The 241,417-nt window shown below is 29.3% G+C and overlaps 11 protein-coding genes and 4 long non-coding RNA genes across 25 annotated transcripts; 10 read left to right on the top strand and 5 right to left on the bottom strand.

Moving 5' to 3' along the window:
- Nucleotides 1-10,744: 10,744 nt before the first annotated feature.
- LOC105837411 (flotillin-2) lies at nucleotides 10,745-203,876 on the bottom strand. Of its 2 annotated transcripts, none has more exons than XM_036291256.1 (8): nucleotides 203,680-203,876; nucleotides 24,141-24,437; nucleotides 21,581-21,813; nucleotides 19,566-19,685; nucleotides 18,219-18,433; nucleotides 17,921-18,104; nucleotides 16,336-16,482; nucleotides 10,745-11,701 (listed from the first exon to the last, which is right to left on the bottom strand). In XM_036291256.1, the coding sequence occupies exons 1-8, from the start codon at nucleotides 203,726-203,728 to the stop codon at nucleotides 11,672-11,674; spliced, it is 1,275 nt and encodes a 424-aa protein (XP_036147149.1). In that variant the 5' UTR covers nucleotides 203,729-203,876; the 3' UTR covers nucleotides 10,745-11,671. The 2 variants fall into 2 exon arrangements, with proteins under 2 accessions (XP_036147149.1, XP_036147150.1); XM_036291257.1 differs by having other exon boundaries at nucleotides 16,385-16,482.
- On the top strand, nucleotides 30,317-49,052 carry LOC105831487 (glucose dehydrogenase [FAD, quinone]). Of its 2 annotated transcripts, XM_012671641.2 has the most exons (6): nucleotides 30,317-31,089; nucleotides 45,996-46,226; nucleotides 46,314-46,484; nucleotides 46,564-46,645; nucleotides 47,217-47,790; nucleotides 47,882-49,052. In XM_012671641.2, exons 2-6 carry the CDS (start codon nucleotides 46,028-46,030, stop codon nucleotides 48,743-48,745), a joined length of 1,890 nt encoding a protein of 629 aa, XP_012527095.1. In that variant the 5' UTR covers nucleotides 30,317-31,089; nucleotides 45,996-46,027; the 3' UTR covers nucleotides 48,746-49,052. The 2 variants fall into 2 exon arrangements, with proteins under 2 accessions (XP_012527095.1, XP_028047770.1); XM_028191969.1 differs by lacking the exon at nucleotides 30,317-31,089 and having other exon boundaries at nucleotides 46,100-46,232.
- Nucleotides 51,578-60,995, top strand: LOC105831486 (glucose dehydrogenase [FAD, quinone]). The gene is made up of 5 exons (XM_012671640.3): nucleotides 51,578-53,545; nucleotides 53,735-54,170; nucleotides 56,356-56,752; nucleotides 59,454-59,727; nucleotides 60,190-60,995. Exons 1-5 carry the CDS (start codon nucleotides 53,123-53,125, stop codon nucleotides 60,550-60,552), a joined length of 1,893 nt encoding a protein of 630 aa, XP_012527094.2. The 5' UTR covers nucleotides 51,578-53,122; the 3' UTR covers nucleotides 60,553-60,995.
- Nucleotides 63,047-84,217, top strand: LOC105837234 (glucose dehydrogenase [FAD, quinone]). Of its 3 annotated transcripts, none has more exons than XM_036291243.1 (6): nucleotides 63,047-64,429; nucleotides 77,189-77,259; nucleotides 78,654-78,850; nucleotides 79,865-80,082; nucleotides 81,969-83,154; nucleotides 83,375-84,217. In XM_036291243.1, the coding sequence occupies exons 2-6, from the start codon at nucleotides 77,191-77,193 to the stop codon at nucleotides 83,646-83,648; spliced, it is 1,944 nt and encodes a 647-aa protein (XP_036147136.1). In that variant the 5' UTR covers nucleotides 63,047-64,429; nucleotides 77,189-77,190; the 3' UTR covers nucleotides 83,649-84,217. The 3 variants fall into 3 exon arrangements, with proteins under 3 accessions (XP_036147136.1, XP_036147134.1, XP_036147135.1); XM_036291241.1 differs by having other exon boundaries at nucleotides 63,047-64,935; XM_036291242.1 differs by lacking the exon at nucleotides 63,047-64,429 and having other exon boundaries at nucleotides 76,872-77,259.
- LOC105833805 (glucose dehydrogenase [FAD, quinone]) lies at nucleotides 83,500-104,986 on the top strand. The gene is made up of 4 exons (XM_036291245.1): nucleotides 83,500-83,514; nucleotides 86,742-86,744; nucleotides 91,600-91,641; nucleotides 101,212-104,986. The coding sequence occupies exon 4, from the start codon at nucleotides 101,234-101,236 to the stop codon at nucleotides 103,115-103,117; it is 1,884 nt and encodes a 627-aa protein (XP_036147138.1). The 5' UTR covers nucleotides 83,500-83,514; nucleotides 86,742-86,744; nucleotides 91,600-91,641; nucleotides 101,212-101,233; the 3' UTR covers nucleotides 103,118-104,986.
- On the bottom strand, nucleotides 89,170-91,924 carry LOC118647070. The gene is made up of 2 exons (XR_004964380.1): nucleotides 89,577-91,924; nucleotides 89,170-89,495 (listed from the first exon to the last, which is right to left on the bottom strand). It is a non-coding gene; the product is annotated as an uncharacterized LOC118647070 (long non-coding RNA).
- On the top strand, nucleotides 113,131-122,209 carry LOC105833804 (glucose dehydrogenase [FAD, quinone]). Its single transcript, XM_012675805.3, has 3 exons — nucleotides 113,131-115,327; nucleotides 120,178-120,361; nucleotides 120,504-122,209. Exons 1-3 carry the CDS (start codon nucleotides 114,911-114,913, stop codon nucleotides 121,814-121,816), a joined length of 1,914 nt encoding a protein of 637 aa, XP_012531259.1. The 5' UTR covers nucleotides 113,131-114,910; the 3' UTR covers nucleotides 121,817-122,209.
- Nucleotides 127,428-133,823, top strand: LOC105833807 (glucose dehydrogenase [FAD, quinone]). 3 transcript variants are annotated; one of them, XM_012675810.3, is made up of 4 exons: nucleotides 127,428-128,468; nucleotides 129,501-129,727; nucleotides 131,103-131,416; nucleotides 131,493-133,823. In XM_012675810.3, exons 2-4 carry the CDS (start codon nucleotides 129,590-129,592, stop codon nucleotides 132,904-132,906), a joined length of 1,866 nt encoding a protein of 621 aa, XP_012531264.1. In that variant the 5' UTR covers nucleotides 127,428-128,468; nucleotides 129,501-129,589; the 3' UTR covers nucleotides 132,907-133,823. The 3 variants fall into 3 exon arrangements, with proteins under 3 accessions (XP_012531264.1, XP_036147142.1, XP_036147141.1); XM_036291249.1 differs by having other exon boundaries at nucleotides 128,627-129,727; XM_036291248.1 differs by having other exon boundaries at nucleotides 127,428-129,727.
- LOC105833806 (glucose dehydrogenase [FAD, quinone]) lies at nucleotides 135,395-147,034 on the top strand. 2 transcript variants are annotated; one of them, XM_028190092.2, is made up of 2 exons: nucleotides 135,395-137,455; nucleotides 139,505-147,034. In XM_028190092.2, exon 2 carries the CDS (start codon nucleotides 143,011-143,013, stop codon nucleotides 144,871-144,873), a length of 1,863 nt encoding a protein of 620 aa, XP_028045893.1. In that variant the 5' UTR covers nucleotides 135,395-137,455; nucleotides 139,505-143,010; the 3' UTR covers nucleotides 144,874-147,034. The 2 variants fall into 2 exon arrangements, with proteins under 2 accessions (XP_028045893.1, XP_028045894.1); XM_028190093.2 differs by having other exon boundaries at nucleotides 135,395-139,688; nucleotides 142,801-147,034.
- On the bottom strand, nucleotides 147,689-150,942 carry LOC118647071. Its single transcript, XR_004964381.1, has 2 exons — nucleotides 149,877-150,942; nucleotides 147,689-149,385 (listed from the first exon to the last, which is right to left on the bottom strand). It is a non-coding gene; the product is annotated as an uncharacterized LOC118647071 (long non-coding RNA).
- On the top strand, nucleotides 165,331-168,918 carry LOC105840310 (glucose dehydrogenase [FAD, quinone]). The gene is made up of 2 exons (XM_012687215.3): nucleotides 165,331-168,398; nucleotides 168,583-168,918. Exons 1-2 carry the CDS (start codon nucleotides 166,599-166,601, stop codon nucleotides 168,727-168,729), a joined length of 1,947 nt encoding a protein of 648 aa, XP_012542669.2. The 5' UTR covers nucleotides 165,331-166,598; the 3' UTR covers nucleotides 168,730-168,918.
- Nucleotides 179,512-184,347, bottom strand: LOC118647068. Its single transcript, XR_004964378.1, has 2 exons — nucleotides 182,440-184,347; nucleotides 179,512-182,078 (listed from the first exon to the last, which is right to left on the bottom strand). It is a non-coding gene; the product is annotated as an uncharacterized LOC118647068 (long non-coding RNA).
- Nucleotides 186,559-197,301, top strand: LOC114254901 (glucose dehydrogenase [FAD, quinone]). Of its 3 annotated transcripts, none has more exons than XM_036291247.1 (3): nucleotides 186,559-188,247; nucleotides 192,077-192,599; nucleotides 194,426-197,301. In XM_036291247.1, exons 2-3 carry the CDS (start codon nucleotides 192,092-192,094, stop codon nucleotides 195,715-195,717), a joined length of 1,800 nt encoding a protein of 599 aa, XP_036147140.1. In that variant the 5' UTR covers nucleotides 186,559-188,247; nucleotides 192,077-192,091; the 3' UTR covers nucleotides 195,718-197,301. The 3 variants fall into 3 exon arrangements, with proteins under 3 accessions (XP_036147140.1, XP_036147139.1, XP_028048157.1); XM_036291246.1 differs by lacking the exon at nucleotides 186,559-188,247 and adding an exon at nucleotides 190,782-191,521; XM_028192356.2 differs by lacking the exon at nucleotides 186,559-188,247 and having other exon boundaries at nucleotides 190,782-192,599.
- A 14,710-nt stretch (nucleotides 203,877-218,586) lies between the features above and the next one.
- LOC105833990 (phosphorylated adapter RNA export protein) lies at nucleotides 218,587-225,528 on the top strand. 2 transcript variants are annotated; one of them, XM_012676162.3, is made up of 4 exons: nucleotides 218,587-218,833; nucleotides 222,962-223,574; nucleotides 224,751-225,023; nucleotides 225,108-225,528. In XM_012676162.3, the coding sequence occupies exons 2-4, from the start codon at nucleotides 223,040-223,042 to the stop codon at nucleotides 225,371-225,373; spliced, it is 1,074 nt and encodes a 357-aa protein (XP_012531616.1). In that variant the 5' UTR covers nucleotides 218,587-218,833; nucleotides 222,962-223,039; the 3' UTR covers nucleotides 225,374-225,528. The 2 variants fall into 2 exon arrangements, with proteins under 2 accessions (XP_012531616.1, XP_012531606.1); XM_012676152.3 differs by having other exon boundaries at nucleotides 218,587-219,019.
- Nucleotides 225,529-236,139: 10,611 nt separating this feature from the next.
- Nucleotides 236,140-237,412, bottom strand: LOC118647142. The gene is made up of 2 exons (XR_004964457.1): nucleotides 236,986-237,412; nucleotides 236,140-236,212 (listed from the first exon to the last, which is right to left on the bottom strand). It is a non-coding gene; the product is annotated as an uncharacterized LOC118647142 (long non-coding RNA).
- Nucleotides 237,413-241,417: the final 4,005 nt, after the last annotated feature.

Below are 241,417 nucleotides of genomic sequence, written 5' to 3'. Positions count from 1 at the left end.
TTATAATTTTTTAAATACAATCTTTTGAAAACGTCAACAACAACGACAACTGTACTAATGCAAATATTTACTCCGAATCATTTATTCGCAAAGATCCTTAATTGCGTGAAACATTGCTGTATTGTATATCGAAGACGGCAAACTGAATTACATAATAAGTGACAAACTCTTAACTATAACGCAAATTTTTGCAAACTCTGTGGAATATAGAAAGTTAATTTTGTTCCTTAACATATTTAATGTGGTGTGTGAATAAAGTTGAATTTCGGATACGCAGGATGTAAAAAAATGATCAATATTAAGTGACGCGTAAAAAAAGGAATTTATTACAATATCTAGTGAGAAATAATTCATTGAAACGTCAAATCGCTAAAAAGATAGTTCTTCGATCATTATTTCTCACTAAGTATTGCTAGGACAATTGACAATCATACTTTTATTTTAATTCCAGTATCTTCCGCTTTTATATTATCTCTTCAGTGAAGCATACATTTTTTATATAATTAATTTTATTTTTATTTTATACTTTTAATTTATACACACACACCTAAAGACCATAATTAGAATACAAAAAATTTTACTTAAACTACACAACACAATTGTTTTTATCTCTTTTCTCTATTTTTGTATATAATTTTTATATATATTCAAAGAAAATTAATGTTTATTTTAATATTGTTCACGAAGAAAGAAAAGCGATATTTGAAAAACATAATATTGCTCGTTAAACATCCTGCATTTTACGTTAAACATTTCGCGGGCTCATTGTATGTTTTTCTCCGCGACAAATTGATTTCTCTCACTCACACACGATGAATATAATAAATTCTATTATAATAATTGATTAAAAACCCACATCGCTAATAAAAGAAAAATTCTTATAAAATACATTCTCTTCGATATATGAGATAATCGTGGCGATTTTGGGGAAAGAAGAAAACAGGGAAGAAACTGTTATAACATACATTTACCATTCACGAAGGACAAAATTAGCTAAAATAATATACTATAGAAAATTGAATCCTGAATTTGGAAGCTAACGTTAAATATTTTTGAAATATTCATGAAATGTTTACCATGTCCCAAAGTAACATTCCAAGAATATTTCGATATATCCCAAAATATTTATGAAATATAAAAGTAATATTCAAATATTAGTAAAAAAATACCCTTATTTTGGAAAAAAATATTCCAAGGACATATATAATAATCATTATGTATTTCACATATTGCGAAAAATTATAATTTTTCCAGAAATACTACGTCTCTAAAATAATTTTTTGAATGAAATTTGTCAAAATACATTTTATTTATTTTCCATATTGGAGTTCAATTTTAGAGGCTCGCTTTCAAGAAATTCTTTCATTAGAACACTAGTTAAAGATCTTATATGCTGTGATTTTTATATTGTATTCTATATTGTATCCTATATCATTTTTACTTACAAGAAATACAGTTCCACCATGCTTTCATCTGATGGTGGGAATGCTTACTGCTCATGGATGAGCGACTGAAGAGCCTGAATATATAAAATGCATAAAAATACATAACATAATATCATTAAACGAATGAGCATATAGCATAAAATTGTTATATTCAATTACAAAAGATGCTCATTGATCTCGCGATCATAAGATACCATTTCATGCGCAGTGTATACACGCGGACATTAAATCTAGGCATATTGCATGAGTTCATAGTGTACATATCTTTCTCTTTCCATATGTTTCCACAATGAAAAGAAAAAGAACCATTCTGAATTAGTGCAGTTAATATGCTTAAGCATTTCTGTCCATTTGTGTACAACCATAGCATTTTGATATTAATAAGTTAAAATAATATTATTGTCCAAATTATAACTGCATCGACACTTGCCGCAATTACAATTTATCTTCTCAAGTTTTCCATATTATACTTGAGCATATTCTTCGTGTCACTAATATAATTTTTGATCATATGATCATATTATCGAACTGAAAATGATTAAAGATGAATTTTAAACATTCTTAAGCAAATCAAAAATTCTTTAATCTATCTTTTGAAATTAAAATTTGTTACGCTTTTGCCTCATTCTTTTCCATAAATAGCAAATGCAGCAAAAGCCATTCTATACAATTTTAAATTACGTGACTTTTTTGCTGCCACAGCATGCTGGATATGAAAAAGCACTTTTATATTATGCTTATGCTTTATTATGCATTTTACATGTTTGACTCCTAAAAGCAGGAGCACAAACTTTTGCATAACATAATGCATAAAAAATCAATTAATTAAAAATCTATATTTTGCTATTCAGGACAAAAATAAAAACTTCCGATTAGTTAATTTTCTTATGCATTACATACTATGCATTAGAATGCCTTTTTATTGATGCCTAATTTTTAGATTTTTAGCGATCATGTAACTACATTTCAACGCCAGTGTCAACAAAGAGAAGTTCGATTTTCCAACTTTTAGCATCAAAGTCAATATGCATCCAGAAGCGTAATCACTCACTGAGTGGCTAAGTAGCAATTAAAGATGATTGATTTTATTTTTGGATTCAATAAACCATCTTTAATTGCTACTTAATTGTTCAGTGAACGATTGCGATTGCATCCAATGAAAGCTATCATCAATGGAAGGTAAAAATAAATTTTTAAAATGTTAGTTTATCAATATAAGTAATATTTATCATGATTATTACGTTTGTTATTCAATTATATCATCTGAAACACTTAATCGTAGATAAAAAGAAGAAAAAGAGTATTATAAAAATTATGCTACTTCCGTTTCGGAAGCACTTAGAAGCGTTTCTTTGAATATTCTCGTTTATATATATTTTTCGTCTTAAATTAATACAATAATTAAAAGTTCTAAAATTCTTCCTTTTTTATTTTTTATTAACCCTATAGAACACGCACAGGGGTCTCTGGGACCCCAGAGCGATTTCTTCTTCTTGCTGCTTCGTCCACAGCACTGCCCGAGATCCCGGACTGAGGGGGGAAAAATGTTTGTTATTAGTTATACTATAACCTCGAACGGTTGCTGGCATCAATCGTTCTTTGGCAACGAAAACAAACAAATATAAACTTTTGCTTGGGATCTCAGTGACCCCAAAACATGATAATGCTACTTTTTTAACAAATTAAAAATATACAACTTTGCAGTTAAGTTGATTATCTTGTAAGTATTATCATTATTGTTGAGAATTATAAGATTTTATATACTATTAATATATATATATATACTTGAAGGACTCTTATAATAGCAGATCGGCCGAAGTTTGTAAATAGTGCAAAAAGCACATCGCTTTCGTTTGGTAAAGTATTATCGCGATTAACATAATTCGGACGTTGTAACTGTCTATATCGTCTTCGCTGATTAAATTTTCAATTGTTAAGCAATAAAAAATTTAATCAGCAAAGATGATATGGTCAATTATGTACAACGCCCGGATTATGTTAATCGCGATAATACTTTACCAAAACAAACGCGATGTGCTTTTTGCATAAGAGAAGACGACCATAAAATGATTTATTGTTTAAAATGTCTACGTGCTATGTGTACTAATCATGTTGCAAAAGTCTATTTACAATGTTCCGTTGATCTGCCCTAATATTTTTTTAAATTTTGATTAATTAATAAATGTATTTTTTAAATATTTATGTGTACATATTCTTCTTTTGTCTTCCATTTAATTATATATTCGAAAAACAACGTGCGTAACGAAGAAAACCTTTTTTGAAAATCGGTGATTTTCAATATGCAAAATAATTATATTTTTTGAAAGAATGCAACACGACGTATTTTTTTTTCTTAAAATTTGAACTTTTTCTTCAAGAAACTATACTACTTTAAAGTTGTCCAAAAGTCATATTTTCATTTTTTTTAAATCATGAAAAAAAGCAAATTTTTTCCAATTTTGTCACAAGCTCTTCCTCATATTTTTGTTTATAATTTTGTTTTCAATTCTTTAAAACGTTTTTTCATGTAGATATTCTAAAACTAGAGATTTTAACGAACAAAACTAGACTCGAACGTTTAAATCCGTTTAATTTCCAAGAAATCGCACCTGTTTAAGAATTCATGGGGTCTCTAGGATCACAAAGTGGGTTTATGAAAGTTTTCTTACGTGCGTGTTCTAGGGTTAATTATGTTTACATATTTGTGATATTAAAAATAATTTTTATAAGTATAAAATAATTGTTTTTTTTCTTCCAATGTAAGTCTCCTTGGTTAAGCAAATTTAAAAACAGACTTTTGATACTGAAACTCAATAACCGTAAAATATCATTTTATCTTATGCGAAGCAACTGTCGAGATTTGTAATTTCTGGAAAGTGAAAATTTGATTGTAAGATGCTGCTTAATCACAAGCAACAATTCAAATATTATTCACTGTATGTATATTTAATAAGAGAAAATACAATAAATCTTAATACTATACTTAATCTGTCTAACGACTGGAACGGTTATTTAAAATTCAATGCTACATCTTTTCCAAATATTTTTCGCTATTCAGCGTCAACTTTAATCACACGATCTATTTTGATGCTTACTTTTAGTGTTAAAGCGCCGAATAAAAAGGTATCCTTGTACAAGTTTGTATTCCCGCTTTAAAGCCCACCGGACTAGTGATGTAGGGATTGAGATTGAATTAAAATTTAATCAATCTGAAGAAAAAAAAATCTCAAGTTTACTGAACTTCTTTGATTAGTCAAATTCTAATATAATCTCAATCTTAATCTTTAATAGTCTGATACGAGCTTAGGGTCGGCAGGAGTGACGGACCAACTCATCTACATCTCATTTACAATGCAAAGACATATTTGTATTCTATTATATTTTGTCTTGTAGAAGAAATAATTTGCTATCAAACTTTTTTTAGCTTATTTCCTACGAACTTACAAAAGCGTCTAAAAAGCTAGATTTTACGATTTTACTTTTAAAAATATTATATTAAATAATATTATCAGCTCTGTACTTGCGGTATGAATGTAATTATATTCAAACGAATTGTCGAACTAATACCCAATTTTGCCATTTTTTAGGTTCATGTTTTAAATTGTGAATATATTCCGAAATATATTGCGATTTTTGTAGTATTTTTAGTTGTCTTTTAGAATACAAATTCACTTCCAAAATGTAAATTTATCTATGATAATCCATAATCTTCATAATCTCTCCTGCCGGCCCACAATAGCATATACGAGAAACATTGACATCGGAATAGATAGACAAAGTCTTTCGGAGAGAGGAATGTCATATTAGCAGTAAGGAGGCAACTACATGTGATTCGGTCGAATCCAGTTATGTTTGATAATGTTCAGTTATTCAATTGGCCCGTTTAGCCAGTGTAGCTAACATGTTCCCTCATCTAAAAGTAGCTAATGTTCCGTCTATCTATTCTGATGTCAATGATGAGAAGCATTCATATAATATAATAAATATTTTATTAAGGGGATATTCTATCATATAGATAGATTAAAACGAGAATGCAACTTTGCAAATTTTTTGTGGCAAAATAAAAAGAGATAGATAAGTATACTTATTCCATTATAAAGATTATACTTTCTCCTATTCGGCATTCAAATTTCATTAAAAAATAATATAAAATAGTATCAAACTTAATAGTTGTCAAACTTTTCTAAATTATATTTTCAAAATTACTATAACTTCAAGGTAACTTCAACGTAATTACTATAACTTCAAGAGATTTCGATCAACGTGTAATTTTATACTTTTTCGAGATACTATAAGAAATATTACTTAATGTAGAATTTTTTATGGCTCTATAAAACGAACAAAAATTTATACAAAATATTGCCATATTAATTTTAATTCGAGCAGTTACTTTGTTCAAACGCAATATTTTGAAAAAATGGTTACGTTAAACTTTAGATTTATGTACGTTTCAACTTTATAAAGTTTTCTGATCAGAAAGTTTCTTTCTGATGAGTCCTGTGAGAGCAGCAATAGTTAAACAAAAACACCGTTAAAAAACATGATTATAAAAAATTTAAATGCTATTTTATATTATTTTTTAATAAAACTTAAATGTCAAATAGAAATAATTATTTTTACAATGAAATAAACACGATTTATCTTTTTGTTTTTTTACGATAAATTTGCAAAATAGGTAGGGCTTATTTTAATCTGTCTAGATGTATGTATATGCCGCCTTAACATTTGAATTATTTTATGAACATTCTTTTATTATTCCGTATACACGGAACATTTGGAATACAAATCGAACATTTTATGAATATTTAACGCTATCTGAAAATGCTATCTCGCTTTTGTGTCTGGGTATGTACAAAAGTGAATCGAACGCAATCGTACATATAGCAATACGTTCAAAGTATATTTAATTTCAGACACTGTATAATAGAATACTGCATAATACAGAACACACGGTGCATTGTCGTAATATTTTTCTGTGGCGTTTTAATATACAAAAAAGTTTAAAGGTAGAATATCTTTCACGAGTATCCAAACAAATAACTCAACATGGCCTAATAGAAAGAAATTATTATATATATATTTTCTAATGCATTGGATAAATACAATTTGTTTAACTAGATTCAAACGACAAATGCATTTTTTTAGCTTAACAAGGGCACGATTAATGCGAAACTGATTATTGTTACTTAAGCATTATTTTCTCTTTAGGAATAGAGAGGAAGATAAAGAGAGAGTATTAGTAAAAGTACATTTTATAGTAAAACATATGTAAACAAAGTTAGTACGTGTTAGTATTAATCAATTAATGTTAAGTTAAAGACATCAATAAACAATTTAATTAGGAGCTCTATTAGGAGCATTTTATTTTGGAGTATTCCATCATATGGTTCGTTATTTTTCGGAAAAACAGATTGGACGTAAGAATTTAATTTTGACACAATAATCAATAATTATTTTCGATTAATATAAGCTGATTATATCGGATTTGTCAAAAAATTCTTAATTATTATATTTTAAATCTGTGTTTATGTTATATATGTTTTCTCGCGTTGACTACTCATCGGAAGAAAAAGATTTGTACTAAATCCTTAAAAAAATTGATTTAATTAATTAATTAATCTAATAATATCTCTTTTATTTTTGAGATTATAGAATTTTTATTTTGACATTTTAAAATCAACATTGATTAAAGATCCAATTAGCTATAATAGTTGTTAGAGTTAGTAATATATCTTAGATATCATTTCTGAGTGATTCTAGAATTTATCAAGTTTTTTCAATCGCTAAATATTTCTTAGTGGTTATTTTCTTTCCTTATAATCTCATCATCATCATCGTTATCATCATCATCATCATCATTATCGTTATTATTATTATTATTCTCTGCGGGAGGTTTTGTGTGTGTTTTTCTTTTGTACTGATTTACTGCATTAAGCATTTCGGGAAGACTTTTTCGTCCAATAAATTTATGTATGTTGATTTTCTTGTTTAATAACAGCAAATGTTGATGTGAAGAAAATATATTATTTACATGTACATATTGTACGTTTTTTCTAATTGTGAAATGCTGTTATTCTCACTATATAAAATTATAAAGTAATGTTATGAATTGATCATACAACAAAAGTATGTAAATATTTATTTAAGAGAAAAGTTAATTTACTCAAAATATGTACTTCTTTGACAATTTTTTGTAACAAATTGAATAAATAAAAGTAATTATGTGTAAAACATTTAGAAATATAATTAATCCATATAGTATATATAAACAAAAATGCACAATTATTCATAAATATAAATATTGTAACCAAATATTCAGCGTAAAATTTTAAATTTTATTTGCACAATATATGCCTATTGGGGAAGATTTCTAGCTAAATATAACCTGGCTAAAATAGTTTTAAACTACCGAGAATTAAGACTACAAAATAATCTTGAAAAAAAGAATACTTTATCTATATATAAAAAAAATGTTTGTTAAAAAAATTTTTCAATTTTTTATATAAATTTTAACTTCTTATATAACTTTGCATAAATATCCTTCAGAATTTCACTTTCGTACATTTAATTTGTAACAAAAAATTGTCAACGGGTCAAATTTTTGAGCAATCCTTCACTTAAATAATAAATGACACGAAAATCGATAAATTTGTTGCACACATGTATATGTGTGTGTTTTTCTATATTTAAATTTTTTATAGATCTCTTTTCTCGCATTCTATGTTACTTTAATCATGTATCAAAATACATAGTCATAAATTAAAATGTATAAATGACATAAGAAAAGTACATTTTATATAATTAAAACTATCATTTAATTATTTATAAAAATTCAAAAAATTAAAAAAACAAGCTGTACTACGTGTGCATGTCTTAAATCTATAGTTCACACACGTAATTGACAAGTTACTGTAAATAATAATAATATCGAACTTTTATTTATATCATCCAGTTTTCTCTATCAGTGGAGTCGATATAGTACAAATTGGCACTTGTTCAGTTTGGAATACTGTTTTTTTTTTACTTTAATGCTTTAGATTCCGATGCGTGGTCAACTGAGAATATATCGCGCGCGTTAATACGGTCAAGTATTCTCTTTAAATTGCGCTCGCGTAGCGCACTTTCCTCCTCCTGTTTCATGATGATAGAAACTCTTCACTATTATACATACGTGACTCTAAATATATACAGCGACTACAAGTGGCGGCAAACCGTAGTTCCTGAATCGCATTAAACATCCTATTCTTTCTTTTTCTCTTTTGTAAAATTATTTAATTATATTGAACACAATAATATTGAAATGCTCTTAATCATATCAATTATACTTAAGCTTTAAATTTCGATATTGATTAATTAGTGGCTGTTTCTTGCGAACGACTTTGACGAGTTAAGAAGGTTTACGTTGTTGGAAATGAAAAAAAGATCTGTTTTCAATAATTTCTTAATAGAAAAATATTGAAATACTTAAGATGTAATTTTTACAAAAATATTCATTAATTTTTGTAGATTATGTGGCATTTTCTAAAACAAATATATTTTATTTTTAATGATTGCCTCTTTGTAATTTTTTCAATTTTCAGTTTTTAATATTGATTCTAATTTAATCGGTATGTGAACTCATATAAATTAAGAAATTGTTTCAGATCAATCAGTAGTTCTCAATCGCTTCCACAGAGAGCTCTACTGTCCCTAATTTAACATTATTTATAGATCATCATTGGTGAACGATAATAAAAAATGCCTTTATAATCTACAAAAATCAATTATTCTATAAAAAAGTTGCATCTTAATTATTTTAATATTTTTCTTTTAAAGACATTTCTTCTAAATAAGTCTTTCTTCCAATCCAACAAAGTAGAATACTTTCTTAAATGGAATGCATAAACTGATTATTGAGATAGCACAAATAATTGACTTACAAACTTGAAAAAATTTCTTCTGAGTAATTTTTTCGATTTGCTTTTTTTAAGCGTAAAACAAGTGTATCATAATATAATAATTAATGTACAACAAGAAAAAGAATAATGTGTATATATTGACATATATATTGGCAAGCCGAATTAAAATAAAAATAAGTAGAATACTTGTTTCACAGGATAATCATTTTTCAATTGTCACAAAAAATGATAAACGTCAGAAAATTTTAATATCTCTGATGAATAGTTTAACTCTGATGAATAGTTTTTCTCAGAATCTTTCATGCAATTTTTCATAATTTTTTAAAATTTCTGTATAAATTTTATTACAGTTTTAGAAATTTTTTTAGATTTTCCGAACAGATTGGAACATTTGTCAGTAAACATTTTAAAAAATCTGAACACTTTTAATTTCTTTCAGATCAACGTAATACCTAAAATACTCAAACAAACATATTTCGTCCAATTTGAATTACTAAACACAGATATTTATGTCGATATTTAATATACTTTACAATTCAAAATAATGGATTTCCTTTTATTTCAAAGTAAATTCCTAATTTTGGTAAATTTACTTTCAAAACACTGATCACTATTTATCTTTATTATTTTATTATCATTTCGTTAAAAAAATACCATAGTTAAAAAATGTCACAATGCTGTTTTTTTTAGGTTTATCCAATATAGGTTTTTAATTACAAGAAATAAAAAATGCTCCGTCGCGGTCTTTCAGCAATATCGTGTATTATTACAACAGAAAATGACTTCTTTCAGAGTATATATAAAAAATATGAAGTACATATTTTCTAGAAATATTCATATATATGAACTCTAATATGTTCAAAAATTTCTCATTTTATAATTTATAAAAAAATTTCCAAAATATGGAAATGCTACACCTTTTCTAAAAATCTTCATACATGTGAACTTTGATATATTCTAAGAATTTTTTATTGTTTAAACAAATTTCTGAAAAAATATTATAAAATATAAAAAATATAATAAAATTTTGCATATTCTATAATTTTTCAAAAAAGGGTAAAGAAAGACTTAAATTTAAAAAACTTAAAAAGTTTAAGAGAGAAAGACTTGAAGTATATAGTTTTTCAAAGATATTTATAAATTAAAATATGAAAAATTCTGAGAAAAATTTTTGCCAAGTTTATCAATTATATTCATCTCTGAAATTATCTCTTTCTCCATTGTACTACAAATTATAAGACAAAATATATTCTGTACATATCTAATGTTCTAAAATATATCCAAAGTATTTATTATAATTTGTTTAGAAAAATAGTTCAGAAAATATTACGATTGTGAAAGCAGCAGAATGGATTTTTTATCTCGGCAGTGATTTATTAGGCTTATTTCCTATTTGATGTATTTACTATTAATTTTGTATCGTAATTAGACTTTTTACATTTACAATGTATTCAATTTCCCTTCTTAAGTTCCCTGTTTATTTTTTTAAAAATTATTTTTCTAATTTGCTTGGAATATTGTGGAAGCGCGATATATTTCTGGTATATGGTAAAATGTGTTTTTTGGAGCACGCTCCGATACTCGTGAATATCTTTTGCTTTTGTATAATATTTGATAAACACAAGGATAAAATGTTTCCAGCGTTGCAAGCATTAGTGAAAACGCTCTTGAAAAAGATTTATATATGAGCAAACATTATTTATTGAAATCCTTTACTCTTTCTAGTAAATAAAAGATGTGTATCTTTTACACCGTGTAAATGTCGCGTCACTTTATGCATTCCAGTAGCAAACAGTCGTATTTGCATTACATTTTTAATCGTTTTTAGGCACGGCCGTGGGCAGTGCTACTTTTCACACATTTTAGAATACAATATTTATAATTGGAACAGTATATTGAAACCTTTGAAGGATTGTCGTGTTTTTCTCGTGTATGTAAACGTATATTTTATGTAGCCAGCTGTAATTCAAAATTATATTAATCGCCTCGTTCTCTCAATCACGATTACATAATCGATGTACACTAAACAAAATGCAACATTATCGATGCTCACGTATGTATCGTGTTTGAGATAAGGAACGTGCGAATACGACGCGAGCAACACGAATATATTTATTTCGTGGGATAAAAAAGCCTGCTCGTTGGTATGCGTGGTGGTATTTCGACTAAGCTTGAGGTAGAGTAAAATTCAGAAAGAGAAAAAAAACGGAGAGTTTGTTGTCAATAGATGAGAGTAGCAGAGAAACCTTTGGCAGTATAGATTTTGCCCCTTTTTCAAATCTGTTCCAAATTTATTCGCCTAGTCGTCATCCTTGAAGTTGCTCGGCATTACTTTGCGCCTGGTATTTTTCCTAGCACCTGCATATAAAAGAATATTAATTGCATTTATTAAAGTTTCTTACGTAAAAAATGTGATATAAACATAAGTTCGGAAATGCCTTATTATTTCGAGTATTATTTTTATTTTAAAATTTGAAATTACTTTGCTTTTGATTTTTTTTTCAAAATTGAAAGAAGAAATGATTTTATAACATGAGTTTTATAATGTGATATACAATACATACATATACAATGTATATGTATGTGTACGGCCTATCGATGGGGCCGTGAAAAGATAATTGAATCAATCGAAGACTTTTTTCATCTGCCAGGAATATCCACAGATTCATTTAAAAAGTAGATTCTCTAATTAAATATCTGCAATGTGATAACAAAATTACGATATCTTTGAAAAGAATACAATGTATTCTAACATATAATGTAACAAATTGAATGTAACAAAAAATCATTACTACATGTATATGCATGTATTTTTAATACGTCTTCTAAACCAATATGATACTATAGTTAGTGGTATTATTTGATTACCATTCAGTACATTTAATATTTTTAATTTTTTATATGTGTAGAAGATAGCGCTGTCCCATCGGAGTTCGATCTTTGGTTTAGCATCCCTTTAATTATGTAATTATCTTTTTTATTATAAAACTCATAAAAATTATTTCTTTTCTTAAGAAAAAATTTGAAAGCAATTTTAACATAAAATGGCGATAAACTCGAAAACAACGCATTTCCGAACCTATGTTTATATCAATTCTTTTCCTTGTTTTTTTATTCCCAATTATCTCTCGAGTGATTGACTTCCACTTTTAATGAATCTAGTATTTTTATAAAAAAATACTATACTTAATAAAAATATATTTTCATTTAATTGAAATGCTTATTAACAATCATAATTAACATTGATGTTTGTCTTTTCGATCCATAGATCTTATATCCCTGAATCCTTTTCCTTTAGATATAAAGACAACAGGTGTATTGTTATACATCATGTATTAAAAAAAAAAAAACTAACAAATCTATTCATATATGTGATGTATGTGGCTTTATATTAAATGTACAACTTAATTCTAAATTTCATTGAAAAATTTCAAAAAAATTATTTATTAAAAAAATATTTAAAAAAATCTGTCACTCTTCGAAATAGTCTTCACAACTTTTTACATACTTTTAGCATCTTTCGGATAACTGATTAGGAAATCAACTTTGAAAAAAAGATGGTAGTTTTTAATTAATCGTCGATGCTTTTGTCGATTTCCTTGGGAAATTTCAATTGAAAGTCAATCAGGTGATGTTGCAGCCCATAGGAAAAATTTTATGCAAAAATTACTGCATAAAAAATTGTATATATTTGTGTATGAATTTCTGCAGTTTTTTGTACAAAGTTTTCGCCTTCAGAAAACATTACATAAAATTATGCAAAATATTCTGTAGAAAAATTCTGAAGGCAAAAACTTTGTACAAAAATCTGTATAAATTGCAGAAATTTATGCACAAAAATACGAAATTTTTTGTACAGTAATTTTGGCATAATTTTTTCCTATTGAAGAGTGAAGGGAGAAATGGAAAAAGATGGTAATCTAGGAAGCCTGGAGAATACGCTGCGTGAGAAAGAATTTCTTAGCCCATATTGGAGATAATTTCCAAGATTGTTTTTACCGTGTACAATCGCGTACTGTCGTGCATTAAAATTAGCTTCCTTATTCCAGTGTGAGTAAAAAGCTTTTTTGTACAATCTAACCAATTATTGCTGGCAACGCTCAGAATTAACAGATAGGCTGCGTTTTGTTTGGTGCTTACAGCACTGTGAGCTTTATTTCATCTTTGTAATTGATCCATGATTAAACAAGGACAAATGATGCTTACAAGTATTGTAAGCGCCAAAGAGAACGCAGCCTCAGTGTTTGACTGAAATTATTTGTTTTTTGGAAATTCACATATACAGTTTTAAAATAAGTTTTTATTTAATTACACATTACTATACATAATTATCTTTAATATCTCCTAAAATAAAATTATTTAAATAAATTTTAAAATGATAAAATCGCAGTTACGAGATCTTGTAAAAAATACTTAAGATGCCTTTTTAAAATTTAACAATAAATTTAGTAACTATTATATATAATTAAAATTAATTTTATATTATGATATAAAAGTAAAAGTTGGGAAGATTATATTTATGAGACATTTTAGGTGCCACTTGGCGATTAAAGAAGAATAAAGAAGATCACGTTAAAATTGGAATCGATTAAGATTGATATTTCATAAATTGACAAATTTTTTAAACGTATTAATTATTAGTTTCAAAACAGAGAAGTTTCGAATCTCTAGAAATATTCTACCTTATAACCACAATCAATAATGTCTGACAAGTTTGTTGTACGACACGAATACAATAATATATTTGGAATTAAATAATTAAATAATATTTTTAGAATGAAATATTAGTTTAATGTGTTGCAAACTGTACAATTTCAGTTTAGGTATATTGAAATTTTCTCTCAATTTCAATCGAAACTGAAATCAAGCTAAAAGTTCGATTTTTTGCTGAAAATGACCGTAATCGAAACCAAAATTAAAACTTCAGTCAAATTCTATTAAAAGTTTCGTCAGGTTTTAGCACAACTTATAATAAATTATTTATAATAAATAATACTTTGCTGGTCGATAGCTCACCAAATAAACCCATAATTTTCGCCTCTTGAGATAATAAAGAGTACCTATTTTTTATTATCAATCAATAATTTGTGCAAAAAGTCTCTGTTCTGGAATCTTGATAGCGGGAATCTTGATATCAAAAGGATCTTGATATAAAAAAATCTTTCTTTGTTTTCAAAACTGAATATATATGAAACCTAACCCCACCTTTGGAACCCTATCAAATTTATATGGACCTTTCGAAATGACTTGTTGGATCACTGCAAGTGCATTTGTAAGTTCTAATTAAATTTGATGAAAATTTTTTGTAAAAATTTGTGTTCCAATTCTTTGTCTTTAATTTTTTTAGGGCGTTCTTCATCTTAGAGATTGAAATCCAGGAAATTGCCATCCAGAAACTTTGGAATCACTTTTTACACATACTGAAAAATACATTTTCACCTAAAGCCAAGAAAATAATTTTCTTAGTCTTGTCAGCATTTTTCTTCAGAAATCCGAAAAGGATGCTTTTATTACTTTTCGAACGACATTGTTCTCACCGTTTTAAGATCTAACGGCATCGTTAATTATTATATTTTAAAGTTAAGAGTAGCGCATTAAAACTACGGCGGAAAAAATGGAAATTTGAGTAGTTGCTGTTGTTGTTGGTTAAATGTAAATTAAAAATAAGTTGTACATCTAATAATTTACTAAATCTTGTAATTCGTACATTGTTAATTTGCATATGTAAAATTTGCTTATTTAGCTCTCCATTTTTTAAATTAACATATTTTGACAATTGTGCTGAATTGTGCTAAGTTTGTGCTACATTGTGCTTGTCTCTTAAAATCTTAATATAAAACATACAATAAAAAATGGAAAAAAAAACGATTTTTTTTAAGGTCAGCCTCCCACTTTCGGTTTTTTGCAATTTTCTTAATTGTGGTAAGTTGTGTTAGGTTGTGCTAACATTGTGCCAAAGTATTACTTTGAAAAAAATAACAAAAAAAGTTACGATAAAAAACTAATTTCGAGTGATATTAACAACAATTGACATTTTTACATATATCGGTTATCTGATAAAAATAATATCGCATATCTGAGTTGTGCTAGGCTAGCACAACTCAGCATAACTTTCAGTTTCTGTAGAACATATAAAAGGCACTTTACTTTTGAGTTCAACTCTTCGCGCAGCAGTTTTAAGTCCAAATTACGAGTTTACAATTATCCTACGGAAATAATATTGTATATCTGAGTTGTGCTAGTCTAGCTGCTGCGCGAAGGGTCGAACTCAAGAATAAAAGTGCCCTTTATATTGTTGTTCTGCAAAAACCGGAAGTTGTGCTGAGTTGTGCTAGCACAACTCAGATATGCGATATTATTTTTATCAGGTAACCGATATATGTAAAAATGTCAATTGTTGTCAATATTACTCGAAATTAGTTTTTTATCGTAATTTTTTTTGTTGTTATTTTTTCAAAGTAATACTTTGGCACAATGTTAGCACAATTTAGCACAACTTAGCACAATTGAGAAAATTGCAAAAAACCGAAAGTAGAGGGCTGACCTAAAAAATATATTTTTTTCCATTTTTATTATATTTTAGATTACGGTTTTAAGAGACAAGCATAAACTTAGCACAATTCAGCATAATTGTCAAAATATGTTAATTTAAAAAATGGAGGGCTAACTTCTAATAGGCTTAAAATTTACATTATTTAAATAACAAAAATGATAAAATATGTCAATTATATGGTATATATTGCAAAAAATGGCAATATTATATACTTCAGTGAATATTGCACTGTGTCCGTGCTTGCCCAGTGGTCTCACTCCAATAAGACACAAAATATTGTACTCTCTTATTTTATCAATTTCTGATAATCACAAGTATATAAAGCATATTCAGGTATATAAGATCCATATTCGATCTGTTATTTCTTACTGGGGCTATTTACTATAGCTAAATTTACAAAGAGACAAATAAGAAAAAAAAATTGTACATTAAAGCTTACTTTCGAAAGATCTACCCCAGTCAGCGCTTGTACAGCTGGAGGTACTTGCCCAACGAGACGCGTAAATTCTCCGCTGGTCGCATCGCTTCCACCGAGTAGAACAATTTCTTCTGTTCTCGCTAATGGTGCCGCGACTTCAGCTGCGATCTGTACAAGGAAAAATTATCATCATTACTACAATACTACTAATGTTATATGAGAATGACTTATGCTGTCATACATAATTAATTATCAAACCATAATTCATTATTTGGCAAAAAATTCTCTTTTCTATATTAATATTACTTTGAAGGTTGTTAACACAGTAAAAATACATAATTTATCTATCTAATGAGCTATTTTGGAATATAAATGTAAATGTAAACGTAAATTACCGTCGTTACTGCAAGACAATTCTATATGTGGGCTCAACTTGGATAGGATGGGGCTAATTGTTATATATTCACAGCTTTATTAAAAGTAACTTCTTTTTATGTTGTTATTCGAGAGTAAGAGAGTGAGGAAGGATACCGAATATGGAATACTTTTTGTTTAAGAAGTATTAAAAAATATTATTAAAGATTTGAAAAATATATTTTTTTCATCTTAAGTATAAAGTATTTTTATTTGTCACAAGAACAACATCATAAAATTACAATTAATAAAAAATATAAAAATAAGAAAATAAAAAGTTCGATTCTTTCGCTGTTTTGACAATAAGTTGCTTAAAATAGAACACATATAAATAAATTTTATTTTTGATAGAAAAATATTCACGTTACAATAATAAAACAAAATATGAATTTGCAATTGGATTGTTATTAAATGTAGAATTAGAGTACATTATTAAAAAATTCAAAATCATTTACTTTGGAACGTATAAAGTTGTTTTTAACAGATCAAAATATAATAACTTATCTAGTAAATTAAAAGAATAACTTATCCAACATAGTGTTTTGAAAAATTTCTATTCTGCTTTCATTAGAAAGAAGCTTCGGATACGAAACCTCTACCCTTCATTGACAATTTATAATGGGCTACAGTCAGAATAGTTACCCATCTAGATAACACTATTAACAGATATATTGCCATGTCTCATATTAAAAACTTATTCCATATTCGGAGTATATTCTAAACAATGTTAATTTAACCTTTTTTCTAAATATTGGTTGCTACTTAACGAAACCGAAAAGTATTTTGGAATTCATCAAGGTACTCTTGTAAGTGATTGCCAACATTTAAAAACAAAAAATATGCTAAATTAATACCGTTCGGAATATATTCAGTATCTTTCTTCTTTTTTTACTTATGAAATATAAGTGTATTATAATATACATAGACTTGTTAGAGTGCTTTTATAAAGATATTAACTTGATTTTTTGTCACCTTATTTTTTCTAATCTTGTTTTACTTACTGTTTACTAAACGATAAAAATAGAATAACAAAAAAGCGCGCTATCTTTAGAAGCGCGTTTTGAATACGAGGTATAGTATTAAAAAATTTTCCATTTTCACTTTTTTCTAAAAATCACTATTCAAAATCTGTGACACATAATCGATTCCTGTCTCCTGAACAAAAAGATGTATTGCAGAATGTATTATTTACCTTTGGTAAGGCATTCAGAGTGATATTAAGTATTGCCGCTTCACCATACTTCTTGTAAACCGCTGCCTTCATTCGCATCCGTTCGGCCTCTGATATACCGACAGCTTCTAAAGCGTGAGCCTCAGCCTCTCCAATCAATCGAATTTTCTCAGCTTCTGCTTTTGCTGCGTTCACAGTTTGAGTTCTATAATTAGACATGGTATTTAAAATTTCGTGTTGATGAAAAGAAAAACAAATTACAAATTACATCTTTCAAGAACAACTCTGAGAGACAATAACAGTGTTGTAAAAATTCTACCTTTTTCCCTCAGAAATTTTTCCCATTTTATAGAATTCAGCTTCAGCTGGTAATCGCACTGTGCTCTGGAGTTCATGTTCTTTTCGACGGACCTCCTGTTCCTCGACTTCGATTTGCTTACGCCTCTCTACAACTTCTATCTGTATTTCCTCATTTCGTATCCGTTGCTTTATCTTTGCCGCTTGAAGCTCGTAAGCTAACTGGGCCTCGGCTTTCTGAAAACAATAAAGTAGAACATGTACGTGAATATGATCGACTTTATTATAAGTATTGGTCGCCCTTGGTAAAAATTTTTCTCGGAACTTTTTAAAATAAAAATTTCTGAAATAATATAATACGATCAGAATTATTCCAAGTTTAGTGCCAGTGCTCGCTAACCAAAGAGCGATAAAGCCAGGTTAAAGTGTGTGAAACTAATATTAAACAACATGAAAATATAGAGCAAGAGAGTTTGGCAAGTAATTAGAAGGAGACACAGCGAGTGAGAAAGAGAGTTTTAGAGAGAAGAAATAAGAAATAAGAATAAATAAAAAACATTCCAGAATAAAATTATTTGTACATAAATTGAATGTAAATACAGAAGAAGAATAAGTGCAACGTTCAATACAATAAGGTTAAATGGCGCGCGCGAAGCGCGCGCAATGTAGTGTTCTAGTATGTTAAAATTTACATGTATGAAAATTTGTAAAAAATATATTTTTTCATATATTTTCATAAGTATTTCGAAAGTTCTTTTTCTGTTGTAATGGGATCGAATGAACAATATGAGATACCGCCGACGGGCCGGGGCAAAATTCTATTTCTTTTCTATATAATTAAATAATCAAAATAAAAAGTAGTATTACACAATTTTGGAGACTTATTTCGAAATAAAAGTAAATATAATAAAAAAATTTGACACGATATTAAATATAATATTAGCACAAATATCTGCCTAATTTGTAATTCAAATTAATCTAAACATCTTTATTTGCGTATTTATATGGAGGTTTATATAAATATTGTGTTGAAAAATTTAAATTTTGTTAAAATTGTCTAAAAATTTTTAATTTTGTTAAAAAATCTGAAAATTTTAAATTTTACTGAACAAACTAAAAAATATTTACATTTTTAGAAATTATTTCTGAAAAATATTCCAATTCGTTCCAAAAACTTGATAAATTCTCTTAAAATGTTATAAAATTTGTACACAAATTTTAAAAAATAATAAATTTTTTAAAAATGTTATAAAATTCATAAAAAAACTTCTAAAATATTCCAAAAAATTATATGAAAAAGTCCAAGAAAAATTTTTACCAAAAGTTTGTTTTTCATTAATAATTCGTATTTCGTCAAGAATAGACTTACCGCTGTATTTACTTCTTGATCGAAATTAGCCTTTTGCAATTGGTATAATCTTGCGTTGTCCTCTATCTTCGTATCAGTGTTATATTTTATATCCATCGCCGATTTTTCGCATTCCGCTTCCTATCGTGAAACAAAAAAAAATTATATTGTGAGAGATCGTGCGTTATCGTCAGATACATGGTGTTCCAGATCAACCGCAAGAGTTGGTATTTACGTATTCCTCATGGAAAACTGCGACAAAAATGTCAGTAGCAAAATGTTGAGGGATCAATAGTTTTTAAATGGTGAGCTTTTGAAACTTTCCAATCACAGGCCGTGAAGCTCGCGCCGTCAGGCATGGCGCAACCAAACGGCCGACCAGACGCTTTGACGAGTATCGTTAAATGGCACGAACGAGTATTATACAAATCGTACAAATCTGAGAGATCTCTATTAACATCTATTGCTGTATTCTTAAATCGAGTCCAATTTAATTAACAAGAAATAATATCAGTTGCAAATTTGATAAAACATCATTTATGTCAATATAAAAGGTATGTGTTTCTGAAATACGTTTTATGTATAAATAAATTAACAAATAAAAATAATATTAAATTATCCAATCAAATAATATTAAAAACAGTCGACAAACATTTCCAAAACTTCTTTTCAAAAAATTCTGTTACAGACAATATTAGAAAACATTTAAAATTCGCATTTGATGTAAATAAATATTTCATATTTAGGAAATGAAATGAACAAAATTCCGACTTATGATGAGAAAAAATTTGATTGGTCGTGCTCAGCTTTGTATTGAAATAGGTGGTGGCCATTTCGAATATCTACTCTAAAAGTTTTTGAAAGATTTATTTAAAATGCAATTTGTAATAATAAAATGGTTTATTACTTGTTTACTTCGATTCCTTCACTTTCCTCTTTCCTCTATTCTCTTTCCTCTCATAACATAATTCGGAATTTCGTTTATTTCATTTCCTAAATATGAAATATTTATTTGTATCAAATGCAAATTTCAAATGTAAATGTTTTCTAATATTGTTTGTGACAGAACATAGAAGCAATTTATTTTACAATGGATTTTACATCACATATGATTTTCACAAAATTGGAACCGCTATATTGAAAAAACTATCAGAAATTTTAAAATTCCGATTTTATTTTTAGAATCAGCGATATCCAAAATCTTAAGATATGAAGTTTCAGAGAAATCGGAAGTGAAGAACTTCTTTTTTCAATTTGTTTAGGTGTAAAATATACTTTACACCATGCTGCAAAGAGTTAAAAAATAAAATTTAATTATATAATAATTTGAAAATAATAAAAAAATTAATTAAATAATGTAAAAAATAAACTTAACAAATTTTAAAATAATATTACAATATTTCTTTTAATTTTTAATACAATATAACAATAATTTTTATTACAATATAACATCGGTCACCATCGTATATTATATATAAAGGTTATATTATATATGAATAGAAAAAACAAAAAAATTTAGATAAAATGGAAAAGTAAAAAACAAAAAACGGAATGTGAAGTAGCCTGCCTTACCTATCTGTAAGCAGAACATAGACACTCACACATACTTCCCTATTGGAGCATTGCAACTATAACGATAGGTTACCGCTCATAAATTACTATTTTGTGTATCTTAAAATACGTCATTCAAATTTTTATTTTAGCTTTCATGCAATTTCCAAACTGCTTTAATTTATTAATTATAAGCTGCTTAAAATTTTGTTTTTTACATATTTATTTTTAAGTTTCTTAGAAACTTGAAGTGACAGAGAAAAATTGCCAGATTCGTATTTAATACCAAAAATCTACTGAAAATAATTTGCAAAACTTAATCCGCACCTATCATGGCGATGTAATTTAATTTTGTTTTAGGTTAACAAATTTCTTGATTCTCTAGTTTTTTTCGGTTTTTCTCGATTTTCTCTGGTCGCTAATAATCTTATTATTGAAAACACTGTTTAGTCACAATAATAAAATTTGTATAAGTGAAGACATACCCTAATGCCGGCATCTCTATTTGCCTCGGCGACGCCTACATCAGCATCTCTTTTAACAGCGGCCGTTTGGGCTTTACCAAGCGATGTTAAATATTGAACCTCATCGTAAACGTCCTTTATCGTAAATGAAAGGATCTCGATACCCATGCGACCGACGTCAGGCGCGGCGACTTCTCGCACGAGAGCCGCAAATTGATCTCGATCCTTATAGACTTCCTCCACAGAGAGTGTTCCTGAGAAAAAACGTTATTTCCTTTCAACAAGTTCTTGGAATTAAAATAATTTTAGAAAATAGTAGATAATTATTTTTTGTATGATAATTTTCTTATCAAATAAGATACAATTTAATACAATAAAAAATAAGATGACAACTTCTAATATCTATAAAAACTTCTAATATCTATAAAGTATACTTTATAGATATGTACATTACAAATATAGAATATTAACGTTTAACGGGATGCTGGAGTCGTCTGTTTTACCGATTGAACGTTATTATTTTTAATTAGACTTATTTTTTTACTAATTTCATAGAATTAAAAATCCTTCTCTAGAATTAAAGCGTAGACAATAACAAATAGTGCCTGCCTACAATTTCATGTAAAAAACAAAAAAAGTTAAAAAATTATACTTTTGTGCAGTCGTCTCGTGTCTTTCATCTGTAACACATAAGTTTTAAAGACTCTGTACGTACAAATAACTAGTACGCACTAATCTTATTACATGAAAGAATAATAAAATGCTTGCAGAAATGAGCTAGAAGCTTTGGTATGAGAAAAAAGCCTCAGAGAAAATTTTGTACATATGTGTGAGTGAGGAATCGGTCCGAAGCAGTCCGAGGACAGAAACAGAGCACTAGTTTAATTCACAGATTAATATTAATATATGTATTTTAATTCTGGAAAAGAATTTCTAAATCTATAAAAGAAATATATACAAAATCTCATTAATGATGTGCACGAATGACTCTACATTATTGATCTCGATCAAGTTTGAGAGGCAGTCCACCATCCCGTTAAGAAGATCCTAAATTATTGACATTATGGTACAAAATTCTCCAAATTAATTTTAAAAGTTTCTCATATGTTTCAAGTATACATAAAAATAAATCGCAAGATACTCAATTTGAGTAACAAGGAAAACTTTAAACCTTCGGATTACCAATTGTAATAAAATTTTGTAGAAATGTGGTATGAATCTAGAAGTAACAAATGATTAAAGAAAACTTCTCAATCATTTTTGAAAAATCATGGCTTAAAAGTTTAGCATGCACTATTACCATTAGTACAGCAAAGCAATCGTCAAGTAGCGGCCGTGACATCGCGCAGCGAACTAAACGTTGCGTTAAATATTTTGAGATTGTGCATTCGTGTCCAACTCTACTATAATCTTTTTCACACATATTTTTTTATAATAGAGAAATTTTTAGTATATAATAACAGGAAAAGGTAACCTTAAAAATTGCCTGTTTCGTCATCTTTAAATTCGGACTTAAATTTGACGCTAAATGATAAATAATTTATCATAAGACATTAATCCTCTGAGATTTTCAAATTAAGTTTACTTCTTATTGCTGAGATATGAGGGGTCAAAGTTGTCATCACGCACCAACTGAGAGTAGGCTATGTTAATCTTTTCACGCAAATTACTCGGAACTTTCGTTGATGGCAAAAAATTCAAGCAGAAGTAGATCTAAGTAATTAAAGAATTACACAGCTCCACAAAAAAATTGAATTTTTGTTTGCGGGGACCTGACCCACCCCAGATAGCCAAGCGAGATTGAACATATCGGGCAAATTAATGCACTGCATGTATGTTGTATACTTGCCCACAATTTGCTGTCATTGTAATTTAACGTGGAACAAAGTTAGCATCAGGAGGGCAAATAACCTTCATGAGTTTATGAAATTGTAAGTGCATGCATTGATCAATAATAAACGTATCACATTGACAGCAAATGTGCATGCATGTTGATAACTTGCCGTCAGTTTGTTGAATTCTAACGCAGAATTTCACATAATATCAGAACAACAGACAGTTTGAGGAAACACCTTGGCTTTAGTTTGATGAAATTAATAGGGAATAAGTGACAGCAAAATGACAACACGTTGCCTTCATTTGGCTATCTGGGACCTTACTATATGTAATCGAGCATGCTGAAACCGAATCCGGAGTCCAAATAACCCCATCATGTCCGGTTTTTTCGTAACCTCAAAAAATAGGCTAAAAATAGAATTAAAAAAAAAAACCCAAACAAAACCCCATAATCATATATCCCATCAACTCCACAATCCCATAACCTTAAAACCCCATAACTAAATAACTGTCAATCAGAATTTTATATCCTGTAATGTCAGTAATTACGATTCTTTTAACAAGATTCTATTAGAATTTATTTCCAAGTCTAAGAAAGCTCTATATATACATTGAAAGATGAGTGGTCACAATTATAATTGTATTTATTAAAATGTTTTACAAACAATTGTGTAACAACTACGTAAATAAAAAAGTATTAATTAGCCCTCTTATAAAATAAAACGTAGAAAATGACCAAATGTACCCAGTATAGCTCGAAGATGACCTTCTAAGGTGGATAGGATCGTGGACTTAATCTCGTGAACGCTTTTCCCAAGAAACTGTTCACTGGCAGTGTGTAACAATTCGTCGGCCTTCATGATTTTACACTGTGCCACGCCGGTGACCGTTAGTGGTACTCCCTGCGCTGTTTCCACGCTCTCACATACTGGGTTCAAAGTCATCACTTCCAATGACAATCGCTGAACATCGGTGACAAACCACCAGGTGAACGCATATCCACCAACAATGGTCCTCTTTCTCATGGAGCCGCAGCATCCTCCTGCAAAACGCAAAGGACGAATGTCATGAATATTTATGAAAAAATCTACTTTTACTCGCTTAGTATATCAAGAGACATAATAGTGTCTCGCGCCAAGTAAACGCACAGCGCGAGACAACCGTATATTACTCAAGTACTCGACTTGCGAGCACCCGAGATTATCAGATCTCAATAATGGTTGAACCAATTGAGTCTAAACTCAATCAAAAGCTTGGGTTTGATTTATATAAGAAAACCGTTTTCATTTTTTCTCTACGTTCTTTACGAACGAAGATATCGCGACGCAAAGTCCAAAATGTAAATTTTTCACTTAAAATACGTCATTGCCCTTGTTGTTTAGTACAAACTTATGTACTAGATAGCACCCTAGGCACCCCTCGCTAAACAAAAAAAAAAAATTTTTATGATCTTGAAATAATCTTGAAAGTCAAGTTCAAGATCAATCATTGAATGCCCTTTTTCATTTGCTACAACTTCTGTATTTAAAGTTAAAAAAAAAAAACGTCAAAGAATTCCAAAGGAATTATTCAAAAATATCAAATTGTAAGGTGCCATCTTGAAGCTGCCATATTGAATTTTAAAACTTTAATGTGGTTTATGAGAGTAGATATCCACGCCATTTTTAAGCGTGATCGTGATGCTCTAACAAAACGTTTTCTCATTTAAAAAAGCGGATTAAAAAAAAAGTGTAAATTTAGCTTAAAAAAAACTCGCTATAACATTATTATTTTTATCATTCGCATCGTAGGTCAATTCTGATGGAACCAAAGAGCAGACTTTTTCCTTTCAGAAATGGTACTTTAATTTGTTTTCTAGGCCGAATACATTAAAAGTTATTATGCTAAAAATAAAGTATAAAAAATGGTTTTCCCGTCCTTAATCCTTTAAGAGGCACATTTTTTCTAGCAATTATGTCAGATAGATCTTGTCGCATATGTATGTTTTAGATCATGCTAAAACAGAATGCAAGGTCAAAATTTAAAAATTCAAAATGGCGGATTTAATATGGCGGACATCAAACATAAAAATTCAAAATTCGGGGATAAAAAAAATATAGTCATATTTTTCATAAACTTTGTAATAAAAAGTTTTTTTGGTTTTTTACTAAAATGCATAATTTTCAATAAAAAATTCTCGGAATTATATTTGTGAAATCATTTTATTCGATATTTTGTAGCCGCCATTTTGAATTTTACATTTTTCAAGTTATTTTCATAATCAGCAACCCAAATAACCATTAAATACGAAATTCTATACAACTGACTTATAAATTAAGTAAATGAATCAATTTCATATGCTGAAAATAGCATTTTTGCAATATATTTTGTTGAATACAAAATAGTAACAATATACTTTCTGCAACTTCAACTTAATATGACTTAGTTCGTCATCTCTAGAATCTAAAATTATGGTCTAGATGTTTATTAATATTTAAGAGGCTTCTAGAACGAATTTATCGTGAAAAAAGAACATTTTTCGTTATTGTTTAATAACAATTGCAAAATGCATGATTGATGTAAAACTATAGTAGTGCATAGTTCTATCATTAACAAGTATAGAACAGTTTATTTCACGATTATGCGATGCAACAGATCTTAGTTATATCGAAAAAACCAAAGAAAATGAGATGGGAAGTATACTTCCCACCGCCTCTGAAAAGGTTAAAGGATTAAATTTTTATGCACGATTCACAGTGTGTCTGATATGTGTAATACCTATACGATGATATAAGAATCCCTCCCCCCTTTCCCATTGTCGATGTCAGGATCCGTTAGTGGTGGTAAGATATCTGCTTATCAAGTCGTTGATCGGACCTGACGATATTCATTTTTAAATTAAACATAAAATAGTATTTTATTTAAGTATGACAAAGGCATTAAAAAGTTAATATATTTTTAATGCTTTGTATGTGTGTTAATGCTCGAGCGTGTTGACAAAATAACTTTGTCCTTAAAATATCCTGATTTTAATTTTAAAACGTTAAAAAATAAACCCTATTAATTTTAAAACGTCCTTTGCCGTTGAAAAACATTTTTTATCCATTTATCAAATAATTAAATTATATGTCATTGTCATCGATTCCAATAAATTACCTTTTTAATTGTGGATTGCAAATATAAGTATCATACAAAATTATTTGTTAGGTAGATTTATGAATAAAAATTTAGTAAAATATTAAAGTCCTTGTAGTCATCAGTCAAAGAATAAAAATAAGTAAAAACTCCTTTATTAATCAACAATCTGGCCAGTTTTTTATTCGTTAATTTAAATAGCACAACGTTTCCACCTTAGTTTTAAGTCCTTTTCAAGTGTAAAATTCTAAAGGTACAAATTGTCAAAATTCAAGAAAACGCAATAAATTCATGAGTTCTTTGATTGGTGATTGACTGGTTAAATATAAGATTAATACAATCATAAGTGGACAGAGCAATTTTGCTATCTAATAACAGGTTTTATAATAGTAACTTACAAATTGTTAAAGATTTTTTATTGAATAATAGTTTTTCCCACACAGTGCTAACATAATTATTCTTTATGTTCTAAAAAACAATGATAATGTGAATTTCTCGAGATATTTAAGAGAGAATTAAGAATAGAAGCGCAACCAATTACAAAAACTTATGCGTTTCCTTCGTTGTAAATAATTAATGCAATAATACCAGCAAAGTTTTAAACCGCAAACTTCGTTAGACATACATAAAAAATTGGTTGTTAAATGACGCGTCTGTACACTAACGCGGTCAAATTTTAAATGAACGTTGGAAAAAACAATATTAGAGACGCGGTCATTATGACTCATTTACAACAAAAACAAGTTTATGTCGAGTTAATAATGCTATTGTATATGTCACTCAAATTATCCGTATCTTTTCGGATATTGATTGCGTAGGGGGTCCTCCTTTTTTATGAAAATTATTTCAGCAATCTCACATTTTCTCCGATTCTTTTCTGAATGTAAAATTTTGATGTTTTCCATTTAAAATTATGATTGTATTCAGTACGGTGTTTACTGACGATCGAATAATTGCTGTCATGTTTTTTGGTATCATTACAGTGTTCTTTAATATGCGTGCCCAAATGTCGCTTTGTTTGCTCTATGTATTTAACATTGCAATCCTCGCACTCTATACAATATACAAGTTCTTTCCTATGTTCTTTCTCTATTACATCTTTTCCTCTTTTTATCAAACAATCCAACTTTTTGGAGATGATGAAAACGGTGTTTAATCCCAATTTATCCAATCTACGGATTATCTCTTCACTAAAGCTCTTTACATATGGTAAAGTGATGCATTTTTTAAAATCAAATCCACCTTCTCTATCAATGTGTTCTGGTTTGTTAATCTGATTTCTCAATTCCATTAATTTTTTGTTCACATTGATTATTGCGTGGGAAAAACTATTATTCAATAAAATATCTTTAACAATTTGTAAGTTACTATTATAAAACCTGTTATTAGATAGCAAAATTGCTCTGTCCACTCATGATTGTATTAATCTTATATTTAACCAGTCAATCACCAGTGAAAGAATAAAAATAAGTAAAAACTCCTTTATTAGTCAACAATTTGACCAGTTTTTTATTCGTTAATTTAAATAACAATCAGATTAACAAACAAGAACACATTAACGGAGAAGGTGGATTTAAAAAATGCATCACGTTACCATATGTAAAGAGCTATAGTGAGGGGATAAGCCCTAGATTGGATACATTGGGATTAAACACCGTTTTCACCAGTCCCAAAAAGTTGGATTGTTTGATAAAAAGAGGAAAAGATGTAATAGAGAAAAAAAAATAGGAAAGAGCTTGTATATTGTATAGAGTGCGAGAATTGCGATGTTAAATACATAGGGCAAACAAAGCGACATTTGGACACGCGTATTAAAGAACATTGTAATGATATTAAGAAATATGACAGCAATCACTCGGTCGTCAATAAACACCGTACTGAATACAATTATAATTTTAAATGGAAAACATCAAAATTTTACATTCAGAAAAGAATCGGAGAAAACGTGATTGCTGAAATGATTTTTATAATAAAGGACCCCCTACGCAATCAATCTCCGAAAAGATACGGATAATTTGAGTGACATACACAATAGCATTATTAACTCGACATAAACTTGTTTTTGTTGTAAATGAGCCATAATGACCGCGTCTCTAATATTGTTTTTCCCAACGCTCATTTAAAATTTGACCGCGTTAATGTACAGACGCGTCGTTAAACAGCCAATTTTTCATGTATGTCTAACGAAGTTTGCGGCTTAAGACTTTGCTGATATTATTGCATTAATTGTCTACAACAAAAGAAACGCATAAGTTTTTATAGTTATATAGTTGTGCTTCTATTCTTAATTATCTCTTAAATATCCTCAGAAATTCACATTAACATCGTTGTTTTTTAGAACATAAAGAATGATTATGTTGGTACTAACTCGTGAATTTGTTGCGTTTTCCTGAATTTCCGTAATTTGTATCTTTGGAATTTTACACTTGAAAAGGACCTAAAACTAAGGTCGAAACGTTATGCTATTTAAATTAACGAATAAAAAATTGGCCAGATTGTTGACTAATAAAAGAGTTTTTACTTATGAAAATTTAGTGTATTGCTTTTATAACCAAAATTATTTTGCTTAATAGCGATGTTATCTTAAAATTATCTACAATATGTATGTATTTCATACATATTTTTATCTAGATAAATTTAAAATTAAATCATTTTTTACAATAAATTCTTTACAATGTTCTAAAATGCTCATTAGTATTAATATTATTAAATTGTTTGTCAATTTAATTTATGTTATTACGTATCTTAGTCCCAATTTAGGACTGTTTAAAATTGATAGAACGTGACGCCTAATTTGCATATAAAAATACACATAAAATTATTATCAAACACTACAAATCGCGTTGATTAATAGATAACTCTCCTGTTCATATACATATAAAATTTTTATTGATCAGTTTTCACTTACTATTATTTAAATCTTATCTTTGTATTCATTTATAATATGTTTACATGTATAATAGTATATTTTTATTATTTTTGCTTAGATAATTTTAAGTTTTTAAGCGCAATACTGTATAATGGATATTATCATTAATATCTTTCATATACATAATTGTAATAATAATAAATATTATATAATTATAGTAACATAAAAGAGAGGAAAAGGGGGAAAGAGAAAAAAGAAGAAATTCAGGTTAAAAAAAGATTTATTTTCTAGGGTAAACAATATCATCGATTAGCTTATAATTCCGAACGATCGTTAAACGCACGTCTAGTGTCGCAACAATAAGTAGGTCAGTCCCGGTACCGGATGAGTAATCTTTACCGTAAACCTTCAGGGGAGAGCACATGTTATAGAGTTCCTCCGCGCCATCGAGGAAAGCAACGTGAGATTTGTCACGTCATCACATGTAATTTTAAAATATCATATAAGAAAGTAGTTTTCATTTTTTAGAAAATGTATTTTTTTATATCTTACTTTTTATCCATGAAAGATTTAAAGATTTTATCCATGTCATAAAAGATGCAGAGATTTTGTTATAACACATATTTCGTGTTCTATAATGATAAAATATATATATTATATGTTTATAATTGGTAATGCTTATTGATGTTCTCCTTTGATTAAATAATACATTTTTACAACTTATTTTTATTATTATTTCTTACTATTATAAGTTATAATATTAAAATTTAAAAATTAATAATAAAAATTTCAATTTTTTGTACAAATACTTCAAATATTAAAGTTAATTTCCAAAAAATTTTATATTATTTATTATGAGTGCAGTTATTCTATTAATAAATATTGTTTATTTATAGAATAATTAATTTTTGCATCGTAATAAAATTTGACATAAATTATCATAAATATTTAAAGTACTTATAGAAAAAAAATCAGATTTTGGTTATTTTTTAAGTACATTTAAAAGCATAAATGTGCCTATTTCTTATTAAAATAATTTTTATTACTTTGAAATGCACACAAGATATAGAACACAATCTCTAATTTTTTAATAATTCTTTTATTAAGAAATTGGAAAATAAGTGTATATACACCTTAAAGCGAGCAGGGATTAACAACGAGAAACGGGATTGAAAGAGAGAAGGGAGGTAAGCCCGGTATAGTGGCGTGAGATGAACAAGAAAGAAAATTGAAGGAGAAAGAGAGAGGCAAATCGCTGACCGTTATGTGCCATGTCTACGGGACTGAAGAGCTTGGTAACATAGCCAATACATTATTCCTCAATGAGATACCTTCAAGCTACATGCAGGTAATCGAGACTGCAGCAAGGTCATGGCCAGTATCATTCCGCTCTTCGTCGAGTGACATCGTTCGGATGTTCCGAGTCCTTGCTTTATCCGTTATCGACGAGATTTATTATTTGTAATTCGTATCCGTGATTCTAATTTATCGGCATTCTTTGACAAAGAAATTTCATTTGGATATTTTTTTGATACAAATACGTGGAAAACGGAAGAATTTTACATTTTTCTCGTCAAAGTTCTTCACTGATTATATTTGAATTGTGACAAGTATTCCCGAAATTGGCTTTGGTGTTGTTGATATTACCTATAAAACGCATTGAAAACGTACGCAAGTGGATTGATCTTGGTAGAATCAGATTCGAAAAAAGGTAGGCGGACAATTTAAGGAAATTCTCTTGCTTAAGGGGAATCACGTAAATTTCATTCATATTACACACAGAAAAAATGTTATACTAAAAATCATTATGGTAAATAGTAAAAGCCAAAGAAGAAATTATGAAAATTTTTATTATGTTTTTCATCAGATTATCATAGTATTTATACTACTTATAATATTATTCTCGGAAATTTCTTCTTATGGTTCATAGTTTCTATCGTACATAGTAATTTTCACTACAAAATTTTTCCCGTCTACATTTATATACTTTTACCATTGCCACCTTCAAGTTAAAAAATAATAAATAATACGAAATACTGGTCAATACATCGAGCCAAGAACAGTTATCCTAATACATTATAATTTATTAACTAACATAAAAATCTAAGTATAAACACGAATAAAAACTAATGTGCTTTATAATATTAAACAAACTTTCCAAACGTTTCAACTTTACAAAGTCCTCATCAGTCATAATAAAAATAACTGTACTCTACATAATTTAAAAAACAAGAGTATAATAAAACTGTTAATAATATAATTGATAATGATTCGGAAAAAACTTAAATTCATCGCACATCGTCGATAAAATTGTGTCATATGGATAAAATAGCTGACAGAACAAGCAATACAATATTTCGCAAACTGTTTTACATATTAAAAAAAAACAAAGACGGCATTTTTTCGTTTGTGACGTAAAAACGTAGACTTGACAGAGTTTATAATAAATAATGAACAAAATTTAATCAAAATAAAACGATAATTTGTTATTTAAAAAGAGTGTTTTTATACACAAAGAGAAAATTTTCTCTTAAAATTTACCCTGAAAATTTGATAATTGTGGGATAATGTGTGACCTCGAGGAATTTTACTATACTTTTTAATAAAATGTACTGAAAGTATAATAAAATTTATTATACTTTTTTAGTAAAATTTACTAAAAGTATACTAAATTTTGCTAAATTACCAGATTTTCAGTGTAAATATTAAAAGAAAATTCTCTCCGTGTAGTATTAATAAATATTAACGTGGAAAAAATGAAAGAGAATTGTTTAACAATAATTTAAATGTAATAACAAGCATGCCATATTTTCACTAATGTTACGTCATATTTAAAGATAATTGCATAATTCATGAACGTATTGTTTATTTCATACTCTTATACAAAAATGATACAGTAAAACTTTGTTTTTCTTAATTCCAAAATGCGAGTGATCCAGTTTATCATTATTTCAAATATAAACAAAAATATTAATATATTTACTATACTTTATATATAAAATGAAATTTGCTTAGATGTAATTTAAATCATTTTTAAAGAATTTGATAACCTTAAATTTAAAAAAAATATTTTATATTTCTATTTTAATGTTATGATAGTCATTTCAAGAGCAAAATATATATAATTCTTTTGATAACACAGGCACACAAAAAAGTTGTCTGAACAGAATACTCTACTATCTTTATGTATTTTGACGTGCTGAACATGAATCCGGGGTCAGAATCATCCACTATTTCTTTTTTTTAAATCAAAAAGTAACCTAAAAACTTTAAAAGTTGCAATAACACAGGCACACAAAAAAAGTGGCTGATTCGGCGGACCAGACTAGTCAATACTTATGTATTTTGATCTGCTGAATCCGAATTCAAGGTCAGAATTGCTAAATTAAGTCATTTTTTCTTAACCCCCCAAAAAAATTTTTTTTAAATGTTGGTCCGACGGATCGGACTAATCTATCCTTATGTATTTTGACTCGCTGAATCCAAAATTAAGGTCAGAATTGCTGAATTGGCTCATTTTTTCCTAACCTTAAAAAAACCTTGTAAAGCAGTTTGGGTCACAAATGTATAATCTAGAGCGTGCAAGCTTGCGTAACCACATTACTCGGGAAAAATTCAATATGTATGACAAGTCTAAGCTTCTATGAATGAATAACGTAGAAAATTCATTCCCTTTTTCTATTATATCTAATTCTTATATTCTCGAAGGTTCTGTGCAATGGCTTTCTCTTATGTTTCTTCTCTTTCACAGAGGCATCATTTTCACAATTGGTACAATTTTTCGTCAAAATTAATGTAATAATCAATTTTTTTTGCAATAGATTTGTGTTCAGTAGGTAAAAATATAAAAATGATTATTTACATATATGTGTTAAAACAAAAGGTTGCAAAAAAAATTTGTCGGGCAATATAATTACAGAATAAAGATATAGTTTATTTTTAAATATAAGTCATATGTTAGAATTACCCGTTTATTTTCCTGCAATCTAAAAAAAAAAAATCGAGCGCTGTCATTGGTGATCTTTAAACTCTTCCCATTTGAAAATTATTATAGCCTCGACATTTTCGTATTAGAGTTTTTTGTCAAAATGTTACAAAGAATTTGTTATTAAAAAATCTCACCAGTTTTAGGCACACCCTGTATAATGTAACAATTTGCAACATTACCATTGTCATGTCATTTTATATTTCCAAGTTTTGATAAATAGAAACGGTTAAAGAATAGTTACGAATGTCTTGCCTTATTTACATTCATTTACATTCTTGTACATTAAACATGTTGCTTCTTATGCAAGATATTCCATGATTCATAGAAACCTTAAGTTCACTAGACTTCGCGAATCATATCTGTAAAGTCAATTTTTCCCAATAAAAAATAAAAACAAAATTATTTCATAAATTAGTTTATAATGTAATTTATTTAATATTTTATTTATATACAAAATTATAGTCAAATTTAGGTAATTGATAAAATAATGTTTTTCAAAATATTTTTAGGTTCTAAAAAATTTGAAAAAATTCTAGTCTATTCTTTCAACATTTAAGAATTCAATTTTACTTATACTTATATGACCTGTTCTAAAACACATTTTACTTTTTTTATATATTATGTCCGAATTTTTGATATAAAATCGGTAAAATTTATTGTTGTAGTAAAAAATTCTTAACTTTTTTATACGTGCATAAAAAAATCTATTTAGCTTAAGATTAATACTTACGAAGAAAATAGTATAATGATATCTATTTCAAATAAATAAGCATATAAAATTATTTGGTAACCTAAAAATTAATATCTTGGTTTATAGAAAACAAGAAAAAAACATAAAAAATACTTTTTATAACAAAATCAATATTTTATTTAAAAAATAATTAGTTAAAAGTAGTTTAGAGAAAGAAAAATATTTATTATTATAAATATATTGCATTTTCTCTCTTTAGTGTAATGCATGTAATGTATTTGCTTTTTATAAATTGTTTTGCATAAATTGTATGAAGCATACAGTGCGTGTAATTAAATTTTTTGTGTCACATTTTCAATGATCAAAAATACAGCATTTTTTCCTATTTATTAGCGTAGGTTCTTTTAAGTTCTTTTCAAAATTCAGTTCTTTGTAAAACTTCGTGCACGGTCGAATCTCCATGTTTTTAGATAAACTGTTCATGTAATACAAGTAAACTTGATATATAAATTAAACTTTCATCGGTATCTTCCTCCGTCATCCCATTTATTTTAAATATTGTCGCCATACCAATGTCGAGAGTTTCAATGTCAAAAAGCTCGCTAAGAAATAAATCTTGCAATCACTCGCGTAATACACGTACAATTTTTTCTATAACATGCATCTTGAATATGGGTCTGTTCTGAATTTCTATACCTATTATGATAAAAATAATTTTTTACTCACACTATCTATCAGAATAAAGACAAAAATCGAGAAAAACATAATCTATTTACTTAAAAAAAAATTGTGCATCTACCTGGTACTTGATGCTCGTCTTTCACCTGTCGCTTTATGAAACACGTCTGACAAAATATGATGTCACCTGATAAATCTTCAATATCAACAATTTTTTTTTAAGCAAAGTAGCCAATTCTATTTATCATGTAATAAATAATTTTTTAAAAATTATTAATATGATCCAGATTAGGTCCATCTTTGCAAAGACGGTTTATATGTTTATATACATATATATAAACATCTGTTTAAAAACTTTTTTCATAGAAATAGGTTATTTATACAAAGTATTTCATTTTTATTACTAAACATATAAGACATTAGTACATAAATAGTACAGTTAATACTGAGTAATTACTTTTTGCATAAAAAATAAGCCGGTAACATTTTTTGGTATCTTAAATCAAAATCCAAAAATAAAAAAAGGACTTGTGACACACATTTAAAAATAATTACTTGTGAAAGGAAAAAATTATTTCTTCTAGCGCAGAGAATCGTGTGTGTGCACGAATTCTAGAATTTTGTATAATAAGTTTTTCTTTCTTTTTAAAAAAATAAATAAGAAAATGACGAATGACTTTGATATGGATAAAAGTATAAATAAAAAACATGATTATACAAAAAAGAAAATGTGACGTAAAAATTATGGCAAAACATATAATTAAAAGCCTGTGTGAAGTTAGCACCGCATCTTTCAAAATTGTAAGTTTTATCAAGAGTACTGTTTGCACCCCAAAGAGTACTAGAGTTCCTGATAGGTATTAGCAAGAGTACCGCCGAAATACTTAGAGAAATTGCAATTTGAAAATATGAGGTGCTAACTTCCCGTGGCACCGCAACATGAAAAATATATTGTTTTAAAGATCCTATCTTAAAGTACTCGAAAAGTACTACAGTTCCTGATACATTTTAACAATAGTACCAACCGCCAAATATTATAAAAAAATTATTGAAATTTGGAGATGGCACCGCAAAATAAAAAAAATATTGTTTTAATAATTTCATCTTAAAGTACTCAAAAAGTACTAGAGTTCCTGATACATTTTAACAATAGTACCAACCGCCAAATGTTTTAAAAAAATTATTGAAATTTGGGGATGGCACCGCAAAATTAAAAAATCATTCTTTTAATGATCCTATCTTAAAGTACTCGAAAAGTACTAGAGTTCCTGATACATTTTAATAATAGTATTAACTAATAAATACTGAAAAAAAAAATTTTTTAAGATTACAGCCTATCTTTTATAAAAGTGGCCGTAACTCCTTTGCCTTCAATGTTACAGTTTTGTGCCTTAATAACTTTTGAAAGTACTCGCTGGGGTGCCAAAAGTACTCCAATCAAAACCCGGAAATTGTAAAAAAATTTCACCTCTCTGGAGGACTGACTGTATCTAAAAGTGACCGTAACTCCTTTGCGTCAAGTTTCACAGCTTTGTGCCTTAATAACTTTTGAAAGTACTCGCTGGGGTGCCAAAAGTACTCCAATCAAAACCCGGAAATTGTAAAAAAATTTCACCTCTCTGGAGGACTGACTGTATCTAAAAGTGACCGTAACTTCTTTGCGTCAAGTTTCACAGCTTTGTACCTTGATAACTTTCGAAAGTACTCGTTGGGGTGCCAAAAGTACTCCAATCAAAACCCGGAAATTGTAAAAAAATTTTATCTCCCTAAGGGACTGACTGTATCTAAAAGTGGCCGTAACTCTTTTGCGTCAAGTTTCACAGCTTTGTGCCTTAATAACTTTCGAAAGTACTCGCTGGGGTGCCAAAAGTACTCCAGTCAGAACCCGGAAATTGTGAAAAAATTGTATCTCTTTCGAGGACTTAACATAATTAAAAGTGACCGTACCTTTTTTGTTTTTGATTTTATAGCTTTGTAGCTCAACCTTTAAAAGGCCAGCAAATTGTACGTTATATATCAATCTATTTTTTCCAAAAACTTGTATTTATGTATATATATATATATAAATTTTTTTACAATTTCCGGGTTTTGATTGAAGTACTTTTGGCACCCCAGCGAGTACTTTCAAAAGTTATTAAGGCACAAAACTGTAAAATTAAAGGCAAAGGAGTTACGGCCACTTTTATAAAAGATAGGCTGTAATCTTAAAAAATTTTTTTTTTCAGTATTTATTAGTTAATACTATTATTAAAATGTATCAGGAACTCTAGTACTTTTCGAGTACTTTAAGATAGGATCATTAAAAGAATGATTTTTTAATTTTGCGGTGCCATCCCCAAATTTCAATAATTTTTTTAAAACATTTGGCGGTTGGTACTATTGTTAAAATGTATCAGGAACTCTAGTACTTTTTGAGTACTTTAAGATGAAATTATTAAAACAATATTTTTTTTATTTTGCGGTGCCATCTCCAAATTTCAATAATTTTTTTATAATATTTGGCGGTTGGTACTATTGTTAAAATGTATCAGGAACTGTAGTACTTTTCGAGTACTTTAAGATAGGATCTTTAAAACAATATATTTTTCATGTTGCGGTGCCACGGGAAGTTAGCACCTCATATTTTCAAATTGCAATTTCTCTAAGTATTTCGGCGGTACTCTTGCTAATACCTATCAGGAACTCTAGTACTCTTTGGGGTGCAAATAGTACTCTTGATAAAACTTACGATTTTGAAAGATGCGGTGCTAACTTCACACAGGCTAATTTCTCGAACCATGTTAATATAAGGTTTGAAATTTCTACAATGTATGTTTTCCAACATCTTTTCAACATCAGGAAGTAGGCAAACCAGTGCATCTTTCCTTTTCAAATCGTTTAGCAGCTAGTGTTAACGCATTCATTTTGTATTGACATGAGCAATGGTTCCCACTTCCGTTATTTTCATATCCTGATTTATAAGTTTAATCCGAATTCTTCTCTCTTCCTGTCTCTTTCCCTCCCGTCTCTCTTTCTTTTATTTTTAAGACACAATATCTTCACTGATACACTTGTATATTTTCTTTTATTAAATACTTTTTATTTATAGCTTTTTATCGTATTCTATTATAAAATTATTGAATCGAGTTTATAAGGTGAACATTGTCCACATACTTATCTTGTTAGAAATATATTAGACACTCTCCTTTATTTTTCTCTTTATTTCAAATGTTCGATTAAATATATTTTCCATTACTTTCCTTTTTATTTCCAAATAACATAACTTATAAAAGAGGAAATCGTAATTAACTCTTCACCGATTTAGATCTCTTTTTACCTTCAATTTTCTTAAATAATGTAATAATGTTAAAATATGCACACGCGATTTGTAAAAGGTCATTCTAACGCTTTCGACATCTTAAGGCAAATAAGAAATTTGAAAAAATTTTTGACAAGGACAAAGTAAAAAAGAGAAAACGAACAATGACGAGAAGCAAGCATGTGGAAAAGTTACATTACACCACACATCCTGTTCTTATCAAATTCTAACAGTTAGAAAATCATCAGTCAAAAAGAAATTATTTATTGCAGATTTTAATTATACGTTACGGGTGTGAGTATGTTTTAATATTATTATAATATTTAAGAATGTTCTACAAAAAGCATATAAAGAGTATTATAAAGAGCTTTAAAAATAAAAGTATAAATATTTTATTTATTACAGCATTATTTTATGTAGACATATTGAAAGGTATATGCGTATTTAAATATATAGAGTAAACATTTATTCACATATAATTAATAATTATATATATACAAAACGCATAAAGCATAGTCAAAAAATTAAATTAAAAAAAATTTAGACTTAGTGCGAGTATCGATCTTGGAATCTTGCTATTACTACTCTTGTGCGCAATAACAGTTAATAACTTCTTTTCTCTCTTATAACTTATTACCGATTATTTTAAATTTCAGTTAAAAAATATTACGTACAAGACGCGTTCAATAATATATAACTTTTATGGGGTTTGAGTATCGATTGCACGTGGAAGATTAAAATCAGTAAAAAGTTAACTATGTCCTCTTTTGTCTTATTAAATGTTTAACTCTTCCATTTCTGGAGAATTTTTTTGCATGATATTGTTCTGAAAGCTTGACAAGATAAGTGATATAATCATTCTAGATTTTCAGAAGAAACAATGCGTCGTCTCTAGTCTTATATATACATGTATATATTATAAGAAATACCTAGAGTGCAGTTGCAGTTTCTCAAATTTTCATAAGAACCCAGCAAACACAAAGTTATATGTAACGTGCTTGTTAGTTGTAATTTCCCACTCAATAATATAATTGTAATATAACACACGTGTTATATTACAATTACATTGTTGAGTGGGAAATTATAACTAACAGGCACGTTACATGTAACTTGGTGTTTGATGGGAAGTAACCACGATCGATCCGATAAATTGCAGTGAACCTCATTGTAAAAAAAAAATTAATTTTTTTAAACCAGTCATATTCTTAAATTTTACAAAAAAACCAATACTCTTAATCAATTTTTGTTTTAAGAGTCTCGAATAATGTCTTGAGGTATGGCTCGTATGGCTCTGTGATTGGTCGATGACATTTTAAGACAGTATCTGAGATCATCTTAAATATAAAATTCCATTATGAATACCAGTCTTTAGTTCCAGAGCGCGTAGTAAATAATCTCTCTCTCTCTCTCTCTCTCTTGCTGATTTTTAATGATCAATTTTGTTGAACTCCTAAAGGTTGATAACAGTTTACTATAAGGGTCACGTCTGTCATTACAAGTTCTCCGAAAGAAATCCGAGTTTAAAAATAATTATACATTTTATTTACAAACTTTTAATATCATGTAAAGTTTAAATCCAAATGTCATATTTGACATTGCAATCATGATGTAATGTAAATGATCATAAAATGATAAATTATCATCACTAATCATTTATCAAAACGTGATTTTTTACATAAAATAAAAAATCATGTCTTGCTCTGTCAAGTAAATAAAATTGTTTAATAATAAGAAATTGAACAACTCGCGATATGATTACGAATACAAATAGAAGAAAATCAATACTAACATAAGTTTTATTTTTGGATTATATTTCTTAAACAAAAGTTAAAAGTAAAACAATTTTATTTACTTGACAGAGCAAGACGTGATTTTTTATTTTATGTAAAAAATCATGTTTTGATAAATGATTAGTGATAATAATTTATCATTTTACGATCATTTACATTACATCATGATTGCAATGTCACATATGACATTTGGATTTAAACTTTGAAAAGATAAATACAAATTAAAAAATATCTTCTATCAGATCCAGTATATTTTTTTATATTATTATTTATTTTTATAATATTATTTCGTATTCTTTGTGGGATAATTTAAATTTTGGAATAACACCAAAAATAAGTTAGGTCTCCAAAATTAACACATAATAGGCAGCAATGGTAAAATTTAGATGCAATTTTGTAATGGAGAAGTAAATTAATAAGCTATGTAATCAAATATATTTGTATATTTTAAAGAGCAAATTTCATAAAATTAAAATTTTTATATAAAAAATGTATTTATTTGTTTAGAATTGAACATTGTAGAATAAAAGTTTAAAAGCTAGAAAATAAAAAATATATAATTTATTTAAAAAAAAGATAATTTATTAAAAATTAAATATATAAAAATTACATAAGACATAGAAAACGGCGATATAAATCAGACGCGATAATTATTGTGCGATAAATATTGAGTATAATTTACAAATTACATTTAATAACATATAATAAAAAAGAAATAAAATAAAAACATTTCAACTCTTTCTTTGAATTATCTTCATGTGTACATATATTCAATGAATTATGTAGCAATGTCTTACTGTCAATTACAAAGTAGAGTAATCCTGAATGAATGTCAAAAGATATATGTGAACTACTTCACACTAATATAAAATTCATTCAAAATTCAGAGTTAACAGTTGTCAATAATTAATTTTTATTCATAAATTAAATAATTATTTCATTTTTACATTGTAAATAAATTTTTTAAAACGTGTTCTTGTAGAACCAAAAACAAAGTAACAATGAGTATTGAGAAAAGATACAAATCGATCTCTAACACGCAAAATAGAGATTGAAAAAATTAACAAAGTAATGTTAGACTGACTTTATCTGATATTTGCTGATATCCATCAGGTGTGTCGTCATTTCAAATTTTACATCCTGTAACTTTAATCCTATAAATGTCACATAAAATTTCAATATTACTTTTACGATCTCAAATTCTTAATGCTGAATGGCACAATTATTTCAGTGATAAGAAAATAAATAGATTATAATAAAAAATTATTAAATAAGAATATTAAAACTGTTTTCGGCCAATATAAAAAAGATAAAAAAAATTGGGATGTTAAAAGATATATATAAATAAATAGTAAAATTCTAAATATTTTTATTAAACATATAAATAATTATGTTTCTTTATGTTAAAAAAATTTCATAGGATTGTAAAAACTATAAATATATATGATTTTTTGGAAACAAAGATGTAAGAAAGAAACTTTAATTAAAAGTTTGTATATTTCTATATCTTAATATCAAATTTTTCAAAATCCGTGTGATACATATTTGGATCTCCCCTAAGCAGATTGTGTGTTTTTCCAGTATTAATATATCAGTTTTAATTAAGATAATGCAATTGTTTAAATTCTTAGTAATAACGGGATGTTATTCTAGGAGACTTATGTCGGTATTAGCGACTTTCTTCTGCAAGATTCGCTCGAAATTACTCAATAGATTTGAAAGTTTCGCGAGTAATTGATATTCACTTCACACTGTCAGATTGCTCAGACCGAGCTGCGTGGGTTCCTTGTTGCCAATTTCTAACGTAGTTGTCGGAGCTATTGGTGCTTGTTTCCACAGTATAGCGCGTTCATTTGATTTGATTAGATGTTTTCCAGAAGCTTCTTCAATTCTCTTAATCAAATAAAAAGAGAATAAGTACTGTTTATATTAGTTACGACATGCGACAAAATATTCTTTGAGCAATCGTAATGTTGTTACGTGATATAAGTTACCTCACAATAGGATCAACGATAAATTTTTTGTGATTTTATCTTTTGCACGAAGAATTCACAAATTAGTAAGTTATATCATTAGTAATTTTCATAAGAAAGTATTTACTGAATGGCGCAATTTTTTTTTAATAATAAGAAAATAAATAGATTATAATAAAAAATTATTAAAACTGTTTTTTAATATAAAAAAGATAAAAAAAATTGAGACATTAAGATATATTTAAATAAAAAATAAAATTCTAAATATTTTTGATAAAAATATAAATAATTATGTTTCTTTATGTTAAAAAAATTTAATAGGATTATATATCGTATAGTAAAAACTATACGATTTTTTAAAAACAAAGATGTAAGAAACTTTAGTTATAAAAATTTGTATATTTCTATATCTTAATATCAAAGTTTTCAAAATTCATGTGATACATATTTGGATCTCCTTTAAGCAGATTGTGGTTTTTTATTATTAATATATTGTATATTAATAATAATATATCAATATAGTATTAATATATCAATTTTAATTAAGATAATGCAATTGTTTAAATTCTCAATAATAACGGGATGTTACTCTAGAAGATCTATGTCGGTATTAGCAACTTTCTTCTGCAAGATTCGCGCGAAATTACTCAACACAGATTTGAAAGTTTCGCGAGTAATTGATATTCACTTCACACTGTCAAATTGCTCAGACCGAGCTGCGTAGCTTCCTTTTTGCCAATTTCTAACGTAGTTGTCAGAGTTATTAGTGCTTGTTTCCACAATATAGCGCGTTTTTTTTTATTCGATTAGATGTTTTCCAGAAGCTTCTTCAATTCTTTTAATCAAATAAAAAGAGAATAAGTATTATTTATATTAGTCACAACATGCGACAAAATATTCTTTAAGCAATCGTAATGTCGTGATATAAGTTACCTGACAATAGCATCAGCGACAAATTTTTTGTGAATATATCTTTTGTACGAAGAATTCACAAATTAGTAAGTCATTAGTAATTTTTATAAGAAAGCATTTACAGAATGGCGCAATTATTCATTTTTTCAGTAATAAAAAAATTAATAGGTCATAATAAAAAATTATTAAATAAGAATATTAAAATTGTTTTTCGGCCAGTATAAAAAAGATAAAAAAAAATTGAGACATTAAGATATATATAAATAAACAATAAAACTCTAAATATTTTTAATAAAAATATAAATAATTGTTTCTTTATGTTAAAAAAATTTTATAGGATTGTAAAAACTATATATAACGATTTTTTTTTACAAACAAAGATATAAGAAACTTTAGTTACAAAAATTTGTATATTTGTATATCAAAGTTCATTTTTCAGTAATAATTTTATTGTTTAACTCTTTTATATTTTTGACACATATGTCCCAAAACTTACAAAAATTATCATAAATAAATAGTCTTATTGACTTCTATTTTTGCTTATTTTAAAGAGAAAGGCTACATGTATAAAGCATTACATACTTTAAAATGTTATATTTTCAATAAAATATAGTTATATAAATTTTGTGAAAAATCCAACTTTTAGGTAATGAAGAATAACTGTATATTATTCGAAAATTCATTGAATTAATGCTAATTATATTTTTAAAGTCTTATTTAATTGTGAAGGGGAAATACAAAAAGATTAAGAAATTAATTAAACTACTTAAATCTAAACATTATCTAAACACTATAACAATATATATGTTTTGAGTAATAATAATTATAGAATATTTTTTTAATCTTTATATTTTGATTGGCTAAATTTTATGGTATATTTTTCTTTGAAATTTAAATATTTAAATAATTTTTAATTGTTACATACAATATATCTATATTGTATGTAACTACATAAAATTAAATATATTTTATTATATATTTAATATTTTTTGACATTAATTAAAAATAAATATCAAAAAATAAAATCATACAAAATAATACAATATGTTAAAGACTACGAATCATACCATTCGTGCTATTATAAGTAAAACTAATAAAAAACAAAGTTATACATTTCGACCTATAATATTAATCATTTTTAGTAGTATAATAACATTTTGAAGGGAACAAAAGAAATAAAGTTTAAATTATAAACATAATAAATAATTAAACGGATCGTATAAGAATCAAAGTTTTTATAAATATCGTTCACATATATTCACAGATATGGGTATTAAACGTCCACGGAAATGTTCTCGCTAAATGTCGCTAGGCCTGAAACTAGGTCTGTAATTGTTTTGTTCGATATAAGTTTCCGACTTTCCACACGAAGCAAAGTCTCTTCTTCCCTAATGGTCCGAAACGAGATCTATAATTGTTCTGTTCCACATAGATTTTCAACTTTCCAACGCGTGGTTTATTTCATAATTCCCCATACTTATTTTAAATATAATAAGTCGAGGTATACGCAAAACATTAATTTTAATTAATATTTACATTATTCAGCAGATACATCTCACATAATGTAAAAAAGCATCGATTCATTTATCATAATCTAAACGTAAGGTATCTAATATGTCCATGACTCCAATTTGGATCACCCCTCATTTTCAAATAGGTACACAATGAATTTTACAAATAACGCTAATATATCGCTCAGGAAGTCGATATGATGTACTTATGTTAGTTAACTGCTCAATATTTCCTTTCTACGGCTTGTAATCACACTTTATTCAAATTGTGTTCTAAATCTAAAATTTCAGAGATAAGTTTTTGCTTTGTGTAACTATTATGTAACAATTATAAATATTCACAATTCATATTATTGTTGCTTTATTTATGCTTTTCAACACTGTATTTATTTTAGGTTTTTATTAAAATACCTTGTTTATAATTAAAGAAAGAAAGCTCTTTGTATTGTGAAAACCATTATGGCCAGGGACATTACTAAAAACACAATATATCTCATTAATATATAGTACAAGAAAGTTAAGATTCTATTTCTTTTTTTAATTTGTGATTAGGGTTTCTTGTGGTATTTTTCTAGTTGAAGTTAATTGAAGCTTTTTGACAGGTAAAAGTTAAGATAACTTCCCTTGTAGTAAATAAATACAGTTTTATTATTTAATGAATAGCTGTATATGTACACGGAGAGAATTTTCTCTTAAAATTTACCCTCAAAATCTGGTAATTGTGGAATAATGTGTAACGTCGAGAAATTTTACTATACTGTTTAGTACAATTTACTAAAAATATAGTAAAATTTACTATATTTTCAGCAAAATTTACTAAAAATATAGTAAATTTTACTAAAAAGTATAGTAAAATTTCTCGAGGTCTCACACATTATCCCACAATTATCAGATTTTGAGAGTAAAAGAAAATTCTCTCCGTGTAATTTCTTCTATAAGTGTAATAAATGCTTAATTAAACATGTTGATTTTGTGAAAATATTTACGAAAAAAAAGAACTTTTTCAAAAATATTTACGAAAAAGAAGAAAATACATAGCTAGACTACATTGGGTATATGTGGTATGTAATCAACATGGCCCAAGTCGGCCGTCTTCCACTGACCACCCTCCTAAGTCAAACAGATTCACTATGTAAACGCCACACACTCATCTGTATAAAATATAAATAATTAAACCGGCTGCAATAAATTTTCGAATAATCATTAGAAGAATTTCATTACATCTGACACAAGTAAGATCAAAATATTTTTAGTATTTTCGAAACTTACTATTCTTTAATTATACCAGTATTTTTCATTATATATCATTAACGAATTCGTGTAAATACATGTTAAATAGCATAACAATTTTTTAAGAAATGTGAAAGTACTAACATTAACTATATTGAGCAAAAATATCAATTGAATTGGAGAAATCAAAATAAACAAAAATAGAATTTATTACTTAGCATATTTTCCGTCGATGTATCGTCATTTTATTCACGTTAATTTCCCTTTATAATAAATCTTGAGAAATTTTGTAAATAATAAAATTACAATATTATAAAATTAATAGTTAATTTAATAATATTGATTATGTTATTTTTCAGATATCTAATGCATGCTTGTCAGTATCATAACTTGATTCTGCTTAAGCAGCTCTTTAATATAATGTGTAATCTACACGCATCTATAACTTATTCTGTTGACCAAAAAAATAGTCAAAACTTAATATCCTCCCTTAATTTCGCTCGTCTGTTATATATCCCTTAATTTCGTTTTCGTTATATATTTCAGTAAGAAGAGTAAAAAGACGACACGTAAATATAATGGGTATTGAAAGCTTTTTGGCACAAAGCTTGACTTCGGCATCCACCAGTGGATTTTCATTATTTTTCCCCGTTCTCGCTGCGGCACTTGCCTACTTTCATTATGAATCTCTGGATAATGAAGCGCCACCGATCGACGTGCCATCAGATATGCTTTTACCCTCGTATCATTTCATTGTTGTCGGTGGTGGCAGTGCAGGTACGTGTACGTTCAAAATTCTAGTCATTTCTCGTAATTATGAAAAAAAGCAAATGTCTTTCTTCTGTCATGTCTCTTTTTTTTCAGGAGCTGTAGTAGCCAGCCGTCTATCCGAAATTGAGGATTGGAACGTGCTACTGCTTGAAGCAGGCGGTGACGAGACCGAGATCTCGGATGTACCTTTATTTGCCGGTTATTTGCAACTTAGCAAATTAGACTGGCAATACAAGACTGAGCCACAAGGCGACGCCTGCTTAGGTGACTATTCCTCTGTTATTTCTTTCTTAAAACAGCATCTGCTTGTTTCTATCCATTTTTTAATTATTAATTTTTGTAGCAATGGAGAAAGGCCGTTGCAATTGGCCGAGAGGCAAGGTATTAGGAGGATCTAGTGTGCTCAACTATATGCTTTATTTAAGGTAAATTTAAGAGTATATATTTAAATATATTTTAAATATAATATTAACAATATATAATAAAAGAATATAAACCGATAAGTGAAAATACAATTGATAGATGACAGTTATAAGATGAACAAGAAGTAATATCACAATATTAAATTGATAATCAATTTAATAATAATAATACTAACAAGCATCTTCCTTTTTTTAAATATTATAAATAAGTTTTTTGCGAAAAAGTAATATCTCAGCCAGGGATCAATTCTAGCATCAACGCTTTTCCGTGCCTTTAATCATTTCGACCGAACTACGATTAACTTTAATCGTTGATTAAAGGGTTTTCAACATAACAAAATAATTTAGTGCAACCAATTGAACTTTTCACAAAAGGTTAGGTTAGAACAATTACATCGCCAGAAATACAATTGGTCGCACCAAATTATTTTATCATGTTGGCAATCCTTTAATCAATAATTAAAATTAGTCGAAGTTAGTCGAAGTGAGCCCAAGGCTTATGGTGCTACCTTTTCGCAACATCGGTATTGTTTAGAATATTAAATATATTTTTATCCTATTAAATATTTTCAAGAGGCAATAAGCGCGATTATGACATTTGGGAGCAGCAAGGTAATCCTGGCTGGGGCTCACGTGACATCCTGTATTACTTCAAAAAATCAGAGGATAATCAGAATCCATATTTGGTTCGAACGCCATATCATGCAAGCGGTGGATTATTGACAGTACAAGAAGCACCATATCATACACCCCTAGCGGCGGCTTTTGTCCAAGGAGGACAGGAGATGGGTTACGAAAATCGCGATATCAATGGAGAGTTTCAAACCGGTTTCATGATCGCACAGGGTACCATTAGGCGCGGCAGTCGTTGCTCGAGCGCAAAGGCTTTTCTTAGGCCAGCCAGGCTCAGGAAGAATTTGCACATAGCGATGCATGCGCACGTAACAAAGGTGCTGATACATCCCAAGACAAAGCACACTTATGGAGTAGAATTTGTTAGAGGTGGCAAGGTCTTTCGTACGCGTGCGAAGAATGAAGTGATCGTTGCCGGTGGCGCGATAAATTCACCTCAGCTACTAATGCTGTCAGGAATCGGGCCAAAGGAACATTTGCGAGAGCTTGGAATCCCCGTGATTCAAGACAGCAGGGTAAGTAGTAAAATTTCTCTACTTTCTGTTGAATTGACTAGTTTCAGCAATCTTTGCATTATTTATTCATACAAAATTGGAAATTCTGCAGGTGGGCTTTAATCTTCAAGATCACGTCGGACTTGGAGGTTTAACTTTTATGGTCAATCAGGAAATATCTATGGTAGAAAAACGATTACAAAGTACCCAGACTGTGATGCAGTATGCTGCACTAGGTGACGGGCCCCTGACGGTGCTTGGAGGCGTCGAAGGTATCGCCTTTGTCAACACTAAATACGCAAACGCTTCACTGGACTTTCCCGACATTGAATTGCACTTCGTTTCCGGTTCGACTAATTCAGATGGTGGCACTCAAATAAGGAAGGTGCACGGGCTAACGAAGCAATTCTATGACGCTGTTTTTAGGTCTATTGATAACAAGGATACGTGGAGTGTGATTCCCATGTTACTACGACCAAAGAGTCGTGGCGTAATCAAACTGCGCAGTAAAAATCCGTTTGATTACCCTCTCATCTATGCGAACTATTTCAAAGAACCGGAGGACATCGCCACGTTAGTCGAGGGAGTGAAGATCAGTGTAGCTCTAAGCAGGACTGATGCTTTCAGACGATTCGGAAGCGAATTGAATTCACATCAGTTTCCAGGATGCAAACACATAGAAATGTACACAGATGCTTACTGGGAATGCATGATCAGATACTATAGTGCCACGATTTATCATCCAGTAGGAACATGTAAGATGGGTCCTTATTGGGATCCCGAGGCCGTCGTCGATCCACAACTCAAAGTCTACGGTGTGACTGGACTTCGTGTAATTGATGCCTCGATTATGCCAAATCTTGTTAGTGGAAACACAAATGCGCCAACAATTATGATAGCCGAAAAAGGTGCAGACATGATCAAAGAATATTGGTTGAAGTGGAAGAGCAAGTCCGAAGAGTCTAGTGAACGATAAGATGAATAATCGTGCTTCTTGTATCATTCTCAAATAGTGATAATGTTCAATTACGCAGGAAAGCTAGTGTCGTTGACATGAAAAGATTTACAGAAAAAATTAAAATACTGACTTTACTATTTTGTTATACAAAGAGAGAAATGTTTCTTTAGGCTTAATAAATTTTTTAAAAAGTCAAAGAAATTTACGCATGATAGTTTAACCAATGCAACTGTTTGAACTAAAAAATATAATTATTTGTGTGACTTGCCAAATTATATGTGTACCTATAATCTTTATATTAAAACCATTTTTTTAAATAATTAAATTTCGTTTTTGCTTAAACAATTTTATTATTTTAGTAAAACTATTTTATTATTTTATTTATTTAAATTGTATTTTTATTTATTACATTAAAAAATTTCTTAATTCTTAAATTCAGTAATTAAGAATTAAAAATATTAGAAGTATATTTAAAAAATTAATTGTTGCGATTAAGCAAATGTGGATTAAAACAAAAAAAATTTTTAATTTTTCTCTCTAACACATAGGTTAGAGAAAGAAGCTACCCTATCAATTCGTTCTTTTCTTTTCTTTATGGAAGAAAACATCCCCTACCTTATAGTCTATCTTAATATATAACTTTGTGTCTAGATTCATTATTTCATTTTTATACGCGCTACCTCACGACAAACATGCTATAATTTTTGTAGGATCACCAACGCTTCATCGCTTTCGCGAACCTAACCTTGGCTAACCTGTCAATTCACATTCAAGAACCACACTTCGACGCACAGGTAACAAAAAATATCATGTGTAACATGTGGGAATCGGTTATAGCCTATTCGTGCGGGTGAATCGGTTATTGCCTATTCGTGCACAGAGTGAACGCATTCGCCTTCAGCTTGTGCATTCACTCTGCGCACTCGTGTCAAAAAAGCCAACTTTCCACACTGGTTACACAATGCACTATTTTGTTACATGTGCGTCAAAAGTGTTCCCTTTCGTATTACTTTTCTACGGATAAAATTGCGGATTTTAGCACTTTAACATTCTTGCAATTTTTATTTTCCAGTAGATAGTGTGAATCGTGACAAAAAAATTTTTTAGTACGACTTTTTCAACATGTTTAATCATTTCAGCCACATTTCAGCATGCACAGGCGTATCATCTCATGGCACGCGTATGGTAATTTTCGTAGATACTATCTAGCTCTATTGACATTTACCGACATTTCGTCGCTTTTGCGAATCTAATCTTCACCTATCAATTTGCGAAGCCTAAGATACTCAAGGAACCACTCATCGACGCACGAATAACAAAAATATGGTATGCTACTCGTGTAGGTGAACGTACTCGTGCACAAAATGTTGATTTTACGCTCTTGTCACATAGTGTTGTCACACACTATTATTTATGCTCAGCAAAAGTCGGACGTCTCTTCCATACGCTTTACCCTTACTGACTCTTTTACTTTAAAATAATAATTTATTTTATTACAATAAAACGTCGATAATAACTTTGAACGCAGAATACATTAATTGTGTACTTTTCCGCTTCTGCTTTTATCTGTATTCTTATATAAGAAATTACAATGTCCTATTAAACTGAACTTATTAAACTATTTCTATAGATTTCTTTTTTAAGTTATTTCTGTAGATTATCTTTTATTGTTCAAAAATGTTTACGGTATAAACCAATTAAAATGTGTTGATTGCGACATGTTCCTATACTGAAAAAAGTGATATTTGCAACTATAACTGCAGTAAAATAATTATAGTCAAGAATATAATTTTTATAGTAATCGTTACTATAATATTGGTAAAAATAATCATATGTTTATAGTGATGCTTATAGTGACTATTTTATAGTACAACTGACTATATAAAAATCTCCATTTTAACAACCATATTATAAGTTGCATAGATCGATTAATATTATGATTATGAAAACTTTAATATAGTTTAAACAAACTATAGTAGAATTTATATTATTAAATAATTATAAAAATGTGATTGCGTTAAAAATAATGAATACATTGCAAATTATAGTGATATTGTAATTACTCCTTTTTTTCTCGATAAGCAAAATAAAAAGTAAAAAATAATGTCATGAAGAAGAAGCAAATATTTTTACCCAAGTTTATTTCAATAAACCAATTTTCAACGATAACACAGCCACCAGAATAAAAAAAAAATAGTCTGTACCACAGACCAGACCATAATATCCTTTTGTATTTTGACCCACTGAACACAAATCCGATGTCAGAATTGCCCCATCGCCTATTTTCCGCGTGCAACGCGTGCATTGAATTATTGCAATTTACAGGATTTTTAGGTCATCTTTTCGATTAAAAAAAGGAATGTTAGGTGATGAGGGAATTCTGACACCGGATTTGAGTTCAGCGGCTCAAAATACATAAGCAAATCATGGTCTAGTTCGTGGTACCAAATTTTTAATTTTGTGTAACTGTATAATTTATTTAGTATATGTATTGACTCTTTATTTACAGGAAATAGAAATCCGAAAAAAATTTAAAATCAAAAATCGAAAGAGATCTTCCTTCCTTTGAATCAATTTCTGAATCGACTGATTCAATTGAATTGATTCATTAAAAATTCAATTTAAATCAATGAAAATTTCTGAAGTTCAGATATGTTGAAATATTCATTCAAGGGATTGTCATATACATATAAATACTATTATATTTATTCTGTCACAGATAAAAGTTGTTAATTTGACTAAATTTTTCAACTTAATTTTTTTAATTCAAGTATTTTTGTATTTCAGTTATATATAAATACTTGAATTAAAGTTTCAAGTTTTTTATGTATTTAAGTTAAATGCATAAATATTAGAATTGAAATAACTTAATCAAGTTGAAAAATTTATTCAAACTAACAACTTTTTTTTTTCAGTGCACAAAAAATCTAACTGTAATTCTTAAAGAAAAAGCTCGTAAGCGCTTGTAAAATGACGGAATATTTAAAGTATGATATCACATATGACATAGATTTACGCGTTCTTTTAAATAAGTAGAACGTTATGTCTCATTATATTAGATATACTGTTTTCAAAATTGAATTTTAATCTTAGTAAATGACCGATGTTTTGAGGTCGTCAAAATAAAATATTCGAGCTTCATACGTACAATCATTGTTTATTCTTTTATCTCAATTTTGATAAAATTTTCCTTTTCTAAAAAGAACTTTTAGAGCAACGGAAAGTTTCGCAGGAAACGCATATTTTTTCAGATTATACGTAAGAGACAAGTGACTATTGTAATTCTCAAATTTCAGATCGGCCGTACAGTTCATTGTGCATGCAGTGATATCGTAATTTAAATTCAAATTCATTATCGATTTAAATTTGTAGAAATTGAGCAGTGTTGACGTATAAACAATTGTAATCACAACAAGTATAATTATAGTTTATTATTAATAATAATTAATAATAACTATTATTAATTAAAGACTAATTGATAGTGATGGATTATTTTGAAGGTAATCTATTTAATATTTAGTATCAAGTTTCTTCCTTTTATTTTGCATTTTATTTTTCTCTTTTTTCAATATTTCATTTAACTCTTACCCGATGCATTTCAGTGCAATTTCATAACCAGTACCTTAGGATCTGTTAAAACCCCAACAAACAAAAATGCTTGCCCCAAAAAAGATATTAACATTAGTGACTTGAAAACATTCAGATTATCTTTCAAACATTTTACTTTAAGACAAAATGGTTGTTTCCATTAAAATTTAATTTTAAGTATGTAAACAATTTTTACGATTTTTGTGAATTTTTTATTGTTATTTGAATTAAATTCAGTTGGAGTAAGATTGACCTCACAGCATCGGATAAGGGTTAAGTATATTTTATAAATAATAAATATTTAATAAATATTTAATTCTTTCTCCATAGAAAGTTAAACTGTTGCTACCAAATATAATGTGAACATTAATAATTATTGCTAATACAACGGCAAAAATATTAAACCATCAATACAATATTAGAAATTTTTTCTAGTAGTTAGTGATGCATATGTAAAAACAAATTAACTTCTAAATTAAGTATTAATCTCTTTCTTTACATTGATCTCGAGGAATAAAGTTTCTTTTAAAGTTAATGAAGGGATTTATTTTAAAATTAACTATTTCTGTCAATTCTGGAAATCTTTATTTTTCAGTAATTTCCATTTGAGTCATAAATTAATTTCTATCGCCAATAAATTTAAAATCCATTTAAAAAGAAGTTTTACAATGTAAAGTTTATAAACAATACTTCTTTCAATTTTGAAATCAAGCGTATTCAAGCCAGCTTTAAATAACATTGCGTAAAATATAATCGTATCTTGTTACGTATTTTAATTTAATAAATTATTATGTAATAAATTATTATATGGTAAGGGACAAATCCAGCATTACGTTTTTGATTGCAGTAGCACATCCGTTGATTATGTCTTTAGCTTTGAAGCTTCCCTTCATAGCATTGGGATATCTCATCATTAATATGCGTCTAGACATCATAGACAAAAACAATCGTCCACAAACGGTACCAACAGAAAATCTGTTGGCTGAGTATGATTATGTGATAATCGGCGGAGGATCAGCAGGTGCTGTGATAGCCAGTCGGTTGTCGGAAGGCGAAGGTCACACCGTGCTTTTACTCGAAGCCGGTGTCGACGAAATACCTTTATCCGATGTGCCCTGGTCTTATCATTCCTTACAGCACACGTATCTGGATTGGAATTTCGAAGTAAAGCCGTCGCCCAATTATTGCCTGGCGATGCGTAATCGCCGTTGTAGATGGCCACGTGGCAAGGTATTTTAGGTACCTTAAATAATACCTTCAATAATTAAAATGATAAAGTTAATAATACATTTAGCTTTTTTTCACGTTTGAATGCAATCTCAATTTTGTATCATGCAATAATTGAATGCAATAATTTATTTTTTCCCTATTAAATCGGAGAAAATGCCAGGAACTATTTCAAAATTAATCACTTTTAAGGTGTTAGGTGGTAGCAGCGTATTAAATGCGATGATTTACATTCGTGGTAACAAAAAAGACTACGATTCCTGGGCGGCTCTCGGTAACGTAGGATGGAATTATGAGAGCATTCTGCCATATTTCACGAAGTCCGAAGACATCAGGATCGAAAAACTCATCAACTCGCCTTATCATAGAAAAAACGGTTACTTGACGGTGGAACATTTCAAGTATATTCCATCGATGGCCGATTATATCATTCATTCCGGCGAAGAATTGGGATACAAAGTGCTTGATGTCAATGGTGCAAATCAGACTGGTTTCACACATATTTTCGGTACTTTAAGGAATGGTTTGAGATGTAGCACTGCTAAAGCTTACCTCCGACCTGCCTCAAAAAGGAAGAATCTACACATCAGCTTGAGATCGTTCGTGGAGAAGATATTAGTAAAAAAAGGTTCAAACAATTCTATTGTTTTCTTCAATTTTCTTTTTTTACAAGTTATTGACATTCGGTTAATACATTACACATTCCATTATCGACACACATAATACACTGGAAATATAAATAATGATTTCCGTTATAATGGTAACTAAAATTGTGGTAAATCAAGTTATGGTGGAATTTAAAGCTGGTGATTTCAACATTCAAACTGCTACTAAGCTTCAAAGATTTGAAGCTTTACAATTAAACTTCAATCTTCAAAAGCTTAAAAGGCTCTCGGCTATCAAGACAATGTGTTGCACTTTCAATTTAAGTATCATGAGGCCTTTCGGATTTACCTGGCTGATCTCTAGAACTATCTTGTTTGCCTTGTTTCGTATCGCCATTAGTCTGTCATGCTTATTATGGAGTCCATTTATCTTTTTAATTTTATTATGAATGTACCATATTATATTAGGACTTAGGACTTACCATACTTGTAGATGATATACTTGGGCACATGTCATAAAATTGTGCGTGTGTTATATGAACTAATTGTGATTGTTACACTTGAGAAGGACCCAATTTGGGGTCAAAACGTTGTGTCTAATTAATTAAATAAATCTGGCCAGTAAGGTCAAACAATTATTACATTTGTTTTAATTATTTACTGGCAAAGAAAAGGATTGTTATTGTCTTTTTATTGTGGATGTTAAGTAGATTGTGTTTCGAGTAAGATTCTCCATCTCTTCATGCTTGTCGATCATGCAGCGCTGTTTTGCTGACTTAATTTCTTTCTTTATTATACTTTGCAGTCCCCTATATTTCAACGTCCTTGAATAGTCGACACCTTTTTATCCACAAGCCAGAGTATCATCTGTCATTCATTTTTCTTTGTGCGTACCGATGCTCTCAGATGCTGTATGCTAACATTAAGGACGGTTCGCTTCCTTCTATTGAGTATTCACATCAATACTACTGTTGTTGACTTCTTCAGATATCTGACTCAACTTGTTGAGCGATTTTTATGATCCCGAAAAGGTTAAGTTCATTAATAAATAAAGAAAAGGACAAATTAAACGCAATAAAAAACTGATGTAGTTTATAAAAATAATTGTAATTTTTCCTATATTGAGCAAATTAAATGCCATTTAAAGACAAGCATTAAGAAATACATTTATAATATTAAAAAATATGACAAGTTGCTATTCCGTTATTAGCAAACATCAATTGATAGAAAATTATGAATTTAATTGATTGGAAACATGCATATTACATTGTGAGAATTATAGAAAGTAAAGAAAGATTATGGTTTTGTACTAAAAGATAATATAATCAACTTACAAAAAATAGGGAAAATTTAAACCCAATATACAAAACGATCAGTTTTACATAACATTTATGTTGCATTGTTATTTCGTCTTACGATTAGTCTCATTTGTAATTTGAAACAGTGTTTTTATTCTCTGACATTCGACTATTCCATAGCATTTATAATAATAATTATTTTAATTCTAGACACTAAAGACACGTAGATCTATATATCTCAATTTTAATATCATTATAAATTTACTTTTTAGTATTCCTATGAATTCGCTAACACAAATTTATAAATGTATTTTTGTTGCATTTTTAATATACCGACGTTGTTGTTGCGCTACTTGAAAAATAATTTAAATTCAAGATCAAAACATTGCGTTGATATGTCTGTTAACAAACGAGCACTTGTCAATATAGTCAATTTAAAGAGTTAATTCAAAAGAAATATTATTATGCCGGTTCTTCAAATCTTCACAGCTTTGCATTATTATGCGAAAAAACGTTTCTAATTTTTTAATTTTATTAATTTTTTATTTATTTTATTTCATTGATAAAATCAAATCAAATTGAGTCTTTGATAATTATAAATGTAAATGTACTTCTAATATAAGTTTCAAAATACAGTGTAAGTAAATAATGATACTTTTATGATACAATTTATTTATACTACTAAGGTAAAAATAAGAATATTTTTAACAATATTATACATAAATGAATAAGTTCATCATTCGCATGAATATCTGTTTCAAGCTTTTGAAAGTATTAGTACATTTGCAGTTGCCAAAAATAATAGCTTTAATAAAATTTTGATATGGCAATCTTACACGCACACACTCACATCCGCGCGGAGAGAGAGAGAGAGATGTACGTAAAAACGAAAGAAATGATCTGTTTGCAGATGGTACATCGAAGAGGGCACAAGGAGTAATATTTCGCAGGGACGAGAAACGTTTCGTAGTAAATGCGAAACGCGAAGTGATTCTCTCCGCAGGTGCGATACAGTCGCCGCAACTACTGATGCTGTCGGGAATCGGACCGAGGCACCATCTCAAAGCGATGAAAGTACCTGTGATACATCATGCACCCGGTGTAGGACAAAATCTTGAAGATCACGTGGGGATGGGCGGAATAATCTACATCATTGATCCTCCGCGTGACATATCAAAACAAAACAAATTCACTACAAGACTATCTGAAATTATAAAGTTAAAAAGTATTCAAGAAATGATGCTAAATAGTTCTGGTCCACTCTACACGACAATATACACTGCTGGAACAGCATTCGTCAATACTAAGTAAGCATTATTGAATTCATATATACACACACACCAACACACACGCACGCACGCACACACAATACATATAAGCATCCGATTAGTTAAACTTTGCCCATACATTTGGCCCTAAAAAAGCTTGCGTTGATTGTGCGCAAAGAGCAAAGTCCAGTTTTTTATATAAAATCTGCTAAAAATGAATTTGTTAAAAGTGAAAATTATATTTGTACAATTTTTTCTGGCATATTATATATTTCAAACAATAGTAAGTAATTGATAATATTATCATTATTTTACATATTTGTAGTTTCCTAAAACTATTTTGTTTATACTCTTTTTTAAATATTGATCTTGTGGTACAGTTTTAAACATAAAGTGCTTTAATTGAAAGATTTTCGTTAAATCAGAAATCTAAACGTTACATTCATTGTACGAATACCGATAAAAACATAATCTACTTAGATAATTAAAAAAATAAAAATTCACAGTTCATATATTCATGGTTTTTTTTTCTAAGAAAAATTGTTAAAATAAATCGAACTCAATCTTATCTCCTTTACACATAGTCGCGTTACATGGTATATCTTGCAAAACAGCATAAGATTTTGGATAATCAAGAAGAAAATTGTTTTATAACAAAGTGAAAGGCTTCTAAAAATCTTCATATACATTAACTTGTAAATAGTTTACGGTGTAAATGACTTGTATATATAATAATATTAGGATGTTGAATAAGTTCTCGCTGTTTTTTCGTAAAAATTAATGCGTTATTTTTAAAAATTAGTAAAAAATTTGTCACTGAAAGTATTATCCATCGCTAGCCACTACTTTTTCCCATCTTTCTGGCAGCATTTGAATTCCACGTCGGAAAAACGTCTTTTGAAGCTATGCAAAAGTCGACTTATTTTTTGGCATCTTTATAAGAATGGAAGTGCTGCTCAGCCAGGCCATGTGCCATCGATCGGAATAAATAGTAGCCGGAAGGCGCAATGTCCGGTGAATACAGCGGGTGGGGTAGGACTTCCTATTTAAGCGTTTCCAAGTAAGTTTTCACCGGTTTTGCAACATGTGGCCGAGCCTTGTCATGCTGCAAAATTACTTTGTCGTGTTTCTGCTTGTATAGCGGCCGTTTTTCCATCAATGCCCGGCTCAAACACATCAATTGTAGTCGATAGCGATCTCCTGTAAGGATTTCATTCAGTTTGAGCAGCTCATAATAAATTACACCCAGCTGATCCCACCAAATGCAGAGTTTGGAACCATGAATATTCGGCTTTGCCGAGGTTGTTGATGCATGGCTGGGTTTACACCATGATTTTCTACGTTTAGGGTTATCGTAGTGTATCCATCGCCAGTCACAATACAATGCAAGAATCCTTTCCCTTTCTGCCGTTGAAGCAGCTGTTCACACGTGAAAAGACGCCATTCAACGTCTCTTGGCTTCAACACTGGTACGGCATCCAATGACCTTGCTTTTGAATCATTCCTAATGCTTTCAAATGTTTCGAAACTATTGTGTGATCAACTCTTAATGATTCTGCAAGTTCAGCTAACGTCTGACATGAGTCTTCATAAAGTAATGCCTTCAATTCTTTGTCTTCAAACTTTTTCGGTGCGCCAGAGCGTTCTTCAATATCAAAATCATTATTTTTAAAGCGTCTAAACCAATCTCTACATATTGTTTCCGACAGAGCATGGTCGCCGTAAGTCTCAACAAAAATTCTGTGTGCTTTAGCTGCAGATTTTTTAAAAATAAAGTAGTGAAGTAAAACTCGCAAATGTTTTGGCACGAAATTTGACATGTTTAATACTATGAAAAACAAAGTTGTTTACACTTCGGCGAAATGACATACATTGAATTTCAAGGTTGTTTATAGTGTTTCTATGTACATGCGTCACCATCCCCTGATGAAAATGTAAAATCGGAGCGTAAGTCGAATATAAAGGGAGAATAATAGAAGCGTTAACAAACATTCTACGAAGCGTAAATTGGAACAATGAAATGTAAAAGAAGCGTTAACACTTCTTTTACATTTCATTGTTCCAATTTACGCTTCGTAGAATGTTTGTTAATGCTTCTATTACTCTCCCTTTACATTCGACTTACGCTCCGATTTTACATTTTCACCAGGGTCTTAAACTACGCGCAAGTAGTTCTAGTATCAGTTGGAAAACAGTAAGAACTTATTCAATGTCCTAATACATATAAATGTTAATCTTTAAACCATATACAGGTTGATTCTAAATTTAGCATAAATTTCATCAGATGTCCATTTCGACATGTGTCGCAAAAACATTAATACCAAGAGGCGGCATGTATCCGGAAGCCCTTTCTATTGGAAGCAACGTCAATGACCGTGAAAGCTTTAAATCTAAAACATTAATTGTTTGAGAAATATGAAACAGTATTACAAAAATTATTACCCCATTTGGTAGAAGACACTTTCTAATTTATATTTGTGTTTTCATATTTGTTTTTTAGTTGTTTGTTAAGAAATGTAGTCTAAAAACAAAGTGATCTTCCAAATTCGGTGCCTATCCTCTCTCTCTCTCTCTCCCCTCCCCCCCTCTCTCTCTCTCTCTGTCTATATAAAATTTTTGTACATAATAACTATTTAAAAAGCTAAAAAATATATAAATATAATAGTACGTGTGTCTTACAAAATAAATAAAATTTCTTCAACAGTAATCCAATTTGATCGAAATAATCTTTATGTTACAGATATACAAACGGGCTCGATTATCCGGATGTACAGTTGATATTTTCAGGTTTCTCAGATTACGGAATTCTCTCATCAAATTTATACGGGATTGAATCGAGCATTATTAACGGATTGTATGCAAATATCACAGAAGATATTCAAGCTTTCGGAATTTTTCCACTTCTTTTAAGACCACGTAGCAAAGGTTTCATCAAACTTAAATCAGCTGATCCGCATGAGGCTCCTGTCATTATTCCAAATTATTTCGAGGATCTTCGTGATCTCCAAGTTCTAGTAAGTTTCGATTGTTTTTGTTGTGTACAGCGCAAAATAGTTATTTTCAACTACTCACTAATTAGCTCCCGGAACTAATAATAGATCAATACTCTCTCGGCAAGTTACGAGAGATTTTTAATTCATAAAAAGCTTGCTTTAATTTATTCGCAATAAATAATTGTAGATTCGTAAAGTAATACTCTTATTTTAGTCTAAATTACAATATTAATTAACACTAAGTTAATAAATTGTAAAAGAAAATTTTAGTAAACACACACACGCACACACACACGCACACGCGCACACACACACGCGCACACACACGCGCACACACACGCACACACACACACACACACACACACAATATGTAAAAAATAAATACAATAAAAATTTTTCTCTGAATTCTTAATTTAATTTTTCGTAATTTGTGTTCACATATGTTACATAGTAAAGATTTAAAAGATTCTGCTGATTTCACAGGTGGAGAGCGTGAGATTTATAGAAAGTATGAGTCGTACTCGTCTTTGGCGGCAGTTAAATGCACGACCAAACCCAAATTTAATACCGGGTTGCTCACAGTTTAATGGTTCATCGGATGAGTATTGGGCTTGTTACGCACGTCATTTCACATCGACAATATATCATCCAGTTGGCACATGCAAAATGGGCCCTGCCAGTGATCCCTACGCCGTCGTTGACGCTAGATTAAGAGTTCATGGAATCGTTGGATTGCGAGTGATCGACGCGTCAATCATGCCGCACATAGTTTCAGGAAATACTAACGCTCCAACGATTATGATAGCTGAGAAAGGTGCCGATATGATAAAAGAAGATTGGTCATAATTAAATAAATTTAGCTAAAGATTCCGTTTCACGAAAAAAGAGGTCGGTATAGGATAAAACCAGGGTATTGCTATTTTCCGAGTTACTACATATAATAGTAAAAGAAAGTCATCAAAAGAGAGAAAAAGAGAGAAAGAGATATTGACATATTATTTTATTTTGAAATAAATTTCTTGACTTTTTCTGGTCTCGTTAGACATGTACGTGTCTTTCAAAATTCACATCTTTGATAAAGAATGAAGCTATATACAGCGACAAGAAAATTATTTAAACTTTAACTAAAAAATATTATGATAAATACAATCAAAAATATCAAAAATTATTTGTAGTGTAAGATCGAAAAATTCTAGAACTAATCTTGGAAGATTCAACATAATGCATAATATTAAATTTGCATAGTGATTATAAAATTTAAAATTATAATTAATTATAATTAATTATATTTAATATTAATAAAATACGCAAATTATGCGTATATAATAAACAATTTTATTATTATTTAATATTTTATTCCTTGGCTTCCGCCATATTACATTTACTATTTTTTATAATTTATAATAATAATTAAAAAATCCAATCCCAATATTAAATAATTCCATTACACAGTTTGATAATATTTTATTTCTTAAATCTACTATTTTTTAGTGATGGATGACAAAAATTTCAAGATCTTGTCTTGTCTTAATTTTTCAAGACAAAAATACCAATTTCTTATACTTGATAAAATCAAGACAAGACAAGATTTACTACTTCAAAATCAAGAAAAATCAATCAAGATTCTTGATTCTTGACAAGAAATTATAATAATACATTTTGTGTGTGTGTACGTATGTGTGTAGTATATGTGTATAATTCAAATTTTATAAAATTTGATTAAAATTTTCAATGACACATGAAAATTCTTTATTAAAAGATCTTATACATCTTTATATATTAGAATGAATATTTTCATTTAAACTGTATGTAAACGAGGATTGAAGACCTAGCAGACTTCTGGCAGAATCATCATTCATTTTGTTTCTATGATTACAAATAAAAAGTGTCGCTCTTGAAAATAATCTCTTTGATGGAATCGATGTAGCAGGAAAGATAAAAAGGCCATTCGAAATAGGCATGCAAACGCAATCGCATTTGTTGCCGAGTTTGGTTTCTAACATCACTGTTTCATTTGTTTTTAAAACACTTACCGATTACATTTACCGATCACTCTATGATACGCGACCAGCAAAATTTAAAATGCTTATTTAAAAGATTTGATTTTTACATTTGCATCTTTCGTTTTTTACAAAATGCAATTTCTAAATTGTACTACATTAAAATTAAAAAAATGTTTAACTATTTTATTTTTAATAATAATGAAAAAATTATTGTAAATTTTAATAATTTGATTAAATCATAAAGTATTAAATGACAATTTTTTAAATTATAGTTAATAAATTATATCAAAAAATTATTTAACTATAATAAAATTTTATTAAAATTATTGTTCACTAATTCTAAATTATGATATTTATATGTAATTTATTTAGTTAGCAAATCATTTAAGAGCGAATCATTAAAGAGTTTGATCATTTATATCCAATTTTTTTGTTACTAAAAATAGTTTCCCACAATTTTTAACTAAATCATTGTGTACTTTTTCATCCTATAAGAAAAATACAATAAATATAAAGTACAAGCGTACACAAAACGCATTGTAGAATTAAACAAATCATAATTCTAAAATAATAGAATCAATTAAAAACAAGCAATACAAATAAAAATTTAAAAATGTTAGAGTCAATATTAATTTTTTTGACAAGTATGCAACGTATGTAGTCAAAATTTATAGTTTAGTTAATATTAATTATATTGTGATAAATAAAAATATATATTTATTTAAAAATGTATTTTTGTTTAAATATATTTAATAATTGATACTTTATGAATTTTTTTCTGTGTATTCAGTTAATATTTGTCTGTCAAAAATATATCTTTTTAATAATATTTATAAAAATATTTTAAAAATTTTAACAAAATCAGAATGTAATAAATCAATATTTTTATTTCCGGATTTCATTAAAATTTATACATCATCTATAAATTTTATAAAATTTATAATATCTATAAATATATATATATATAGTTTATAGACACCATAAAAGTATCAAGAATCTTGCAAGAATCAAGAATCAAGACAAGAAAGTTGACTGTCAAGATTAAGACATAGATTCTTGATATTAAAAAGTCAAGACAAGACAAGAACGTCGAATTCTTGTCTTGTCTTGAATCCATCATTTTTAATTTTTATATTTCCATTACATTTTTGTATTCAACAATTCTTCCAAAATCTTTCAACATAATTATATAATATGATATGTGTTCTCTTTGAAAAATTCACAGATCTAAAAAAAAATCTTTAAAAAGCTCTGAAAATATTTTTTATTATATAATATTTTTTAATTTGTACTTATGATTTTAAAGTATCATTTTTAATAGATCTAATTTTTTTCGTAGCAGTTTTTATAATATAATTTTTTAAATTTTGCTATAATAAAATTTTTCGTAAAACATGCAAAAATAAACATCTGACACAAGGAGTTCCAAAACCGTAACAATAGATAATAATACTACATTTTTCTTTTAACATGAGCCATCTGTACAAAATACAAGTTAAGGAGATGTTGGAATTGTCTGTTTTACCTATTGAACGCTAATTATTTTCAGACAAACTTGGCTCTTAAGTGATTTCAGAGAATTATAAAACCTTTTCCAGAATTAAAGTACAGACAATAACAAACCCTGCTAGATACAATTTTCATAGAATCATAGGAATCATTCGATAATCTGTCGACCTAATTAGACTTGTGGCCGGTTGCTTTTTTTGGCCGATTTTCTGGCACGAGTATCTCCGTTCCTCTCGTTTCGTAGCTTTCTGATTGCTTGTGAGAACATAAGGTAAAATGGAAGTGGGTTTGATTCGCAAGCTAAGTTTGAACAAACTTGATATACATATACACACGACGCACGTAACATTCACGTGCGCGCATGATTTTGAAAGTCAACACTACAGAAGTCGATAACAAAAGTATAATTCTAATTTTTTTTTCGTTTTTCGAATAAAATTGTCTATGTTTAATCTAACGTAATTTATCATTGTCTATACTTTAATTCTGGAGAAAGATTTATAATTCTGTAAACTTAATGAAAGATTTTTTCATCTGAAAATTCGTTTTACGTTTTTGCGAGCTTGGAAGCAGGACTGCCATGCAGGACCGTCTATGTGCGCTTCAGCGCTATGGACACAGCACGTGTCACATACGTTGCTCGAGCGCCAGAATTAGCAGTCCTGCTTGAAAATTATAAAAGAGAGTAGAGTAGAAGTGAGAAGAGTAGAAGTGAAAATTAGTTAAAAAGTACAAATTGGCTGCAAATCTAAATGCGATTAGGTCCTAGCTCATAAAATAAAGTTATATTATTATTAAGATCAGGGTTGTGTAAATTTCAAGATTATGTATTAGAATTATTAATATTATGTAGCTGAAGGGGAGAGAAGAAAAAACGGAATGACATTATTTGCCAAATGTAGCTGAGCGCGCGCGCGCGCGCGCGCGCGTGTGTGTGTGTGTGTGTGTGTGTGTTTGTGTGTATGCGCGCGCGCTTGGGTTCGAATTGCTCGGAAGCGCAGCACAGCCTGACATCGCATCATATAGGCGATCGACGATTCGGTCGAGCCACGCACCGTTTCAATAGAGACAGAGAATAAATAAAAAAGGATAGACGAAACGCCTATATTTTTTGTTTATTCTCACTCTATCGAGACAACAGTAGTAGGCAGAGAGGTAAAAGCCAAGTGCATTCGGCTCGCGATTCTCGCGTGCTGAGTTAGGACAGACCTGTAAGTTTGCAACTGTAACATTGTTCTAATTGTAAATTTTATAGTTCCACGTTATATTCCTAATTTGAATTCGTAAAAAGAGATAAACATAAAAGATTATTGCAACGTGATTACATGTAAAATTTGTTACTCTTTACTTTGTTTTTTGAAGTAGTAGTAGTAATGCCAGAGGCAGTCATCGTGAGTTGGCTATTTGCAAAAAAAATACTAGAAGTAATTGTCATGAGTTAGCTGATTTTTTATTTGCTACTAGAGGCGTACATCGTGAACTGGCTAGTTTTAAAAAAATGCCAAAGGCGTTTATCGCGAGCTGGCTATTTGCAAAAAAAATACTAGAAGTGATTGTCATGAGTTAGCTGATTTTTAATTTGCTACTATATAGAGGCGTACATCGTGAATTGGCTAGTTTTTAAAAAATGCCAAAGAGGTTTATTGTGAGCTGGCTAGTTTTTAAAAAATGTCAAAGGCGTAAATCGTGATGGATACAGCAACTTATTTTTTTTAAGGTATTTTATTCTTGTGTATTTTATTCACGTGTCTGCACCGCCCCCTTAACAATTGAGTTTGACAGTTTAAATATGAGCACGAAGTTCGAGATCAGGATATTTTAAGAGCACATAATTAGACAATCATTTTGATACCAAAGTCGATGCAATAACTAATTTTTTCAAAAACACTTTACTGCTATATGTTTATAAATTTGAAATTTGTTAAATTATTGTGGATTATCATCTTCGTCATAAAAAGGCAAAGAGATTCACATCAATCTGATATAGAACGCTTGGGAAGAAATGAGATACATTTATGACGTTTTGTCACCCAATATGATGTTTGAGATAAGTTCACCATTCTAGAATTAATACATTAAAAAAAAATAAACATATATGAAAATATGAAATCAAAGATAAATTTTTATTATTGAAATTCTAAAGTAATTTTTTAAACTAAATTATTTTTTATAATAATATTTATAAACATGTACTAGGTCATAGTTATAAATTATTATCATTTTTCCTAATATCAAGATAAAAATTAGTAACAATTTTTGTTCTCAAAATATATTCTTTGCATTAAAATACACAAATGTACATACAAAATTACAAGAAAGTAGAAGACAACGTTTCCACACAGCAAATTCTATATCAGAATATCTGTTGCATAGCAACAGTCAGTATAAAAATATTTTAAGAATTTTCCTGAAATATTTCCAAGATGATAAACAGTCATATTAATTTTATCTTAAATTTGGCTTTTATATTTATTCTAATTTTAAGTTCTCATATTTACAATAGGCAAAAATTTATCTTAAAATATGTTGTATCTTATTGGTTACAAAATATCTCAAAATAAACTTAAAACGAATGTTCTAGAAATATCCTTTTGTAGACAATACGTGATATCAAATATTTTTTTATTATTCAGGAGGAGTAAAAGGATAAACAATACATTATATCAAATAATGTCCTGCAAAATATTATGAGTACTTGATAATAAAATACTTTAAAATTAATTTAAAATTAGAAATACAAAAATATCTGATTATTATGTCTCAAATGCATTTTACTGTATGGATAATATTTACAAACTTTTACAATAAAAAGAACTTTTACAATACAAAGAAAATATTTCAAGCAAAATAGATATATCACAGAAATATCTTAAAGATATCTATATGTCAGAATATCTGTTGCGTAGCAATAGTCACTATCAAGATATTTTAAGTTTAATGTCTCTGAAATATCCCCAAGATGATAAAAATTCATAATAATTTTATTTCAGATATGATATTTGATTTTTAGATTTATTCTAACTAATGTTTAATTCTCGTATTTAAAATAGACTAAAGTTTTTCTTAAGATATGTTATAATTACTACTCTGTAAAGTATAACATCATATTTTTATTGACAACTATTAAGACTTATTCAGTTCACATAATATTTTTATTGATAAGTTATTTTTGATAAGATAATTATTTATTAAATATAATTATCATTCAATTATCAGTACACCAGGGTACTTTAATAACACTCTATAAATAAACAATCATAAGAAATTCATAAAAATATTTGCGTATTCTATAAAAAATCAATCAACGAAGAAATCAACATGACATTTCAACTAATCATTTAAACAGAAATAATAACGATAAATCACTATTTTCAGTATTTTTGCTTCTGCTGTCATTACATTTAGCGGGGTGCTATTTCTATATCCCATTGCTGTTTTAAGAGCCTTATTCTGTAATTTCTCGAGATTATCCCTCCCTTTCCAATCCCTTGAGTAATATACAAAGAGGTCGTATTCAAGAATAGATCTTATATAACTTTTATATACTAGTAGAGTATTTACTTCCATCCCCCATGACACCCTATTCATGTATCTAAGAACATTTATTGCCTTATTAACTCTAGCAGATATATTTTTTAAATGGTCACTAAATTTTAATTAGCTATCCAACGTTATACCCAAGAATTTTGCAGTTTTTACATTTCCTATTCTTAATTTCCCTATTCTACAGGATATGACATTATCACAAAGCTTTTGGCCATTAAAAACTAGAATGTTTGTTGTTAGTTCGATTTCTAAACCTAGCTTAGCGATATTATCGTACGTAATGTACCGATCGCTCTCTCTATCTTGGACTTGGTATTTTTCAAACTTCTTTCGGATGTGTAAACTGCTATACCATCAGCGTATTGCACAATTTCTATTCCTATCTCTATTTTTTGGATATATCTTTGGTGTAAATATTATAAACCGTAGGACTCAATATCCCTCCTTGCGGAACTTTTTTATTTACTAATCTCTTTACCGTGGAATCTTCGTCCAAAATAAAAGTCGTTTCTCTATTTCTCATCCATTCTTGTATATACACAACACTGTTCTACTTGGGGATCCCATCTGTTATAGTTTATTAATCACTATATCTGATTTGACATTATTATAAGCGGAGCGTACATCTAAAAAGGCAGCAACTGTATTACTCCCATCCAGTTTACTACATCCGTAACTAAGGCTGCGTTCCGATATTCACTGCCAGTACTGAATATCTATAGTTTACGTCATATACACTGTAGAATGAAAGAGAGAAAGAGAGAAAGGATCTTCTTCTCTCTTTCTCTCTTTCTTTATTTCTTATTCTTATTGCCTGTTGCCTGGTATTGTGTGATGGCCTTAATCCATGTTATGTGGAGTACCGTTAATGGTAATGCAAAAAGATAGAGAGCTTACATGGTAACATAAAAATCGGAATTGTGAATGTTGACATTATCGACATGATCATATTATCGATTTTTAGTTTCGTAAGTGATGGCGCAAGACTTCAAGAATTCGATCTCTCCAGTCTCGCCAATAATTCTATTTTATCGACCCCGATCAAATGTGACCGTCACTCTAGTATCCCCCTTGATGTATACGACAATTTCTAGAAACCTTTCACTTCGATGTAAAATGTTTTTGTTGATTTATAAAAATGCCTAACAGTGTTGTTTCGCAAACAGTGGAAGCAGTGGTTATGTACAATACACTGTCAATCTGAAAATCTATAATATGCTCTCTAAATCTTGTAGAGTGAAAAATCACTTGAAAATTACACAAGTTTAATTTTTACCCTACAGAAGTAAATATTGAGTTATTAAAATGACAAATTACTTGAAAAATTGTACAATCTTAATTTTTACTTTATCACAGTGACATTTCACTTTATGAGACAGTTATATTACGTAAATTATAGATTTTTCAGTATTTCAATACTGACAATGTATATTAAACACATGTGATTTGTTTTAGCGGCAAGTGTCGATTTGTTACATACTGATTTTATGTTTAAGTCGTACTCCGAAAAAAAAGAAACAGAAAAATTAAATCAAATAGTTCTAGGATGCTACAATGACCTAATAGGATTTCATAATTAATTCATTATAAATTATGTAATTTATAAAAAAAAATTAAAAGTTTATTTTCGTATTTGAAGAATTTTTCAGCTAATTTCATACAAAAATAAGCCATGGATACATAAATTATAGGTTTTATTTTTTATTAACATTATTTATTCAAACAAACGTTCTCCTTAGATAAAGTTCTCCTTAGCTACGTTTTCGAGAATTTACTTAATTTTCGAAAAATAAGGTGTCGATTTAAAAAGTTTATGTCAGTATCGGTGACTGTTCTTTATTTAATTCGCATCATTACACACGTATCATGACACGTCTTGTTATATGTACATTGACTTACGAGTGAGTAATTTTGTCATGACGATAAAATCGGAATTCTTTTAACTTGTTTGCCATTAAAAGAAATTAATAACAATGTTATTATACAAGCTAAGAAGCATATGTGATGCAGAATATGATCCAGGTATCGTATCTGTACATTTCAATAATGTGGCTACTTAAAAAACTCATCACATGCACAAAACACACCATCCAAAATTATATAAAAATTGCTTTCGATTTTTTATAATTGCTATTTTCATATGCTTTGTTTAAAAAATTTTTTTAACAAATTACAATTGAAATATTGACATTTATCGCTTTATTAATAGTGCATGAGTATTTTCTTTTCAGCTTATATTAACTCCATTCTTCTGATTTGAAAAATTGCTAGCATAATATTAATAATAATAATAATAAATGTATGACGTTAAATACGCAATGTATATAAAACATAAATCAAAATGATATATTATGACAAATATAGGTTTGCTCATGCAAATCATGATAAGTGCACATCACGTTAAAGTGCGCAGACTTTCAATTCTTAGTAATTTAATTGAAGATAAATGACGAGAAACAACTTGATAATCAGTGATACATGTCAATGTAATTATACAGCTTTAAAAATAACGGAAAAAAACACATCTCTCATGTGTGTGTGTGTGTATGTGTGTGTGTGTGTGTGTGTCCGTGCACTATATAACAAAAAAATAAAAATATTTTTAAGAATCGTTAAGAATTCTTCATAACAAGTTATTATATTAACATATGTGAGAAATGTACTCAAATTATAGTATATTTAAAAAATTTAAATGTGACAAATAAAAATATATTATTCAAATTTTATGTTTAATAACAATCTTTGGATATTTAAAAAAAAGATAATAAAATAAGATATTTCAGCCTTTAAGCGATTTGAATTAACACCGATACACCGATGTAACACCCACTCCCTTCCCTCGAATATGTTCTAAAAATATCTCATGCTATTACTATTTTCTAACAACTAATGTTGCACTTAGACAACTAGATAATAACTTTGATGAAAGTTATTTAGATAAAAAAAATAAATGCATTTTAGATAAGACAAAAATTATTTAATTTATACCCATAAATAAAATAAAAATAATTTAATTTATCTAGATAACATTATTATATATAATTTTAAGATAATATCGCTAGCGCACAAAAAAGATTTCTTTAAATTTAAAACCGTTAAAATTAAAAAACCGTTTTGTTCAACTATTCCAAAGCATATATTTCTTTGTTTCTAATAAATTTTACTAAATCTAAAAAAATGTATATAAAATTTATTAAAATCAAAGAAATATGTGCTTTGGAATAGTCGAACAAAACTGTTTATTAAATCTAAAGAAATCTTTCTTTCTATGTGTAAAATAATTTAGTTTAGAATATAACAATATATTCATAATATATTAATAATATTCATAAATATATAAAAAATGAATAATGGTTTTGTGGTAAAATCTTGATGTCAAATAATAATTTTCGTGTGAATTTCGTTTACAATCTCCAACTCTTTCGTAAACTGCACGCATATTCATTAGTTTTGAAACAGAGTTCTTGACTGAACTCGAAATATGTAATCTCACAAATTAAATTGATGACGAACTTAATAATATTTATGCTCATGAGCATTTAAATAAAACACTGTAAAAAATTTATTGCAAAAAAATAATATTTTAGTCAAAATTCGGAACTAGATCTCTTTATATTCTATGGACATCTTATCAGTTTGATTATTATTGAAGCACATGGTGATATTCATCCCAATAACCAATATGTGTTAGACAAATGTTTTTCTTTCACTTAAATATGAGAAAAACCAATGCCGATCTGCGACGACTCTTGATGTCTAATAATAATTCGTTACAGATAAAAGTTAGTAAATAAAAATCATACAAAAATTATTATTAGGCTTCAAGATACACCGCAAACTACTGCTGCAGGACCAATTAACTTTTCTTATATTTATGTTAAACAGTTTCATATTGTGTGCTTCTAATCTCACTTATTATTGATACTTAATATATTCACATATCTTTTTATTTATAAATCTATATCTTTTAATAATAGTTCCTCAAATAATTTTATGTGTAACAAAACAGGTTCCTCTTTTAATTTCAATCAATACGCAAATAAAAATAAAAATTGAAAAATATAGAAGAAATATAAATCACGTTATGAGCGACAAAATTTCTAGATAAGAGTTTTCAAACCATTTATAGTTTCGGAGCAATTTTGACATTGCACCACTACTTTCTGATTCGTGCAATCCGTTGTTATTCTGTAAAAAAATCTGTTGTAATATATGGTAACTTGGAAAACAAAACTAAAGAAACTTTATATATACTTTATATATACTAATATTATTGTTTATATTAAATTTAGATAATTTGAACAAGATAACACTTCTTTTATTTAAAAAAAAGATTGAGAATAATGCATACATTTTAATCTAGAGAAGATAAAGACTTCTTTATCTTTGGATAATTTTATATAGATAACGGTAAATACTGACAACGATTTTGCGTTCACAATGGCGATCAATGGAACATATCTGCACGTCGGTAAACACGTCACGGCTACTAAATTACTTAACAAACGTGTGTGTGTATTTACTCTTAAATTATAATATAATGACGTGTGATTCATGTGCATTGTGTGTTGTCAAATTGGGTCCTCTTCCTCCACCGCGCAAATACGTGGAATTCTGATACTCCCCTTCACATATCTGAAATGTAAATTGCAACAAGGTCCATTTTCTTCCTATAAATTAATATAAATTTTTTGCCCGCATTATACCTGTGCACGAAACAGTAACGATATAAGCTGACATTAGTGAATCAGACTGCGATATCAGACGGAGGTATCTCCTACTTCGAGGTAAAAAATAAGCTTTTTTACTTAAAGGGAAACAGTTTTAAAAAGCTGCTACAAATAGCCTAAATTTTTTTTAAGAAAAAAGCAATAAATTAAATAAAGTTTTTTTCGTTAAATAACATATACTTTTACTGACATTAAAACATTTATCATGTTGATTTATAAATAATGGCTGTAGCAACTATCAACGCAAATCGTGTTTATTAAAACACACTTTACAGTGATCACGTTTGCGTGGCATATTTCACACAATATTTTGAAAGCAAAAATGCTCTGAAAATCTTAAAGAGCAAATTTAAATTTTGTTTTTCAAAGCTTTTTGGATTTATTCATTTTTAAGAAAACAATAATTGTTTCAAGCAAAGAACGTGATTCTTATTAAAATTTGAGGCTGTTTCGGTCAATCAAAAAACAAAAATATTTTCACTCTAAAATTCTACGTAAAGAATATGATTGATATAATACAGGAAATACTAATAATTCGAGTCAAATGGATCAAATAGTTTTTGAGATATCGTGGCCATTGATTTTGAAAACATTATTTTAAGCATTCTCTGGCGGATGGAATGTGTGTGGAACTTATTTTCTTCTTTTCTATATTAATCGTCAATTAATCGTTAGAAACAAATAATGAACGATATCCGTTCTGTAACTCCTTGTAATACAGGAGTACAGAGAAAAAAATAAACGTTTCTATTTTAAAACATTATTTAACGGCACAAATTATATATTATTGTATTACAATAAAAATCAGTGCTGTTAGATTATAGGATATGTATTATATGTATATGTATGTACACTCAATCAGCCCCTGCGCTGAATGCACACGTATATATGCTTCATGTCCTATGCATATATCATTATACTGCACGTAGTAATGAATCCCAGGTTCACTTTTTATGAAACTTGACAACATTAAAAATTATAAAGCTATATTAATCCTTATCAAATTTTAATAAAATTTGATTTACACGGTCTATACAGTTAATACTTTAAAAAAATACAAGAAAAAATCTTTTTAATTAAAAAATTTTGATTTTTAATCCACTCTGTTTTTAAATAAAAAAAACCGCGGGATATAAAACACAACAACAATGTATAAATATTATCTGCATTTTATCATAGATATTTATTAAACTACAGTTTGCTTGTAAATGCATTATTACAAGTTTTATTTTTAAATCAGAGCGAGTTTCAAATAGTTGTTGAATTGAAAAATATTCCATGTTAAAAGTAAAAAATAAAATATTGATACAATTTTTGAAGTGAGAAAAATGTCCATTTAACAAACTACATCACGATTGTCTGTAGTATGTCTTTATTACATGATGAACAAGTAATTTATTTGTTGCATCTAATAGAATTTTATTCGTATTTTCTCAAATTTAATGTTTTGTAAATTCGAACGAGTTACAAGTAAATATAATAATCGTAATTTCGAAAATTCACAATTTTTTCTCTGATAATTTTTAACACGAACGTACTATTCAATTTATAGTTTATCTCTCTCTCTCTCTCTCTCTCTCCCTCCTCCTCTCTCGCTTGTTTTTTTATTTATCTTTTTGATAAAAAAATTCTCTAATATTTGCTGAATATATAAGCAGTATCAACAATATTTATTCGTGGCTTTTTCAAAGATCGATCACAAATCCTTGAAGAGTAAATCCTAGATTAATTAATTCACATAGTGTGAATCCTGCTTGGAGCCAGAAGACGAAGAGTCGGATGACGTCACACCACGTGTGTCTTCTTCGTCAACGAATGTTTCTGGCCACACGCGATGAGTTTCTCGATTAGTGCATATAGTGCGGTCGTAGTTATGCTATCTTTTCGGCTGTGCCGAATGGGACGTGTCGAGAACACGATCGTATTGCGAATCCGAGATTCCCTGTTCGCTTAAGATGATCTGTCCTGGTGATAAAACAAATCAATTGGTGCCTACGTGTTCTTTATCAACATACAAACGTCGTCGAAATATCGATTACCACGAAATATTAAAGCTTCACGTTTTTATCCACATCTCAGGTAATATGTATTTGAAAAAAGTTCAAGTCTAGAATGTATAATATTTATTATCAAAATGCTTTTCACATTAAAATATATCATTTTTATATGTACGGCAGATATGGGAAAGTTTGGAAACTTTCTTCAAAGAATCTTCTTTATGCAACGATTGTTGAAAAAGATCTATGTTGAAAAAAGATCCGTGACGCAAGTATAATCAAAAGTAATCCTATGTTATAGCCGTGCAAAGGAATTCACTTTATTTAACGGCAAAAAAGAATAAAAAAAGAACTTGATTAAGTAAAGAAATTTTTTAATTGCCTCAAAATTATCTCAGTTTGTTCTTCATGTAATTTTTATCTGTGATCTAAAATAGTGATCTGTAGTGATCTGAATTTGTCGTTTCATTCGTGTTTTGTGCGTATGATGTTTACATCCATTAATATAATACAATTAAACGAAATTTTTACTCTTTGATCGCTATAGCAAAAACTTATCGTGAATAAGCGATAATATACTTTTACGTGAAACTACACACGTAGTTTTTAAAATAATTCTTTAATAAATAAATAATGCATAAGTAATTATATTGTTTCATTTAATATAATATATCGTGTTTAATAGAAAGTTATTCATCTTTCAACACATCTTAAAACAAAAATTTAAAATTGAAAACAATGCTAAAGAGTTGTTGCAATAATAGCATTTTTATTTTTAATAGCATAAATAAAATCTTTACATAAAAATTCTAAGAAATAATTCTGTAAAAATAATTACAATTCTCATGATAAATCAAAATTATATCACGACAATTTTAATTTGATATAAAAATTATTCTTAATGTTATCAATATCAAATAACGAGATGCATATATATGACAAGCTATTTTAACTTTTTAATAACATGAAAGTTAAAAACCAATATTCTACAGTTTATATTGAATAACTCAAATCCACAGCTGTTAAATTAATGACATAAAAATTTGACAAATTAAAATTATGTCAACAAAATAAAAATTATTTTTATTTTAGTTTAGACATAATTCACTAAATTATTATGTATAATGTAAGAAATAATAAAATCTCGGAATTACTATTAAATGAAATTGTTATGCCGCGACATAATAATAATTTGATACAAATTAAAATTATGTTGACATAATATAATAACTAAATAACAATTTCATGAATTAAATTTAGCTCGCGACATAATAAAAATTCAGAATTATTTTTATGTATTAGTGTATTACTTATGTGCGCAAATGTAATTGCATTTTATGTGTGTATCTTGTTATAATTTACGTTGATCAAGAATATTTTTTGTGTTACATTTCTTCAGGAGACAAGTCAACGATTGATTATTATTGTAAACTATCTCATTGTTTATTAAAATTTATTAATATACATTTTACAATATATATTTGTTCATGTAAGGATAGTCACTTGGAAATGATTGCAACGGGGGTTTCTACACAGGTCAGTTAAACACGTGAGCGAGAGGAACAAAATGTAATTACATTATAAGATTTATGAGAATACCATTGAAAACAACAGCGTACAACCGATAATATAATAATTTAAAAACTGGACAAAATAATAATTCAACAGTTGGAGTTAAAAGTTTCTCAATTCAAGTTTCAATATTCAGGATGTGTTATCTGTCTCCGCAAAGTAAATTGATATTGAAAGTATAGTAATATTTCTAATTTAAATATTTATATATAAAAGTCATGTAAATAACATTATATTTTAACACATTCAAGATACCGCGATCGTCATGTATTATCATTATCTTTTCCTGCAGGATTACCATTAATAAAATCTCTTCTTACGCAAAGGATAATAGCAATTAATATTTATTATATATAACTTAAAAATATGCATGCTACTTGTACGTATTAATCTGCCAAATCTGTACCTCCGATAATCTGATAAAACCAACACAATGGTTACGGCTTCCTCATCGAATGTCAACTATGATCTATGCGGGTCTATACAAGAAATAGTTAGTAAAAAAAATCTTGTAAACGTATTAATAACACATTTTCATAGTTTATTTATTCACTTCATCTTTGTTATTAAACATTGAATTATTTTTAAAACAAGTTAACAAAAAATATCAATTTTTTGTGTTCTTAGTATTAAAAATTGTTTATGCAAAGTTTTATTACAACTCTAAGTTCTATTGGAAGCAATTCTAAGCTTAATTTACTGTGAATATTAAGATGGTCAAATTTCTTTATACTAAATTAAAATTATGTCGCAACATAATTTATAAATTAAGAAGAATCATTCTTTTTGACAATTATTTTTTTAACTTTTATAAACATTTCCTTTATGCTTAAAAAATAAAGTAATTTGTCATAGATTACCTATATAAGATTAAGGGGCAATTAAGTTTATTGCAAAATGTGCTTATTATATTGTCGATTGTATGTTATTATTTTCAATGGTATTCTCATAAATCGTACAATGCAACGTTTTGTTCCTCCCGCTTAAGTGTTTAACTGACATGTGTCGAAACTCTCGTCGCAATCATTTTCAAGCGACTATGTGTCCTTCCATTAATGAACATGATATAAAATCTATATTTTAGTACATAATGAAATGGTCTACAATAATAATCGATCGTTGATTTGTGTCCAACTTATCTCTTGAAGAAATGCAGTAGCATAAAATAACCTTGATCAATGTAAACTATAACAAGACACACATATTAAATGCAATTACATTTGCGCACGTAGTTAACATAATATCATTATAAACAATATATATTGTTTGTAAATTTAATTAAAAAATATTTTATTAAAATTAAACAAGTCTCTAAAATTAAATTTACAAAAAAACAAAAAATTTTTTAATCTTTAAACCATTTATTATATAAATTTGATAATTTTTTCATAGATGTAATAAATAAGAACAAACTTGTAAGCTTTCGTTAATATTTTTAAGATCTATTAAATAATTTCTAAATATGTTTATATTTGCAGAAATTTTATATTTATTACTTGTTTATCATAATATTTCATAGATTTCTCTTTTTATAATATTAAAATGATAAAGATGAAAAGGAAAAACTATTAAAAGTTTAAAGGAAAAAAATTCTTTTAATTTTTTGTTTACAAAATTTTAGAAATTGTTCTTAACAAAAATATCCTTTTTTATCTCTTTGTATAAATATGATAATATTTCTTTGATAATATAAAATAAAAGGTGTAAGGTATAAAGATAAAGTTTTACAATTTAATTAATATTTAAAACACCTATGTATAAACATTTATATATACAATAAACATTTTTTAAATCTCTACATTTATTTTTACGAAAATTTATATTTACCCATTTATACTTATATTTTTTGTTTAATGCTGAAACAAAATTATTTACGATGTAACACTATTAACAACTACTAATAAAAAGAATAATTTAGAGCCATAATTAAATTTAAAAAATGGATTGTTAAATTTTTGTATAAAACATTACAATTATTTATAGTATACAATGTTATAATTTAATATCTTTTATCTCCTTGTTTAATTAATATTGAATAAAGTTATTTAATAAATAACGCTTTAATTTCAATATTAGCTTTCATATTCCTTTCTTTCGTTCATAGATGTTAGTTTTTAAATTACAGACATGCGATCGTATTTCCTTTGGCTAGCCTTGGCGCATTATGTTATCGCTAATCCAGTCAAAGCACATCAGGTGAGTAATATAATATAATAATATCGAAACTTTTACAATTTATTGTAATAACAAATGTTGAATATTAGATTGGAATGTAAACAATGTAAGAAATAAAAAGAAATGGCATTTCTCGATCAAAAATCTTGATGAATCTATGCTAATCATAATTTTATATCAATTATTTATTAAATGTATTTTTCAGTTCTATTTACCATATGTCCCAGTAATCAAATTGACATGATACCCATTATAAAATAAAGAAATTCCAACTTTAAAACTCAACAGGGGTATTTTATTAATATTTTTCACGATACGTGTTTTACAGTTTTTTAAAGATTTATAGCATTATTATCTGATAAATCTGATAATAAAATAATTTAAGATATTATTTTCAACTTTAGTTTACAATTGCATTTCAAGTCTAGCAAATTAGCACAAGCAATCTATAAAACTAAAAAGTATATTTAATAATTGATGTATAAAATATAAAATTAATAGTATCATTTCGACTGAGAAAAAATATTTCTCTAATATTTAACTTATTAATATTACGATAAGTTTTACTTTTATTTCACGTATTGTCGTATATTAATTTAAGCAAGAAAAGCTTTATCTCTTTTGAAATAAACTATCTATAATAATACATTTCAACTGGTTATATCAAACTAGTTTTAAACAATTAGATAATTTGATCGATTTTAAACCTGATTTCATTTTACGACTTTTAATTTCATTGCATTATATTTTCTTTAATTTCGAGAATTAAGATAAAAAAAAATAAAAATTAAAAATGACATTTAAAAACGAACTCAAAAACTAAAATTTTATTAAATTGTAATAAAATTATTTATAATAGTATGAGTAATTGTGTGCATTTTGGTATTTACTGAAAATAATTGTAAAAATATTGTTTATTATAAGTCTTTTTTTCCTATTACTAAAAAAGAGTTTAAAAATTACGCGTATTTATATAGTACAAATATATAATATTAGAAACTATATTATCGTTAATATTTAATATGTAGTTGCATGGAATCATCGCTACGTAAAAATAATACTATGCATCATGTTGAGTCTTCCATGTTTAAACCAACACTGAAAAAAGTTTTATTGAATTATTTGAAAGTTTGGTAGATTCTGGTTGAACTTATCAGATTTCCAATTAATTTAATAAGACTCTTTTTCAGTAAAGAATTTCTTGGTTTTACCAGGTGTAAACTTTCTATTTTATGATTACATTCACACTATAATATATTTTTTAGTTAAAAATTTTTTTTCTTTAAAACAAACTGTAAATTAAATTAGAGCTATAAAAATTGAAATATATTATCAAAGATGTATTTTTATAGACATAAATATATACCTAACACACAAAAAAGAGAGAGAGTCAAAGTGAACATTATATTCTTTAGCCGATTCAAGCAACTAGTAACTCTACCGCCATCGGATGTTGCGCCTGCTCGTTCGAGGATACGCGATATATGAATTATGTTTGTGGTGATGTCAATGCTTTTATGACATTAGTTCAACATGCAATATCCTCTAGATGCGACATCGCTGATCCTTGTCGACGTTTGGGTAGAGACGAACCACCGAGCGAAAATGAATGGTAAGCGATATTAAAAAAAAAGGATCAAGTTTTAATATCAATTTTGCTCAACTTTTTAATATGTTATTCTACTCCCTCTTGCTTCCTTCTATTAATTCATAGTAAAACAACTATTGTCAACATGCAACAGTTTACAAGTAATCATTATTTAAACAATTTTTTGTGTATTTTACGTACACTCAAAATTGATTGCTAACTTTTGTACCTGGACCTATTTAGAATCTCTCTACATTCCGTGCAAGTGTCTTAACTAGTTCGAGACATTTGGTAATATTTATCACAATATGATGATATGATAATATGACTTAAAATATATTTGTAATAACTTAATATATAAATATCATAGTCCATAGTTAATTTTTGACTTGTAGTATTGTATTTTAATAAGTTTCTCAATGTTTATCACATAAATACAAATAGTCTATCTTTTATAAAAAGTTACAGATTGTTCTATATCGCATTTAAAAGTAATATAAATAATTTTATAAGTCTTTTAAGAATTTGAGATAAAGAGTTTATGTAAAGTTTTATGTTAATGCAGAAAATTAATTGTTTTATAAACAAAATTTATTTACTTATTTATAAAAATTTAAATTTAAAATTGCAATAAAATTTGCACGAATCATCTCAAATAAAGTATTTATACAAAAAAATTATTTACAATGTAAGTTTGCAATTAAATTGACAAACAATTTAATAGGTTTGATGCTTACAAGCATGTAAGATTCTTTCGCGAAAAGATTAAAATAAAAGCTTCAAACAATGATTTTTCTCTGTGGATTATGACAAAAGTTGTTTTATCTTAAATTAGTGAGAAAGATATAGAGTAATATATTAAAAGTTTCTCATATAAGATATTAAGCTTAAAAGATATTAAAGCTTAATTCTTTTCCCATGTCTTTCTTCAAATCCTTTCCGTAAATTTCCATGTATAATATAATGCAAGAATATTTCTATTTTGTATATATTCTATTCTTCTAATCATAAAAAAATGATTCATGTTATCGTCTTCAGGTTCGACTTTATAATTGTCGGCGCAGGTGTAGCTGGACCAATAATCGCAAGAAGATTAAGCGACAATGATCCATGGCGAAAGATTTTGCTGATTGAAGCTGGCCCTGAAGAACCTAGTATGACAGCTATACCAGGGTTTGCATTCCATGCTATAAATACGTCCCTCGATTGGAACTTTAAAACGGAACCAACAATACCACACCCTACCGCCTGTTTAGGTATAAAATATCATTTTTTATAATTTATGAGCTATCGTGCTGTAATATTAATTAACGTAATTAATATTACGGAAACAGTTTTCAAAGTTTGTAATAATAACACAAAGATTTAATTTTTTCAATTTTCTAAACGTTTCAGATCAAAATCCAAATAATTAAATAGAAAATTAAAATACATTAGTTATTTACTATTTGTACTATTATTTAACGATATCATATCACATGTACATCCCATAAATAAAGCAACATTTCAGGAAAGTTAATTACAACATTGTGAGTGTCGCATCATCGTTTTAAAACATAGATTTAATATTAAAAAGACATTGTAAAAATCTAATGTTCATTGAATTAATATTGGTTTGTAAAACATTCTCCTTCATCTCCACACTTGTGTCGTACCATAGGCACGTCATCTCACGATACGCATATGGTAAATCTCGCAAACATTACCGATATTTTATCGTCATCTCACGACACACATACAATAACTCTCGACACTTTATCGCTTTGGTAAATCTAATCTTGGCTAACCTGTCAATTTATACTTAAGAACCATATTTCGATGCACAGATAACAAAAATAGTGTGTAACATGTGCGGATCAGTTATTCCCATGAGGGAATAACTGATTTGCCTACCCATTTGCCTACGGTTTGCCTTCGACTTGTGCGTCCATTCCTCGCACTCGTGGAAAATAGCCGATTTTCCGCACTTGTTATTCAATGTATTATTTTTTAAATATTGTTTTAATATTTATTTATTTATCGTATTTGCAATTTATATACACACACATGCGCGCGTGCACATAAACACACTCATACGGGTAAACGCTTTCTAAACTTGTGCCGAATAGTCAACTTCCCGCATTCGTATATAACATACTATTTTGTGACTCGTCATAAACCCGTTTCTACCAACGTAGATTAACTTTAATCTCGGTTTAATTTACTTGTTATTTCATTTTAGTTCCAAAAATTAAAAAAAGGTAAAGAATTAATTAAGAGATTAAATTAATCTACGTTGGTAGAAATGGACCATAAACAAAAATATTTCAAACAATAGTTGCACTTTGGAGGTTACACGATAAAAATACGCTTAAATAATCTTTTTAAAGTCAGATCAAGGTAATTTTAAATTTTTTAAATAGATCCCTTTATTTTTCATGTTATATTTTTGTTAACTTCAACATCTTTTTAAAACACTGTAATAAAGTATTTCTTATTACTTTCCAAATTATGAGACTTGAAAATAAAAGATTAAATACTTTAATTAAAAAATTAAAGATTAATTTAATAATTAATTACGAAATAAAGAATAATTTATTATCTCCGAATCGATCATCTATAGGCACTGACATCTATACAAATAGATAAATTGCTCTAAAAAATGCTTATTTTGGGGGATGTGAAAGCTCTTTCCAAAGTGTTTTCACGTATAACTCTTAAAAAATTAAGAGATTCATACAAAAGACGTTTAAAGATAAAATTTTTTGAGAATTATTTTGCGTAATGTTTTTCTTAAATTTTTATTTATTCTTCGTCAACAATCTTCAAATATTTTTTATAACTATTCTTATATTGCTAAACGTGTTTTTTCTTCATATGATAATCCTATGTAATATTCTCCTAAGAGTTAAAAATAAGAGTTGAGGCTAAATTTTTTATGTCTTCGCATTTCAAATTAAAATAAGATTCTGAGAGTTTTTGAGGTTACTTTCTTCATATCTGAAATCATTTATTTTAGATTCGCAAAAATTAGCAACGAGAAAAAACTCATATTATTCTTGTAAACTCATATATACATACATATATATATACATGCTTAAGACAAAATTTGTCGCACAAAAACGAAACTTTAATAAACTAACATCATAATTTTTTTGTTTAGAAACAGGCGGCGTTTGCACTTGGCCAAGAGGCAAAATGGTCGCCGGTACTGGCGCTTTGCACGGTATGATGTACATCCGAGGTCATCCTGAACACTACAATCGCTGGGCGCGAGAAGGTAATGTGGGTTGGTCCTATAGCGAGATCAGTCATTATTTTGAACGAGTGGAGAATCCAATTGACCCAACAATCTTATCAGACAAACATAGAAGCCTAAAAGAAGACGGACTAATAAATATTCAATATTATCCACACAAACCGGATTTCGTGGATGTCCTATTGGCTGCTGCAGGTGAACTAGGTTATAGAACCTCTCAGTTAAAAGAATACAACCAAACCGGCTTCATGATCGCACCAATGACGATTAAAAACGGTATGCGTCTCACGACTTCGAGAGCATATCTGAGACCTATTCACGATCGCAAAAATTTACGAGTGCTGACGAATGCTCAAGTCACTAAAATCTTGATTAGTCCGTGGGAACAAAGGGCTTATGGCGTAGAACTGGTGGATAGAGATGGTCACAAGAGGGTGGTGAAATGCGATAAAGAAGTGATCCTGACGGCCGGTGCCATCGGCTCGCCACACATCCTTATGAATTCTGGCGTGGGACCCCAGAAAGATCTCACAAAGTTTGGTATTAAAGTATATAAAGATCTGCCGGTCGGCAAGAATCTGCATAATCACGTGTCCGTTGGAGTGCCTATGAGCATCAGGGACACCCCATATGAGATCTTGACCATGGAGGCCGTGAACAAATATCTAGAGAACAAGACGGGTCCATTAGCCAGTACCGGTATCACTCAAGTTACCGCTTTCTTCGAGAGCAGTTACGCGATTAATGGCATACCCGATATCCAAGTTTTCTTTGACGGTTTCAGCCCTAGTTGCTCGAAAACTGGTCTACCCAATGAGTGCGCTAATGGTAAAATTCAGTCCGATTGTCCAGACAGAAGACAGATCGTAGCGAGACCTACTGTAGTTTACGGGGAAAGTCGAGGTGATTTGAAACTCCGCTCAAATAATCCATTGGATCCACCCTTAATATATCCAAATTACTTTAAAAACGAGAAAGACCTGACAATTTTGCTCGAAGGTATCAAAAAGATTAGCAAGCTTGTTGACACATCTGTTATGAAAAAGTGGGACCTTCGCTTAGAACAAGTGAAAAGTACATTATGTAGCAAGTAAGTAAAACCTTTGTTTGCATTTCTTTCTCAAAGTCATATTGAGAATTGAAAGTCATATTAATAACTTTAACTATAATAACTTTATTTTATTTACAACATGTCAAGTCGTAAAAGCGCCATTATTTATTAATTTTGTGACACTTAAAGTTTAAAAAAAGCCATTTCCATCGTGATTCATCTTTACTAGTTCTCTTTATTAGTTTTTCTTATTTATTAGCTACCATTTTGACACAGACGCTTTTTGGATGTGTCAAATAAGGGCGGTAACTGGACCAGAAAATCATCAATCTGGAACATGCAAGTTGGGATCAAGTACTGATCCAAGTGCAGTAGTAGATCCAGAACTTCGAGTACATGGTATACCGAATATTCGCGTTGCAGACGCTTCAATCTTTCCTACTGTGCCAAATTCAAATCCTATCGCCGCGATTATGATGGTGGCTGAAAAGGCAGCCGATATGATTAACAATGCTTGGCCACACAAACTTTGAAATGTACTAGTTTCTGAATATAATAAATTGTAATCATAAAAATAACGTGTGTCCATGTTGTATACATGATATACATGGAAAAAATGTATCAACGGTGTATCAACCCACCAAACACCAAGTTACATGTAACGTGCATGTTAGTTGTAATTTCCCACTCAACAATGTAATTGTAATATAACACGTGTGTTATATTACAATTATATTATTAAGTGGGAAATTACAACTAACAAGCACGTTACATGTAACTTTGTGTTTGCTGAGAACAATATTAGTTTAATTGGAAATAATCTTGTTGCTTTGAATAACAGTATTAATAAAACAAATATATTATACTATTATTTTAATAATCGAGATTTTTTCCTCAATTGTATAGTTTTCCAAACCTTTGGAAAATTTTGTGTTAATTATATATTTATTTTCGTTTAATAAATATTTATATTTTGATTGTATATAAAATAGATGAGTTCTTGACTTGTAAGGCGATGAATTTAATCTATATTAAACAAAGGACAGTGTTCCTCAAAATCCGCCCCGGCATGGTATAAATAAGAATAAAAGCTATATTAAAAGATAGGATTTCTTAAATACACAAAATCTGCTCCAAAGCCGCTATTCCGTACACGGTTATCGATAGTTGTCGGTTCGATAACTGTCATTGCGCATATATTTCATATATCAAAATACACGCGCAACGACACTTATCAAACCGATAACGGTAATCGTATACACTGTGTTCGGAATTAGTTGCACATTTCGGGCCGATTGCTGAGGCACCGTCTGCTATACCCCTACTACTGTTCTTGACTCGACGGCCAAGCCGCCGACCGCGCGCATGACCTTGTGTCTCAGAGGCGTCCTATGACAAATATGCCTGGATCCATCCGCGTGATTAAAAATTTCCTTACGCTGTGAATAATTTTTTACAGATAATTAAAGTTATTATTATAAAAAAACTGCGTCAGCAATAGTACCTTCTAAGTAATGTGGAGAACTATTGACAAAATTGCAATTTTTACATGATATTATTGCTAAATATATATATACATGTATACACAGATATTTATAAATGTAAACATAATATCAATAACTTTAATTAACAGTAAAAATAAAAATTATTCACAGCGCAAAGAAATTTTTAATCACGCGGATGGATCCAGGTATATCTGTCAAAAGGCGTTCCTGAGACACAGCGTTAAGCGCGCGATCGGCGGCTCGATCGTCGAGCCTAGAACAGTATTGGGAGGTATAGCTGGGGGCGGTGCCTCAGGAATCGGCCCAAAATGTGCAACTGAGCACTGAATTTATATTATAAAGAGTTATTTTTCATAAAAATAAACTTTTTTTAACTTTGAACAATACATCTCATTATTAACGTACAAATAAATTAAAATCATGAGATAATTCGATTACTTTGTAATAACATAAAATAAAAATAATATTCAATTATAGAATTAACTATAATTAAATATTCATGTCCAATATTGTTGTCCAGTAAAAGATAAATAAAATATTTCGTTTCACTACGATGTCGAGATTGAATTATGCTATTAATAATTGAATTATATTTGTCTATTATTTCTGTTTTGATTTATTATTGCTATTTCCTTTCTATTGTAATAAATAATATAAAATTATCTGTAGAACCAAATGACACCAAACTGTCTTATATCACATTGCTATTTTTTATTAATGTTTTGATTCTTTATTAATATTAATCAATTTTCTTTCATTATTTTACGTATAAAAATATCAAAGCAATAAATCATTTAAGAAATATTTGACAAAATGTATCACATTTTATTTAAAATAATATAATGTAATGAGATCTCAGAAAATTCTTAACTAAAAAACTTTATTGTAATGTTTTAAAAACATCTGAACATTTATTACAAGATATAAATAAAAAATATAGAGATTTACTTAAAAAAAATCAATTTTTAATTTGAAAAAAATTGAAGTAATCTTAATGTGACTTTAGCAATGTCCCAATCCAAGATCATACACTTTATCGTCTTACTTGGCTCTCAAAGCCAAACAACAAAGCTTTTTGTCTGAAACATTTTTCATGAAAATATGTTATTTACAAAGGCTGTAGTTCCGAAAACGTCCAATCTCCGATTTAGTTCAAATTTTAGAAATAGGTTTCTTTTCGCGAAAAAAAATATATGCGAGAAGGATTTTTGGCGACTCGAAAATTTTTTTTGGTGTCGGTAAGGAAAAGAATTTAATTTGTAGGCAAAAATTTAAATGTGTGTGTGTGTGTGTGTGTGTCTTATTCTTAGGTTACATTTTATAAATATTTTATTAAAATTTAGCAGTTAATAAAAAAGTTAAAAAGTTAATAAATATACCTTTTATTTTTATTAATTTTAAATTTTAATTTTTAACTTTAACTGCGTGACTATTTTTTAAACACAACATGACGTTCTAAATTAATACAAATATAAATAATAGTTTTTAAACTTAACTTGTAATATGAGTTAATTTAATCTAACTTTCACTAGGTCAATTTTTTGTTCATATAATTTTTAACTTAGCAAAATATAATTTTATTTACTAAAACTATTAACTTTAACTCTTCTAATTTAGTATAAAAAATATTTTGATTTACCCAATCTTAAATTTATAAAGTTATTAAAGAAATAAAAATTTTTTACTGTTAAATTTCTATAAAAATTATAATAAAATTCATATAATAACGAAAAATAAGGCCTATAAAATACGCATAATTGTTATCTAGTATAAAAATAAAAAAATTAATACGTTACTTTATTACTACAAAATAATTTTTTTTTATTAAATGCAATAAAACGTGGAAATTGTTCTGCGATATACAGCACAAATATAAAATGTAATATAAAATGTAACATATATGTCCAATTAAGAATTAAAATGTTAATTTTTAATTAAAAAAGTTTATTGAAAAATTTAAAATTTTAATTCTCTAATTTATATTTTTAGTTGAGAATTAAATTTTTATATTTTCTCAACAAAAAATCTTAAACATTTAATTTTTTATTGTATTTTTACTTTTAATTCAGAATTAATTAAAATCTTAATTCTCAATTTATGAAGAAATATTTAAACCTTAAGGGGATACTAAACTACTCTGTTTTATCATTAATTTTTGGACACCGAAATCTTTTTATTGATTGCATGGAATTGAAAATCCTTCTCCAAAATTAAAATACAGATAATAACGCGGTGCGCTGCAATCAATTTCATACAAAAAACGAAAGAAAGTTAGAAAATTATAGTTTTGTTATCGACTTCTGTAGTCGACTCGTGAAAACATTGGCTGCGTATAAAAGTTTTAGACTTTGTACGTATAAAATAAGCATGGAGCGCACTTGGCATTTCAGCAAAGAACAATACTGTCCTTTTGGAATGAGCCTAGGAACCTTAGAAAAAAAGTTTTCGGTGTTTAAAAGGATCCTATCTGTTTTATCGTCAGAATTGTACAATTTGTTCCAATGTACAACTTTTTATTACATTTACAGAATTAAAAATTCTCCACAATTAATTCTGGAAAAGGATTTCTAAATCTATAAAAGAAATACATACAAAATTTTGTTAATAACGTGCCCAAATGACTCTACATTATCGACCTTGATCAAGTTTGACGAGCAGTTTAGCATCCCCTTAAGTAATTTTTTATTTTTCCTATTATACAATTGTTATTACAGTTGATTAAATTATGTATAATTATTTTTATAATCATGCATCGATCATAATAATCGCAAGAGCTACCGCGGCAGTATCCGCGCGATAAACATACGCCCAAAAATATTTAGTAGCACTACTACTACTACTACTACTATCATTATCACTTTAATTTATCGCGTTTATCATAAGATGGCTATTTACAAGAAAAATGCCAGAGGCGTAAATCGTGAGCTGGCTAGTTTTAAAAAATGTCAGAGGCGTAAATTGTGAGATGGCTAGTTTTTAAAAAATATCAAAGGCGTAAATCGTGGGCTGGCTACCCACACAGCACACTTTATCCTGAGGATATCCCAAATTATCCCAGACAGATGAAGGCGATCCCACGGATATCTCAATGAGTAGCTCCCGGGACATCCTACAAAAATATCTTAAAATATCGTAAAATATCTTAAGATATCATATGATGTCCCATTAATATATTTCGATATCCCCCAAAAATATCTTAAAATATTATAAGATATTGTAAGATATTTTATAATATCTTACGATATCCTATTACATCCAGATAATATCCCATCATATCTTTTATCTCTACAATTAATAGAGCGTAAATCAAGTGTAAAGGTAAAGTGAATTATAATGTAATAAAAGAGTGACAAAAGGGTTAATTAAATCTCTAAGAAACGTAAATTAAAACAGAACATAAAGAAAGTACACTTATCGAAACAATGTGGTATATATATATTAATAATACTAAAAAATTATAAAAAATGACATTAAAAAATTTTTTTGATTTTATACAAACAGAGCAAAAATAAACTTTTTAATAAGTTATTCCACATGCTATTTTGCACGCATATGTAAAAATGAATAAAAAACTAAAATTTCATATTTATTCATAAAAATATAAGTTAACTATACATATTTCATCCTTCTGATAACATCTATTGTAATGATATGTATACATAACAAATGTATGCATAGACAAGAAGTGTTCATGGATTATCACGTGGCATTAGGATGCGTACGGTCTTCGAAGTCAAGCAACGTCGGCGATGGTTGACACTTGAATGGGTGACCGTTTTTTCAGATATAGAGATTAAACATGCTTTAACGGGTACAATTGTGGCTTGGCTGAAACATGTTGTTATAGTCTTCCTCTCTTATAAGATTACCGTAAAAATAATTAGAATTTTTTATTTTTTGTTCAAGTTTTTTTCAATTCATAGAAACTCTCAAAAATACTTAGAAATATTCAAAAATTTTCTAAATTAATCAAAATTTTTTATGTATAGTTAAATGTATGTATAGTTAAAGTTTTTCCGAGAAACGTTTCAATTCTTATAAAAAATCGGAATATTTATCAGAAATCCTGAAAAAAATTTTAAAAATTTTGACAAATTTTTTCACTAGGGTATATTACGATATCTTAGGAAATCCCTTGGACATTCTCTGGATATCGTTTGAGATATCTACAGGATGTCAAATCGGTGGACATTTGTGCATCCCTTGGATATCCCTTGGATCACAGACGGTCCACGGATATCCAACGATATTGCGATATCCCAAAATGACATCCTACCCACCAAACACCAAGTTACATGTAACGTACCTGTTAGTTGTAATTTCCCACTCAACAATGTAATTGTAATATAACACGTGTGTTATATTGCAATTATATTATTAAGTGGGAAATTACAACTAACAAGCACGTTACATGTAACTTTGTGTTTGCTGGGTAGGGACATCCTTAGGATAAAGTGTGCTGTGTGGGTAGTTTTTAAAAATGTCAGAGGCTATTATTTTATGTTTGTCTAAAAATAAGTTGAAAATTATCGGCTTAAGTTTCAAAAATGATAAACTTCCGAAAAGGTGAAACCTCCGATCGCGCTGAAATTTTAACCAAAGCTTACCCTTGATTAGAGAAGAAAGTCCCTAAAAGGATTTTCGCCGACAAAGCTTTGTTTGCCCGTTATCACTTCCTAAAGTTGCAAACATTTTTACTGTATATCTCTGAAAGTATTGATTTTAAAGAAAAAAGTTTCAAACAAAAAATGAAGCTCATAAAAAGCTCTACAAAAAAGGTTATATACATTTTTTACGTAAACCTATTATTTTGGCAGTTATAATAACTGTTATAATAACATTCCGCAATTTGTGACGTGTGCCCAGATACGTCATCTACAAATAACATATTATCACAATATCGGTTACGGTTATTAGATTGCAACAAGAATTAATTCACAATAACATATCACTTACAAATTGTTTCTCGTATGTCAAATAACATATGTCAAAAATTGTTTGTCAAACATTAAATTAAAATCTCGTTAACCAAAAACTGTTTAGATATGTATCGTCGTATGATTTGTCCGTTAAGATCGATGTCTGATACCAAACTGCTAAACAACTACAAGTTATATTTATGTTGAACCGTTAAAAAAGGTCACTGACTGATGTGAAGACTGTCGAATTATAAAATATAATACATAACAATAATAGAAGCTTTCATACAAATACTAAGTCGCCTTTATTATCTTATCATATATAGCTGTCAAATTTTCCGTATCTTTTTGCAGATTAATTGTATCGTTATATTTCTTAATGAAGAACATCTCGGCGATCTCCCGTTTTTTAGTTGAACATTCTTTCATCTTATGTAAAATTATTGGTTTCGACCAATCAAAGTCATGTTTATTTAATGTGCGATGTTAACTAACGACAAAATGATTATTTGGATTTTTTAGCAAATTGCGTTGATGTTCGATTGCAAAAATGTCATCAACATATCTATAAAATGTTGGGACCACGAAATCAAGTGAATTGAGGCAGTAGTCCTCGAGATCATCCATAACAATGTCCGCGAGAATAGACGAAAGCGGAGACCCTATGGGACTGCCGAAGATCTGTTCATATATCTGTCCATTGAAAACAAAACTAGTGGAGTCAAGAATTAAGTCAATCGTGTGTAAAAACTGGGGGAGACTAAATGTCATTACTTTAGAAATGTCATTCCATCTTTTTTCAATTCCCTTTATAACTAACTCTTTCGGGATATTTGTAAAGAGTGCTGTGACGTCAAAAGAAATAAGCAACTCGTCAGGTTCGATTCTCAAATCTTTAATTTTTTTAACTAGCGACCAACTATCTTTTATGTACGAATTAGGGAACTGAATCGACGAGAATGTTATGTATATATTTTGCTACATTATAAATAGGGCTGCCCAGCGCTGAAACAATAATTCTCAATGGAAAACCGTTCTTATGTATCTTCGGCAGTCCGTAGCATCTTGGTAGATTACCATTCGTACAACGTAATTGTAAATATATGCGTTTATCAACAATGTTGTTGTCATACCAAGATTTGATCAAATCATTGAATTTATTTGTAATTTTTCGGATAGGATCGTTGTTTGTCCGCTGCCAAGTGCTAACGTGCTTTTTGATAACGTTTCAAAACTACTGTTCTAACGAAATTGACAAATGAATTTTTACGACTTTATATCCCATAGGACATGCAAAAGACACGTAAGAATATAAACCGGATTTTATAACTTATTGTAATGTTGTCGTCTACATTGAATTTTGTTAATTTATTGTACAGATTTCCGGGCTTGTTGTGGACACAATGCCTTAAGTGTGGATTTATATTAAATTATTTATCACTTGATAAGGACCAAACACCATGGTCAAAACGTCGTTATAAGAAGTATCGAATAAATTTAGCCAGTTGTGTCGAACCAATAAATCATTTCTGTTGTTAAACTAAAATGTAAGAAAATTAGTTTTCACATGTAACCAGAGATCTGAACCGATTGGAACCGGTTTCAATCAGTTCTAGTTTTTTCTTTTTTTCTTTTTTGCAATGCAATGAGTTTATGAGGACAATTCAACTTAGCTTTTGTTTCCTCTACACTCTACAATTATTTAAATTATTATCAAATATTATTAAATACTATTAATTACTATTATTATTTATTAAGAATCAAAAAATTAAGATCTGAAACCGGAATCAAAAAAAAATCGTAATTTAAATGTTTTTTTTTCGGTTTTCTTTATTTGTCAAGAAATTAGAACCTGTTACATTGAAATTGAACCCGTACAGTTTTCAATTTTATTAAATCATAACTGAAACCGAACTATAATTTGATTTTGGCCCGAGTCCCTGTATGTAACATAACTTAATCACACTGAAAATTTTTCCGTGTCGTATCAAGATAAACAACAGGAGAGAGGGTAACACACGGCCTTCGTCTAATAAAGAAAGACAGTTTGCTGCAAACACACTTCAGTTTGAGTCGAGCTATTGCTGAAACATTTCATTACGGTAAGCATTCATTTCTGCTTAAAATATCTTAAGAATGTGATAAAATGTCTCAAAAATTTGTGAAATATATCCATCAATCAAAGCATTAGCAAAATATTACTAAACATTTTATATTATTACATTCAGTTATTGTTATTCTGTTATTACGCGTTTGAGTATTTTACAATTTGAGTATCTATTCATAATTTTCTTATTAGCTTAAAAATTATTTAATTTTGCATTAATATATGTAAAATTATGTTTTGTAACACTTTTTTGCAAATATGACGAAGTGAAATAAAATTATAAATTAAATCAAACTTACATGTACGAATAAAACTCTAATAAATATTTGTGCAAAAGTTTACTTTTAGATTTTTCACTTACATAAAAGTTAATTATCTAAATTTTAAAATATGATCATTGCAATGTTTAAGCCGTTATAAATCAAATTATTCATTGTTTTGTTTCTTAGTTTCAAGTCGTTTATTAATAAAATTGTCGTTAATTTAAAAAATATTACTAAAAAAATTTTAACTATATATAATTTTTTTTAAAGACGTTAAAAATTATGTTATCTTACAATAGTTGTAATTTATTTTATGTTTAGCAGTTCTTGAATGTTTATAACTTTTCAACTAATATTATATAGCTTAAACATCCTTAAATAAATTCTTTGTAATGTTTTTTTATATATTTCTATGTATAAAAAACCTTTATATCTACAATTATAAACTAAAAATAGATATAAACTCTGCTGTTTGTCATCCAATAATATGTTTGTAATGTTCAATTAATTTTTTTGCTACATCTTTACATATGATAATCATGGCATCAAAAAATAATAAATACTTGTTACGTAATTAAAGTCAATCGGTTTCAATTATAAAGTAAAGATTGAGATAAAATGCTAATACTAGGATTATTACGTTTTAAAGCTGATTTGTATTTATAAGATCTATTAATAAGCAATATTTTTATTTGTATTATTAAGTCGTATGCTACACGTACTTAACTAATCTTACGAATTTAATCAATTTTGATAATACATATTAGAAGAGTATAATAAAGTTTTAGTTTTTTATCAGTTTAAATAAAAAATATATCTATCTATTCAAATTAGTGCATTGTGACAGTATAAAAAGAACGTGGTTATGCCTTAATATATCATATCATTCTCAAGTGACACAAATGAAATTCAATCGCGAACCATAAGATTAGTTCAGCAATAAACAAAATGTATACACAATAAATAATTTAACTATTTATAGTTTATGCTACATTGGTTACAACAAAAGTGCAAAATAAAAGAAATTTTTAGCGATTGTGCATAAAGAACTTATTTTTTCTCACATGAAGTAATCGATTTTACGTATATCAACTTCTTTTTATTCCTTAACAAACAAAACAACAAACATAACCAACAAAATAAACAAGTTAAATATGCAATAGTAATAATATTATTAAACATAAAAAATTGGAAAAGCGGAAAAATAAAAAAAAAGAGTAAGACATATTTTTAATATTAGAATACATATCTTATAAAATAAATTTTTAATAAAAAAATAACTTTGGTAATTATGTTGCAGAAGTAAAAAAAAGGTAATTTACTTGCAATCACTCTGTTATATGCCTTTATATTACATTAATATTGTGTTGTAATTTTAATTTTTACTGTTAATGTTAATAAAATTATCCAACGTGAATTTAATTGGTCAAAATTGTAAGTGGCATAGCCATGTATTACAATCCACGTAAAATAATTACTTTTTTCATTAAAAGTATAAAGTAATTATTTTGTGATACATACTGATGAGTACAGAAGGATATTAAAAGATAGATACTGAAATACAAATGCTTAGTTCTTGATTCAGCTTTTCTTCAGTATTTTTTGTTCCGTTTGATTATCCCACTTATGAATACTTTTTAATATAGTAAAGTTTTATAAAAATTATTTTTAAGTACAAAAAATCAATATTAAAAAAATTTTTTTTGGTAGTTGACAATATAAAGTTTTTATTAGCATACTTTATTGATATAATATAGTTTAATTTAAACATAGTAATTAATGGTTGATAAATCTTTTCATGAATATTTTCGATAGATGTATATATATCGGAATTACTCTACATACATTATTTTACTTTTTAAAAAACTTTTCTTCTATTAAAAAAATAATTTCTTATGTTTCATAAGTCAATAGTTATTTTATACAGTTCAATTTTTCTCTGTTCTTAATTCTCAATAGATACTTTTATCGACGAGCTATATATAAATATTGTATTTCGTAATGATTAAAATTATCAACTAATATTATAGAAAAATACAGTTAGATAAGAAGTGTTTATTAGATAAACATAGTGAAGTGTACATAAACGCTCGTATATATCAACGTGTATATTATTCTGTCAATGATTTCTTAAGACATGGCATATGCAAACTGTTTAAATTCTGCACTTTTGACAACTTCAAAACTTTAGAAAAAACTTATATTTGTGGAAATGGCGCATTTAATCAGAGAACAGAAAATATCATAAATAAAACGTTGATTCATGTTTAGAATCTAAGAAAATGTGCATGAGCATGAATCAATGTTTTATTTACGATATTTTCTCTGTTCTCTGATTAAATGCGCCATATTTCCACAAATATAAGCTTTTTCCAAAGCTTTGAAATTGTCAAATGTGCATAATTATCTAAGACTTTATTATCTAAAACTTAGATAATATATCAGTAAACCCACAGTTCATACATTCATGGCTTTTTGTCATTACGTATAAAGTCTGTTAAAAACCAACTCTTTAAAAGCAAAAATAAATTTATAATAAATAATTTTTTTGCAATTTGCATAATTCAAACAATAATGAACATTATATTGATAATGTTAGATCATTATATATACAATTTGTAGCGTTTTAAAACCTCAATTTTACTCTTATTTTTCTTTTTACTTTTCTCATAATGCATTTTTAAACATAAAATCGAGGTGCAACGTAAACTGGTACATGTTAAAATTGTATACTATAAAATTGTAAGAAATCATATAAAATAGATTAAAAAACATTAGAAAAGTTATATCTACTAAAATAGTGACCTATTCTAATTTTTACACATATGTATATATTGTCGCGTTGTATTTGCGTCTTACGAAATAAAGATATTTGCATAAATCATTTCACATTAAAGTGAAAGGCTTCTAGGAATCATATACATTAACTTATAAGTATTTTGTACACATGTCTGATGTTAAAAGAAAATGCGTTACTGTTTACTATGTCGATTTTGAAATTTACTTTGCGAAATACTCTTTTTTTTTATTCTCTCACAAAAAAATATTGCAAATTCAAAAAAATATTATAAAAAATAGTACCTCAACTGATAGAAGACACTTTTGTTACATTTGTTTTTAAAGTTTTTTTTGTAATTTTAATCTTTATTTAAGAAATACAATCCTAAAATACAATAATATATCGATATTGGCGACCTTCTTCTATACATTTGATACATATCAGAATTTTAAATAAAGAATTAAAAAAAAAAACAATCTTTTTTGAATATACATAATGTGAATTTTCAGAATAATTAGTTAATCAGACGTGATACATACAAATAAGAAAAGATAATAGAAGACACTTTTTACATTTGTTTTTAAAGTTTTTGTAATTTTAGACTTTATTTAAAAAATACAATTCTAAAATACAATAATATGTCCATATTGGCGACCTTCTTCTATACATTTGATACATGTCAGAATTTTAAATAAAGAATTTTTTTAAAGGCAGTCTTCTTTAAACATATATAATATGAGTTTTCGGAATAATTAGTTAATCAGACGTAATACATACAAATAAGAAAAGATAATAGTTAATAATACGATCCGCAGACACATACATACAAATGAAAAAAATTAAGAAAGTAAAAAAGTAAAATTACTCTTAAATAAATAAATTTATAATAATAAATTAATATAAATGTTCCGACTTTAAGTCTTCCTCAGTATAAAATAATAATTTGAGAAAAAATTAATAAAACACAATTTAAAAATGGTATAATAAAAATAATTATGTATTTTTCAGTTTAACATAATTACAATATCATACTCTCTAAATCACAATTAATAAAAACTCAACCAAATCAGTGGAAAAATACATTGACTTCCAGTGATATACATACTGATTATCAGTGTATTTATTTCACTGACAGTGAAATAAATACACTGATCTTTCAGTGACTACCCAGACAACACGCTTGTCAGAATGAAAACTTTAAGAGAACTTTTTTAAGAAAACATTTAGATATCTTGAAAATGATGTCAAAATGGTAACATTTACCAGAGACGTCTACTAAAAGAGGTCTTTAAGATATCTCATTGAAGAGTCTTACTTAAGTTTCTTGAAAATGTTAACCTTATGTCATCAGTTAAATGATATCAGCTTGGTATCTCATAAAAGATATCACAATGCTGTCCGATTTTTGAACCGTCCATGCGCGTCGTAGTTAACTCAGAAATCAGACAACACTAAGAGGTCTTTGAGATATCTGATTGAAGAACCTCATTTAAGTTTCTTGAAAATGTTATCCTTATAACATTAGCTAAATGATATCAGCTTGATGTCTCATAAAAGATATCACAATGCTGTCCGATTTTTGAACCGTCCATGCGCGTTGTAGTTGACTCACAAATTAGATAACATTATAATATCTTAAATGAAAAATCCATTTGATATTATTTAAAAATTATCATAAAGATAATGTTTTCAAAAATAACGGTTTGCCTACAATTACTGTGCACAAAAAATGCACAAAATCTAAATTTGTCATGTACTAAACAAAAACAGAATAATAAAAACCATCTAATTAATCATTTGAACGCTTCAAACTATTAATGCTAAAAATAGATCGCAATTTCCATCAAATTATTAAGGCTATGGAAAAAGATAAATTTAACAATATGAAATTAATAAGTAAATAAATTAATACTATTTATTTCTAATGTTTTGCAAAATTTAATTGTTTTTATAAAAAATAATATAATTGCGTCAGTTTATACCATATTAGTATTATATGTATAAGACAATAACAAGTACCCATATCGATAAGTCAAATTGGCGTAACAGATAGAGTACAAGGTTCGTCATCCTAAGGTTCCGGGTTCAAACCTACCAGCGGCAAGTAAGAATAAAATAATTTAATTTAAATTTAATTAATCAATAAAAATTTGTCCTGAATTTAGTATGTTACTGTTGATAAAAATAATTTTTTAAAAATGAATTTTTATTTTATTTTTTTATCTTTAGTTGTAGTTTAAAAATATCTGATTTAAGAAATCTATTAGATATCCGATTTAAGAATTTTTTTAGATATCCGATTTAAGAAATTTTTTAGATATCCGATTTAAGAAATCTTTTAGATATCAGTTTTATGATATCTTTCTGTTCTCAAAAAACGGCGCATTGGTTAACATTCTGACATCATTATGTTATCTTTTAGAAGTCTCTTTATGTTATCATTTTCAGAAACAAGATATCTTTTAGAGATCTTTTTGACAACGTATTGTTCACTGGGTATACACTAATCTAAAATGAAAATTACTGAAAGACAGTAAATATTCACTGATTATCACAGTTATAAGTATGCCACTGCGAATCAGTGAATATTCACTAATTAAGATTTAGAGAGTAAATTTTATTTCAAAATAATTCATATAATTTTGAACATAATGTGCGCGTATCACGTATAATAACTTTTATATTATGTTAATTCTTATATAATTTTAATTCTTCAAAACTTCAAAGATTAAACAATGTCAAAATTTCAAATTTTTAAAGTTTTGCCGTTTGTCACAGTTTAAATGAAATATATTATCGTTTTCATTTTGCTAATTTTTGCCGTCATTATCTTTATAATATCAAATATATTTTAAAAAATTTATTTCAATCACATTACTTAAAAAAAGATTCAATGAGTCAAGTCGCATTTGAATTTTCAAAAAATATAAATACTGGTACGTTTAATCAGTAATGTAGGCATGTAAATTAATTAAGCTTTTTTACAAAATTCAATTTTAATTCATAAATCAAAGAAACTTAAATGATAAAAATAAATTGTTATTTTTTATGACTTTGGTCCAGCTGTCAAATTCTACCATAAAAAAATAATTTTGGTGGACGATTTTAATTCGACAAATTTTTTAAATGCATCAATGCATTTTTTTATTTGATAATTTTGTAAAGTGCCTCAAATGTTGTACAGAGACCGAAACAAAAATTTATTAGAATCAATTCTGAAGAATATACTAAATGTGATGAAATTATCACTTAAAATTTTTTAAATTACTTGGTTTCTTTTTACTGCGACATAACGTTATCATTAAGCATTATCATAAAGCAAAATTATCTTTTGTTTTTTTCTTGTATACAATCTCTAAAATCATTATTTTAATGTGTTGAAGCACAAAAGATCGTATACAAGTTGTGACTTATCATTAGTTATGACTTATTTTAGAAAAATAAATTTAAAAATTAATAACTGATTAAAATTTCTAAAGTAAAGGGTAAATATCTAAAAAATCTGAATTAACATACCAAATAAATAATTAAGAGTTACCGTTTTAAAATTTTCTTTCGATTTCAACTTATAATATCTTTGTCAATATATGAAATTTTAAATAAATTATGATAGCAAGTTTATTTACTCATTATTCTTCCCTTTTTTTAAATATTCCTAATTATACATTTTGCTCAATACATATATAAATACTTATGCACATTCTAAAATAAAATCTTATTTTGCAAGGTTATAAAAAGAATAAGTGGGTAATTATCATTTAAAGATAAAGAATGAATAGTTAAAAAAGCTTGATATCTACCTTGGAGAATATGGCCGCGTTTTGATATTACTATCAGTACTGAAAATCTATTGTGCACGTAACAGAAACTGATTTTCAATATTGGCAGTATAATATCGGAACGCACTTTATAAGTGTATTAGAAGCTTTCACGAACCAAGTTTAAAATAAAGACATAAATGTAAGTAAATATTAAAATAAATCAGTAATAAAAGCTTATTAAATCTAAAAACAATCAAAATAAAGAGACAGAAGATAAGTTATTCTGGACATGTGCTAGTATTATTTATAAGCATTCAAACAATAAAACACAAACGTTGTAATTTCATTTGGGTAATTTTTATTGTGTCGTTATAATTTAAAATTATGTCGTAAAATATAACTTAACGCATTACGAAGTTATTATTAGATAAAAAATTAAAATCTCGAAAATTCTAAATATTTAGTTCATCTTGTCTTTAATAATTCTTGTGAATCATCAGTGTTCACATCATGTTACCGAAATATTTTTCTGCCAGAGTGACCAAAATGTATGCATAACTATCTCTGGCATAGTCTGGCAAAGTGTTGCCAAACATTGGTAATTAACAGTGTATTAATTGCATAAAATTATGAGTCAATCCAATTAAAATGTAGCACAATGAATAAATATTAAACTGGTAAATTGGAATAAAATTATTTATAAAAATTATTGATCTATACATATATTTAAATTTATATAAATAAATAAATAAAAAATATATACAATACAAATTAAATTTATATAAATAAATTTAAAAAAATATATATAAAAGATGAAAACGATACCTGTGACGTAATGGAATAATTATATGACTTTGCTCGCATAGTTTCTCGCAACATTGCAGTGTTTTGTTGTGAAATCTTTCATCTTTTTAAGAAAAATTTCTCTTTTAACTCACATTAAGATTGACTCAATAGTTTTACGTAATTGACATACTGTACCAAATAAACATTTAGCAACATTTTTTAAATATAGATAATCCCAGTAAAACATAGCTATGCATACATTTTTATTATTCTAACAGTAAAAAAATTTTGATTTCGCTAACATGTAAATACCTACTCAGAAGAATTATTGAAATTATTAAACAAGATAAACTTAGTATTGAGAATGCGTTCCGAGATTTCATTTTTTAATCTAATTTTAACTTTGTAATGTGTTAAGTTATATTTTACAATCAGACATAATTTTAGATTCTAACGATTCTAAGATACATTGAAAAAAATTCAATAATAGAGTCAAAACGTTCGTGCTTTATTGTTTGAGTATTTATAAATTATATTAGCACATATGTTCAATATGACTTATATGTTACTTATTTCCATCATTTGTAAAAATTAAAATTACACAAAATGTCTTAAAAATATTAATTATATTTTATTTGTTTAAAAAAATTTTACTTTGTTTGCATTCAAAATCTGTTAATATCGATATGTAGCGTTAAGGTTTCATTTGACGCTAGATTTAAGCATAAAATAAATCACGTAATCCGAGTTAACGCTGGATGAATTTCAAATGTCAAATGACTATTCTTATTCCTTGATCAGATTAAGTATTAGAATTTCTTGTATTTTCTTTTGTATATTTACAATAAATATTTCAATTATTGCTTGTAGTCAAGCAACATCATAAAAATTTTTAAGAAGATGTTGCGTATACGATCGCACGCCTGTAACAAATTCATATAACGGTAAAACGTTAGAACGTTCGGGATTTGGGCATGCATAGACGCGTTCGTTCACGTGCAAGACGCATTCCACGTCATCAGTCTCAGGCAACAGCACCGTAACGTACGAGAAAAATCCGGAAAAACCAACACAATGTATTTAAGAGCCGGTCCCCCGATCCCTAGCAGCATTCTCTGTCAAGGCGCCGGTCAAGTTATATCGTAACAAAGGGTCGGACGAAATGTGAACGACGCGCACGTGGTACGTGCCACGGTGCAATCCGAACGAACAGTCCGTATAGTGAAAGAAGGTGGATGAGAGGCTGAGTCCTCTCAGATCACTACGTGTGCTCACTTGCCGTTGAACATTAATAATAAAGCATCGTGCAGGGTGAAAGAAGGTGATTCCCAGACCGAGTCTTTCGGGACACCATGTGTTCTCGCCACTGTGACATGCCATAATATTCATTAAGCGTATAGTCTAAAATAAAACCTTCGTGAAAACAATTCATTGTACATAAAAGACACAAATAAACTCTTACATTACGCGAAACCGAGAAGTGTAGATTAATCCTTCACTTTCCACAAAACATATATAATTGACTAATAAACGTAATAATTATATTAAATGTTACATATCAATACATTAACTATTAATGCATTGATATATAACATTTAATATAATTATCATTAACATTTTCATTTTCTGCTACATTTATAGTAGCTTGCATCGATTTTGACGCTAGAAGTTGGTAAAATCAAACTTCTGTTTGGTGATGCTGACGTTGTAGTCATGTGATTGCTAGAAATCTAGAGTCGAGCGTCAGCGTGAAAAGACATCCTTGTTTTACCATTGATCTAGAATATCTTAAACTTTGAGCAAACTTGTTGTAAATTTCATTCTAAAATAAAATATTCAAGACGTTATACAATCGTTTTATTGGTTTAATAGAATCTTAAGGTTGTCTATAATCATATTTGAGATAAATTTGAGATATAAAATCCGATTATAAATGCTACCTAGTCAATATATTAAAAAATATTTTCTTTCGACAGATTACATCGCCGTGAGTCCAACATGGAAACGTGTTTGATTAACGCTGCAAACTCTGCAGTTGCAGCAAATGGCAATCCTACGAATGTCTTTGTATACTTGATACAAACGCTTCTAATGGCGCAATGTAATTTGAGTCATGGTATCTACCCCCCAGACCGTTCAGAAGAAATTATAACTTCTGACAGAGAATTCGACTTCGTGATCGTGGGCGGTGGAAGCGCTGGATCTGTACTAGCAAATCGTTTAACTGAGATAGAAGACTGGAATGTGTTACTGATCGAAGCTGGTGAGGACCCCTCAATACTCAGCGAAGCTCCTGCAGCGTTACTCTCGCAGCTACATACGTCGGAAGATTATTCCTACAATATCGAACCCGAGAAATTCGCTTGCCATGGTTATAAAAACAAGACGTGCAAATGGTCAAAAGGCAAGGCTCTCGGCGGTAGTTCTACGCTAAATGCTATGCTCTACGTTTACGGCAGTGACGAGGATTATAACGAATGGTCTCGGATGGGCAACAAGGATTGGAGTTATGACCAAGTCTTGCCGTTCTTTAAAAAATCTCAAAATTGCGGTCATGGACACAACGATAAATGGAGAAGCAAATATTGCGGTCATGACGGACCGTTGAGAATCAGGCCTTACAATTATAGCCATCCAGAAGTACAGAAAATGGTTTTGCACGCCGCTCGCGAAATGGGCATGCCTATTTTGGATGCCATCAATGGTGATAAATTTGTTGGATATGGCATAGCTCAAGGAACCTTGGATAAAGGTCGCAGAGTGAGTGTTTCAAAGGCCTACTTGTCACCAATCAAAAATAGAAAAAATCTGTATGTAATGAAATCTACTCGAGCCGACGCTATCCTCCTAGATAATACTCGAGCAGTTGGAGTACGCGTGACTCTAAAAGATGGTAGGTCGATTGACATAAAAGCTTCGAAGGAGGTAATCTTATCAGCTGGTAGCATCGCTACTCCGCAAATCTTAATGCTTTCGGGCATTGGACCCGAGGCGCATTTACGTGAAATGGGAATATCTAAGGTCATTGATTTACCCGTCGGTAAAAATCTTCAGGACCATGTCGCATGGTTTGGTTTGCATTTTATCTTCAAAAACCAAAGCGCAACACCGCCATCACCTACATTTATGCTGGACGCAGCTTACGAGTATTTAATGTATAATCGGGGACTTCTAGCAAGTGTTAGCTTTGATCTCATGGGTTTCGTCAACGTGCACGATTCGAGCGCCAAGTATCCCAACATTCAGTTTATTTACGCACATTTACCACAATGGTACACGGCCATAGCAACCACTTTTTTTAACGCCTTTAACATGGATACGGATATTATTCAAGCAATAACAGAAATATTAGCAGAGGCGGATATGCTCTCATCTATAGCAATTTTGCAAAAACCGAAGAGCGTGGGTGAAATACAGCTGCGTAGCAAAAATCCAGCGGATCCTGTTAAGATTTACGCCAACTATTTCTCCGAACAGGAAGATTTCAACACGTTGTTAAAATCCTTGGACTCTCTGAAAAAGATGCTCGACACCCAAACATTCAAACGACACGGGGTGCAGTTGCATCATTTGGACATTCCTGGTTGCCGTCATACCACACCCGATTCTGAAGAATATTGGAAATGTAACTTGCAACATATGTCGTCTACGCTCTTCCATCCTGTTGGAACAGCGAAAATGGGTCCTAAGAGCGATCCCACAACTGTGGTGGATCCTCAATTAAAGGTTCATGGAATACAAGGATTAAGAGTTATTGATGCATCTATTATGCCAAAAATTACCAGTGGAAATACAAATGCGCCGACGATAATGATAGCCGAGAAAGGGGCAGATTTCATTAAAAAAGATTGGGCGATTATAAAAAATAAGGACGAGTTGTAGGAAGCAAACAAGCCTTAACACTTGCATGCAAGTTTTTTTTTATTTTTTTATTAAAGAAATATGTTCTCGTCTTTTTCTTTCTTAAAAAAAAAAAAAAAAAAAAAAAAAAAAAAAAACTAGAAAAAAATAAACAGTGTGAGAATTAATAATCTGAAGCTCAGAAAAATCCGGATCATATTTACAGCCCTAGTTCAAACTGTCCAAAATATTGAAATATTGTAATGTTTTTTCTCTTATTTCGAAATATTCGGACATACAGTACATGTACGAACCTTTGTCTAAGACCCGATTAAAACGTTTATGATTCTATTCATTTATTATACAGCGTGTATCTAAATTGGGACGAGATTTTTTAATAACAAATTCTTTGTAACATTTTAAGAAAAAAATTTTAATTCGAAAATGTCGAGGCTATAATTTTCAAATAGAAAGAATTTAAAGATCACGAATAACAGGGCCTACAATTTTACGCGCTCAGATATGGTAGTGATAAAAGTGCTTTCAAATACGTTTGACATTAACATCTTTGTTTAATAAAATATTGAACAAATAAGAGTTTCATTAAGAAACCAATTCTATTCATTCATAATAAATTTGTTATAAAAACAATTTAAAATGTTTTCGTTAAAACTTTAAAATGTATGTACTATGTATCGACATCAATATTTTTTTTCTTATAAAAAATATTATTGAACTTGCAAAAAACTATTAAAAATTAAAAAATTTATTTGAATTCAATGTTACACACAACTTTCGTTCACAATCAGTTTTAACGTTTTCTTCGCGTATTGTCAAACGCATTTGAAAGCACCTTTATCACTACCATCCCTGAGCGCGTAAAATTATAGTCCTGTCATTCGTAATCTTTAAACTCTTCCTATTTAAAAATTATTGTAGTCTCGACATTTTCATATTACAATTTTATTCTCAAAATGTTACAAAGAATTTGTTATTAAAAAATCTCGCGCCAGTGTACACCCTGTATATAATAATTTAATATTTGTTAGATCTTTATTTTTTGTTTATGATAAGCCATCGGACGTTCTTACGATATGGCGCGATTGTCGGGCGTTTGGCTCGCTCTGTTGTCGATCTTAGCGAACTTATGTGTCGACAACACAATTTGCAGCGTATCATTTTCGGTATCTTTAGTAAGTTGTAAAAAAAGATACCAAGTGGATATCCTCCAATAATAAAATTACTGTACCAAAAAAATTCAAGTAATAATATCTTTAATTTTAATCAAAACGCTTAAAATGCTTTATTATATACAGAACTATATTATATGAATATATCGTGATTTTTGTAATACGTGTAAAAGCAAACTTATTTTATGTTTAAAACGTTTCAATAAAATACATTTAGAAAATGTTAACATATCTTTTTATATTATATAAATTACAAAATTTAATTATAAGTTTGATATTGTCGGTTCTCAAAGACCGATGTCGCCTAAACTAAAACTTCAACGTCAGTCTCTAGAGGCCAACGCCGTCTAAACGAAAAGTTCAGTATCGGTCCAGGGATCGACGCCATTTCACATGTTAAAAGGGCAATTTTATCTAGATAAGCATTTTGTAGTATTAGGTAAGAATTTTATAAGCAACATATTATTGTATACATATATTTTTTGAGCTCTACGAAGCTAGCAGAATCAAATCAGCAAAATCGAACGCAACCTAATGGAATATTTAGTATTTTTTGTACTATTGTACCACCAAGATTAATTTTGTACCCTGTGTCGTTTAAGAAAACATCGTGGTGTTGATAACTTAATATGAAACTAGCATGACCACAAAAAAATAATTTAAAATATTTAAATAAAGTGGATATAATTAGTATTGAACATGTACTAATTTGTATCATTCAAAACACGTCGAAAGATTTCTGTCATCCCCTTAAAACAACTCCTATTCAATTAGTCTTAAAAGAGACATCTTTCTCTTCCGATTTCTTAAGAATTAAATCAATAAAATAGGGTTCCATTTATGGTACTATTTTGTACTTATCGTGTACTATTTTGTATCTCTAAAAATAATTTTGTTATTTATGAAAAACTCGTGGTCCTGCCAACTTAATGTGAAGCTGACAAAATAAAAATTATTAAAAAACGGAAAATAAAGAGTAGATTAAATACACAAATAGATAAAAAATAGATTCTCAATTAGATTGAATTTAAACCACCTAAACAATGTATCATCTAAACCTATATCATCGTTCAATTTTGTATAACTCAAAATATATATAGCCGAATAAAGAGTTAAATAATAAGAAAGTACTCAAGTATACATTTGGGTGATAATGCGGTTAAGTTTAAAAAGAATGAGGAAGTATGTGTATAATGTTAAAATGTACCTTAAAAAATTTTCAAAATTCTTAAAAGTAAAAATGCCTTAGAACAAATGTTGACTGTTGTGTTTTGTCATATTAGCATCATTATATAACAGTAGGCTACTAAACAAATGATATCATAAATAATTACTAGAATTCGTCAACTAATAACGGAGATAATATGGGTGACCATATTACCACTTTCTCCTTTATTTATATATGTTTTTATATGAAACATTTTTTCTCGAAAAAATTTATTTATTTATTTACGGAACAATTATAAGCTTTGAATTGCAATAAAATTTTGCATAAATCATTTCGAAATAAAATGTGTCACACTTCAAATTATTATCAACAATTTTATCAATTGTTTTATTATTACGTTTGAATATGTCTGTAAAATTTAAACATAATTCTTTTTTGTTTTAAAAGTTATTTAGTTTTTTATTATTATTATTAGGCACTATGCGTCGGTCGAGAAATAACACTTCTTTTAATTCTTGCATTATAACGATAAACAAACACGTTAACATCGTTAGAAGCGCGCTCTGAATATAAACCGCTGAGTGCATACAACACAAACAAACCTGCTATCTCACTCTTTTCTCTCTCGTTTACTTACTGTCAATACAGTAAAAGTAAAAGCACTAGCAAAAGCACTAGCGGCGTTCGCGTCACAATATATCTATTGCGACACTTCCTTGCTATAGAAGCGAGCGCTGCTAGTATTTAAACAAACGTACATTTCCTCGTCTTTTCTCTACTATTTTACGTGTCTACAAGATTGGGCACATTCAGCAGACTCAACAGCTAAGTAGCAATCGAACATGATTGGTTATAACTTATAGAACCAACAAATCAACATTATTTAGCGGAAAATATAGTAATGTTGCTCAACTGTTGAGTCTGCTGAATGTAGTCATTGACGAGGACGTATCTTAAAGAAATGTTGGAGTGTCCGTCAAACTTGATCGGGGTCGATAATGTAGAGTCATTTGTGCACATCATTAACAAGATTTCGTATGTATTTCTTTTATAGATTTGGAAGTCCCTTTTCAGAATTAAAGTACGTATTAATATCAGTCTGTAAATTGTACTTTATATAAAAAACTAGAAAAAATTTTCATGTTTTTTACTTATTGACTTTTCACACATGTTACTTAAATTTTTGTAGAAAAATTTTATCTCAATTAGGCATGAAAGTTTAACTTTAAGAACTCCACATTGTTTGTTTCTGTCATCTACTAGTCTAGGAATTTAAATTTTGTGTGTACAAAAACTACAGAGTTTTTATATCAAGTAAATATTGTTATGACAGTTTCAGACATCACACTCGACTAAAAATACCGCAAACAATTTTTTTCATTTTCAATATAAACTCTATAATCTAGACTGGTAGTAATGCTCATGCTTTAATAGAAAAGGATTTTTATTTATATCTATAAAAAAAATTAAAAGATTTCGCGTTACGAAAATTGTCTTCTTGTCGGTAAAGCAGACATATGCAAGAACTCCTTAACGCAAAAAATTTATATTTCGGATTTTGACCAATATTTCCGCAAAAAATAAAAACATTTTTATTGTATAATTTAAACCCAAGCTATTGATTAAGCCTAGTTAGAACTTGATTGTTTCAGCCGTTTTTGAGATCCAATAATTTCGGGTGCTTGCAAATCACGTATTCACGTATAGTATACGGTCTCGCGCTGCACGTTCACTTAACGCGAACCCCTACCACATCTCTTAATCTCAGACATAACGGTAGTATTAAGTAAGAGGAATCAAATTAAAAAACGCATTCTCTTGACCGCATAGTCTTCCAAGAAAATCACGCCGGAGAGATATGATTGGGCCATCATAGACTTGCCAGAGTCCTCGAGCATGTCAAAAAGGAACCTCGACGACTTTACTATATTAAACAAAATTTTATTATAACCTTTGCCATTTTTTCTCTTTAATAAAAGTATTGAAATACATCATGTATAAGTTCATATGTTCATATGACATGTATATATTCGTATAATATTCTTATGATAAATATGTATGTATATACGTATTTATGTATCATACAATTAAAATAGAAAGGCAATGAGTAACGAAAACATTTCAAAATCGCACAGCGAAAGTAAAACTTTCCACGATGTTCGACATAAGTAAGCGTAATGGAAAGGAAGATAAGATGGCAGCCACAAAAATTATCAATTGTTCTTAATTTCTATGTAATAAGAATAATGCTGTATTTTTTTTCATATTCTTCAAAGCTGTGATAATTGTTTATTAAAATTTAGAATGGTTAAATAGATAAAAATTTTAATAAATTTGAATTTTTTAGAAACAAATAGAATTTTTTGTTAATTTCTTTTTTGTCTCCTTGGGTGTAGGTTATGTGTTTTGTTAATTTCTTTTTTGTCTTCTTTTGTCTCCATGTTTTTTTTAGTTGAAAATAGTACAAATTTGTTATCATTTTTCACAAATTTCTCGTTAAAATCTTGCTAATATTAATCCAGATTCTTAAAGTTCTTTCTTTTCTAAGCAATTAAAAAACATATATATATGTCAATACAATGTTTTTGTTGATTGCACACGAGTTTGAAATTTGCACTGCATTTTAGAGTATTTTAGCGAATAAATGCGGTATTTTTTGAGTATTAATATGATATTGCACATTAATTTTATTTGTGTTTAACTCAATTATATCGCCATATGATGTGCAAAATCCGACCGTCAATCTCCACGTGGTGCATATCGAGTCACTCTGATGACCGCGGTACAATTGAGTTAAACACAAATAAAATCAATGTGTAATATCATATTAATACTCAAAATTCATATTCAAAAGATACCGTATTTATTCGCTAAAATACCCTAAAATGCAGTGCAAATTTCAAACTCGTGTGCAATCAACAAAAAACATCGTATCAACATGTTTTTTTTTAATTGCTTAGAAAAGAATAAAATTTAAGAATCTGGATTAATATTAGAAAGATTTTAACAAGAAACTTGTAAAAAATGATAACAAACTTTTACTTTTTTCAATTAAAAAAAACATGTTTAGTTTTCATGCGATACAAAAAATTCACACTTAACAAATCAAACTTTCGCCTAGAGGTTCTCAAAGTAAAGTCTTTGCCCTTTAATTTTAAAAAAAGTACATGTAATTTGGATAATTTTTCGCAAAGTTGTATCACTTTGAATATTGCCTAAAAATTCGGTCCAAATTTTTGTCTCGGTTTTTTTGCGCCAGTGTATATAATATTATATATTAATACATAATAAAAACTCACTATGTTTTAAAGAAACAAATCATTCCCTTTGGCATCTCGCCATGTGTGTGCGTGTGCGTGTGCGTGTGTGTATTGTTCTATTCTACATAAATATTTTTCAAACTTTTTTGTTAATAACTTTATTAATGAACAATGACCGCCGATTAAATTATAAGAAAAAGTTACTCAGGGTCATGTTTTTGATAATGTCAAAGTTAAAATCATCGGCGCGGTGTCTCCTAAACTAAATAATTACCAATAGTAAATCAACCAGATTTGTACTCGTAAAAAATTTTAATTTTTACTATTATGTTTATCTTCTATTATATTACCTACTTTTATTATATATAATGTTTTCTTATTAAACAAAAAATTAATGTAAAATTTAGAATTTAGTTAATACATATCTCTTTTTTATACATCGTTTTTTTCGCACATATTTGCAGGAGTATTATGTATATTATATACATAGTTAAGTATAAGGATATATCTAGGTCACCGCTTGTGAATTAAAATTGATAAAATATGGATAAAAAGATTTTCTATTTATTGTAATTGTATCGTTTTTATAGACGAGATCAGTTTTTACCAGTTTTAAGAAAACGTATTACAGTAGATGGATTCAGAGATAAGTCAGATAATTTTTTAAGTTAATAAAATTTGAGTGCTTTTTACTATTTCACTCATAATAGTAAATTTGGCGTTTATAAATCGACAATTCTGATGGCAGATATGTAATCAACAACCCAAAAACCTCCGTAGAATAATTTTCAACAAATTTTGAGAGATTTAAAAAATTTTTGCCACCATATTGTATCCGCCATCTTGAGTTCGAATATTTTGATGTCAAATTCGTAATCAGCGACCCCAAAAATCCCCACATAGTAATTTTTAGTAAATTTAATTAACTTCAAACATCTTCAACCGCCATATTGAATCCGCCATCTTAAATTTTTGACACGTCTGATAACGGAATTGCAATCAGTGACCCCAAAAAACCTCTAAAACCCAATTTGGATGATAAAGCGATTGAAATAAATATTTACATACGAAGAAATCGAAGATTTCATAGTTTTTCCCTTTTCTAACCGCCATATTGGATGTTGCCATCTTGAATTAAAATATACTCACATATCTATTAAAAATCCATGGTCCATGGACGCAAGATTTTCAAAGATATGTCCATCCATGTGTAAATATTGATTAAAATAAAAATTTTTGTAAAAAAATTCGTTTTTTTTTTCCCAAATAAATTAACATAACTTATCCAGATCGCATTTTTGAAAAATTCTGACAAATATTAAAAGTTCAGAAAATTTTACATAAGAAAAAGTTAGTGTAAAATTTTTTAGGATTAGATTCATACTGTAAAATATCGCTGAAAAAAGTTACAGAAAACTATCCGCTTGGGCCTTAATGGGTTTTATCCAAGATAAAACAAGAATTAAAAAATTATCTTTTTCTAGTAATAGTGCGCTATTTAGGAGCGTCTCAGATGCGCACAGTGTAAAACGGACACCACCAGTCACATTATTGTTTTAGTTAAAATTAGGATAAATTTATAGAATTTGATTGGTGATGTCCGTTCTACACTGTGCGCATCTGAGATTCACTCGCTATTTACACCATAACGAAAAAATATATAACACATCTCTCAGAACAAATAGCGTAGCACATTTATAGGAAGTCCAGAGGTCCTGAGTTCGAATTTAAATCCTCTACTGGGATAATCGTATTTTTAATATATACTATATAACATTAATAAAAAATATTTAACTTCAGATAAAATCATCATGCACTAAAACTCTGTGATACAACTTCTATAAACTTTAATAAATAAAAAATAAAACTTGAATAATAATTCTAAGACCTTATATAAACATTTGCTATATATGCATATGGTATATAGAGGTAAAGACCTATCGATAGTTGTCGATAGCGATAATTACCCATAGTTTGAGGTCTAACTATCAATATAACAGTTCACTGAGCATCTGAATCACTGAAATAAAGAAGAGGCACTGGCCTGTTTAGCGATACGATAGAGAGGTATAATTTTGAGAGAAACCTGTCTTTATCATATAGTAACGCTTAAAAGTAACCACTTACAGTAACATTTTGTATTACGAGTTAACTAAAGCTTTGACTAACGCATTACGCAGTGACAAAACAAACAAGATATATTCTCTCAAAAGTTATCTGTTTTTACCTCATTTTTTCTACACCGGTTTGACATTACAATGTCTTTTCCAGTTTTTTTTTTCATTTCAATGGTTTGAATAGTAATAAGATAATTGGATATAAATGTTAAAACCAATTATATTTGTGCTTTACTTAATGTTCAGTGGAGCAGTTGCAGAAAACTCATATTAAAATTCGTATTTATAACGCGTTAAAAAATAAAACAAACTATCGATAATTGTAAAAATATTATCGATAATTTCCAATAATTAAAACTATCAATAACAATCGATAGTGCACCAATAATTCCGTAATTCTACTGTATCGTAGAAAATACTTTCCACAAATAACGAATAATTTAAATTGTATAATAATAAATAATTTACTTAATACAAAAAATTCTTCTTAATTAAACCAATATTAAATCAATATTTTCATTAAATCAATATTAAAAAAAATTATTAATTTATAAAAAATGGCATTTAAGCTTCAGTTGACTATATAATACAAAATAATTTGTTATAATTAGTGAATAATTATGTGATAGAAAAATTATGGTCTGCAAATAAATAAATATAATCTTTTATTTTAAGAATATGCGTTTACAGTTGTATTGAATCATATAGTTTACTAAAATTAAGAAAACTTTTTATAATTTTTCTCTATGTAAATAAAAAAATATTGTTTTGTTAATAATATAAATTAAATATTTAATAATATTATCGTTAAACACTTCACAATTTTTATCTAAAATAAATCTAATTAATATTATAATAAAATATTAAAATAATCTGTAAATATTTTTTAGAAGAAAAAAGTTTATAGAAAAGTAAAGAGTTAAAAAGTAAAAAAAGTAAACAGAAAAAACTAAATTTCATATTAAATTCATTCAATCGCGAGCAGTAGACAATAGATGAGCGTCTTTCATTAAAAAAAATAATTTTTTTGTATTATATATTTTTTAATTTACAAAAATAAAATATTTTAAAATAAGTAAAAAATTTTCTTACAAATATACAAAAAAGCAATATTTTTTAAAAATAAATTTAATTTTTTTAAACTTAGTATTTTGTCAGTGTAGTTTTACTCTTAGTTTTAACATCAAAATTGAAAATCAATCGCGCATCTTGCGAAATAGGGATACGGGAAAGGTTGTACAATAAGGTAGTGGTAAGTCTTCGTGGTTTATACGACTAACATAATGCTTAAAGGCTCAGTCTTTCGCTTTCTCTGCTACGTCAAGTTATTCGGTCGCGCAACAGTATTTTTATACCACGTGCATCTGTGATTCTGTTTCATCTTTTTATCAAGGCAATTTTATATCACAGTGTCATGATGCAGAGTGATACTTTTGTCAGAAAAAAGAAATTAGTCGATTTCTATTATTGTATCGTAACGCTTTCATAGGTTGTATATATAATTATGTATACATATTATTTTATTATATAACATGTAGATGAAGGTCATCATCTGACATAGGCTTCCTAAAGTGACACTTTCTCATTTCGTGGAAAAGTAAATATTACACCGTATTAATATTATAATACGTGACAAAAACATGATCTGTTTAGATGACAAATAAAAACAAATAAAAACAATAATTCATACATTCATGATTTTTCTATATAAAATGATTATATCTACTAAAAACACACATTTGAGCTAATCTAACTTTTATATATAATCACAATATGCATGTTACATTTGACGGAACAATACGAGTATTAAAATAATCGGCAAAAAAATGTTTTACAATGAAAGGCTTCTAGAAATCCTCATAAACCTTAACTTGTAAATTTTTTATATAAATAACTGGTGTTAAAGGAAAAGAAAAGGAAAAGGAAAAGGTAACCTACTATGCTCAATTTCTCAGACGTTCTTTTTTTTTTATTATGTGACGAAAACATTAATTATTGCAAGATTCGAAACAACATTATAAAAACTGCTATAAGTACCATCGAGTAAAAAAACACTTTCTAATATACATTTATTCAATTTTATATTTATGTTTCAAGTTTTAGCATTTGTTCAAAAAATACTATCCAAAAACAAAATAATGCTAATAATGATGACCTTCCTCTATATACATATATAAAGATAAAAATATATTATTAAAATCAATATTAATATTCAAAAAAATATATAATAAATAATTTAAAATATGTAATAGAATATTTTACTAAATTATTAGAGAGAAAAATCCTTTATGTTAAAAAAACATTTTATAAAAAAAGGGGGTGCAAACTTTAGTATTTTATCTTTTGCTTTCTTTACCAATTAAACATTTATTTTTTTATTATTGAATTATTCAAGACATTTCAATAGTCTCCTTCTATAAAATATTATTCATTATTCAATTATTATATGATTAATGAAGAAATTTTCTAGAAAAGTGTATTTAAAAAATGCATAGTACAAAAAATAGAAAAATTTTAATTCTCAGTTGGTATCTCAATTAGTTCTCATTTCAAGCAAATTTTAATGGATTTTATGTAATTAATTTACAAATGTATTCAGTACTAAATATTAAAAATTTATTTAATAATTGATTCTCCCCGATATTATTGCGAAACAAATCGAATTAAAATTTCAAATTGCTCAAAAGAAATTTACAGACAAATGGATCCACATGCTTTATAGATTTAAAATAATTTCAGAAATATAATTAATTTTTCAAGAAAACGTTTTGTAATCATATCGTTCGTCTTTAAAAGAAATGAGGAAAAAATAAATGTTTTCTCATTTCTTTTAAAGACGAACGATATGATGCAGATCAACTTTCTAATTTGTTACAACATTCATACAGAACGTCTAGTGACCTAGTAAGGATTCCGAGTTTCAGATTATTTTAATATTTCAACACTTGTGATCCAAAATCATATATTACATATTATCAATTAATTAAAAAATTTCATTAATTTGTGTAATTTACTAAAATTGCCAATTAGTTGCTTGAAAGTAACTTAAGAGAAAATATCAAATTATGCTATGTAGATAGCGTTTCAAGATTTGCAAGTTACGCAAAAATTAATTGCCTAATTTCTCAATTCAATTTCAAAGGACTTATCGAGTGGACTATCTAAGTTTTGAAATAAAACTACGGAAGACATGTAAACATAATTAACTGCTTATTATATACATATTAATGCCACTAATATCTTTTATTAGATATTATTTCTCAGATATTACTAGTTTTCGACTAAGAAAATATCATCTTATTTAAATTTGTAATAATAAATTGATTAAAAATTAGATTCTCACTGATCACTTCAATTATACAGATGGAATTTTCTCTCTTTTTTTGATATAATGTTTATAAAAATAAAATTAATTGTACAATTTGATTGAACAATAACGATTGGATTGATAGCTAGGTAAACATGTAAATTAACTTACTTTTTACTAAAAAAGAAAAGATACATTCAAAAAAGAGTATCAAATAGTACAATGTATTTAACGTAAAACATATATACATATTAAAAAATTACATCATATTTAAAAAAAACACAAAAACAAATTTTTATTATTTTTTACTTATCAATTTTACAAATTAATTGTAAATTCTTTTCTGATCAAAAGACTCATAATTATTAGATATTCTAACAAATAAAATAATTTTCTATTTTGTTTTCAGATTCTCGCATAAGTTTCAAAGAAAAATATTAATTAATTTTTATAATTTTTATAATTAGAGCACACAACTCACAATGCTTTTTAAATGTGTATATCATTAAATTAAATAATTTCCATTACATGTGTTTCAAAATTTTCTTATGGCTGAGTTGATTTGTAATCGTGTATAATTGTAGCCACGAACATTATGATATTGCAAACAAAACACATGATAAAATAAAAGTTTTTTTTTCGTTTTTATGAAAATTTTTTCTTTAGTTCCTATAAGACACAATTGGTAAAAATCTGTGAAAGAAGTAGCAAAAAATATTCGTAAAAAATTTGACTATTCGAATGCATAGATTTCGAACAAGATCAATATTAATCGGTCCGATCAGAGCGAGAGATGAGTGTCGCGACAGCAGTTGGCATTGCTTTAAAAACAGCCACTGTTCTTCTTGGCGTCGGTATCGGTAAGATAACGATAATCCCAGTGTTGATTGCCGCACTTGCATACTTCAATTACGATCTCATGGATCCGGAAAATCATCCGCACGTGACAAAGCAATTGAGGAAAGAATACGACTTTGTCATTGTCGGTGGTGGTTCGGCTGGCAGTGTGCTTGCCAACCGACTAACGGAGAATCCTGAATGGAATGTACTCTTATTAGAGGCCGGAGGTCACGAGACCGAAATAACCGACGTGCCGATATTATCTCTTTACTTGCATAAAAGTAAGGTGGATTGGCAGTATCGCACACAGCCACAAAACACAGCTTGCCAGGCGATGGTCGATGGCCGATGTTGTTGGACTAGAGGCAAGGTACTCAACAAAATGTTAACAAAATGTCAGTATACTGGCAACAGATTAATCAGAAAACGCAGAATGAGCTGATCTGAAAGCGCATTCTGTTAAAATTCTCACTGAGAAAAATATCTGGTGAGATTAACCAAAATTCTAGTGAATAATCGTGTAACCAAAATTCTGGTTAATCTCACCAGATATTTTCTCAATACTGTTAACAGAACCTGTTGACATTCTATGTCAGTAAAAATCAAACAAACTCTGCTGACAGAATGCGCTGACAGAATTTGATGTTCGATTGACAGAAGCGAGCAGGATCTGCGCGATACAATCTATGTGACTATCTGTTTCTAATCGTTTTACTATGCGTTTCTCTCCCTGCATTTACATATAGAAACGGACAAAAACCTCGGTAAAAATTCCATTAGAAACGAATAAAACATGCATCCTATCCGTTTCTATCTGTAAATGCAGAGAAAGAAATGCATACACTGAAAAAAATGCAATATATTCAATAAGATATGTTATTGCGGGCTGCCAATTAAAAATATACTCAATACAATAATATATGCTATTGCAGTATCAACATTGTACTTGCATTAATAGCAAATATTATTGTATTGAGTATTTTATGTAGTTGGCAGCCCGCAATCACATATGTTATTGGCTGTATTACATTTTTTTTCTGTGTAATAAAACGGTTAAAAACGCTAAGGCACGTTTTATCTGTTTCAAATGGTTTCCGTTTTTGCTAAGATTTTCTTCTACATTCGGAAAAACGGTCACCCACCCAATTGTCAGCCGCCGTCGATGTTGCTTAACTTTGAAGATCGAACGGGAATTGACACTTCGTAATAATGATCAATAAATACTTCATGCTTATAGATGTTTATTTGTTATAGATCAGTTAACAGATGTCAAAAAGATGAAGCATGTGTATAGTTAAACAATATTTTTATAAATAAGTATAAATTTACATTTTTTACTGATTTTTTCGTATGCAAAATAACATGTGGAATAATTTATAGAAATATCAGTTTTTGCTGTTTTTTGTAATAAAGCTAATTAAAATTCACATAATGGAAACATAAAAATTGGGTTTAAATCCAAAAGACGCAGTTTTCAAAACAGACTACTACATTATATATATCAAAGATAAATATATGATGTTTTTACAAAAATGACGAACATAAATAACACAAAAATACTATTGAATAACAAAAATATCAAATATGATAAAGTTTTCGTATACTATTTTATTGTAATTCAAATTTTTATTATGCATCCAGAAATTTTTCAGAAATATTATAAATGCAATATTGCGTTTAATATTTATAGAAATATTATCTCTGCAATGTAAATATAATATTACTTTTATAATGTCTTATAAATATTTCTGAAATATTATATTGACTACATTTTTTGTAATATTATAAAAATATTTAAATACGAAAGCAAGCTTTTTTGTTTCTAAAAAATTTCGGAAATATTACATTTGCAATATTATAAAAAAACAAGTACATTTCAAAAATATTTCATATGCAAAGTTACAATTAAAATATAATAAAATATTTACTACTTCCGAATATTACAATATTTCAGCACTATAACTTGCTATGTGGGTATAGCATTCGCAATTACAGATAAATACAGTCTGCACACGATACGTTCAGGATGTGAACAGAAACGGATAGAAATCGTATCCGTAATTACAAGTAAATTCCTGATTTTACAATCAGTTGCAGATGGATAGATATCGTTAGCGCCTGATGCATACAGGATGTAAACAGAAACAGACAGGATTTGTTTCTACAAAAACCTATAGATGCTGATATACGGATAGATCACTATTAGATACAATTACACACTGTTAATTTCTGTCTGCATTTGCATATACAGTAGACTTGCTTATAGAAATATATAGGAGTTGAGTATTTCTTTTAATCTTGCAGATACAACGGATAGGATTACGTTAAAAAGTATTAGAAATCCTATCTTTTTCTAACCATTTCTGACTGTTTCCAACGGAAATTTTTACCTGGATATTCTTTTTTTATTTTTATTTTAAGAAAACTATAGTAAACTGTTATATCAATAGAAATTAATATTAGAGGAAAGAAGAAAATTAGAGGAAAGACATCGAATTTAGAACATCACTTTATTTTTAGATCATATTTATTAAATAATTGTTAGAAAAACACTTTTAAAAACACGAATTGAAATTAGAAAGTATTTTCTATTAAATGATATAGTAATTTTTATAATACTGTTTCGTACTTTTTTAATAATTAATGTTTTCGTCATGTCAAAAAAAGCATCTGACAAAATTGGCGTCTAATTTGGAATTCGTATATGATCAAAGTATTAATGTTATATCTTATTGATTTATACATCTTACCTAAATTATCTAGTTCTATAGTTATGAAAATTCTATAATTAGACTCTATGTTATTTCGTTAGATTCGCCTAAAAAGCATATTTTTTGACAGGCACGCTTTTATCGACTCGTCTATTGTCTCTCGATGTAAATCGTGAAATCTCATCTCGAAACATTTAGATTATCATACATATAAGTTATATATTAAAGTTACGATCACGACCTAGTTATACTACGGTTACGACATAATAACAGTTGTCATTACTAGACCTCTAATCTCACGGAGTGTTCCAATTTGCGCACACACGGCAACTTTATGTTTAAAACTGCACTACAATAAAATAAATAAAAAAGAAAAAAAATTAAAAGAAATAATTTTAGAAAACTACAAAACATGTGAAATGATGGTAATGTTATCGATAATACACTCACTATTGTTTAAACTGTGCAATTTGCAAGAGAAAATTGTGCAAATATAATAAAACGCTTTTGGTAAAATCGTTTTTAGCAGATTTTGCGTAGAAAAGTGTATAAATACATAAATCATGGGTTTTTATTTCTCTAATTAATCAACAAGATCATGTTTTTATCGGTATTCATAGAGTGCGATGTTTAGTTTCTAAGAAATAAAAGGGTTCCAATTTAAAAAACTGTTCCAAATTCAGCCTTTTTTCTATATATATCGCATATAAAATGTATCGGGTTTTCTATATAACCAAAATTTTTGATCGAAATTCAAACTAATTACAATTATAATATTTTTGTGACGTTTATGCGTTTATTTAACGTGAGACATGATTATCTCTTAATGAGCATACTATACTCATTAACTTCCTTAGTGAAAAGAGAGTCACAAAAATATTGTAATTGTAACACGTTCGAATTTCAATCAATTATATAGAAAACCCGATAAATTTTACATGCGATGGAATCATTTAACGACAGTCTTGCAATTATTACAATCAATGACGCAACAGATTCTGTTTGGTTTCTGCTAACAATTTGCCATCAGGTTCTGTCAGCTCGATCTATTTAATTTCTGCTACCAATCTGCTAGCATAAAATGTCAAGAAATTTTGTTACATTTCTAATTTGTCAACATCGTGAGATGTTACAGAGTCTGTGTAAAGTCTATTGCTTTTTTTGGCAAAAATTTATAGTGCATTCTGTACGTAATGTATTTTCTTAGGTTTAGGATATGTATTGTACGAGGATAATTCAAAAAAATAAAGACCATTTACATATAATTGCTACGTAGATCTCAATTTAAAGTTGATTCGTCTTCCTATTTTCTTAATGTTCTGAGAGTTACGTGACTTAATATGTACTTTCATATTTAGTGTCGTTAAAATAAGCTCTCTATACAAAATCCCGGTGACTGTAAAGTACAAAATATTATTCGATTCTTGAATACTCAAAAAATAAGACCTGCCAATATTTATCGTCAATTAAAGCAGATGTATATAATGATATCATAATAAATAAACAAAATGTTAAAAAATAGTATAAAAAGTTTAATAATGAACAAGCAAACATGCACAATAAATATTTTCGATCATCCTGTAGTCCAGATCTTTTAAGCAAATTGAAAAATTTAAGGTGATAATAAATTGCAGTTCTTAGCAATTAATTATAACAATAAACGACCACAACAGGACTTTAGATCTCGTAAAGAGATATTTAATGCTTAAATAAAGTTATAGAGAAATTGAATAATGTATAATGTGTTTAAAAAAATATAAAATTAAATGATCAAATGTTTTTTTATCCTTTTAAAGTTAAACGATTTTTACTTTCTGGATTACTCTTGTAGAAGAAAGAAGTTAATTAAGTTTTGTAAAGAAATTTCAAAAGAAAAGAATTAAGAACAGTCAAGAATATAAAAGTACTGCCATGATATTAATTCCGTTGAAAACACTGATCAAATCGATCGCATTCAAATGATAGTTAATAATAATAATTATAACAATAACGTCAATTATTAGATATAAAAACGTTATAGATATATTGTATGTTGCCACACCAAGTAATGGGTCAAGCGTATATATATGTACATATAATCGAAACTACAGTAAAAGTAATTCTTTAGTGGAACTTTTCCATTATTATTTAGTAAAAACATTTATTTTTCTCTGGCATAAATTTATAATGCGATTACTTAACGTTACAAATGCTTCAAAGTATCTGAGTTGTTTTGATCAATCAGAACAAAGAATTGTACTTATTGATTAATTAAAATATTTCACAATATTTGTAATATCAAGTGGATCGTAGCTGATAACGATTACCGCGACAATTTATTTAATTTCTACGTGCAAAAATAAGATTTAAAAAATGAAATACACTGCTAGAAATTGCACTAAAAAACCAAGTTAATTAATCTGTTCACCTAAACTTAGCTGAACGCTTTATTTTACGCCATCTTTGATGATATATGATGCAATATGATCAACTTAAGAACAATATGATCAATTAAATGATATAATTTTAGGTTTTGGGAGGCTGCAGCGTTTTAAATACAATGTTGTATGTTCGTGGAAATCGACGTGATTTCGATCATTGGGAAAGTTTGGGTAATCCTTCCTGGGGATACGAAGACGTGTTGCCATACTTCAAAAAGTCACAGGACCAAAGGAATCCATATTTGGCACGCAATACGAGATATCATAGTACAGGTCCGTATACTTTCTTATATTTATTCTGCATTCATTTATAATGTTAAAAAATCGTAAAAAAAATATCTCTTTGTGTCTTTACACACGTGTAATAAAACAAAATAGTTTTTATTCTTTATAAACTTGACCTATTTTTTCCTAGGCGGATACTTGACCGTGCAGGATACCCCGTATCTCACTCCATTGGGCGTAGCGTTTTTACAAGCTGGAGAAGAAATGGGATACGATATTTGTGACGTCAATGGTGAACAGCAGACTGGTTTCGCCTTTTTTCAATTCACAATGCGACGCGGTACTAGATGCAGCAGCGCCAAGGCATTTATAAGGCCTATTCAGCTTAGAAAAAATTTTCACCTCTCCTTATGGAGTCATGTAACTCGAGTACTGATAGAACCGGAGAGTAGACGAGCATATGGAGTAGAGTTTATCGTAAACGGTCGTAAGGAAGTAGTATTTGCCAAAAAAGAAGTGATTCTCTCAGCCGGCTCTATTAATAGTCCACAATTGCTAATGCTTTCTGGGATAGGACCGCGTGCACATCTAGAGCAATTGGGAATTCCCGTGATTGAAGATTCACCTGGAGTCGGACAGAATTTGCAGGATCATATAGCTGTTGGTGGACTTGTCTTTCCAATCGACTACAAGGTTAGCATAGTAATGAATCGGATGGTAAATATTAACTCGGCTCTGAGATACGCTATCACTGAGGATGGCCCATTAACATCTAGCATCGGTCTCGAGGCAGTTGGTTTTATTTCCACCAAATATGCCAATCAGAGTGACGATTGGCCTGACATCGAGTTTATGTTGACGTCCTCGTCGACCAATTCCGACGGTGGCAGTCATGTGAAGAAAGCTCACGGTTTAAGTGACGAATTCTACAACGAAATGTTTAGTAACCTCAACAATCACGATGTCTTCGGCGTGTTTCCAATGATGCTCAGGCCCAAGTCACGTGGTTACATCAGATTGAAATCTAAGAATCCTTTAAATTATCCATTATTGTATCACAATTATCTGACTCATCCAGACGATGTGGCAGTACTTCGCGAGGGTGTTAAGGCAGCTATCGCTTTCGGTGAAACCAGTAGTATGAGAAGATTTGGTGCCAGATTCCATGACAAGCCATTGCCAAATTGCAAGCATATTCATTTGTATACAGACGAGTACTGGAACTGTGTGGTGAGGCAATATACCATGACGATTTATCATATGAGCGGTACGGCCAAGATGGGTCCGTCTTATGATCCAATGGCAGTTGTAAACTCGGAGCTGAGGGTCTATGGGGTTGACGGCTTGCGTGTGATTGATGCATCTATCATGCCGACTATCACTAGTGGCAACATAAATGCCCCTGTTATTATGATCGGCGAGAAAGGTGCTGACATGATAAAGGCAAGGTGGATCCGATTATCTCGTTCCAAAAGAGACAATATTACCGCCGCTGCCTCTTGATACATGAATCGATCGCGTAATTGCATAATGTAATACACTAATGTAACATAAAGATGGATGGTTAAGTGGAAAATTGGCTCACACACAAATAACATTTATAATTTACTAATTAATATTATATATTTTCATGAAAAAAAATCGTTTTAAATTTAATATCTAAATAGTTTATGAGAACAATAAGAAGTAATAGTACAAATCGACTTGTACCATTACACTTGCATTTTATCATTCAATCATCGATTATTTTCGAAAATTAATCATCTCACCGATATATGAATTTAAAGCCAGATTTTAAAAAAATAATCAATAAACACTCTGTTTGTACCTCGTTTGTATCTGTATTGCATGCATTTCATTTGTACCTCAATAAAAAAATACAAAATTATAAAAAAATAGCTGGTGCCCAACTAAAGTAATAGCGCCTAATCAAGATATCTTAATTTCATTAATACTATTCGATAGAAAATTGTTTGTACCAATTTGTATGCAATTGTTTGTACCAGTTTGTATTTTCATTTTATTTAAAAGTGCACATTTTCAAATTTTCTGCTATTATTTAAAATATTGCAAAATGGGATTCGATAGAAAATTGTTTATATCCGTTTGTATCATTATTTCGTTTGTGTCGTAGTTATTTTTAAAAAGTAATTTGCGACACACAGCTGCATATTTTTTCTTAAAAAAACTATGCATTTTTTTAAACCAATTTATTTGTCTCATTAAGTAACTATTTTCTGCAATATTTACATAATATCTATAAAATAAGATACTCGTGCAGAGACTGTTGTCTCTGCCGCGCGGAAATGTGCAAAAAATATGTAATCACAATTAAAATGAGGTTTGCCATAAATGTGCCAGGAGTCATAATTTCATTATATCGGAAGATTTTATTACGCATAACAGAGATGTTAAATAAGATAAGAGTCAATTAATAGTAAATATATTCCAATTTTTTCAAGACAAAAATTTTATTATAAATAATAAATAATAATAAAACAATCTTACAAATAATTTTTTTTTTTAATTAATCGTTCCGATTTTCAAGTTAAGTCATTATTAATTATTTTAATATTTAATTACTTTAATGTTCTGAGAGATCTTTGGAGAAAATAGAAACTGAATTCTTTATTGTATATAAAATTTATTGTATATAAAATAGTCTGCGTCAATAAACAAATAATATGAAAAATGTTCGCATAAAATATAGAAAAATCCTGTAGGTTTAAATTCTGTTTAAGATAATATTTTTCACAATAAATCTTTACAATGTTTTTAAGAGTAACATCAAAGTATTATTACTCATTATCTGTCAGTTTAACCTGTGATATTACGTATTCCAGTTACACTTTAAAATTATGTTTTAAGACCGATAAGTAATCGACGTGCAATTTGAGTGAACTGAAAATTGTATAAGTTCAGACAAATATTATTAAGTACCAAAAGCTGTCTCCGTAGTAAATAGCGTTCTTCTTAATATAAACAATGTTTTTTCTTTTTAAGAGCGGCAATCTATAATCTAATATGGATTACATACGGATTTAAAAAATGTGTGATTTAGCATTTCTAAAATAGAAAACCGATATGAAAATTTTGTTGAACCAATTAGATCGCGTAAAGTGCATCACCGTAACTAATCTGCAATTGCATCAGAATTGCTACGCTCTCTATTGTAACAACGTAAATGTTGCTGCAATTATGGTTTTATGTGTGAGGTAATCGAGTACTTTTTATCGATTTATCCATAAAAAGATGCTGTATGTATCGTACTACATAATAATGATACAAATATGTTATTATAATGTTATTGTGTGAGCTTAGGCGTATGCGCCCTTAAATTTTTATTTAATATTTTGTGATAAAAATTATGATACGTGTCGTTTAAAATTAAACAGTTAGATAAAAAATTTAATATCATTTAGTTAATTAATAATACACGGAACATAAACAATAATTGTACGTTATCATCATCTGTAATACTCTGGAAAAAATTTTGACCGTTTTTTGTAGTTAAGCAACTTAATATTTTGGTTAATGCCATTCAAATAAATATTATCTTTGAGTAACTAAATATCGACGAAGCTATTTGAGAGATTTAACTAGTATAACTTAAAAATCTTTGAAATAAAATAGCTAATTGCAATTTTTAGTTACACAGAGTTAATTTTAAAAAATAAACGTAAAATTAGAGTTACAAGCAATCTAAATAATTTGATTATTTAATCGTGGACCCCAAAGTAAGTTATAACCGTACCTTTTTTTCCCAAAGTATAGGAGACAAATAACGTAACGCTAAAATAAGGTTAAATTAAAATTAAAAAATGTACACATAAATTCAACAATTTTTCATATATTCTGATTGTATTTTTACACACACACACACACGCGCGCGCACACGCACACAAAAGGAAACTTCTACAAAAAATAAAGAGCAAAAAGCTAGACTAAAAAAAATTTTATTTTATTTGAATTGTAACTTTACCTAATTTTTGTTTATCCTGTTAAATAAAATAAAAATTTTGCTATAATCGCGAAAAATACATTTATTGAGTGTCTTCTTTCTCTTTTCAATATAAGAAATCCGAATTCAATTCTGCAGCGTCCTTGCATACGTCATGTCGTTCGAGAAATGAAAGTATCTAAATTTCACCTGCAATCCCTTATGTAATCAGTACCACTGAAAAGTCGTTCAATCAGCGATATGATAAAATCACCAATATTGTCGTAGGTTCTTGGATATACATTGCATATATTGTAACTTTTTTCTGCCGAAAAAAATGTGTAAGTGTATACGTGTATAAGCGCGTATGTTCCTATAGCAATGAGATTGAAAAAACATTGTTGAGATATAGAAGTGTTGAATGTTAAAATGTAAATGTTTCTTCAACATTAAATCTATTTTTTTTTTTCAAATACAATAAAGAAATAGAGACCAAAAACGAGCAAATTAAGGTGTAAAAATTTCAAGTGAGATTTATTATCATAACGCAAATCAATAATAAACTGTACGTTTCGACTTACTTAATCTTCCTTAGCAGTAATCTTACATATATATAAAATAGATTAAGACATTACAAATAAATAAATTAGAGAAACAAAGAGATAAGTCATAAAACAATTACATAACAGTTTAACATGTCAACGGGTTGCAAAAAAATTCAATAATTACTAGTAGTTAGATAAAAAATTGATCGGTAAAAATGGTTATATTTTTTTCATTGATTATTAATGTTGCTACATGTCGTATGGTTTTGTGTAAAAGCGATGGACTTGTAAATAATAGATTGCGAATTCGAATCAACACATTCCGTATATATATACGGATAGTATGTAAGTTTAGGTTCGTAATCTTTAGAAGGAGAAGCACCTTAGATCTAAATAACGCATAGAAACTTAATAGTCTCATTACTAATGTTGTTACAACGTTGAAACAACATTTTATATGTATGGGTATGTACTTGTGTATGTGTATATGTGTAAACAAATTAACTTTTGTAAATTAAAAAAAATTTGTATAAATAAATATAAAAATAAATTTTTAAGGATACAAAAATAATTAATTTGTACATTCTTTAGATAAAGCAACCAATTTTGTCAAATTAATCTTTTTTTTTTATTGACATTATGTTACATATTTAAGATGTAATAATTTACAATTAAAATTTTTTTAATAAAAAAATAATACTGTATAAATTTAATTTATTAATAAAATCCTAATTACATAAAAATAAAAAACTATTTTTCAATTTTGTAAAAATTTAAAATTATTATTCTATATAGTTAAAGTGAATAAAATATGTAAAACTAGTTTTTAAATTATTTAAAAAATCTACATCTAAATGTAGATTTTTATCATGTAAAATATAAAAATAGTCTAAAAATGTATCATTTTTAAAAAGAAAACTTTCAAAATATATTTAAAATGTGCGTTGAAATTTTAATGTTTGTTTTTTGGAGATTAAAAAAATATATTATTGGTATCTCTGCTTAAACAAAAATTAATGTTAACCAAGTAATCAAAGAAGTCTTCGAAAAAGATAAACGGCTAATAATAAAAGTGTAGAATGTTTTATGTATAATAAAATAATAATTTTTATTTATTTAATCAAATAAAACCGAAAATTTCGATACACAAAAAAAACTTTATTAGTACAGTATAAAATAATTTTAATTACAAAATTAATATAAAACAAAGTAAAAAACAACAAATTAAACATATATAGTATATAAATAACTATTATTTTTTATTATTTATTTTTAATTTATTTTTATATAGTATTTTAGAAATTTTTTCATTATAAGATCTAAAATTACAAATGGAAGAAATGAACAAGGTGCGAAAAACTTACACGTGTCGCTCTTGTTTTCTCTCCCTCTCTCAATGTGTAATTGAAATGTATGATGCATTTCGATAAAGAGAAATAAGATGCCAGTTTGCATGCAGAATGAAAATTTTCACTTCTCGTCGACATTATTATTATTCTTTGCGTGTCTATTTTCCATGCGATATGTATTAGTTTCGTCACAAATAAAAATAATAATATAATAACGATAGTTATATCGAGATGATAGATCGATAAAGCCATTAAATTGCAATTCATAGAGATAGGACTTCGTAGGAAAAAAAGTGGACTATCGCTGCTCAAAGTGTACTAGTACACACTAGAATGCGCGAATCAAATCGTTGTCGATAGCAAGCTATTTTTTTTACACTTGGCCGATAGATTGTTCCACAAATGCGTCTCACTGCAAAATTACAAGACGTATAAGTACAATTACTGTTAATTAATTAATTAATTACGAGAGGAGGATCTGATTATATAAGATTATTCCACATCTCTCCTGTATCCTGGACGTAACTCAAATAAAAATAGAAAGTTATATCATAAATATATCACATATAATGATATCAAAAGATTTTCTTACAATGTATGATTTTCTGAGAATTGATATCGTGAAATAAGGTTATTGTGTCAAAAAGTCAACGACGACAAAAATGCGGTCGACAAGATTACAGCTTCTTTCCCCATCGAGTCTTGCCGCAAATTGAGGTTTAACGGGAGAATCGAAGCGCAGCGCGTAGACCAGAGAAAACGTAACGAGACGTAAATGTATGGATTGGAGAGGTGCTGCCTGCTGATCGGCACGTAGACATCATAGAAGAGAGAAAGTGCGCGAGTAAACTCGCCCTTCCCCCTTTCTTCAGCGTGGCGACCACGAAAGTAAAGAGAAAGATGCCGACACCGTTACCGCGCATGAAAGAGAGGAAAGTCTTGTGTGTGCGCGATTCACGCGTTCGAAAAGAAAACGATGTACACTAGGCTCTCCTCATTCGATAACGTTCGTTGCGAAATCGATAACGCCGGATAACGAGCACTTCTTGTGCTTGATTTTTTGCATCTCATAAATTATTTAACATGCCAATTATTAAATAAAACAAATAATTTTATATATATATATATATATATATATATATATATACACTTATCATTTAATATATATGTTTATTATTATTATTGCCGAATACCTGGAAAAATATTTTGTTTATTTGAAGGAATGTTATATTGTACTCTGCATTACGTTGTTTGTCTCAGTCTATTTTTTTCTCGATAGAATGACATTCAACAATTTGAACAAAATATGCTTTTCATGCTTGTTTCTCATCTTTTTTATTGCCTTTTTTTATGAAGAAAATATAAACATTGTTTCTTTTTACACAAAAAGTGTAGCTAAAGACTTATCGCATTCATTATGTGATGTAAATTCTTGGATTGTAAAAATATATTCTTAATATTGAAATCCTATTGATAAAAGTAGACGTAAACACTGCAGTTTAGAAATACCGTCTACATAAAACGTAAAACAAATGTACAAAAAAAATTTTTAGAAACAAAATGCAAAAATAATCTAAACTGCCTGAGGAGATTCGGATGCGCAGCAGCCTCTATGTTATGGGATCACGTTTTCGTGTACGATGTTGGCATTGAAAGGATATGCTATGGACTCAACTGGTTTTCACTCCGAGCATTCACCGGTGTACCGCAGTCTGGTTCTTACCGGCGCTAGTCTCAATCCGCTTGCCATTTTACCGGTTTATCATTGGACATTCTTACGCTTCTGACAAAGTTAAACCTTATCAGTCAGGTTAGTACCAAACTTTCAATGGTGACTCTGCCCATTGCGCGTTACAGAAACAAGTGAAATGAAATTTGACTCGAGTATGAGCACAAATATCGAGAGGTCGCTATCGATGTTATAAGAAAATATTAAGTAAAGATAAAAAAAAGACATTCACAAATCGAGTAAAAGTCAACGAAACAACATGTGAAATAGCAACGTGGAAATGTACACAAGTGACACAGCAACGAATGCAACATGATATATGGCCGATGTAAGCATGATTACTGTTGCGATATTTTTGTGACATCCACACAACATCCGCACTTGCATGTGTACCAGTAATGTCGACACGTCACACAAAACTTGTAACTTGATTCTTGCTGAATAAAACGACTATTAATGACTATTAATGACGTTACCAGAAAGAAATAGATAAAAAAAATACAGTATGAAACGTGCGTGGAAATCAAAGACCTTGACACCATTCTCATAACATTTTCACCTTCAAAGAAAAACTTGTGGAATCTACGACAAAGTATGTTTATATTAAAAAATATATATATAAATTATAAATAATTATCCATAAAGTATAATGTCTAAAACAAGAATCCGTTATTTCCTTGTATAATCGTTCTACTGCTATATAATATGTCACACAATAGCCTTAGTAATTGTCCATGCTGTTAATTATAGATCGCAGTCAATTATTCAAGACCGACATGCAGCATATGTAAATTAAGTATCAAATATTCTAGGGACGTGTTTCTATTCTGGTCAAACATTTAAAATGTTTACATATTTAAATATGTGATCTAGAAACTTAAGTTTTCGAGATACGAAATTTTATTTTGAAACAATGGAATATTTTGAAAAAGAAGTAACTAACAACAAAAATGATTTAAAGAAAACTTATATGATCTAAAGGGTGATAAATAGCAATAAAATTAATTTTTGAAAAAAAAAATTGATTTTTTAAGGTTACATAGAAACTTCATTTTAAAAATAAAATTACATGATTTTGTGCATAATACGATTCGTTTAGTTATTCTGCATAAAAGTATTTAAGCAGAGCTATTAAAAAACTAATAAATTACAAGATATTTTATATTTTAACTAAACATATTTCGATATCAAGTTACTTTATTTTCACAATATTTCACCGTTTCGCAATAATTAAGTAAATAATAAAATTTTTTCTATTTCAAAAGTTGAACATTTCTAAGATCAATACAAATTATTCTTTTTAATATTTGATCAATAGAAATACGTCTGCAGAATTTAGATTTATCTATTTATATTCTATATATTTGGCGCGCATGTTTACAATCGTATTTCTTGATGTTATAAAATCAAACAAATGTTACATAAAAAGTTGTTATAAGGAAGATTATTTGTATAGAATTCTTCGAATTTTCTTATTATATTCTAAATCATTTTTATATACATTTTAGATAGTCGTGTATGATGTTTACACACATGTTTATGTGTTTATTTATTGTGTGACGTTTAAAAAATCAACATATATTTTATTTTTTATTAGAAAAATTAATTAGCGATTTATTTCCAGATAATTCACATTTTCCATTGATGTTTAAAAAAATATTTTTTTCGAATGACATGCATTCGGATATTGATGTTTGGCGGTGAATAACGGAAATGGCAGCAATATTAACAACCTTGATTGGCACAACTTCCGTTCTTGGACTCAGTTTGATTCCACTTTTAGCCATCGGTCTCACTGTTTATAGATACAACAACCTTGATCCAGAATCACATCCGCAAAATGCACGCGAGGTATGAAGGCAGAATTAGAAAAGGAGCAATTAGAGAAATTTACTTGTACACTGCTATTCATTAATGTCTAGACTTGTATTTTTACCATTGGTTATCTCATCTTTACGGCATTTATTATAACCATGGACAAAAGAGTCGTATTGTCATGTGTTACCTAAAAATGATCAATTCACATAAATAAGACAAAACACGACAAAAATATCACTTTGTGTAAACGGAAGTTCAGGCATTAAGGCGATGCTGGACTGCCTCTCAAACTTGATCAAGGTCGATAATGTAAAGTCATTCGTGCACATCATTAATAAGATTTCGTATATATTTCTTTTATAGATTTGAAAATTCTTTTCCAGAATTAAAGTACACATATTAATATTCATCTGTGAATTGGACTTTATATAAAGAACAAAAAAATTTTTTTTTAATTGCTCTACTTATCGACTTTTTACGCTATATAACCTAAATTTTTGTTTCACAATTTCGTCTCAATTAGGCACTAAAATCTAATTTTCAAAACTCGACACTGTTTGTTCTCGTCGTCAACTAGTCTGTGAATACGAATTTTGTAGATACAAACTGTAGATTTTTTTTATTAAGCAAACATTGTTATGATGTGACAGCAGATTAACAATTTTTTCCCGTTTTTGGTAGAAACTCCACTCCACAGACTGGTAGCAATGCGTATTCTTTTATTCTGGAGAAGAATTTCCAAATCTATAAAAGAAGTTAAGATATTGCGAAACAAAAGTTACTATCTTTTTGTCGGTAAAACAGACAACTCCATCATCTTCTTAATGAATAACAGTGTACAACATGTAGAATTAGATAGTATTTCACAGTCGATAAAGTAGTGTTCATAATTCACCATCGATTATCGGCAAAACAGACTTAAGATCGATAAATCAACATACAAAAAACAAGAAGCTAATTCTTATACACTTCTGTTCTATTTAACTACAGTAATTAATAGTTTCAAGACACAAAAAATTCTTCTACTGTTTAATGCTTGATTTGATTGATCACTTTAAATTATTCATTTCCGTTGCACATCTATATATGGTAATAAAACAATCAATTATAATTTAAAATGTTTGTAATTTAACAAGAAAGCGAGAGTACGATAACTTTAATTATTTCTGAAAACATTTAAAGCACTAATTATTATCGATACGCTTTCCTGCTTCTTGGTTAATAATTTTTAAAAATACACCGATATTGGTTATTGATAGCATGTGATTTAATAAAGCAAATAGAAAATATAAAAAATTTAAATTTAAAAACATATTTGTTTAAATTAATATTACGCTTTCTTTTTAAAATTATATATATTCTTTCTCCTACCATAACATCTAAGTAACTAATCGTGATATAATTTCAGCTATTACGAATGTACGACTTTATAGTAGTCGGAGGTGGCAGTGCGGGTGCTGTGGTGGCCTCGAGATTATCAGAAGTAGCAAATTGGACGGTGCTACTTTTAGAAGCTGGCGATGATGAAAACGAAATTTCGGACGTTCCCCTGCTTGCCGGATATACTCAACTCACAGAATTTGATTGGAAGTATCAAACCTCACCACCCAGTACGTCCGCCTATTGTCTCGCCATGATAGGCGACAGATGTAATTGGCCTCGCGGTCGCGTTCTTGGAGGAAGCAGTGTTCTCAACGCAATGATTTATGTTCGTGGTAACAGGCACGTAATTTCACTTACAGAACTACTATGTTAGCAAGTTAAAATAATCAAATAATAAATAAGAGTTTGCTTGTAGGCACGATTACGATAACTGGGCTCGATCAGGTAACACGGGATGGAGCTATAAAGAAGTACTCCCTTATTTTCTCAAGTCCGAAGACAATCGTAATCCATATTTAGCAAGAACACCTTATCACAAGACAGGAGGTTACCTGACGGTGCAGGAACCATCTTGGAAAACTCCTTTGGCAATTGCTTTTTTGCAAGCTGGTCAAGAGATGGGCTACGAAAATCGCGACATAAATGGATTCAATCAAACCGGTTTTATGTTAACACAAGCAACGATTCGACGTGGCAGTCGATGTTCGACAGCAAAAGCCTTTCTACGACCAGTGAAAAATAGACCAAATCTGCATATAGCAATGAATGCTCAGGTTTTAAAAGTGCTTTTCAATACCAACAAAAGGGCAACGGGCGTAGAATTTCTTCGTGACGGCAAACAGCAGATTGTGAAGTGCAAAAGAGAAGTTATCTTATCCGCTGGCGCGATTAATTCGCCTCAGTTGCTTATGTTATCCGGAATCGGACCTAGCGAACATTTGAACGAGTTTGGTATACCAGTGATATCCGATCTACGAGTCGGGGATAACCTTCAGGACCATGTAGGTCTTGGTGGGTTGACATTCCTGGTAAACGAACCAATTACTCTAATAAAAGAACGATTTCAAACCGTTTCGGTGATGTATGAGTACATCGTAAAAGAGCGAGGACCCCTGACTACTCCAGGAGTAGAGGCATTAGCTTTTCTTAATACCAAATACGCTAATAAATTCGACTATCCGGATGTGCAATTTCATTTTGCGCCAAGTTCCATCAACTCTGATGGCGAACAAATAAGAAAGATTCTCGGTTTGAGAGATCGTGTATATAACATTATGTACAAACCCTTACACAATGTCGAGACGTGGTCAATTCTTCCACTTTTGCTACGTCCTAAGAGCACAGGTTGGGTCAGATTGAAAAGCAGAAACCCCTTGGTTCAACCGGATATCAATCCAAACTACTTCACGCATAAAGAAGATATGGACGTCCTTATAGAAGGAATCAGGTTAGCGATGAGGGTATCTAATACAAGCGCATTTCAACGTTTCGGCTCGAGACCTCACACAATTCGTATGCCAGGGTGTCATAAATATCCGTTCGATACGTATGAATATTGGGAGTGCGCCATACGACACTTCACCTTCACTATTTATCATCCGACGAGCACTTGTAAAATGGGACCGCGAAGTGAATCCAAGGCTGTCGTGGATCCGCGATTAAGAGTTTACGGAGTGAAAGGACTCAGAGTTGTTGACGCTTCTATAATGCCAACCATTGTTAGTGGCAATCCGAACGCACCAACTATCATGATCGGTGAAAAAGCTAGTGACATTATCAAGGAGGATTGGCGAGTGAAAGGAAAACAAAGTGTCACAGGACGTAGATGACAAACAAAATCGATATTTTGGGATTATATGTATATATAATATATCCCGTTACATCTATCCGGATATATCCCAAATTCCAAATATATCATATAAGAAATAAAACTAAACTTTCTTTTACTTTCTTTTTATAATATATTCTTATAATACCGGTTTTTTATAGATATTTTATTACCACTAAATTGCAAGTATGATTCACACGCAATTTTATCTTCTTTATGAGAACCTGACGAAAGAATCTATCAAGATTCGTATAATAATATTCCAAATAAGAGTGATAAAATAAAGATACATTTCTAAAACAAGTTAATATGCTAAAATGTAAGATTAATATTTATAAAATACCGATTGTACGATGTGAAAGGTTCTCTCATTAGACATTTATAAATATTAATAAACGATTAACGGACAGATTAAAAAAAGAAGAGAAGAAGAAAAAGAGAACGAAAGCAAGAAAAATTAATATGTTGAAAAAAATGTATATATGTGTTAATATAAAATATCTTATGTACATATATTAAAATGAAATATGCAGTGTTTCAGAATCAACAAACAAAAAATTTTAATAACCAGCGATTTAATGGCAGTGCCATTCTATGTAAAATATGTAAAAAATATTAATTTATTACATTAAATGTCTGTCAACTAATTATACTATTTATTTTTATATAATGTACTACTCCTCTTCTAAATATGGTAATACGTAACTTGTTAAAAATTTTATGCAAAATTGATGAGAAGAATGTGGATAAACCATTAATCTTATCGCTAAATCAATCATCCGTGGTCACCAACGTCTCCTTATGCTTATACAAATAGATAATTTGCTTTAAAAATTACAGTCTAGAGATAGCTTTTTTGATTCGCAGGATCAGTTTTTAAATGTGACTTTTAAAAAATTAAATAGCTGCTACCAAAAATTTTAAAAATAAAATTTTTCGAAAATTACATGTTATTTTTTTTTAATCCTTGTTTATTCTTCGCCAACAATCCTCAAGTATTCTTTAAAACTATACTCTTATACATCTGTGATAAAACTTATTTCCTTTATGAGGATTTATAATGATTAAAAATAAAGATTGATGGTAAAATTTTCAGATTCTCAAAAATCAACGACAAAAAACTCTTAGGTTTCCACAAAGCTACAAAAATAACTTCATATAAAAAAAGCAATTTCAAAAACACCATTACCTATTTCAATCCGAAATACGGAGCTGTAAAAAAATTCACCATCAAATTATTTTCAACCCTTATAAGGTATGTCATATGTGAATGTGTCAGTTATAAATTATAATTCATTCGATAACGGGTGTTCATTGTTAGAAGCGCACTTGCTGAAAGTATGAATGCGAAAAGTACTATTCGATATTACCAATGTCCGAGATCGTGACTTTCAAATTGCAAGTGGGCGGATGTAATTTTACATAACGTTGCATCTCGTGCCAAAGAGAGTAGCGTATGGCGAAGTGCATATTTTCATGCATGTGCGCGTGTTTTTACTCTCTATTTCCGCTTCCTAGTCTTATCTGTTAACGCATCTGACAGAACAAATATAGTAATTTAATAGATATAGCAATTCAACGAAGCAAATACATGCCATTGCAAATTAACATCGATTTTATTTCCGCCTTTTCGACTTTTTGTAAACGTATTTCATATTTTTTTAATACAGCTTTCTCGATGTTATAAAAAATTGATATCCTAGCATCACACGCATCCTTCTCTCAGTATATATTTGAATATATACAAAATGAAATTCAATGTATACGAAAAAAGATGGACTACTAAGAGAGTGAAAGTGACCAACCGTCGTCGTATTTACATCAGACTTTAGTCTGTTAACTTTATGCGCGAAAATAGCTTGCGTAAAGCTTGCATACAACTAACGAAAGAAAATGTAGACAAGAGAAAGGTGTTCCGAGAAACATATTACATAAGGTTTGGACAAACTACTTTCTTACGTGTACTTTTTAATAATCAAAATACTTACAGCTTTATTTGCCTCTACAGATCAAAAATTTTGAAAATATGAGAGATAATGTTATTTATTTAAGATGTTAATTCAAATTTTATAAAAAAATTCCCTAAAAATTCTCGGATTTTCTAAAAACTTCATGTAAAATTCCTACATAAGATTAGAAAAATTTTTAATGTAGTTTTAAAATATTTCATTACATTTTTTAAATCTTAAGCATACCAATCACAAAAAGCTACTTAAGTTCTGTACATTAAATTTGAGAAAATACCAAAAAGAAATATTATTTAAATGTGATATGTGGCGACCTATGCGCAATATATGGGAATTCGAAAAATGATTAAACACACAATTTTAAACAGCAATTTAAAACGATGTATTGCTTTCTATTGTTGTTAATTTTTTAAACTCACAAGTCATATAAAAATATAGATGTGTGGATGTACATGGCATATTTATTACTAATTGATTTTGCATTAAAAAAACTCAAAGTGATAATTTTGCTAAAAAAATAATAATAAGATATAAAAGTAAACTTCAAAAATTTCTCTAAATACAAATAAAATCTTATAAAAATTCAGGATTTTAAGAAATAAAAACTAAATTTTCTGTTAGTTTGTGCGCGGCAGTGTACAATAAATGTGACATTCTGATGAGTCTACATTCTGAAAAAAATCCGTTTAAAATTGATTTGAAAATCCATTTAAAAAGTAAGAAACGAATATTACCGATCGGAAAAAAAATCGATGTAGGCTAAGATGAAAATCGATCAAAACGTCCAATCAGAAAGTGTCGATTATATTATATCTAATCAATATTATTAAAATTATTACAATTTTTTTATTAAATATCGATAGATAACACAACACAAACCACACAAAACATAAAGCACAATATACAACACTGCGTCACACTGCTGTTCACGCACACGCTGCTGTAAGGTCTGTGGCACACGCTTTCCGTAAGACGTAACAGTAAGGTTTCGATGCACTGGATTGGGCGACCGTAACCGTAACTGGCTAAATCGAGTATGTGATTGTTCAAAACCTTACTGTTACGACTTACGGAAAGCGTGTGCCACAGGCCTAACGCTGAACGAAATAATAGAGAGAAGCTGATACATGCACGCCAGATCGTGCACGCCTGATACGGATACAACCGTTAGCATGACTTTACATAATTGTTTACTAATACAAACGCAATTAATGAAATGTGCGCGCGTATATATGTACGTATTTTATCGGACTTCTAAATCAGATATAGTACATTAGGTCGGAATTCAGTTTAATCGGATAAAATACCTGTTTTTAATCGATCAAGTGCAATGTCCGATTATAGTATGGTATATGAATTTAAATGAATAAATAAATTACGGTTCATTATCCGTTTATATTTCCTCGGAAAGTACATTTCATCGAATAAAGGCATTCATTATTTCATCGGACAGCCCCAAATCCATTCAAAATTAATCGGATATAGCATCCGAACGGTATTTTCCAGGATTAGAACTGCTGGATATTTTTCTCAGGGTACTTATGTTGGTGACGTAACTTTATCAACTCTTGTCAAAATCATATGGTATTTTTATCTTAATTTTTATGTATATTTATCAACATTAACTCAATTTCACAAGTTCAAATGCGTGATAATTTTAGCAATGTCTTGTACGTGCACTTTTTCTTTCCTCTCATCAAAAAATATGTAAATTCATTAAAATTTGTTAATAAGAAATGTAAATAAAATGCAACTAGAAGAGTAAATTTGTTGTAACGACCAAATTATAATATTGATGAAAAAACGTGGACTATTTCGTTATACATAATGAATTTCTTTAAAGCAAAACACCACTCAATTACTCATCGTTATTTATTAATAACGCGTTTTCTAAAGTAAAAAGAATTTTATAGTAATTTGCATATTATGTGTGACTGCAATAATACAGCATTCAAATCATTATGCAAATAATATAACAATGTAATCAATGCACAGACACACACACACACACACACAATGTTTCAAATCATCAAAATTGGTTTCATTAAAAATGGAAATTTTGCGTATTGCAAAGTTTACCATATAGTTTTATATATAAACAACAGAATAATATCAGAAGAATACGCTTATCACCCCTTTTTATAATGCGACCTGAATTTTCCGATCCCCGTATTATTTTTCGCGAACAATCACGTTCGTGCGAAGGCTGTTCGGTTATCACACTACTGTTGATTGGGGTGGATAAGATGGGTAAGCTGGGTAGGCAAAAGGTAGGAAGGTAGGTAGGTAGGTAGGTAGGTAGGTAGGTAGGTAGGTAGGTAGGTAGGTAGGTAGATAGGTGTTGCGTATGTAACCACAGTAAGAGAATACTTTCACTGCCAGAGTGCGGCTGGAAGTCTTCGGAGAGAGCAAGAAAAACTAGGCACGATTGAACGACCGACAAGGACGATAAGAGTGAAATGGATGGAGGTATATCGGTGCAGTACCGTATTGCTCTTCCGACTATCATTACCGACTCCATAGCGGACACTCGACTGTCGTCGCGTCACCTGGCGAGTTTCCAGAATCCAGAGAATCCTTTCGGTAACGTTTTAGCGGTAAAATCTTTATCGAGATAAAATCGATACAAAACGATCGTTGATGCAGTCTCTTTTACCGGTGTGAAAAATATTTGGAGTAATTTTTGAATAGCCATCGAATAGTGACAGTGTTGGTGCAATATTGATTAATTACAGAAGAATACTACCAAGAACATTGACATATCAAGAAAATGATATGTCAAGAGTACAGAGTGCTAAGATAATGTGTTATACATACGTATCGTGTAATATTTGTTCTGGGATCATTATTATGCAAAGAGTGTTATAAAAACTTCCTTTATATAATGATAAATTCAATCAAGTTAATTATTCAAAAATATTAATAATGCAAATATTGAAAAATACGTAATCTTTTTTTATGATTCAATGTATCCTTGATGAATTACCAGTAATATTACAGCACTAATATAAACTGGGAAAAATTATCGATTGGTTTTGATCGCAGATTTAAAAAATTACAACATATCTCTCCAAAATAAATTTCTTTTATTACGTCAAAAATATTAGAATTTTTGTGCTTAAAGAAAACTGTGTTTTATGTTTGTCCAGAATAAAGTTTTCTGTTATAAACCTCAAAAACTTAATATGAATAATATAACTTAAAAGATAATATAATTTTATTTGATTATACATTGAAAGTCACATGCATTTATTGATACGTAAGACACGTAAGTGCGATCTTTAAACGTTTCTACATAATGTACAATAGTATAACAATGTCGCAAAAACGCCAATATCGTTGCTAATTACTTGAAACTAAGTTATTAAAATAATAATATATACGTATCGTAAGTACTCTGACATTAAAACATTAATTTTCCTGCAACATTCAAAGCTTGTAGTAATGACATTTCAAATTTTAAGTAATTATAAAAAAATAAGGATTTAAACTCTAATTGACACATTTTCACTTAATACATACTTTGATTGGAGCATTTAAAGCATAAAATTTATTTTCAATAAATTTCTTTATAAATAATGTAAGAGTAATAAGATAATTTTATATCATTATATAAACTTTTCTCATTCCGTTTATAAAGATTTATCTTCTCAACATTTACCCTGCAGTTGGATATCTCGTATGTTTTACGCTATTATTACTGCGACGTATCGTTTTATATTTATTCATAATTAATTTTTTTTGCTCGTCGCGTCTTTTTTCATTCATAGCAAAAAAGAAAGTTATACAACATTTATACGTGTAAAATAATTATCTCGCAAACATGAAAAAAATTTTATTAAACTGTGACGCATGTTCAAATTAATAAACTGGTCATATAAAATATTTATTCCACAATTTTATCAAAAGTATTTCCGACCAATTATCTATCAAAAACTATTGCGTGTAAGTTTACAAATTTATGACTTTCAATAAAATATTATAATTGGCAAATAATGAAAACTTGCACCAATTAATTGACTTTTCTTCACTTTTCAGTTTCTGATTTTGTGAAAACTATAACATCTCTCAGGAGATTTACATGCAGCAATAATATTATTTGTATAAATGTATAATTATATAAGTAACTATTTTTAATTATATCAACGAATTAATTCAAATATTGCAACCAATATCACAATATGCGGTAAATATACGGTTTGAAATTATTTACAATATTATCGGATAAAATTTTGCAATTCTGCAATTCTGTCTGAGGTCTAACAAGCGATTTCAGGAAAAGTAAAGACCGCTTCCGCATCGCTTTCTGTGTGTAATATAAAATCTGCCGAGCGTGTTTCTATCGGTCTCGTACCTTTCACAATTTCCTTCTTATTTTCCTTAGGAACAATTCGAATAATATCATAAAATAGCTTTAATATCTTTATATTGAAGCAGCATCGGCAGTTTTCGAAATTTATTGTACTTGTAATGTATTTGTAATCAACAATAATAATACCAATTGATTCATATTTACAAAGAGAGAGAGAGACTTTACAATATACAATTTATCGATCCAATCTTTCACAAAATATGTAGGCAGGCTAAATTATTAACTAAATAAACAAAAAATATATTTCTCAAATATTACAGAGATACGGAACTGCTGAGTATACACGCATTGAATAGCATTAATACTTCAAAAAGTACCTAGTCCAATCATTCTCATCGTTGTTCATCAAAGAGGAAGCCTTCGAGGTCTTTGAATGAATCATAATACAACATATAGAAATTGTTCTCCGGAAGTTACAAAGTTGAAATTATCTTACAATTACAGGTACGTATATATGATTTTCATGTAATCTCTGTATTATAAATATAAAAGTATAAGTAATGAAAATTAAAACTCTCGCTCTCTTTTTCTTTTCTTCTTTTAAAACTAGTAGTCTTTTTCCAAATTTTTATATTACTTGTATTTTTAATTTTCTATATATTTAAAGAAAATTTATTCGAGAATGGCAACTTTTTTTAAATAGAAATCTTTAATGTTTGTTTTTTTGCTGACATCGATAAATCACGGATACATTTGCAATTTTACGCTGCCTTTCGCATTGCTATAATAGATTCATCTTGACACTTATTTGACTATTATAAAAATCGAGTGAACATTTTTATAAACAAAAAAGCGCACATGTTTTGAAACGACAATAAGATAATCACACGATCGAATTATATAAGGACAGCAAAAAAGATAAGAGAAAGAGGAAAAGAGAGAGGCGGCATAACGTAACTCCACGAGTCGTCTCGTAAAAAGAAACGAGTTAGAGGTTTATGCCAGTGAAACACTTTCTCCTTTTCCGTTATGAGATCACCATCTCGTTCTTCCGGCGGATCGGGACATAACTGCAGGCATAACGAGGCACTTCATACACGGTTTATTCATTCAATTTACATGTAAATCGAAACTTGTGTTGTGCGACTATCAAAACAGCTCTTATTAAATTAAACGCTAGCTATACTAGTGCGCGTTGATGGGGCACGATCGTCTTTAATTCGTTCAGACTTCGGCATTTCCTTGTTCCACGTCGCGCGATATCCGCACTAACTGTTCCTTCTTCCGCAACTAGAAACTTATTACTATTTTTACTTTGTGTTGCTACGAATGAAGTTAATTACATTACTCAACAAATTTCAAATTTTTTTGCACAGTAATAACAATTTCGAATTTTTTAAAACTCTGATTTAAAAAATTAAAACAAATTTCAGATTATATAATTTGTTTTCATCTTTCCAAGTAAAAATATAGATCAAATTTTGAAAAAAGTATTAATGTGTGCTTAACCCTTCAGCGGCATTGACGCATATGCACTAAGAAAAACGTTTGATTAATTGTATGGAAGAGTCTAATAAATTTTACTGTATTGTTCCAGTAAGATGTATAAGGTTAAATCAACAAAAGATACCTCTATACTTTTTACATGACTGCATACAGTATTATTTAGCGGACTTGGTTGACAACGTAGGTTTAGATTAGATTAGGTTTTAACGAATAGTCACGTTATTTTTGCAGGACTTCTCGCATGTATAAGTTTAATTGCCGATCCAGTAAAATTTACGGAACTAAGATGTATATTTAATGAAACTTTCTTCTCAGTGTGGCGTAAAAAATATGCGTGCATTGACGCCATATAGCGCATATCGTTTATTTTTTAATTGGCTGGATCGATTTGCATAAAAAATGATATCATAGGTATTGTATCGTTAAATATGAATCTAAGGTCAAAACTCCAAAATTCAAAATGGCGAACCCAAAATGGCGGTCAAAAATAATCAAAATTTTTCGATTTTTATGAAATGTAATACTCAAGGAGGGGTGATTTTGGAAAAATCTTTATAACCATGCTTTTACAACACATGTGATCATAAAATAAAAAAATTAGGTTCGTTTAGGTTACATGTGATAAGCAAAAATCCATTCTTTTTTAACACACTCCTTTATAATAATATAAAATTTATTCAGGAGTTCATAATATTATAAATTAATAAGTTGAAAACATATGTAAGTTATGGTCCTAAACACCCCTGAATTAAAGACATTATTCAAATAAACAAAATTAAAAAAATTTGTGTCCGCCATGTGGGTCCGCCATTTTAAATTTTATTTAACTTATCTTTCTCTCGGTTATATATTTATATTTCTTTTTTTTCTTTATTTTAATTTATGCAAATTGTCAAAACAAGTTTTGTAAAAGTATTTAGTGTATTTATCGCAGTATGGCTGAATTCGGATCTGACACTTTGTATACGAACAATACTTTTTCTTATCAATTTTACTCAATTTGTGAGATCGAACATTATTTTCTATTTTCAGATAATAATTAATCAGTTATATTTATAGCAAATTTTTTTGCAGTATGTTTTTTGACAAACTGCATATTCAATAAAACTAAAAATATTCAATAAATAAAAAGTACAAAAAAACACAATTAAAAATACAAAAAAATAAACAAAAACACAAGAAAATCTTATTTATGTTCATCTCCTCGTGGTAAAATTCGGACAATGGCTATAATTGTAGACGGCTAAGAAACGTAAAAAAATATATGTATCCATGAGTACATAATTTCAAACGCACACGCGCATATATATAGACACATACTTGCATAAATATACATATGTATTTGTAAAAAGCAACTTTCCTATTGGGTATTAGTTAGGTTTTCTAACTAAATATTGGTTTTTTACCACCATGATACGACTTTTAAGCTGCCATTTTAAATCAGCCATTTTTTTCTTAAAAAAATAATTTTGATTCAAGAAATTTGCAAAGTTTTTATATTTTTCACTTATAACTGCTTTAAAATTCAGCAAAAATAAAAAAATTCAAGATATGTCCATTTATTTGCCTCCATTTTGTTTCCACCATCTTATTTTAAAAAAATACGGCATGCTTTTCAAAGGCTTAGACATATAGAACGCGATATATCCATGTTTCGGTGATTTTCAAAAACTATAAATGATAGTAAATTAAAGATGTATAAAAAATAATTCGTGAAAATTTCGATTTTTCGTTGAAAATCATGCTGTAACTTTTGAACAAACAAAATTTTCGAAATTCTGACAACTACATTTGAAAGAGCAACCACGAAAACATAAAGAATGACCTTCATACAATTTTTTTCTGCTTTAACCTAAGAAATTATGGCGATAACAATTGCATGGAAAAAAATGTCCATTTGGTCCTTAACGAGTTAATACATTGACTATGTAACCTATCGCGCGCTAGTTTTCATTTAATTTAGATTTAATATTTTTGTCATCTATATTATTATTATTGTTATTATTTCTTTCTTTCCACGGACGCGCGCGTTACATTATTATTATTATTATCATTATTATTATTATTATTATTATTATTATTATTATTATTATTATTATTATTATTACAGAACAAAGCAGGATGGAAACAATTCCTAAAAACCAATGGAAGCGTCATGAAAAGTATAAATATCGACGTATTTTTCAATATTCATGAAACTAAGATGATTAGCATAGCATCGTCGCGACATTCCATTACAAGCAATGGAATTCAATGAGACAGCAAGATTAATCTAAAGATATTAAAAATTCATAAGGCAAAGTTTTATTTTCTTGCCAGGATGGTCTTTAGCGCGATAGTAGTAACAACAGCTTTAAAAGGCGCTATCGGTTTAGTGGGCACAGGTTTATGGCTCGTACCATTGTTAATTGCGGGTCTCTCTTATTATCGTTACGATCAGCTTGACCCCGAGAGTCGACCCATCGATAAATATCCTCTCTATTCCGATTATGATTTCATCGTAATCGGAGGTGGATCGGCTGGAGCGGTAATTGCCAGTCGATTATCGGAGGTATCAAATTGGAACGTATTATTGTTAGAGGCTGGTCCAGACGAAAACGAGATTACAGACGTGCCATCTTTGGCCGCATACCTACAGTTAACTAAGTTGGATTGGAAATATAAGATCGAGGCTACGGGTAAAGCTTGCTTGGCTATGAAGGGCGGCCGTTGTAACTGGCCACGCGGTAAAGTTCTTGGCGGTAGCAGTGTTCTCAACTACATGTTGTACGTTCGCGGTAACAAATTAGACTATGATCATTGGGAATCTCTGGGTAATACTGGCTGGGGATACGATCAAGTTCTTTATTATTTCAAAAAGTCAGAAGACAATCGAAACCCGTACTTACAGAAGAGTCCTTATCACGCAACCGGTGGCTATTTAACAGTGCAGGAGTCACCATGGAAAACACCTTTAGTAGTCGCTTTTGTTCAAGCTGGCGTTGAATTGGGATACGAAAATAGGGACATAAATGGTGAAAGACAGACAGGCTTTATGATATCACAAGGAACTATTCGCAGAGGAAGCAGATGCTCCACTGCAAAAGCTTTCCTGCGACCTGTACGATTACGTAAGAACATTCATACAGCTATGAACAGTCATGTGACGAGAATCGTGATCGATCCGTTAACCATGAGAGCGATTGGCGTCGAGTTTATCAGAAACGGTCGGAGGCAGATAGTAAAAGCGCGCAAAGAAGTGATATTGTCGGCAGGTGCCATCAACAGTCCTCAGATTTTAATGCTCTCAGGAATTGGACCAAAGGAGCATCTAAAACATATTGGTATTCCCGTTATCAAAGATCTTCAAGTCGGCGACAATCTTCAGGATCATATAGGCATGGGCGGCTTAACATTCTTGATTGATAAGCCAGTCGCTATAGTTCAGGATCGTTTTCAACCGGTTCCTATGATGATGCATTACGTAGTTAACGGCAGAGGACCCATGACAACTTTGGGTGGTGTGGAAGGTTACGCTTTCGTAAATACAAAGTATGCCAATAACTCTATCGATTACCCGGATGTGCAATTTCATATGGCGCCAGCTTCTATTAATTCCGACGCGGGAGTGCAAGTTCGAAAAGTTTTAGGATTAACGGATGAAGTGTACAATACAGTCTACAGGCCGATCACGAATCAAGACGCCTGGACTATCATGCCTCTTTTATTGAGGCCTAAGTCTCGTGGCACTATACGTTTGAGAAGTTCCAATCCTTTTCATAATCCTATCATTAACGCGAGTTACTTTTCCGATCCCATGGACATTGCCGTTCTGATAGAAGGTGCAAAGCTTGCAATCAAAGTTAGCGAGGCGAAGGTTTTTAAACAATTTGGCTCAAGACTTCATCGCGTCAAGCTACCGGGTTGCAGACATCTCAAATTCGGCACCGATGCCTACTGGGAATGCCATATTCGACACATTTCTATGACAATCTATCACCCTGTAGGCACTGTCAAAATGGGACCTCCGACTGATCCTACCGCCGTAGTGGATCCAAGATTGCGGGTGTATGGAATCGCGGGTCTTCGAGTTATCGACGCGTCCATCATGCCAACAATATGCAGCGGCAATACAAACGCTCCTGTCATTATGATCGGCGAGAAAGGTGCCGATCTCATTAAACAAGATTGGTCTGCCATCTGAGCATTGGCAACTAATAACGGAAATAAATGCAAATTCCAAAGATGCCGAGAAAAAAAATAATTTGGAATATATTAACAATTCAACTTATTCGTAAATGTTTTTATTACGTAAACCTAAGCATATCACGCAGAAATAATTATTTCTTAAAAGGAAAGTATAAGAGTAAGTTTAAAAACTTCAGAAATTCTTAGATAAAATATTAAATTTACGTGCGATATATTACAATTAACGCATTTAACCAATCGTAACAAATACAAAACCAATAATACATTCATATAATTTTACACATTTCTGATAAATAATTTATAATTATTCAATATGCAAACATGCAATAAAACCTACATGACATGTAAATAATACAAAAGTGAAATAGTTATATATTTATCTATCATATGCAATTATATGCAAAATTATTCAAATAATTCAAATTATACAAGTCATTAAACGCAGAAATACGTTATATAACCGTATCTTATCGTATTTTATTATTATTAATTACATTATATAATTCCATCCGATAACAGAATAATTACTGTGTAAAGCGTAATTTTACAAAAAATTGTAACAAGGATAAAGAACAATATTATCGATAAATCTTAGTAATAAATAAGGCCAGTTCGGAGTAGAGTCACGAGGTTATATATAAAAACAATTAAGTATGTCGTGTATGTATATTTCTCAGGTACAGAATTGTTAAAGTTTCTCGGTTTTCTTACGTGCCATATGACGAGTCTGGCGTTTTCCGTTAAGTACGTTAGATTTTTTAGGTGTTATTACCTAAGCGTATGTATACGTATGTATATATTATGTAACAAAATAATTAATAATTTTTCGTGATTTTTTGAGTGAGATTACAATTTGCTACTTGTTACTTTGTTGCCTATATTACAAAGTCAAACGCTAAATTAATCCTTTCGTACCTCCAGTTTTCTTTAAAAAAAAAAGAATAATAATAAATAAATAAATAAACTATTTTATACACGGAGAAAAATTTATAGCAAAAATTACTACGACAGTAGCTACGGATCACAAGAAGAAATTTCAAAGAATTAATATATCATAAGTCATAAGTAATGTACATACTATTATAATTTGATGAAAAACATAGTAATAATGTTTATAATTTCTTCCTTGTTCGGTGCTTACTATTTATCATAATAATTTTTACTATAAAATTTTCTCCGTGTATAGACACAGTTCTAGGATTTTAAAATTGCTGATTCTAAATCAACTATCAAAATTGAATAATGGAAGATTCAAGATGATCATATAATAAAATGCTAAAATATCAATATATTTAAAATAACTGCACGGATTAAAATTCTTTTCCGACTACTGATTACAAATCAAACGTAAAAAAATAAAACTTTATTCTACAATACATTTAGAACGATATAAATATTTTGAAAGTCTGAAAGACAAATTGTAGATTGCGCACATTTTAATTATACATATAAACTATTACAATATTTATCATAATCAAATTTTAAGTATTTTGCATTTCTTTCACAATTAAATAAGATTTTAACTATATAATTAGCATAAATTCTATAAATTTTCAATAATATACGATTATACTTCACTATTTAAAAGTTGAATTTTTCACAAAGTTTACATAACTATATTTTATTAAAAACAGAAATTTCGAAGTGCAACGATTTGTAGCTTTCTTTTTGGAAGATAGAAAACAAGCAAAAGAAAAAGTCAATAGAATTATTTGTTTAAAAAAGTTATGATGATTTGTGTAATTGAAACATTTATGTTCCAGAGGTAAGAAAGGATTAATCTATTTAATTAAACAACTATAAGAATTGTTAAGAATTGTATTTTCTTGTTGTATGTTTGTAAAATAAATAATGCTGCGATTTAAAAAATTTTCTTCTTTTCCTTTTATCTAATTTTATTATTCTTTTCTTTCCTTTTATTCTGTCTGAATGCTATATAATTATTCTATCGCACATATAAAATATATACACAGTTCAAACAACCATATATATCCTTCTAACCGATATGTTCCTTCATTTACACCTTATCTTAATTTTAGAAGCAACAAATTAGAATAATCTGAAGAAAATTTGAAGCAACAAGTTACAGTGAGACAAATATGTCTGTGTCTTACTCTAACTTATTGCCAATATTGCAGTGCAGCAAGAAACAGGCCTCAAGGCTATTTAAAAAACCTCCAGTTAATCTTTCAATTCCCACAATTTTACGCCTCTAAGGAGCAGACTGATTACTTGAACTGCGTACATTTCACACGTGCGTAAATGTGAAGCAATTGTAGTGACACTAAAACAGTGTGTAATGCACAGACTTGCTATTCGCACCCATACAACGAGGAATAAGTGCAACAAAAATCTAAGCATTCTTTATATGAATTATAAAAAAATAAAAATGTGTATACGGAGTGATCATGTACCACAAGATAAATATGTTAGAAAGTAAATATTATGTAAAAAACTAACAGAAACTTTGACACAACTTGAAAACAGTGTAAAAACATATTTCTTTAATAAAATTGATACTTATAATATGTTGACAAAAAACATTTTATATTCATTACTTTGAATTTATGTTTTAAAACTATATTATTTTTATTATTTGTTTATTTGCCCATAAGTTATATTATTTTAACGCAAAGAAATATTGAATATTAATTTAACACAAAATATTCAATAACATAATAACATTAAATTAACACTTAAATATGTTAAAAATTCAATTTAAGAAATTTAACAAGAATCGGTTTTAACATATAAAATGTTTTAATATTGCGTAATATGATCTTATGAATAATTTTTTTGATCAATTTTTCCACTGTAAGATATGATTAATAGCGCAGTAACATCACAGAATCAAATAGCTTTATCACAAATTTTCCACGATAACTACGTATATATCTTTATCTGTTTATAATTGCTTACAGTTTATTCCCATGATGTAACTATTTTCAAGGTATTTTCTCAGTTTTTGATAATTGTTGTAGAATGTACATAGTTGAAATAAAAAATACTTTTCATTCGTATTTATTATTTTTTAAATAATTTATGCTAATGTTTGAAAAATCCATTCAAATATAAAACGCAAAAAAATACAATTTATTTTCTCTTTTTACATTATTTTCATTACCTTTTACTATTCTTGAACTTGTAATAACATCTATCAATAAAAATAATAGAATAAATATACTATTACTGATACATTAAGGGATTTTGTTTGAAAATACGAGATCTGTTCGGTAAATTCTCGAGCTTTTTAAAAAAGAAAATTGTTCGTCTACTGTAGAAGCTATTCGGCCTTCTCGCCTGTAAAGTAGTCTCCCTTCATTTTGAATACGTTGTCTCCAAAGTTTCTTTCATTTTTCAAAACATTTCTGGAACACTTCATTTAGGATACTGTGCAGCTGCGCTAGCGAATTTTTCTTTATCAATGTAATCAATTTAGAACGTTGGTCTTTCAACGGTATTTATAATTTAGAGAAAAAAAATTCGCTGGTGTCAAATCAGACGAGTAAGAAGAGTACGGAACGACTCTTGTCTTATGTTTCGCTTAAAAACTGGCGGATTAATAACGATGAATATGCAAGCGCATTGTCAACATAAAACATCTATCGGTTAGAGCATTGAGCCTTTTCTTTTAGCCCATAAAAATATTTCATTACTTCAAGGTAATACGAAAACCCAATATGTCGAATAGTAGCAAAACGATCAAAATACCATGTTACAATAGTAATAATTAAAATACCATGTTATAATAGTAATAGTAGTTATACAATAATAATAATAATTTATTGATCCCCTTGAGGTTACAATTTAAATTCTCATACAATATACAATTCATATACAATACCCATGTTATAATAATATTACGTTCACTTTTAAATTCATGTCCGTAACCTAGACAATATATAGTTCAAAATCGAATCACAAAACGTCTTAATTCCTTGTTACGTAGTGTGCTAGATAAGGTAAAATTTTTTCTAAGTTTTTATGTATTTTATAATTAATTTAACATATTTGGTATCAGTACTCTCGAAACTACAATCATTGTATGACTAATTTGCAATGGTATACTTATAATTGTGATAATTAGTGAGTATTCATTGTCCTTTAGTAATTTTTACTTCAGAATTAGTATGTAATCACTAAAAGACCAGTGCATCTTTTTCAATAATTAACATGTTATAAGTATATCACTGAAAGATAATGTATTTTCATTAATTTTACTGATTTTTTTATTAATGGTAATTTAGAGAATACGTTCCTAAGGCTTGTATGTGTGAGTAAATTACATAAATATATAATTATTTTTCCATTTTAGTCTATCACTGATTCTAAATTCATCTATTTGACTTACCTGTACACTGAAACTCTGCGTTAGTTTGAAGCTCTAGTCTACTAACGCGGCGTGATCAGCTATATGAACCCGACTTTACAAAAATTAAAAATTAATAACACAACTCGTTTATATTTCGTATGTACCTGTTTGTACCATCTTTTATTTTGTTTGTACCTCAAAAGATAAACAAGTACAAAATGATTAAAAAATAGCTAGAACCCAATTTTAAGGTATTTTAATTTTATTAATGCCATTCGATAGAGAATCACTTGTACTCATTTGTATCACTTTTCATTTCGTTTATACCTCAACACTATAAGACGTTATACTAAAATATAAAAAATAGCATACTTTCGAACCAGTTAAGGTACAAACAAAACAAAAAGTGATACAAATGGGTACAAACAATTTTTCGTCAAACGCCATTCGATATCTCAAAAAATAGCGGATGTGCCACTTTTACGTTAGACTAAATTATAAAAAATAGCGTAATTCCAAACCGATTAAGGTACAAACGAAATGAAAAGTGGTGGAAATGGGTACAAACGATTCTCTATCGAATGGCATTAATGAAACTAAAATATCTTAAAATGGTGTTCTCACCATTTTTTAACCACTTTGTATTTGTTTATCTTTTGAGGTACAAACAGAATAAAAAGTAGTACACACGGCTATAGACAAAGTATGAATGAGTTGTATTACTAATTTTTAATTTTTGTCGGCTTCCAGGTTTAAATAGCTGAGGGATGATCTCCTATTGCGGCAGTCATCTAGCCAGTATATAATTATGCTTCAATATTAAATGTATTCGGCACATAATTTATAAAACTGAAAAATGTATTTAAAATTTATAAACATTATATATATATAAAATATTAAACAAAATTCACCTTTAATCGCAAACTTTATTTTTATGCTATGCATATCCGTCTTTATTTTTCTAAAATATTAGCTATTTTTTAAATAAATTGATTAGATCACAATCTCGTACAAATCTTAATATACGTGAACATGTAACTACGAAAATTATTTATTACGCGATTGCATTGCTATCCCCCACTTACGTTCATCTGCGCCGAGTGCATATAGAGGAAATTATTTCTACTAACACGAAGTTGATTAACGCAGCGTTTTAGTGTATACATAATAACACACACACACACACACACACACACACACACACACACACACACACACACACACACACACACACACACAATGTATAATTTATTATTAAAAATCATTTATAAAATTGTATTTTGGTAAATTACTCTTTAAATTTTATTCAGTAAAATCAATAAAAATATACTAATTTTCAGTGGTTACTTATAACTTGTCAATCAATAAAATAATTATAAACTAATTCTGAGGTAAAAATATAAGACAGTAAATACTCACTAATTATCACAGCTATAAGTATACCATTATAAATCAGTAACAATACATTAAACACAATTTAAAGAGAATATTTAGTAAAAACGTTATATTTTTATGATACATTAATACTTCAAATTCCTGATGCTTAAAAGCCGTGTTATATTATTATTCCTTGCATTACCTTGCATTCCGCTAAAGCAATGCTAGGAATTAGGCAACTTTCGGACTGATTTTTTCTAAAGTGACGCCTACTATCCCCTTCACTATTAAGGGGTTACACCAACCTAAACGGTCGAAAAACAGGCCTAACTTTGATATTTTATTCCTCCTAAACGGGTAGTGGGAATTAAATGAAATTTTGGATGATTATTGACTTATGTTTCGAAAATATAAAAAAATTTTTTTATTAAACAATGGCGACGGAAAGCAGAAATATGGCCGCCGACACACATTGAGATTTGGAAAAACGCATTTTGCGGTAACCACTGTCCCGTCTAAACGATCCATCTGAAACAAAAAAACAAAATGGTGTTTTTAAGTTAACAGTAGTGGTTTGTCGGTGACGATCGCCGATTGTCGATTTTATCGTTTGTTACAAAATAGCGATGAGTTGAAGTTAAAATTTAAAAAAAAAACGAAAAATTTTTCTCCTTTTCATTTTTTTATTTTTTAATAAAGACCGATTAAAAAAAATAGATCGTCACCGACAAAAGAATGTTTCTGAGAGTATTGTGTAAAAATTTGAAAACGATCCATCGATTAGTTTTTGAGATCTGGTGGTCACCGACTTTGAAAACCATGTTTTGAGAAAAACGCGTTTAAAGTTTCAAGTTTAGTTCTACTATTGTTAATAGCCGAATTTTGCACTTTACCTCTAGTCGACAATTCTGGGGCCATATGAGATTCCTTCCACATCAATAACAGCAGTGCTTTGTGAAGACTTTTGTTGACAGCGAGCAATCTTTTCTTCGCGCGTCGCCTTCTGCGCTCGTACTTCGGCCACATTGATGCGCGCTCGGTCTTGATTTTCGCAATATGCAGCACAATTCTTTTATTATCATTAATAAATATGCGGCAGCATCTTCATTAAATGTGTATGCAGCAATATTGGCAGCAATTTGCACAACGTGTGCACCGCTGTGCTGCACTTTTGGCGCTATGCGCCAAATCAGATTGTTCAAACTGTCGTTAACGTTTTGCGTAAATCCACCGACGCATTTCTCCAGTAAATTATCACTAGAAAGTTGTTTTCAAATATTGGACGAATGTCTTTAATCACATCATCGTCCAGTGGCGATTTATGTTGATATTGCTCCAATTCGAGCACTCGAACGCTCGATCCCGTTTTACTCAACTCTCTGTAATTCCGGCATTTTTTCAGATATCAACATAAAACTTTCAGGATATATTCTCGAAACTTGAAGCTTCAAGAAAATGTAATTTAAAAAAATCGAATTTTTTTACCGCTAGGTTGGTGTAACCCCTTAATACATTTAAAAAAATAAAAAATGCTTAAATATAAAATATTATACGTAAATAACTATTATATACTTAATTTTTTTTATTTGATGATCATATTTTAAATCCGTTATTTTAATCTTTTTTAATTTTTACTTCACATAATTAACAATTTTAAAAACTACGATATATTAAAATTCAACAGACTATGTTCAGCAGAAAAATTTGTGCAACAAAGGATTAAAGACGTCTTTGAGATGTTTCATAACCTAATTTTAGATTTAATATTATCTAGAAATAATGATGGTATTAGAAACAATACCAGAAATCATAAACGTATTACAGACATCAATACTTACATTATAATTATGCATAATTTATTTTTAATATTTTGCTTTTTTATTTATTTTCAAGTCTATGTTACTAAATAAAATATCAATAGGAAACTTTTCAATCCGCCAGTGAATAATGACAAATTGGAAAATTATTAACTCATTGACAGTACTGGCCAAAGTAACGTTTATTAGTAAATGCCCATAACGCTTCGGCCTTCGTTTAGGCCCTTATCAAATGATAGTCTTGAATTGAAACGCAGCTAAACATTAATCATGTACAGACACCGAAGATCCACCAAAGAAACCAACGTGTGGTAGAAGTTGATATGAGAATTTTCAATTGCATTGACAGTTATAACAAAATGCGTCACGTAACACGATGAGTTAGTCAAATTTTTATAATAAAACATAATAACGATAAAAAGAGTCAGCACACCGTATTTCGTTAAAAGCGTTGGAGCGACTCTTTTTATCGTTATTAATTATGTTTTATTATAAAAATTTGACTAACTCATCGTGTTACGTGACGCATTTTGTTATAACTGTCAATGTAATTGAAAATTCTCATATCAACTTCTACCACACGTTGATTTCTTTGGTGGATCTTCGGTGTCTGTACATGATTAATGTTTAGCTGCGTTTCAATTCAAGACTATCATTTGATAAGGGCCTAAACGAAGGCCGAAGCGTTATGAGCATTTACTAATAAACGTTACTTTGGCCAGTACTGTCGATGAGTTAATAATTTTCCAATTTGTCATCATTCACTGGCGGATTGAAAAGTTTCCTATTGATATTTTATTTAGTAACATAGACTTGAAAATAAATAAAAAAGCAAAATATTAAAAATAAATTATGCATAATTATAATGTAAGTATTGATGTCTGTAATACGTTTATGATTTCTGGTATTGTTTCTAATACCATCATTATCAATAACTTTTTAACGAACAATGACCGCCGATTAAGTTATGAGGCAAAGTTACTCAGGTTATGTCCCTGATAACATATGTGAAAGACATTGAAATCGAAGGTGGCTCCGTATAAGTAAATAATTACCAAATTAAGATATTGTACAACCATATCTTTTTTAGATTATTAAAATAAATAAAAAGCGTGAAATCTTGTCTGAGACAACAAAGTATACATGTTAGGTCATCAAGCTGGCCTGCCGATGACGTGGTCACAGCCTGTAATATCAAAGATATGTTTATATGGATGCCAAGGATCATTTCTACATCTTAGTCTATTTAGTAATGTCATGCATTCTATGCGAGTCAGATATATGGATAAGGTATAGAAATATATCAATAAAGCTCTTACAAGGGAACCTTGCGAACCCGTAAATTCTGATTTTAATGAAACTTGGCATAAATGTAGAGGGGGTAAATACATAAATTAAAAAATTTTTAGTTGGTGCCCATAAACGGTTTAAAGGGTTAAAACCACCCTTCAAAGTTGAGACATTTTTGCGGTTTTTCGATATATTTCATAAACTGAACAAAATATTAAAAAATGTTTCATACAAAAGTTTTACAGCATAAATACCTTCATTTAACTACGCTATTCATTTTTTGAAAAAGAAAAATTAAAAAAAAATTTTTTTTTAATAAATAGCATAATTAAATAAAGGTATTTATACTGTAAAACTTTCGTATAAAACATTTTTTTATATTTTGTTTAATTTACGAGATATATCGAAAAAACGCAAAAATCGTCTCAACTTTGAAGGGTGGTTTCACCCTTTCAAATCGTTTTTGGGCACCAACTAAAAATTTCTAAATTCATGTATTCACCCCCTCTACATTTATGCCAAGTTTTATTAAAATCTGAATTTTCGAGTTCGCGAGGTTCCCTTGTTAGTCAAATTAAAAATTAAAAAGTATTGAAATACTTTATTGTTCCCAAAACAATTAATTCTAATTAATACAATTTTTTTCATACATTTACAAAGATTACATTCAAAATTTTTATTTATATTTTTGATTCTTTAACTCATTTTTTTGTAAATCGAGGCATACATGAGACGAAAGATTACAAAATGACTACGAGTCGACTTTCCAAATATAGAACAACACGTCATATTTTACTTTTCATTCTTTTTGCATTAATTTAATATAGCATTACATTTAATTATATTTATTGCTATTTTATAGTTAAATTTGTAGTTAAATTGTAATTGTACATTTATAATTATATTTATTGTTCTTACAGTTATTGATAATAAATCTATTTTGCCCATGTTTTAATTATGCTCTTAGAACATATAATCATGTGCCGACTTGTAATGGAAAATAAAAGCGTCTTACGGAAATTTCTCAAGCTTGCCAACTTTGCAGGTGATAGCCTAGGTTACTTAAAAGCCATAGACCACATTTACAATTTCCATAAGAGCTACGCTTTGTTTCTCATTACAAGCCGGCACATAAATGTATGTTCCAAGAGCATGAAACACGGACAAAATAGGTTTATTATCAATAACTATAAAAGAACAATAAACATAATTATAAAAGTACAATTATAATTTAATTACAAAAAAAAATTTTTTTAATGTGACTTTTGTGAACGTATTGAGAGAATTGTATTAATTATAATAAATTGTTTTGGAAACAACAAAGTATTTAAATAATTACTTTTTAGTTTTTCGATTTGACTAAGAGCCTTATCGGTATATTTCTGTGTTTTATTCATATATCCGGTTTGCATAGAATGCATGACAATTACTAAATAAACTAAAACAAATAATTCTTACAAATAATCCTTGGGTATTCATATAAACACATCTCCAATATTGCAACCTGTGATCGACAGGCCAGTTGGATGACATTATATATAGTCTGCATACTTTGTTGTAATTGTTTCAAACAAGATTTCGTGCTTTTTACCTATTTCAATACATTGCAAAGAATAATAAACCGTTAATTTCATTTTTTGTAAAACTATGTTATATTTGGTATCTTTAAGTAGATACATTCTGTCGGCCATTGTTAATTTCGAGTTTTAAAGTTAATTATATTATATATTATGCAAGGGAGAAAATCACTTACACAAAGAAAGAAAAAGAGAAATAAAATACACACACATGCATATATATATATAAATCAGATTGACAAAAATCCACTTTTTTGGATAAACCATGCCAGTGGTAAAAACTGGTATTTTCCGGCAAAAACTGGCAGAAACTGATCTCGTCTAAAAAAACGATACAATTACAATAAATAGAAAATCTTTTTATCCATATTTTATCAATCTTAATTCACAAGCAGTGTCCTAGATATATCCTTATAATCTTAACTATGTATATAATATACATAATACTCCTGTACGCAAATGTGTGCGAAAAAAAGACAACATAAAAATATAAAAGAGATTGTATTAACTAAATTTTAAATTTTACATTAATTTTTTGTTTAATAAGACATCATATATAATAAAAATAGGTAATAGTAATATAATAAAAAAATAAACAATAGTAAAAAAATTAAAATTTTTTATGAGTACAAATCTGATTGATTAAATTTACCATTTAATAATTTGTAACAAAAAGCTAATTTATTTGTTACGTCTATTCCTAATTTATTACGTATTTTATTTTAGGTAAAACTTATTAAAAAATACTCGTTCAATTGATGCTGAACTTGGTGGACAATTATGCAAATGCATGACAAAATTAACGAAATCAGCAGGAAAATTATCTGTTATCGATATCGATGGTAATCGATGGTGCGATCCGCATGCGGGACGGAAACCGGTAGCGCCCCCGTGCGTTCACTTTCGTTCACTACCGCGTAAGAGTCTGGCCTTCCGCCATTCGAGTACGTTGTCGCGGTCGTCTCACGGTATTCGTTTCTCGTATATTCACCTTTTGTATTAATAAAGCTATAGTGTCCACAGTTCGGCGTGTCGGTCGTTCGCGATACTTCCACCCTAACACTAACATTATCATATTTTTGTAATGTTTTCTACTACGTTCTGACATTAAGATTTTTAGCTTTTTTTAAAAAAAAATAATAATTTTGGAAAAGGTTCTAATTAAAAAAAAAAAAAAAAAAATAATAATTTTGGAAAAGTTCATTATTCACCAAGTTTAATAAACTTGGTGAATAATGAAGAGTTGAAACCATACAAAAATATTTTAGAAAAGATTTTCCGTAGCTTTTACACCTGCGCATATGTTAGTGTATTTACTGCACCCATGATATAATGGTACAAAATTGTCAAAAAAACAAGAATTATGCAGCAGAATTATCGCCTGACTTTTTACCATTAATTATAGCTTTTCAAGCAGAACCTTTTCCAAAATCTTTTTTCTTTAAGCTAAAAATCTAAATGTCAGAACGTGATGGAAAGCATTACAAAAATATAATTTTCATGCTAAATTAATTTTGTTATGCATTTGTATAATTGTGCAGCAAGTTCAGCAAGTTCAGCATCAATTGAGCGAGTATTTTCGAATTTGTTTTATCCAAAATAAAATCCGCAATAAACTAGAAATAGAATTAACAAATAAATTAGCTTTTTGTTACAAATTATTAAATAGTAAATCTGAAGCAGATTTGTGTCAATAAAAAATTTTAATTTTTAATATTATCTATTTTTCTATTATATTACATACCTACTTTCATTATATAATGTTTTCTTATTAAACAAAAAATTAATATAAAATCTAGAATTTAGTTAATACATATCTTTTTTTTATTTTAAAAATTATTTTTCATATATTAATTTGAGACTTAAAAAAAACTTTATGATTCGTTTCTTTAAAACATAGTGAGTTTTTATTATGTATTAATATATATAATAAAAAATTATAAGTATATATTTAATATATATTTAAAAATTATATGTATATATAATTTTAATGTTACATATTAGTTATTTTAGTTTTGGCCAGTTTATTCCACTTAGATAAAGTCCAAAACGGTAAAAACCGGAGTTTACCGTGGTTTTTTCCACCCACTGGAATTTTCCGGCCAAACTTGATGTACATGCATGCTCATACATGTATATGCGCATACGTATATGTATAGACATTACTACACAATGCTATTCTCTTCCCTTCGTCTCTCTCTTTCACACACACACACACACACACCACCGCACACCACACAATTTAACAATAACACTCTTTCTAGCATAATAAATGTAATTTAATAATAGAATTCTTGATAATGACTACTCTGACAATAATTTATTAATAAAAAAAACTCACACTGATAAGTTTCTTTTTATTAATAAATTATTGCCAGATTAGTCATTATCAAGAATTCTATTATTATTTCTTTACTGCTAGCAACTCTACAAATTCCATTGGAAGTTAATTATAATTTATTTACATGTATAAATCACTTTATGTTACTTTTTTAATTTTTTCTTACCATTTTTTAACTACTTCTAATTCTCTCTTTCTCTCTCTCTCTCTCTCTCTCTCTCTCCTCCTTCCCTCCCTCCCCCCTCTCTTTCTCTCCCTTTCTCTCTTTCTCTCCCTTTTTAAATTTATTTATATGTCTAAATAACTTACTTTATGTTACTTTTCTTACTTTTTCTTATTATTATGTATTTCTTAACTACTTCTAATTCTCTCTCTTTCTCTCTCTCTTTCCTTACTCATTCACTCTTTTTTTTATCCTTCTACTTTAGGTTCAAATAAAGTACTTCTTCTTTTTTTTTCCAATATAATAACTAAAAATAAACCGTAACACAAAGTATTAACTTATCTCAGAATATTTATTTTCATTAAAAAATGAAAATTTTTTTGTAATAATATACACAGAAAAAAAATGTAATACAGCCAATAACATATGTGATTGCGGGCTGCCAACTACATAAAATACTCAATACAATAATATTTGCTATTAATGCAAGTACAATGTTGATATTGCAATAGCATATATTATTGTATTGAGTATATTTTTAATTGGCAGCCCGCAATAACATATCTTATTGAATATATTGCATTTTTTTTTTCAGTGTATACTTATTTGATTGTACAACGCATAGTGTTATACTAATCTTCAAATTAGGCACAGCCGATTTTTCCTGAATGTAATCCACGATGTAATAGGCATATTATGAAAATAAATTAAAATATAATCAGAAAAAAAAACAAAGCCAATATAACTTTGTCATTTTAATTCAATCTCAGTCTCGACCTTTAATTTGATATAATATGGACTTCAAAATTGTTTTATGAATCTTCATATATATTATTAAAAAAAATAAGGTATCTGTCACTACAAAATAAGTGAAATTACAACAAAATTATGTTTTTAAAAAAAGATATAAAAAAGCGCCGAGTGCATGCGCGTAAGAAACGCCCTAAAAATCTATTTTTATACAAAATAATTTTAATTTGGCACTACAAATGTACAAAATTTTAATAAAATTGTCCTTCCCCCCCCCCCCCAAAAAACAAAAAGTTAATTTTCTCTACAAAAGTAATGATATAAAAAAAATGCGCTAATTATAAAAATGGATGTTTATACGAACTAAAATATTTACTTTTACATATAATTATTTGTACAAATATTACAAATAAATATTTTACTACAAAAACTTGACGCCGCTAAACCGAATAATGTGCTCTTTTTCTTTTGTGTGTACATCTAAATGTGTGTGTGTGTGTGTGTGTATGTGTGTGTGTGTGTGGGTGGGTGGGTGGTGGTGGTGGTGGTGGTGGTGGTGGTGGTGGTGGTGGTGGTGGTGGTGGTGGTGGTGGTGGTGTGTGTGTGTGTGTGTGTGTGTGTGTGTGTGTGTGTGTGTGTGTGTGTGTGTGTGTGTGTGTGTGTGTGTGTGTGTGTGTGTGTGTGTGTGTGTGTGTTTAGTATAAACTTCGTTTATAAAGAAGCAATTTTTAATATCTCAGTCTCTTATGCGTGCGTACGTTCGAATGTCTCTCTCTTTTTCTCATGCGTGCATGTATAACATTATATATACGTATACAATGCCATTACGATTTCGATTGTAAAAAAATTGTAAATTTAGTAATTATTATTTGTTATTAAGTAATTATTATTTTAGTATGTAAGTTAGACTGTAAGAAAGCGATTTTGTATTAAAGCAAATTATTCGGTTTAGCGGCGCTAAGTTTTTGTAGTATTTTGTTTGTAATATTTGTACAAATAATTATTTGTAAAAGTAGATGTTTTAATTCGTATAAACATCCACTTTCATAGTTGGCACATTTTCTTTATATCATTACTTTTGTTGAAAAAATAGTTTTTTGTTCTTTTGGGGAAAAATATTATTTTATTAAAATTTTATACATTTGCAATGCCAAATTAAAATTATTTTGTACAATAGATTTTTGAGTGCGTTTCTTGCGCGCGTATATACTTGGCGCTTTTTTATACCTTTTTTTAAAAATACACAAGTACGCGAGCACTCAGATTATTTGATATCTGTGATTATCTTAATAATAAGATAACATAAATAGCTGAAATACTGTATGTTTTAGATATAAACATTGAATATTATTGATATTAGAAAAATTTTCGTATTTGTCCATAGTACTAATCACAATTTATATTGCCAGTATGGAAAGAGCAAATTTTTATAATCATATCGTTTCACCCCATAAATTTGATTATTATTTTTAATTAACGTTGAATAATATATTAATTGATTATATTATTTCCCAAAATATTCTTCTAATGATTTCATTATAAATTTAATTAATGTTTAATAGTATTCTTTCTAAATTTCCTAGAGTGAAACATTACTGTAAAAAAGTGAAAATCGAACGTATCTAAGTTCGAGTGATTTGTCACTCTAATTAGAGTGAAAATGCACTCTATAAGATTGATTTGTCATTCTAATTAGAGTGACAAATCACTCAAACTTAGATATGTTCGATTTTCATTCTTTCTAAGAGTAATGTTTCATTCTAGGAAATTTAGAGAGTTGACTAGATTATATTTTTACTAATTATTACAAATAAATAATAAATAAAAATTAATATAATTTCAGTAATATCGTCTATTAATTAATTTATTTAAAAATTTGATTAAAGATGCATTAAACATTGAATTTAACACAGTACTAATGTTACAATATTTTAATTTATATTGAAAATAATTTCTAAGTAAAATAAAATTTATTCTAAATAAAATAAAATTGTAATTTTTTATTAAAAATACACAAATAAAAATATGTATGTTTTTCTAATTTTAAATACTACATTGTCTATACAGGATTTTGTTATATATTAGATAATTTACACAATTGTATTAGTGTTGATGATGAGCGAACAGACAACATAATGTGTGGAGATGTGCATCGAGCGTTATTAATGTTGCACGAATTTTGTCTTGTGTTCATCCAGGACTATTATTTACGCCGCCAGTATTGCAAAAAATAAAGAGAAGTGTTCTTATTCATTCAAAATGAATACACATTTCTTTAAGGAAACATGCTATATGCACATAAATCCACTGAATAATATTTTTATTTTACACTGTTCTTCTTCACATAATACAAAATTAATGTACCTAAATGTATAAAATCGCATAAAATCGCATATAAAATATATTTTAAAATATAATAAACATATCAATGCATACATAAGAAATTGTCCTCTTAAATAAAAGAACAAAAAGATATTTTTATAACAGTAATAACATGAAGTAAATACGCCAACTGTAACAACGGATATTTATATAAAATTTATTTATTATTACTTTTCAATATTTAAATGTTATATTTAATAATGTAATTTTCTACAAATTATTAAATAATATATATTATTATAATGGTAAACATTTCAATAATAACAACATATTAACGTTATTAGTAGAAATCTCAAAAAGCATAATAAAAATTAATGTTTTATTGAAAATTTACGGTTATAAATAATTTAATTACTTATTAATATTACAATAAATTGTTTTCATTATTTGTTATAGCATCGCCAAGTTTTTTCTTTCTAAAAAAACATATCTTTATTATGCTTTTTATGGTTTCTACATAATGTTGATAAGTTATTATTACTAAAATGCTTTATCATTATAATAATATATACTATTTAATAATTTATATAAAATTATATTAGTGAATGTAACATTTTAATATTAAAAAGTAATAATAAATGAATTTTGTATATAAATATTCGTTTTTACAGTTGGCGTAATTACTTCCATGTCATTACTTTTGTAAAAAAGATAGATTTTTTGTTCTTTTATTTAAAAAGACAATTCCTTGTGATTTCACCACATTTACATTTATTTTCATTTACATTTATTTTAAAAAACTTCTACACAATGTTAACATGTTAATCAAAACGTTTAACAATTTTTATTCTATCATTTTTACTACTGTAATTGATGGTCCTAATATAAATTTTTCTTACCGACTCGAGTGACTTGAAATAAAAAATACAATATATTTAATATCGCCTCTACGAGCCAACACTAGATGTTCGAATGTATAATTAATATTATTTAAATTTACAGTCACCAGCATATACTGCGCACCATCAAACTCGTCTGTCTTAAAACAGTTTCTTTCGCTGAAATATGTAAAATATTACAAATTAAATGGATTGACAATTCAATATCTTTTAATGCTAACAAGAATCAATGAGATGTTTCTTGTTCTTAAATCCCAGAAAAGAACGATAATTGTCTTTCGCAATAATTTCTTTACCGCTTTTTATGGGAATTAAATAAAGAAATAAAGACAAAGTTGATAATAAAATCTTTCTCTTTCGTAACTTCGTGCACTGTAGAAATATTATAAAAGTATTATAACAAACAATATTAGCTAACAAGTATCATAAAAGTACAACCAAATTACGTGCGAGATTATGAGACTCAAACTCGCATAAATGGTTCATAACCTTGAACGCAGGCACTATAACTTTACACGAGAAATGCATGCACATAATAAATATTACATTCAAATATTAAATTCAATTATATTATTTAAATGCTACGTACAAGCCTTTAAAGTTACAATTACAAGTTACAAAATTACAAAATTAATACCCAATATATTTCTTAAAATGACAAAGAATACACAATTATAAAACTTTAGGCTGTATGCAATACCAAAATGTAGCTTTAATGGTAAAACAAACACCAGTAGTCATATCATAAATTATCATAACGTCTAAACAATGTATAAAAAAGTAATTTGGATGGTTTTTTCAAAATTCAACACAAAATATACAAGATATCATAAATTCCATAACTCTACGTCTAGTCCATAACCGCTTTTACTCCTCTAATGAAATAAAATAAATTGTCGCAATGTTTGTCACGTATATCAATGTAACAATAGTAAGCATTATGATAAGCGAAAGAAGACGACCTATTACGTGATATGAATTTTAAATAAAAACTTGTAATGCATAACAAATAATTACGTAGGTCGTGCATCTAACGTACCAAGTTTTCTGAATGACAAGATATGTAGATATGTGTCACTGATATCGCAAAAAACCATGTCAAGTTTCGAATATATATTATATAAATAGAATATAATTTAATTCTTAAAATAAATTTATATATATATATATATATATATATATATATATATACACAAGATGTCCCAAAACATACTCGCCAACGCTCGTAAAAAAATAGGAGGGATCGAGATAAACATAAAAGTCCAATATTGTCTTGAGTTAGGTCTTGAGTTAGATCTTGGGTTAGTATATATGATTTAATTCCTCTGAGTCCAATTTATATTAATTTATTCAAATTCTAACTAAAATGTTACTTTTCACATTAAATTCTTTACAGTTTTCTTGGCAAAAAACAATTTTAAATACTTGTTATATATATAACAAGCATCTGAGATTCCTCTCTGTTAAGAAAACTGTAAAGTCCATCACACAATGCCAGGCAACAGGTAATAGGAACAGAAATAATGAAAGAGAGAAAGAGAGAAAGCATCTTCTTCTCTCTTTTTCTCTTTCTTTATTTCCTGTTTCTATTGCCTGTTGCCTGGCATTGTGTGATGACCTTAAAGAATTTAATGTGAAAAGTAACATTTTAATCAGAATTCGAATATCTCCCTATATTCCATATAGGCGTTCTACTGAATCAAAATAGGATAACAATTCCAACATCTAAAATTGTCTGTGATCCGGATGTGGACTGCGTTCTGGTAACTCCTAATCTATATCATTTCTTATAAAACATTTGTATCAAATTCCGAAATTTAAATCTGCTATGCAAACTATAGTTCAGGGTCAGTAGTAAGTAAAATTTAATTAATTTGCTGATTAATTAGATATGACTAAAAATTTAATTCTTAATTATAAACGATAAAAATTTTTTACTCGTTTTGAAATAAATCTTAAGCATTAATTAATTAAATATTTAATCAATAAATTAATTTTAAAACATATTATTGTATGTAATTATCATTAATTTAACCGATTAATTAAAAATAAATAGTTGCTATTAATTAAAAAATAATCAATTATTATTCAATAATTTTAATCTTTTCTATAGTTTAGGTGTGCGTGCGTGCGTGCGTAATGTATATATTTTATCAATATAATTTAAAATTTTTGTTGATATGACAATATTATATTTTTTTGCAATATAGCTTGTAAAAATTGTTAATAAAATTTTTTTAATATATTTAAAAATTAATAAATTAATTATTGATTTTTTAAAATCAATAGTGATTTATTTCAATAATCAATTAAATCAATTGTAATTATATTTCCCAATAATTTTGTAATCAATTAACTTACTTCAATTAAACAAAATGTTTAATTATACAAAATTATTTAACAATTAATTTAGTTAACTGATTACATAATCATTATTATATATTTTTAGAATTTTTAATCGATTATTTTAGTTAATAAACCAATCAATTACACACAACACTTGTGTCGTTAAATTCGCAAGGCAATCTTGTGAAACAGTCTACTATGTGGTATTGTGTTGGAAACACCCCCTCGTATATGTGAATTGATGATTAAGGATAAATACATTGGCATTGACCTATATTCAGTTGCAATTACGTGGGCAGGGAAAAATTTGATGTGTTTTCTACATGTAACGCATATCTTTATAAGGAAATATACAGAAATACTCACGAGTAAATATAATCACAAATAATACATTTTACTATCAAATATATCATAATATTTTCAAACTAATCATTAAAATTAAACACAAAATTTTGATCAGTATAAATTAAATTTATTAATACTGATCGCGTTTAAAACTTTCGCTCAACTCACCCAGGGCCATCGACAAATGAAAATCTCAGTAATAGAGGAAAACCGGTTTTCAAGAATTCAACGCGAGTTCAATCCTTTAAAGAGAATTGTTTCAAGGGCGTAAAGACAAAAAGCAATCTGCCATTTTATTGCATGTAAAGTTAGACCTATTTGAATTTAAATTGAATTAATGGTTGCCTGTTATAATGAACAATTTTATACAGAATTAATTTTATTTTTTATTCCGCAGCAATGTGTTACGTCTCCAAAAAAGGCTTTAAAAAAAAAATAGTTTTTGCTTTTAACAAAAGTAAAAAAAATAAACTTTGAATTTTTATTTCTAAATTTGAAAAAAAATATAAAAATATAAGTATAACAGGAATAATTATTAGATTCCGGCAAACTGCAAAAAACTATTATTGTATTTTTACGCGCCCAATTTATGGTATAGAAAAGAATTTACATTTTAAATTTAAAAAAGCTATTTATTATTAAAAAAAATATTGCTTCTTTTCTAATCTGGCGGTTGCGCTATTCATATTTTATACCTGTTACTATATTGCAATTAACAATGCTCTCATTAATTATAAAATTTTTATTACAAAATGAAACAAGCACAATCGCAACGCGTAATATATAATAATATTCGATAAGATTTATGCAATGACTCCTGGTATTCAAATGGTTAAAAATCAAATGTATCTAAATAGTTACTTTCTTAAATATTTCAATGTAACGAACTAATTTCTTTGATAAAATAATTTCTTAATTTGTTACACAAACTTTGAAAATTTTACTTGCTTCTAAAAAAAGAAATAAATTTCACATTTTAATAATTTACGATAAGGCTCTAACGTCGAAACAAGTAAAACAAGCAGAAAAAATGGTATCTAAAATTTTGCATCAATGTTCATATTTCAAAATCTAAATTAAATTAGACATTTATTATAAAATTTACAATACTATTTACTTAAGTGTTATTTCATTTATCTTCTTTATAAAATTAAATCATGAAATGACAAATGAATGCAAACCGACGACACATCTATCATTATAGTTATAAGCTATCGAATCAAAATTGCATACAAAAATCTATAATAAATAATTTATTATACTACAGAACTTTGTAATCTTTCAAGAATAAAGCTTATATTCAGTTAATTTTATTATATTATCCAGCTGTTTTTTGACATACGTGAAATTTATGGATGTTACATATTAATATATCATGCTTATACTTGGAAAATAAATGTTGCTTATATAAAAAACATAGCTAGCTTAAGAAAATAATTATATATGTAGAAAATATTTTATTCAAAGTAAAAACGATGTGCAACCATGGATAATGTAATCTTTGACGTCAAAGTTCAATTGATCAATTAAAGTTAATTTTATGATTGACACATATCTCAGTTATGCATTCTCCTGTTTTGTCAGAGTTTTCGCAATTATCGCTAAACGCTACGCTGTGTTCAAGTTAATATAATCCAATTTTTAAACATTATCATTTCACAACAATTATGCAAACTTTAATATTAAATTATATCAAATATTAAATAATATTAAATTGTCGTCATTTCTATGAAATTTGTTTGAAGAATAGATACGATCTACAAACAACACAATTACTCATCTTATCATTAGTAATAATTACGTTAATCATTAGTAATAACAAATTGTCAAAAAAATCATCATTAAAAAAATTGCAACAATAAATTATGGGAAAATATCAACAAGCATCGATATTGACCAAAGATAGCATTAAAAATCCAAGTACAAGATTAAATAAACCATTTTTTTTGCTGTAATTGTATTCTTGGAATGGAATTGTGTGAGATGTTTTTTTGTCTCTCTCGTCACGGCGTTGCATCGTACATTGCACGATAATTCTTACTGTTTGTGTTTGTGTGATGGACATTTACGCATACAGTGACACCTGGAAAACATGAACCTGAATGCAGGTATATATTCCAGGCAAACATTCAGATTCTCTATTATAGCGCCCCACTTGATACGTTCAATAACCAATTGGATATGACTGCAAATAATCCGACGCTCTTTTACCTTCTCAGTGCCGTCGTTGTAATCGTTCCGTTGCAGTCGGGCGGACAACTGTCACCGAAACGATACCGCAGTATTTACGGCAATGACATTGGCGGACACGAGTTAGAAAATATATTAGAGCTAGGCTTCGGAGCCCTAAACTTCGTGCAGCAGGGCCAACGTTATATGAGTCAAGAGATATCAGATACAATTCCACAGTTCGGAGCCGTGTATGACTTCATAGTAGTCGGCGCCGGCACGGCCGGTGCTACGATAGCTGCGAGACTGAGCGAGATTCATCAAGTTAAAATATTGTTGATCGAAGCTGGATCTAACGAGAATTTGCTCATGGACATTCCGCTTCTCGTTCACATGCTGCAACTAAGCAATGATATTAATTGGAAATACAGAACAAAATCTTCCGACAGATACTGCCTCGGCATGAATAATAAAAGATGTAATTGGCCTAGAGGCAAAGTAACGGGCGGTAGCAGTGTACTAAACTACATGATTGCAACTAGAGGCGGCGCTGAAGATTATGACCGATGGGCTCAGATGGGAAATGAAGGCTGGGCTTACAAAGACGTTCTCAAATATTTTAAAAAGTTGGAAACAATCAATATCCCAGAACTGCAATCGGACAATATTTATCACGGTACTCAAGGACCATTATTTATCTCTTATCCATCATTTCATACGCTACTGGCAGAAGCTTTTTTAAAAGCTGGAGAGGAGCTGGGGTATCCACTGTTGGATTATAACGGGAAAAATATGATAGGATTCTCGTATGTTCAGAGCACAACTGTAAATGGTACTCGCATGAGTAGCAATAAAGCATATCTACATCCCGCAAGAAATCGCCGGAACCTTCACTTGACACGCGAAAGTATGGTGAGGAAAGTGCTAATCGATCGTCGCACGAATCGGGCAATTGGCGTAGAGTTTATCAAACATAATCAAATTATCCACGTATTTGCAAGCAAAGAAGTGATTTTGTGCGCGGGTGCAATTGGAACACCACAATTATTAATGCTGTCCGGCATCGGACCGGCTAAACATCTTAGCGAGCTCGGGATCGACATTGTTCAGGATTCACCAGTTGGCGAAAATCTGATGGATCATGTATCTTTTGGAGGATTAACGTGGACAGTAGATGAGCCGGTAAGTATCAAAATGTTCGACGTCATAAATCCCGTTAATCCATATATAAGGGATTTTCTAACACGAAGATCAGGACCACTTACGGTCCCGGGTGCATGTGAGGCTCTCGCTTTTATCGACACCAAAAATTTAAAAAACCGTGACGGTTTGCCGGACATTGAACTGTTATTTATCGGTGGTGGATTTAAAGGAGATCTTGTTGTTCCGATCGTAATGGGTTTCAACAATCAAATGCGTCAGATGTGGAGTAAATATAACAACAATCACGGTTGGACCATACTACCGATGTTATTAAAACCAAAAAGCCGTGGACAGATAAAACTATTAGCCAATGATATTAATGTTAAACCCGAGATCATTGCGAATTACTTCGACGATCCAGAAGATGTCAAAACGATGATTGCTGGTATTAGAGCTGCAATAAGTATCGGTCAAACAAAAACTATGCAAATATTTGGTTCGCGACTATTAAACGATACTTTACCCGGATGCGAAAATTACAAGTATGACTCCGATGACTATTGGGAGTGCGCGGTAAGGACGGCGTCTGTCACCATCTATCACTATTCTGGTACTTGCAAGATGGGATCGAGAAAAGATCCGACTGCTGTTGTCGATCCTAGATTAAAGGTACTTGTTGAAAAACTCACTATGTAGTGTTATTCTTAAATTTAAAACAAATGTTCCTATTATATTAACATACATATATGTGTGCGCGTGTGCACGCATACATGACACACACACACACACACGCGCACGCGCCGTGCACAGACGCACATTTAATCCATAATTTAAAAATTTGTGTATATTACAGGTAATTGGTGTTCAAGGACTACGAGTAGCAGACGGTTCTATCATGCCCGAGATTATATCGGCGCACACAAACATACCTGTCTATATGATTGCCGAAAAACTGGCAGATATGGTGAAAGAAGATTGGAAATACTTGAACAAGTCGTAAACGTAATTTATGATACCGTATCAACAAAAAACTTTCAATCGATATAACTTCAATAAAGATATTTATTTACAATGTATAAAAATAAAAATTTAAATAAGTTTTTAGGAAACAGACATTGTAAAATACTTCTACAATCTTTACAAAACGATTAATGTTTAGCAAAATAAAATAATATCTTTCTAAATTTAATTAAAGTTAAGGATTTAAGAAATTAATTGGTTACAAATTAATTTAATTAAAAGTTATACAAATAAAAAACCAATTGATTCAAAAATTGCGTTAAGACTTAAGTAAAGTTAAAAGTTAATTTTAAAAGGCATTATTTATTTTAAATTAGAATATCGTAATTTTTTTTAAATGGATTATTTCAAGTAATAAAATAATTACAATATAGGTCATCAAATACATTTAACATTTTATTGGTAAAAATAATTTATGTGTGAAATAACTAAAATAAAATCCTTTTATATGAAGATGCATATTTATTTTTTACATAAATTTACATGTTTTCATTTTTCATAAATTTTTAAATTGTGAAAGAAGTTAACAATTAATGTTTATGTATTCAAAACTTAGTTAAAGTTAAACATTATTTAAAATTAATTAACAAGAAAACCCACGAAAGTGTTTCCCTATAACTTGACAAGTTTTTAACACATTGTAATCTAATCTGAATATCATAAAAACTATAAAGTAGAAAAAATGTTGGCGATACTTCCGAAAACGTCCAATCTCCATTTTATTTCAAAATTTTAAAATAGGTTCCTTTTAGAGAGAAAATACATACACGAGAAGGATTTTTAATAATTCAAAAAATTTTTTTTAACGTTGGTTAGTAGGAACTCTACAATGTTTAAATCTTTATTATTGATGTATTATAAAAAAAATTCAATTCTACAATTCTCACTATTTTCTATCTTAATTTCCAGAATACACATATTTTATATTACTTACCTAATAATACATGAAATGGATCTAAATTTTAGAGAGAATTTCTCTCTAAAATTTACACTCAAAATCTGGTAATTGTAGAGAATGTATGACCTCGAGGAATTTTGCTATAGTAAAATTTACTATACTTTTAGTAAATTGTACTAAAAGCATAGTAATTTCACTATACTTTTAGTCAATTTTATCAAAAAGTATAGTAAAATTCCTTGAGGTCACACATTATCTCACAATTATCAAATTTTGATAATAAATTTTAAGAGAAAATTCTCTCCGTTCTATTCTTTCCATTCTATACTGCCACAGATATTCACACACACACACACACACACACACACACACACACACACACGCACACGCACACGCACACGCACACGCACGCACGCACGCACGCACAAAAAGGATTAGCCGGCCCATCACGTCCGCGCCGTTAATCCTGAGTAATGCCGAAAGTAAATCAAAGACACAAAAAAACACACACACGCAAAAACACATAGACGTACTCTCACACAAACATACGTACAAGAACACAGAACACTCGCGCAAACATATATGCAGATCGTATAACTAATAATCTGTGCTTATTGCTATAGAGACCATATATCGATAGTTTGAGTCCTTGTAGCTCAAAAACTACTCATTTTAGAGCCATTGTGGCCATTGAGACTTTTGTTCAGGACATCAAGGAGAACATACTAAAATTTTAGCCAATTCCACCGGAAACTATTTTCCATAAGGTTAGTAAGGGATCTTTTATTGGCATGTCGTGTGGCAAGGTTGGCTCTGTTATTTGTGTAAATTTTGCATTTTATCGTGCCGAAACAAACCTTGTGATTTCTTTATGTAATATTTATGTACAATCTGTTATTTACAATTTTACAGCATCGTGTGATAAAAACTTTTGTCGTAAATTTGCTCGAAACTTTTAAAAGACAAAGCAAAAAATAATTAATAATACTTGTCATAAAATTGTTGTCAAAATTTAAATAATTCTTGCTGTAAAACTTTCACGATATGTGCTTGTAGCAGGTCTGACTACCTGGGAAAGAATCGATATGTTTATTATTTTTATTGTTATAAATAAATAAGTTGAAAAAAAATGCAATTTTTACGTGAAATTTACGTGAAATAGTTCAGGTGTGAAAAAAGTCTTATAAATATATTGAGCAACAAAATTTGCGCAATAAAAATTTATGCTAAAATTTTACATAACTTCAAATAATCGTACCTTCGCGAAAACTTACCGTATAAAGTTTTTTTTATTTTAAAGTTTAAATTGTTTACTTTAAAGAGCATTTATCAGATTTTGATTCTCCCTTTTTTCCTTTTCAGCATCTCTTCAAAAGTAAGAACATGTGTTGTGTCAAAAAATGTTTTACTAGTGGTTAGACATCAATGGTTAGATGTGTTTTTGATAGTAATGGGCAAATAATCGTTTAACATAGATTAATTTTTTTTAAATTAATTGTTTGCAATTATTTATTTCTAGATAATCAATTATGTAGAAATCAATTTTTTAGAAATTGAATATAAATCAATTATAATCGATTTATAATCGATTAATCGATTATCTAGAAATAAATAATCGCAAACAATCAATAAGAAAAATTAATCGATGTTAAGGTGATGCTGAACTGCCTCTCAAACTTGATCGGGGTCAATAATGTAGAATCATTCGTGCACATCATTAATGTGATTTCGTATATATTTCTTTTATAGATTTGAAAATTTTTTTCCAGAATTAAAGTACACATATTGGTATCAATCTGTGAATTGGATTTTATATCAAGAACCAAAAAATTTTTTCATATTACTCTACTTATCGACTTCTTCCGAATCCGCACTCACACATATATACGAGATTTTCATCAAAAGAAATTATACTGAACCGTCTAGGCTCATTCCTAAAAGCACAGAATTATTCTTTCTTGTAATGCAATGTGCGAGGCACGCTTGTTTTGTATGTACAAAGTCTAAAATTTTTATACGCAGCAAATGATTTCACGAGTCGACCGCAAAAGTCAATCACAAAACTGTAATTTTTTAATTTTTGTTTGTTTTTCATATGAACTTCTGTACAGCGCACTCCATTATTGTCTATATTTTAATTCTGAAGGAGGATTTTTAATTCTGTGTAATAAATACACGGAGTAAGAGAAGAGGAGGGCGATCTCCGTGAAACAAAAATGATCCCGTTTTTAGATCCCTAATTGGGAGAATGTCTGCTGAAAGGAATGGATTCTTATCTATGGTCGCCATTTGTAAAGAAAGAGAGGGAGAGAAAGAGAGATAGAGAGAAAGGGAAAGAGAAAAAGAGAGAGAGAGAGAGAGAGAGACTGACTGACTGAGCGTTTATGTTCTAGGCCATTCTAGGGCATAACCCTCTAAGAACAGTCGTTTAGTATACATAATCTGAGTCGTGCAATAATATTAATAGTAAACTTACAAACTAGTGGAATAGAGGGTAGCATATAATCATGAAACGTTGTGCATAGAAGTGATAAGCAGAGCTGAATATACATAATTAAATAAATGCGCATTAGTAAGATACATAAGTAAAGTAGGCATACAAAATTGAGAAATAGACATACAGGTAGTAAGCAGGAAAATAATTTTACATTACTATAGTAAAACGCAATAGTATAGTACATTATTAAGGCAAAAATAAGCGTGAGAAACATATAATAAGCATACAGATAATTGGGTAAACAGAGACATAAACCACGTGCTTAGGAATGAGACATGCGAACGCCTTAGTGCAGTATATCATTGAAATATGGTAAGCGTGAGAAAGAGAGAGAGAGAGAGAGAGAGAGAGAGAGAGAGAGAGAGAGAGGGAGAGAGAAAGTGAGAGAAGGAGAGATAATGTCATCTTTCTGAAAATGCAACTCACAGATGCGACTTGTTTTACTAAAAGTATTAACATCTCTTGCAGCAATTCCACCGTCAAGCCAATTATTTAACATTTTTTTCCGTGCAAGCCGTAAAAAGGCTTTTTTTAAGGATCTTTTTTTCCATTTTTTGTGGCACATCCACGTATCCAACACGCCATTTTACAATATTATAAACACAGGTAAACAAACGTGACAACCGGATTGATCGAGATAATACGATGTACGCAATAAAAAAAACTTCTTTTTAATACTTTTTCAGTTTGACTTTATAATCACAAATCAGAGCAACAAACACGTGCAATGATGATACTTAGTATAATTAATACTACAACACTGGTTGCATTCAACAGAAAACGTAATTGACAGTGAAATTGCTGCAATAGGTGGTACTTTTAGCAAAATAAGTCGCAGTTTTCAGAAAAATATTATCTCTCTCTCTCTCTCTCTCTCTCTCTCTCTCTCTCTCTCTCTCTCTCTCTCTCTCTCTCTCTCTCTCTCTCTCTCTCTCTCTCTCTCTCTCTCTCTCTCTCTCTCTCTCTCTCTCTCTCTCTCTCTCTCTCTCTCTCTCTCTCTCTCTCTCTCTCTCTCTCTCTCTCTCTCTCTCTCTCTCTCTCTCTCTCTCTCTCTCTCTCTCTCTCTCTCTCTCTCTCTCTCTCTCTCTCTCTCTCTCTCTCTCTCTCTCTCTCTCCCTCTCTCTCCTTACAAATGGCGACCATAGATAAGAATCTATTCCTTTCAGCGGATTTCCTCCCAATTAGGGGTCTAAAAACCACTTTTACTATCCGCACGTTATGAAGATTGCCCTCTCTTACTCCGTAAATCGACAATAAGATTTTTTACTAAAACACTAATCATGTTTAACCGGTAAAACAGACCCATCTCCAGCATCTCCTTAATCGATTATTCAAACAATTAATCGACTTTTTTTTTCGTTTTTTCTTATTTTGACAATGAATTCAATTATTCGCGATATTATTGGATCGCTTTCTAGTTAATCACACATGGCCTTGTTTACATCGACTTAAGGGGCTACATACACCCAGAAATTTTGAAAAAATGGATTTTTCGTTTTTTGCATATTCGTAAAGTATAAGGTCTTGAGAATATCCCTTGCAAGTTTCAAAGTGATTCCTTGAAAATTGTCGGAGATATAGCGAGAAAGGTCCAAGCGCGTTTGACGATACTGGGGCGCGATGAGCCTTCTAATCCTTTGCAGCAGATAGCTTACGCAAGAATATTACGCCGGCAAGCTAGAATCGAAGCCTTTGAAGCCGCTACATCTGGGGAGGGCCACTGTATGGCCCTGGAGTGGATGACTCCATGTAAGTTTGAAAAGAAATTATCTACGTTTTAACCGAATATCAAACTTTAAACGCGTTTCTCTCGAAACCATGTTTTCAAAACGCGTGCCAAAAATATCTCGGAAATGGCTAGACTAATTTACTTAAAATTTGGAGGGCTTAATCTACACAAAAAAAGACAGTCTTTATCGTGGCGGTTTTTTTTAGAGCTCTTACTTTTTTTTAAAGTTAAAAAAAACGACTGATTTTTACCCTAAAAAATTGATTTTTTTTCTTTAAACGGCCGCCATTTTGCCAAAAATCGATATTTTAAAAATCGGTCACGATAAAGACTAGATAATATCATTCAGTTTAAGAAAATTCTAGGTTGGTCTGTTTCAGATAAGTTCTGTACGAGCTGCAATTAACACCGCGGAGCACCTTTTTTTAACAAGATCTTGCGACGAGGACAATATCTCCGCCATTTTTTAATATTTTTAGTTCAAATTTATTCTGAAACATGTTCTAAGAATGTATTTTAAAGTAAAGAAAACTAGGATTAATTACATACATTACGTTTCAAAAAAAAATCGAGAAAAAGGCCTATTTTTTACGTCTCTGGGTATGTAGCCCCTTAAATACTGTAGGTAAGTATTTAAGTACACTGGCCAATGATAGCCATTTCTCTAAAGCCCGTATCAGACTGCTAACTGTGAAGACCGATTCTCATCTAATTAATCACATCAAGATTCTGACAGAATTTTAGTCTGTAATTGGTCAAATGAAAGTCAGTGGGCTTTCACAGTCAGTCGTCTGATACGGGCTTAAAGAATGAAATGACTGCGATTGACCAGTAATACTTAGTATGCGTATGTCATTGCAAACAAGACTCTATATACTACGTACATACATAGTGCGTGTGGATAGAATAAAATCAGTAAATAAAAAAAACTCTAATTTATAAAGTTTGATACGTATATATTTATACATTTATATATTTGTGGAACATCTCAAAATTTATGTTCACGAAAATAGTGATTCAAAGTGTAAATATTCCGTTTTCTATTCGATGACTTCAATTTAATCTTAACCTAGATAACCAGTCGTATCTGTACCTGAATAAATATGTAAAAAATTGAATAAAAAGTAAAATAAATAGAGAAAAGATTACAAAACAAAAATAATGAAAATAATTCTTATTAAATTAATATAAAAATAATATAAAAATAACTTTTACTTAATTTATAATAACTAAAGTTGTTATAGTAGCATCGTGCAATTATCATTTTTTCCCTAAATTATTAGAGACTAGCTTTTTCGCCCGCGCTTCGCGCGGGTTTAGAAGCTCTTACTCCACGCACACACATATATAAGTCCGTACCGCATATACCGGGTCTGTTCGCGGACCCAAAATACTCGCACGAAAATACAGGGTGTTTCTAAAATGATGGCAGTAACTTTGTTAAAAAATTCTTTTTTGAAACAACCTTATTTCAAAAAACCGCTTTATACATCGTCCAAATGTTTTTCATTTTTTTAAACATCTATTACTCTCTACCATTCTAGTTAAATCCTCTAAACCTTCTTCTAAATCTAAAATTTATTTATTATAATAAGATATTTAAACTATTTCAAAATAACATGCAATATAATATTAACTTATATTTAAACTGATTTATTCACTTAATCACGTAACTTATTTCATTTTTCAATTCATTGTCACAGAATTCGATTGAATATACTGCCTCTGAAGATTTCAATTTTCAAATTTAATCACCATTAAGTCGCGCGTGTGTACGTATGCATAATTAGTTGTTTTTTAATTTTTTATCTATATTATATAACACAGAAATATAAGCCTAATCATTTTTATGTCCATTTGCTTTTGGTATTCAAATTTTACATTTTTTGATCAAAATGCTCACACGCCCGTGTGAGTAGTTCGCGGAAATACAAACTAACAAACATGCGTACTTATCGTATAATACACAATCATTAGTGGTACTATTTATATCAGTACATTATGCTGTACTCAAGCGTGATATTGTCCTATACATGTTTTTACCAAACTTCTCATAATGAAGATCATGTTATGAAACCCCCTCTATAATGAAAATCCAAATCGATGAATCCATATACAGGTTGTTTCATTTTAGGACCTACATTTCTTAAAGTTACGTCAATCATTTAAAAAACACCCTGTATATTCAAACCCAAGACAACCATCCTCGAATAATTTAGAATAAAATGAGACCATTTGCATATCGTATAATACACAAAAAAAATCTTTCTTTTCTGAGCATTCTTTAATTTTGTAACTGTGACGACGCAAAGCGAATAACGCCTGACACCACGCCACACGCCAGACAGCGGAGTGCGCAAGAAACAAAGCACCTGAATTCTAATATTTACGGCAGAAAATGTTAGGAAAATGGAGATGCGCGCCACCGCTGCGAGTAGAGAGTACAAACAAATAGCTCAGAGTTCTGCACTCCATGCGTTACTCGCATCGGTGTCACTCTTACACATAGTGAGCAAAACCTCCCATATTTTTCGAGCACCACAGAACAAACTCCTCGACAGCTGCCGCCGACACGAGATACAAAGCACCAGAATATGCCGCCACAAAAGTAGTACTACACGCAAGACTAGACCAAGACGCTCACGAGAGGAATCCAACACGCAGACTAGTCCGATAGGCTCACGAAAAAGTGCAACACGCAGACCAATCCGGGACACTCACGACAGAAGTCCAGTACGCAAATTGGTCCGGTACGTTTACGACAGCAGACTACGTCCACCCAAGAAAGCGACACTTAGGCCACATTGCTTAACCCAAAAAAGGAGTATCCGGAAACGGCACACCAAGAGATCTCCGACGGAATGTGGACAAGGACAATAACGTCTCCACATATCGGGTGACAAAAACCCCGCCACCTTGTAGGTAAACTGCGGTACCAGCCACAGACCAAACAGCCTTTATCAGAGGCATTCCAAAGGACTCTAAAAATGAAATTACATATTTGTACATAGTGTATATAGTTAGAAGTGACTCTAATAAAGAACTTTAATATTACATTCGTCCCAAGTAATTTCGAATTTTTAGCGAGCAATACCCTACAGTGGCGAACGTACGAATCCACCTCCAAGGAACCAAATCATATCGCAATTCATATCATACATACCGCCATAGTAATTGTAATATAATAAAAATGTAATATATAAGCACTTTCTCAATAATTGCTAATAAACTGAACAACAAAATTAATGTAACAAAAATTTATACCAAAATTTCACTCAACTTTAAATAATCGTAACTTCGCGAAAACTTATCGTATTAAAACGTTTTTTATTTTAAAGCTTAAAGTCTCTACTTTAAAGAGCATTTATCAGATTTTGATCCTCTTCTTTTCCCTTTTCGGCATCTTTTCAAAAGTAAGACCATGTTTTGTGTTCAAAAATTTTCATACTTTGACGCGCTCCACGGGATATAACAAATTTTTCTCCTAAACTTAATAAGAATTATCGTAAAATATAAACTTTTCCCTACAAATAAAAAAAATTGAAGTCTGTACGATTTTTTTGTGGAGTTATGACATATCAAAGTTACCTATGCATTTTAGTCTATTTATGGCTGTTTCATCGTGGAAAAGCGGCAACAATACGGCGTAATCAAACGCGCACTTCTCGCGTCTACACGACCTTTTTTATTATGGATATGACTGACGCTATATCGATCTTATTTCATGATAAATCGAAGAATAATAGCATTAAATCCAGAATCTTTTCTGCTGGTGCGGTTCCAATTTGATCTTTAGTAATAAAATACCCATGCTTTAAGAAAAATTCTTAATCTCAAATTATGTTTTAAAAATTTTGTGGTAAAAGGAAATAACCCCTTCATAGGTAAAGTCTGCTATATTTTGATTGCTATTAATTATCCAAATCTCGCACAACAGTATACACGTACATAAGTTTTTAGATCACAAATAATTACTGTTGCTGTACAAATTAGATGAAACAACGCGTTCAAGAGAGTGTATAAAAATTTTTTTTATTCCAAAATAATATACATATATATACATATATATGTATACTAATATACTAATATACTACATATTATAGAAACCTTCTTTTATTCGTTCAAGACGGTGTGCCGCTTAACGTTCCTCAAAGTGGTCTGAAACAAATAAACAAAACTTTTTTTTATCTATATGACCATAGTTTCTAGATGAAAGAAAAGAAAATTTAAAAAAATAAATATTAACAAAATGATGACACTAAACAATTTTTTCAATTTTTGCTGAACGTTTTCACCTTATTTGTTTAAAAAAAAAAACGTAAAATTAATTTTTTTTGTAAAACTTTTATATTCATCTAGAACCTATGGTCATGTAGATGAAAAAAAATTTTTGTTTATTTGTTTCAGACCACTTCGAGGGACACTAAGCGGCACACCGTTTTGAATGAATAAAGAAAGGTTTCTATATGTATTAATATATATATCGATTATTACGGAACAAAAAAATTTTTTATATGTTATAAATGTCGAATAATAATGTCAAATAATAATACTGTATAGTTTCAAAACATTTGGTGTAATACTTTCATTTCAAAAAAATTCCTTAAAAATTGTCTATTTCTGGCCGTTTACAGGATACGACCCCTTTAATAAAACAGATATTCAAAATTATATTGCTTGTGTAGTCATTAAATATATATTATTATTTACTCAACTGGGAGTAAAAGTTTTACACTTATAATAGTTTCTTTGCCAGCAAGCATAAAATCCATTTCACATCAATTTATTGAAAAAAAGAATCATTACTGATGGAGTGACAATGTTTTATACAATAACATACTGCCTCAGCGACTATCGATGAAGAGGATATTTCTTTCAACTTTTTACTTTACTGGTATATGCATGCGTAATCGTGCGAGATCTTTTTCGTGACGTATGTCAGTATATTAAATTTCATTATTCTATGATTAATAGCAATAATAACAGATTTAACTTATGAAAAGATTACTCCTTTTCACTACAAAACTCTAAGATATTACAAATCAAAAATTTTTCCCAAAGCATATATACTTAACAGCTAACAAAATCAAAACCAGAATAATTGTTGTTTACATACAATTAAACATAAATATTCATGTGGCTTATGACAATATGCTTATATAAGATTACTTATGCTTAGATGAATTTTTAAAAATAATGTGTACTTCTATAAGATAGTTCAAGATAAATATGGGTAAATATGTAAAAAAAATCTAAATTGTTTATTTCATATTCATTCTAATGACTATTTAATTTACCTTCTTAAGATTATCACATACTTCTAGAAAATCCAAATTATGTTAGTATATATTTTTTACAAATTTTTTAAAAATTTAACTTATTTTGCAATTTATTATACAGCTTATTAAAAAATTGTTCAAAAAAACTGTTTAAAATATTTGTTCTCTTAACCGATTCACTGGTGGGCCAAAACCAATGTTTTGTGCCAAAACTAATAAAAGCTAATAATTATGTATTTTATATAATAGTTTACTTTTTGCATAGAGATACCAAGCTTTATGCAAATCTGTTGAAAACTGGAAGAAATATTCATAGTGCAAATACATGCGTATATATGCAGCATTACCAGTCGTGGCACTTTTTTCCGTAGATATATGCAGCACCAGTGAAGCAATTAAAATTCTTTGATAGATTCATTCATGTCCATTTCCTTTATTGAAATTACTTACGACACATAATAATTTACAAGCATTTACAACTGTAAACTATTTGTTTCTGAATCTTCTTTTTTTAATTTTTTTTCGAATTTACATTAATATTTTTCTCGCTAATAATTTCTTTGAAAGTATTTTATAAATTATTTTTTAATAAAATTTTGTGGTTGTGATATTAATAGATTACTTTTCCGTTTTATACGCGTGTATTCGTGCACGCGCGCACGTGTTTGAAAATTGTATTAGAAGAGACCGGGGTTATCTGTCTAAAATTTAAACTTTTTTCAAATTTATTAAAAAACTAATAAAGATATTTGGCTAAAATTTTAATGATATAAACTTTCAATTTTTCTATTAAAAAGGACGCAATTAGAATCGTTAATCTTTTAACGTTTTAAAGAAGTGAATTTTTAAAGTAGGCAAGTCGAGCGTGGACAGATGGCCCCGTACACGGAGCCATTTGTCTACGCTCGAGGAACTATCTGTCCACATAATAAAAAACACATTATTTATATTAATTTTTATATTTATTTATAATATTATTTATTATTAAATCAGAACAAATATAAATGTTTTGTGCTGATTTTCTGGCAGGATTCCTGCATGAAACCGATTTTTCTTTATATCTGGTAGCACCAGACTAAATTTGAGCCTGTTGCAAAATCAATGTAATGAGTTTTTTTTTGTTCCCTCAATTCTTTAATCCGTTTTTTTTTTATTTGAGACCTTTGCTTTTTCTTCAGCAGCTTTTTTGGAGAATAACGAGGTTAACACAACGCTCATTACTTGGTGGGATTTTTTCTTAGCGTTTTTGCGTGGCGATGCTTTTTGAAGAGGGCGAACTAGGTGACTGTTTACTAGTGGAGGATTGCGAACTTGGTTCTGGTGTAGTTACTGGCAATGCTAGTTCGGTTTGCTGCTAGTCAGGAAGAGGTGCCAATTTTGTAAGAGCATGTAATTCAGTATCGTTAGTAACCAACTCATTGCTTTCAACGGCTACTGGATCTGTTTTGTCGATTGGTATAGACCTGTCAGTTACGCTGACTGGCAAAAAATTCGATTCGTCGAATATTTCTGAATTAAACCATACGATGGATTCCTGTCTTTTCAAATCCCGCAACAATGTTTTTTGGTGTAATTGACACTGCAATAACTGTTTTAACGATCCCTGGGATATGATAGTACGTCATCATTTTTCCAGGATTATTTGTGATCCAATTATCACATGCGGTATTATAAAAAATCTTTTTTAAAAAAATCCGTACACAGACACATCTAACGGCTGCATTTTGTTACTACAGTGTAGGGGACAACATTATTGTGCCATTTTCACGCGCAAAATCTATTGCTGCAACACTTATGTACGATAAGTAATTGTCTAATAGCAAAAGGATCGGCTTTTCCTTGAGCATCTACTGTACACAGCAAAGTGCTTGAAAAATTCCACAAAGATATCCTCCATCATCCAACCGCTAGGGTTCGCGCCACCAGCACTGCTTACTGGTCCATTTTCTACCAAAAAACTGACGTATTTAACTCGAGGAAAAATAAAATATAGTGTCGAATGGCCAATAGCATTTCCGACGATCAGGTGACAAGTTTACCTTGCTCACCCAAAGTTATTCGACCAGTCTGACGTTCACATTTTTTACCGACAACCTTGGTTTTTAGACCGCTGTGACTCCAGTCTCGTCACAATTCCAAATATCAGCGGGTACAAAACTGATGTTCGTCTCGGATTTTCTTTAAATTTTCAAAAAATCTTTTAACAGTGGTTGGATTAAACGCTGATGCTCTCGCGATTCGTTACTTCCGAAATACGAATAGATAAAGTTGGATGTCTTTTTAAAAAAGACGAAAATCAATCGACACCAGCCCGTTTATTTTCAGCCCAAGATAGTGGTATCTTAACTTAGAGAAATTTTGCGTACGTGTAGACCACTTGTCGTACTTCCCTCGGTGTAAGTCCAAAATAAATTGCATTTGCTCGTAAAATATAATCAACAAGATTTAATTCTTGTTCAGCATTAAAAATCTGCAGAAAATAAATTAATACTTATTTATTATCTATTACTTATTTAATATTTACTTATTTATTTAATATTTATTTATTTATTTAATATTTATTTATTTTAATAATTTAAAAAAATTACTTCATATTAAAATAGAAAATACTACTAAATAAATTAAGACACACTCAATATATTTACTTGACATATATTTTTAAAATAAAAATTTGGTGACGATTCTTTAAGGGGGGCAAGTCATGTAACGCGCTAAAAATTGAGTGATTTTTTGGAATTTTGTTTGAGGAAATTATACAACCAATTCTTTTGAAATTTTCAGGGTATGTTATTGTAATATTGAACTACTAAAAAAATATTTTTTGACAGAAAAATAATATGTATTTTATAAATAATAATAATGTAAATCTAATGCGTCGACGTTGAAGTCACTTGTCGGCGTGCAATGTAGCGCTGCTTGTATTCATCTGAAACAAAAAAACCAAATAGATTTCTTTTTTGTACGGTTTGCGTTATCAATTGAACCTATTGTTAAAGAAAATAATGCGAAATTGTAAAAATGGCGACACGTAGAAAAAAAGTATTGATTTTTATGAAAAATTTTCGTGTTAATTATGCAATAAAAATAATTTATTTAAACAATACAATTACAAATAAAGGTTCAATTTATGAGGAAAGTATTTATCTAAATGTATGCACAAGAACTCAATCGGATGAATAGTTTTTGAGTTATCTTGCACGCCAATTTTAAAAAAGTAGTTTGGAGAAAAACGCGTTTAAAGTTCGAGTAACAAAATCATAAAAAAATCGTAATTTATTTTAACTTACCGCAGTTTTTTGCTAATCTGCGATTCCAGGTCATAGAGCAGATCTTCCTGTTTTTCGAACATTATTCTAACACAGCCAGGTTAACATTTATTACAGAGGGATCAAAAGACTGAGTTTCCGACTCGTCTATATAAGTGCTCCGCCCAATTCGACCGTTCACTTTTCGACAAAAATAACAGAAGGAACTCTCAAATCGGTTTCTACTATTTTTTTTCATATTCTACGGAAAATTTCCTATAAATTTAAGCAAGAAAAAAAAATTGCTAAAAAATTTCGATTTACATGACTTGCCCCTCTTAATCGCAGGATCAAGTAACTGCTCGTAGGTCACTTTTTTGCAGTAGCGAGTGAGAGTCCGAACATTTATTCCAAACTGTAGTGCCGTTTTGCGATTAGATTTTCGTTCAATTTTTATTTCTTTTATCGTCCTAAGTATAACTTTATTGGGTACAAATACCTAATCCGTCTTCCTTTAGTAGTTACGCGCCATTATCTATAAAAAAACAAATTTCCATGTGTGGACACATTGCTCCGCTAAAAATGACACAGATAGCCCCGACTGTTTTTCAATCTTTAGCATATTGCAAATTATACACAGAAAAAAAGTAATACAACCAATAACATATGTAATTGTGGGCTGCCAACTACATAAAATATTTAATACAATAATATTTGCTGTTAATGCAAGTACAATGTTGATACTGCAATAGCATATATTATTGAGTATATCTGCAGTTGGCAGCTCGTAACTACATATCTTATTGAATATATTACTTTTTTTCAGTATAGGTTAAGCGGAATTAAGATTTGACGCTGTTCATATCTGTTAAATATTTATTAATTAATAATATTGTAAATTATTTACCTTAATTGGAGTTAAACTATTGCCACACAATAAACTTTTCGACCATCAAAAAAAGTTAATGTTTTCGCTTTTTCTTTCAGCGCGTATATAGCGTCTGTATCACTTCTGAATCCCCTATCTATATCTTTTATTATCACAAGACAAAATGCTAGAGACATTTACCTACTAACACTTGAAATAACAATACTGTAGACACATAGCCCCCCCTAGACAAATAGCCCCGGTTTCCCCTATACGTTTAATTTAATTTCGAAGCTGATTTTCTGATGTGTAAAACAATATCGCTATATAAAGAATATCATTTTAATCAAAAATTAAAGAAAAATTAAATTTGCAAATATTTTGACACGTAAAATAAACGTGATTATGAACAATAATCAATTTTTGTTGTTGTTAAACTTCCTGCAATGCACATGACTACAAAATCTTCTTATATGTGTCCATATAGGAAGATTTTGCAGTCATGTGGATAGGAACATGAGAATTATGTTGTGTAAAAATGAATAACGATGTACGTCAAGTTGACAAATACGTAACAATTTTGACACGTACATAATTCAGAACCAAAACTTTTGCGCGTCGTTAATTTTCTGAGAAACTAAATTTTTATTTTGGCTTTACTCTCAATTTGTAAAAATTAAACTTTTTTAATTAAAAAGGACAAATATTTTTGTAACTTGCTGTGAATTGATTCTATTAGTTTGCGTATTGTGCCAAAGTTGTTAATATTAAATCTTTTTTATTTATATTTGCTCCTTCTATTTTGCAAATTTAATTTTATTTTATTTTATTAATTAAATTTCATTTTAATTAAGCACCAGTGTTTTAATTCTTGCGCGTTTCGTTAAATAGAAGCATGACTCCATGACGTAGCGTGACGCATGGTACAGCGTGGCGCTCTTGCTGTCTATGAAACTCGCTATCACAGGCTTAGTTTACATCGTGCATTTGATACGCGTATCAGGTACCATATTCGTATCAAATTTGTACTAAATATTTAGTACGCACGATGTAAACGCTGCCGGATCAATTTGGTACGAGCGTATCAAGTAGGAGTATCGTACTAAACTGATACGCGTACCAAGTGATACAAATGTCGATGTAAACGCATAAAACGCATTTTAGAGAGAATTTAGCAATTGAGCATAACCTCAGTGCTAAAATCTAAAAACCGGTGTGAAAATGTCTTAGTAGGAGACATCAACATGAATTAAATTTGTATTATATTTTTCACAGTACATGCTTAGTACATTCGATGTAAACGCGCCCGTACTAAGGCTTTGGTGCGCACCAAACTTAATACGCGTACTAAGGTTTTGACGATGTAAACTAAGCCACAGACGCGCTATTAGCTCTAGGAACATCAATAGCATTGGTAGTGCGATAACAAACTCCCTGAACCCACCATAATTCAATGTAAATTTTAGAGATGGAGAGGGACATTAGCTGCCCAAATAGCACAGAGAGTTCAAAAAGAACTCAATTATATATCACCAATTATAAATTCTTTTTGAGATGCAAAAAGAATTTATAATTGGTGATATATAATTGAGTTCTTTTTGAACTCTCTGTGCTATTTGGGCAGCTAATGTCCCTCTCCATGTCTAAGATTTACATTGAATTATGGTGGGTTCAGGGAATTTGTTATCGCACTACCAATGCTATTGATGTTTAAGAGATTTTAGCCGGCGCTCGTGATTCGTTAAAAAATTATTAACGAAAAATATTTCATATATACGATACATGATATCTCTGCTTTACTTAAAATCACTCAGGAGGCTGACCTTGACAAATATGTCAAGGTCAAGATCATTGGGGCTGGTCCCCTTTTGTTAAGGTTTACCAAAAAGATTGTATCTTTATTTATTTCTTTTTCTTGAGCTATATTTTCTTTTTTTCAATTTTTATTTGTCAAAATAATTATACTTTTTTAACAATATTCACAATCCATATAATCCCGTTTCTAGATCTATCTTTTACCTTTCCAAAACTGTTTTTTTTTTTAATGTATGAAAATTTGACAAAAATGCGAGATTTTTAAAAAGAATTTATTTTTGCTACTCTTTCAAAATATTAAATTAATTTTTAACGTAGTTAATATTAATTAATGTGAATTATACCACCGTCTTTGTCATTGAGAAAACGAAGAAATTATTCATATAATACAATATTAATTTCAGTTTATCTGTTCAATGCAGAATGCTTTCGAAAGAGTGAGTACATTTATAATCCAGTACCATTTAAAGTAAAAAAAAAAAAAAAAAAAAATATCGTTCTAGGTTTAATATTTTTGTATACAAAATTTAAAAGATCATGTAAAAAAACATAATTTCTATATTTAAAAAGAGTAATCTCAAAAAATTTTTTCAAAAGTTAATTTTATCATTTTAGATTTAAAACTTCCATGGCCATTGACGTTGTTTCCAATAGAAAGGGTTTTTGCGTAATTTTGTCATTGCGTATTTGTTTCCCTTCTAAACATATAACTTTCGTGTAAAATATTTTTTTTTAATTTTTTTCTAAATTGCTTTCTTTTCAAGATAATGGACTATATGACTAAAATATTCAAAAAGTTAAACTTATTATTAGAAATAAATACAAATCATAAATTAATAAATAAATTTAATAATTTAAATCTGATGTTATTTTATGACACTATTATTTTTCTTTTTTTTTTTCTTTTACAATCTTGATAATAATCGTAGTAAAAAAAACAATTTTTAGATATAAGTTCTCATAAATATTAAAAGAATATGTATCCACATGTTTCAAAAGAATTTCGTGAAAATTAATAATTCTTTCAAAAATTGTATTCAAAATTTTAGATAAAGCAAGAATTTTTTAATGCAGTTTTAAAATAAAATTTTATTACATCTTTTAATGTTCCTCTTAATCATAAAACAGTATACCTATTTTTTTTACTTTAAACGTCATACAGGGTTATAAATATACCCCATTTCTTCTCAAGTTCTACATTAAATAGATAAATTGAAATCAATATTGTGCTGTGTGAATTTCTTCATTTTTTCATGACAAAGACGATGGTATAATCCACAATAATATTAATTTGACATTAAATATAAGTAAAAAATTAATTTAAACAAAATAAAGTTTGAGAAAATCGCAAAAATAAGTTCCTTTCAAAAATCTGTATTTCCAATTTTTAACGACTTTTAAAAAACAACAGTTTTGAAAGAGTAAAAAACAAATCTAAAACCGAGATAAAATAAATTTTGAGTATTATTTAAAAAGTAATTTTGACAAATAAAAGTCAAGAAAACGATATTTATTTTGCTATAAAATTGTAAGAAATGTTTATTTTTTACATATAAAAACATTATTAAAGTAAAAAAAAATTATTAAAATATTTTCATGTTTCCAAGCGGCATTCGCTACACTGTATTGTCTTGTGGTTTTCACACGCAGGAACGTTGCAGTTCGCATAAACGCAGCCGTAGTACTTTTATTTCTATAACGAGTGCTCGTCAAACAAAATGTGAACACGAAGAAACAGTGTTTCATATGGTGGTATCCGAACAAAATGTAAACGCAAACGTAAGAATATAAACGCCTCCTCTCCCTTCGATTTTACATCTGCTCGGAAGCTAATGGCGTTTTAATGCTAGCTAGTGTCCTCCATTCCTAAGATCCTAAATTGAATTATATGTCAATGTCCCGAGTCGACCTCTTCATCTACTAAATTAGAAAATAAATTCAAATTCGCGCTGAGCTACAAAACTATTTCGGTATGACGTTCTTCTAGATTCTAGAGTTAATTATACAAGAAAAAGTCACTCAAATTCAAAATATTAAATTTCAGAAAGAGTACTAAAAAGAAATAATAAAAAATATAAAAAACTAAATAGCACCAAAAAATGCTAAACATGATTACACACATTATGCTAATTTAACACAATATATACTATTTTTATTGTCACTAATTTTTTAATAAAAACTTGCAAATCACACAAAAATGTAAACAAATGTACAAATAGATGTATATATCACATTTACTGCTAATCAATTAACAACATTTTGTATATTAAAAATTTATTTTTAAATAATTTAATCAAAAAAAGAGAAATAAAATTTAAATTTAAGAGTAAAATTGCGTAAATTGCAAAAATTATGTAAATTCTAATAAAATTTCATATAAATTTTTTTCAGGTTAAAAAAGAAATTCCTTAAAAATGCTAGGTTTTCTCCAGCAATACGTATTCCGTAATAAATACTTCTTATCTCAGTATGTGTTGTATCTCAGATACAACATCTCAGTAAAACTTTATTACTAACCTACATTAGTATATTATTATTACTAATCTATTAAACAGAAATCTATAAAAACCAGAAAATAGTAAAAAAACACATAAACTTAATAAAATTAAATACATAAATTATTTATTAAATTTCTTAAAAATAAATGTTATTGGTATTTAAATTTAAATAGTTGTTAGAATAGGCAAAGAAAGTTTACGATTGTAAGCGAAAAATAGAAATGTAATGTTCTGTTATATACTAATTGTAAATTAAATTGTACATATTGTTTTTTATTAAATATGTTTATTGTGTTTATGATATTTGTTCTTTTATTATCGTATGACAATTAAGTTTGTTATGGGTTGGATCTGATTCGGCAATATAAGTTGCACATTGTTATTAAAAACGTGTAAATGTTTTCACACAAAAAACGTAACAGTTCGTAAAAAGAAGCTCTCGGTCCAAATACATTACTCGTGCCTGTTAAGTATTACGTGGACAAGACGAGAAAGTACATTTCTCTGGTGGATCTCGAAAGGGAGAGTCGGTCGTGGTTCGTTTTAAAGTGGCAGAGAAATGCCGTAAGAGTCAATATTCTGACATCAACACAGCGTGCAAGAAGAAGGACGACGCAAATTGATACGCAAAAATCGATCGTTCAAGAGACTCGCGTAATATCGCAAACGGTACGTATTACCAAATTTAAAAAAAGATTATGCGTGTATAAATCTGGGAACTTATTAATTATTAAAAGTACTGGCTTTATTTTCAATAGTTCTATAATTCCTGACAGATTAAACAAATAGTTTTAACTATTAAAGCCAAAAATGTTAGGTGTCAATGTAAGACGCCAGAAGTGTTCTAGTGATAAACATAATTTTTATTTTTTAATAATTTCTCTCACACAAAACGTCACTTTTAAGGGAACAAAGGTAAGATGCAGATCGGTTTTCGAAAGTTCTGTGCATTATATAATAGAAGAGAAAAGATGGTTATGGGCTAGATGTAAGGTTATGGAATTTACGATATCTCATATAATTTGTGTTAAATTCTGTAAATAACCATCAAAATTATTTCTTTACATACTGTTTAGATGTTATAACATGGTTATGGGTCATTAAAGTTTGTTGTATTGCCATAAAAGATGCTACAGTATTAAGTATAAGTGTGTATTCTGTATCTTAAGAAAAAAGTATTAATTTTTTTACTTACTATATTTAATAAATTTTTTTCTTATTAAACTTTAGTGTAACTTAAAAAAATTTGAATTGAGCTTGTAAACAACATAATTAAATTTAATGTTTAATGTAATTCGTGCATATACATATTTTACGTGTAGTTATATTCACTGTATTCAGTGTTATGAACACTTGCAAATGTTACGAGAGAGTCTGATTATGAGTTCTATAACCTCCTCGCAAGTAATTTAGTCGTCCTTTTACTTATTAGCTAATAATTTTTATTATAGTACTCTTATATTTTTACAATCCGCAAGGCCGCAAGAGTTAAAGATTTTATTACATACACATTTTTTATACTTTTGTGTGATACTATATGTGTGATAAGATACTGACACTTTTACGATACTGATGTGCAAGATCCGTTAAAAAGCGTAAAATTTTTATTTTTTACAACTAAAAATAAATTTCAGAATATCTGTTCTATATCTCCCTTTTTCATAACCATAATCTTTTTTCCTTCTTCAGTAAATTGTTAATTATATATATTTATTATGTAAATTGTTTTATGTATATTCATTATGCAAATTGTTATGTAAATTATGTAAATTGTTATGTATATCCAAACTTTTTTTACTCGTAACATGAGTGGTAAAACTCTATGGTTAACAAACTTATACAAGAATTACATAAATATTTACAGAGTTATTTAAATAAAACAAAATGGTAGTTCGTAATCTCCCTTTCTTCTCTATTTTCTGGGTAGTTCCATTTAATTTTATCCAACGTATTTAATTTTGCATTGAATTCTAACTGTAAACATTAATAATTATTTTTTAAATAATTTTTATTATCAAAAAAGGCACCAATAAACCTGAAATTCGACTGTACAAAAATTAAAAATTGGTTGTACTTCGTTTATATTTGTTTATGCACCTTATTTCGTTTGCATCTCAAAGAAGGAAAAAATACAAAGTTAAAAATTGCCTAAGATAGTTAAATTACTTCAACGTCGATAGAGAATTGTTTCTATCCACACAGAAAAAAAGAATATTCTTGTTTTGACATTATCTCCAGTTTCAAAACGGAAATCTTGAAATGAGATTACATCGCGTTAAATCAAAAAGATTTACTTGAATAAAGATTTATTTCAAAATTTTATATAGTTTAACCAAGAAAATAATATTTTTGTTATTTAAGAATAATTTTCTTGAATGGAAAAGAAAAATATTGGATAGAAAATACTACATGTTTAAATCAAAGATTATAATTTTCTTAGAATAAAATTATCAAAACAATTACATCATATTTTTAAAATAATACTTATAGTATTGAAATAAATTCAAGATTTTCAAATTCTTTTAAGATTATATATTGTTGCTTATATATAAAACAAGGATCGCGTTAATTTGAATACATAAGTTTCAATTTGAGAGTAATTTTTTTCCGTGCATTTGTACAATTTTTGATTTTATTTGTACCAATTCAAAAGTACGGCATGGCAAAACAGTCCATAATGGTCAATAAAAAATAATTTGTACACGTTAATAAAATTAAAATATTTTAATTGGATTGAATTCTAGACATTTTTTAATCACTTTAAATTCTTTATTCTTTAAGGTATAGATAAGGTAAAGTACGATACAAACAAGTACAAACAAAGTATAAACTATGTTATTAATTTTTATAAAATCGAATTCACATTATTAAAAAAGATGTCGCAGTTAAAATTCTTTAAAAGATAGTTAAGTATGTTTAAAACTACATAAGAAATATTTTATAATGCACAAACTCTCAAAAATCGACCAACATTTCATATTCCCATGTATACGTATTTACTGGATAGCAAAAATTATTTAAAAATTAATATATTTATAGTCAGAACTCTTTGTAGGACGATTAAATACATAGAATTAATTCAAAAAGTATTACACAATGAAAACAAAACTTTTCAAAATTGATTAACATCTTACCTTCGTTTAAAAATAACTTTTCGGCAATAAAAATTATTTAAAAATTTAACAAAATAAGAAAGTAAAAATAAAACTTGTTTTGTCAGTTATAATTAAAAAAAATAAATATATAAACTGACAAAAAGCTATATATTATATAAAATTTGAAAGTTTTATTTTAGGGATTCAAGTCTTTTTCAAATAGCAAAAAATTTTGTCGATTCAAGATTACATTATTTGCATAAAATTTGCTACAGAAATAATGTAAACTCGTAATAAAAAGCTTTTCGTCAGAGTTTATTGATAAAAAAAAGTTATATTAATTTTTTTTAATGTTTATTCACACACAGAACTCTTTTTAGAACTTACTAAAACTAATCCTACATTATAGATCTTTTAAATCCAAAAATTATAACGGAAATTTTCACAAAAATACGACACTAGATTCACACATTATCTTGTTTTGTAGGGCATTTTTTATCTATATGTTTATTATGTAGAAACTATAAATTATTGAAAATAAAACCGAAATTCTCAATAATTAACTAATTTCCACAAAGTAATACGCCAATTGCACACACATACACAAAAACCACACACATGAATTGAAAAAACCAACGAAAAGAACTATATGCGTGAAAAGAAAAAAATCTGGACAAACAAGTTATAAGAGATCCTATAAAAGGAACGAAGCATTTCTAATTTATATAACAGTAGTCGACTCAACGAAGTTGAGGTGATCGGCACAAAGGTATGACAGACGAAATGTTATCATTTTTTTTTTATTTGAAGAGAGAACACGTCGTCTAAAGGAGTCTATTTATATCCAGGTTCGTATTTAGAACATCTTTATAACAATATTAACGCGGTTTTTCATTATGTCGTTCATTAGACAGAAAACAAGTTGAAATGACGAAAAAGCGTTAACATCTTTAATAAGCATTTTAAATACGCTGTATAAATATATTGTACAAGATAGGCCTCGCATGTTACATATTTTCTAGTACTTTGAGTGAATTTGACAAAATAGTGAAAAAGGCAAAATATGAGAAATTCTTTTATTTTGCTTTATTATGTCCTTTATTATGTCCTTTAGTGTCCTTTACCAACTTTTGCTATCCTTTACTGTCAATCATGACTATCGACAAATAGTTGTTTTATGTGAAGAAAGAACAGACTGCTTCATATTTTCTCTGTTCTACCAAGAATAGTTATAAATATGTATAAATAATAGTGAGTCTATCTTAAATGCCTGTAATAGGTCTTAACATATTTTTACACAATCGGCCATAAACTTTACGCGCGCGCGCGCGCGTGTGTGTGATGTGTGTGTGATGTGTGTGTGTGTGTGTGTGTGTGTTTATTTAAAAGTTATAATTTTACAGAAACTTTTATACAGTATGAGGATACTGTGGCCATTCATCATTATCATAGCAATTGGTAGCACTCATTTCCTACATGTCGTCAAGAGTTACGTTCATTCGCCTGGAAAAGAATATACAAACGACACCAGGTATGATTTTATCATCGTAGGAGCTGGATCAGCAGGTTCCGTGTTAGCCAATCGTTTATCAGAGAACAAGAAATGGCGAATTCTATTATTGGAAGGAGGATACCGGGCAAATTTATTGAATAGAATTCCGATGTTGGTTAGTTATTTTCCATTAACTGATTTCAATTGGGGTTACAATGTGGAACCTCAGAAAAACGCCTGTCTCGGAATGATAAACCACCAGTGTGCCTGGCCACGTGGTAGAGCCTTAGGCGGCACAAGTATCTTGAACTACATGATCCATACGCGTGGGAACAAGTATGATTACGACAAATGGGCTAGTTTGGGCAACGTAGGCTGGTCTTACGCGGATGTTCTGCCATATTTTAAAAAAAGCGAAAGATTTAATGTTCCAGGTATAACATTACTCTTTTTTTTTCCTTTTTTTGCTACTCACAATTGATCTTCCGGATTGTTTAATGGGTTGTCCAAGTTTCTTTTATTTCTTGTCTCATACAAAAATTTATATCGCGTTTATATATAAAATTGATACCTTGATCAATTTTTTTATAACAAATAAATATCGAAGAAAACGTCACAAGAATGTTTCTTCCATAGTTATTTGTTATAAAAAAATTTATTTGTAAAAACAAAATATACATTTCTGTGAAATATTTTGTAAAATATACTTCTAAAATATACCTTATTTAAAGAGATAACATTCAGTGTGTTAAAAAATAAATAATTTATTCGCTAGAAATAAAACATTTAATTCACCCTATTTAAATACACCATTTATTAAAGAAAAATACTTAAAATTTTTTTAATGGGAAATAGCATATATTTTACTCCAAATATTTTATATCCTAAGAAATAAATCAATTAATAAGAAAAATAAAATGCATTTCATAGAAATATATATTTTGTTTTCGTAAATAAATTTTTTTATAACAAATAAATATCGAAGAAAACATGAGAAATATTTGGTTCTCAATACTTCAATATTTTTCTCTCAATGTATGTTTTAATTAAAAAAACTGATTGTAAAATATCAATTTTATAATAAACTCTCAATTTGAGGTAAAACTTCCGTTAATACAAATAATACCCAGAGAACAAAAGTAGAAGGTACAACTGTATGAATAATAATTTGATCATTTTTCATGCACAGTGAATTAAATAAAGACATTAAATTATCTATTTTTTGCTGCATTTGTGTTCTACAAAATTATTTAATTCTTGCACGATAAATTCAGCAACAAATACCTGCCAAAAGTATTCTTACATGCCAAAGAACATTCTACGTGCATCCTAGTAGGATGCATGTAGAATGTTCTGTGGCAGGCCTCCTAGAGTAACATTTACTCATGTATTGTTGATTACGATTTGTTAATATTAGGAGACTTAGGGATAGTAGATGTAGCAAAGACTGGTTGGAAAAAGGTTGTCTCCGCTACACTTACTCTCCCTAATGCCCATATTCATAGTCAGACCTTATACTTAAGGCCTCCTTAAATTCATCTTTAGATACTTTTTAGCCAATAAAATGATTCGTAGAGTATCTAAAGATAAACTTAAGGAGGCCTCAAATATAAGGTTTGACTATGGATACGGATATTAGTGTCCTAATACTAGCAAGTCGTAATCAACAATAGATGAGTAAATGTTACTCTAGGATGCCTGCCAAAAAGCATTTTAGTAGGATGCATGTAGAATGCTTTTTGGCAGGCATTTATTAATGAATTCATTGTGCAAAAATTAAAATAATTTTGTAAAACACAAATGTAGCAAAAAATAGATAGCGTCTTTATTTAATTCACTAATTGTCAAACATTATTCGCGGTATAGTTGTACCTGTCTACTCTTGCTATCTCGGATATTATTAAATTTTACAAAACAAAAACTATTCCACTTAAATTCTATTGTCAGTTTAGAATAATAGAATTGCACTTATCTCATAAACGTTGAAAATTTATGCATTTCTTTGTTTTTACATTCCCACAAAATTTTCTCGCAAATGATTCTGTTCCTTCAAACTTTTCATATAACTTTTGAATATTACATTGATTTATTTCAAAATAAATTTTAAATAATCTTAAAATTTTAAAAATCGCAAAATATTTCTACATAATAAGGAAGAAACCAAGTCTACAGTGTTAGAATAGATTAATTTCCCAAATACCATATCAAACCTGCCATTTACTCCTAATGTCCTAATAAAACGTATTATTTCTGTGAACAGGCATCAAGGATTTTATATATCACAATGAGGACGGTTATTTATGCGTGGAACATGTGCCATATCATACGAAGTTGGCGACCACATTCCTGAATGCCGGAAAAGAATTAGGGTATAAAATCGTCGACTACAATGGCCAAGATCAGATAGGTTTTTCATATCTTCAAGTAAATATGGATCATGGAACGCGTTGCAGCGCCGCCAAAGCCTATCTTGACCCGATTAATCGACCAAATTTGAACATTATTACCGGTGCTAGAGTAACCAAAGTACTAATTAACGGGAACAAGCGTGCTTACGGTGTCGAATATGTTAAAGATAACGTATGGAAGAAAGTAATCTGTTCCAAGGAAGTTTTATTATCAGCCGGTACGATCGACTCGGCAAAATTGTTAATGCTATCAGGAATTGGGCCAAAAAAGCATCTCGAAGAATTAAAAATCCCGGTTATTCAAGATGCAAAAGTCGGTTACAACATGTACGAACACATTGGTTTCCTAGGACTGACTTTCATGGTGAATCAGAGCGTGTCACTACTACCAAACAAGATCTTTAATCCAAGTGTGTTTCTAGAATACCTTCTACGTAAAAATGGTCTATTATCAATTCCAGGAGGTGCTGAGGCACTGGCATTCATTAAAACCAAGTATGCTCCTGATGAAAGACCAGACATCGAGCTTCTTTTTGCATCTGGTTCTTTACATTCGGACAACGGTCAGGCCTTGAAAAGGGGTCTAAGAATTTCCGAGGATCTGTACAACGCTGTTTATAAACCGATCGAAAATCAAGACGCCTGGTCGATCTGGCCAATCATTCAATATCCCAAAAGCGTTGGCCGTTTGACGTTGCGATCAAAGAATCCGTTTGAGTCACCAAAAATGGATCCCAACTTCTTCAGTCACCCAGCTGATTTAGAAATTATTCTGGAGGGACTAAAACATGCTATCAACATATCTAAAACTGAAGCTTTTCAGGTTTACGGCAGTCGATTGCACGACCTTAAAATACCAAGTTGTGGACAGTTTGAGTTTGCTTCTGATGATTATTGGCGTTGTGCAATCAAGCATCTACCGTCTATGATGAATCACGAAATAGGGACAGTTAAAATGGGACCTCAGACAGACACTTATGCAGTAGTCGATCCGCAGTTAAGAGTATATGGTATCAAGGCACTCAGGGTAGTAGACGCTTCAATCATGCCTACGATGCCTACTGGTCACGTAAACGCGGGAATATTTATGATCGGCGAGAAAGCGGCAGACATGATCAAAGAAACCTGGAAAGATGAATTATAAAATTTACTTGTACAAGGCTCGAGAAATCGTAAATGAATAACTAGGATTACTATTAGGTTAGTTAAACAAAGTAACGTCAATATCGAAGCAATGTTCTTGACATTAATATTGAAAATAAACATACAAATTTCTTTGCTCAATGTTGCTTAATTTGCGACAAATTTAGAGATTAAAAACGTAAAATAAGGTAAAAAAAGATAATTTTTGTAATAATTAGACGATCTCTTAGTATTTAAATTACGTGATAATTTTAATATATCTGAACAAGAGCTGTTTGACAACTTCAAAGGTTCGAAGTTCCGAAGAATCTCGAAATAATAAATTTATTCAACCAAAATAAATAAAAGAAATTAATATATGTATATGCTTAAAAAATTATTAAATTATAATTTCAAAGTGTGTTATAAAATAGATTCTCGGAACAATTAATCAAACTCAATACATGCACATGCAAATAAAGATTTTATATATACATATATATATATACACCAATTAAAATTAAAAAACAAAAATAAATTTATTCTCAAATGTATGAATAAATAACAAATAATAAATTAATATAAATATTTAGAAATGTGTGCTTTATCAAAAAAGTAAATTCACCAGATAAAAAACGCAAATCATAAATAATAGTTTGTAAAAAAAATCTTGTAAGTATATAAGTAAAATAGATAGAAATAGATAGATGGCTAATTATTCAACAATATAATTAACAAAAACAAAAAATTTTAGTGTCTATTTTAAATCATAACAAAATCAACCTTTGGAAGCGGTGCATAGTAATATTGCGAAGTAAATTTGGTTACCAAGCTAATTACCAAGCTATGTCAAATCTTCGAAACAAATTACCCTGGAACTAATGGCTAACACCAACCTATAAATTGTATGGATACATTAATTTTTGAAATCATCGTTAAAAAAAACACGAAAGTAGATCTTGATGCAATTGTATATGCTCATAAAAAAGTTTTGCTCATTGTGACATACTGCACTTATTGTGACATACTGTCAACAAGATTGTTAATATACAATTATAGATATTATATATAATAAGATTTTCTTGTAATAAGTAAAGTACAAACATGCTGCGTTGTACCAAACTTGCTCCTAGATAAATAAGTACATACAAGTTAGTTATGTGACAAATTTCATCTCAATAAAAATGTAATAGAAATAAAAAAAAAAACAATTCACACTCATTCTTATAAAGATTATATTTTAAAAAATTATTTTGTGATAATCAAATAGCAAAATGCTGTTACAGAAAAACAAATGTAAACTATTTTAAATATAGGTAGCTCACTTCAAAATACATAGAAATATTAAATATAAAGGATTGTACTTGAAACGCATTTCTAAAGATACACACTTTTTTGTCATTTTATCCTTGTATTGTCTATAAACGATAAAGATAGAATGATTAAAAAACGCGCTAATACATATGCGTGTCCTGAATATTTCGAATCATATTTCCTATTTAATGTAAAAAATGTCATGAAAATGTTGATGTACAGTAAAATATTACATTACTAAAATAAGTTTTTCTATAATGCGATTTCTATCAAACTGGTCATATTGCAAAAATTAAAAAATAAATAATGCAAAATTATGAGCTATTTATGTGTTTTTATATGTCACAAATAAAAAAATTTTAGTTCGCCATTCTGAGTCAAAATTTAACATTTTTTAAAAAGGTTAAGTCAATTTTATTCAGCTATCATATTTTATTTCGATTTTTATACAAAACAGAATTGCTTTCTTATAGGAAAACATTTTATTTTAAATACATTTATTAAAACAATATAACTTAATACTAATAATAATCTTATTTATAATTATACTATATAATTTTTTTATTTAGACAATATTTAATATAAAGTTATATAATATATAATGCTTAAATATACTATATTAAATGGTGTATAATAACAATTTTATATTTTCGTTCAAGTTTGAATACAGTAATTTCTATCAAGCAATCAATATGTATACATTTTGTAATCACATAAATCACTAAATAATATTTAATCGCAAAATAATTAATTTTCCTCATTTTAAATACAATTATCTTTTGTACTGGTATAGAGTAATTTTATTGTAAACAGGTGCAACTCAATAATTAAAATGCGTGTATTTTAAGAATTTATTCTCGGAATTTTATACACTACGCTCGCAATATAATGTATTATTACTTTTTCTAAGATTTTTTTCTTGAATTGCAATCAAAAAGATGTTTGGAGATTAGAAAAATAAACTCAAAGATTAAAATCACATCAGTTTAAAAGCTTATAATTCTGCTGCAAAAACTGATTTAACATTATTATTTTTAAGTGATAGGAAAAGCTAAATCAACATCAAATCAGTCTTCTTTTACTTAAAAAAATATTACATTTTAACTGAGAATATGCTCAAAAAAAATTTAATTTGTGGCATATAAATTGTAAATCAAGACCCTTTTTGTAATGTAATAAATTTTATTCTATTCTATTCTAATTTGTGGCATATAAAATGTTTATAAATAGATCATAATTGTGCGTCGGTTTTTTATTTTTGCAAAAAATGGAAGATCAACTTAATAAGGATCTGAGATTATCTTATTTTTCGAAATAATCTTATTTAACAAAATAATTAAATTTTTAAGAAACATTAAGATAAAAAATGTATCTTTTCTTATAAAATTATGTTTTTTTTATAAATACATATTTCTTTTATAAATATCTATTCTTTTTCTTGCTATTGATTTTTCTTACTGTCTTGCCAAAAAATTTACTACAGATAATTATGATTTTAAGAAGTTCTCTAAATTAATAAAATAGTAGTGATAAGTCACATAGCTTTTTTATTTATTTTATTAATAAAAAAAGAAAAACTATTATCTTCTAAAAAGTAAATAAACAAAATTTAGATAATCATTTGTAATTTAAAAATACTTTCTCTATAATAAAAACAAACACTTATGTAAAAAAAAATTTTTTTAATAGTTTGTAATTCAAATGTAATTTAAATTGTAATTTTGATAAAAAATCATGGCAACAGAGTATTTATTTAAATTTAGTAGTTAGTAACACTTAAAAATCAGAAAATTGATCATATAATTTTGCATTAAACGTAAAATTTTATTTTTTTACGTTTCATGCATGTATAATTTTCTATCTATGTTAATACTTATACAAAGTCTTGTAAAACTGTTAGTATTATATTGATACAGAAAGATTATAAATGTGTGAAACGCAAAAAATTTCACATGAAATTATATAATCAATATTCAAAAACTACAAAAATGCTAAAATATCACAGAAAAAATATAAAGGTCAATTTATTATTGCTAAACAGTATTTTTTTTAAATCAGCATACGTCTCGAAATTATGAGTCAAATTTGCAAAAGTAAATGTTTTACAAATGTTATATATGCATTAGTAAAATTACATTTTTTTACATTCTTTAATTTTTTTATAATTATTGTAATATAAAGTCAATCACTGCTGACATTTAGAGGAAAAAAGTAGAAAATTATTATTAATAAGCTCTCTAGATATCTCTTTAATAACTCTTTAATAACTGGAAATTATGATACTTTTATGTCTATTTTTATTAATGCATTTAGATTAACTTTGATTTAACTCAATCTTTATCTTTCTCTAATTCTAAAAATTAGAAAAGAGTTGAGAAAGAATAAGTTAAATGGAGATTAAACACTCCGACTATATTTACAGATCAAAGAGTACTTGTATTTATATTGATATTTCTGGAAATATCAGATTAGCGAAAGATTAGATTAGGACGTTCAGATATACACTTGATTCCAAGTGAATTATTTTGTCATATTGGCAAATTTTTAATCAAGAATTAAGTTAACCGCGGTAGTTTGATTGAAGTGGTTCTTTAGAAGTTGTACTTAGTACATTAAATATAGAATAATAGATATAAAATATTATGTAACGAGGGCGTAAAGTCAGCCATTTGTGCACGAATACAAAAGGCCCTTACGCTCGTGCTGCATATCGTATTTTTTGTTACCCATGCGTCAATATGTAGTTCTTTGAGTGTTTTGAATTCTCGCAAACTGACAAATTAACCAAGATTAGATTCGTGAAAGCGACGAAATGTCAATTCTACGAGAGTTACCATATGCGTGTCGCGAAATGACGCGCATGTCAATGCTGAAATAATCAAACGTACTAAAAAAGTGCTGGAATAATTTTCGTCACTATTTATGCTATCTATTAGAAAACAAAACCTGTAATAGTGTTAAAGTGCTGAAATTGGCGACTTTACCCACAAAAAAGTAATACAAAAAGGATCACTTTCGACACATATGTAACAAAAACATATATTAACATTATACATTATTACATATATTTAATTATTCAGCATTCATTATTGCAATGCATAAACATTTTAAATATTTTTCCTTCAGATTATTAAATATCTATATAATTTTTCTTTAAAATTATATTTACTTATACTAAGATTAAAACTTCTTCAAATGGTATTTTTAAACGTTAAAATTGTAGAGATTAATAAAAAATGTTTTAATTTTAAATAATCCATAATTAGGAACGTTATTTTACGAGTGCTTTTATTATCAAATAAAACATTTTCATTATTGTGATTTAACCCTTCTTGATCACCTAGGGTCCAATAAACCGTAAAAAAATTTGACTATATCTGAGTCATTATTTGAAAATTAGATAAATTTTTTTCTCATGTTAAAATTAAATTTTTACACTCGCTACTAAACAGTATTTTAGAATAATATTTTAAATTTATTCAGTATCTTCTTAGGAAACTTCCGAAAGCGACATCCCTCCGATTTTGCTGAAATTTTGTATATAGCTTTTTTTTATTTAGTAAATAAGATTCCCAAATGGATTTTGGGCGACGTGGTCCCTCCGCCCTCCAAACCCTTCAAAGATAAAACTGTTTTTGTTAATTATTTCATAAAGCATTAATTATTCGGAAAAAGTTGTCGAACAAAAAATAAAACTCGTAAAAAGTTCTACAAATAAGGTCGTATACATATTTTACGTAATTGCAACGGTTTAGTTGTTATTATCATAAACATATATATATATATATGCATAAACCATGAAAATGGCAGAAACCATGAAAAAACCATAAAAATCATAGTTTTTTCTATTTATAAAGTCGCAAACCCATGTAGTGCAGAGAATGCTTTGCACGCACGCACGCGCGCGCGCGCGCGCGCGCGCACACACACGCACACACACACACACACACACACACACACACACGCACGCACACACGCACGCACACGCAGCCTTTGGCCCCCCTCTCGCACCCACCCTGTCCAAGTCGCTAACCCATGTACACATTGCAAACAAAGTTCACATGTGTTTGCAGATTTCCAATACAATGTATATGGGTTAGCAACTTGGACGGAGTGGGTGCGGGAGGGGGGGCCAAAGGCCCTCCTTGTACCCCCAACCCCCGTGCGCGCGCGCCCGTGTGTGTGTGTGTGTGTGTGTGTGTGTGTGTGTGTGTGTGTGTGTGTGTGTGTGTGTGTGTGTGTGTGTGTGTGTGTGTGTGCGCGCGTGCGTGCGTGCGTGCGTGCGTGCGTGTGTGCGTGCGTGCGTTTATATTTGCCTTTCTGCAATGTTTACAATTTTTCTCGTGTTTATTTCTTATGTTCTGTATTCGTAAATTTTCATTTTGAGAGTCTTTTTCAATTCGTAAAAGTTTTATTATCAAGTTTTGCACTGTTACACTACGTACACATTTTTATTCTTGCAATTTTTTTTTAATAAACAACGAGCGACGACTAAAATTTGTTGTAGATTACTCAAGACAGTGATCTTGACAACATGTCAAGGTCAAGGTGATTGAAGCTGAATCCCCTTTTGTTAATATTTACCCTTTCTGAAATAATTAACAAAAACAGTTTTACCTTTGAAGGGGGCTGGGGGGCGAGGGGGTCATCCAAAATCCATTTGGAAATCTTATTTACTAGATAAAAAGAAACTATATACAAAATTTCAGCAAAATCAAAGGGTTGTCGCTTTCAGAAGTACACCCTCTTCTTTTTATCAAAATAACAAAAAATAATATGGCAAGTGAGAACATGGATTGAGATTCATTATATCCTGGTGTCACCAGCACAGAACTTTTTGAAGGTGTGACCATATAGGATTGAAGAGAATTAAATAACTCATAAACATTTCACACGTGCTAGTCAAAAGATTTAAAAAGAATTTTAGAATTAAAATAAAATTTGAAAAAATTAAACGACTATATATTAATCACAAACTTATTCTCAAAATTTGGTTAAATTCTTATATGTACAGCAAGCTGGCTTACAAATTGTAAGCTTAAATCTCCCTGCTTTTCTTCTTATATACAGCGCAAATTAAAAATTTTTTTATACAATCAATGTTTGCAGAAAAATACAGAGAGCAAAAAGTAATTTCATGTCAGTAATAAAAAAAGTCATTAACAAATTTTTTAATACATAAAAATCTTTAAAAAATTTGTTATTGACACACTGAGAAAAGTATCTGGTGAAATTAACCACAATTCTGGTGAATAATCGTGTGACCAGATTTCTGGTTAATCTCATCAGATATTTTTTCCAGTGTAGCCAGAATTCTGGATATCTCACCAGAATTCAGATTCAGCTTACTAAATCGTATAGTGAATAATCGTATAGTGATTAACCAGAATTCTGGTTAATCTCACCAGATATTTTTCTCGGTGTATGAAATTACCTTTTGCTCTTTTCATTTTTGGTGACCTTACATATCAATCTCCCTTAAGGGGATGCTAAAGTACCCATCAAACTTGATGGGGTCAATAATGTAGAATCATTCATGCACATCATTAACAAGATTTCATATGCATTTCTTTTACAGATTTAGAAATCCTTTTCCAGAATTAAAGTATGTGTATTAATTTCAATATAAATATCTACAAATTTTTTCAGACTGCTCATCATATTAATTGAATTGGATTATTATTAATAAACTCACATTTCATGGTTATAACCTAAATCTTTTTGGAGCTTGTTTTAATCTGACAATAATCTTGTTACATATTATGTTGCAAAATTAAATTATATTGTTATCTTATATTATAACCAAAAAATCTCCTTAAATCATCTCTGATAATCTTGATATGCAATTTCAAAAATATATGTACAAAATGTGTCATACATAGAGAATACAACTACTTACATATCAAACTATGTATGATAACTATTTTAATCTTGATTATAAATCAGACTCTAATTTTTTAAGAATTTAATTATTAAAATGTAATAAATAAAAAGAAATAATATTGGAAATATGTGTGTTTAGTATACAATACAGTAATTTTAGTAATTTGCTGTAATATTTTTGCTCTTAAAGCCTCACTCAACAGGAATGTTTAGGTTTTAATTGTTAATTGCTTGTAATAAACTTGCGTTTACTTTAACACTGACGATACTTTTAAGCTTTATTACTTCATTATTGTTGTTTACCAAATTAATCAAGAATATACAACAAATGAATAATACAAAGACAATAATATCTTTATATATACAATAATACAAAGAATAATCAATAATATCACCCAAAAATGCAAATCACATTTGACCAACTAAGTTAATTTAAATCATTTATACAAAAATGTTGAAAAATATAAAGTTACACAATATATAACATATATGAAACTAGTTATGAAAGTAGTATCATGTGTAGGATATATAAGATACAATGCACTTCTTTAACCAAGTACTAAGATAATCAATTAAGTTTGTAATAAAAAAATCTGTAATTTAACATTGCAAACTCAAATCTCTATAAGCTCAGGCTATATATAGAGAAATAATCAACGAACTGTTACTGTATAACAACAATCCAATGTTGTTAATACATTAATCAAAAGTTTCCAAAAATCATATGCGGCAGTGTCTAAAATATCATATAAATGAGCTTTAAAAGTTAATAAAATAAAACACTTACCCGATACTACAAGAGCTTCATTTGGACCACAAGTATGAACGTTTCCCATTGTCGAATTCAACCTTCTTGTTTCTCTTACAATTAACGATGATGACAGTGATAATATAAAGATGAGAACGGCGGCGACGGCGACGACGGCGACGACGGCGACGACGGCGACGACGGCGACGACGGCGACGATGGCGACGGCGACGGCGACGACGGCGACGGCGACGACGGCGACGGCGACGGCGACGGCGACGACGGCGACGGCGACGACGGCGACGGCGACGACGGCGACGGCGACGACGGCGACGGCGGCGACGACGGCGACGGCGACGACGGCGACGGCGACGACGGCGACGGCGACGGTGACAGCGACGGTGACAGCGACGGCGACGACGGCGGTGATGACAGCGATGACGACGGCGACAGCAACGGCAAACACAATAAAAACAACGACAGCAACAGAAATGTCGACAACAATAAAAATGACGACGATGACAACAAAAACGGCAATGTCAACAAAAACAACGAAACTGGCGCGGAAAAAAATATGGCACTGATTCAAATATTGATACACGAAATACGATACACAATAATAAAATTTAACAAAAAGTTGTTTTAAAACGCCCGGCGAATCATTAATAACATAATAATTCGTTAATCGCCGCGTTAATGGGACGAGGTTACGATATCAGCACGGTAGTTTTTGCATGAAATTGTTCGTAATTTTCAAAAGTCCCTACAAATAAAAAACTAACCTACAAATAAAACCCTAGGATGGAAAGACCGATCTTAAAGCCGGTATTCATAGTCAAATCTTATTTCAAGATCGTCTCAAGCAATGTCTTAAAATGCTAATATGGCTCTGTGATTGGTTAATGGCATCTTAAGACAGTACTTAAGATGATCTTAAATATAAGATCCGACTATGAATACCGGTCTTAAGCCTTTAGTCTGTTCTTTTTCGCTGCACTGCTGCACTGGTGTAAAGGTTCGAATACATGCAGCGAGAAATCACTGGCAACTTTCCTCCTCTACGTAAACATTGGCTGCGTTCAGCAGAAAAGCAGCTTTATAACTGCTGTAAAATATTCTTCAATATGATTGGTTTTTGCTCTTAATTCCTGTTAGATCTAAACGTATAAACCAGTAGTCATAAACCAGGGGCTCTATTCTTGAATTTATTCGCAAGAGAAACGTATACGCAAATACTCGCTCTAACAGAAAGTTGTAAGTTTATTGGTTAATAGCCATACGATAACCAATAAATTTCCAACTTTTCTGTAAGATCAGAATTTGCGAATACGTTTCTCTTGCGAATGAATTCAAGAATAGAGCCCCAGTAGTGTTGAAGAATTTTACAACAGTTGCAAAGCTGCTTTTTCTGCTGAACGCAGCCATTGTGTAATAGCGACAAATCGTCAGAAGTTTGTCCTGTCTGAACAGCATCGACAAGTCGCCACATCGCGCCTTTCAAGGAGCAATATTCGGATATCCACGGGGAAAAGGAGAAGAAGGAGCAATATGAATAATCGTGAACACTGCTTCTTTTTGTAATCTCGCTTCTTTTGCGTTCTTTGCAACTCCAACATTACAGCAGTTGCAATCGCTTCTTGACGGCTCTTTCCCCAGATAACACAAAATATTATCATAAATATTTATAAATATACTTTACAAATTTATTTTAAAAAACTATTTTTTAAAGATTACATAATTATTTTTCATAAACCATTTAGAAATGATACAAAAAATATTATCAACATTATACAGAATATATTTTTAAAATATACTGAAAAATATTTATGGTATCTGAACCCCTAAGAGCAAAAAGTCGACTTTAAGTCGACTTAAAGTCGACTTCATCGAAACTTGACTTGGCCTGAAGTCGATTTTTTTAAGGACGAAAGTCGACTTTAAGTCGGTTTAGCTCGGATCTACAATAGTGTAGTAAGCCTTATGCCATATAAGAAATTAACCAATTATATTCGATTATTCTTCTCATATTCGATTATAATTGGTCAATTTCTTATGGCATAAGATTTACTATATCTATTGTAGATCCGGCCTTATCATCGACATAATGGCTTAGTTTACATCGTGCATTTGATACGCGTATCAGGTACCATATTCGTATCAAATTCGTACTAAATATTTAGTACGCACGATGTAAATGCTGCCGGATCAATTTGGTACGAGCGTATCAAGTAGGAGTATCGTACTAAACTGATACGCGTACCAAGTGATATAAATGTCGATGTAAACGCATAAAACGCATTTTAGAGGGAATTTAGCAATTGAGCATAACCTCAGTGCTAAAAGTTAAAAACCGGTGTGAAAATGTCTCAGTAGGAGACATCAACATGAATTAAATTTGTATTATATTTTTCACAGTACATGCTTAGTACATTCGATGTAAACGCGCCCGTACTAAGGCTTTGGTGCGCACCAAACTTAATACGCGTACTAAGGTTTTGACGATGTAAACTAAGCCAATGGCTTAGTTTACATCGTGCATTTGATACGCGTATCAGGTACCATATTCGTATCAAATTCGTACTAAATATTTAGTACGCACGATGTAAACGCTGCCGGATCAATTTGGTACGAGCGTATCAAGTAGGAGTATCGTACTAAACTGATACGCGTACCAAGTGATACCAGAGAGAAGCCTGAGAGCGGCCACCGCGGCCTTTTCCGTGCGACCGAAATGTGGATGTAGCATCAGCGCCAAACGTGGATGTAGAACTACGTACCACATCCACTTTTCGATCCTGTCAATAAAATCGTTCGTTTGGTGTGCGTCCGTGCTACCTGGTTGTGTTCCGTGCTATGTGGACGAAATGACGGTAACAGAGTTAATGGCCTAGTTTACATCGTGCATTTGATACGCGTATCAAATAGTAAATAACTAGTGAATGTGTTTAATCATTGGCTGATCAGCTTAAATTCACTACTTGATACGCGTATCAAATGCACGATGTAAACTAGGCCATTGATTTTTCGTATGTGTGCGAGCGAGAAAATACAAGAGCGAACGAGACATTCAATAAGAACGAGCGAAACAGTAAAAGGAGCGAGCGAGAGATTATTAAGAACGAATGAGATAGTAATAGAAGTGAGCGAGATGAGAATAACAGCATGCTGAAGCCCAAGAATCGGATCGAGCTTCCTTGCACGTTGTTATTCTCATCTCGCTCGCCTCCCTTACTGTCTTGCTCGCTCGCGTAATGCAAATATACAGGGTGTAATGTAATCGGAAGCCATCCCGTAATGGAAAGATAGACGGGATCGAGATGAACATAAAAGTCCAATATTGTCTTGGGTTAGGTCTATCAATAATCGAGATATAAATTTTTCAAATTGTACGAATGAGAGCGCGCCGTGTGAAGAGCCGAGACGCTCGAGCTGTAGCGCGGCCCACTGTGTCGAGCATTGGCTGCCGGCGGCGGGGGGAAGAAGGAGAAGCGGTGCCGCTGCCTGTGCTTCGCCGCCCTCGCGTCTCACTGCACCGCGCCAATACTCGTGGCAATGGCAGCTATGCACATTCGCGATTAGTTGACAAATTAGGACAGTTAGCAAAGATATGACAAATTAAAACCGTAATAAACTGCTGTGATTAAGAAAGTCGAAAGAGCGAAAGCGATAGATATTTATGGAATCTACAAATAATCTAATTTCTATCGTAATTGTGAATAAGTAAATTAATAAAAGTTTTTCGTACATTCACGAAAGATTCTTTCTTTTTCTTAAATATCTTATTTACAGTATCATACAATTCTAACTTTGTTTCATATCGAATTGTGTCGTACTGTTAAATCCTTGATGAAAACATTAATAAAAAATTAACATAAATTTACAATTGATTCTTAAAGTGATAATTTTCTTTTATAAGTGTATTATCATATTTGCCGCATCAAATTCTCTCATCGTTTCTTATTGTTTTTTTTCCATGGAATGTTAAATTAACAAAGGTTTATCACAATTAATATCTACGATTGATTCTTCATACATTCTCATTTCGTAAATATTTAATTAGAAAATTATAAAATGCGCGATATATCCATATAATATGTTACACTCATTGTTCATAACACGATAGAAAAATATCTCTTGATGTAACGATTTCACAATAGATTATGCCTTCTACGATAATTATGCTTAGAGATGTTCAATATCAAATGTTATTAATATAACGAAGAGTTTTTCTTTCATAACGATAGGGAACTCGGAATTTCTTTTATCTTTAATTACATTATTAATTACGACAGATTTTTACTGATTGATTCAGAATAGATATCAAGAAAAATACAAAAATCTAATTGCTTTCGTAATCCATTACTTGTCTGAATAAAAAAAAAAAAAGAATTTCAAGAAATGATATCATTGTCTATCGTTCTCTCGTTTCCTGTTAGGAAAGTATATTTTCTCGTTGGAATATGACAAAATATCTACGGAGACATCGTGTTTAATAGTTCTGTTGGAATATTTCGTAAACTTAAGTTCTCTATTGTATAATAACGAAAGAAAACGCTTTGTTGTTAACCATACTGGTGACATTAACATCTCCAAGTATAATTACGATCGTATCGTATAATTTAATCACGAAATCGTTAGATCAGGCATGATACAAGATATTTAAGGAAAAGAAAGAATCTTTCGTGAATGTACGAAAAACTTTTATTAATTTACTTATTCACAATTACGATAGAAATTAGATTATTTGTAGATTCCATAAATATCTATCGCTTTCGCTCTTTCGACTTTCTTAATCACAGCAGTTTATTACGGTTTTAATTTGTCATATCTTTGCTAACTGTCCTAATTTGTCAACTAATCGCGAATGTGCATAGCTGCCATTGCCACGAGTATTGGCGCGGTGCAGTGAGACGCGAGGGCGGCAAAGCACAAGCAGCGGCACCGCTTCTCCTTCTTCCCCCCGCCGCCGGCAGCCAATGCTCGACACAGTGGGCCGCGCTACAGCTCGAGCGTCTCGGCTCTTCACACGGCGCGCTCTCATTCGTACAATTTGAAAAATTTATATCTCGATTATTGATAGACCTAACCCAAGACAATATTGGACTTTTATGTTCATCTCGATCCCGTCTATCTTTCCATTACGGGATGGCTTCCGATTACATTACACCCTGTATATATTACGTTTTTGAGACCGACACCTTTTTTACTTAGAAAATTTAGAATATTAACAAATTATTATATTTAATATTTTTTATATACATCATTATATGTCATTTTTAAAAATTAATTAAAATAAATTAAATAATTTGGTAATAATTTTGTTATTGTGTGGATTTTTTAAGCTTTAAAAATTTTGTAACAAATTGTTATAAACATATTTATTTTTAGCATAATCATCAAAGAGAGAGAACGACACAAAAAATGTTATACACATATTATAATATTTCTTTCGTTATTTTTTCCGATTAGCATAATTAGTTTGTACAGTCAATTTACAATAATTTGTTTATAAAAATTTGTTGCAAAATTGATTTTTTCAAGATGCTTTTTATATCAATTATAGTTTTTTACACTCTAGTCTTATTTTTAATAGTTATTTTTTGTTAACTTTATTAGTTTAGCTACAGGCTAGAACAAGTTACAATGAATCCTTTTATTTATTTTTCGCACAAAGCCACAACGAAAATGTTATTTACGTTTTCTTCGAAATTTTTTCCATAGAAGCGGCGCAGTTTTTTTTAAGTCAATTTAATATGAATATTAATTATGTGTGTATAATTTACATTTTATACAAATTTTATCTGTTGAACAATTCCACTAATGACATCTTTATTTTCTTTTTGGCCCTGTGATCAATTCCAGTTAAATTATTTGAAAACGTGTAAACGACATTTTCATACATAGTGCACGCTTTGTGTATTACACATTTATTGATTACTTCATCGGAATTTGTTTAAAAAGTTACGTGAATAACTGTTGTTTTTTAAACGGTTGTTTCATTTTTATCATACTAAATACTTTGATAGTGAAAAAAATATCTAATTAGTGCGGTAAAATTGATAAATTTTTCGACATGTGTGTTTATAAAGATTCTTTAAATGGAAGAATTTCCAATGGAAAGCATTTACTCTAATTTCCACTAAAATTAAATTACATATTTTATATGGTTACGCAATAGTAGTAAGTTTCTACGTATTATTTCTTATAATATTAAAAATATTACATGACTTTTTCTTATAGCATTACTTATACAATTATTTAACTTTAAGGAAGCACATACCTTTCATGAATTTTATTATTCATGAATTTTTTTAGAGCCAAGAGACAAACTGCGAAAATGGAACTTTTTGCACAATGAAGTACATCTTTTGTAGTTTTCATACAAATGTTACTACAATGATTTTGTTGAAAAATCCCCCCCCTCCCTTTACCGTCATGTAGACAGTTGTGCATGATTCCGCGATTACAATGATTTCTCCTTTAAATGAAATACAAAAACCAAACGGCATCTTGACGAATAGTAAATTTTTTTGTAGTTGTATCCATTTTTTAAATTTAAATTCTTTTTATTTTTTTTAACAAATAAAAATTAATCTTTTTACCAAAAATCAGCACTTTAATTTTAAAGGACCGTCATTTTGTTTAAAATTCTAATTTTAAAAATCGGATACGGCAATGAGAAGTCTTTTTTAAGATGCTGTTTAGTTTTTGTATTTTAGTTGAAGAGAAGGATAAATCATTTTGTTTGTTAACGTTATATAAACAAGTTAAAGGTTATATAAACAAAAAACTGACTCATTGTCAGTTAAAAGTTGGGTTAAATTAAAACAAGTTAAATTAAAAATTAATTTTCAAAAACATTAATATATTTATATTAAATTAAAAGATCATAAATTTATTTAAACTAAATTACTAAAACAATTATATTTCGATACTTTATTTAAATTAATTATTTAATTTACTTTATTATAAATTAAATTAATATAAAATTACAAATAAATATTGTCGTTTATGTGAAAATGTATTTTTTCTTTTATAATTTTTCTTTTTACACAGATAATTTTTTAAAACTAATATGAAAACGATTTTTAACTTTAACTTGGGTATTTTTCAAACACAATTTTAATTTTTTTTATCTCTTTTTCACAGTGTTAAAAATTTATCTGTGTAAAGAAAAAATATAAAGAACAAATACGTTTCTATATAAACTACAACATTTTTTTGTTATTTAATATAACTTCAATTTACAAATAAAGTATTAAATACATATATTTCTGATATGATTATAAAATCTTAAAAAAGTAACGCCAAGTACATAAACGCGTGCTTTCAAAAATGATTTTGAGATCAATAGAATTAGCCAGTATATTTAAAAAAAAGACTTAAAGGAATTTAATAAATTGATTAAAAAATTATATAAATAAAATTAAAAAATAATAAAATTAACAAAGTATATATTTAAAAAATTTAGAAAAACCCCATAAAAATTTATTCAAAAATTATTTGAAAAATAAAACTGTTATCAATGATAAGAGATAGTGAAACAAAAACTTGGTTCGTATCAATTGCATTCTTGTATATACATTTATCAATACTATAACATAGAGCTTTTGAAATACAGAAAAAACACGAGCCGGAAATGTCAAATTTTTTGTTTCACTATCTCTTATCACTGATAACATTATCATTTTTAAATACTTTTTAAATAAATTTTTAAGTTAAGGGGTTTTTTTAAGCTTTTTAGAAATATACTTGGTTAATCTTATTATTTGTTAATTTTACTTATATAATTTTTAAGACAATGTTTATTAAATTTCTTTAAGTCTCTTTTTTAAATATACTTGGTTTATTATATTAATCTCAAAATTTTTGAAATCACGCATTTATATATTTGGCATATCTGTTTTATCTTTTTATTTAAAATTTTTTAATGAAATTTTACTTTTTTTGTAAAAATAAAAGAATTACGTCTTTTTTAAATTACATTAAGTTTGTGTTACGTCCGGTGGACTTAACGTTTTTCTTCTCGTTGTCCTTGTAAAGATAATAATTAAGTAAGAGAAATCGTATTCTAACGGTCGCCGAGAGCAAGAGATGTTTGCAGAGGATCGCTCTATCGTCACGCACAAGTTCGTGAGATATAGCGACAATTTAAAATTTTATTTTTTGAGGAATAATAAATACATCAAACAAATGCATAGTTCCTCATCTGTAAGCTATTTTGAGAGCGACCGTTAGATATAAGTTAGAGATCTGGTGGTCACCGACTTTGAAAACCATGTTTTGAGAAAAATGCGTTTAAAGTTTCAAGTTTAGTTCTACTATTGTTAATAGCCGAATTTTGCACTTTACCTCTAGTCGACAATTCTGGGGCCATATGAGATTCCTTCCACATCAATAACAGCAGTGCTTTGTGAAGACTTTTGTTGACAGCGAGCAATCTTTTCTTCGCGCGTCGCCTTCTGCGCTCGTACTTTGGCCACATTGATGCGCGCTCGGTCTTGATTTTCGCAATATGCAGCACAATTCTTTTATTATCATTAATAAATATGCGGCAGCATCTTCATTAAATGTGTATGCAGCAATATTGGCAGCAATTTGCACAACGTGTGCACCGCTGTGCTGCACTTTTGGCGCTATGCGCCAAATCAGATTGTTCAAACTTTCGTTAACGTTTTGCGTAAATCCACCGACGCATTTCTCCAGTAAATTATCACTAGAAAGTTGTTTTCAAATATTGGACCAATGGCTTTAATCACATCATCGTCCAATGGCGATTTATGTTGATATTGCTCCAATTCGAGCACTCGAACGCTCGATTCCGTTTTACTCAACTCTCTGTAATTCCGGCATTTTTTCAGATATCAACATAAAACTTTCAGGATATATTCTCGAAACTTGAAGCTTCAAGAAAATGTAATAAAAAAAAATCGAATTTTTTTTCCGCTAGGTTGGTGTAACCCCTTAAGTTCTTCGAAGGGGGTGGTAGGAGAGAAGAGTCGAGGAACACTAAGTTCTTCGAAGGTGATAGCTGGAGAGGAGAGTCGAGGAACACTGAGTTCTTCGAAGGTGGTAGCTGGAGAGAAGAGTCGAGGAACACTAAGTGGGAAATTATTTATAAAATAATAGGAACGTGTCTTAAAAAATTAAAACGGAAGAGTAACGTAAAAACAAAGAAAGAAATTGTTATTGTAGGACTTACTCATTACTGGTTCTCGAATAAATCCGTTGGAATCGAAGGGATTTTTTGACCGGATGGAACGGCACTAAAGTTTACTTGCGCACTGATTCTACATGATTACTAACTAACTCTCTTATTAACTGAACTGACTAAAAACTCTAAACGTAACTGAACCTAACTCACAACTAACTACTTTCAACTAACTGATTATTACTGACCATTATTACTACTATTACTACTGACTCTCTTCAAGATTTGGTATTATATATACAGAGTCTTACAAGGGGAGGATCCAGATGTAAGTGGTTCAAATATTCTAATTGGTAGGATTCTTTTGCAGGATTGTGTGGTGGGTGAATTCTACGTTTTCTTATTGGAAAAATAGTTTTTTCTTTTTGACCAATCATACGTTGAGTATACTCTGTCAAAAGTTTCTCTGTTTTCTCCCACATTCTTTCAATTTTATCGAAGGGATCCGACCTATCGAGTAGGTTATCTTCCCTTTGGGTTTAAGAGATAAATAATTTTTTTTATCGTGCTAGACGTGCTACGGTATGGGTTGCAGATGGAGGAAACGGTTATTTATTTTTTGCTTATGTTTAGATACTTTATTGCTCATTTTTTGTGAGGAAACGTGAAACTTTGCTTAGATCCCATGTTTGTTTTTGAATTTCTATCTTCAGAATTTATTATTTGTTGACTCAATATTCAAAAGGAATCGGAATTATTTACTTGGTCGTTTCGTCCATCTATGTTTGTCATTACGTTCCTAACAGATTAATCCTAAACGCGTAAAAAATTATCGGAGACCGTTGAAACGGAATTGTTTTTGTAAAATTATTTGTTCCTCTGACGAAGGGAAATCGTGGAGTCTGCCGGACGTAACAATTCATAACACGTTTGTATAATGTACTGTACATCGATTATATTTTTACTGTACGTGATGAAAAATTGCACTAATAATTTTATATTTATTTACATTAACTTGAAATTTAGTGTTCTTTAAGATGCCGTTTGGTTTTTATATTTCATTTAAACAGGGAAGGAGAAATTATTGTAATTGCGGAATCATGCACAACTGTCTACATGACGGTAAAGGGAGGGGGGGATTTTTCAACAAAATCATTGTAGTAACATTTGTATGAAAACTACAAAAGATGTACTTCATTGTGCAAAAAGTTCCATTTTCGCAGTTTGTCTCTTGGCTCTAAAAAAATTCATGAATAATAAAATTCATGAAAGGTATGTGCTTCCTTAAAGTTAAATAATTGTATAAGTAATGCTATAAGAAAAAGTCATGTAATATTTTTAATATTATAAGAAATAATACGTAGAAACTTACTACTATTGCGTAACCATATAAAATATGTAATTTAATTTTAGTGGAAATTAGAGTAAATGCTTTCCATTGGAAATTCTTCCATTTAAAGAATCTTTATAAACACACATGTCGAAAAATTTATCAATTTTACCGCACTAATTAGATATTTTTTTCACTATCAAAGTATTTAGTATGATAAAAATGAAACAACCGTTTAAAAAACAACAGTTATTCACGTAACTTTTTAAACAAATTCCGATGAAGTAATCAATAAATGTGTAATACACAAAGCGTGCACTATGTATGAAAATGTCGTTTACACGTTTTCAAATAATTTAACTGGAATTGATCACAGGGCCAAAAAGAAAATAAAGATGTCATTAGTGGAATTGTTCAACAGATAAAATTTGTATAAAATGTAAATTATACACACATAATTAATATTCATATTAAATTGACTTAAAAAAAACTGCGCCGCTTCTATGGAAAAAATTTCGAAGAAAACGTAAATAACATTTTCGTTGTGGCTTTGTGCGAAAAATAAATAAAAGGATTCATTGTAACTTGTTCTAGCCTGTAGCTAAACTAATAAAGTTAACAAAAAATAACTATTAAAAATAAGACTAGAGTGTAAAAAACTATAATTGATATAAAAAGCATCTTGAAAAAATCAATTTTGCAACAAATTTTTATAAACAAATTATTGTAAATTGACTGTACAAACTAATTATGCTAATCGGAAAAAATAACGAAAGAAATATTATAATATGTGTATAACATTTTTTGTGTCGTTCTCTCTCTTTGATGATTATGCTAAAAATAAATATGTTTATAACAATTTGTTACAAAATTTTTAAAGCTTAAAAAATCCACACAATAACAAAATTATTACCAAATTATTTAATTTATTTTAATTAATTTTTAAAAATGACATATAATGATGTATATAAAAAATATTAAATATAATAATTTGTTAATATTCTAAATTTTCTAAGTAAAAAAGGTGTCGGTCTCAAAAACGTAATATATATATTTGCATTACGCGAGCGAGCAAGACAGTAAGGGAGGCGAGCGAGATGAGAATAACAACGTGCAAGGAAGCTCGATCCGATTCTTGGGCTTCAGCATGCTGTTATTCTCATCTCGCTCACTTCTATTACTATCTCATTCGTTCTTAATAATCTCTCGCTCGCTCCTTTTACTGTTTCGCTCGTTCTTATTGAATGTCTCGTTCGCTCTTGTATTTTCTCGCTCGCACACATACGAAAAATCAATAACTCTGTTACCGTCATTTCGTTCACATAGCACGGAACACAACCAGGTAGCACGGACGCACACCAAACGAACGATTTTATTGACAGGATCGAAAAGTGGATGTGGTACGTAGTTCTACATCCACGTTTGGCGCTGATGCTACATCCACATTTCGGTCGCACGGAAAAGGCCGCGGTGGCCGCTCTCAGGCTTCTCTCTGGTGATACAAATGTCGGTGTAAACGCATAAAACGCATTTTAGAGAGAATTTAGCAATTGAGCATAACCTCAGTGCTAAAATCTAAAAACCGGTGTGAAAATGTTTTAGTAGGAGACATCAACATGAATTAAATTTGTATTATATTTTTCACAGTACATGCTTAGTACATTCGATGTAAACGCGCCCGTACTAAGGCTTTGGTGCGCACCAAACTTAATACGCGTACTAAAGTTTTGACGATGTAAACTAAGCCATAGAATGGACTGAGCATTGCGATGGGCAAGCGCGCGCCTGCTTTGAAGTGAGAGATACTACACCTGAGGCCTATTTTTGTCTCTCTTGCAAGCTTCTGATTTGTTATTTCGTCCTCCTCCGTGAATAGAGGGGGACGAAATAACAAATCAGAAGCTTGCAAAAGAGACAAACATAGGCCTCAGATGTAGTACCTCTCACTCTAAAGCATACGCGCGCTAACCTATTGCAATGCTCAGTCCATTCTATGGCCGGTATTCATAATCGAATCTTATTTAAAGATCGTCTCAAGCAATGTCTTAAGATGCTAATACGGCTCTGTGATTGGCTGATGGCATCTTAAGACAGTACTTAAGATGATCTTAAATATAAGATCCAACTATGAATACCGGCCTATATGTCGATGGGCCTTATAGTCGGCGAATGACCCAAAAAACGTCGACTAAGAGCCACCGCACAAGCTTTTTTGTAACACGTTACGTTACGTTAAGTGCTCCACAAACCAAAGTTTGTACTTAAAATTAAACTTACATCGACGCGCAAAGAAACTTTTAAGAGCCACCGCACAAGCTTTTTCGTAACACGTTACGTTACGTTAAGTGCTCCATAAACCTAAGTTTGTACTTAAAATTAAACTTACATCAACGCACAAAGAAACTTTTAACGTAAGTTCTTAAGTTCTTACGTTAAGAATTTCTTTGTGCGTTGATTTAAGTTAAATTTTAAGTACAACTTAGGTTCGTATGGAATACTTAACGTAACGTAACGCGTTATGGAAGAGTTTGTGCGGTGGCCCTTATAATCAAAGATGTGCCAATGGCCCCCCACCATGACTGCTATCCACCATCTTGTACCCATATGGGGACTGGATGGGAGCTGGGGCCGGGGGCTGGGATCTGGGGCTGGGGTCTGGAGTAATGGAGATAGTAAACAATGCGAGCCTGCTCCAAGTTGTACGCAGCTATATAACAGATGCAAATTTAATTTTTCTTGTTCTTCCTGAGTGTACCGTCAAAATATAGTGACCCTCGAGAGTGCAGAGATTGAATTACCTTATAATTTCTGACACATATTCCTTTAACCTATACTGCTCAACACAGAGCACTCTCCCCTCTTCCTCGCCCAGGGTGGGTACGCATTGGCGGATAAACCATGTGATTCAAGTGACCAATCAAAATTGTGTTCGCCATTGGCGAATCTTTGATTATAGGTCTTTAGTTCGCGTTAGCACGGATCTACAATAGTGTAGTAAGCCTTATGCCATAAAGAATTAACCAATTATATTCGATTATTTTTCTCATATTCGATTATAATTGGTCAATTTCTTATGGCACAAGGCTTACTACACCTATTGTAGATCCGGCCTAAAGGGCCATCTACAATGGAAAGTCGTAGGCCGTAGCAGTAGTCGTAGAAAATGTCTCCACTTCGTATTGCTTTACTGTTTACAGCCTACAGCAGACATTGAGCCAATTCATTGCGTGCTTACGATGAGCGTTGGGGCATTCGGGATTAATTTTTGGTTGCCTTTCTTTGATGGCCGGCTTGTATGTTATTGCTACGTCGTTTTTATTCTAGACAGCATTGCCGTAGTTTTAGTGCTGTTACGGCTAAAACACTCCATTGTAGATGGCCCTTAAAGCCTCGTCTACAGAAGTCGCAAGCAGCCAGTTTCGACTTGCGACAGCCAATGATTGTTGAGCTTTAACTAGAAACTAGGCGCTCATTGGCAAGTCGCAACTGGCTGCTTGCAACTTGCGATAGCCAATGAGCGCCTAGTTTCTAGTTAAAGCTCGACAATCATTAGCTGTCGCAAGTTGCAACTGGCTGCTTGCGACTTCTGTAGACGAGGCTTTAGGCCTGGGGCTCGATTCTTGAATTTATTCGCAAGAGAAACGTATTCGCAAATTCTGTTCTTACAGAAAAGTTGAAAATTTATTGGCTATCGTATGGCTTTCAACCAATAAACTTGCAACTTTTCTGTTAGAGCGGGTATTTGCGCATACGTTTTCTTGCGAACGAATTCAAGAATCGAGCTCCTGGTCTACAATGGATGTCGCAAGTCGTATCGTAGGAAATTTAACCAATCATGTTCGCTTTTCTTCTCTCTTTCTTCTCTAAGATCAACTATGATTGGCTAGATTTCTTACGACACGACTTACAACATTCATTGTAGACCAGGGGCCCGATTCTTGAAGTCATTCGCAAGAGAAACGTATACGCAAATACTCGCTCTAACAGAAAGTTGTAAGTTTATTGGTTAATAGCCATACGATAGCCAATAAATTTCTAACTTTTCTGTAAGAACAGAATTTGCGAATACGTTTCTCTTGCAAATGAATTCAAGAATAGAGCCCCAGGGGCTCGATTCTTGAATTCATTCGCAAGAGAAACGTATTCGTAAATTCTGTTCTTACAGAAAAGTTGGAAATTTATTGGCTATCGTATGACTTTTAACCAATAAAATTGCAACTTTTCTGTTAGAGCGGGTATTTGCGCATACGTTTCTCTTGCAAATGAATTCAAGAATCGAGCCCCAGGCCTTAATACAAGCTCTATGGCCGGTATTCATAGTCAAATCTTATTTCAAGATCGTCTCAAGCAATGTCTTAAGATGCTAATACGGCTCTGTGATTGGTTGATGGCATCTTAAAACAGTACTTAAGATGATCTTAAATATAAGACCCGACTATGAATACCGGCCTTATGACTTTACATCGTGCTCTCATGTATAACAACTTAGCATGCACCTGCGCGAAAAATGCAGTAAAATGGTGTGGAATAGTGTATATTATTGAATAACTTATAAAATTTTTATTATTTAGAAATTTGACATGAACATTTCTTTGCGCTGTTCATAATACGTATGTGGTAGGGAATAACCATTTTACATTGTATTATGAAAAACAAATAGGCATACAACATATTGATAAACATTGATTGAAGTTTCGTCGCCAAAGAACAAGGTTTCTGCTCTTTTCTGATTATAATATTTAAAGTTTTTAACTTTGCGTGTCACGTGTGCATACATGCGTGTATAGTAAGACGTTGTTACTATTTATAAAGAAAAAGTAGAAGATAAATATTTTCTACTTAAAAGAATGGAAGCGGAGCCATTGGAGTTAGAGGATGGTGAAATCGTTGACGATGAGGTTAGATACTAATTCTTATTTAATATAAGTCTAATATGTATTTCTACATGTTATATACATCGAATAAACTAATCATTTTTCAAAAAATTAATTTAAAAATCTATATTTTCTATGTTTTTATGTACTTATTTTTATCATCTACTTAAGGGGATCCTAAAATCATCTATTTTACCGACATTTTTTATTAAAATAATCTTTTAATTGGCTTTATAGAATCGCAAAACTCTTTTATAGAATTAAAGTACGCACTAAAATCTATAGAAATACGGTTGATTTAATATCAAAAACGAAAAAAATTTTTGGTACATAGAGCTGTCAGTTGATGACAATATTTACTTAGTATACAAAATCTCCGATATATATGTACAAAATGAAACCGTATTCTTCTAGGGATAACATATATGAACAATATCATGTAATTCAAACTAAGATTGAAAGTCTAAAAAAAAAGATTAGTTTCATACTTTTTATAACTGCAATCTAGATATAATAGGTTAGAAAAAGAGCCTGAAAAACATTTTGTTGATTCTCGGTCCAGTTCATATGATGATATTAGGCCTGTTCTTTTTCGCTGCATTGCTGCACTGATGTAATAAGTTAGAATGAGAAAAATATATATATTTGTCTTTATCCTGTTGCACCAGTGCAGCAGCATAGCGAAAAAAAACAAGCCAATTAATACGTATACTTTAATTCTGGAAAAGAATTTTCGAACCTGTAGAAGAAATACATACGAAATCTTCTATGAAAGAGTATCCATATAGCCATAAATTACGTAGTGTAGGCTGAGGGCACACTAAACACCTACCAAAAAAAAAAACATACGAAATCTTATTAATGGTATGCACAAATGACTCTATGGCTGCGTTCCGATATTCACTGCCAGTACTGAAAATCTATAGTTTACATCGCATATACTGTAGATTTTCAGTACTGACAGTAAATATCGGAACACAGCCTATATTTGACCCCGATCAAGTTTGACAGGCACATTAGGAGCCCCTTAATTTGAATTTATTGCAAATGTACCGCATTAATATAAAACAAGACAGAACAAAGCGAGATGTAACGTGTTGATGAAAGGAAGATGTTAAATTTTAGCTATTTTTTGGCCAACATAAAAAGAAATTCCGAAATATACAAATTATATTTTATTAAAGAACTTAAGCTGAATTGAAGTGGTATACAGTAATCATAAATTAATCTTCAAATCGATAAATGTTTTAAACATATCAATAAAGTAGATTGCCTATAACAGTCTGCATTGGATCTTGGTGATAAACATAATTTTTCTATTAATTTAATATTCTCAGCTCATATAAACTGTGTACCAACAATTTCGTTGATCTTGAAACACACTTACTAAGCTAAATACAGATACTCAAGAACATCTTAAAATCCTCCCATTCCTGAAAAACTGAAAATAAATTTATTGGGAAAACTAATACCTTAGCTAGGGTTTCAACCTGGATCTCCCATAATTCCGTAGAAGTGTCCTAGCCAATTTGACTATCAATGACGAATATATTACTCGATTTTGTTTAAGAGAGTATATATACCTAAACAAAGCCTAACTTTGTGTAATTTGTTCTGGAAAAATGGAAAAACATGAATAAGCTATATTTATTCTTAAGAACAATGGATAAAATCACTATATTTTGACCTCAATAATGGAACTTTTTTACGCATGTTTTCCTATATCTTGGATATACTGAAATCACATTATTTTCAAGGAATATTGATGGGAAAATATTGAAAATTGTATTTAAATTGCAGTTTTGCTCTTAGCATCAACTCAGGATTAACAACATGGATATATGCATGTGTGTGTGTGTTAAAAATTTTGTTCTTTTATTATTCAATTGTTAATTCATCAATGTCATCATCATTGTAATATTCTTTGATATTAATTTGACATTCAGATCCATAGTTATACAAGTAACTTTAGTGAAGCAGTAACAATCAGAAGGAGAACTGGAACATGAAAAAACATTTCTCACATAAAAAGCACTTTGCAAAAATTAGTTTTACAACTAATTGTTATAAACAAATTGAAAACTGAGTAAAGGAAAACTAGTTGTGCCCATCAATTTTACAGAAAATATTACTAAAAAACTTTCTTGAATCTTATTCTATTTGTGCAAAAAATAATAAACAATTTAAAATATTGAAATCTATTGAAATGTCCTGCTATTCCATAGCTAGATCAATATATAGTTAAACCAGATTTTATTCTTATTGATAATTTATATTACATGAAAAAATGAATATGTTTAATAAAAATGAATAAATGAAAGAATTTGATTTGATTTCTGTAAGATAAAATAATATATATGTAATTTAGATATCCTGGGTAAGAGAATTATATTGAGTTCAGTGATCAGATGAATACCAAGGATCTAAAATTCAAAATTGTCATAAGATTGATTTATTGAGATTGTACTGGATTTCCTATAACATGGATAAGAATGCCTGGTTATCTAAAGTTAGCAGCGTTCTGAGATTATATAGTGCATGTAATGTATTCTATATAGAAATCGAAATGCAGTTACTTTCAGATCGCCAGGTATTCCTATCTGTGTGTATACATTGCAATACATTTTAATTTTGACAAAACTAAAATTATTAAATTGTACGACATGTAACAACACACCAAAGATGACCTAATAGCGGGATCTAAATATTTGTGAATTTATTATTGGGAATTATTTAATGTATTCGCACTTATATATATCCAGCATGGCTTTTACTCTCCTTAAAATTGTTTTGTTTTTAAGTCTAATAAGTTTTTATATGAATTATCTATATTTTGGTTATTATACAAGTTAATTTTTTATAATTTTTAATTATATTATAGATTTTTTACAATAACTATTACTATTTTAAATGTAGGTTGAAATTGACTATAGAAATAGACTCCATGTAGGAACTATGCTAACTATTGTAACTGTTACAAAATCTGCATTTTCACATAATGTGATTGATCAATTGATAAATTAAGCAACTATGTATACTATTCCGAATATATGATACGGAATATATATACTATTCAAAGAATTCAAGAACATTGAAAAACATGTTTTTTCCATTTTTTTTACATTTCTATTTTAAAGGTATATAATTTATACATCTCAAAATTTCTTTATATTGACAAAAAAATTACTAAAACTTTATATTATTTTTTAAACGTTTACTTCAAGTATTAGATAAGTTTAAGTATTTAAATAAATTCATAACATTTATTGCGGCAAATTTAAATTGCACATTAAAAAATTAAAATATTATATGACTGTGTTAACTAATGTCACAATGTTAACTAATACAAACCATGTTTTTTTTTTACACATTATATCTTTTTTACACAATATATCTTTTATACTGTGTGTCCCTTTATGAATTACACATTATATCCAAAAATTATTTTTTTTCCGTCAAACAAAGTTATTTCTTATATATTTTTGAATGTTGAAAACAATGTTGCAAACAAAATTTAATAATACGTTAGGTTTCTGAAAAAAAAAAATTTTTTTTTTTTGGTAATGTTTTAATTTTTTGCAGAAAAGATTAACGTTACCTTTTTTAAAAATATAGTTGGTTATGGATATATTGATTATTTTCTTTAAAAAATACATATTTTATTATTTTTTATTAGAATTAAAACCTGTTACTTTTTAATTAAAATCTTTTTTAAAGAAAGTTTTAAATGTCAAAAAAAACATTTTATTGTATTAAACCTTAATTATTTTGGAAACTTGACTGATAAAATTGTGCTGATAAAAATTGATTTGTTTTATCATTTTTAACATCTTAAAATCTATTTAAAAAACGTAGAAAATTTAAAAAAATATTTTTGTAAAAGTTTCATATAATTATCATTATTTTATGTATGTAACTTATTTTAAGATTAAATATATTTTTTTATTTTTTATCTTTTTTGTACAGGCTGATGTTTTTGCAACTTACAAAATTTTGGAAAGACCTCATGTAAAGCAACCACCTGTCCCAGACACATGTACAAAAATGCGATACAGTGATGAATCTGACGACTCTGCAGATTCCGAAAGTGATTCTGATTCAGATTCCGCACACGCTAATGTTAAAAAACCTAAGCTTAAATTGAAGAAGAATAAGTCTTTTTGGAAGGATTCAACAACTAAGAATGATAAATATAGAGTATGGTGTACTCAGATGCAGGAGGAATCTTTGACTGAAGACTTAACATTGTGCGGTGTTACAAAGAAGTTGTATCAAGAACGCAGTATTGAAAGTTACAACTTTACTCTAAGATACTCAGAAAATGGCAGAGAACCTCGTAATAACAGTTCTGACGAAGAGAAAGATAATGAACATAGATTAACTAATAAAAGGACAAATTCAGATCGGCGTGATATAAAATTTAAATTAGGAAAAAGGAGAAATTCTGCTATGGATTCAGACAATCAGAAAGGTTCAGTTAGAATAATAGCGGATTTATCCACAACTGCGGATTCAACAGACGCTGACGTCGCTACTGACATCACCTGTAAACTTAAAGAAAGAAAAGATGTCCTTATAAGTAAGAAAATATATGTTTTAGAAAACATTTGATACCATAATTGCCATGGATAACTAAATTGTATTTATTTAATTAACATATTTTTTTCTTTTAAATCAAGCCATAGAAATTTCCATAAAAATAATACAAATCTTTTTTATTAAAACTAGAACTGTAGGTAACAAAGTTAAAAGTTAAAAAATTTTTAACTTTGTTTTTAAATAGCTAATTTTTTATTTTACTAGTTTTTTCACTAGTTTTTAAAACACATAAATTTTAACTTCATTTCCTAAATTACAAAATTTATCAATGTAAAAGAAAAAAGCATTTTCCTAAAAAAAATAATTCTTTGTTACTTTACATAAATTTATTTTATAAATGAAATATTAAATGTATTTAATAATTTATATTATAATTTTGTTATTTAAAGTATACTAATTAAAAAAAACTATGGTATGCTTATTTAATAAATAATGCTTTTTAACTTAGTTTAAAAAATATTAATTTAGCCAATTAAAAATACATAGAGAGGAAAATGCATAGAAAAATTACATAGAAAAATTGGATAGAAGAAAAAATCATTGAAGTATTTTATGCATTTACCTTTTATGCACTTTAATCTTTATCTATAATTAAAACGAAAATTATTATTTCAGTTTGATTATAACGATAATGACGATCGATCAATATTATGTGAAATCAATGTTTCACCATAAAAATTACTTTGTAAAAGTAACAAAACTTGATAAAAATTATTATTACTGTTACTTGGAACAATTCATTACTTTTATTTGTTTTTTTTTCCATGAAATTATAATGATTTCTTTTTTCTCTGATGGTAAATCACAACATGGTTTATATGCATATTTTGTATGTTTATAAAATAACAATAAAAGTAACAATAAAATTTGTTACCATTATTGTAAAAATGTAAAGACGTTACCATTATTATTAGAGACAGAAAAAGTAACGATTGTTCATAATAATTGACCAAAAAAGTAATGGTAACAAGAGCATGTTATTTATCAAATCATGCAATTGATTAATTAATTATGTCAACTTGTAATAATTTTTTAAAAAGAAATTTTTTACAATTTAGGTAAACGATATCTTTTACGATTTGTGTATAATAAATACTAAAACTATTTACATTTATTTAAATATGTATTCCATTTATAATATGTTTTACATATACAGAACGGGTTGTGGATATAATTGGTAAACAGAAAGCCATCGATTTTTTCCAAAAAACAAAGAAGATTGAAGAAGATGGTGGAATGTTAATAATGAATGGATCTCGTAGAAGAACTGCTGGCGGAGTATATCTTTGGTTAGTGAAAAATGACAAACATATTCCTCAAGAAAAAATCAGGGAAATATTTTATTACGACCAAAAAGAAGGTGAACAAAGAAAGAAAACTGGTGATTCAGGACGACAAAAGACACAGGAATTAATAAGAAATTTTGAAGGTATAATATATTTATTTCAAATAAAATAATAGGTTTTTATATAAACAAAATAATGCAAATATGTAATTTGCCTCCATGTTACAGATGGATCCGAAAAGGATTTACCAGCTTTATTAACAAGAGCAGAACTTTCGACACGACAAATCGCGGAGGAAGCAAGATTGCGACGGGGTGAGGGCATGGACAGAATGCCAGTAGATTCCGATCGCACGGTATCAAACCCACCACCTAGTCCTGTAACAGATGATCCAGATCATTCTGAACATCCATTGGTACAGAGACAGGTTCAAGATTATACCGATGATTTTCTTGACATAGGAGTGGATATAGATAGTATGGAAGTACTCTAAAATTACATACTCAATTTTGTTTGCACATACTTTACAATACAGTGACTTGTACAAATAAAATGTAATCAATCGCACGAAGAATACATTATATGTATAATTTGTATAAGTTGTATATTACATAAATATTCATAAATAACAAATAGACTGAAAATAATGATTAAAAATTATATTTGACTTAAAAAAAGAAAAAAGTTTACGTCAAGATTAAAAAATAATCAAATGTTATACCCTTCCTAAAACAAAAAAATAATGCATTTTTTAAATAATTTTAGTTTAAAGAGTAATTATACGGTTTAGGCTCCTCAAATATTACTGTATTTATGTTCATTTGACACAGTTTTACATCAAACAAATGAAATAAGCGTTGCTATACCCTAGAAATTAATGCCAGATTTGGCTTACTTGACCACATTAACCCTTTTAGGGGCGGTGGGAAGTATACTTCCCACTTTATTTTCTTTGGTTTTTTCGATACAACTGAGGTCTGTTGCATCGCATAATCGTGAAATAAACTGTTCTATATTTGTTAATGATAGAACTATGCACTACTATAACAGTTTTGCATCAATCATGTATTTTGCAATTGTTGTCAAACAATAATGAAAAATGCTCTTTTTTCATAAATAATAAATTCGTTCTAGAAGTCTCTTAAATGTAAATAAGCTTTCAGATCATAATTTTAAATTCTAGAGATGACAAACTAAGTCATATTAAGTTGAAGTTGCAGAAAATATATTGTTACTATTTTGTATTCAACAAAATATATTGCAAAAATGCTATTTTCAGCATATGAAATTCATTTACTTAATTTATAAGTTAGTTGTATAGAATTTCGTACTTAATGGTTATTTGGGTTGTTAATTATGAAAATGACTTGAAAAATGTAAAATTCAAAATGGCGGCTACAAAATATCGAATAAAATAATTTCAAGAATATAATTCCGGGAATTTTTTTATCGAAAATTATGAATTTTAGCGAAAAACCGAAAGAGGTCTTTTTTATTACAAATTTTGTGAATATGGCTATATTTTTTTATCCTCAAATTTTGAATTTTTATGTTCGGCATCCGCCATATTGGATCCACCATTTTGAATTTTTAAATTTTGATCTTGAATTTGGTTTTAGCATGATCTAAAACACAGACGCGACAAGATTTATTCGACATAATTGCTAAAAAAAATGTGCCCCTTAAAAGATTAAGGGCATTTTCCAGCAAGTAACACAAAAGACAGTGAATTATTGTATCCTTGTTGTTTGTTAATTTAAACAAACAACAGGATAAAATAATTCATTGTCTTAAAGGATGAAATAATTTACTGTTATACTGCGTCCTGTGTCACTTGCTGGAAATGCCATAAATCGACATGCTTACGAATTAACTGCAATAATGTATTATAAATGCGTGGATCTCTGTAAGCACGTGAATGCTTGCACAAATACGTATATACATACACGAACAAATAAGATATTAAAAGGTAATTATTTTTAAAATATTTTAAAATATATTAAATATTTCTATATAATTAAAACTTTTTTAAAAAAGGTATAAAAAAGCGCCAAGTACGCGCGCTCCTCAAAAATCTATTTTTGTACAAAATTTTAATTTGGCACTACAAATGTACGAAATTTTAATAAAATTCTCTTTTTCCCCAAAAACAACAAAAAGTTTATTTTCTCTACAAAAGTAATGATATGAAGAAAATGCGCCAACCATGAAAATGGATGTTCATACGAACTAAAACATCCACTTCTACAAATAATTATTTGTACAAATATTACAAATAAATATTTTAAAACAAATTTTACTACAAAAACTTGGCGCCGCTAAACCGAATAATTTGCTTTAATACAAAATCGCTTTCTTAAAATTTAACTTACATAATAAAATAATAATTACTTAAAATTTCAATTTTTTTTAATAGAAATTGCAATGGCATTATATGACGTAACGTTATACACGTACGCATAAGAGAGAGAGAGAGAGAGAGAGAGAGAGAGAGAGAGAGAGAGAGAAAGATTGATTGATTGATTGATCTTTTATTAGCTTTCTCAGCTATTTTCAATACATATATATACAATTTTATGCTACATCATTAAAAACAAATTCTTTTAGCATTCGTTTAAACATTTCTAAACGATTACAATGTTTAACTTCGTGTGGTAATGCGTTGTACATTAACACACCCTCATAAAATAAACTTTTTTGCGCGCTTCTTGTTTTTCGGAATTCAATAACAATATCCCGTGTCTGCCTAGTTTCGCGTTCTCCCTCTACTATTCTAAGTCTATTACTAAATTGCTCCGGCATCATATTATTTAAGATCTTAAAAATAAATATGCACATATTGTAATACAGCCTTTGTCTTATGGTCATAAATTGCAACGCTTGGTGCATACATTTAACTTTGGTACGTTTGTCACATTGCAATATGACTCTCATAGCTCTATTTTGCGCTATTTGGAGCCTACTTAACTGTGTATCTCCCATATCTATTAGTAGCGTTGCACAATACTCAAAATGAGGTGCTATAATTGTCTTGTATATCGTACATCTAGTGTAAGCCGAGATAAAGTTCCCTATTCTATTTAAAAAACTTATTTTCTTCCCTATTTTCTTTAGCATGTAATCACAGTGAATCTAACGCTGAATCTAAGTCTATCATCAATAATTATGCCCAAGTACTTTATTATTTCTACGCGCTCAATCTCATTTCCATCCAAACATCTCACAATAGTATTGCCTCTCAATTCTTTCCTTATACCTCTAACTAACATATATTTTGTTTTCCCCGTATTCATCTTCAGTTTATTAATATTCATCCATTCCTCCACTACGTTAAATGCAATATTCAATTTCCTCTCTATTTCCGCACTACTCTCACCTGTTACATATATTAACGTATCGTCCGCAAACATTTTTATATTACACACATCCGAGCAAACGTTAACAATATCATTCATATATATTATAAATAACAATGGGCCCAATACCGAACCCTGGGGCACTCCGTATTCCGTAGTCAGTACCTTAGACCATCTATCATTAAATTGAACTTGTTGCATTCTATCTTTTAAGTACGACCTAAACCATTCTAGAACTGTTCCTGTAATACCATACTGGTATAATTTCTCTAATAATCTTCCTCTATCAATTGTCTTGAAAGCCCGTTTAAGATCTACAAAAATAACTCCTACTATTTGTCTCTCGCTAATAATCAATTTCCATTCATCTATAACTGTTTGAATTGCTGTTTCACACGAATAATTTTTCCTAAAGCCCGACTGATGTTCCGTTATAATATTATTACTTTCTAGGTAGACCTCAATTTGCTTTTTAACTATTATCTCTAATACTTTTTCATATATTGGTAATATATTAATAGGCCTATAATCACTTGCCCTCTTAGGTTTCTCTACTTTTGGTATTGGAATTATCGTGGATGTTTTCCATTCTTTCAAGAAACAACCCTTACTCAATGACTTATTTATTATATCACAATATTCCTCTTCTATGACACAAAATACCGTTTTTAATATATCGCTAGTTATTCCTTCTTCTGTACCTTAATTCCCTAATGATTTTTCTTACTTGTTCTGTCGTAATTGATTCAAATTTTTCTAGCTCTCCCATCTTTTCAATACAATAAATAGTTCTCTTATTTGTGCTCGTTGTATAATTCTTATCAATAGATTTTATTATGTCTTTAATACTTTGTATATAATATAAGTTAAATTTATCAGCTATATCACACTCTATATTATTGTCTAATATTTCAAAATCTATTTTTCCTACAACTTTCGCGCCTGTAATGTCTTTAGGGTTGCAACAGAAATGAAATGCACTAGATAGTTGAACGAAGATATATTGATTCATTGCCATTCACAAACGTACTGCCGAATCCCCGTGCGGATAGCTCGCTCTTTCCTCGTCACGCGCTCGCCACACCGCCGACGGCTGATTCATTCACGCGCGCCTGTTTGCTGCGCCGCTCACACACACACACATACACTACAGCGCCTATTGGTCCTCCTCTAATAATTTCTTTTAATGATTTCCACATAGTTGTGGGATTGTTACTATTATGATCAATCATGTTTTCATAATATTCTTTTTTCTTTGTTCTAATTAAACTAACTACTGCATTTCTTTCTATTTTAAATTGTTGCCAGTTTTGTTCCGTGCTATCGTACAGTGCTTTTCTATAAGCCTCATCTCTTCTAGTCGCTAGCTCTTCTATTTCCTTTAAATACCATTTTTTCCCTTCCCATATTTTCGGTATTCTAAAAATTTTCTTAGGTGCTGAGATGTCTATCGCATCTACAATACTATTAATTAAATTCTTTGCCTTTACATTAATATCTAACTCATTAATATATAAATCATATCTTTTTTCTAAATTACTCTCCACTAGCTTAATAAACTCATGCGCATTATATCTACTATAATCCCTGCCACTAAATTCTTTATATTTATTTACAGTCTTGTTCGTATTTATCACGACTTTTATCCACGCATGATCCGTTATCTTAGGTTCGTACTTGACTTCTACATTTATATCTTTATTCGCAAAAACTAGATCTATAATTGTTTTACTATTTTCGGTAACTCTCGTTGGTTTATCCACATATTGCTTCATACCTAGACTTTGCATAGTCGTTAGTAGTTTATTTGTATAATAAGAGTTTGTCATACAATCTATATTAAAGTCTCCTAATATTATACACTCTTCTTTTATCGTTAATTCTTCTACTATCTCCTCTAAGAATCCTATAAACTCTCCATGTGACGCACTCGGTGAATGATATATTACCATTAACACTCCTTTAAATAATTTTTCTTTCACTTCTATTGCAACGCACCACACAATCCTTTCTAATTTTTTCAATACTACTATTTCATACTTGATATCATCTCTTACATACAGAGCAACCCCCCCTGTATTTCTATTTTCCGCGTCGCATCTAACCACACTGTATCCCGGTACACTTATTTCACTGTCTTCAATTTCCGCAATCAGTCTCGACTCCGACAATGCAATAACTGCCGGATTTAATTTCTTCATAATCTGATGCTGTATCTCGTCCTTATGTGCCATTAAACTTTGCGCATTTGTATACAGTATATGTTCCTCTTCCTTCTGTGATTGCTATTTCGCATCCTCCCAGCCGGCCCTTCTCTTTTCCTCTTGTAGAACTCTTTTGAACGTCGGATATTCCGGGCTCAATGCATCGTGATCATCTTTTATCTTCAAGTTATACGTTTGGTTTTTATACATACAATTTACACATTTCTTCTCATTTGTTGTACACTCATTTGATTTGTGATTACCTGCACATTTATGGCATGCTTCATTTCGCGTACAGTATTTCGCAAAATGGTGATAGCCCCAGCAGAGAGAGAGAGAGAGAGAGAGAGAGAGAGAGAGAGAGAGAGAGAGAGAGAGAGAGAGGAGAGAGAAGGGAGAGAGGGATAGAGTGCACAGGGATGAGAGGAGAGACTTGAACGAGGGATCTAGTGCCTCGATGTCTAGCAGAGTTTTCTCTGGGTTATAGAGGTAGATGTGACAGTCGCTGTCCGCGGTGATCGATTTGTAGAGGTGCTCTTTAGAGTCGGTTCTGTCTCGCTTTCTGCTCTTTCTCGTTCTTTGCTCTCTTTCTCTCTGGTACTCCTCCTTGTCAATTGAGCCTATTTGCCGTCTTTGACCCTCTTTCTCTCTCGTGTCCTCATCTTCGCTTAGCTCTTTCTCTTCTCCTCATCTCTTCTCTTCTTGAGGCTCCTCTCCGATCCGTCTCTTCTCTCTTCTCTTTTTCGCTTTTCTACTTTCCCTGTCCTCTCTTTCCTCTCCTCCGTCTCTCTCTCGGCTCTCCTATCTCTATATCTCTGCCCTTGCCTCTCTCATCGCTAGAGAGTTGTAGAGTCTTTATTCAACATATGCACGCATAAGGTTCGATTGTTCCCACATCTTTGGGCACTAAACTTATCTATTAAGTAAATGTACAAGTTTGTTTTTATTTATTTAAGAAAAGAAATGAAGATAGACACCTATTTGATAGGTAAGTTTACCAAGAAATTGGAACAATTGGCTTTACCCAATCAGCAAGCAATATTTTTTAATGTTTTTCAAATATTTATTTTTAATTATTTTTACATTATTAATGTTTATTGTACAAATAATATTTATTTAATATTTATTTAATATTTATTATATATAAATTATTTATTTTAAACAACAATTTAGAAAAAAAATTTATGAAATGTTTATTTAAAGTTTATTTAATATTTAAAATAATTAATATTTATTAAAAATAATAGTTAAAAAATTATTTACGCAATATTTATTTAATGTTTATTTAATATTTATTTAATATTTATTTTATATTAAAAAAATATCTAAAATAAAACTTGAAAAAATATTTATTTAATATTAATTTAATATTTATATTTCAATCATTAATTAGTTAAAATAATGATTTAGGACAAATATTTATATAATATTTAATTAATATTTATTTAATATATTGATTTTACATTTTAATAAATCGTTTAAAATAATATTTGCGTAATATTTTATTTATTTAATGTTTATGTAATATTTATTTCATCTTTAAAATAATATTTAAAGTAATACTTTAAAAATATTTTTTTAATATTAATATAATATTTATGTTACAACCCAGCAAACACAAAGTTACATGTAACGTGCTTGTTAGTTGTAATTTCTCACTCAACAATGTAATTGTAATATAACACGTGTGTAATATTACAATTACATTGTTGAGTGGGAAATTACAACTAACAGGAACGTTTGATGGGAATGATTAATTATTTGAAATCATAATTTAGGACAAATATTTATATAACGTTTAATTTATATTTATTTCATATTAATTTAACAATTTAATAAATTGTTTAAAATAATATTTATATAACATTTATTTAATGTTTATGTTATATATTTATCTTTATCTTTAAAAAAATATTTAAAATATTTTATATTTATTTATCTGATATTGATTTAATATTTAAGTTACAATAATTATAATAATTTAAGACAAATATTTATATAATATTTAATTAATGTTTATTTATTATTAACTAATATTTTAATAAATTGTTTAAAATAATATTTACGTAACATTTATTTAATGTTTATGTAATAATTATTTTGCATTTAAAAAGTTGTTTAGAATAATATTTTAAAAAATATTTAAACCCAGTGAACACATTTTATAGCGGCAATATAACATGGAAGTTACATGTAATTTAACATTGTTATTCTTGCGATATGTAGGTGCTATCCCAGATAGCACAGGACGTCCTCAGGATCATCCTGAATATGTCCCGGGATGTCCTGGGATCTTGTCAGGATATAATAGTTGTATTATTGTAAATATTTTATGTATAAATTTGACTTCTAAAGTAAGTTTAGAATGTTAAATTCTGTAATAGTATTAATATAAATTGAAATTTTACTCATGTCTTGAGGACATCCTTGGGATGTCCTGAGGATATATGTATTCTAGCTGCAAACGTTATTCTTAAAATATTGTATAAAGAGTTTCATTAGCTACAAAATGTCTGAAGATAAACTTAAATATAACTGTATAAATACCAGACATTTTAGATAGCACAGAATGTTCTAAGAATGATATCCTGAAAGTCCTTAGGACATCCTAAGACAGTCCTCAGGACATTCTAAAACAATCCTCAGGACATCCCAAGACAATCCTTAGGACGTCCTAAGAGAGTCCTCAGGACATCCTACGAAAGTCCTCAGGACATCCCAAAATAGTATTCAGGACATCCTGGACGTATAGTAATTTTTGAAAAAAACGTAAATTAATATAGCAAGTGAGAAATCTTTGAATATCGTACGTATTTCTAGAATGTATTGCAAAATCAAATGTGTAAAAATGTTGACTTTAAAGTCAGATTGAATGTCTACACTTATTGAAACAATATGGCATATTAACAATATTAAAAAATTATAAAAGATGACATTAAATAATTTTTTAATTTTATTTTATACAAACGGCGCAAAAACAGTTTTTTAATAAGTTATTCCACATGTTATTTCGCGCGCATATGTAAAAATGACTTTAAAAAAACTGTAAAACTTTATATTTATTTATAAAAATATAAGTTAACTATATATGTTTTATCCTTCTGACAACATCTATTGTAATGATCTATAACAAATATGTATGCATAAACAAGAAGTACTCATGGATCATCACGAAGCGTTAGGATGCGTATGGTCTTCGAAGTCAAGCATCGTCGGCGATGGTTGATACTTGGATGGGTGACCGTTTTCTCGGGTACAGAGATTAAACATGCTTTAACAGGTACAACTGTCGCTAAAACATGTATAGTCTTCTTCCTCTTACAAAATTATCGTAGAAATAATTAGAACTTTTAATTTTTTGTTAAAGTTTTTTTTCAATTCTCAAAAACTTAAAAATACTTAGAAATATTTAAAAAATTTTCTAAATTAATCGGAATTTTTTATTTTTTAAATTTTTCTGAGAAACGTTTCAAAAAATTTCTTATAAGTTTCTTATAAAAAATCGATACATTTATCAAAAATCCTAAAAAAAAAAAATCTAAAAAATCTGATAAAAAGTGGTCATTGTTTGCTATTCCTGAGAATGTCCTGAGGAAATCCTATGGTATCCTCAGGACGTCCGATGGACTGTCCTCAGGATGTCCTGAGGACTAAAAAGTGGCGCTCGTTTGCTATTCCTCAGGATGTCATGAGGACGTCCCGGGATAAAATCAGGACGTCCTCAGGATATCCACGAAGTCCGTCTTGGACGTCCTGAGGACGTCCGTGTGCTATCTGGGATATGATATGGAAATAACCTGTTACGTAATATTTGTTATATGCAAGTAATCTAGCTGTTATACATCGTTTTGGCGTTACAGTTATTCAACAAAAATTGTATAATCGTAACATAACACATTCGTATCAATGTTATTACGGAACGATGCGTCGTAGTTGACTTAGAAATCAGACAGCATTATAACATCCTGAATGACAGATCTATTTGATAATAAACAAAATTATTATAAAGATGTTTTCAAAAATAACGGTTTGTCTACAATTACTGCGCACAAAAAATGCACAAAATCGAAATTCATCATGTGCTGAACAAAAACAGAATAATAAATGTATACCATTCAATTTTTTCTTAAAATTACGATCTATATAGTTAACCATCTAATTAATCATTTGAACGCTTCAAAGATTAGTGCTAAATAGATCGCAATTTCCATCAAATTAATTATTAAAGTTATGGAAAAAGATAAATTTAACAATGAAATTAATAAGTAAATAAATTAATGCTATTTATTTTTAATATGTTTTGCAAAATTTAATTGCTTTTATAAAAAATAATATAGTTGCGTCAGTTTATAACATATAAGTATATGTAGACAATAACAAGTACCCATATCGATGAGTCAAATTGGCGTAGCAGGTAGAGTACAAGATTCGTAATCTTAAGGTCCCGGGTTCAAACCTAGCAGCGGCAAGTAAGAATAAAATAAAAAATAACATAATTTAAATTTAATTAATTAATAAAAATTTATCCTAAATGTAGTATGTGCTGTTGATAAAAATAATTTTTAAAAAATGAAATTTTTATTTTATTTTATTTTTCTTTGTAACTGTTGTGTAACGGTTAGATAACATGTAATTATAACATGTTATATTGCTGAGTCGGAAATTGTAACTTACATGTAAGTTACGTGTAATTTCAGAGTAACGTAACCTGTTATATTCGGTTACATTGCTGTTACACTGCTGCTATATTACTGTGTTCACTGGGAATTATGGTTGGGAAGCTTCACTAATTATGTAGCGTAAATCAATTGTAAAGAGGAAGTGAATCTATGTAAAAAAAGCCTATAAATAAAACCTCTGAGGCACAGATTGAAACATCGGAATATAAAGAAAGTGGAGATTAAGATAACATTGCACTTGTTGAAACAATATGGCATATTAACAAATACTAAAAAATTAGAAATGACATTTATTTTTTATTTTTTTACAAACAGAGCAAAAATAGATCTTTTCATATTTCACATATTATTTCGCATATGTGAAAATCAGTAAAAAATTGTAATACTTTATATTTATTTATAAAAATATAAGTTAACAATACTTGTTTCATCCTTCTGACAACATCTATTGAAATAATATCGTAGAAATTTATTAGATTGATGAGGTTACGTTGAATTTATAAAATTATTTAATAATGCAATTAATTTCTTTGCTTTTGTTGTAAATATGTTTAATAAATATTAAAAAACCCACATAGCACACGTGTATTCTGAGAACGTTCCGCAGGATATCGGAACAGTAGATTGCGTAGATACTGGGAACAATCAAGATACGTACTGAGATATACTACAGTACAAACTAAGTATCTTCCTATGTCTCGCTTCTCCTACGGCATAGTACGTACCTGCGAATATCCCGCAGTATCTGTATAGTATGTGAATCGTCAGGGAATGGTCGATCATGTATATGCACGCATACATTTACACGCCTATGCGCGCGCGTTCACATCGAATCAGATTTATAGGTTAGGTAGGCGTATCCGTGGAATTTTATTAAAAAAGAATTTTTTTATGCAACTTTGAAATAAATTTATTATTTCATTTTAGTCTACAAAACAATATTGCAACCAACCATATTACAAAACAATATTACAATCAATTACGCTGAAAAAATCAAATATTTCCTTAACTGGTCCTTAATATTTTTATCCGGTTTTACATCGTCCGGATATAAAACTAATTTGAGACACCTCGGCAGTTCTTCGGCTGCTTCCTACGAATAATAGAACATAATTCTGATAACGTACAGGGGCTCGATTCTTGAAGTCATTCGCAAGAGAAACGTATACGCAAATACTCGCTCTAACAGAAAGTTGTAAGTTTATTGGTTAATAGTCATACGATAGCCAATAAATTTCTAACTTTTTTGTAAGAACAGAATTTGCGAATACGTTTCTCTTGCGAATGAATTCAAGAATCGAGCCCCAGTTAGAATACTTATAAAACTAAATTATGTAATAATTTTTCATAAGTCTTGTTAATAAATTCGAGATTATCTTTGTTGCCGCTGAGATCTCAGAAAGAACTTATATGGTGAATAATATTGTCATAACTAACAAATATTGATAACATAAATCGTAAGCGGTTAATGTTTGTGCATTAATAAACAACAGAGCTGATGGAGCGTGGCTCGCAACCTTTTCTCTTTATCTCTCTTTCCCTCCTCACCCCATCTTTGATTATAAGATATAGAAATAATTAATTTGCGAGACATGCTTTGTCAGCCCTGTTGTTCATTAATGCACAAACATTAACCGCTTACGATTTATGTTATCAATATTTGTTAGTAGGTAATGACAATATTATTCATCGTATAAGTTCTTTCTGAGATCTCAGCAGCAACCAAGATAACCTCAAATTTATTAACAAGACTTATAGAAAATCATTACATATATAAAAAAATATTACATAATTTAGTTTTGTAAGTATTTGTAGTAATGTATTCAATATAAATATCAATATTGCGTGACATAAGGGAAATATTACCTTGGATAAAGAATCTCTTACGAAATCGTGCAACCCAGCAAACGTAAACTCATCGGAAAGACAAAACAGCTGGGGACACTGTGGGAACCGCCGACACTGCCGTAGGTAGCGCTTAAACTGAGTATGTTCTACAGAATATACGTTGACAGTTTTACGCTCAGACTAATGTTTACAAGGGAGAATAAGGTAATGATAGCGCTTTGGGTGTGAATCAGTGCGCGATCGATGTAAATTTTTATACATGAGATAACCGCAAGGTTCTTATTTATGTTCTCATATATTACGGATAATCACAGTATACGGATAATCAGTATAAGCATCGTAGTTTGTTCGTTCATTCTGAGTATGAACTTAAGAACATATGAAAAATGATATACTGATCAAGATGTTATACGAATATACTTAGAATGTTAGGAATGGTACGTACGACTACAGGGGCCCGATTCTTGAAGTCATTCGCAAGAGAAACGTATACGCAAATACTCGCTCTAACAGAAAGTTGTAAGTTTATTGGTTAATAGCCATACGATAGCCAATAAATTTCTAACTTTTCTGTAAGAACAGAATTTGCGAATACGTTTCTCTTGCGACTAAATTCAAGAATCGAGCCCCAGTACTTTCAGTATGAGTATATAATATTCGTATAATATCATGTGCTATGTGGGAAAACATTTACCAAATGTCAAAAAAACATTTTTTTTAATTTTAAAACAAACATTTATTAAATGTTAAAAAATATTGTCCAAACGTTTAAAAAAACGTTTTTTTAATTTAAAAAGGGGAACTTATTTCATTATTTTTAACGTTTTTGAAATGTTTTTTAAAATGTTTTTTAAATACTATTAAAAACATTTTTTAAATAATTGTTTTGCTGATTGGGTAAGAGACTGAAATATTAAAAATCACTTCCTTATAAACAGAATTATATATTAACACACATACACACACACGCACGCACTCACATATTTAGATACACGCACAAAAGAAAAAGAAAGCTGGCAAATTATTCGGTTTAGCGGCGCCAAGTTTTTGTAGTAAAATTTGTTTTAAAATATTTATTTGTAATATTTGTACAAATAATTATTTATAAAAATGGATGTTTTAGTTCGTATGAACATCCATTTTCATGGTTAACGCATTTTCTTCATATCATTACTTTTGCACAGAAAATAAACTTTTTGTTGTTTTTGGGGAAAAAGAGAATTTTATTAAAATTTCGTACATTTGTAGTGCTAAATTAAAATTATTTTGTACAAAAATAGATTTTTGAGGGCGTTTCATGCGCGCGTATATTTGGCGCTTCTATTAAAAAGGTAATTTTATTGGAATTTCACTCATTTTGTTGTGTCAGATATCTCATTTCTTTTTATATATGAAGATAATATACAGGGTGTCCCAACGCACGTGGACCATTACTCGTAAAAAGGTAAAAGGGATCGAGATGAACATAAAAATCCAATATTGTCTTGGGTTAGGTCTTGGGTTAAGTCTCGGGTTAGGTCCACCAATAATCAAGGTATTAATTTTTCAAATTATGCGAATGAGAGCGCGCCGAAAAAAGAGCTTGATCCGCTTGAGCCATAACACGGAAAAAATCTATTATGAATGTTTGATAAGCTTTTATTATTTACTGTTCACAATTACAATAGAAATTAATTAGATTATTTGAGAATTCCATACGTTAATATCTCGATTATTTGCAGACCTAACCCAAGACAATATTGGACTTTTATGTTCATTTCGATCCCTTTTACCTTTTTACGAGGAATGGTCCACGTGCGTTGGGACACCCTGTATATGAAGATCCTTAAGACAATTTTAAAGTCTATGTATATCTTATTAACCCAGATAACACAGAGATGAACAGAAATTTCTAAAAAAGTTATTTTAATGAACACTTGGAGAAGTAGAAAAATGAATACATAAAGAATTCTTGAGGAATTAGCCACAATGGCCGCGTTCAGCAGACACAACTGTTGAGTGAACGCTTAGTTTTGATTGATTAATACCTTTAGATCTACCAATCATATTAAAGAATCACTGAGCGCTCACTCAACAGTTGTGTCTGCTGAACGCGGCCATGCGGGGGAGCTCACTATTAGCGCTACGTAGCACTACCGCTGTTCGCGGAGACGCTGGATAGCGCTATCAAAATTATGATGACATCACTGTCCGTAGCGTTTGACGTCATAAACGCGCGCTATCCATGCTACTGCTTCAAAGGTAGTGCATGGATAGCGTTTGGCTCAATCCCCACCATTGTCTGTTTAAACATCACCTGCTATCTCTCTTTTAAGGTTAGAGAAAATTTATGCGTGATCTTGAAAGAAGAAAATAAGAAATTGTTTATATGTCCTAATGAAAATATTTAATTAAAAATCTCTCTTCATTGAGAGAGAGAGAGAGAGAGAGAGAGAGAGAGAGAGAGAGAGAGAGAGAGAGATCTGTTTCATTAAAATTTATTAAATTTATTAAAATATATATTAAAATTCCTTAATATATACTCACTTAAATTTGTTAAAATTTTTTAAAATTCATAAAATTTATTTTATTACATTGTTATTTATTATATAAATAAATTTTATAAATTTTAATAAATGTTAAATATTAATTTTTTATAAATTTTAATAAATTTGAATGAATTTTAATGCATTTTAATAAATCTTAATAAATAATAAAAAGGGATCAAATAAAAAAGTTTCTGTGAAATATTTCATTAATATATTTCTATCAAGGTGATCAAGACTGGATCTTTGAATTTAATATTATTTTTCATCAAAATATGTATATAATAATATATTGTAAGGGTTACCCCACCCAAGCGCCCCCTTTCCGTACTACTTGGGCGCTACTGAGCGTTTTGGCAGCACTAGCGCTGTGACGTCACGCCGCGTCGTGATTGGTCGGAAAAGAGCGCGCAAGCGAGGCACCGAAAAACGGAGAGTATGGGCTCTTCGTGTTCAACTCAGGTGGCGACGACGTTGTCGCATTGGAAGCGAGAAGCATCGGCATTAAGATTTTCGGTAAGCGGTCGCGGCCGTTAGCTAGTGCCTGCGCTCGCGTGAATAAGTGTACGGGACAATCCAAACGGTGTATCTTTCGTCGGAATAAATCTCGTATTTAGTTACAAGGAAAGTACGTGTTTCCTTGATAACCTATCCCAAGCCATCCTTACAGTCTCAGAAGTGGGATCGCCCCCATTTCTCTCAGCGTACCGTTTTTCGTTTTTTTTTCTCTGGAAAATCGAAAGTGCGGTCGTTACGATCAAGTAAAATCAAGTGTTCGTAAGTGCCATTGCAACACGTGGAAACCGGCGGAACGTGCGTGATAGCCGCCATATTACAGAGACGCCGGTAGAACTTTCTCGAAGGACGCCGATAGATCTTTCTCGAAGGACGCCGGTAGAACTTTCTCCAAGAAAACCGATAGAACTCTCTTCTCGAAGGACGCTAATAGATCTCTCTCGAAGATCGTTACATCGCATAAAAGCCGGTAAAATCTCCTTTTCGAAGGACGCCGGTAGAACTTTTTCGAAGGACGCCATATTACATGGAAACTGGTGGAATTTTCCCAAGAGACGCTACGATACACAAAGGTATATAGAACTCGCTCGAGTCTAGAATATCAGTGAAATAATAGTGTCACGTCATACAAACATGCCAAAAGATACGAAAAGTCAACGCCAAAAATTAGAAGAGTTGACTCTTCCGCAGTTACAAAAGAAACTGCAGGAATATAATATCAGGCCTGTGCCAAACACTAGAAGCAAGTGTATAACATCTCTATTACATTACCTAGAGGAGAAGAGCCCAGTGACGGACTTTCTAATGGACTTACCAGTCTCGCAAGAGGCAGGGGATGAGGCAAATAGCCCAGCAGCTTCAGCTCAAATATTTGAAGCAAACACGCAACAAGACAAGGCAACGACTAGCCAGACACAACAGGTCAGTACGTCGCCTGATTATTTTAAGAATGTAACCCCTGAACTACTGCCTCAATTTTGTGCTTTGATGCAAGAACAGATGCAGAGATACCAAGAGACTGTCAATCAATTGATGATGGCTCTTACCATTGGGCAAAGGCCCACTCAAGTTCACTCCCAGTATGACACACCTGTGTCCACACCTCATGAAATGAATAATCATGAAACATTTTCTGCAGCGACAGGAAATGCAGTCAAGTTCCTTGGCACTCAGATCTCTCACTACGGAGGAACCGAGGAAGAAGATGTGGATCTCTGGCTGGAGAAGATTGAAAGCGTGGCCAGAATTCATGGTTTTTCACACATTGTGATGTTAGCGGCGGCTACTTCTAAGCTAACAAAAATAGCCAGAAAGTGGTTCGACATGAGTTCAGGAGAAATCAACACGTCTTGGACATCCTTCAAGAAGGAGATAACTGATCGTTTCAGAAGAAAAGTCCTGTTTAACGA

The sequence above is a fragment of the Monomorium pharaonis genome, chromosome 8 (assembly GCF_013373865.1).
Source record: "Monomorium pharaonis isolate MP-MQ-018 chromosome 8, ASM1337386v2, whole genome shotgun sequence".
In the NCBI taxonomy this organism is placed as follows: domain Eukaryota; kingdom Metazoa; phylum Arthropoda; class Insecta; order Hymenoptera; family Formicidae; genus Monomorium; species Monomorium pharaonis.
Note: the sequence above shows the minus strand (reverse complement) of the source record. Positions and strands in the feature narration are given on the sequence as shown.

Excerpts from the sequence above, each read along its gene's own strand:
- LOC105837411 (XM_036291256.1), bottom strand. The coding sequence starts at position 203,728 with ATGGGAAACGTTCATACTTGTGGTCCAAATGAAGCTCTTGTAGTATCG. Across the intron at positions 19,686-21,580 it reads ATAGAGATGCCGGCATTAGG|GAAGCGGAATGCGAAAAATC; the intron begins GTATGTCTTCAC and ends GTTTCACGATAG. Across the intron at positions 18,105-18,218 it reads AAAATTTCTGAGGGAAAAAG|AACTCAAACTGTGAACGCAG; the intron begins GTAGAATTTTTA and ends GTCTAATTATAG.
- LOC105833990 (XM_012676152.3), top strand. The coding sequence starts at position 218,969 with ATGGAAGCGGAGCCATTGGAGTTAGAGGATGGTGAAATCGTTGACGAT. Across the intron at positions 219,020-222,961 it reads GTGAAATCGTTGACGATGAG|GCTGATGTTTTTGCAACTTA; the intron begins GTTAGATACTAA and ends TTTTTTGTACAG. Across the intron at positions 223,575-224,750 it reads AAGAAAAGATGTCCTTATAA|AACGGGTTGTGGATATAATT; the intron begins GTAAGAAAATAT and ends TTACATATACAG.
- LOC114254901 (XM_028192356.2), top strand. The coding sequence starts at position 192,026 with ATGTGTGTGTGTGTGTGTGTGTGTGTTTATTTAAAAGTTATAATTTTA. Across the intron at positions 192,600-194,425 it reads CGAAAGATTTAATGTTCCAG|GCATCAAGGATTTTATATAT; the intron begins GTATAACATTAC and ends TTCTGTGAACAG.
- LOC105833804 (XM_012675805.3), top strand. The coding sequence starts at position 114,911 with ATGAGTGTCGCGACAGCAGTTGGCATTGCTTTAAAAACAGCCACTGTT. Across the intron at positions 115,328-120,177 it reads GTTGTTGGACTAGAGGCAAG|GTTTTGGGAGGCTGCAGCGT; the intron begins GTACTCAACAAA and ends ATATAATTTTAG. Across the intron at positions 120,362-120,503 it reads TACGAGATATCATAGTACAG|GCGGATACTTGACCGTGCAG; the intron begins GTCCGTATACTT and ends ATTTTTTCCTAG.
- LOC105833805 (XM_036291245.1), top strand. The coding sequence starts at position 101,234 with ATGGAAACGTGTTTGATTAACGCTGCAAACTCTGCAGTTGCAGCAAAT.
- LOC105837234 (XM_036291243.1), top strand. The coding sequence starts at position 77,191 with ATGCGATCGTATTTCCTTTGGCTAGCCTTGGCGCATTATGTTATCGCT. Across the intron at positions 78,851-79,864 it reads CCACCGAGCGAAAATGAATG|GTTCGACTTTATAATTGTCG; the intron begins GTAAGCGATATT and ends TATCGTCTTCAG. Across the intron at positions 80,083-81,968 it reads ACACCCTACCGCCTGTTTAG|AAACAGGCGGCGTTTGCACT; the intron begins GTATAAAATATC and ends TTTTTTGTTTAG.
- LOC105833807 (XM_012675810.3), top strand. The coding sequence starts at position 129,590 with ATGGCAGCAATATTAACAACCTTGATTGGCACAACTTCCGTTCTTGGA. Across the intron at positions 129,728-131,102 it reads ATCCGCAAAATGCACGCGAG|CTATTACGAATGTACGACTT; the intron begins GTATGAAGGCAG and ends ATATAATTTCAG. Across the intron at positions 131,417-131,492 it reads ATTTATGTTCGTGGTAACAG|GCACGATTACGATAACTGGG; the intron begins GCACGTAATTTC and ends GTTTGCTTGTAG.
- LOC105840310 (XM_012687215.3), top strand. The coding sequence starts at position 166,599 with ATGACTGCAAATAATCCGACGCTCTTTTACCTTCTCAGTGCCGTCGTT. Across the intron at positions 168,399-168,582 it reads TTGTCGATCCTAGATTAAAG|GTAATTGGTGTTCAAGGACT; the intron begins GTACTTGTTGAA and ends TGTATATTACAG.
- LOC105831487 (XM_012671641.2), top strand. The coding sequence starts at position 46,028 with ATGGGTATTGAAAGCTTTTTGGCACAAAGCTTGACTTCGGCATCCACC. Across the intron at positions 46,227-46,313 it reads TGTCGGTGGTGGCAGTGCAG|GAGCTGTAGTAGCCAGCCGT; the intron begins GTACGTGTACGT and ends CTTTTTTTTCAG. Across the intron at positions 47,791-47,881 it reads CCGTGATTCAAGACAGCAGG|GTGGGCTTTAATCTTCAAGA; the intron begins GTAAGTAGTAAA and ends GAAATTCTGCAG.
- LOC105833806 (XM_028190092.2), top strand. The coding sequence starts at position 143,011 with ATGGTCTTTAGCGCGATAGTAGTAACAACAGCTTTAAAAGGCGCTATC.
- LOC105831486 (XM_012671640.3), top strand. The coding sequence starts at position 53,123 with ATGGTAAGGGACAAATCCAGCATTACGTTTTTGATTGCAGTAGCACAT. Across the intron at positions 54,171-56,355 it reads GAAGATATTAGTAAAAAAAG|ATGGTACATCGAAGAGGGCA; the intron begins GTTCAAACAATT and ends ATCTGTTTGCAG. Across the intron at positions 59,728-60,189 it reads TTCGTGATCTCCAAGTTCTA|GTGGAGAGCGTGAGATTTAT; the intron begins GTAAGTTTCGAT and ends CTGATTTCACAG.